At 31.1% G+C, this 235,277-nt stretch overlaps 22 protein-coding genes across 43 annotated transcripts; 6 read left to right on the forward strand and 16 right to left on the reverse strand.

The window, feature by feature from the left end:
• The first annotated feature begins 4,073 nt into the window (after nt 1-4,073).
• On the forward strand, nt 4,074-7,410 carry Prg1 (Pto-responsive gene 1 protein). The gene is made up of 7 exons (NM_001247332.1): nt 4,074-4,240; nt 5,565-5,632; nt 5,736-5,869; nt 5,986-6,079; nt 6,457-6,595; nt 6,694-6,751; nt 7,142-7,410. Exons 1-7 carry the CDS (start codon nt 4,159-4,161, stop codon nt 7,251-7,253), a joined length of 687 nt encoding a protein of 228 aa, NP_001234261.1. The 5' UTR covers nt 4,074-4,158; the 3' UTR covers nt 7,254-7,410.
• A 272-nt stretch (nt 7,411-7,682) lies between these two features.
• LOC101254552 (ADP-ribosylation factor-like protein 8c) lies at nt 7,683-12,816 on the reverse strand. Its single transcript, XM_004250125.5, has 6 exons — nt 12,613-12,816; nt 9,774-9,855; nt 9,640-9,672; nt 9,436-9,557; nt 8,430-8,591; nt 7,683-8,000 (listed from the first exon to the last, which is right to left on the reverse strand). Exons 1-6 carry the CDS (start codon nt 12,648-12,650, stop codon nt 7,883-7,885), a joined length of 555 nt encoding a protein of 184 aa, XP_004250173.1. The 5' UTR covers nt 12,651-12,816; the 3' UTR covers nt 7,683-7,882.
• Nucleotides 12,817-24,727: 11,911 nt separating this feature from the next.
• On the forward strand, nt 24,728-26,995 carry THM16 (myb-related transcription factor). The gene is made up of 3 exons (NM_001247371.2): nt 24,728-25,000; nt 25,396-25,525; nt 26,026-26,995. Exons 1-3 carry the CDS (start codon nt 24,868-24,870, stop codon nt 26,690-26,692), a joined length of 930 nt encoding a protein of 309 aa, NP_001234300.2. The 5' UTR covers nt 24,728-24,867; the 3' UTR covers nt 26,693-26,995.
• Nucleotides 26,996-58,309: 31,314 nt separating this feature from the next.
• Nucleotides 58,310-82,842, reverse strand: LOC101255156 (uncharacterized). Of its 4 annotated transcripts, none has more exons than XM_069291444.1 (10): nt 81,254-82,842; nt 76,628-76,821; nt 75,014-75,062; nt 71,828-72,249; nt 71,605-71,653; nt 71,419-71,544; nt 63,033-63,140; nt 62,840-62,931; nt 62,603-62,756; nt 58,310-58,707 (listed from the first exon to the last, which is right to left on the reverse strand). In XM_069291444.1, the coding sequence occupies exons 1-10, from the start codon at nt 81,254-81,256 to the stop codon at nt 58,450-58,452; spliced, it is 1,455 nt and encodes a 484-aa protein (XP_069147545.1). In that variant the 5' UTR covers nt 81,257-82,842; the 3' UTR covers nt 58,310-58,449. The 4 variants fall into 4 exon arrangements, with proteins under 4 accessions (XP_069147545.1, XP_019066549.1, XP_019066550.1 ...); XM_019211004.3 differs by lacking the exon at nt 81,254-82,842 and adding an exon at nt 76,958-77,080; XM_019211005.3 differs by lacking the exon at nt 81,254-82,842 and adding an exon at nt 76,190-76,290 and having other exon boundaries at nt 76,628-76,765.
• LOC109118962 (TMV resistance protein N-like) lies at nt 80,822-86,183 on the reverse strand. The gene is made up of 4 exons (XM_019211003.3): nt 85,096-86,183; nt 83,936-85,019; nt 83,236-83,511; nt 80,822-82,842 (listed from the first exon to the last, which is right to left on the reverse strand). Exons 1-4 carry the CDS (start codon nt 85,614-85,616, stop codon nt 81,337-81,339), a joined length of 3,387 nt encoding a protein of 1,128 aa, XP_019066548.3. The 5' UTR covers nt 85,617-86,183; the 3' UTR covers nt 80,822-81,336.
• A 20-nt stretch (nt 86,184-86,203) lies between these two features.
• Nucleotides 86,204-102,720, reverse strand: LOC101265700 (uncharacterized). Of its 10 annotated transcripts, none has more exons than XR_002026136.3 (12): nt 101,947-102,720; nt 100,799-101,876; nt 99,474-99,803; nt 96,641-98,544; nt 95,042-96,134; nt 94,121-94,402; nt 90,025-93,506; nt 88,600-88,743; nt 88,107-88,291; nt 87,864-87,956; nt 86,742-87,573; nt 86,204-86,596 (listed from the first exon to the last, which is right to left on the reverse strand). XR_002026136.3 is itself a non-coding variant. In XM_069291443.1 (7 exons), the coding sequence occupies exons 1-7, from the start codon at nt 102,492-102,494 to the stop codon at nt 90,129-90,131; spliced, it is 8,613 nt and encodes a 2,870-aa protein (XP_069147544.1). In that variant the 5' UTR covers nt 102,495-102,720; the 3' UTR covers nt 89,890-90,128. The 10 variants fall into 10 exon arrangements, 2 of the variants coding, with proteins under 2 accessions (XP_069147544.1, XP_019066547.1); XR_738365.4 differs by having other exon boundaries at nt 88,107-88,241; nt 90,025-93,509; XR_011212471.1 differs by having other exon boundaries at nt 86,738-87,573; nt 88,107-88,241; nt 90,025-93,509.
• An 11,407-nt stretch (nt 102,721-114,127) lies between these two features.
• LOC101255753 (GDSL esterase/lipase At5g37690) lies at nt 114,128-117,334 on the reverse strand. The gene is made up of 6 exons (XM_004250128.5): nt 116,948-117,334; nt 116,110-116,237; nt 115,894-116,020; nt 115,587-115,699; nt 115,208-115,457; nt 114,128-114,567 (listed from the first exon to the last, which is right to left on the reverse strand). Exons 1-6 carry the CDS (start codon nt 117,183-117,185, stop codon nt 114,308-114,310), a joined length of 1,116 nt encoding a protein of 371 aa, XP_004250176.1. The 5' UTR covers nt 117,186-117,334; the 3' UTR covers nt 114,128-114,307.
• A 3,518-nt stretch (nt 117,335-120,852) lies between these two features.
• LOC101256054 (uncharacterized) lies at nt 120,853-128,468 on the forward strand. Its single transcript, XM_004250129.5, has 6 exons — nt 120,853-121,805; nt 122,754-123,187; nt 124,718-124,776; nt 124,910-125,038; nt 126,986-127,121; nt 127,896-128,468. Exons 1-6 carry the CDS (start codon nt 121,541-121,543, stop codon nt 128,247-128,249), a joined length of 1,377 nt encoding a protein of 458 aa, XP_004250177.1. The 5' UTR covers nt 120,853-121,540; the 3' UTR covers nt 128,250-128,468.
• Nucleotides 128,469-129,495: 1,027 nt separating this feature from the next.
• On the reverse strand, nt 129,496-134,885 carry LOC101256343 (THO complex subunit 4D). The gene is made up of 7 exons (XM_004250130.5): nt 134,665-134,885; nt 133,597-133,847; nt 132,045-132,191; nt 131,891-131,959; nt 130,445-130,629; nt 130,203-130,253; nt 129,496-130,006 (listed from the first exon to the last, which is right to left on the reverse strand). Exons 2-7 carry the CDS (start codon nt 133,804-133,806, stop codon nt 129,817-129,819), a joined length of 852 nt encoding a protein of 283 aa, XP_004250178.1. The 5' UTR covers nt 133,807-133,847; nt 134,665-134,885; the 3' UTR covers nt 129,496-129,816.
• A 1,089-nt stretch (nt 134,886-135,974) lies between these two features.
• On the reverse strand, nt 135,975-141,535 carry LOC101256642 (uncharacterized). Of its 2 annotated transcripts, none has more exons than XM_004250131.5 (4): nt 141,335-141,535; nt 139,318-139,378; nt 137,651-137,791; nt 135,975-136,590 (listed from the first exon to the last, which is right to left on the reverse strand). In XM_004250131.5, exons 3-4 carry the CDS (start codon nt 137,771-137,773, stop codon nt 136,147-136,149), a joined length of 567 nt encoding a protein of 188 aa, XP_004250179.1. In that variant the 5' UTR covers nt 137,774-137,791; nt 139,318-139,378; nt 141,335-141,535; the 3' UTR covers nt 135,975-136,146. The 2 variants fall into 2 exon arrangements, with proteins under 2 accessions (XP_004250179.1, XP_025884136.1); XM_026028351.2 differs by having other exon boundaries at nt 139,318-139,418; nt 141,335-141,423.
• A 1,472-nt stretch (nt 141,536-143,007) lies between these two features.
• On the forward strand, nt 143,008-153,419 carry LOC101265989 (DNA repair protein RAD4). 4 transcript variants are annotated; one of them, XM_019211176.3, is made up of 16 exons: nt 143,043-143,319; nt 145,134-145,208; nt 145,349-145,473; nt 145,665-145,988; nt 146,086-146,178; nt 146,578-146,670; nt 146,754-146,855; nt 148,456-148,505; nt 148,624-148,764; nt 149,207-149,941; nt 150,548-150,675; nt 150,741-150,829; nt 150,909-151,103; nt 151,197-151,349; nt 152,455-152,664; nt 152,860-153,419. In XM_019211176.3, exons 1-16 carry the CDS (start codon nt 143,277-143,279, stop codon nt 153,244-153,246), a joined length of 2,943 nt encoding a protein of 980 aa, XP_019066721.1. In that variant the 5' UTR covers nt 143,043-143,276; the 3' UTR covers nt 153,247-153,419. The 4 variants fall into 4 exon arrangements, with proteins under 4 accessions (XP_019066722.1, XP_069147321.1, XP_019066721.1 ...); XM_010314371.4 differs by having other exon boundaries at nt 150,756-150,829; XM_019211177.3 differs by lacking the exon at nt 148,624-148,764 and having other exon boundaries at nt 143,008-143,319.
• Nucleotides 153,420-154,831: 1,412 nt separating this feature from the next.
• Nucleotides 154,832-156,908, reverse strand: LOC101257130 (HMG-Y-related protein A). Its single transcript, XM_004250133.5, has 2 exons — nt 156,671-156,908; nt 154,832-155,709 (listed from the first exon to the last, which is right to left on the reverse strand). Exons 1-2 carry the CDS (start codon nt 156,713-156,715, stop codon nt 155,272-155,274), a joined length of 483 nt encoding a protein of 160 aa, XP_004250181.1. The 5' UTR covers nt 156,716-156,908; the 3' UTR covers nt 154,832-155,271.
• Nucleotides 156,909-157,325: 417 nt separating this feature from the next.
• On the reverse strand, nt 157,326-163,781 carry LOC101257426 (senescence-associated protein SPA15, chloroplastic). Of its 2 annotated transcripts, none has more exons than XM_004250135.5 (13): nt 163,499-163,781; nt 161,779-162,144; nt 161,441-161,581; nt 160,657-160,730; nt 160,338-160,414; nt 160,192-160,263; nt 159,360-159,428; nt 159,159-159,205; nt 158,931-159,045; nt 158,780-158,848; nt 158,563-158,666; nt 157,842-157,917; nt 157,326-157,734 (listed from the first exon to the last, which is right to left on the reverse strand). In XM_004250135.5, exons 2-13 carry the CDS (start codon nt 162,051-162,053, stop codon nt 157,567-157,569), a joined length of 1,287 nt encoding a protein of 428 aa, XP_004250183.1. In that variant the 5' UTR covers nt 162,054-162,144; nt 163,499-163,781; the 3' UTR covers nt 157,326-157,566. The 2 variants fall into 2 exon arrangements, with proteins under 2 accessions (XP_004250183.1, XP_004250182.1); XM_004250134.5 differs by having other exon boundaries at nt 163,313-163,602.
• Nucleotides 163,782-164,476: 695 nt separating this feature from the next.
• LOC101266293 (cuscuta receptor 1-like) lies at nt 164,477-168,485 on the reverse strand. 2 transcript variants are annotated; one of them, XM_010314372.4, is made up of 6 exons: nt 167,911-168,456; nt 167,347-167,616; nt 167,181-167,258; nt 166,826-166,972; nt 165,782-166,702; nt 164,477-165,684 (listed from the first exon to the last, which is right to left on the reverse strand). In XM_010314372.4, the coding sequence occupies exons 1-6, from the start codon at nt 168,314-168,316 to the stop codon at nt 165,662-165,664; spliced, it is 1,845 nt and encodes a 614-aa protein (XP_010312674.1). In that variant the 5' UTR covers nt 168,317-168,456; the 3' UTR covers nt 164,477-165,661. The 2 variants fall into 2 exon arrangements, with proteins under 2 accessions (XP_010312674.1, XP_004250531.1); XM_004250483.5 differs by having other exon boundaries at nt 164,477-166,702; nt 167,911-168,485.
• A 2,932-nt stretch (nt 168,486-171,417) lies between these two features.
• Nucleotides 171,418-173,384, reverse strand: LOC101257920 (probable glycosyltransferase At5g11130). The gene has a single exon (XM_004250136.5). The coding sequence runs from the start codon at nt 172,604-172,606 to the stop codon at nt 171,560-171,562; it is 1,047 nt and encodes a 348-aa protein (XP_004250184.1). The 5' UTR covers nt 172,607-173,384; the 3' UTR covers nt 171,418-171,559.
• Nucleotides 173,385-174,297: 913 nt separating this feature from the next.
• On the reverse strand, nt 174,298-179,783 carry LOC101258216 (uncharacterized). The gene is made up of 6 exons (XM_004250137.4): nt 179,447-179,783; nt 179,120-179,214; nt 176,250-176,511; nt 175,941-176,137; nt 175,556-175,743; nt 174,298-174,894 (listed from the first exon to the last, which is right to left on the reverse strand). Exons 2-6 carry the CDS (start codon nt 179,212-179,214, stop codon nt 174,608-174,610), a joined length of 1,029 nt encoding a protein of 342 aa, XP_004250185.1. The 5' UTR covers nt 179,447-179,783; the 3' UTR covers nt 174,298-174,607.
• A 3,096-nt stretch (nt 179,784-182,879) lies between these two features.
• Nucleotides 182,880-184,323, reverse strand: RSI-1 (protein). The gene is made up of 3 exons (NM_001247737.2): nt 184,147-184,323; nt 183,929-183,953; nt 182,880-183,383 (listed from the first exon to the last, which is right to left on the reverse strand). Exons 1-3 carry the CDS (start codon nt 184,228-184,230, stop codon nt 183,202-183,204), a joined length of 291 nt encoding a protein of 96 aa, NP_001234666.1. The 5' UTR covers nt 184,231-184,323; the 3' UTR covers nt 182,880-183,201.
• Nucleotides 184,324-189,106: 4,783 nt separating this feature from the next.
• Nucleotides 189,107-194,741, reverse strand: LOC101258515 (uncharacterized). Its single transcript, XM_004250138.5, has 10 exons — nt 194,045-194,741; nt 193,812-193,949; nt 193,064-193,252; nt 191,386-191,523; nt 191,158-191,279; nt 190,941-191,073; nt 190,706-190,835; nt 190,512-190,591; nt 190,286-190,420; nt 189,107-189,799 (listed from the first exon to the last, which is right to left on the reverse strand). The coding sequence occupies exons 1-10, from the start codon at nt 194,468-194,470 to the stop codon at nt 189,485-189,487; spliced, it is 1,806 nt and encodes a 601-aa protein (XP_004250186.1). The 5' UTR covers nt 194,471-194,741; the 3' UTR covers nt 189,107-189,484.
• A 7,133-nt stretch (nt 194,742-201,874) lies between these two features.
• LOC101258811 (F-box/FBD/LRR-repeat protein At1g13570) lies at nt 201,875-204,662 on the forward strand. 4 transcript variants are annotated; one of them, XM_010314376.3, is made up of 4 exons: nt 201,875-202,112; nt 202,936-203,768; nt 203,887-204,009; nt 204,114-204,662. In XM_010314376.3, exons 1-4 carry the CDS (start codon nt 202,103-202,105, stop codon nt 204,408-204,410), a joined length of 1,263 nt encoding a protein of 420 aa, XP_010312678.1. In that variant the 5' UTR covers nt 201,875-202,102; the 3' UTR covers nt 204,411-204,662. The 4 variants fall into 4 exon arrangements, with proteins under 4 accessions (XP_010312678.1, XP_010312677.1, XP_010312679.1 ...); XM_010314375.3 differs by having other exon boundaries at nt 201,980-202,112; nt 202,936-203,738; nt 203,854-204,009; XM_010314377.3 differs by having other exon boundaries at nt 201,980-202,112; nt 202,936-203,738.
• A 3,440-nt stretch (nt 204,663-208,102) lies between these two features.
• Nucleotides 208,103-209,344, forward strand: GGPS1 (geranylgeranyl pyrophosphate synthase 1). Its single transcript, NM_001247158.1, is given in 1 exon segment — nt 208,103-209,344. A coding segment is annotated over 1 exon segment (1,098 nt). The 5' UTR covers nt 208,103-208,150; the 3' UTR covers nt 209,249-209,344.
• Nucleotides 209,345-209,849: 505 nt separating this feature from the next.
• On the reverse strand, nt 209,850-215,520 carry DHAR2 (dehydroascorbate reductase). Its single transcript, NM_001247295.3, has 6 exons — nt 215,267-215,520; nt 213,873-213,963; nt 213,609-213,752; nt 212,581-212,698; nt 211,093-211,233; nt 209,850-210,234 (listed from the first exon to the last, which is right to left on the reverse strand). Exons 1-6 carry the CDS (start codon nt 215,490-215,492, stop codon nt 210,148-210,150), a joined length of 807 nt encoding a protein of 268 aa, NP_001234224.2. The 5' UTR covers nt 215,493-215,520; the 3' UTR covers nt 209,850-210,147.
• Nucleotides 215,521-222,257: 6,737 nt separating this feature from the next.
• Nucleotides 222,258-224,614, reverse strand: GAI (DELLA protein GAI). The gene is given in 1 exon segment (NM_001247436.3): nt 222,258-224,614. A coding segment is annotated over 1 exon segment (1,767 nt). The 5' UTR covers nt 224,349-224,614; the 3' UTR covers nt 222,258-222,581.
• Nucleotides 224,615-235,277: the final 10,663 nt, after the last annotated feature.

A 235,277-nucleotide genomic window follows, 5' to 3' on the forward strand; every position in this document is an offset into this window, starting at 1 on the left:
TCTTCGAGCAATATTAAATTATTTTCGTGTAATTTATAAATTAGGAATTTAAATTGTGAAAACATTCACTAATATATACATCATATTCTTTGATGTGGTGTTCGTTTTTGAGCCTTATTAATGTAGAATATTTTATGCAACGAGATATTTTTATCTAAGAAGTGACATTCCAAATTAGAAATTATGAATTTCCATTTTGGAACTTAATATTTCAGCTTTTATGGTGAAGGATAAAGCCATTATTAGGAATCTTATCTTTAATTTTAAAAAGTATGTGTCAATATCCATTTTCTTCTTTCCTTTTTTTTCAGAAAGTTGAAGTATTTTAAAGTAGAATAATAGTATTTTTAGGCCATTATTAGCATAAAGAAAATTTTGTTAAGTATATTCAACATTTAATTAATTAATAAAAATAAATAATTTTGGTCCTTTCTTAAGTAGCACACGGTTATATTTAAGGGAAAATTGTATATAATAGGAAATTAATAATCTAAATTAAATGGAATAAGCTAGGGTTTGATTTAATTGTGCTCCATAGCAAACATTAGCTAAAATTTGCCAGCGTCTCTCTCCCAAAAATCTCGCTCGCCACTCTCCATTCTCGCTCGCCTCTCTCGCTTTATACATAGAAGTGTATAATTCTGTTTCTGTTTTGTATAAAGCGAGAGAAAATTGTATATATAAAATGCAAAAATGTATATCTTCGTGTTATACACTTAATTATACAATTTACAAACATTTTACTTCAAATATTGCAGAGAAAAAGGCCAACGAATTATACAATTGTGAATTATACAATTGCAGTGAAATACAAATTTCTCTAGCTTTATACAACAGAATTGTATATATTGTGTTTCTGTTTTTGTATAAAGCAAGAAAAACATATATCTTCTTGCTATACACTTATAAATATGCAATATGCATACATTTTAATTCGATTCAACTGTATGCAAAACAAATTATACAATTGCAGCGAAATAGGCCAGCGAATTATACAATTGTATATGTATAACAAATTATACAGTTTTATGTTTGCTATGGAGCGCAATTATGCAAAGTTTGCTATAGCATACAAATATGAATTTTTTATTTGCTATATGTAAAAGTTGTCCAATATTTAAACTATTTTAAAAATTCATTACTGTCAAATGTGAAATCAAAATACATATTTAACATAACAAATAAATAAGTATTGGAACAATTGTATTATTAGAAAAATAAGAAATGAGCCATGTACCAAATTTCCTAGGTAATTAACAAATCTAGTTTAACAAAATTCATCAACAAATTCCATAGCAAATTTTATGTTTTCTAATTATGATATATTATAAATTTGTAAATATATATATATATATATATATATTCACATAAATGATCAAAGAACGTTTCAGTTCATTAATTCAAATTTGTAAATATATACTTGTAAAAAATACTCAAAGAACATTTCAATTAATTAATTTAATTTCATATCATACTTATATTATTTTGTAAAAAATTTAGCTGTCATTCTATACGTTCATTGGTGGTGCACAAGTCATAAAAAGAAAAAAAATGTGGAAAATCTAGAAGAAATTAAAAACTTAAATTATCTAATATATATATTATAGACTATATATAGTACCTAGTGGCATATAATGTTAATTTTTTTTTTGCTAAATATGATAAACATGGATAAAAGACTAAGTCATTTCTCACTATTGAATTAATGAAATGAATAATTACAAAAGGACCATGTCAATTTAGTTTACATTGGAAAAAAGTATCTTTGGTAGACTTATGAAATATTAAAAACTAATTAAAAATAATTTAAACATGCTTAGGATAGAAACTACCCCTACTTCTCCTTAATACTAAAAATTAATCCACTTTTTGTTTCACTTCAAACTATTTTATATGATTAAATTTGACTGAGGGATATATTTTCTTTACATGACATCAAAGTTAGATTCACATTATAATTATTAATATATCTGACATTAATCGATCTTCATATTATGTTTCTCATGTTAGATCATAATTTTGACCACATCAATTGAAACGTGAATATGTGACTCATTTATTATATGATTCAATCGTTCCTCACATCATGAACAAACTTTTGTGTATAGTAAGACTAAACGTCCATTTTCTTAACAATTAGTTCATAAAAAAATTATTTTTTCTTTTTAACATTTCGTATGCTGGTTATATTAGTATAACATGGTTAAAATAGTGACTTTCACCTCAAATGACTCTTTTTTTTTTAAAAAAAAAAACACTATGAAAGTATGTACATGCTATGTCAAGTACGAAGTATAGAACATTTAATTCAGGACCACCGTTATATAATAAAATATATAACAATGTAAATTACTATATCAAATAAGAAGTGTAGAACATTTAATTCAGGACCACCGTAATATAATAAAAATGTAAACCTATAGCTATAGAAGGTTAAATAATGACATTAATAGTATATGTGACCTTTGGGATGCCAATAGGACATTGAATAAGATGTAAGTACCTTCCTCGTTTTAAACATTTTTATGAGACGTAAAAATTATAATATCAATAATATTGTGTCTCAATTTAAAATATATTGATATTAATATACAAATTAATATGTATCTAATAAAGATATTTATGTAATTTTTTTACATAAGACCTAAATGTTAATTTATTATATTAATTTGAGCTTATTGTAAAATTATAAATTTCACAATTTGAAAAAAAAAAAAACTTAGTAGTAGTAGGTAATAGACAACTATAATGGATAAATAACTCAACTATTCTCACCAATAATAGATGAGGCCACATAAGGAACACGTCGTCGTTTTAGTTCACATTGGATATTTGGAGCAAGTAATATCTTTATAGACAATTGTGAGTTTGATTTTTGATCTTTCAATTTGATATCATTATTAGAATTTGATTTATTTTAAGTTACAGTGTATAAAAAAAATTTATGCTAAAATGTTTCTAAATCTCTGATTAAGAAATGAACAATCCATATAAATAATTCGATTTTAAAGGAAAATACATCAAATTATTTTGTATATATCTTTTGTTTTAAACTCAAACTCGATTAATTTAAACACATGTTACAAAAGTTCATGCGAATATTTTCAGCCCCCCATAAAAAGTATTTCCTTTTTGTGGTCAAACTCGAAAGTTCTGAGAAATAACAAAGAAACTTTCACAAAAGATAATCGCAGAACGTATCATCAATCACCACCATAATATTTAATACATCATACCAATATAAGTTGTGGTGCAGGTGAGGCTAGTTCGCTCTAAATTAGAAGTTTTGGCCTTTGCGTATGAAGAAATTTCTATTGGGAGAGTGCTATCTCTGAATAGATCCTGTAATGTGCGATCTAAATTTAATCTAAACTTTAATATGGACTTGTAACACTGAATAAGAAATAAATAAAAACCTAAAATATAGTTAATTAGTACTAGAAATTTTCATTTTATAAAAAACAAACAATTATAATTACGTTACGTAGTACATGTGGCCTTTGAGATAAAAATAGGACAATTTGATTAGACATAAATACATTCCCTCGTTTTAAACATTTCTCTAAAATATTATTATATTATTTTCTTTATTTTAATTTATTTATTCTAATTTAATTTAAAAATGAAATTTAGAAAATAAGAAAGTCTTTTAAATTTTATGGTATTAAAACATGTTAGGTAGAGTTTGAAATCAAAAAGTCATAAAAAAAAATCAACCCTTTTTTTAAATAAATTAAAAAAGAAAAAAGAAAAACAGATAAATTAAAACGAAAAAGAACTATTTAATTAAATATCAACCAATCATTTTATTTTTGTATTTCAAATCAATTAAAACCTGCACTTAACCCAAAAATAAAAAAACAAGTTGTGGCTATCAATTTAGAGGGACCAATTCAATAAACACGTTTTTTTTCTGTCTAATTTATTTTATTTTATTTTTTTAGAGAATTTTAATAGTTGTTTCTTCTTCTTTTTCTTTCATTTTTATCTTCCATAAATTTTGTATTTCTTATTGCATGAAGCTTCTCAATTTTATCTATTATTCTACTTGTTACTATTTTCTTCTACTTTTTTAACAATTAATAAGAATATTTATTCTTATTTAATTGATTTTCTAGTTTTAAATTTGTTTTATAAATCTTTGGAAGTGAAAAAAAAATGGATTCAAGAATGGAGATAGATTTTATGGACCTCAACAGCAAACCAAAATTATCAGAAATGGAGAAGCAACACAAAAAAGGTACAAAGAATTTATTTTTTAAAAATATATATTTTTAAAAAAAAAGGAAAGAAAAAAAAATTATAAAATCTTCTTTGATTTTAGGTTTGTTATGGAATTTTAGTAGATTTTTTAAAAATTGTATAAGGTTATTATAAAACCATACTTTGTGCTAACTTTTATTAGGGTTTATTATGAGTAGATCTCATATATATGGTAAGTGAACTTTATTTGTTATTATTCATTCTCAAATTATCTATCGTGATATATTATTTACATAATTATTATGATTTTTTTTTTTGTAATTATAAGATCACTTCTCATAATTGAGGTTTTCGCAGTTTTTCAAAATAATTAATTTTATCTTAAATTTTTAAAATAATTAATAATTTAAGATACTTATTTAAATAAATGATAATTCGAGACGAAATACGAATTTTCACTTAAATCTTTTCTCTAGTCAATTTATTGTTAGTCTTCTTTTGTTAATTTCGATATTCATAATTCTGAAATTGTTAAGGAAGATCTATATATATAATTTAGTCATAATCTTTATTGAATTGGTCCTTTTGTTGTAGTTTAATTTATGAAAAAAGATATTTCGATCCATCAAAATATTTTTCTGTTCAAAATAAGGTTTAGGGACATATAAATATTACACACATAAGAGGTGATGCAAACAATCTATTTTAATATTAATATAAATAACTTATTTTATAGTTTGAACGTTTTGAATCCTAAATTTTCTCATAAAGTGCTGAAGAAAAAAAACAGAAAAGAAATTCATGATTCGAAGAAAAATTAGAAAAGAAAAAAAAAAGAATTAGTTAATAAATTATTTTCTTTAAATTCAAAACTCGTAAAGTCAAAATTTTATCTTTTGTATATGACTTTAGAGTTCCATTAGTGACTTCATTTTGTCTGTTCATTTCCTGATAAGCAAAATTATTGAGTACTATACTAAATAGGAAATATATAATTAAATAATTAAATTACGTCCGAATAATATTACCATATAAAATTGTCAGAATATAACTATGTTTCTATTCGTGAACCATGATATGCATATATATATATATATGTACGTTATAAATTTAAAATTTAGTTTATAACTTAAATAGATTAAAATTTATAAACTTTTAATCATGAATTTGACAATACATTTTTTCCGTAGAACATTCAATATTGTTAAGATTTAACTCGTCCATAATATTTTAAACAATTTTTATCATTCTTGAGTTATGTGTATAACTTTTTTAATTCATTTAAAAAAAATGATCTTTTTATATCTGCGATTATATTTAGTCTAACCTCATTAGCTAACTCACGGTATTTTGTCATTTAGTATCTGGAATGAAGTGGCCATTTTCATTGGCTGATTTAGCTACTCACCATGAACACACATTTTTTCAGGTTATTCACAATTTCCTATTTAATTCTAATTAATTCCTTAATTTATATAAATTCTCATAAACTAATCTTTTTAAAAATCTAATTTTCTTCTTCTATTTTCCAGAATTACAAATCCACCCCAATAGTTTCCATTAATTCAAAAAATTCATCCCTAAACAATTACAAATCCACCATTGACCCCCAATACTTTAGAGGGACTTTTCCTCTATTAGCAAAAACAAGCACTTATGACTCAAGGTATTATTATTTTTATGATTATGTTATTTTTCCATATTTTTAAAAAAATTATATTTTACAAAAAAAAAAAAAGTATAAGTTTTTTTTTTTTAAAATCGAAACAATTATTTTTGCAGGAAAAATTATGACAATTTGAGTCCAAATGAGTCAACATTGACCATATTCTACATGGGTGAGGTCCATATTTTTCCGGGTATATCACCAGAAAAGGTACTATCTTATTTTTCGATTTTATTATTACCTATTATTTTTTTTTTTATATTTCAGTTATCATATTAAATTTTTCCCTTCATTATTTCCAATGTGACTTCTTCATTACTGTATTTTCTTTGCTTACTGACTTTAATATGTTTATTGCTTAACTTAAGTCGAGAGTTTATCAGAAAAAAACCTCTCTCCCTTAATTCAAGGTGAGAATAAGAGCACATCATTGTGTACACATCGATCACCCTTGAGATTATTCTGCGTATATTATTATTATTTATCAATAAAAAGGTCTTTAAAATTATCTCTTTAATTTATGTATCTATTTTTAAAAAAAATTAGAAGTGATATTCTAATTATATATTTTTTTAAAAATTGTATAGGCTGAGCTTATAATTGACCTGGTTTCTAAATCAACAACTCTCCACATGGATGAGATTTTAGAAAAAGTGATGAATAAAGAAAAATATGAAGAAAATAAATCAGACCCTTCAAATGCATCCACAAATTATGCTAAAGGAGGTATATTTATCTTGGTTCTTTTTTAATTTATTTAATTTTATTATTTCTTAATTTTATTTTATTTTAATAAACCTATATAATTTGTATTTAATTTGCAGCACTTGCTATGGCTCGTAGAGCAACTCTTGCACGATTTTTGGAGAAGAGAAAACATAGGTATTTAATTTCGAGTCGGTTTCATGAATGATCGTTGAACTTTCACATTACCGATTAAACTCGCTAAATTGTTCTCTTAACGAAAAAATCACTTAACTTTAAGTATTAGAAAAGTCAATAATTATTTTCTGTAATCAAGACGTCGTTCAATTTTATCAAGTGATAAAATAAATATCGAGCGATCATTTGTGAAATTATTAATACAATGATTAAATTAATTTTGTGAAATGTGTTTTTCATCAATTTGAAAATTATCATTTTCCAAAGAAAATTTAATATTTGTCACATTGTACTAAATAAAAAAGATAATGTACAACTTTATTTAAAGAGAGTTATTGTTTTATTTTGTTTTTGTTGTATTAAGATTTATTTGTTTTTATTTAAATATAGATTGATCAAAGCTAGGCCGTATCTATATGGGGAAAATTTATCAAAGTTTCCCTTTGATATTCAACAACAAGAAGAAGAAACGGCGTCGTCAAGCGTTCATTGGGAAAACTAATTCAGGACAAATTGCATTGTTTTGAATTATTATTATTATTCTTTTAGAAATATTATAATGTTTTATACATGTGCCTATCATGTTGTGTTTAATTATATATTTATTATATCAACAACTAAAAATTCTCAAAGACTATTGTAATTTTGTTATGAGTTATGATATTACATGTTGCAAATTTCAATTCCTCAAGGAGAAAATGTATAGAATATATGCAGATCTTACCACTACTACGTGGAGGTAGACAAGCTTTTTACGAGTTTAAACTCTGCCACGAACTGAAAACGTGGTTTAAGTGCCCTCGATTAATGGGGAAAAAGTCCGAGTGTACTAGTAGAAGCATGATAACAAACAACAATATACCCAGTATAGTCCCACGGACGATAACAAACAACAATATACCCAGTATAGTCCCACGGACAAGAGGGAAAGCAAGACGAACAATGCAAATTCATAATGAAAAGATGTATGATTGTTCAAAGCACTTTATAGCACAGAATTGTAATTAAAAAAGACTATATAGAACTAACAAAAGACAGACCAGCCAGAAAATATATTAACAGATCATTTCAAGATCCTCAGAAAGAACTATATTCTATTTTTCCAGATTATTATATCCCGGAGGCAGCTCTTTATTTCGCGGTCTTTGAGTGCTTGATTAGCCAATCGATAACAGCATCGATATTTACAGAATCCTTGCACGAAATCATGTAGCAGCAGACTTCTCTATCCGTTATTGAGTCGAGACCTCTGATTCAACAAGCATCAGAAATAGTTAACAGTGAGTGAATTCGTAAAAGGGAAGAAATTAGCTGAACACATCGACAGACACCTAAATTCGTCACAAACACCTTGACTTTGAAAATGGAACATATTAACACCTTCAAGAGGGTGCATTCTCAAAGTTGAGGCGTTTAAGGAGCAAACTTAAACCAAGTTAAGATCTCTAGATGTGCATTTTCGAAGTTGGAGTGTTTTGCTGTCGGTTGAGACCCAGTTAAGTTGCCTATCTGTGTATTACACCTTACTTTTAGGTACATTTTTTACAATGTAAGGTTTTTAGTAGGTCAGACCCTTAGCTAAGGTGTCTAGATGAAAAATCGCGATAAGTTAGGTGTCTGTCTGTGTATTCGGCCAAAGAAATAACTTCTTACGTGAAGGTTAATGTTCAGGACTTACAGTTGATCAACCAATGACTGCTGCGAAAGAGCTTCTGATTTGTCAATTTTGTTTCCCAAGATGAGCAGAGGAATTCCAGTTAATGAAGGTTTCTTCAAAAGTTCATGTAACTCGGTTCTTGTTATAGGTACACTGTCTCTATCAGCAGCATCAACAACATACCTGTCGCATAAAAAATCCCAAGTCAATTCAACCTGAATATGTAATGCACAGTCACATCATACTCAATGCCTCAAAGTTAAAGTTTTCACTTTGATAACAGGATTACTACTCGGGCCAAATGAAAGTTTTCCACCGGATGAAAAATGTCGAACTATGTGACAATCTCATCTAAAAGCTTAAATTGTTAATTATGTCTTCAACAAAAACTGTTTTCTAGCATTGAATTATGTTGCATATTGTCCTTGCTAATACAAAAAAATCGAACAAAGAGAAGAGGCTAGAACAGAGAATTTAGAGATTGTAGTAACACTCAAAGGGTCTTTTTCCTTGTCCTGTAATTACAATTATTCTGCGTCTGGTTATTGGTATTTTGCTAAAACAGGATTTTATACCAAATCTTGGTATTATCTGTCCCATTTAGGATGGGGGATTATAATCCCAGGATATCCTTGTTTAGAACCAAACGACCCCCAAATATCATATGGACATAAGCGATCAAACTACCATGACAAGGACGAGGGAAGCTAAGACATGATGTTAACTTAGGCAGAGAAATGACGGACATGAGAGAGACAGCACTGAGTACTTGTCGCGGCAGACCCCAGGAAACAAATAAAATGACATCAACTATAAAATCAGCAGTTTATAACTTTATATAATTAACACACCTCGCACTTCATTAGAGGAGCTCGAGGTACATATTCATATAAGGAGAAATTTCATCCCCTAAAGATGTCAAAATCTTGAATTCAGGCAAAAGCATTAAGTGCATATTGTAGTAAGCCAGCGAACAAAAAATAAAATTGAGAAGGCAAATAAAGATGGAAATTAAGAAAGAAATTACAATATCGCAGAGACACCCCGACAATAGCGCTCCCACATCGTTCGAAATCTCCTTTGGCCCCCAAGATCCCAGAGTTTTATGGTCACATTTCCTTTTGTAACTTTCCGCATATTGAATCCAACCTAATTGTAAGAAACTTTATTGAGCAAGTAACAGAAAGAAGACAGGATTACTAGTTTGACTCATTGAGGAAAAGGTACCAACCGTCGGAATCATGTCCTCGCTATAGCCTCCAGTCTGATAAAGATCAAAATATCTAATATCAAAACACATTGCCATTAAAATGAAAAAAGGGTCGGGGGAGATGGAAGAGGAGAGAGAGCATATAAGGTCCTCACAGCAATAGCATTGACAAGAGACGTCTTCCCAGCATTTTGAAGACCTACCAGGGAAAGCTCCATTTCCTGTTTAAAAAAAAGGCTAAACATGGAAACACATAGAGAACTTAGATATCGACAATGTCACTCAGGATCAAACAACATAAAGAAAAAAGCACGAGTCGTTCTTCCAACAACATGAATTTGAGTTTACAAAGACCAACTTGAATAGTAATATCTGTTTAAGTTTCCCAGACTAATCCAAGAGAGCGATATCCAGTTATGGTAGTAATATCATCATATAATATAATACAACAATAGTTTACGCGGTTGCAGAACATCTGAAACACCGCGAACACCCACACATAATTTTTTCAAAAAAATCATCACTCATTAGCACTCAACGACATTTTGATTAAGACACTGCATATATCTGATACAAAATTATTTTTTATAAGGTAAAGTATTTTAATGGACGATTAATTACCAAAAAAAGTGCTTCAAAGGTACAAAAGAAACCAACAATTTCACATAACTGATACGACTTTCTTTTTTGGTAAGTAATCTGATTCAACATTCACGTTCATCAAATCACTGATAAGTGTGTGAAGATATATTTAGAATAGTCGTTTGTTTGATTAGCACACAGATATAGCCTTCTCGTGAATTTATACATAATTACTAGTGTCATGTTCCTTACTATAAAAGTTACACTCAGCTTTATTGAAAGAACACCAGCCACATGCGAACTATGGAGACTCGGATAAAAAATATTCAAATATCTAAAAACAGAGTTACATGTCAAAATGATGGGAAGTATGTGGAAAACTAACAAAGCATTCCAAGGAGAAAAAATATTGATTCGAAGGAGAATCCCAGAAAGATATATAAGGAAAATGACAACAATAGAAATTTCTATATACAAGGCATTCCATTTTCTTCAATTTTCACCTTAGCTTTTGTTTTTATTACAAAAATCATTGTACCTGTCCCGAAACTTTTATTACAAAAATCACTGTATCTGCCCCGAGTTTCTCTGTCGATTTTGGTCAAATACACAAAATTGGTTGACCATATCCCGTACGGATCCCACACTCACGTCGTGTCGACATGGGTGGTGCCCCGAAAGTGAAGAGTCCGAGCATCTTAGATTACTATCTGAAGAAGACGGAACTAGAAGGATGACATTGTTACAATGCTAATAGCGACAGAGATGCCTTCACCTTAAATTATTCTTGATAAAAACTGCTAACTGTTCTTATGTTTATATCACTTCTCTCTTTCTTGCATTGACCGAACAAAGGTTACAAATGAGCTATAGACCGAAGAACTTTCTGCAGCATAACTCCAAGACAAGTTCTGAAATTCGGAATAAGTCGTCCGAGATTTGCTACGTATAGAAGAAAACTAGTCCAAGAACATAAAGTTATCTATATCTTACAGCTTTTGGCATTGGTACAATTTAAATAGTTCACTAATTAAATTATTCTCTCCAGTACATATTTAGTCTTTGTTATTCTGTTAGTCTTTGGTATAAAGCTTGCTAAATTCCTTCACCTATCATTATGCTGGGATATGATATACATGATGTAGATCCCGTGATTCGTTATACTAATTGCTAAAGACAAAAAACGAGCTATTATTTTTCTACCAACCATAAAAAGAAAAACAACGAGTGAAACAACACAATGTGATAACAGAAGTAGAGTAATTAAACTTAGGAGGAGCTACTGGTCAAACTGCTAATGCTATTACTTACTGTAAAAACAACAGTCTATACTATGCTCCATGAGCACCTCCACCAAAAGAGAAAAAGTAAAATCCCAAAAAAATACAACAACATACACACTGGGAAGGGTGGTGTGTATGCAGCCTTACCCCTACCTTGTGAAGGTATGGAGGCTATTTCCGATAGACCCTCCGCTCAAGTAAAACATATAAAAAAATCAAATACGTAAAATACATACAGTAGCGACGAATGCATGCTGAAAACAAATAAGAAAAGAACGCATAGCAACAACAAAGTGTACGATAACTGAAGCAAAGGGAACAACAAGTAACACTAGAATCGAAGATTAAGACAAAAATAGAGTAATAAATACTTATCGGGATAACTAGACAATACTTGACTACCTAGTACCTACTGTTCAATATTATTTGATTATCAAGATCATAGCTTTTACATTTAATCAAAGTAACTTTCTTTTAAGTTCTTGAATTGTCAAGCTGACGCCAACAACAACAACAACATTACCCCATGTAATCCCAAAAGTAGGGTATGACGAGTGTAGTGCATACGCAGCCTTACCCCTACCTAAGTCAAGCTGACGCCAACAACATACCGCGTGTAACTCCACAAGTAGTGTTTAGTTAGGAATTTTGCTGAAGAGTGTTCAAAACTTTAGTATGTAATCTTTTTGACCTTACACACAACATCATTTTCTATTACACACAATATAATCTTTCAACGAAGGGTGTTGAAGTTACCTACACCACTCTCTAAGAGGGTGGTATCTAACACAAACCTTACCCTTACCTAGTCAAGTTTATGCCAAGACAAACAAAATTCATCAACCATGAAACAGAACAAACCAAATAACAGATACAAGAACAACTAAAATCTCCAATTTCCACTTTTCACCTCAAAATTTCCTTTCTCACACAAATTCAAACAGATTTTAAAAGAAAGGAACTCCCCCCTCCCCTCTCCTTACTACTCAGTAAACAAACCAACATGCTATATCAAAACAAATACAAAACAATTCATAAAATTTCCAATTCTCCATATTTGCTTCAACCAAACAAGGGAACTAATCAAAAGGGGTTTCTTGAAAATACAAAAAGAAGAGAACTTTACTACCTTCTAAGCCAATTGAGCAAAGAATCCCAAAGCCCCATATTCAGAGAAGTGAAAAAACAGACAACTTTGGTAGAATTAAGTGAATATATGAAGGGATTGTTGAAGAAGAGGTGACAAGTAATAGCCTAATAGGAAACTTCGCCGACTAGAACAAGGACAGAATCTACTAATAGCATTTATATATTGTGTGTTGGATTATTATTTAGCTAATTTATAAAGTTAGCTCTTTTCTTAATACTACCACCCTAATAAAAACATATTCCGCGTCATTTTATCTCTATTTTTATAGATTAGAAAATATTATTTTCGATAAAATTTTGATTCAGAAGTTATATATTGTTACTTTTAAAGGTTTGTGTCGAGTTTAATTATTAGTAAAAATTATTGGGGCGGTTGATAGAAAGTTGTATATTATAACTGAAGTTATTTGAGTCGATTTTGAAAAAAAAATGTTAGTGAATTTATGGACAATATGCTATCGTGATTGTTAAGATTATTTGACCACAAATCTTGATGAGTTATCAGATTTTCAGCTATAGCTATATGAAAACTTATGATGATTCATGAGAGTTTGATTAAATTTTTCTTTATGAATCGCGATATCATGTTGTTAAGACGGATTTTAATTAATATCGACTATCGAGAAAAAAATATTTATAATCGCGATTTAGAAATTATGACGGATCACCACAAGTCATACATGATAAGCGTGAATACCATTTTCTCAAGATCTTTTTTTAGTGGGATTATAATTTAAATGGTGGCACTAAAAGATGCTATTTGTGCAAATGTATCAATCTAGGCCTTTGAGACATGGGCTCTGGGCTGAATTTAATCTCTTATTCTTACTTTTGTTTTTGCCAAATTAGGCCCAATAAAAGATGATCCATATATAATGGACCAATTGAAAAGGAAAAGGGTCGTTTGAACTTTTAGTCCGATTTTGTGTTGGTCTTTAATTTTTAGCCTTCGAGGACAAATAAATTTTCCGTGGACATACATTTATATTTTTGTATCAGAATATCTCACTAGGAATAAGTTCGATTTCTAGAGGTAAAATTTAAAGAGCAATCATTTGAAGGAAAAATCGTGCAATTACTTCAAAAGAGATCGATTAAACGAATGAAAAGTCGATATTATATGTTGCTTTAAATAGTGGGAAAATATGGTCATTTCTGCAAATGCTGTCTATAATGTTTTGGGTTAATCAAACATGAATAAGCCCATTTCATTCCTAAAATAATTTGGGCCTTTATTTTGGGTTCAAATTGGCCCAATTAGTTATTCAACATGATTTGTATTGGACTCTTTTAATCATGGCACACATTTTATTTTGTATTAAAACAAAAATAGTAAAACTTTGGTACATTATTTGATTTTACACTTCTATCTACAAGTTCAAGCATATATACACAAATTTTATCATATGAAACTTCAGATATTACATATTTAAAGTTATTTCGAATTGTATATGAGACCTTACAAATATGACTTAAATGATGGTCTAGAAATTGAATATCTATACACTTCTTCTACAAAAAATCATTTAAGCTAAGAGTCAAATGGCTTATTTCTTCTTGGTTAATATTTTCTTGAATATGTAAAAAAAAATAATTTATAGTTATAGAAAATTCAGTTGATTAAGAAAATCAAAATAACGCATTTGATTTTTTCTTTTGACCATCGGGCATATCATAGTTATTATTTTATACGTGCATTCTAGATAAATTTATTTTTTACGATAACTTACATATTATTTATGAAAAGTACAACACATTAAGTCTTGTACAACGAACTCGAATCAATCTCTGACCACTCTTTTTATGCGTATATATGTGATACAATCTATTGCACTAACTCAATCATAGCACTGTAAAAATAAGTTCAAACTTTAACTTGCTTAAAAGAAAAAAGATACAAGGTTGATACATGTTCAAATTCAACCCTAAAATTAGACAATTTGATCCTAGTATGGTCCTCAAATAGTGACAGTAATAATATAAAATTTGACAGATAAATTAAAATATTTATTTTGAAACAAATCAGATTTCTTCCTTAACACAAGAAACTTCAAGTCTAAATATATTACTTACTATATATTTATAATATTTCTGAAATGTCATCTCTAATAATATTTTTAAATTATCTTTACCTTATTATAATATAATAGTCAATCTAAATCAATTGATAGCTGAATTTGAACGAGAATATATTGGACTCAAGCTACCTAGTCTACTACGTGTTAACATCACATAGTTGAATTTGCACCCCAAACAAAAAAAAAAGTCATAATTTTTCTTCGGAGCAATGTACGATAAAGTTATTTCAGTGTTACCTATAGATTACGAGTTTGAGTCGTGAAAACAATCACTAATACATGCATTAGGGTTATAATAATCTATATCACAACCCTTGGGGTACTGCGGTCCTTTCATAAATCTTGCTAATGTGAGATGTTGTGTGCATCATATTACCATATGTATAAAAGAAGGTTCACTTTGAAATTTCTTTGGGAATAACGTAAGATAAAGTTATTTCAGTGTGATCAATAAATCACAGTTTCGAATCGTGAAAACAATCTCTAATACTTGTATTAAAATCGACTATCTACATCACAATTCTTGAAATACGGCTATTTCTTAATCATGCTAATATAAAATACTTTATGCACCGAACTACATGCTACTCGTAAAAGAAGGTTCACTTTGAAGGTTCTCTTATTTTGATTTTTATAGTTGGATAATTTAATTAGGTTTTGAATTACAGTAATATGAACACTTGTGAATTTTCAAACTTGGAAAATGTGAAATTATTAAATGAAAAGTAATATTTTGACAAAATCATTACCCATAGTTTTCAATTTCATAATTAACGGTTAAGAAATATACAATATAGTACTTTTTTGTTTTGGATTTTTTGTGGTATGTATAGATAATATTATATTTGTGGAAAAATTAAATGTGGAATTATCTAGAATGATAAACATGGATCTCATAGTTAGCTGGTAATTTTTTTTCGATCGTAATAAACCTAATTATGATAATTCCTCTAATATTTGCAAATAATTTTTAATGAATCAATGTATATAACTTAAATTCTTGGGCATACTCTTTTTTTTTACATGATTATGAGGTAATAATTATTTTCTTTTCCATTTTTTGATCATATATATAACTATAGTATATTAATCAAATCATATTAAAATTGTTCTGACTTTTATTTTTTATCTTTGCATGCATTTTGTACATTTGCTTATTCATGTTTCTTGTAACTTTTTTTTTCTCTCTTATTAAATAAATTAAAATATGGATTTTGTTCAAATATAAACAACTAGTTGTCATATATAAAGGTCATATATATCCATTAGCTTGCACAAGAATTTGACTAATAAAAAATTCAAAATATTAATATGTTTAGTAATTAATAGTCAAAATTTTGGATAGCATTTATATATGCAACAATCTGATTTTTCCTTGGATTTTAAAAACTTAGATTTATTACGTATGTATACTAACTATTGTTGAAACAATACTGTATATTTAATTTATAATATTTTTTGTATTTGCATAATACATCGATAAATTACTTAAATTGGCCTTAACTAATAATTAAACACTCTAACTTTGAAAATACACATTTAAACACCTCATCAACTCATTCTTACTGTGTCTCTCGGATACCTGATATTGATGTGATGTATAGATTTTAGAGTGTATCTAAATCGTCGTTTTGTAAGTTGTCATTGGCTGGAATTAATTAAAAATGATATTCCTTTTTTTTGGGTCAAATTTGTGATCATAGGCTTTGGGGCATTTATCATTTTGATCAATTTCTCTATATTTTCCATATTAAATTCTCACAAATATATTACCTTAATTGAAAAAAGACATAGTGATGATAATTTTCAACGAAATATTAATCTTAATCTTTTAATATTACATGCATAGATAGCCAAATCCATGCACGTGTAATATATAATAAAAGTACCTCTTGCATGGAGAAGTTTTAACCTATACTCTATTTATAAAAAATATGATATGAAATAAATTTGTTAACGTAAAGTCAACACTTTATTAAAATTTATAGGGATTGGTAAACTAATTTTTTTATAATCATGACTTATTCAAAATCATAAGTAATAAATAAACTCAACCAAACCACAAAATTGTCTGGCTGTAATTGTAGTCAAATGTCTATATATCAATGTTTTTCTGCCTTAATTATGATTAATAGAGAAAGTGATTGGGGTATTAATTTAATGAATTTATTGATTTAATTAGTGCATGCATGCATTTTTTCCAACAAATATTTGTTGACAAATTAGTCGATATTCCGAAGTATATTAGATAGATGGATAGATGGTTTGATTATAAATCATTACGTTCAGATGAATTTGTAATCAACATAATAAATCCGTCCCTACTTTGAGTTGATCTTCTGAATAAATGAGTTTCTTCCACTTCTAATCAAACATATTCTAAAACGAAATATACAAATCTGAATTAGTCGGTTTAGCAAATTTATTTTGAAAACATGTAGACGATGACACCTTGTTAAATATTAACGAGTCATTGACTTTCATCTAATTGACCAATTATATTAGTAGATGCATGTTAAGTAAATATATTTAAATAATTATGGTGTGATGTCTCTTATCCAAAAACAAAAACTTATTTTTCAACTAGATTTTGCACCAAATCATGCTAATGATCATGATTAATGATAAATGGAGTGAAAAACACACAAATCACTTGACTATAATTAATTAATAAGCAAATTTGTATATTAAAGAATACGTATAATATATATTGATTGATTTGATATACGAAATAGGTTCGTATACTATATGTATTTATATTTTCCATCTCTATCATTACGAAAATAATGAAATGTCACGATTCCTTTTATATTGATCATGCAAATGTAAAAAGAAAATATCATCTCAATATATAAAAAAAATAACACGTATTTTATCGATATATAGGTATAATATATATACGATATATGTCTAATTTCTACAATAAGAGAAGGGAAAAGGTTATTCACTTATAATGATATGACTAATGAGTGGTGACAAAGCCAAAAAAAATCATTCGATCTTCAATATTCAATCAAGTAAATTCGACTTCACGCTAAAAGATTCACATCAAAAAAGTAAAATACTTCTTAACAAAAATAATTCCGTACCCGAAGGTGCTTGTGAAAAGAATGTTTATTAACTTCTTCAAATAAGGAATCATATATACCCCACACAAGCCAAAAACCAATATACATATTTATGTTTTATTCGATGACTTTGAAAACTTTTGTTAAATCTTAGCTGTAATACAATATTCCTTTAAAAGAATCAAATATTTACACATTAGGTTTTCAAGATTGTATAAATAAAAAAAAATTAAACTAATGAAAAAACAAAATAATCAGACAAATTATAACGAATATATATTATTTATCAAGTCTTTGAACAAACGTACAAATCTGTCCTATTTATTATATTGATAGTGAAGTGACTTAGTGAGAACCTTCTTGCATGATAATAATATATGGTTGACCCAAAAATATATTTTGACCAATTATTTTTAAAAGCGTGTGCTATGATTTATTCTTAAATTTCGGCTAGATTTTAATAAAATAAAATAAAAATTTAATGAACTAATTTTTTTTGAAAAAAGATATTCCTAGTAATAATTTTAATGTGCATTGTGTTTTTGAGTTTGTTTGCAAAGCAAATGAGGTTATAGTAGGAGTATTCGAGTCTCGAGTTCGAATTGTTTGAATCGCGAATAGTGTTATTGTGGAGTACACAAAGATGATTGATAAAAAAAAGTAGAAATATTAAAGTTATTTTACTTTTATACAATTAATCGATACTGATATAATTACACATGATTGTGGATTTTCACTATTGGTAATTTGTTTTTTAGTGATTGATAATATGATATGATAATTTATAGAATTTGGCGTACGAGGTTCAATGTATTTAATCTAATTTTGATATGATCAATTTGGACTAATTAATCTCACTTTTATTTTCTCCTAGAGTACTTTAGACTCTAATCACTAATTCCACATATGGTAGTTGATTAATCCAATTATCCATTTGATTTTTCTATTGTTTGTCTAATGGAAATTAAACAAAAATGATGGTTTTTATGGCACATAGTATACTAATACTCACCACTAATATAGTTAGTCCAAAGTCTTACTAATATGGTATAATGGTAAAATGTTTCACGGTCATTTAATTTATTTTTAATTAAAAATTTTAAATTTGAGTTTACTAAGAAAATAGAAGAAATCATATTGAGAGGAATGCATCGAAATAAGTTAATATACAAATTTAAATTTAATCAAATTTTAATATAAATATATCAAACGCCAGACGAAAAAAGAAATAGACTAAAAGTCTTTGTTTGAACCAACTTGTTGGTGTAGCAAAAGAGCTAGCAGGAACATGCTATGTACCTAATTAATTACTAACATCTAACACAATATTATTAGTTTTGTCCAATAGGTAATTAATCATTACGATTTCCTTTTGATACCAAATCAATATTTCAAAGTACAAATGGTACATAAAATATAACAGGTTATTTTATTAATTATTATTAGGAGACAATTAGGCAAATAATATCACATTGTTTCGTTGTATCCAACAACACTCTTCAAGTTGCTCTACCATCCGTTTGTATTTTTTTTTTCCTTTCGAAATAATTAAGTTAATAAAAATATATTCTCTTCAATAAAATCAGTTGGTCGACCATTATGCAACATATACATAGTATTAGAGTTCTTGAACTTAAATCTCATAATTATTAATTATTTTATTATATATAAGAAAGAATTTCAATACACTTCATGTTCTACGAAAGTAATCAGACCTGCAAATGAGGAGACGTGTTATAATACAATCAAATAAATAAATAGAGTGTTTTTTTTATCACCGTCTACTATCAACTCTTATTATGGCCTATAAGATGAAATATCTAAGCCAAACTAATTGCAAATATGTCATCATATTCAAATCGATAACACGTATTATTTGTTCTGACGCAATAGATCTATCTTGGACTAAGGTTCAATTTAATTAATTTGTAGCTACATATAAAAAGTAAAAAAAAAAGTTTCAAGTGCTATCAAGAGTACTATTTATTAAACAAATATAAAAAAAAAAGTAAATGTTTTATTTTGTGGTCAAATAAATTTGGTCTATAATACAACAAGTAGTCGAGAAAACAAATGTAAAATCTTATAAGTAAACGTTTTATATACGTTTACTCAACGGTTCAATTTTATAATTAAGTCATATATTTGCTGAGGTATGAGGGAACAAACGTAACTTACCATTTTTGTCACTACTTCTTTGAAATATGTAAATTTAATAGAAGTATAAAGAGAGTGTATAAATGATTTCTTGACGCTCGTAACAAAAGTCAAGTCTCTGAAGAACGGGTGCACAATATATCTTAGGTGAATTTGTAAATATTGGAATGAGATAGAAGAATGAGTTTAGAATTAATAGTTGAGGCACGTCCTTTTGAGTTAAAACCAAAGAGGCAAATTTTTACATGTATAGACGTAAAGTAGATAATATCTTAAAAATTGAACAAGCAGGGTCGTCGTTTAATGCTGTAAACTTAAGTTTTATGAGTTTTATAAAGGAATAAGGACATAAAGTAACACATATTATTTATTCTATAACATGTTAAATTACAATATACTGATATAAAACGTATTAGGGATTGAATTTGGGAATCTACCATAACACGTTTAATTTACTTAAGTTCAAAAATACAATTTTTATTTAATTAGTTTAAAATTAAACACACACACATTATATATTGTCATGCCCACAAAGGAGGCGGGTCGAAGATTAGTAGGATTGATAGACTTTTTGACAAACAAATTTTCAAATAAAGGAGGCATATTACACCTGATAAGGTGAATGCCACACAACAGAATGAGAAAAAAATGAAGAGTTTTATAAGACATAATATGAGTGTTCACACGATATAAATATTTTTGGGCTTGATAATGACATCGCTCAAAGAATAAATTTGCGAGGTTTGTTGGGCCAAAGTAAACACTACATGTTATGTACTTGGATCATGACATATACGAGATACAAAAATAAAATTATATATATATAATGATTAGAACAGTTAGATCCACAAGAAATTGATGGATTTTATATTTCATGGAGTTAGTTAAAGTCTTATTATAAAATGTTTTGTGTTTTTAGCAAGTATATGTCAAGTAGTACTATTAATTAGGACTTGATTAATAATTAATTTGGGGTCATTAATAATCAAATTATCATTGTCGTTAATTAACCTCCATCCCACTTATTAAGGACCAAAAGGCCAACAAAGCTTAAAACAAGTTCCATTTTTGCCTATGGACCAAAAGCTTACTTTATTGTCGAATTTTCAATAAATATTTCTTATATGTATAAATTATTCAATATAAATCAGCATAAAAGTTATTGAGTTTTTTGAAACCTGAACCCGATTACCTATATCCTTTCCTAATTCAAATATATAGTATAGAATATAAATTAGTTTATAGGAACTTCGTGTGCACAAATAAGATAATTGGTTAGTTTAAATTATTTGTCATGATGGAAAATATATTTCATTTTCTCTACGTGAAAGTGACTCGTAAATATAAAGTATAAATGTAGATCCTTATTCTATGCTATTAAAAATAATAATATTAGTATACATACTATGATAATTTTGCATGTCTATATAATAATTTTCATGGTAGTTGATATGCCAATTAGATGCTCAACCACTATTTTCCTTCTTATTTATAAAAATAAAAATAACAAACAAATAAATGCCGCAAATAATTATAATTTATTGTTTGGGAAGATCTTTGTATCTACTTGGCATATGCATATTGCACAATAATTAATTTAATCCCCACATTAAAAAAAAATTCTTTAATACATGCATTCATTTTTTTAAAAGAACAAAACAAAGCTAAGGCAAATATACACTTCATTTTTTAATTGGTCCCACCCGATGTACAAATACTAATCTAAATTCATATCGTATAAGGTACCTAATACCTATTATAATTTCTATTATGTTTAGAATTCGAATTTGAAACATCTAAGTAACGATAAAGATGAATTTGATATATATATATATAAAATTTTTGGGGGTCTTACACAAATAGCTAGTCAAATTTACAATTTATTTTTTCTGTATGATATATAAAATTTAATATATATTATATAGGAAATCAATTCGTAGATGATTATAATTTAAGCGGTTGAATAAGAATATATTAAGACTAATTATTCTTTTTCCCTTTCTTTTTTGGTTAGATAAATAAATTATTAATTTTTTATCTCAAGATTTTTTTACAAAAGAACAATGAATTTGGAAAAAGGAAGAAAAAAAGAACTAATTAAAGGGATTGTGATATGGAAAATAAGAGGTATTGAGATTCAAATTTCAAACTTAATTCAGATATATTCAAGAATCTCACCACCAATTTAGGTACGTTTGCACTTATATACTTATTATTATTAGTTATTGTTATAATAACATACTTATTCGGAACGAAACTAAAAATTGACGTAAATGTTCAACTGATCTCAGTAATTTTAGTTAGATTTTGTATTATATTAAAAAATTTATCAAAAATTTTATCTTCTATTATCAATATTAATATTGTATACGTATTTGCGCAATGAGCGATTAATCATAATGAGATAAACTTTTTGAAAGTGTGAATAGAAATTTTGAAATTTGATTAAAATCCAGAATCTTACGACCAACAAGTTGGGTAAATTTGCACGTACATTATTATTATTATTATTATTATTAACTCAAGCTAAGTCTTCTAGTAGACTTTACTATATTTGAAATTGTTTTGTATATTATAATAATCTTGACCACCAGCTGGCAGATGAAATTTTCTTTGGTTTTAATCTAAGGATAAGATTATTTTTTATTTTTTATTTTGCTTAATACATAAGATTGTGGGTCCATTTTGGAGTAGTAAAAACGTAGACTTTTGTTGTGTGTCAAATAATATTTGAATTATTAATCTTACTTTAATATTTTCCTTAAATATCTCTTGAATTTATTCCTAAGGAAAGATCTATGTCGTTATATTTGAATTTAACTTTAAGAAAACAATTTCTCTCAATCTCATGCACAACCAAAATGTGTAATTTTAGTTCTCTTATCACCTTTTTTTACTTTTTCATTTACTCAGAAAAAGATAATAGTGAAAATTGAACTCATACTTAAAAAAATTTACAAGTATCCCTCAATCTACGTCTAAAATTGTAGAGACATATTTATACTATACTAAAGTCCGATGACCCCCTTGAACTTATTTTGTAAGTAACTTTCTACCCCTTTTAGGTCTACGTGGCACTATCTTGAAAGAAAAAATCAATTCGTATTGGGCTCACAAGATTGTGCCACATATGATAAAAAAGATAAAAAATTACTTATAAAATAAATTCAGTGAGATAATAGGATCTTAGTATAGTATAAGAGTGTCTTTGAGATTTCGGACATAGGTTAAGGACTACTTATGCATTATCCCTATTATTAAAAAAAGCTTAATCAGATATGATTAGAGTGTTACTAAAAGCACAAAATTAAACAAGACACTCTTTGTTGCCAAAAATATTCATGAATAAAATCACTAGTTAGGGTCGGTTTTGCTTAAAGGTTTATGTGATTTTAATAAAAGAATTTATTAAACGTATATATAAATATTTATACGTATTTAATTACGAACCTAATCATTATTTTATTAAAATTTAAGGTCTCTACAGAAATTCATAAACATTAAATTCTAAAATTTATCTGTCAAACTGAATAAAACGAATAATATTAATTAAGTTTTTAAAACAATTTTAACATCAACACCAAATAAATTTCTATATATACCATGAGATTAAATTGACTTACGACAACAATTAATTTTCCATATTCACAAGCTTTGGTCTTGTAACATGGAAAATGGTGTATAGTCAATTAACTTACACTATTGTTGATATATATAAGAGGAAATACCATTCAATGTATATGTATGTATGTATATATACAAATATACATACATATATATATATATCATTTTATATGCGTAATACTAAATAATCATAAAATTTGATCAGAGAAAATTTAAAATATTCATTTTATTTTAAAGTAATCTTAATTTTTTCATTTTTTAAAATAAAATCAAAATTATAAAAATATTTTTAAAAATAAAACGTAATATGACATATGTTACTTTATCATCATGACCAAATTTTCTTACAAAAATCATTTTTCCTTTTTATATGTTAGTATATATACTTTAATTATTTTTGTAATCCAACCAAAGATAGCTCAACCCAAGTCAAAGTTATCTAAAAATATACATGGATAAAGTAAATTTAAAAGGGTCAACATTCAAACAAGTATACATAAAATATTATCATATCCAAATAAATGTAAATTTTGTTGAATTAGCCACTTCATCCCAAATGTGTATTCAAGAATATTATACTTTATACTAAAATATCCAATTTAATTTTTTTTTCTTCTAATTTTTTGCTGAGGTGTGAGAGAACTTAAGTGTTTTCTCCATATTTTTATGCTTCAAATTCAAGCAAAGAAAATAAGAGTTGTGTGTTGAAGTGGCGCTTTCTCAATGTGACAAATAACACGCACTTACACGCGCTGTATCACTGAATTACACGTGTGGGTGTAATAATTTTTAGAAATTAAATTTAGAAAAAAAAAAAGTGAAAGTGGATGTTTGAACATGAAATTGAAAAAAAATACTGTAATTTTTTTAATTAAGTTGAAAATGATATTTAATATTGAATTCGTGTTTAGACACGATATATATAATTGAGATTAATATTTTGATATTTTTATGAATATTCAAATAACCTATTAAAGTTTTTCAAATTGATTCTAAATATTTTGATTTTTATTTATATATAATAAAAATAAAAAATAATTTATTAATAAGCCGTGTTTTTTTTTTTCTTTAGAGGTGTTAATGTGTGGTACACCACTAGGGTTAGTGGGGGGTGGGGGGGTGTTTGGTTATGATTTTATATATAAGTAGGTGGCCTTTGTTGTTGTTCTATAGAGTTTAGGCCAACTCTTCATCTCTCTCTACAAAAACAAAATAATCCCAAAAATCTCTTTTTCAATATTTGGTTTCATCAAACATCAAAAATTTTCTTGAACTTAGTTGTTATTTTCTTGAAAAAATATTATCATCATGGGGAGACAACCTTGTTGTGACAAAGTTGGATTGAAGAAAGGTCCATGGACAGCTGAGGAAGACAAGAAACTCATTAACTTCATTCTCAATAATGGACAATGTTGTTGGAGAGCTGTCCCTAAATTAGCAGGTCTCTCTCATTTTTTTCATCTTTTATAATTCGTCAGACTGTATCTGACGAATTCATTTAGACTAGACGCCGCAGGTTATGACAGAACCTGTTGCGTCTATATGATTGAATGATAAAAAAAAATAGACACATATTAATAAAATATGAAAATATTTTTCTTTCGTATCGAACACGCTGTGTTGTGTCATTGATAATAGGAAAAGTGTGGGACAATGGTGTTTAGTGTGCTAATTTGGAAAATGAGAAAAGGGTGGTTTCAATGATTGTTTTTATTACTAGAATTGGTCCAAATTTCTAAAAAGAAAGTGAATTATTTATTTATTTACTAGTATATCTTGATTATAGTATATAGAAATATTAAATATATATATATATATATATTTTTAATTATGCAGGGTTATTGAGATGTGGAAAGAGTTGTAGATTAAGATGGACAAATTATTTAAGACCAGATTTGAAGAGAGGACTTTTATCAGAATATGAAGAAAAAATGGTTATTGATCTTCATGCTCAGCTTGGAAATAGGTAAATTATAGTAACTTATTTTTTTGAAGTATAAAAAAAATATGTCAATTATTTCTCATGCTTTTCCTTTTTTGACATTTAAATATTTTTTTTAAAAAGAACATGAGTTAAAAGTGTAGTACTTATTTAATAAGTGATATGTCCATTTGGAGCTCTTTGTGTGGATCATAAAGTTCTTTAAAACTTCAAGAAAATAAATAAATAAATTTCAAGTGGTAGACAAAAAACTTTAACTCAATTTCAGGCACCCATTCTTCATTGTGTACTTTTCAATGTGTCATTGTTGTTTATCAATAAATTTTCAATTTCCTTTACCAATTAATGACTCTTTTTACCTAAGTGGGAAAATGGACCCCTCTATCAACATGACAAAATAAATTTACTCTCTTGATCAATGGAGGGTAAATATGTCATTTTAGTCATGGGGTTTCTTTTTATAACATTGATATTTTCTCACAATATATTCTGAATTACTGATCAAGTAAACTTATTATTTATAGGTGGTCAAAAATTGCCTCTCATTTACCTGGAAGAACAGATAACGAAATAAAAAATCACTGGAATACACACATCAAGAAGAAGTTGAAGAAAATGGGGATTGATCCAATCACTCACAAGCCACTCTCCACTATCACTATTGACCATACAAACACATTAGAACAAGAAAATCAACCAATTGAAGAAGAAAAAAATCAAGATATATTATTGGCACAAATGGATATCGAAAGTAGTTCAATTGATCAATCAACTATTGCAAAGATCAAATCAGAAGACGATAACAATAACAATAATAATAACACCATGGCAACGAATTGCGCTAATAATTTTGACTCAACCATAGTGGAAGTCAACAATAATGGCTTTTGTATTGATGAAGTTCCATTGATTGAACCTCATGAGATTTTAGTCCAAGAATCAACTCCATCAACATCATCCTCTTCATTTTCATCATCATCATCATCCAACATTCTTGAAGATTTGAAGTTTTTGTCAAGCTTCGATGAATGGCCATTAATGGAAAATAATAATAACAACAATGTGGGATTTGGATGGGAAATTAATAATGATTTTAGCAGCACATTGGATTTTTTGCTTGAGGATGATCATAGTGACATGATGAATAATGTTACATTTGATGAATCTTGGAAGTTTGAGCAACTCTTGTGATATAATACATAAGTTTATTCGATACGCAGAGTTTAATTTAAAGTTTTTTTTTTGATTGGTCAGTACGTGTCACTTTTTGTTAATAGTAGTTTTAGTTGATAAAAAAGTGGGAAAAAAAAGGTACATGGGAGAAAAATACAAAAGTTCCCATATCAAATATTTGTTTTTACTTTTTGTTGTAAAAAACTCTTTTGTTATAATGTACAAATCAGAATAAATTGCTGAATGAAAAAGTTATATATATTCTGATCATTATACAAGTTTCATCTATATTTTTATGAACTTTTCTTTTTAGTTTGTTAATTTGTTATCATTCCAAAACTTTATTATTGAACAAGTTTCATGAAATAGTCAGAATGGATCTTGCATCTTTTACTTTTTTGAAAAATTAGTCAAATTTGAGAAATTTCATTTACAAAATCACTTATTTAATCAACTCGATAATCCTTATGAATTTTGTAAAGAACTATAATAATAAAACTTTAATTTGTTCGATTTTTCTTTTCAATATTAGATTTGTTAGATTCATCCAAGAGTATCACTAAACAAAATGATACTATATATTTTGACATTTTCTTACACATGGCATAGATAAATTAATAAAAAAGAAATCAAATGATCAATTAACTTGTATACTGTGTAACCACTAATATATTTTTATTTTTCAAAAGTCAAAGAAAAAAAATATATATCGATCAAAGTCAGTATCAGATATTCACCAGACGATAAAAATAAGCTTAAATATTGTTACATTTTTAAAATTAAATATTATTTGTTGATTGAGGCTAAATTATAAATATTATTTGTTGATTGAGGCTAAATTAAAATATTTATCTATATATTATGCCTTTAATAATTAATACAGAGTGTAGCTAGATTTCAAGAAATCCTTCATATATTTTAGTGGAGATGCAATAAGCACTTTGATACATAATGCTAGTACCATTTTAAATATAATAATAATATCACACAGTTAATTTACGATCATCTCAATTATTATATTTTTATTAAAATACCTTCATGGTAGTTGCAAACGTAAATTGATTTATAAATTACGTAAAGTAATTACATAAATTATTCACAAAGCTTTGATTCCTATCGCGCAATACTATGGTTTTCATTAAAATTTAATTCACATTTGGCTACACCCATAGTTGCCACAAGTGTCTATTTTTTTTTTGTAATCTCATTATATTAGTACTAATTATATATTTAAAAATGGTGACACGTGTGCTTATAACATTGATATTTACATGTTATTAGGTATCATAACTAAAAAAAATAATGGATTAATTAATATCACATGTATAGTAAATACTTTTTTTCCATGTGTAATATTTTATTTGGAGCAGTTCTCATGTAACAATATAGTTTGGTGTAGTGCATGGATTTATGAAATATATATAGTAGATAATTAGTGTGTAATATTATTTAAATCTTTAAATTGATTTAAAAATAAATAAATGTCAATCAATTGAGGAGTTTTTTTCTTGTTTTTCTACTAAATACATATGACTAATTATAAAAATAGTTCAATAGTTTATAGTCAAAAATTGTACTTTGTCAATTGTCAAAGCAGTCTATTATCCTTTTATTTTATTTTTTTATTTTTACGTAATTTACCTAAGGTTGAATTGACTAGCTTACCACCAGATAAAGATAATCTTAGATTATATGACAAATTAATTCTATATTATTTTGAAATAAGTATGTCATCCCAATTGACATCATCAGTGACATAAAAATTATCTGAAAAAATAAATTCGTTAAATCCTTTTACATGTTTTACAATTTTATTGTGACTCTTATGTGGAGGGTGGATCGAGGAGAACGAGTGAGATTTTTAATCCTTGGATAGATTAAAAATATTATACCTAATAAATCATTTTTCTTAATGTCAAATGATTGTTTAAAGAATTGTTGCATGGGGTTAATTATAATAGATAAAAGTCAAATTACTTTAACTTTTTATAACTTAATTTATACAATTAAATCACAAGTTGGAGGAAGAGATGACAAACTTCCCAACCAAAACCTAAAAGACAAAAATTAAATAAATTAATATATAATCATGAAGATACCAAATCTCCTACTATTAGAGTATTAGTCAATGATTAGTGTGGAATTAGAGGGGTGTGCTAATAAATCATTTAGTCTATTACAAAGAATAATTAATATTTTTTTTATAATTGTGGTGTTCGAATCAATTTGCACTTCCGTCAATACAATTATCGAGTCATTCTCTGTCCATCAAGATTCAAACAACTGAAAAGAAATCATCTAATATGAATTGTTGAGGTTTACTAATACAACTTATTCATTAGAGAGCGTGTGAATATCTGGACCAGTTTGCACTTCTATCAATACAAATATCGAATCATTTTCTCTGTCCTCCAAAAATTAAACAAATAAAAGAAATCCCCTAATATGAATCCTTGAGGAGTTTGAGGTATACAAATACAACATATTCACTAGAGTATGTGATGTACCTTTAAAAATACATATTTTTTATAAAGAAAAAAAAATTAAAAACAAAAATTAGAATGCATCATTATTATCAAAGATGAAGTATGCAGCTACGTACTAAGTACTTCACATGTGATGCAATGTATAGTTAATTAGTTGGAATAATAGCATTAATTAGTTTTGAACTTGTTGAATTTTTGTAATTTTTCTACATACAAACTAAAGCAGCATAACCATTTTACCAAAATAAATAAATTAAATTTTCAATATCATTTTATATATGGAGTTTGAGAATGATATAGTATACAGTGATTTTATTCTTAATTCACAGAGATAGATTGATCTTTTTAAGAAAAAAAATCAATTCAAATAAACATATCAAAATCAGTAGAAAAAAATATGAAATAAAAAATGAATATATCATATAACCTTCAGAAAAAGGAAACAATTACAATATTCAAAAAACATAATAATCGAATCGTAAAAAATAACAAATAGTTATAACATGAATGGAAAAGGACTAAAATTATACTTTTATTTTAATTTAGGCAAAATGTCACATTTGCTTGTGTAATAAATACTCCGTATTCGAAATGAAGTAATTTTACACTCCATTAAACTTGGATTAGTAAAAAGTCTATGTTTAATTATTATTTTCCCTATTAAACCTTTAACTTGTAGGTAATATAATATAATTAATTATAAACCATATTAAAAAGTTATCGCGTTGATTTGATCATATTTCTAGAATAATTTAGATGAATACAAAAGCTACCACTCATTTATAGATACAATACCTGTTAATAATAAGGGTAAATTAAATACGAAACGATCTCCTAATGATAGAGGTAAATACGAAATGATTCTTGGAATTGCTTAATTGTTTTGATTAATCAAGCAATTAGATAACCTAATCATAACCTCCAACAAAGAATTAATTAAAGATGCTGGAATATAACAGCAAGAAAAGTACCAATTCAAATATGCTGTTGAAAATATTGTTCCAAATATATATTTGATATTTTAGTCGTTATTTACCTAGAAGTTTGTTCAAATTGGTTAAACTCCAATCATTAATGACTATTCGTCAATTTTGAAGAAATTTGCTAGAAAAAAAATATTTATCTAGAAGGGAATGTTGAAAATTTGTATATTCATATTACATTATTATAATGTCTTATCGAGGATAGTAATATTGTTGCGTCTCAAAATATTTATCATATTAAATCTTTCAATCAAATTAAATTATAAATATTTTAATTAAAATATGGATAACATTACTATGTTGGTATGATTCACGAATATCCAAATTTTAATTTTGAAATATTAAATTAATTTTATTATTTAATTTAAAAAAATAATCTTAGATTCCTTGTTTTAGGTGGAGAATCTGAATTTTCTACAAAATATTTGTAGCAATTGCTTTCCCAAGTCTTTTACAAAATTAAAAAAAAAATAATTCTTCAAATTCGTTAAAATTGCTTTTAAAATAACTTTAATTCGCAATTACTGAAAAATAATCGAGAAAAATATATAATAGAACTAAAATGAAAAAAGGGGGGTGAAATGGGAGAAAGAAGTGGAATTCTTTAAGTGAGTGTTGGACCGGAAAGATTCTGTGTACATAGACTTACCTCTATATTTCTGAAATAGAGAGACGATTTGCAAAAGACCCTCAGCAAGATACGAGAAAGAAAACTTAAAGAACAAAAACAAAGGACATACATTATAAAAATTTAATAAATATTTTCATCCTAGTAATTAAGAACAGTGTTAACACTTGATAACAATGGAATTATGAAATAATATCGCATACATATTTAGTACTAATTGTGGCATTATCATATCATTGCTCTAAAAATATTTTTTGAATTTTAAGTCAATCTGCTATTCAAAGGTAACGGTTTAACTACTCTCTAACTTAAAAGTTAATTATTACAATATTCTGATTTTGCTCTTGTCATATATATCTAATTATATTCTTTAAAAGTTGCTAAAATGATTGATTGATAAATATGTGAATCCATGAAGAGATACAAATATCCCTTCAAATAATTGAAGGCGAGGCGGCTCTAAAAAATCAGTGGTCTAAAGTTAAATTTGAATGGAGGTCTTAAATTTTAATATATATTTTTTATGAAATTAATTATAGTCAATTGTTTCATCTTTCTTGAGATATAGTAATAGTATTTATAATTTGTCAAACTTGTATTACTTCTTTACTCTTTATAAAATATTTTCTACAAATAATACTTGATATTTTTTTAAAAAAAGAAATACTTATAAGCTATTATTTTTTTTAAAAAAAAATACTTATAAGCTATTATTTTTTTTTAAAAAAAAATAAGGCCCCTCAAATTTTGAAACCTAAAGCAATTGCTTTTATTTTTTTGCAAAATTATAGAGCCGCCTCTAATTAAAGGTTGAATGTGTTTAATCAGATATTATATACTAAGAAAAAAATAAAAATTTAGAATGTGTTTGGTATGAAGGAAAACATTTTCTGGAAAGTGTTTTCCAATTTTCTCATGTTTGGTTGGGATAAAAGTTTTGGAAAATATATTTTTTAAATCAACTGATTTTCCTCAAAATTAAGAAAAATGGCTTTTGTTCAAAAATTAAGAAAAACATTTTCCAAAACTCTCATCGTTTTTTGGGGAAAACGACAACAATTTATTAAAAAAATTCAATTTTAAAATTTTATTTTTTACCCGATCCCTGACCCCCCCCCCCCGTCCAGTCCCCCCCTCCCTCCGCAACCCCTCCCCCTCCCCAAAAAAATAATTTTGCTTTTTAAAAATATTTTCAACTTCAAACTTTTATTTTTAAACTCCTATGCTCCTCCTCCGCTCCCCCCCCCCCCCAGCAAGCCCCCCACGCACCCAAAACCCCCCAAAAAATTAATTTTGTTTTTTAAAAATACTATAAAGTTTAAATGTTTATTTTTTCACTCCTAGTCCCTCCCCCCTCCCCCACCCCACCCCCACCCCAAATAAAATTGTTTTTAAAAATTATTTTCAATTTCATAAATTATTTTCTCTAGTAAAAATAAAAGATGTCTTTCAAAAACATTTTTCATTCATAATCAAATACTAAAAATCATTTCCAAAAAATATTTTCTACTAACTAACCAAACATGAAAAGATAAATCTAAAATCTACTTGTTGTCTCTCAAAAATACCACTTGAAATATATGGGATCCACATGAATAAACGCATGCTTATAATCAAGTCACTTGGCTACCAAACCAAAAAAAATTCTTGGTTTTGGTATGAATAAATTAAACAATTTGAATGTTCAAAATCTTCTTGTTAGGAATGATATGTATTGCTTTCATTTTTGTTTTCTTTGTGTCTTCTTTATTTTTGTATTTTTCATTGCGAATTGTTTTAAAATATTTTTTTAGCGGAGGATTATATTGGAAATAATATTTCTATTCATAATATAGGAATAAGATATAAGTATATATTACTTTTCTCAAATCTGATATGAATAGTTATATTAGATATGTTATTATTGTTGTTAAATATAATATTCGAAAATCAGGTATGAGAAAAAAAAACATTATCCACTATTTTTTTTCCTTTACGTATCTACTCAATTTACATTACTAATAAAATTGACCTAGTGGAAATAAATTCTAGCAATTAAACCTAACTTCTTGGTTATTCTGTGATGGAGAATTAATTGCTTTAATCAATTGAAAATAAAATCATTTAATGAGTCACTTGTCCAACAAGGTTTTATAAAAATGGGAAAAATAGAAGTCAAAATAATTCAAATCTTGGGTTAAAACTCCCCCAAAATTGAGTAACTTTTTTTAATGTATGCATGCATTTCTAGTTCTAACTTCTAAGTACTTGTAATTATCTTTAGGATGTGTTCAATTTGGCATAAAATTACCCTAATGGTAGGATTTCTTGTATGTGATCACACTCAATAAATAAATAAATACTCCTAATAATTAAATTAAGCAACATATCATAGTCATATGCATGTATAGTAGAAGTCTTTTTAAAATTCGACTCAATTGTACGAGATTACAGTTTACTCAACGTAATATTTAGAGTAAATATAAATATCTTTTACATATATTTATGTTCTACGTAACATTATACACTTTGCTTTCTCACAAGTCGCAATCTTAGGGCCTTGGAGAAGTTCACTACCTAACCGTTCACAGTACTAGTTGGACTGTGTCTGAACACTAGACTTTCTTAGGTTATATATATTGACTTTTGGTAATTATAAAAGAAATTATTATAAGGCTAAGAAAATATCATTTGACCTTATTTACACACATTATTAGAAAGCATCAAATAATTATTTTGGTAATCTCTAGCTAATGTGTAGCTAAATAGCTTGGTGGACAAGTGCGAGTCGAAGAATAGGATTGACAGATTTTTAGGTTGATGTTTGTTTTTGAAATGAGATTCATGTTATACCTTTGGAGAAACTCAAAACAAAAATTCACACGTTTTTAGGTTCAATGACGATGTAGACGAGGGAACAAAAAAAGAAGATGCATGATATTGGTTTGGGTTATGACATATATGATATCAGAGTCAGATATTTTCTGGAATAGTATATGTGCCCATAACTAAGGACGAATAGACGTGAATAGAACATACAGAATGATCGACAGAGTTCTACTGACAAGCTTTTAAAGAATAGTGTATATATAAAATTTTAAGCAAAGTTAACATCATCATCAGAATAAAAAAGAAAAATAAAAATTTATAATACAAGTTTATATAGTATATGATATGTAGGTACATGCATTTTTTAACTCAATGATGACGTAGTCCAAAAACAAATTTATGGTCAATGAGATTGTAATTGTGACGTTTATTACTTGATTATAACTTCATTTTTTTTTTTACTTATTTAACATTACGAAACTATTCGCGCTTCGCGCAATTATATGAAATATTTATAAGATAATAATATGAAATATATAATATTTACGTTAGTATCGAATATATAGATAATATTTATATTTCTTCTTGTCTATGATATCATAAACTTTTATAAAACATATAATATATATTTGTTTGTTTTGTATATGTATATATTAGAACAATATATACCGTGATGAAGTAAATGAAATAAGGGATAATATGTTGAAATAACAATATATTGTATTAGGTTGAAAATATTTTAGATGTTTTAATTTTCTCTATCTTTTCTAGGAGTAGTGATGTTCTATCCAAACTCTGATTTCGTCAAAACAATATTGTTTTCTTTTATTTTATTATTACACTAGTAAACTTAGCCGCGTTATGCGCGGTGTCTAAAAGTTTTCATTTTTATTTAATTTTTAAATTCAAATAGATTAGTTAATAAATTTTATCATTTAGCTTTGTAATTTCAACTCAATACATGAATTAATTTTATCAAAAAATATATACATGTACGGTCAAATATCTATACTTTTTTTTGGTTGAATAGTACCTATTATTTTATGTTAATTATAATATATAATTAAGAATTTATGACTTCATTATCCATTTGAATGAATTCTCAAAATTAAATATGGTTAACTTTGATGTTTTGTTAAGAATTTAAAGTGAGATTTTTAGTATTTTAAACTTTTTTAAAACTATCAAAAGAATTAAAATAGTAATAAATTCAAAAACAGACTTAGAAATATGAAAAATTATTCGTAATAGATAAGCTACCTATAATTTGAAGACTTGAAAAAAGTAATTCAATATTTATATATTAAGATATAAAGTTCTATGTATATTGATTCTTTGAAAAAAAAAATGGGTGATACATGATTTTACTTCGGTAAAATAATTTTTAGTGATATAGAATTAACATAAAAATAATATATTATTGTTAAAATGCATAATAAAATAAGTAATAAATGAACAATTATAGATGAATGATAAAAGGTTTTATGGTAAGACTAAAAAAAACTTATATATCTACTAAAAACTTATAATTAGACTCTTGAATTTTTTCTGAATAAAGTAAACATAAAAGAATTATTCACAAATAATATGAATATTTATAATTATTAACGATAAATAATATTTTCTTATAATTAAAGTGTAGGATAAAAAGTTAAGTAAATTTTTAGAATCATAATGATGGAGGATGAATGGTTAAGTAATAAGTATATTTGAAATGATTATCTGTATTAATTTTTTCCTTGATAAATTTTCTTTTATAATTCTAAGTTTTTTTTTTAAAAATTTATTTCAACGCTATTATTAGTCTCCTTTTTTTTTAGTCTTTGCTTATTTAATTCCAATAAGAAAACATAAACAATTAGCATCGTAATTAAGAGAATGAAGTTTGCTCGTCTTTAGTATTTTTACTAGTTTATATATATTTTTGTAAAACAGTAACAATTAGCATCAAATCTTAACATAATCAAGTTAGCTTGTCTTAAGCTTTTTATTAATTTAAGCAAAATGTTTAAATGAATTCTCTTAATTAATTTTTATTATATTTTTCATGATTCATATTTTATTTAAAATTTAAAAATAACTTCATAATAATTTTGCTTGTCTCCCGCCGCTAAGCGTATCTACAAATACATTTTAATGTTTTCAAGAATTGTTTTTGTCTTACTTTTAGTAATGATCTTGCTCTTATAATTTCATGCAAAAAAAACAAATCAATTATTCTCTTTTATTTATCTTATTTTGTATCATTCTTATTAGAAGTAAAAATAATTATACAAAGAAGTCTTTGTCGATAGATTTTGCATTACAAGATTAAAGTAGAGGACAATTAAGCTAAACATAAATATATTTGGTTAGAAATATTTTTTGATGTGATTTTAAGATGTCACAAATTTAAACATTAAGTAATTTGGGGTTAGGAAGGTATAAAGTTGGAAGTTATAGGTATTACTAATAAGTATTAATTAAGTATAGAGGTTTTGAAAGATGAAGAGGTGTGAGTTTAAGATAAAAATTAAATTAAAAATAAATATATAAAAATAAGAGAAAAAGGTAAAAAAAAATGTGACATATTTTTTTAATAAACAAAAATATGTTTAAGTAAAATCCTCCACCATTTTTATGACTTATTTTATTGTATGACATATTTTCTTTTTACCTCATTTTAGAAATTTCAAATTATTAAAAGTCTCCAAATATGCTTCTAATAATAAACATTATTTTTAGTAATTACTATTATTTTAAACAATATATATTTTTTTCTCTTATTTTATATTATAGGAGAGATATCTATTAAGAGAAAAAATAATTAAAAATAAATTTAAAAAGGGACACAAAATTAAAAAGTTAGTCAAAAGGAATAGAATTTTTTTTGAAATTATCAAAAAAAAAAAAGTAATCGTACGAATGTTTTAAAATAAAATTAAAAAATATTTAATTTTTTGCTGATTAAATTCTCAAAATTGTGAAACATTTGGCCTATAAATAATAATTATATATGAACAATATAAAAAATAATGCAACGTTAAAATTATGTATTTTTACCATATCATTGTTATGTGATTGTGAGATACGAAACTATAACAAGAATCGATTTATTTGATTCTTAGCTATATAATATTTGAATTTAATATTTAGTATTTTATTTACTTTATATTGAGATATGATATATTACTTTTTTTATTACTTATATTTATTATATATTTGTATAACATTTTTATAGCTAATGAGGAGGATGATATTGTTAGACGAAATCAGAAATAAGATATATTGGCGTTTTTTCAATTAACTAATTAATCTGATAAGGAACCAATTAACTCTTGTTACATCAGTGATTTAACCGGAGAACTATAAACAATCCATACAATAATACCAACAAACATACATAAAATTAATTAACTAATCAAGAAAAAATATTTAAAATATATGATTCTTCAAATTTACAAAGTGAATAAAGACAATCAGTGTCGATAGAAACTACAAGATTAAGAAAAAAAATCTCAAAAAAACTACAAAGAGAAGCAAGAAAAAAAAAGAACAAATTATTTTTTTAATAAAAGAATCATGATTTGTATCATCAACAACTCAACCTAATAATATCAAATATATATGTAATTACAAAAGAACAAAGTGATAATGATAATTAGACATATTATAACATTTTTCCTCACAAATCAAAATATGCAAAATATATAACATTTTTCATCATACATCCCTCTCCTGCAAAAATCAGATCAAAGAAGAAAAAAAAAATTAACAAATCAAAGGTATAAAAAATGAAGAATAAGGAAAATAAAAATAAAATGACCATCATGGAATATCTCAAAATGGATTTTTATAGGTGTAATATTTTTATATCTCATCATTGAGGCATGCCACATAGGCTGATTGAAGATCCTCATTTATATATATATATATATATATATATATATATATTGATTTGCTTATTATAATTTTTTAAACATTAATTAAATACTTATAAGATTTACGAAAAATGAAGCATATAAAGTCATGATTCATATTTAGTATTAAACTTTACAAGTAAGATGAAGACACATGAGTTATAAATAATTTAAATGTATAATTTTATTAGCCACTGAATGTATTACTAATTATGTATTGATTTTATTTGTAAAATAAAAAAATAAAAAAAAGGTGTGAAAATACAAAAAAATGAACAGAGAAAATATAATAATTGGTGATTACATAAAAATTATAAATGCATTTCAAAGCAAAAAGAACGACGACAAATTGTTACATACGCAAAAAATGACATCATGAAAATAATAATATATTTTTCAATTCCTTTTTATAATTTATAATAGAAGTGAAACTAATCATCATAAATTTTGTTGTTGTTAAAATTAAATAATTATATTTATTTTTTTCATAAGAAAGAGAAAATAGAATAGTAAGGATCAAATGATTAGCATTGACAATATAATACATTTAGCTAAATTATTTACATAAATTAAAAATTTTAAAACTCTAGCGAAAGTAACTAAGTTGCTAATAAATTTCAAAGTGAAAAAATAATCTCTAATTGTGCTTCATTTTTTTTCCTTGTACCATCTTCCTTTGCAAAGAGATCCGCCATCATGTTTTTATCCATATGTCAAACTCTTCATATATGCAACTAACTGAAGAAAAAAAAAGCATATACGAATTAAAAATAATTATGTCAAAAAGAAAGAACGAAATATAAACCATATTTAATATATTTATATATTATCTTTTTAAAAGTAATAACAATAGTAAATAATAATTATTTCTTAAAATCTAACAAATATTATAATCAAACTATATCATATATGGAAAACTAACTATTAGAAAGAGTAATTGCATACGGACAAAACATTGTTAAGAATTAAAGAGATTTTTTCAATCATACTTATTTGATAAATTATAATACAAACATAAAAATATATATTAAGAAAGCATGTCTAAGTACATAAAATTAAAAAGAAAGACTTAAGAATGAAACATACCTTACCTTCATATACTTTTTTTTGGTTACATGTTAGCTAATTCACAAACAAGTATTATGAAGAAGAGAAATTATAACTTTGTATGTGAATCTTCATGAAAATAAATATGAATCTATATAGACAAAATAAAGAAAATGAAAAAATAAGAACTTAAGAATAATATATTTATTAACTTCATGTATTATTTTTTTTGTTACATGTTAATTTTCTTCACAAATCAAATACGAATTTATATAGACAAAAATAGAGAAGATAAAAAATAAAAATTTCAATGAAGTATTTCTTACCTTTATGTACTTTTTTTTTGTTACAAATCAAACTTATATGATGAAAAAAGAAAGAATAATTGTGATGTGAATCTTCATGAAACTAATATAAATTTATAGGCAAAATAAAGGAATTCCATAAGACATATAAACTTATAAATTTAAATTGGAGGTTATGAATATAAATTATGAGAGTCATGAATATTATTAAAAGTAAAAATTAAAGAGGGGCAAGTCATGGGTAGTAACTCCTAGTGAATAAATTCAAAAATAAAAATAAAAATACTTAAAATGTAAAAAAAAAATAAAAAATTATGATTTCATGATTAGAAGTGAGATAAACAAATAGAAAAGAAATATAGAGAGTTTTTTTTTTATATTATAAATGTTCATACATTAATAAAGTATTTATTTGTATATTTGTATAAATGAAGTAATATATTTTTATAATAAAATAATTAATTTAAATTAGAAAAGTTAAAAATAAATAAATTATGTTTCTCTTTTAATTATAAGTGAGATAAATAAATAAAAATTAGGAAGAGTTTTTGTTATAAATGACCCACCATTAATAAAATATTTATTTGTAATAAATTTAAATAACTTTTTATGATATACAATAATTATTTTTAAAAAAAAAAATGAAAAAAACTAAATGCAAATGGAGGCCATATAGAGGTGCTACATCACCTCCTTAATGATCCTCATTTATATATATATATTGATTTTCCATTTAAAACTTCCTCACCATTCAAATTTATAAATATTTATGTATTGCAATGTGCGTTTTTCTAAACGTCGTGGCTTTTATTTAATTCTCTAAATTTTTATAGTCAATAGCTAATAGAAATTCTTGACCAAGATATAGTGTGAAGTGTGAACAAACATAAAGAAATATCTTTATTTAAGAAGATTAGCTCTAAAATTGCATTTTTCAAAATTCATTTTGTCATATATTGATAAGTACATATTATGTTTGTAACATTCCGGTCCATTAATGATATTATTAGTTTTGAATTTAGAATTATATAAAAAAAAAATTTTAAAAAAGTATCTATAATCTTACATTTATTTCCTTATAATTCACATTTCTCATGAGTTTGATCGATGTGAAAATCACTTAATTAGAACGTTACACGCACCATCCTTGCTGCGATTCATCATATTATATCTCTTATTTTAATTTTACAATCTAAAATAAATTTTAGAGAAACTTTTATCGATAAATTTAACAATTAATTTATTCACACGCATGAGATTTTGTTGTCCTATTTGCATGTATTCATTTTTTTTTACCATATATAGAATCACACAACTCTACCATATTCATGGAGTGATAACATCGCCACCAGTAAAATTGAATATTATCTGTTCGAAAAATCATATTGTATAAATATTAAGGGAATTTTTTTATATATAATATTTATATTATTCTAATTATTTGCCAACCCCCATCCACGTTGAACTTCTAAGTTGGTCAAATAACCAAAAATAGAGAAGCATAAAAGAAAGGATATAATGGATTTTGCATCAAATAAATGTAGACAAAACATACAACTAAATCCAAAAATATGACTATGAATATACGCGGTAACGACAATTTTTTTTTTGTCAAATAAATAATTAATGTCACACCAAAACAAAACAGAAAAATAAAATAAAAATATCTTGAAGACTCAAATAAAAGTTACTATACGTTGGTCTTCACATATATATAGTACCATTATAAGTCTAAATAACGCGGTATTCAAAATCAAATTTTATATGAATCATTAATGACTTTATCTACAAGTCAATCGTCATATGTGGAGGGAGAATTTTCATCAAACGGGTTCAGTATATATGTAATAAAATTTTATATATTGGAGATAGATAATTATATTGGACTTTCTTTTTCTACCTTTCCTAGGAGTTCTTACCCGTTTTGTTTTCGACTAAATGTCTCTCGTCTGTATTGGACTCTTAATTAATATGATTTGGACAATTCTCTCCTCTTGATCTAGAGTTTTCAGGGTAGAGTTAGACATAACACTGCAAAAGTATTTTGTGGCCAATTATTTTAACAATAATAATGTAATTATCATTTTATTATATTAGCAATATTAATAATATATATGTTGTTAAAGGCTTTAGTGATTCATCCAAAAGCAATATCATTTACTCATGCCGCTAAATATTATTGTGACAATATAGAAGGAAAATCTATTGCCACTAAATGTATTTTTTGTTGCAGTGTCGTCTTCATGGAGCCTCAACGATCCCGATGGCGATGTCCAAAGCGTGACGGACCGGGTCAAATTGATATCCATTTAGTTATACAACATGTAAAGATATATATTTTTTTAACTTTATATATGTAATGTATACTTTGATGGAGGGGTTCAGATGAACTCTTTCCGCCATTCTAATTTCCACCTCGGAGTTAGAGGTTTTTTTATTCAACGACTAAACACTGAGAGACGGATCTAGGATTTAAAAAGTTTTTGTTAAATTTAGAATTCTACAATAATACATGAGAAAAATGCTGAAAATACTCTTGACGTCTTGACTTAAAGATATGTTTATCGTTAATCAACTAACTCAAAAATGTACAACTAAATAGTCAAATAATTTTAAAATATTTTTCCTATTAATATTTACTCCAAAATAAAAAGAAAAATTCAAATTTTTTCGCTTTATATTAACTGTTAATCCAAAATAAGGTAAAATGAAAAATAGTTTGCTATAAAGAAAAAAATATTTCTTTGTATCAAATGTGAACGAAGATTACTTATAAAGCCGCATATATTGGAACAAAAATAAATTGGAATATTTTGCATTCACATGGTCTATTAGAGAATATATATTATTGCATTTGTCAATTAGAAGTTAGAACCTTCATAAAATAATTAAAATTTATTAAAATAAAGGAAGCGCATTAAAATAACACTTAGCCATACATTTTTTGTCCATGCACAAAGAAGCTAATATAATTTTTTTTTAAAAGTCATTTTTTTTTGTAAGATGGACTAAAATTTCTTCATCTTTAATTAGAGATTTAACTGGTCATAACAAAAAATTGATACTATTGTTTTTATGTTTGTTTTTTTAATGTTAATGCATTTTGTAGAAACAATTTTAAATTATAAATCATCAATTTATTTTGCTCAATGGGTCTTGAATGAATTATATATACATTTTATGTGGTTTTTGTTCTTTTTAATGTAAACATAGGTTTTGAAGTCAAAATTACTACAAATTCTTATCTCAAATTTACGAGTCTAATATTAAATTTAATCGACGCAAAAAATTTTATTCATTTTATCACAATCTTGAACGATCATCGTAGACATGCTATCTCCTTTTATAACATCCCACTTAACTATACCCACCGAAAAGAAAAGGCAAAGGAGAAGACAAATTAGATTTGAAAAAATTAAAAAGAAGAGAAGAAAAGCAAACGCGTTTCTTAGTGCTAAAAAAAGTTGGAAAAGGCCAAATACTTTTCCTTAAAAAAAAAAAGGATATATACATAAAAATAATAACAATAATAATATATTTGATAAAATTTTATCAATAATTGAGATCTAAAAAGTGTGAAAGTAGAAAGTTTATTTTCGATATATATATACCCCATGGTTCAAATATAAAGCATATAAAAAATACATGTATAACAAATACGGTAGCACACTTATTTTGAAGAAGAGAACAGTAACAACGATAACTGAAGCAAATGAAATATCAGTTAATAATACTCCTACAGTACTAAAGTTAAAAAAACAAGATAATAGGAAAGTGATAATAACGATACTAGACCTACTAACTTTCTACTCTGGTTCTCGACTTTCATATCTTCTTATCTATGATCACGTTCTCGTTAAATAAATAAAAATAATTTAAGAAAAGTCAAAATAGGGACTTGACTACCAATCATCACTCAGCATATATTTTTGTCAGTTATACTTTACCTACTCAATTACTGGCTCTTCTACTTTGACTTGGTAGTTATGGGCCCTACTTTAGTGGGCCCACTTCAATTTCTTATATTTTGTGGGCCCAATATTCTATTTTTGTGGGCCCAGGCCTGTTTAAAGATTTGTCGCGCGTGGGCTTTTGTAGCGAGTGAAGCTACCAAACCCATCAATGTGAGCCTGTGTTGTGGGCCCATTCTTTTAGATATCTATAAAGTTACTTTGGGCCTGTCTTTTATTTTTTTTGAAAAGTTCAATTTGGATCATCATGACATCTTTGTGATCTTAGCCCAGAAATTCCGCGATAAAACGATAATAATATATTCAATGTAATTTCATAAATAAAATTTTTAAAAAATGGTGTATACGAGTCTCATCACTTACCTTGAAAAGGTAGGAGCGATAATTTTCGATAGACCCTTGTATGATGAAAATCTGTAGTAAAATGTAAACTTTTATGGGATATTCTAAAATATTTGCACGTCTATGTGTTCAGAACGACTTCAATTATATGTTGTTTGAAGTTCTTCATCAAGTTAAATTGTTGACACTTCTGATTGATGTTCGTATAAAAATGATAAATTATTTTAGAAATATATAATTGAAATTTGTACAAAAAAAAATTGAAGTAATTTTGATCATATGAAACATTAGAATCTATATAGTACACTTGATAATCTTTTTAACTTCGGACACTTATTTTGAAGTGGATACACTTATAAATATTTTGAAAAATATTTTTCTTTTTTAACATGTAATATGATTGAGGATTATTGATAAAAACATTGATTAACTATTCAAATCTAAAATAGTTTGTAATAATTATAGACAAGAAAATGATGTCCTCTCTATTCCCAAATAAAAAATAAATAAAAGTAGTACCAATTAAAATTAAGAAATTTTAACATATTATTACATCATTGTGATGTCAATATTCTTGAACATGATGTCATTAGATGAATCCCACTCGAGTAACTAAAACACTTTCGTGTCAAAGAAATATTAACTTGACACGTTGGAAAAAATATTTTTTCTTATTTCGTGCGTCGATTAATTTATATAATATTTAATTGTAATTTTTGATTGTTCGAAATGTGAATATATCATTTGATATTTTTTTCATAATTAATATAAGTTATGATAAGAAAATTTGTGTATTATTTCATATTGAGTAGAAAATAGAATAACAAATACCATATAACTAATAACTATGTTACTAATATTTGCATTATTTTAATCAGCATTTACGTCTAAACGATTCATTTATTTTATTAATAGATAATTATATTGTAGGTTATCAAACACGGAAAATTATTTTTGGAAATATGGATATTATTCCGTAGATAAGGTTGTCATGATTAAACAATATCTGAGCTTACTTAATTGGTTGGATGATTAATCCCACCTATTTAGTTGGCAAAAATAGAAAATTATAGAAATTATTAATTGGCAAAAATAGAAAATTATAGAAATTATTAAACTACGTACTTTTAGCATTACCAAAAGTTGTTGATAAGTTTTTCATTAGGATAACAATGTCGATTATATATATGATATCACTGTTTTTCAAAAAAAAAAACAAAAAAAAAACAAGACAATGTCAATTATATATTAAGTGAAAAAAATTAATAAATCAAAACCATTCATCAATTTTTTAAAAAAATTAGCAATTACACTATCTTTATTTATTTTGTTTATCTTACTATTTTATGGACTGTTATTTTTCTCTTTATCCCGCTCTGATTATATTAATGGTAAGATTTGCGTAAATCAACCCTCTTCATATTTCACTTCTAAAACTTACACCATCAGAAAGTTATATTTTTTTTAAAAAAAATTTAACATGTAAGATTTGACTTATTATATTTAAAACGAAAATTGATTTTTTTAATGTATAGTTTATAATTACGTCACACTGAGCAAAGAACTAATCATTCTCTGTCAAAAAAAAAAATCAATAAATTGAATTAGGTATTTTAATGGAGATAAGAGAGGATAAGAAAAAAAAATGCACTTTTAAAGATTTCATGCATGCAATATCATTTGCAACATAAATATTTTTCCAATTATTTAATGCAGATAAAAAGGGCCTTTATTTTTAACAATTATTTTAGCTAGGGTTTTAAAAAAGGCTACAAATTAAATACTTTAAATATGTTTAAAAAGGAGCTAACTTGTCTCTTGGCTATCATTTCCTTTACCAATGCTAACATAATCTTATTTCTATTAAAAAAATAAAGTTAATTTAAGAAAATTATGAAAAAAGAAAAGAATAGTGGAAGAGTGACATGGCTAGTGAGAAATCAAAAGATATCATTATTTATATGAAAAATAATAAAATGAAAAAGACATGAGTTTCTTTTTTTTTTTTATATATATAATATAATCATTAGACATGAGTTGGAAGTGTTTGGCAAATATACTATTCTCCCAATTTTGGAAATGATAATGATGACAGATAGATCTATAATTCAAGAAGAATTTGGAATTTTTGGTTCTCCTTGGTTATTTGATTTAGAATTTAGACGTCGTGAGTTTCTTGATAAAGTATTAAGTTTTATTAAATTAGTAGATTCGTTGTAATGTATCGTGCAAAAGAATAATATAAAATATCATAATATGTTGAGTCTGTGAATAAAGTCTCACGTTAATAATTGAAATGGAAAAAAAAATTACTACTATATAAGACATATCGATATTCCTCAAATTGTGTGAGATTTTTAAAAGAAAATTGTGTGAGTTTGACTTAAAACAGACAATATCACACCATATAATTAAAATTATGTGTGAGCTATTTATTCCAACAATTAATATCAAAATTAATGATTTAATAAAACGAGTATGAATGCTCGATTAATATAAATGGCACACACTCAAAAATCAGATAAGCCAATTAGATATGGACCTTAGTAGTTCGATGAAGAGCGAACAAAGTCTATAGCAACATACATATAAAGTATAGTAATACACTAAATAATGTAATAAAATTTATTTTGTTTCAACCTAAAATACGTTCAAAATACTTTAGTTCGCGCAAACTTTCTAAATTTCTTTTTACATACATTTTATATAACTAGAAATTACATAACATTGATTCAAACAAATATTTGTAAAAAAATAATAATATTATTTAAATTCTCAATATTTTTTATTTTTTTAAATTCAAAGGAATATAATTAGGCAAAAGGGCTTGACCCTTATGGGGCGGTTTGCCAATTTTTTAGGACCTGCCGCCCCACGCTCATTGGTTCATTTTAGTGGATATTGGGACCCAATTTTTTTTTCCTTTTAACATGATCTTGTTATTTATTATTTTTATTATTAATATAAAAAGCTAAATAGATAATATAAAATATATGGCTGAAAATTGAAAGTAAAATACAATAATTGATTATGAACACTAAAATCTACACTCGAGTATATCTACATGCAAGAATAAAAATATATTAATATACTTTCTTTAGCATAAAAAGTGATGTTAAGGTCAAAGAACTAAAAATTATACAATGTTAGAACATTGATTAATCGGGTTTTTTCAGGATAGTTTAAAAAATTTTCATTTTTAATTATATATTTCGAATTTGAGTATTTGAAAATTAAAAAAAGGAAAATCGAAATATTATCGTTATATGTTATCTATAGGGAGATTTAACGGTATTAATTAAATTTCAAAGTCAATCATCTCATGACAACATGTCAACATCCTATAATAGCACTATCACCTTGATGTACTAAGAAAAAATTCAAAGGGTTTGTTGAGTCTAATTATGAGTTGTTTCCTTGGAATGAGCTAAGCAAACACGTAACATAATTTGGACAATGTATACAACTCTAGTGGGGTAGTTTTATGTGAATTGTTTTTCGAGGTTCATTTATCGGATATAAAGTTACAACAATCGATCTATACGCAGTAGAATGAATGAGATTGCTTCGTCTTTGATTAGAGATTCTGTATTTGAGCCTTCGAAATCGTAAAAAAAGATCAAATTTGAAGCTTCAATCTCAGAAATGAGTCATATAAAATACATAAACCTAGATTTCATACCTCAAAACGAGTATCAAGCATCAAGTGTATTAAACGAATTAATAGAATGATTTATTAATATACTTAGCCGCTCAACAAAATTTTACACACATTTTGTTTAATTATTAATTATTTTAATAATAGACTATATAGTGTAAAAATTCCTTAATAGGTTTTAGTAGATAATTACTCTTAGTATAATTCTTTTTTAATTAAGACTCCCATTACATGTGTGGTGAGTTTTATTCATTTAAATAAAAGAAAAATGTTAAAGGAAAATGATGATGTAATGCTAACATAGACTTACGATAGTTTAACCTTTCCTTAAAACTATTATACATAAGATAATAGATTCAATATTGCCCCATCTTTTCTTAAACTCTTATATTCATATATAACAATGAAAAATTTATGAACTTAATACTAGTATGTCACCAAAATATATAGCTCATATGTTATAATTATTTTTTCTATGATACAGTAATTGATAATTTATACATCGAGCTATCTTTTTCATTTTATTTCTTGATTACTTTTCTCTTTTGGGCACTATAAGCACACTCTATTGGTCCACTTTCTGATCAGTCACATCCATATTTACACGGTTTAAAAATTGGTCTAAAATACTTTTGATTATTATTATTATTTTAATTGTAAGCCATTTAAAGGGACCCCAAAAAGAGTGGAACATATATATTGGTCTCACATTTTTTGAGTATATTTGTAAGAATGCTAGTTTGCCAACACATCATCTCCAATAAATAAGAGGAAACAAACTAGTGTATCCAAATATCTACTATTATACTCTATTTATCATCTTTATAATTATGTAACTTTATAATTTCTTCTTATAGCATGATGATAATGATGATGTGAGATGTTGTTGTCTTCTTCTTATTGGTTGATGTGCAACTCGTCACACTATATAAAAATGATGTTTAACGATAATTCATTAATGATAATAATTTAATTATCTGTAAATATATACTTTTAGCAGTAATTAATTAGTATTCTTTGTATATGTTCCAAGATCTTTTAGCAACATTGGATCCAATTACAATTAACTAATGGCTAGCTAGCATTGTCTATCTTAATTTTAATTTGGTAACTTATTAAAGTCTAGTTATTAACTTATTATAACATATCAAGTACATTTGCTATAGTATAATCTTTTTATAAATATTATCTGTATATATAAAGTTTATTTGTTAATATTTTATGTGAAGTCTTATCCTATGATACCACACTACATGTTTCTACATTTTTCTTTCTCATTTGATGCCAAAAGTGTACAAACCATTATGGGATTTGGGGACCTCACAAGTGAAATGGGGATTGGAGAGTCACTTTGTTATGGAATGTATAGAAATTCAATATTCATTATTTTCATTTTGTTTTATATATTATAAATGGATCATTGATTGGTAACAATTAGACACATACACCTTCTATTTTTCATTATTAGTCTTTATGACTATAAATTTTGATTGGATAAATGGTTTACTTGTCTCAATCAATTTTTAACACATTGCTTTTGGGGTTTTGTTGCACTTTTTGTGGAGTTTGGTAGGATTATAACCTTGGATTTGTTATGATGTAGATTTAAGTGGCCAAAGAAAGAAGAAAGACATATGTTAATTTGAATTCGGAGCCTAAAAGGTATAAAATATTAACAAAAATTTTAAAATGACATATAAAATTTTATATTAACCATAACAGCAAAATTGCTGAAACAACAGCGATTTTCTCCGCCGGAACTGCTACTGCAGCGATTTGCAGAATGTGATTTTTTTAAAGAAAAAAATTAAAATCGCTGTCTAGGCAGCGATTTTCATTTAAAAATAGAAAATTTTAAAAGAAAATCGATGCCTATGCATCGATTTCATTTTTTTTAAAGGCAGTGATTTTCATTTTTTTAAAAAGAAATTAAAAGAAAATCGCTGCCTAGGCAGCGATTTTTATTTTTTAAAAAAGAATTTTTTTTTAAAAAAAAGGCAGCGATTTTTGTAATTTTTTTTTTTTAAAAAAAACACATTTTGCGAAATCAGCGATTTCGCTTTTTCCAGAAATCGCTGTTGTTCCAGCGATTTTGCCGTTTTGATTAATATAAAATTTTATATACCGTTGGTATTTTTGTTAATATTTTATACCCTTTAGGCTCCGGACTCATGTTAATTTTATTTATTTATTTATTTATTAAGGACTACTTATTTTTAGATAAAAGTACAAAAATATGGATGAAAAAAAATAATTCTAAGATTTGAAGTTTTAAAATTCTTTAAGATGATCTCGATCTAATAGTATATATAATTATAATTAGATTCATATGATTTATTTATAAATACTTGGTGATTTTTTCAATACATGTACAAAATGATAAAAATTATTATATTAACGTGTATATGCAACTTATATATAAACTAACTTCATCCTTGGTTTAACGGAACAAATGATCGAGATCCCTCTCCCTCTTATATATATCCATCATAATTTCAAATTAGTTGCATCAACTCCTTAAAAATAAAACTTTCAAACATTAGGAGCGTGATTTAATGGTTAATAAAATGAGTTAAGAACCATAAAATTTCATGTTTATATTTGAGATGCAAAACTAAATCAAATGGTGATTTTTTCTCCGATCTATCTAACCTTGTTGAGAAGAGTTACATGGTACTAATCGTGTTGATGAAAACTAACAGATATTTTATAAAATTAATTGAGATATGTACAAATTGAATCGAACCCCAGAATAATTTTTTTTTTTTAAAAAGCCAGGTGTCATTATCATTTGAAGGAGTAAATGTAAGAAATAGACACTTTTTTCAATATCAACTCCATTAGTTCCAACAACTAAAAAAGGAGTTTATTTTGTTAGTTACTTTAAGATGGTGCACCTAGGATTGATCTCATTGAACATCATTTTGACAAAAAAACATAGTCTTTTACATCATCTTTTGATCCATTTTTTTTTTCAAAAGTAGATTCAAGAAAGTTCTCATGAATATGACTTGTCCCCCCATATTTTTAAAATTTTTAATACCCAAAAGAACTTTTTATTTAATTTATTTGTCTATTTGTATATGAGGAATAATGAAAAAGAATAAAGGAAACTATGTAAGACATGCATGTGACCTATGCATATCGCAATTTTTATTTATAATAAACCCTTTTTTTTAATTTTCAAGAACTCTAGCATGCTAGATTAAAAAAAATAATTATTTTGCGTCACTTGACATTTGATACGTGCTTATGATCTGATTAATTTGGGTTCAAATCATAAGTTCAAATATTTATATTGATTTAAAGAAAAAACGTGAATAGTGATTAACAATTGTTTACATAAAAAAAAAGTTTGAGTTTGTGAAAAATAGGATCGTATTTGAATTTCTAACAAGTGAGACTTCATGACAATATCGTGAAAAGCCAAAAAAGTTTGTCTTCACATTAAGCATAGGATATATTTATCTAAATATTATTTCCCTACTAAAAACAATTAATTTTCAAACTTCTCAATATGTGGCTATTTTTGCAATGAGTACAAGCTCTAAAATGGCTATTCCTTAAAACTTTGTAGCTCAGCCCAATTTGGACATTGGGCCGAAGGCAGAAGTTGTATCCAAGAACGAAAATAGGGAAACTTACATAAATATATTGTAATTTATCATTGAAAAAATTACATAAATTAATACATTTTAAAAAATAATTATTGATTTTAGCGATACTTTTTGTTTATTACCATTTATAGCAATGCTTTGTTAAATCTATCATATGTATTAAAAGTGAATTATGTATGCAATATATATGAATTATAATTGCTTTTTGAAATATATCATGTTTGTTTGGTAAAAAACTGTCACATTGTATTATAAGTGTATTAAAATGTGTGATAAATGTATTATTCATCATTAAAATTTGTATTATATGTGAATAATAAATTGTTCTTTTTAATATGTATTAAACTTGTATTATAAATGAATTAAAAGTGATCAAGTGAAAAAAAAATATTATTGCTATAAATGGTAAATATTTTTTTATTATAGTATATTTATGTAAGTTTCCCTTTATCATTTATACAATAACATTTTTTTCACTTGATCACTTTTAATTCATTTATAACACAAGTTTAATACATATTATAAAAAAACAATTTATTATTCACATATAATATAAATTTTAATAATTGATACTACATTTATCACATATTTTAATACACTTATGATACAATATGTCAAAATTTTCCCAAATAAACATAATATATTTCAAAAAAAAATTATAATTCATATATATTGCGTATAAAATTCACTTTTAATTCATATTACATACTTAACATAATGCTGCTATAAATGGTAATATATAAAAAGTATCGCTAAAATCAGTAATTATTTATTAAAATGAAAATATGTCAAAAAGGATACCATTTGGCTTTTATTCTATTTTGATTTTTTTTTATAAAAAATATTTTAAAAAGGAAAAAAGATTTAGTTGAATTATATATTGACGTTGTGTTTAAATATAAAGTTGGTCAAATATACTATGACTTCATCGTCGTTCTATATAAAATATGATCAATTGAGGATTCATATCAATCGATCTCAACTTATTTGGAACGAAAAGGTAATTATTGTCATTATTCAGGATAATTTAATCTTCTAAGTAAATCTGTTTTTATGCATTATAAAACAAGATTTGATATATGCAAAAGCTACTCATGAAATGCCCACAACTATTTTATAACAGCAATAATATTAAATCAAATGTTCTATTATAAGTGGGTTAGAAATGAATAAAGATGTATACATATTACAATTTCGATAGACCATCAGGTCAAAAAGTATTGTACACACAAAACATCAAATGGTATTCTAAAATTTGAAGAAAAAAAAAGGGTTTTAGAAAGAAATAGTGCGAAAAATTATATCACAAAAATATTCATGGATTAACATATATGAAAATTAAGAAAATCGCTTGATTCCTGTAAATTGTCCCCTAAATGACCAAAGCTGACTCTAAAAATGGTGAGACAGTACATACTGCTCCACAAACTCTCTACGGAGGGTTCCGTAAATATTTCGCAAAGAGATCACCCAAAAGTCATATCACCAAAAAATTCACGAGTTAATGCATAAGAAAAATACAATAATGAGAAAATAACATAATTCCTATAAATTAGCTCATAAATGCCCCAAAATGAACTATGAAAATGATGAGACTGTACATAATGCTCCTCCAATTTCCTATGGAGGGTTCCATATACATATTAGAAAGAACTTATCTGGAAGCCTTATCACCAAAATATTTATGGGTTAACTCATACGAAAATTGAGAAAAAATTCTTATAAATTGTCCCCTAAATGTTCAAAAACTGACTCTAAAAATGGTGAGACCATACTTAATGCTCCCCTAACTCCCTACAGAGGGTTTTGTAAATATTTAACAAAGAAATCGTCTATAAGTAATATCAACAAATTATTCATGACCTAATGCAAATGAAAAAAAACAACTCCTCACGGAGGTTTTGTAACAGTTTTGAAGACATTATTCAAAAGTTGTATCATTAAAATATTTATGGACTAACAACATACACGATAAACTAAGAAAATCGCATGATTTCTATAAATTAGCCCCTAAATGACCAAAATAGACTTTGAAAATGGTGAGACTGTACGTAATACTCCCCCAACTCCTTATGGAGGGTTACAAAAAGTTATCAAAAGGAATCATCTAAAATTCATATCACCAAAATATTGATGAGCTAACATACATGAAAATTGAGAAAATAGCCTAAATTCATGTAAATTGTTCTCTAAATATCAAAAAATGACTCTAAAAATTGTGAGACAGTATGTACTGCACCCCCCAACTCCCTACGTAGAGTTTCGTAAATATTTCACAAAAAAATCGTCTAAAAGTCATATTATCAAATATTCATGGGCTAACTCACCCGAAAAAAAATAAGAAAATCGCATAATTTCCTATAAATTAGCACATAAACGCCTCAAAATAGACTATGAAAATGATGAGATTATACGTAGTGCTCCCCCTACTTCCCCTTGAGGTTTCAAAAAGAAATTGTTTGTAAATCGTATCACCAAAATTTTCATGGGCTTATTCCTGTAAATTAGCCCCTAAATGTTGACAATAGACTTTGAAAATTGTGAGACAATACGTAATTCTCTCCCAACACTCTATAGAAGGTTTCGTAAAGGTTTCATAAAGAAATCATTCAGAAGGCATATCACCAAAATATTCATGGGCTAACACACACGAAAAAATTAAGAAAGTCACCTAATTTTTGTAAATTGTCTCTTAAATGTCTAAAACTGACTCAAAATAGTAAGATAGAACGTACTACTCCCTAACTCCCTACGGAGGTTCCATAGATATTTCGCAAAGAAAATATCCAAAAGGCATATAACAAGAATATTCATTGGATAATACATTAAAAATATATATGAGAAAATCACACAAAAGGACTATGAAAATGGTGAGACTATTTATAGTTTTCCCCCAACTCCTCACGGAGGATTCTGTAGAAGTTTTGCAAAAAAATCGTTTGGAAGTCATTTTACAAAAATATTCATGGCTTAAAACACAAAAATTAAGAAAACGCTTAATTCCTATTAATTGGACCTTATATGTCCAAAATAAACTTTCAAAATGGTGAGAGAGTACGTAATTATTTCACAACTCCTTAAGGAAGGTTTCGTAAAAGTTTCACAAGAAATCATCTGAAGTCGTATAACCAAAATATTAATGGTATATACAAACGAAAAATTGATATAATTAGGTTAACACATGAAAAACTGAGAAAATTACCTATTTGTAAATTGTCCCTTAAATTTTCAAAATTGACTCTAAAATGGTGAGATAGTACATACTGCTCCCCCAACTCCCTACGGAAGGTTCCGTAAATATTTCACAAAGAAACCATTCAAAAGTCATATCACCAGTATTCATAGGCAAAAGCACACGAAAAATAAATATAAAAAAATCACGTAATTCCTATAAATTAGCCCATAAATGCCCCAATATAGATTACGAAAATAGTGAGACTATTTGTAGTTCTCCCTAACTCCTCATGGAAGGATCTGCAAATGTTTCGCAAAGAAATTGTTTGGAAGCCGTATCACTAAAATTTTCATGGGCTAATTCACACAAAAATACTAAGAAAATCACCAAATCCTATACATTGGCCCTTAAATGGCCGAAATAGATTTTGTAGATGGTGAAATTGTACGTATTATACCCCTATCTCCATACAGAGGGTTCCATAAAGGTTTCACAAAGAAATTATTTGTGATTCATATTGCCAAAATATTAATGGGCTAACACACGCGATACTAAGAACATAGATTAATTCCTATAAATTGGTCTTACATGTCCAAAATAGACCGTACGTAATGCTACCCCAACTCCCTACAAATGATTTCGTAAATGTTTGACAAAGAAATGATCCAGAAACCGTATCACCAAAATATTCATAAGCTAACACACATGAAAGATGGAGAAAATCAACTACTTCATGTAAATTGTCCCCTAAATGCCTAAAACTGACTCTAAAAATGGTGAGACAGTACATGTTGCTCACCCAACTACCTACAGAAGTTTTCTGTAAATATTTTGCAACGAAAACGTTCAGAAGTCATATTACAAAAATATTCATAGGCACACGAAAATTGATAAAATATGCGTTTAACTGCTTTGGGACTCGCTTGAACTTGAATGGCGCTCGTTTTCCCGCGGGACGAGCTGGGTCCATTGCTAACGTCTTAATAGAAAACCATGAGAAATATGGGCTATTTTATTTCGAGAATTACGCATCACAAAAAATCCATGGACTGTAGCACACGAAAATCAGTAAGATATGCGTTTACATTCTTTGGGCTCGTTTGAACTTGAAAATGCACCTTATTTCCCCACAAAACAAGCCGATTTCATTGCTAATGTCTTAACGGACGTCCATGAAAAACTTTGGCCATTTCGTTTTGAGAATTTTGGATCAAAAAAATTCATGGACAATGTAATAGCACAGGAAAATTGGCAAAATCTGCATTTACCTACTTTGGGACTCGTTTGAACTTGAAAATGCGTCTGTTTTTTCCGCGGGACAAATTGGGTCAATTGCTAAGTCTGAAAGGACGTCCATGAAAAATTTCACCCATATCATTTTTGGTGATTCTGGATCACAAAAAATTCATGGACTATAGCACACACAAATTGATAAAATCTGCATTTACCTTCTTTTGTGTCTGAACTTGAAAATGCACCCTTTTTCCTTGCGGGACGAACTATGCACATTGCTTTCGTCTTAATAGACCTCCGTGAAAATTTTTGGCCATTTTATTATGAGAATTTCGAATCACAAAAAAATTCATGGGCTATAGCGCATGAAAATCGACAAAAATTACATGTACCTGCTTTAGGGCTCTTTTGGACTTGAAAATGCATCTATTTTTCCCTGTGGGACGAACTGGGTCCATTGATAATTTTTTAATGGACATCATGAAAAATTTCGGTCATTTTGCTTCGAAAAATCCGCATCACAAAAAATCCATGGACTATAACACATGATAATCGGTAAAATTTGTGTTTATCTATTTTGGGACTCGTTTGAACTTGAAAATGTTCATGTTTTATCCGCGGGACGAACTGAGTCCATTTTTAACGTCTTAACGGATGTCCATGAAAATATTTGACCTTTTTGTTTACGAAATTCCAGATCACAAAAAATTAATGAACTATAGCACATAAAAATAGATAAAATCTGCGTTTACTTGTTTTAGGGCTTGTTTGAACTTGAAAATCCGTTTGTTTTTCACATGAAACGAATTGTGTCCATTGCTAACGTCTTAAAGGACGTCCATAAAAAATTTTGGCCATTTCGTTTTGAAAATTCTGAATCACAAAAAATTCATGGACTATAGCACACGAAAATCGATAAAATCTACACTACCTACTTTGAGACTCATTTGAACTTGAAAATACGCTCGTTTTCCCCGCGAGACGAACCACATACATTGCTAACCTCTTAACAGATCTCCATGAAAAAATTTAGTCATTTTGTTTCGAAAATTCTGGATCACAAATAATTATGGCACACGAAAATTGATGAAATTTTCATTTTCCTGATTTGGGACTCGTTTGAACTTGAAAATACACATGTTTTTTCCTTATGACGAACTGAGTTCATTGCTAACGTTTTAACGGACGTCCATGAAAATTTTTGGCCTTTTTATTTAGAAAATTCCAGATCACAAAATTCATGAACTAGCACACGAAAATTGATAAAAAAATTCTTTATTTTTTTGGGCTCGTTTGAACTTGAAAATACGTTTGTTTTTCACGCAAAACAAATTGGGTCCATTGCTAATGTTTTTAACGGACGTCCATGAAAATTTTTGGCCATTTCGTTTCAGGAATTTTGAATCACAAAAAATTCATTGACTATAACACACGAAAATTGATAAAATTTGCGTTACTTGCTTTAGAGCTTGTTTAAACTTGAAAATGCGTCTGTTTTTCTTGCGAAATTAACTGCGTATATTGTTGACGTCTTAACGGACCTCCAAGAAAACTTTCGGTCAATTCTTTTTAGTCACAAAAAATTTATGGACTATAGCACACAAAAATTGATAAAATTTGTGTTAACCTGCTTTGGGCCTCGTTTAAACTTGAAAATGCGTCTGATTTCTCCCCGGTACAAACTGGGTCCATTGCTAATGTCTTAACGAACGTCTGTGAAAATTTTTGGTCATTTCATTTCGTGAATTCCGCATCACAAAAAATTCATGGACTAGAGCATACAAAAATTAGCAAAATCTATGTTTACTAGTTTTGGGGCTAGTTTGAACTTAAAAATGCGTCTGTTTTTCACGCGGGATGAATTAGATCCATTGCTAACGTCTTAACGGACGTCTAATAAAAGTTTCGGTCATTTCGTTTCGAAAATTCTAGATCCTTGAAAATCCATGGATTATAGCATACAAAAATCAATAAAATCTACGTTTACCTGCTTTGGGGCTTGTTTAAACTTGAAGATGCGCTCGTTTTCCCGGTTGGATGAACTGGGTCCATTCCTAACGTTTTAACAGACGCCCTTGAAAAATTTCAGACATTTCGTTTTGAGAATTTCGGATCACAAAAATTTTCTGAACTATAACACACGAAAATCGATAAAATTTGTGTTTACTTGCTTTTGGGCTTGTGTGAACTTGAAAATACGCTCGTTTGAACTTGGGACGAACTACGTACATTGTTAACATCTTCACAGACCTCTATGAAAAATTTCAGTCATTTCGTTTCGGAAATTCTTGATTACAAAAAATCTATAAACTAACGTAGATGAAAAAAAAAATGGCATAATTCCTATAAATTAGCCCATAGATGTCTCAAAATGAACTATGAAAAGGGTTTCGCAAAGGTTTCACAAAGAAATCGTCTGAAAGTCGTATCACCAAAATATTTATGGGCTAACACACACGAATAACTAGAAAAATCACCTAAATCTTGTCAATTTGCCCGTAAATTCCCAAAATAGACTTGGATAACTATACGTAATGCTTCTCAAGGAGGATTTCTTAAAGGTTTCACAAAGAAATCATATGAAAGTCATATTCACTAAAATATTTATGGGCTAACACACACGAAAAACAAAAAGAATCACTTAATTCCTATAAATTGACTCTTAATTACCCAAAAATCAATGTAAAAATAACGAGACTGTAAGTATTGATCTGCCAACTCCCTACACATTTAAGTTATATCATTGGTACCTTAAGGATATCCACAAGTAAAAGTCACATACTATAATAGGTAAAAGTCAGTGGGAAAACTCCTTACATTGGATGGTGTATCACTGTACATTATGAAAGCATTTCAGCAAATTTTTTCGGAAAACGTATCGAAGCCTGAGCGGGCGCGGAGAAGGAAAGGCCAAACACTTCGGCCTAACGGGAATGAGCAACGACGAAATGAGAAGATGAGGTGACAACATTACTTAATATAATTTCACAAGTTAGGCTTGAGGAGGGTGATACGTAGTTGTACTACTTTATGAAGATAAGTCCGATAGACCCTAGACTCAAGAAACACTAACATACTCAGTATAATCCTACAAGCGGGATCGAAAAGAGTTGTGTATGCAACCTTACCCTACCCATGAAGGTAGAGAGGTTATTTTTTATAGACCCTCGACTTAAGAAAAGAAATGGCTTCACCCAAACTCAAATCCGGGACCTTGAAATAGTTTATCAAAGAAGTTTCAACAACATACTTCACATAATTCCAAAAAATGAGGTCTTAGAAAGGGTAAAGTGAAAGCAAACCTTACCCATATCTTAGGGTAAAAAGACTTTTCCCGATAGACCTCCAACTCAAGGAAAGAACATTCCAAAACAGTATAGAGAAAAAAATCATGACAAAATATTATGAACAACCAAACAAATTGCCCTAAAAATTAGTCATAACAAAGATAAAACGATATCTGAAGTAAAAAAAAAAAACAAATAGTAACCACATGCAGTTTCATTAAAGGGTTAAGCAGTTGAATCCTTTTTTACAACCAAACTAAGTTTAGACAGCCAGCTACTCAAGTATGTACAAAAGAGATGGACATTTACAAGATTTTTGACAAGTAAATCTAGGTTTTACTCTAGTTCTGACTTGATTTCAGGGTCATTCCGAGCAACATTGTGGTCCACAGGGTTTTCAACTATGGAACCACCACTGTATCCAGCCACAAGCAACTTCTCAATTTTCGACTTCCACTCTGAGCCATCTTTCTCCGTTATCCTATCATGAATAACTCTATCACAATACCTGAGCATCGTTCCCAGTCCGGTGTTACGTATCCAACCATATGACATCAGTACCCTCGCTTCTCCTTCAGTAAGTTCTTTTCCCACCTGCGTGCATACAATGGAAGCATGAAAAAGTTTTCAAAATGATATAAGATTTGAAATTGTAAGCAGAAAACAGGTTGGTAAGGTAAATGAATAAGTTTGGATGTCGAGAGACCATTTGAGGACATTTCTACTTGTATTGTGAACATTTATTTTATAGACTACACTCGTATGACCACCACAATGATTCAGACATGTATCAACTGAGATTTGAACATTCCAAAAGGATCCAAGACAGGCCAGAGCACAGGAATGTGGGAATCATGGTACGGAAACAAACGAAGAGATTTAACTTAAACATCACAGAAATTTGTTGTCTAAAGTCATCCGTCTTCAAGTGTTTCCTTAATAGATGGCGGTTTTCAGTCAATCTAGCAGCATATGCTCTAAAAAAACAATGTCCAAGTCAAGCAAGTTTGACCTCATAATATGAGCCAGATCTGAAAAGCCAAAAGTGTTTCATATTTGCTTTACATGCTATTATAAATCAAATATACAGATACAAGTTTATTACCGACAACGGATTTGTTACACCTACGACACATACAATAACCACCAACAAGGCAACAACTACTACTACGCCTCAATTCAAAGCAATGCTTAAAGCATGATCTCCCTTCATCTTGCTTCCAATCAACTGGATAATATGTTTTACCATAAACTAGGAGAGAGCATGACACTTTAGTCTAGGAGTAAACTTTGTCAGATTAAATTTTCATGCAAATCTTCCTATACAACAAAAAACATACCCAGTGAAATCCCACAAGTGGGGTCTCGGGAGGATGGTATGTACACAACCTTACTGTACCTTACGAGGGTAGAGAGATTGTTTCTGATAGACCCTCGAATCAACAAGAAAAACAAGAAGGAAAAGAGAATACAGTTCAGAATACTAGTAGCGCCAACAAATAATATGATAACTGAAGCAATGGAAACAAATAATATAAAAATTGAATTAGAAGAAATTAGAAGAAAAATGCCAATACCGTTGATAAGGGAAACTAGACAGCCTGACTACTTAATTACCCTTCTACTCTAATCTCCGACCTTCATATCCTCCAATTAGGGTCGTGTCCTCAGTAAGCTGTTGTCTAATCAACTTTTCCTAATACTTCTTCGGCCTCCCTCCCTCTACCTCTTATCAGACCCACCATACCCAACCTTTCACATCTCCTCACTCGGCGTGTCCTCTTCACATGCCTGAGTCATCTCAGCCTCGCTACCCTCATCTTGTCTATCCACAATCAATGGAAGTCAAAAAAGAATCTGAAGAGTGGAAAATGAAGTTATACAACACCTGATTTGTTGTCCATGTCAGCGCAACTGATGTCCATGCTCATTTGGAGGTGTTCGGTGTGCACTTTTGGCAAACATAGGTGCTTAATGAAACCTTCAACACCCTTATGGTAAAAAGAAAAAGCTACTACAAGATCCCATAAGAAAATTGTACTGAATTCTTGTCTTTGTTTCCAAAACCAATCAGATCCTCCCTGACTTTGCTTTCTAAATTTCTTTTTCCTCCCCATTTTCCTTCCATTCATTTCTTCTACTCCCATACTTCCAACGATAACTTCCTATCACAATTAGGCAACTCGGCTGCAATTGATGCTTTGCACTAAACATGCAAAAGATGGAACTTGTTTCTAAAAGATTTACTCGTTTCATCCTAAATTTCACCTTCAAAATCCCCTCACCTATTCAGAGCATTACCCTCCCTTTATCATTTCCATTCTTCTTCCTTTTCTTAGGTCAACAAGAATTACCCCAAGCAAAAAATCATTTAGAGAGACGTAGACCAAAGGTTGATCTTTTCTTCAATAAATAAGAAGGCAGACGGGCAACGAGACAGAATTAGCATTGAGCAGAAATATAGGAGAGATCAATCTGCTAGCTTCTTCTTACTTTCATTTTAGACGAACTTCAAAGAGAACTTATTGTTACAGGATCATCAGCTAGTAATTAATCAGCTAAGATTTCCTTCTTGATTATTCATCTTACCTTATTAACCACTATGCAAGTTAATAGCATCTAGTTTAAATACTCATCATTATAAAACTTCAGCAAATAATAACATCTGCTTCAAGTTAATTAGTTGTCTTGTCCCCTCAATACAAAGGCCATCTTCAATTGAAGATTAACTGAAACCAAGTAGAAACAAGCAGAAGAGTCTCCAAAAGAGCCAAGGGAGTTTTATTAACATTGACGAGAGTAGAAACAAACAGAAGGGTCCCCCCACAAGAGCTAAGAGAGTTTTATTAACATTGACGAGTGTAGAAACAAGCAGAAGGGTTTCCACAAGAGCTAAGGGAGTTTTACTAACATTGACGAGGTGGACATAAATAGATATATATTGATCAATCGAACTCCTCTAACTATAAGGAGTTAGTCGAGAGATAGTTTATGATATACATAAAAAAATATGGTTTGAGTGATAGTTTATGATATACATAAAAAAATATGGTTTGAGTGATAGCTTATGATATACATAAAACAATATGGTTTGAGTAATTCTAGTAAAAGCAGACAAAGAACATGCAATGAGATAAAGCAGCTTTATGAAGTTCACCAAAGAATTAACATTAGCCAACCAGTGCCTACACCAGAAGCAAGAAATACTTCATTCTCAGCTACCTTTACATCTTCAGGTTATACAAGATCTCTGATGGCTGGAAAAACCAGTGAATCTTTATCATCTTAGACTTGTCTGGACTTACCCATATCTTTATGATCTTACCAATGTAAGGAAGTTCACCTTGTGCATTTATACAGAGTCTTATAGAGCATATTCCACACCATCATAAATGGTTGATTCATAAAACTGCACCTCCCTTTTACCACCATTACATCTCTTTCTACCCCAGACAAATCCTACTTCCTCAACATTTTCTAGGACTGTCAAAGGTTCTACTTCAACTGCTTTTACCTAGGCCATAATTGTCCACCCACAGACCTGCTTCCGCTTCCTATCGAGTCCTCTACTTTTACCACAGAAATTAGCCCTCGATGATCTATGACGACTGCTTACACTAAGATGATGGTTTTTAAGAGTTCCACCAATATGCTAAATCTTCTAACTACTTTAAAAGTTAGCTAGCTTGACAACTTCAAACACAACCCTCCCTTTTCTCTCCCCTCTGTACATTTTGGGTAAGTAGAAGTTTATGGTCGTTTTGGTTTAGACTGGATGTATGGAACTGTTCCTGTCGACTGTGACCACCTCATCTAAAAGTTCAAGCTGTTAGAGATAGAACACCTATGTTTATTATTTTAGGTTTGAAACATGCCCCATCACAAGGAAAGTCTGGTTTTTTTTAAATGCCAAGGACGTGGAAAAACTTTGTTTATGGTGGCAGTGACCTTTTGTCTACTCTAATACCATATTGAAACACTTCATCTAAAAGCTTAACTTGTTTAGAGATTGAGCATATAATTATTTATTTATTTTAGTTCTGCAACAGTTTCAAGAAGTTGATAACCAACATATAATAGTTACAGCTAAAACAGACGGACTATTTTATCTAGTAACCAAATTTCAATCATGATAGCGGAAATGATTTAGCATGAATAAAGATTAAAGAAACAAGTGACAACGAAAAAATTTGCTGAGGAGCAAGTCCAACAATCATCTAAGCCTCCAACCTTTTTCACCTAAAATCTCTATCAAAAGGGGAACCAGGATTTCATATTAAAACTCATAAGAAAGAGAAGAAGAAAAAACAAGCACAAGGGACCATTATGGGGTAAAGTAAAAGCAACTATTTCTCACTTCAATTTGACGCCAAAGGAAGTTGATAACAAGAATTTCCCTCCCCCCAGGGGAAAAGGGGCCACAAAAAATTTGGTCAAACCCACATCAGCAACATAAAAATGGGAACATTATTGCAACAAAGGTAAATACCGTCAGTGCTCTATCCTCGATTAGGTTGACTCTGCTATAGCTAGTAAGCTTCATAACAGTTACCAATCGCCTGATTTGCCAATCAATGGTGGAGGAATCCACCAGTTCAAAGAAGTATGTTGCATAGCCATATTCAGGATGCTCCAGCACAATCCTACATGTATATAAGTATAAATCTTGATGGATCATGAAACACTACGAGAACTCTAGAACACAACGTGGCAGCGAACAACCGACCTGTTATGCCTTTCAAAGACAAAAATAAAAGACCGGAGATCTCGGCACCATCCCCATTCAGCAGGCCACTTCCGGAACTGCAGATATCGTGCCTAAAGTGCAATTCGAAAAAGACATATGAGATAACAGTGATACAAAGACATATTAAAATGAATATAGACAACTAGAGTTTGCGCCAAATAAATGTCTATACCTGCTCAATGAGGGAAAACAGACAAGCTAAACAATAGCTAGCTTTTTCACCTTTTGTACGCTGGAGTGGAGGTAGCTTTATTAATGACTGCCGTTGGACGGAGAAAAGCTAAACAACAAGTTAACACAACATGAAATCAAATAAATGGATTAGTACCCTGCCTAAAAAGATAAAACCAGAAAAATTAATATATGTATTATTTCTTTAATTATTATAAAAGCATGAGTAACAATGTTGAAGGACCAAAATCGCTGTAAAATATTGATGGTCTTTTATACCATTTTAGCCTAATTCTACCCCATTTATATTGATGATAATTTGGTGAGTAACAAAAAAATTATATTAAAAATAGAGTCTAAACAAATTCTACTACTAAATTTTTAATTCCCAAACTACAACAATGAACAACAAACATAGTGTTTGTAGTCCCACAAAGTGGGGTTTGGGGATGGTAGAATGTACGCAGATCTTACCTCTACCTTAGTAGAATAGCCGTTGTTTCCGATAGACCCTCATTCAAGATTAAATAAAACAGTCTAGAAAAAGAAGTACTGGAAATAAAAGTAACAACAGACTGTACCAAACGACGAAATAGTAGTAAAACTATAATCAAACTAGACGAAACAACAGATTACTGGAATCGAAGAACAAGAAACAAGTGTAATACTACGACTTCTAGAATGGACAGCAAGACAGACAATACACTCCTACCTACTAGTATGGACACATTCCTACCTACTATCCTTCTACCCTAATTTGTGTCCTCCACACTTTCCTATCTAAGGTCATATCCACTATCCACTGTAACCTGCAACTGTGGCATGTCCTACCCAATCACTTCTCCCCAATACTTCTTTGGTCTACTTCTATATTTCCTGGATTCATCCATAGCGGACCTCTCACACCTTTGCATTAGGGCATCTGTGCATTTCCTTGTCACATGCCCGGACCATCTCTGCATCGCTTCCCGCATCTTGTCCCAAACTAATTAATTAAATAACCAAACCTTAACTATTCAGTCTAATGGAAAAACATTACAACAAACATGCGCTTCTACACCAACTTATCTTATTGATATGAACACCTTCAAAAAAATTTAAATAATTTCTTTACCATTTTCTTCTAATGTTATTCAATGGAGTTAAAATGAGAAACAAAAACTTAGTAAAATAAACTATTTAGGGTAGCTAATTGTTTGACAAATTTATAAAAAATAAATCTATGGCTATTATATTAACACACATCAATTGATCATATATACTCGACATTATCATGTTTATGACCAGCAATTAATTTATATTAGATGTAACAGTGCATTTGTGATCATCATACCTTGGGGCTATCTATAATGGAAGTTAAATTGATTTGGTGTAAAACTTTATCATTATTGTAAAATGATCGTTCATCCTATGTATAAATTTTAATAAATGTTATCTATTTCTTCTTCACAAACAATTAATTGAAGGTCTACGGCAAAGAACATGCATAGTAACTAGTAAGGACATAGGGCCGGTAATATGGCACTCTCTAAGGCCTAGAATACTATTTATCTTTTTTTGTGGCTTTTTACCTTTTCCCTTAAAATTTCCCTTTCAACTAAATATACAAAAAACCGAAAGTCACGACTTAAATATACAATCATTACTCTTACAACAAAAAAATATTGTCGTTCCCTAATCCCTAAAATGTTACAGTTGTTCCTCCTTCAAGAAACACAATTGTTTTTTTTTACAAATGCTAATTGTTTCTATTTCTATAGAACAATACATAGGCTGTACTGAAACCTGTATTTTACATAAGGAACTCTAAAAATACCGACCTATCCCTACAATGAGTCTAAGACATCAATGATAGAGACGGTATCATTAGAGTAAATTTGATTACACCAAAAACACAGAGTCAAAATGCAATTCGGTTTAACTTGTTGCAGACTACTCTCCCTATTCTCAAAAACTCCAAGGTTCCTCTCTTTCCATATTGTAAACCAAATAGTGGCAGGAACAATTCTCCAGTTACTTTTGATTTTTGCTTGTGTCCCTGCTTCTTCCCAGCTATATAGAGCCTCTGAAATTCTCCCAGGCATGGACCAGGAGATGTTTTTAAGTCTCAGGAACAGATTCCACAACTGGCCAGTGACTTCGCATTGGATAAACAAATGATTGAGTGTTTCTGCAGTTTTCCCACAGAAAAAATCTAGAGCAAAGTGTAATTCTCCTGTGTCAATACTGCTTCTTTAGCCAATAACCACACAAAGCAAGACACCTTGTAGGAGATCTTGGCTTTCCATATATGTCTCCAGGGCTCAAGAAAACACAATTGTTCCTACAATTGACATGGTTCCAAAGGTTGGAGAAGTAGAACCGAAGAGAAGAAATAAAGTTGTTGAGAAATTTCTCTACTTTCTTATCTCCGCAAAAGGAGCAAAGAGTCAATAAAGAGATAGAGATAAAGCTTCTTAACTCCACCTTTAGCATATTTTGATACATATGCTTTAGAGATAAATTAGGGTTTTTTCGTCAATGTTTTTGTATTGGTTGAAAATCTCTCGTTATTTTACTTAGTGTAACCATGTGCACGGCAGTTTGATTTTGTCTAATATGTAAACCACATCCAAAAGGGTCCATTAGTAGCAGGAGTGTTGTTAGCTGAGATGGGTCTGGATTTGTTTCACTTTTTAACTATATTTCTTAGTTTCATGATGGAAGTGTAAATTTCATCAGTACGCCTAGAAAACTAAAATCATAAAAAGCTCATTAACAATTGATCTCAAAATACTAGAAAGTTAAAGCTAACGGATACATGTCTACTGAATGGTTCTAGGTATTTTCTTTTGCTTTAATCAGTGCAAAAGTGCCTTTGTTAAGATCTTCTAGGGGTGATGGCCAAAGAGCATTTCTCAAATGGATAAAACAGATTTGCGGATGTTCCATACATAATTAAAAAAATTGCACAAAATTGATTTTGGTCTAGAAGTACGAAATTTGGGAACTGATTATGAGAATTTTTCGGGAATTCATTTCAATTTTGGCAACTGAAGTCACAATACGTAATGGTGTGGTTCATAAAGGTATGAGTTTGTTAGCGGGGATGGAGGATACTAGTGGTAGTGAAATTAAGATGGACGGAGATTGTAGAAAATGGTGGAGGCTGTCGTCATGGTGAAATAAAGAAGAAAAAACAGGAGTGGTGAAGGATGGAAATGGTTGTGGCGGAGACTATGAAAAGAAAGAACACGGGAGTTATGGGTGAGGGGAAGAAAAATTGCTCAATAAGGAGTTTCTTCTTTTGAATGTTATTTTCCACGTGTCATTTAATAATTTGTTGCTTTAGCGTGTGAGAATCATATGCTTTATTTTTAAAAAAATAAGGATAATTGTGTATTCATAAAAGACTCATTATCAAATGATGATGATTATAGGAGCATAAACAAAACCTACCCCTAGGGAGATTACAAATTACCTATGAAATCTACAAAAAGTTCTATATCCCCCTCATATCCTGTTTACACCAAAAGTATAAACGACTAAGGCTATTCATCCTTATCTTCTCAATGTTGTTAGTCTTGTCCTCAAAACATCTAGCATTCTTTCTTTCCATAGAGTCCACCAAATGCAAGATGGTATTAACTCCCACCAGTCTTCAGTAGAGTGTCTTCTTCCTATCTCCTTCCAGCTGTCTAGCATACCCTTGGTGGTCTGTGGAATCGCCTAGCATACACCAAGGATCATACGCTTTATTTGTGAGGCAGATTGTCACATTAGTGCTTAATTCATACACTTTCAATAGTCTTCCCATGTTCAATAGGTAACACCTTTATATGAAGTGTCTAAATGAATTATTTTGACATGTTTAGGAGGCCCTCAATTACCCTAACTTCTAATATCTCTCGCTCATAGATATCTACGTATAGTAATAAAAGATTTAGTTTGGCTCTACCGAAAGGACAAAATATGTATCAATTACTTTTCGTGATTTGGGAAACAGCTATTTTGATTGCAATTTGAAATCTGAACGGTAAGTTTCTGACTATATAACATCCTCTATTAATGGATTGATATAATCTCTTTTACGCAATTGATTACTTCACATGACTTGGTTAGGTTCCTCACTTATTCTATCAAGATATTTAGTTTATGTATTTCTAAGTTGCTTGGCTCTTCACTTTTGGTGTCGCACCCATGTCGACACGATATTGGTCTGGGTGTGCGATCCGTGTTTGATTTGGTCAACCGATTTTGAATACTTTGACCAAAATAGATGGGGAAAGTCCGGACAGTTTTAACGATTTTGGCAATCAATACAAAAACTATGGTGAAATTGAAGAAATGGAATACCTTTTATATAGAAATTTTTGTCACTATTTTTCCTTTAATCTCCTTCCAAGATTCTCCTCAAGTTCTCCATATAATATCTCATAATTTAAGGTTTCATAACTCTATTTTTAGATATTTTAATTATTTTTAGGCCAATCCCCGCACCCCTATCCATACATGGATTCATATCCCCGAATTTTAAAATTAGATCATGAAGGATTGGACTTCTAGATCCGCATCCATATCGGACACCTGCACCTAAGTCTGAGCAACTTAAGACGTATTTATAATGATTAATTTTGGTATTTACTTTGAATTCTGGTCAGGGGCACTGTTTTCATCGAGTTGAAAATTTAGCCTACTACAAAGTGTTGTGACCGATGGAGTGAGAGATTGATGTGGTATTTTTTTTAGGAGTTGTTTCGGTAATTACATTGTTACTGTTAACTTGACTCATGGTTTTGCTATGGTTTGGTAATTATTTTGGTAAATTCAATATTACTTTGTCTCAACACAAATAAATCCTACCTATTTTGCATTTTGACGAATCTTTATATTGGTTTTAATAGTCCAAAGTATATCTTTCTAACATTGAATCTTATTATTATATCTCATTTCCTTAAATCTTTTTCCTTTTATCTAAAATCCATTTCCTTCACATTCATAAATTTTGATTCCCGCCAAATATAGTGAGATATATTCATAACATGTCTGCCCTTAATATCCATTAAATTCTGTCACTTAATGTTGAGTTTGATCCAGACGTTAACCTTCTGTCAATAGTAGAATCTACCCATCTGTAAAACTTTCAATGTCCCTATGATGATTTTTTAAAAAAAAAAAATCCTTTCCCCAAAGAACTTTTTAGATATCTTAGGATCATATAAACCACTTCCTGTGCGCTGCCTTGGAGAGTGCATAAATTGACCGTCTAAGCTTACAACAAAAGCCTGAGTGTGTCAAGTAGATCAACTTCTCCACTAGTCTCTGATATTGACTTTGGCCAACTGAATTTCCTTATTTATTTTCTAACGTAATATTCGGATGAATATGTGTTTCAAATGGACGACAACCTCTCATCCCTATCTCTTTTAGAAGATCTAGCACATACTTCTTTTGTGACAACATAATAAATTCTTTTGATCTCGCTACTTCCATGCCAAAAAAATAGTTCAAATGACCCAAATCTTAGATCTCGAATTCTGAGACCAACTATTTTTTGAATCCTTCATTTCTAACAGATCTCTTGTAAGTATGATATCATCGACATACACTATTTCGAATAGTTGTCTTCCCCTCAAGAGAATGTCAGATGACATGGTATGATTTGTTAATCCTGGAGCATACCATTTTTGTTTTACACAACTGAGTAAACCTCTCATTTTCTTCACTTTTCATTTTTTTATGCTATCCTTGGGACGCTCTCATTCAGCATTATAGCATTCATCTAATTCTTGTCATATGAAAACCATCTCATTATAGTAAATAGTAATTCCTCTCCCCTTGCCTAGCTTTCCGCAATTTATTTGTTAACTCAAAAATCTTAGAGGCATTTTCTACATCAGAATAAGTCTCTCTAACAACCTCCTTAACATCCCAAGCAAAGGGAACAACCAAATAGGGTTTACTTATGGCAGGTTCCATGGAGTTAAGTAGCCAAATGATTACCATCGCGTTTTCTGATCTCTAGGTGATCAATTTTGGGTCTCGTAGTTCAGGCATTCTCGTTTCTCCAGTTAGTTAGGTGATTAAGTTTTCTCAACCATCAATTGTCATAAGGACAGATTGCGCCCATTCCAAATAATCCTTGTCCTTCAGATTACGAGAGGTAAGTTGAATAGACAAATGAGAAGAATCGTCGCTTCAGTTCGTTTTTGTCTTGCTCAGAACTTTGTTAACGGAACTCTCGGCTTCTATCGATACCGCTGGGTGTCATAGCCGAAAATGTTGATTTAGTCATAAGCAACACAAGAACAAAACTGCTCTGATACCGTATAAGTTTTGGTACCAAATTGTACAATCATATTCATTTGTAGATGTACAAATTTATAGTAGAGAAAAACAAACAAACTAGCAATCTAATTCCTGGATTCTAAGTCATTTGAGAATCAAGAAATTACTTTATTTGATCTAATTTCTCAAAACAGTTAAATAACATGTCAGATCTGATTTCATTGTTGTAGGGGATAAGGTTTGCGTACATTCTACCTTCCCAGACCCCTAGTCTATGGGAATTCACTAATGTTGTTGTTGTTGTTCTTATAATGACTGAATGAAGCAGGGGCAAGATCACTAGTAAAATAAAAAAGAAAGAACCAGAAATGAACTAAGTGCATTCTAAAACATGGGGTTTCAAGTTAAACCTAGATAGAGAAAAGAAAGGTAATTTTTCCCATTTGCCTAAGCTCAGAGTTACCTGGTACATATATTGGTGGAATGTAGCAGCTACTCGGGTGAAACAAGCAAGGTGTGTGCATCAAATTGGCTAAGGAACCACCATCATAAATCAAATAGTATGAAGGAAATAGGGAAAAACAGAAAGTGTGATCCACTAAAAGTTGCAATAGCACATAAGGTAAAGAAGCGGAAGACATCGGCAACCAAACCCCAACCAGTGTCGCCCTGAACATACCATCTATGCACCGCCAGATAGTCAGCCAGTTCCGATGAGATCTACCCACGTGCCAGTGTGTGAGCATTGTTCCAGCCACCTTCCGGCGAGTTTCATTTTTCAAATACACTCGCCTGTTGATTCTGATGCTATTGATCCAATTTCCTCCTGATTCCAACCACTTCCTGTCATCAGATCTGATTTTTCAGGCGACTGCTAGCTTTTCCCACTTCGGCGATCTGCCTTTTCTAGCAGGGTAGCCTTGTGATTCCAAGCAAATCTATACCTGCTACACTATTTTCTGACCACTTTTTGTCGAGGCGGATACTGCTTGGGCAGAGTCTCCCTCTATAGATTGTGTTCTAGTCGGGGGGGAGGGTGGAACTTTGGTGTCTTGAAAAAGTAAGAAACAAAATGTTGTTGGTAGATCTAGTGCAGAAGCAGAATATTGGATTATAGCAGATGCGGCATGTGAACTCATATAGATCAAGCAACTGTTGAAGGAGTTGGAATTTGGAGAGAATAAAGAAATGGAACTTGCGTGCAATAGTGAAGTTGCACTTCACATTGCATCGAATCCAGAGATTCAAAAGAGGACCAAGCACATAAAGATTGATTGTCATTTTTTAAGAGAGAAAGTACTCTCAACCTCTCAGTAGACATCATCACAAGGTTTGTGAGTCAAGTGATCAGCTTGCACACATATTCACCAAATCCCAAGCCGATACCCGAACAAGTTATATCTATAGCAAGCTTGGTACATATAATTTGTATGCACCAGCTTGAAGGTATATAATAGGTAACCTAATTTACTCCTATTGTAATTAGGTATGGATTTGCATACATTTTCTCCCTTTTTAGGACATGTAAACTCGGTTATTTTAACCCCCAATAGCTTGAGGGAATAATTAAGTCGAGTTCCCTCTTATTTTCTCTTCCATTTCAATCCTTAAGTCTTGATGATCACTTCGACAATTTCGTTAATTGACATGAATGACTTTCACAAAAGAAAACAAAAGGTTTACAGCTTAAAATCACTGCTTCACAATAAAATATATCAAAATGCATTCAATTCTTTCTCCATGTCTATCACTTTATTTATCTAGAACACACCTCTCTCTACGTGATCCCAAGCTAACATTGGCATATCATATCATATGAAATTTGAAAAGTGGAAGTTGTAAACTAAAACCATAATTGAAATAGATTTCAAGAATAAGTCTATTACAATTGAGTAATTAAATACTGCCTGAAAGCCTCTAAACTGAATCATACAATTGAAAAGACACTCAAGACGGATCTAATTCCTGAACTAACCATCAGTAACATTTTCCGGATCATTGAATGACTAAAATCTACAGCATGCTTCAGCAGGAAACAGGTAATCCAGACACTTATGAATGTAGGCAGCTTTCCTCCTCAATTAGTGACGAGAAAGATCATGAGAACATGTATGGCATACCTTAGATATAACAGCTTGAAGCTCTGAGAAGTTCTTTTCAGAGGACAAATCATCAAGAGGCTCATTACTCGCATTTTTCCCATAAAGCTTCATCTCATCGATGCTTACACCTTTTTCAAGTAATACCTGCAAAGATCAATACTATGAGCCATCTGATTTTTAACTAGGCAATTTGATGGGAAATACCTGCAAGAGTCCAGGAGCATCTTCCTCCATAGCTGCTTGAACTGAATCTCTGCAGTTTGTAGGAAAAAGATATGGATTAAATGTGTACAGTATACGCAAATACATACACATACATGTTAGCATGTGTCTGTTGAGGTTTCGGTGGCCATCCATAGTAAATGCAGCCATATACAAATTGATATATACATATATAGAGTAAATAGTCAGCAAAAAGAAATTTTACGTGGCAGTCTTCCTTTGTTTCCGTGGCGGGCAAACTTTTAGTGGATTGGCTGGCACAGCTGAAATGGGTGCGCAATCAGAGATGGAAGAAGCTATTTCGCTTGAGCACTCTACAACTCTACCTATCTTGAAAGAAGGAGCCCTTCTCTTAGAGTACAGCTGCATTCGCTCAGATAACGCCATATTATCCAGTTCGTCTTCAGTAAACTCAAAGGTAATTCCAACTCCACTTTTCACCTGAACCATGCTACTATTGGGCAAATTACCCATTTCATTCTTCACAGTAGCTTCAACCATATTGTTACCCACAGGTTCAACCTTGACATGTACAAGATCGGATAAAGGAGAACCAACTTTCTTTTTCCCAGCACTTTGAGAAATCTTGTCATCCATGAGTACGCTGGAAAAATTGGAAGGGTTATCCTGCACAACATACAGAAATTGGCAACTTCAGTTGACTAATTAAAAAAGGACATAACAAGATATGAAACAGGCAGTAACTTCACTGACATTAAATTCCACTTTTTCTTGCTCTTCTGGGAGAATAGTCCAACAAATAAAGCAGTTCGTTGGGGAAAGATACTGGTAAATAAGTATTTCCGGAACTATTAAAAAGACAATTTCCATATTTCTTCTCTCCGGACCAAACATCCATGAGAGATAAAGAGAAAGGGACACCTATTAAGCTAATGATCCTGTTTTCCTTCAAGGAATGCAGTAAATCAATTGAGCCAAATAATCACATAGGAAAATCGCATAGCAGACTAACATAGTTATGTAAAGATGTTCTGAAACAAATATAGGATTCGACCTGCTGGATTTGAACCAGCAACCAAGAGGGATGTTCCCTTGCTCTTCCCTGAGCTAAGGTCAAACATATACCAACTTTCATGGCCAAGCTTCAAGGAGAACTGCCTTAGTTGCAAGATGTAAAAACATAATTATGACAGTGGAAAAAAGAACCTACAGAACATTACTAATTACTTTTATTGCTTATAATCCAGCCCAAAAATTATTAGCCCGAGAAGCTAAGAAAAAGTATTCTCCGAGTACCTAAAAATTGTAGCATATTGTTCGCAAACCCATGTCAATGGAGGCTGAGCATAGATAAGTAGCAACAAGATTTAGCACAGATGTGGAGTGCAAATATTTTGATCAAGCATAAGAACTTTGCAGTCGCGCATGTTGAAGATACATATTTCTGGTTGAAGAATCAATTCAGAACACATCTTTTGAAAGGTAACATAAATCATCAGCATGAAGCCATATAGGAACTTTTATTTTCCAAAATGCATTTCCAAGGAAGCCTAAATTATTATTAGGGAAAGAACCTACTGATGCACCTCAGTATACCAGCATTTCCAGTATGCTTCAGACATCATTAACCCAATAAAAAACACTCTTGGGAATTATTGATACGGAGCAAGAGACTCCTTCAAAGATTAAACGAATCACATGCAAGTAAAAATCTTCTCTTGGCTCACAGAAAACCAGAGAATCTGCATAAAAAAGGTGTGTGAAGTGCACTTTCTCCTTGAACCTGAGACTTGGATTAATACATTTATTGCATCCTTGCATACCGTCACTAACATTCTACTAAGGCCTTCCATAACAAAGGCTATAAAAAAAATAGAGAGAGGCTCTCCTTGTCTGGATAACGAAGAAACCTTGGGGGAACCATTGATGATAAAGGACAGCTTGACTATGGAAATGCAGATGGGAATAAGTTGATCCACTTTTTCCCAAAACCCCTTGACATTTAAACATGTTGAAATTCCAGTGCACATTGTCAAACACTTCCTTAATAATTTTTTCTGCACAGCGAAGAAACCTTTGGGGGAACCATTGATAATAAAGAACAGCTAACTGTGGAAATGCAGATGGGAACCAGTTATCCATTTTTTTTCCCAAAACCCATTGACATTTAAACATGTTGAAATTCCAGTGCACACGCTTAATACCAAATTCACACAAGATACCTGGTTTTTCCACGGATTCTAGCATCAAGACACTCATTTGCAATGAATGATGCAAATGTAATCTGCCTTACCCTCTTAAGGCCAACGGGGTAGGTGATACTAACTTACTTACTCATAATAATTTCAGTTTATTAGCAAGATCCTTCGACAAAACTCTGTACAAAAAAAGGTGTGTTACGTTCATTTCTCCCTGATACTCAGACTTGAAGTAAAACCTCATTTCATCCTTGCAACTCTGCGCAAACATTCTACTAAGGCCTTCCATAACCAAGGTGACATATATGAAAGAGAGGCTTTCCTTGTCTTAAACCTTCCTGGGACAAAGAAACCTTTAGGGGATCCATCGATGATGATGAACGGTTTTACTATAGAAATGCAAAAGTGGATCCAAATCATCCATTTTATCCCAAAACCACTTGCCTTAACATGTCGATTAAGTGTCAAACGCCTTCTCAATATCCAATTTACACAAAATACCTAGTTTTTTTCTGTCGAGGTCTAGAATCAAGGCACTCATTCGCAATGAGTGATGCATCTGTAATCTACCTTCCTCTCGCAAAGGCTATCAAGGAAGGGCAGACCAGTTACTCACAACAATTTTAAGGTTGTTAGTAAAAAGTTTGGACACCGATCTATAGAAGTTACCAATCAAACTTATAGGCCTATAATCCTTCACCTCCTTTCCTCCAGCTCTTTTAGGGACTAACACAATATAAGAGGCATTTGAACTTCTTTCAGAAAACTCATGGAAGTGAAAAAATTTATTGCCCTAATTAATCTTCCTCAACATTTATTGTAGAACCTCATATAAACCCATCTGGTCCCAGCGCTTTGTCCCCATTACATTCCCTGATCACTCACATAATATCCTCTTCATCCAATTGTATTTGCATCCACATACCTTCCTCCTCCGAGATTGCAGGCATATTTTCTACAGACCACTCTGGTCTCCAATGGTTAGAGTTAGTGTAGAGTGCTTCATCAAAATTAAAAGTTGCATTTCTACCATCCACCTCATTCTCTAAACAGTACCATTAGATTCTAAACTTTCAATAATGTTGTGTCTCTAGTGCACATTGGTCATCTTAGGGAAGTAATTTGTATCCCTATCCCCTCATGTATGCACAATAAATTTGTAGTCAAGGACGCCTTTACAAGAAGTCAGTCAATTTAAGGACTGATAAAGAAATGAATATTGGGATTAATACCTGTGAATCACATTCATCTTCCTTTTTCACAGCGGCATCAACTGAAGACCTGCACATGTTACCACCAATATTAAATGCAAAATATACGCCACTTTTTTCAGAAAATTTTGTAAGGATTGATAAAGAAATGAATATTGGGTCAAACTCAACCCTAAAAATTAGTTCATTGCCAAGCCATATAAAGAGATCAATTCCCCAATCCCTAGGCCAATGTGGGAGACTCGACAACCCCACCTGCCAACCAGAGCATGAACAATACAAATGGGGGCCCAACATCAATGAAACAAAGAACTGGGATGGGTTCGACACTAATATCACGATAAAGAAAATGGACATTGGGTCTAACTCAACCCCAAAAGCTAACTCAAGAGATGAGAATTGCTCACTCCATATTAAGAGAGCAAGTCCCCCGCCTCTTAGCCGATGCGGGAGACTCAACAAGGATGACTAAATCGAAAGACTTTCTGTGGAAAAAGTTTTGAAACATTTTCCCAACTAATGAAGAAAAGAAACAAGAGGACTAATGAAGAAAAGAAGCAAGAGGTACCACCAAGCTATAACCACCAAAGCAATTGTGGCAAAAACTAAAAATTATACAATAATCTAAATTGATGTATATATGGACTTTGGTCAATTTACTGTCATTAGGGAGAACATCGCCACGTGCTTGTATATATCCATAAATTAGTTTCTATAAATTAGTTTCTACTTGGTATTTCTAGATGATCAAGATTTTTAACGTTGGACTAGTCCGGTAACCAAGCAGAATGCACTAGTGGGAGAATGTGCCAGCGACTTTTTAAGAGTCTGGTAGTCCTCATAGTTCTAAGTATTTTCCAAATAAAGTTACTCTACTTCTTTCACTCTTTCACTGGCTTTTTAAGGGTTTTTTTCCCTTCGTCATTTCCTGTATCCATCAAAATAAATTTCTTCCCTAGAATTCCCCTCCCACTTCACTCCTGTCTGGTTAATTACTTAGTCTTCCTACATTGGACAAACCATTCATTTTTCTAACCTGCCTTTACCCTCTTTTCTTGTTTGTCTGACACTTGAGCAATACAAGGGGAAACAAAAACATAGCATAATGAGCTTAACATTTCCAATTGTTAGAAATAACAAAGAGATGCAGTTAAATAGTGGATTACAAATATTATGTTTTAATTTTATTTCACTTACAAAATTGTGAACATCACACAACAAAACAGCTACAAAAACTCCCATCTTTTTTTTTTTTAATCAAGTTCCATTTTTCGAACAGTATCTCTGCTTTATCTTCCCTGAAAAAAAATTTCCCCTTTTGTTATATACCTCCAAAACTATGAACTGAACACTAAAAACCACTACAACCGTTCTTGTTTTTTTCATTAAAATTCCATTTTTTCCAGCTGTACATCTTAATTTTCTTTTCCCTTTACTTTCTACTTCTAAAATTGCAACCTAAACACAATTAAATAGCCAAAAAAAAAAAAGGAAAACATCTTTTGCAAGAATCTTTTTCTTTCTCTCACTGCTATTTCTATAACTGTAAACTAGCTCTATTTCATCAAAATTGATTCCCAAATAGAAAATTCAATGCATAAAAACTTAATCAAACTGAAAAAAAAAAACACTCACTTCAAACCTTGTGCAGTTCCTTGAGTAGAACGGCCACTGGAAGAAGCTTTTGCACCGCGCTTGCTCTTGCCCATCAGTGAGTTCATTCGCTGTCCAAACGGCATTCGATCAATCTCATCCCACTCCCGCTCTTCCTTTTCAGCCTTAGCGATCGCAGCATTCATTTTTGCATAACCATCCATAGCTACTTCTTTCTATATCAATCAAGAAAACAAAAAAGAAATCGTTGTTTTTCTAGGGTTTCAATGCACAAATGAATTTTTCTACGTTCATACAATGAAATGCACAGAAAAAATGTGAAGAATCAGAGAAGAAGAAGAAGAATTTTACCTTTTTGCAGAGCTTTTTTGGTTTTTTGTGAGAGAATTTTGTTGCAACAGAGATGAATGAGAGAGAAAATGGATTTTGCAAACATAAAGGTGTTTTGGCGCTATTTTTCTAATTTGGGCTTTAGTTTATTTTGGGTTTTTTTTCCGGGTCGATCGATTAAATATGTAACTTATCTAGACAATTATGATTACGTAACTTATCTTGACAAAGAAAAATTGTGTTGTTTAGTTGTTTATCGAAATAATAGTTAATAAATGTATTATTATTATTTTTGTAGATGTAATTTGCTCATACAAGGATGGTCTAGGAGAAAAAATTAGAGTTTTATCGATAGAAGTGAAATTTTTTTCTCAAAAATTGGTTCATAATTAAAAAATAATTGAAGAGATTTTCAAAATATATGGTCAAACAGGTCAAGTGTATAGTCAAATAAACATTTAAAGATAGTTTTACAAATTTTAATTAAAAATTCACAAGGACGGTCTTGAGAAAAAATTAAAATTTTGTGGGTGGAAGTGAATTTCTCTATAAAGTTGGTCTATAATTGAAAAAATTGAAGACAAATTTCTAAAATATATAGTCAAACAATTTAAAATATATGGTCAAAAAAATTAAATGCATGGTCAAATAAATATTTTAAGAGAGATTTACATGATTAAAAATTTACAGGGCGGTCAAACAATTTAATTCAGAATCCATTACCATTGCTTTGGAATTAAAGAAAATTAAGGAAAAAAAGGAGTAAAAAATGAACGAGAAAGTTAAAAGAAAAAAAAAACTTTGTTTCACCTCTTAAGATCTATAATATTTTCGATTTAAAATTCTATATAGTGTAAAGCGTAGTATGAAGAGTGATTTCACTCTGTTTATAGTGTGTGTAAGCTAGAAAATACGTTAAAACGATATTCATGATTTGTTATGACTTATTCTTCTTTTCTTAATCATTTTTCTTTTTTAAATCTCTACATCTTTTATTAATAAAAGTGTATTAATTGATTGAAACTTATAACCTTAAGATACTACTTATATTAAAATAAATAAATCTAATTATAAATCACAATTGAATTTTATTGTAAACTCAATTAAAATTTAAATAAGACAACCTTGAAAATCTTCTTATTTATAATTTTAATTTGTTTTAGTAATCATATTTTAATTTAAATTGTAATTTAATCATAAATACTTATATTTTATGATACTTAGGCCTTATTTGTTTTAATTAAGATTAGAGATGTCAAAATTGGTTGTCCCAATCCAACCCAATCCTAACGGACTAGAGAGTTAAGTGGTTGGAGTGTGCTGACCCTTTTAATTAAAGGATCAATAAAATAGCAGCTCAACCCAGCCCTAAGCAGGCCACGGATTGGGACGGGTTGACCCTTCAACCAAAAAATGAACAATATTACTCTCTTAGAAAGAGTACTGAATTTTGACGTCTATGAACACAACATCAATTCATATATGAATTTATTTATAAATCACACACTTCGATGAATACTTACAAAAATATATTTATGAATCACACACTTTGGTGAATACTTGAAAAAATATATAATAGCCAACATAAGATTTAGCGGATAAATGTTGATCATTCCATCATTTCTCCCACAAAAAACTAGCTGGTTTAAAAAATTTCCAGCAACACAAGGCAGTCTAAATACTTAACAAATCTAAATTTCTAAATATTACATGACTTATTAAGTAACGTTTTATAACTCCTCTTCTACTTTCATCATCGATGACATTTGAATCAACATGTGACATTATTTTCTTAAGAAGTTCATCTTCATCTACAATTCATCATGCAAGATGATATTACAAAATACTTGATTATTTGTTTTTCAAAATATTTATTCATAAAATCTTTACAACTAAAACACTATTAAAAATATATATAAAAAAAATTAAAAAAATTTATAGCCCACGGGCTGGTCTCTGAGGCTTGCGGGTTGGTCCTAAGAGGCCAAATGGGGCGGGCTAAAAAGCCTCGTTCATAGATGGGCCAAAAATATTAAGCTCAACCCCACTTATTTCAAGGGTTGGGTTGGGTTGGGCAGGCTCGCGGGCCAATCCCATTTATTTGACGACTCTAATTAAGATTAAGACGTCTGAATCTGAATACACATTTGAATATTAAGATCTAAATGTGTAAATTTGAATAAACATATGAATATTAAGATATTGTCTCTGAATCTGAACATGTGAATGTTTGTTTTCAATAGCTGAATGTGTCTATGAAATTAAATGTTATATCAATAAAATATTATAACTCATGTTAGTAAAATAGTTTTTTTTAATAGAAATTTTGTACATTTTTAACGTAACAAAGTAATATGAAACATCAAGTTACAACATTAATAAGACTACTTTTGCACTCAAAAACTTTGAGAATTTAATATAATGCAATATAAAATAGTTTATATAGAGTAGTAGTATACTGTTTAGGAAAATATATTATTTTATAATAGACATTTATTATTATTATCGATCAAACAACTAATATTTTTTATTTTCTGAAATCGTGCTAAATATTATATGATGGGAGTTCTTATCAATTCAAATATATTGATTGATTTATGAAAGTAAATGACATATTAAGTTAATAAGAAAAAAGGAAATTATAACGGTAAGCATGTAATTAACATTAATTAAATAAGAAAACAACTTTCATGAGTTGTTGTGATGTAGTTGAATTAAGATAGAAATCTTATTTTCGAGTCTGAATGGTGTTAAGAGGATGTTACAGATCTTTCAGATATATTCAGACCCATGAAGAGGCTTATAAGAAAATAAAACAAACGAACTTAATGAACTGAATCTGAATAATTAAGATTCAGTCCTTAAAAACAAACACACTTAGGCCTCATTTGTTTGCACTTAATGGAGGTCTAAATCTTAATCATTCAGATTCAGCCCATTAAGTACATTTGAGTTTTAGGTCTGAATTTTAGTTATTCAGATTCAGCTCATTAAGTTCGTTTGGTTTATTTTTTAAAAAGTCTCTTAATGGGTCTGAAGAGATCTAAATGAATCATATTTGTAGGAGTCTCTTAACAACATTCAGACTCATTTAAATAAGTTATCAAATAATAAATCACCGCTTCTGAATACACATATGAATATTATATTAATAAAATATTATTATATTTTCATTTCAACAAAATGTATCACTTTTGATTTAAAAAAAGTTCTAATAATCATGATTTGGAGTACTATTTTTTCATTCAAAAGCCTTGATAAACAACAATACACCAAAAATATTATTGCGACCAAGTGTTCTTGACACACATCAATACAAGAAATTTTTATGAAAACTTACCGGTTGGGAAAAATGGTATATGATTGAGAAAAGTGAAAAATAGAGTTTTTAGTTATGAGATAAAAAGACACATCTAAAGTAGAAAGCTACAATTTATTATTTAATAACTTATCAAATGAGTCTGAATGTTATTAAGAATGTCCTACAGATCTGATTCGTTCAGATCTCTTCAGACCCATTAAGAGATTTTTCCAAAAATAAAATAAATGAACTTAATGGACTAATTAAGATTCTGACCTCCATTAAGTGCAAACAAATGAGGCCTAAAAGATTTTCTATCTTTTTGAAAATCCAAAGAAGAATACACAACATTATTTGATTATAGAATTGACCAATTTGTTAATGTAATACTAATGCAGCACATAATCAGATGAAGAACTCAGACAATGTTTCCCTTACCTAAGGAACTAATGTTGACATAGAAGCAACTACAAATCAAGTTGAGAATATACCATTTTCCGCCGCCTATAGGGGATTGATAGATGGTCAAATATCACACACAGAGCCAAAGAGTTTTAGGCATATGTAAACAGAAGAACCATAAATGAACAAGTCGAAAAAACAATTTTGAGTATAGCATAGAACTTTAGAAGCAACATTTCTTTTCCGATACAATACATGAAAATTCTTGGATTGGTAAAGCAGGAAGAAAAATTGGCTGATGTAGAAGGTTTATTTGTTATCATCAACCACACAGTTTACATACTCAGGCAGACTGACTTCAACGCCTATAGTAAGAAGCGCTTATAGCAAGTGTTAGCTCTATTTATCTTTCTAAACCGACATCTCTTCAAATTGGAAAACTAACTATTTGGTATTAGTTGAAGTATTCACCTTTTCATTTTAGAGTTTACTAATTCTCAAGTTCAAATTCTTGATTTTGACTACTATAAGTTATGAATTTAATTAAGATCGCATGATCCTAGGATATGATTTGAGTATCAAAAGTTTAAGCTTGTTCACATCAGTTAACTCACCATGGCTCGGCAGAAGCAGAGAGACAAGAGCTGCAAAGTTTGTGAAGAGACTGGTTGTTGCAGCAGATTCTCAAAGACAAATACTAGAGCTGTGACCTTTGTTTCTTAGAAGAAGAGCATCTGGCATCATCATACTGACCCCTCCTTTTCACGATGCAGTGTTCTGTTGGTTCATCATTATTTCCCGTCATTTCACACAGGGCCTTGAGCTTAGATTCATCTTTATACAGCAAACGAAGTCCAAACTCCTTCAACTCTTCCGAAAAAGATAACTTTATGTGCCTATAATCATTTGGTGTTTTTCCGTTTGCCTTAGATATATCCCACAATCCAGCAAGAGGTACCAAGAAAAAATGAATAGCAGATTCTGGAAATCCTTCTGACTGATTGGATAAGGCAAGTGACTGCGTGATACACGGCATCATTTTATCACATAACAATTGAGCTGTGGTGTCTATTAAGCAGCCAGAGTAACATACAGCAAATCCCAAGAAGTTATCACATGCATACCAATTTTCAGGCAATTCGACTGATGTACTTTTATCTTTTCCCTTATGGTGGAACCATCTTGGGATATTTTTCCACTCATTGGTAAACACTCTGAGTGACAAGGAATCTGAAGCACAGATGTCATGCTGGACTGATGAGATATTCTGAAACAATGAATTACAGATTGAATCATTGCTCCAATCGGCGTATATTGTGTCTAATTGCCGTGGAAATTCTGGCAGTTGTGTAAGCTTCTTGCAATCTAATAAGTCCAAGGATTGAAGAGCACAAAGTCGGGCTATGCTTTGAGGCAAATGCTCGAAATTATTTCCCCTCAGATTCAACGCTTTCAAACAGTGTAGGCATCCAATGTCTATCGGAAGTCCTTCATTTATTAGATTGCAGTAACTGAGATCCAGATGTTCCAATGAGCGCAATCCTTCATTCACTCGAGGGAATGAAAAGTACACTCCGTTTTCGAGGCCTACTTCTGATTTTTGTTTTGCAAAAGTCAAAACTTTAAGCCTGTTCAAGCGGACGATGGAAGACGGAGGTTGTGAGATTAGAGTACATCTGGCCTCAAGTATCTCCAGGTTTTCTAAATCACCTATCTCTTTTGGCAAGATTTTGAGTTTTGAGCAGTCGGACACTTTTAGCTTTACCAAACGTTTTAACTCGCCAATGCTGCTTGGAAGTGTTGCAAGGTTTTGCATGCCAATCAAATCTAGTTCTGTAAGACAAGACTGGTGCTGAATAATAGCTGATGGTAGTTTCCTTATCCCAGAACGTTGCACTTGAATCTTTATCTCTGGCTTCAATTTTCCCCGGATCTTCGGGAATTTCTCTAAATTAGAGCAACCTTGTAGATATAGACATTCAAGAGATTCCCAGCAAACATAGCTAAAACTCTCGAGGCTTTTACAGTCTCTCAAATTTAACTTATTGAGTTTTTTGGAACATCTCAAGGAATGGTGAACCTCTTTAAGATTGGTACACTCTTTTAGACCCAAATACTCCAAATTTGGCATATCCGAGAAATCTGGTGTTCGCCTCAAGTTAGCACAGCGGCTGAGAACCAGCCTCCGTAGAAAAGGAAATTTCTGCTATTCAAAACAGTAAAAGAATGAGGTAGGAAAATAAGAAATGTTAGGTAAAAGAATAATCATATAATTAGGGTGGATTTAGATTTGGCTAGTGGCTATTTGTGAATCTACAAACTATTGTGTTTCATTTCTTCTTCGTTTTTCAAAAGCTACTAAATTCACGTGAACTTGTAATAAGCCTTTGGATCTGCCCCTGGCTAAAGATAAAAGTATTTGATTCTTTAAAAAGTCTAATCGGGATACATTAGGTGTGTTTTTGACCATTAACTCATCAATAAAAGGTGTATCTATGGTCCAGTTGAGATGTATATCCAAAAGTTATTGTCAACTTTGAGTGTCTATCTATGTATTTGATCAAAATAAAAATAAAATTGAATTCAGTTATTTTACCTTTGTTCCGGTCCATAAATGAAACAGTGAACTCTGCTGGAGATCAAGATGAACAAGCATGTCAGGATCAAATTTGGCTGGCAATGATTCCCAAGGATACTTACAACAGTCGAACCAACGCAAGTTGCTGGGAAGGTACTGATCGTTGGAGCTATCATGTGTATGAAAACCATTGATGTATAATATCCTAAGCTTTTCCACGTCTTTCATGGCCTTTTTTTTAAAGCTTAGGTCTTGAATTTCTGGTATCCAGATTGTTTCGATTGCCTTGGTCCCCTGACAAAAGAATCATTAGTCTACAAAGTATAACTTCAAATATCTGCATAAATAAAATCCGCACTCAGTATGACTACTTTCTCACTTCTCGCAATGCCAAATTTCTCATGTTCCGTTTATTTACTATTGCACTTGAAGTTCTTGAATAACTAGTGCCACTAGAAAAATCAAGGTACAATATTAGTCAGGTCTTTCTCAAGAAATATGTTGCTTAAGAGAAATACTTTGAGCAATTAATTTTGTAAAGAAGTACATTTTCTTGAGAAGTTCTTTAAAATCGAGTCGAAAAGTTTTTCACATTGTGATAGAAGGAAACTGTAATTTAAATAAAACCAGTAATTGTCATCTTTCAAACAAAAAGTAATCGATGAACAAGTGCCTAACAGACCGAGGATTGATAAGGTAAGTTTTGGCCCCCACTTACTTGTATTTTTGCATTTGAGAATTTTTCGAAATCTTGAGTGAGCCATAGTCTGCTGAGTTCTCCCCTTTCCTTTTGCAATGTCACTATGTATTTTCCCATCTCTTGTATTAACTCATGCATTTGAATTATATCATTTTCAGAGATGAACACAAGAGACTTGTCAATTAGCACCCTCAATCCGTCATCAGCTCCAAAATCACAGCTCTCAAGAATTTGCTTGACTTTGGTTTGTTTTTTCCCTCTTAAGAAGCATGCAATATCTAGAAATATCTCTTGATCTTCACGCTCCAACCCATCATAACTTACTTTGAGGTTTTCAACAACTTTTGAACTAGAGTTCCTCTTTATTCGATCAACAGCACTTCTCCACACGTGTATATCCTTCTTATGTAAGGAAGAACCCCACACTTTCAGGGCTAAAGGAAGGCCTTCTGCATGACTTACTACCTCCAACGTTATCTCCTCGAAACACTTATCTGGAACTTCATTTTTGAAAGCATATTGGTTGAACAACTGAATAGCATCATGTTCAAGTAGTGTAGTCATAGGATATACAGCATCGTTTTTTCCTATGAAATGTTTGTCCCTAGTTGTTGCAATAATTCTGCTGCCATTACCAAACCAATCAAGATCCCCTGCAAGGTAATCCAATTGGTCTTCATGATCTATGTTATCAAGCACAACTAGAACCTTCTTCAAACGAAGTCTACGAGCCATCAGGTGCCTCCCTTCCTCCTTATCATGCACACTTTCTTTTTCCCCAACCAGTTTAGAGAGAAGAATACTTTGCAGAGAATGTATTTCATACTTGTTTTCTTTATTGTACGGAAGGAAACAAGCCCCGTCAAATTTAAATTTAGATGAGAGTAAATCAAAAATAGCTCTAGCTATAGTCGTTTTACCAACTCCCACCATTCCCCAGATCCACACAATCCGAACATCATTTGCTTTCATCTCTAGAAGGGAGTTGACTTTCTTTAAATGAGCATCTATTCCCACAACATCTGTCAAATAAGATAAAGAAGTCTCACGTAATTTGGGCGAAATTCTATTAACAAGATCCCCAATACATTCAGATTCAATCCTACAAAAAGAGTTACAACATTATTGATATATACAGATAAGAGAGACAAGAATAAGCTTTTCGCATCCAAACTCACCAATCGCGGATATCATATCCTTTTAAATCTGCGGCATCTCTTAGAGCAGTCCTCCATCTTTGCATCTTTTGGATTCCTTCATCATCATTCTCATACCTCAATTTGTGTTTGGTAAATGCGTCTGCAAAGCTTTCACTTTGGTTTCGAACATGTGATGAATCCACATCATAGAAGACTGGTATGACTAATTGTCCATCTTTCACGTTGCATTCCATGATCTTCACTAGTTCATTCAAGCACCACCTCGACTCAGCATAATTCTTTGAGAAAATGATTACGGCAACTTGAGACTCTTCTATAGCTTTCACTAGTTCTTTTGAGAGGGAATCACCATTCTCTAGCCTTTTATTATCTAGAAAGGTGATTATTCCCCTGTTATCCAAACGTTCATACAAGTGACTCGTAAAATTTCTGCGAGTATCTTTGCCTCTAAAACTTAGAAACACATCGTACTTGTACTTCCGTTGAGGACATGGATACTGTGAATTACTCTCAGAAGAATAAGATGATGATGCCATCATTTCTTGGCAGATTTGGAAGGTGAAGGGGAGGAAGGAAGTCTTGTCTGGCCAATGGAGATCACAAGAGAGAAAAAATGTTATTGTTGACCATGGTTAAAAATGATTGTATTTTAGAAAATAAATCTGAACCATTCATTATTTTTTGGAGACAGGTGTCATAAAAATACACACCCAACTAGAGAGATGACATACTGGAGGGGAGGGGAGCCAAAACCATTGACTTGAATCAATTATTGCTATGGTACCAGTCAACTGGTAAGCATTTCCATTGAATAATCATTCATATAATAAAGTAAGAGACAACTTTCTGTGAAGCTTCTGAAGTGTGAACATGTTTGTATGAAACGGTCAAGAGCACACATCTTAACCAAACTCTTTTTAGATCCATTTACTAGCGGTATGAATGTTGAGTAATGGTTAAAACGGAGTAAATAGAACCAAATAAAGTGCAGTAAAGAGTAAGGAGTATAGATCTGAATGTTTCAGTGTGTTTGCAAGCATATCTGGGAGCACTAATCTTAGCTCTGAGAGTATCTTCGTGTGAATGTGTTAGGCAAGAACTTGGACAAAGTAAAAGTAGACTGGGATTAAAGAAGATAATGTATTGTTGTTGTATTGGTAGAATTTGAAATTCCTTTACAAATGTTTGATGCAAACTATTTAAAGGTTACAGTGGGGAGGGGCTTTGGCCAATCCCTTTCATAATAAGACCAATGATAAAACACCAGGTGGTGGTACCGTTAATAATGCCAGCTAATATTCCTATAGAGCTCAAATTCGTACAAGGCTCGTCAGCGCACCTGAATCTCCCAACATCTTCTCTCCCTTGTCTCATTGTCCTTCAGATTCATCTGTTCTATCTTCAATTCATTCCCAGAGGATGTCTTCTTGAAGGCTCTTTGGTGTGCTCTCGGGTGACCTGTTTTCCGAGCCTTCTCTTGTAACCTCCCTTGTTTTGTCTCCTTCCATGCCACATGTACCTGGACAAGTTTAATACACAGAGATTGTGGTTGTTATAAGAGATAAAATTGATGGTATTTGGTACAAAGTTTATATAAAGAAAGTCAACTTGTATATATGCTGTAGAGAGTAGGAAATTTTTGTCATAGAATTACACCTACCTACCTTAAGTGGCTCCATACTCCAGAGTAATTTGTACACAATGCACAACTAAAAGTACAAGCTGATGAAGCTGCAAGGAAAAAGAAGAATAATTTCTTTGTCGCTGACAGAACAGTTTGACTTCACTCATGTTTGTCTCGATTGATAACTGTTTTTTTTTTGGTAGACAAGATAGTATGTTAAACACGCTGGCTATTACAGAGTGGTTACATAGCTGGGTTGACCATTTGTTGATTGCATAGTAGAATTAGATAAAGCAGTGGGAGCAAAAGTAATAGCACTAGCACTAGCACTAGGAAGGGTTATTTACAACTCCAGAAGGGGGAAACTATGCTGACTAGTGACTATGTGCTTTTTACGCAGGTAAACAGTGCCTGCTTTATCAGCGTGGAGTGCATTGGTAATGCAATCTGGAGCTTGGTCAAAAACTTGTAGTGAACACCCTGGTGGTTGTTGGGATTGCCATCCCGTTCTAATTCTCCAATTCTGAGATGACAAATTTCCAGTACTTTTATTGATTTTTTGGTTGTTACCATAATACTGGATTGGATTGATCAGTTTCGGTGTTTTGTTCCTAACCACCAACTATTTCTACCACATGTAGATTTGAAAGTGGAACAATATCAAAACTCTATGCTTGCTTGACGTTAACAGAAAGCACTTGAGCTCTACATCCGAAGGAAGAATAGTTACTCTACCACCAGATCTCCATTTGGTTCCTGGATATAGTTTCCCTTTGGTCCGTTTGCTTTGTGATGTGAGGTGACTTACTGATAGTTCCATGGATTCTCACCCACCCGTTTTGGCAAAGTTTTCTTGCTTCTCGCACATTTATCTGCAATAGGATTATGGACAGGCTAATCATCAGCAAATGTGAAGATGTGATTCTATATCATAATGAAATGTGGCATTCTGGTCTAAGAGAGGTGTAGTGTGACGTCTACTAATATGACAAGTATATAATGATTTGAAGAGAACGTATTATTGCATACTTCTCAGGCCAAGACACTAGTAATTCACATAATTGGTTTGTGAGTACTTTTAGGTACTAACTGAATTAATGTTGCGTGATTCCAGGATCTGATTTGAGCATCGAAAATTTGAACTTGTTAGCCTATAACTCACCTTGGTTAATCATGGTTCACACAAGCGGATATAATATGAAGAATCAGTTGACGAAACTCACTGAAAATATGTAAATCAATGATTGAAGAGCTCCTGTCAATAAAGGAAAGAAGAAAGAAAACAAAAGGGTAAAAAAGAATCAGTATAAAAAATTGTCAATTTTGGAAGAAGATTTTGTAGATAATAGGAGAGAATACAGTTTCACAACAAACTAGGGAAAAAGAAAATCATGAGGCATATTACCTATACTTAAGAAATGTGACCTTCTAATGTTATTGACTATTCGACATCAACTGGCTTCATTGGACAACGGAGTCATGAGTTCTATATCTGTTGGTTCATCATCATTTTCTCTCATTTGTAATAATGCATCAGTTGCTGCCAATATGGAATTCACACTGCATCAAATGGATGTGTAGAGTGCCTTCCTGAATGAGTTATTAAAGGAGGTTAAATGGGGAGGGGTTCAAATTTCGGATAGAGGGATTAAGTGCCAAACTGAGTCATCCCACATAAAGCTTTTAAAGTTATGTAATGTTTTAGAAACTTCTGGTTTTTCTAAAATGAATTTATTTTGCAAGTAAAATGGTGAATATCAGTTTCTGATGAAGAGCATACAAGAGTAGGTTCTTTCTGATTAGATAGCCATCACAATAGTAAGCATTTGTGGCATTCAAGTTAGTTCTATAAATTAAAATTCAAGTTAAGTTCTACAAGTGAAATCCAGATTGCTCACTTTGTCAACATCTTCAGAGTTTAGTCTCTTGCTCCTGCTTAGTTAACTGTGGCAACTGCCACATAAACTCCCCAGCAGCTGCACAGGCCTCAAAACCCCACCAAAATTTACTTCATGGAGGAAAAACTAGTTCTGTAACTAATGCTGCACATAATTAAATGAAGAACTAAGAGAATGATTCCCTCACTTGAGGAATTAATGTTGATATATAAGCATCTACAGATTAAGTTGAGAACTATCCCATTTTTTGCCTAATATAGGGGATTGATGCGCAAACATCACACAGCAAAGCCAAAGCAAAGACTCCGATTGCGGATTGCCCAATTCGAACAATGGAAATAGCAAATGAAGTTTTCATCAGCTAAAAAATGATACTTCAAAGTGAATATGATATTTGATTCTGAGGAGAAACCTAGTCCTTCATTCTCACTGGAAAACGTGAGTGAACTAATTAAAGAAACCAAAAATACTTGATTTCAGCAAATCACTTTAGAGCCAATTAAATTGTAAAAAGAACCACAAATGAACAAGTCGACATTACAAATTTGAGTATAATATAGAACTTAAGAGAAATTTGTTTCTAATACTCTAAAGAGACGTTTGGTGTGAGGTATAATGTACAATATTCTCGAGATACAATGCAGGATATTTTTATACTGTTTTTGGTTGGAGGTATTAGGTAGCCTTTGAATTATTTATCCCACCATTTATACTATATTGATGGGATAACTTATCCATAGACATAGTGGAATAACTTACTCCGGGATAACTTATCCCAACCAAATGACCTTATAGGGTTGTTTGGTACGAGGGATAAGAGATAAAAATACCTGGATAAACGCATGATTATTTATTCTATGTTTGGTTAAGGGTATCAGTTCGGGATTATTTATCCCCTATTTGTACTAAAATGATAGAATAAGTTATACTATATAAATTGGGGGTTAACTAATCCCTTGGGATATCCCAATCCATGAGATATCGTTGTCTATCCCATCCCCATACTTAACAACCCTTAAAATGTTTACTAATTTTCATGTTCAGATTCTTGATTTGCGGGTACCTATCGTGAAAAAAAAATCTTCACTTGTGAGCACTTTTAAGGCAAGAATCCAGGATCTCATTTGAATATCAAGAAATTAAACTTGCTCACATCCTTCAACTCACCTTGGTTAATCATATGGCTTAACACAAGATGGAGAATCAATCGACAAAACTCACAGTTGATATGTATATCACCATTGATGAGCTCATGTCAATACGGGAAAGAATAAAGAACAAAAAGGAAAAGAAATGAAAAAAAATTATTAACAGAATTGGAAGAAGACCTTGTAGGTTGTAGCTAATAGAACAGAATTACATAAAAGGAGTTGAACTGAATTTCACTACCAACTAGGGAAAAAAATTAATCATGAGGTATATTACCTATATTTAAGCCAAAATTCTGGGTTTCGGGGAAAGAGCTGCAAAGTTTCTGAAGAAACTGGTTGTTGCTGCAGATTCTCAAAGACAGGTCCAATGAATGAATATTAGAAATGTGACCTTTGTTTCTTAGAAGAGGAGCAGCCGACTTCATCATGGTGTTCACTATCGTCAGATCTGTTCCTCTTTGTCCCAATGCAATGTTCTGTTGGTTCATCTTTATACAACATACGAAATCCAAACTCCTTCATTTCTCCGGAGAACAATAACTTAATAAGCCCATAGTCATTTGGTGTTTTCCCATTTGCCTTAGATGTTTCCCATAAGCCAGCAAGAGGTACCAAGAAAAAATGAATAGTAGGTTCAGTATCACATTCTAAACCGCTGGATGATTCTGAATCATAATTTGGAAGGGTGGATAATTCTAGTTTCTGGGTCATCCGATCATCACACAAGGGAATCAAGTCAACTGTGATGTCAATTAGGTTGCCAGAGTAACATACAGCAAATCCCAAAAAGTTATCACTTACATACCAATTTTCAGGCAAATTGATCGATACACTTTCATTTATTCCCTGATGGTGGAACCAACTTGGGATCTTATTCCCACCATGCACAATGGTAAACACTCTTTGTGACAAGGAATCTGAAGCAGAGATGGCATTCGACAAGGAAACGATATCCTGAGACAAAGAACGCGGAAGTGAAATATACATGGAATTTAGATCCCTCATCACACTGTCTAACAAGTGAATATCCGACTTCAGTTTCATGCTTGCGAGGATTTCTGGAAAATTTTCTAAACTAGAGCACCCCTCTAGATTCAGATATTCAAGGGAATCGATGCACAGAACTCGAAACCTCTTGAGCCATTTACAATTAGTCAATTTTAATGTACAGAGCTTTTTGAGACATCCCAGGGAATGATGAACCTCTTCAAGATTCATACAATTTGACAGATTCAAAGTCTCCAAGTTTTGCATCCCACCGAAACCTGGCAACTCTTTAAGCCTCTTGCAATATGATAGGTCCAAGGATCGAAGAGCACCAAGTTGGGCTATGCTTTGAGGCAAATGCTCAAAATTATTTCCACAGAGACATAACTCGTTCAAAGAGGATAAGTATCCAATGTCTTGCGGAAGCCCTCCATCTATTAGATTGCAGTAGCTGAGATTCAGAATCTCCAACAAGCGTAATCCATCAGACACTGGAGGGAAAACAAAGCAAACTCCATCTTCGAGGCCTACTTCTGATTCTTGTTTTGCGAACCGCAAGAAATGAAGCTTGTTCAAATGGACTATGGAGCGCGGAGGTTGTGAAATTAGAGTATCTTTGGCATCAAGCCACTCCAAGTTTTCTAAATCCCCTATCTCTTTTGGAAAGCTTTCAAGTTTTGAGCATGCCGAGACATTTAGCTCCACCAAATTTTTCAACTTACAAATAGTGCTCGGAAGTGTTACAAGGTTTTCTAAACCTCTCAAATCTAGGCACCTTATCCCACTCTTTAACTTCAAATTCATGCTTCCGGTGATTTCTGGAAAATTTTCTAAACTAGAGCACCCCTCCAGATTCAGATATTCAAGGGAGTCGATGCACAAAACTGGAAACCTCTTGATTCTTTCACAATTAGTCAATTTTAATGAACAGAGCTTTTCAAGAAATCCCAGGGAATGATGAACCTCTTCAAGATTCATACAATTTGACAGATTCAAAGTCTCCAAGTATGGGATCCCCATGAAACCTGGCAACTCTTTGAGCCTCTTGCAATCTGATAAGTTCAAGAATCGAAGAGCGCCAAGTTGTGCTATGCTTCGAGGCAAATGCTCGAAATTATTTCCACAGAGATACAACTCTTTCAAAGAGCGTAGGCAACCAATATCTTCTGGAAGTCCTCCATCTATTAGATTGCAGTAACTGAGATCTAGATGTTCCAATGACCGTAACCCTTCATCCACTTGAGGGAACACAAAGTTCACTCCATCTACGAAACCTCCTCCAGAATTTCGTTTTGCAAAACTCAAAAATTTAAGCTTGTTCAACTGGACAATGGAAAATGGAGGTTGTGAGATTAGAGTACCTCTAGCATCAAGATTCTCCAAGTTTTTTAAATCCCCTATCTCTTCTGGAAAGTTTTTAAGCTTAGAGCAATCCGACACATTTAGGCTGACCAAACTTTCCAACTTACAAATGCTGCTTGGAAGTGTTGCAAGGTTTTCAAAACCTCTAAAACCTAGAGCCCTTATTACACTGTCGAGCATGTGAATCTCTAACTCCGCTTTCATGCTACCGAGTATTACCGGAATTTTCTCTAAACTAGAGCAATCCCGTAAACACAAATAGTCAAGAGAATCGATGCACAGAGCTGGAAACCTCTTAAGCCGTTTACAATTAGTCAATTTTAATGTACAGAGCTTTCTGAGAAGTCCCAGGGAATGATGAACCTCTTCAAGATTTATACAATTTGACAGATTCAAAGTCTCCAAGTTTTGCATCCCCATGAAACCTGGCAAATCTTTAAGCCTCTTGCAATATGATAGGTCCAAAGATCGAAGAGCACCAAGTTGGGCTATGCTTTGAGGTAAATGCCCAATGTTATTTATACTGAGATTCAAAGTCACCAAGTTTGGCATCCCCATGAAACCTGGCAACTCTTTAAGCCTCTTGCACTCTTTTAAGTCCAAGGATCGAAGAGCACCAAGTTGTGCTATGCTTTGAGGCAGATGCTCAAAATTGTTTCCGCTGAGATTCAACTCTTTCAAAGAAGATAAGGATCCAATGTCTTCCGGAAGTCCTCCATCTATTAAATTGCAGTAACTGAGATCCAGATCTTCCAATGAGCGTAACCCTTCATTCACTTGAGGGAACACAAAGTACACTCCATCTTCGAGGCTTACGCTATATCTTTGTTTTGCAAAACTCATGAATTTAAGCTTGTTCAAGCAAACGACGGAAGACGGAGGTCGTGAAATTAGAGTCCCTGTGGCATCAAGCTTCTCCAAGTTTACTAAATCTCCTAGATCTTCTGGCAAGCTTTCAAGTTTATAGCAATTCGACACATCTAGAATAACCAAACCTTTCAACATGCCCATGCTGCTCGGAAGAGATACAAGGCTTTCTAAGTGTCTCAGAGTTAGCCACTGAACAATATATGATGGTAGTTCCCTCATCTCAGAGTCCCACATCTTAATCTCTAAGCTCGGCTTCGTTCTTCCGCGGATTTCTGGAAATTTCTCTAAACGAGAGCAAAACTTTAGATCCAGATATTCAAGAGATTCCACGTTAACACATGGAAACCTCTTAAGGCGTTTACAATATATCAAATTTAACCTCTTGAGCTTTGTGGGACATCCCAGGGAATGGTGAACCTCTTCAAGATTAACACAATTGCCCAAATCCAAATACTCCAAATTTGGCATCTCCGTGAAATCTGGTGTTTGCGTCAGGTCTCTAGAGCGGCTGAGATCTAGGATCCTTAGATACGGAAACTGCTGCAATTCGGAACAGAAAAAGGATCAGAAAAGAAAACAAGAATGGCCAGGTAAAAGAATCTGTAAAAGAAAAATTGGCTGAAATTAAAGTGCATTTATCCGAATAAGAAGAAGATTTAGCCAAGATAGTAGAGTTCCAACAATGTTTTCTTTTAATTTTGTCTTTAGATGCAACGACTATTTATTTTAACATTGTGCTTTTCTACAAAATAATTGTACATAATTTGCCCTTTATGTTTTAATAACAAGTATCCGTTCTGTCCCACAACATACAATCTTAGGATGAGATTCATATCTTGCTAGGGAAATATTTGTATGACTTAGCTTCTTATAATTTAAAATTATGATAGGAAGATTTTTGGGAGATAAATGACATAAAGATCTTACAATAATTGATATGAGAACAACCCAAATTATATGAAATATATTAATATGAGTCCACGGATTTAATGACTTTTATTTGTTTAAAGACTTGCATCATAGTTTTAGAACAAGCTAAAATATAAAATAGATCAAATAAAACAAGCTCAAAGAAGTAGTATTTGCTCATCACTAAAGGACAAAGATAGTTAGAGAGAAATTAAAAAGAAACAAGAAATTAATTATTGTACCTTTATTCCCATCCATAAATGACGCAGTGAACTGAAGCGGAGTTGAAAATGAACAAGCCTTTTGGGTTCAAAATTTTCTGGCAATGACTCCCAAGGAAAGTGATTCCAGACAAACCAACACAAGTTGTTGGGCAAGTACTCAATGGAGCCATCATGGCAAGGGGAGCAATCTTGGGACCATATGCATAATATCCTAAGTTTTTCCATATTTTCCAGGGCCTCCTTGCTAAAGCTTATTTTCTCATCATAACGAAACCAGATTGCTTCCATTGCCTTGGTCCCCTGGTAAAAAAGATCATTGCTTTACAAAAATATAACTTCAAATGTCATATAAAATTCAATTGCCATATGATTACTTCCTCAATCCTTGCAGTGCCAAATTAGCGTACAATATTTGTTAGGTCTCTTAAACGAAATTTGTTGCTTAAGAGAAGTACTTTGTGCATTTAGTTCAACAGTTCTATTTTCTAATGGAGTTGTACATTTTCTGAAAGGTGCTTTGAAGTCAAGTGAGAGTTTTTTCATGCAGTGATAGAATAAAATTGTGAAGTAGTAGTGCCAATCACTTGTAATTTCAACAGTAAAGTGTATTCCTGATTGAGTTATATAATCTCATACAAAATTCAAGTTATTTCAAAAAAGGAAGCTGGTTTAAACAGAGTAAGTGGCTACTAGAGTAAATTGTGGCTTAGTAACATAAGAAAAAACAAATTAGGCAGTGGTAATTAAAGGGGCTACTTGACGAACTAGGCGGTGTTAGATAATTAATGTTACTTGCTTCTACTACTAAAGTAAAAAACTGATGTGACTTAAGTGCGGAAATATGAAGTAAGAAGAACAAATAATCGAATTGACCCTACATATGTCTTTGGAATATGAAAACTAGAAATCGAAAACTACAGTATTGTTTAGCCTACTTACTGTATTGTTGACCATCAGTTCTTCAAAATCTTCATACTCCCATATTCTGCTACATTCGCCTGCATCCTTTTGAATTTTCACTATATATTTACCCATATCTTGTATTAAGTCATGCATTTGAATTGTATCATCTTCAGTTAAGAAGACAAGAGATTTTTCAATTAGGACATCCAATCCATATTCAGGTCCAAAATCACAGCTCTCAAATATTTGCATGACTTTCTTTTTTTCATCTCCTCGGAAAAAACAAGCTATATCTAGAAACATCTCTTGTTCTTTGGGCTCCAACCCATCATAACTAATTTTGAGTTTTTCAACAATTTCCGAACTATAGTTTTTCTTTATTTTGTCTACAGTTCTTCTCCATTGAGTTAGGCCTTTCCTATGCAACAAAGAACCCCACACCTTGAGGGCTAACGGAAGGCCTTTAGCATGATGTACTACCTCCAACGAGAAGTTCTCATAACGCCCATCTGGAACTTCTTTTTTGAAAGCATACTGATTGAACAGTTGCATAGCTTCAAGATTAGGTAGTGTGGGCACTTCATATATTGCAGCAGCATCCTTCTCTATCAAAGCTCTATTTCTAGTTGTTACAACAACTCTGCTGCCATTACCAAACCAACCAACATCACCTGCTAAATACTCTAAATGATCTCTTTCATCGATGTCATCAAGCACAATTAGCACCTTCATCGAAGAAAGTCTGCTCAGAATCATGGACTTCCCATCATACTTATTATTGACGTAATCATCTGTTTCTCCTAACAGTTCAGAGAGAAGAGTATTTTGTAAATAATGCAGTTGATTCTTTTTGGCATTTTCTTTAACATCCTCGAGAAAACAAGCAGCTTTAAATTGATAAGATAGAGTATGAAACATGGCTTTTGCTATTGTTGTTTTACCGATTCCACCTGTTCCCCAGATCCCTACAATCCGGACATCATCAATTTCGATTTCAAGTCGGGATTTTAGTTTCTCTAAATGAGCATGTATTCCCACAACATCATTCAAAGAAGATAAAGAATAAGCACTATTGCATAATTTGAAAGAGATGTGGTCGACGATCTGCTGAATATTCTCAGATTCAATCCTACATAAATAAGAAGATTGATTGTGGAAAATGTGAGAAAGTCAAGTATAAGTAAGTATTTCATACTTTTAAGGGTAATTACAACAATCTATATGGAAGTTGCAGAACTTGCATAGTTTATGAAGATTTTTATGTATTCTCTCTAATGAAATTGATAGGAATATGCCTTCTTACTGATAGGAACATATATAATCTACCATCATTCTTTTGTGTTTTTAATTGATAGGACTATGCCTTCTTACTGATAAAACTGAACTCTTGAAGAACCAATCAAGATATTATCTACCTAACAATGTCATTAGCAATAAAACTAATAGGAATTATGCCTTCCTACAGATCGAAATATATAATTATTCTATTTTTAGAAAATATGAAAAGATAATTTAAGAAATATATAATCATTCTGTTTGACTCAGTTTTGTAGGTAGTTTTCACAGATGCATCCAAATTTGAATGGAGATAATTTTTCTTTTTTCATTTAAAGCAATTATGTATTTTTAACTCACCCATCACGGATATCGTATCCTTTTAGATCTGCGGCAGCAGTTAGGGCATTCCTCCATCGTTTCACCTTCTGCATTCCTTCAGCATCATCCTTATACATCGATTCATGTTTGGCAAAGGCTTCTTCTAAGCTCTCTCTTTGATTCCGAACATGTGATGGATCCACATCATAGAACACCGGTATGACAGTTTGTCCATTTTCTTCCTTGCATTCCATGATCTTCACTAGTTCATTCAAGCACCACACTGATGTAGCATAATTCTTTGAGAAAACTATAAGAGCAACTTGAGACTCTTCGATACCTTTCAAGAGTTCTTGGATCGAATCACCAAGCTCTAGCCTTTCATCACCTTGAAAGGTGAATATTCCCCTGTTTTTCAAACCTTGGTACAAGTGACTCATAAATGTTCTGCGAGTATCTTCACCTCTAAAACTTAGAAAGACATCGTACTTCCATTGAGGCAACTGTAACGATCTAGCAGAAGAAGAAGATGATGCCATGGATTCATTATTTTCCCTTATTTGTAACAAGCCCTCAAGATTTGGTTCTTGTTTATACAACAAACGAAATCCAAACTTCTTTTCTCCAGAAAAAGATATTGTAATAGGCCCATTTGGTGTTTCTCCAATTGCCTTAGATGTATCCCATAATCCAGCAAAAGGTACCAAGAAAAAATGAAGAGCAGTTTCTGGAAATTCTTCTGAATGGTTGGATAAGGCAAGTTTCTGGGTCATCAACGACATCCCATCATCACATAAGGGAATAAAGTCAACTGTGGTGTTACTTAAGTTGCCAGAGAAACATACAGCAAATCCCAAGAAGTTATCCGATGCATACCAATTTTCAGGCAAATCGACTGATACACTTCTACCAGTTCCGTGATAGTGGAACCAACTTGGGATATTTTTCCCCCTAGCTGTAAACACTCTTAGTGACAAGGGATCTGAAGCAGAGATGTCATTCTGGAATGGTGAGATATTCTGAAACAACGAATTACAGATTGAATCATTGCCCCAATCTGCATTTATTGTATCTAATTGCTGGGGAAGTTCTGGCAGCTGTGTAAGCTTCTTGCAATATGATAAGGTCAAGGATTGAAGAGCACCAAGTTGGACTATGCTTTGAGGCAAATGCTCAAAATTATTTCCAGTGAGATCTAACACTTTCAACGAGGATAAGCATCCAATGTCTTCTGGAAGTCCTCCATCTATTAAATTGCAGTAACTGAGATTTAGTTCTTCCAATGAGAGTAACCCTTCATTCACCTGAGGGAACATAAAGTACACTCCATCTTCTGATTTACGTTTCGCAAAGGTCAAGAATTTAAGATTGTTCAAGCGGACAATGGAAGACGGAGGTTGTGAAATTAGAGTCCCTGGGGCATAAAGTTCCTTCAAGTTTTCTAAATCAGCTATCTTTTCTGGCAAGCTTTCAAGTTTTGAGCAGTAGGACACATCTAGCTTTACCAAACCTTTCAACTCACAAATGCTGCTTGGAAGAGTTACAAGGTTTTCCATATCTCTCAAATCTAGCACTGTCAGACCAGCTCGGTACTCAATAATAGATGATGGTAGTTCCATTATCCAAGATCCTTGCATGTGAATCACTAACTCTGGCTTCATTCTTCCGAAGATTCCTGGAAATTTCTCTAAACTATAGCAACCATCTAGGTTCAGATATTCCATAGATTCCACATTGACACATGGAAACCTCTTTAAGCTTCCACAACTCTGCAAATTTAACTCAATGAGTTTTCTGCAACATACTAGGGAATGGTGAACCTCTTCAAGACTCGAACATTCCTCCAAATTCAAATACTCCAAATTTGGCATCCCTATAAAATCTGGTATTTGCATCAGGCTTTTGGAGTAGCTAAGATCCAGCTTCCGTAGAGATGGCAAATGCTGCAAAATTGTCAAAATACAAAAAGAATGAGATATATAGGAAATTAAGTTGCCCCGGATTTTGATTTATCTAGTGGGCTCATCTATGAATCAAATGATCTGTGTTTAATTGAAAAATTAACTACCAAGTGGAATATTTTCGCATATCTCTTCTTGCTTCTTCTATATAGAATGCACATTGCAACCCAAATTTGTATGATTATTTGCTTTACTTGTGTACTTTTTTTCTTTTGGGGGACCAAATCCATAGCAAAGTAACTTGGCTAGAATGCCATTGTTTTAGTCGAACAGAAAAGTTATGCGAAAATGGAACAGTTCCAACAGCAAACTTCTTTTTCGTTTCGTCTTTAGATAGAGTGACTATTTATTTCAAGTGTATATTTTTTGGCGGCAAAATTTGTATATAAAAGAATTTGGTTGCGATTCATTATTTTCAGTCAAACAAAAACATTTAGCCAGAATAATGAATTGTGTAAGTTTCTTCTTTAGATGCAATGACTATTTATTCTAATTGTGGATTGATTTGTGTATTTTTTTTCCAGTCCATATCTGTAAAAACAGTTGGTTGACATTTCATTACTTTAAAAAAAAAAACTTGGGAAAGGTTGACATTTCATTATGATTATCCACATATAAAAAATTAGCCCGCGCAGTAGAGTTTCAACTGTGTTTTCTTTTTATTTCCTCTTTAGATGCAACCACTATTTATTTCAGCACTGTGTTTTTCTTTTCAGGCCAAGCCTGTGGACTCGGCAGGAGGATAAATGATAACAAAGACAGTAATGAAAACAACATAAGTTTTTAAATTGAGCTTCTTAGTTAAATTATGATGCGGAGTTTTAAAGAAAACGACATAAAGGTAATATTAAACACAAGCATCATAATTCAAGGACAAACCAAAATAGAAAGTATCTCAAATAAAACGGTACCTTTGCCTCCGTCCATAGATAACATAGCGAACTCCACCGGAGATCCAAATGAACAAGCCTTTGGGGTTCAAAATTTTTTGGCAATGAATACCAAGGGAAGTGATTCCAGACAAACCAACGCAAGTTGCTGGGCAGGTACTCAATGGAGCCATAGGGAACGTCTTCCAAATCAATCAAAGAGGGAGGTGAAGAGACGGAAGTTATCCTATCAGATACGTTCCCATCACATATGAATAATATCCTAAGCCTTTTCATATTTTCCATTGCCTTTTTATTAATGCATAGTTGTTCAAAACAAGTTAACCAGATTGCTTCCACTGCTATGGTTCCCTGGTAAAAAGATCATGGGTCAACAAATCAGAACTTCAAATGCCGTATATATTCCGCAAATTACCAAACTTACTAGGGAAAATACACTAGTACCCCCTCAACCTATGCCCGAAATCTCAGAGACACACTTATACTATACTAAGGTCCTATTATCCCCCTAAACTAATTTTATAAATAATTTTCTACTCCTTTTCGGCCTACGTCAAGCTAGTCCACGTAGACCGAAAATGGGTAGAAAATTATTTATAAAATAAGTTCAGGGGGGTAATAAGACCTTAGTATAGTATAAGTGTCTCTGGGATTTCGGGCATAGGTTGAGGGGGTACTTGTGTATTTTCCCAAATTACTATTTTCTTACTGTACTCACATGCAAATTTTTGTCATGTTTTATATTATTTATTGTTGCACTTGAAGTTCTTGAAGAGCTATTTTTAAGGAAAAAAATTAGGGTACAATATTAGTTTGGTCTTTCATAAGAAATATGTCACTTTAGAGAAATGCTTTGTCGAATAATCTATTTTCTAGTGATACATTTTTTGAGAAGTTTTTTAGAGTGAAGTCAAAAAGTTTTTTCATGCTCTGATAAAACGAAATTGTTGAAGTAGTACAAACAATTGTCATCTTTTAAATTAAAAAAAATAATCAATGATCAAGGAAATTTCAGACCGGGGATTGGTAAAAAGGTAAGTTATGGCCCTCCCTACTTGAATTATTTCATTTGAGGATTTTTATAAATAAAAAGTTACTCGAGGCAAATATCTGGGTGATATTGGTTTATAAAACTACTAATTGAGTTAGTATGTAAAAAATATCGTAGAATTTACAAGCTAAGCAAAAGAATGAAATTGGATAAAACAGATTAAGTAGCCAAAGTGAATAACCTGCAAGAATATGAAGCAACAATAGGAACACATAATTGGTATTGACTTGCCGTATATGTTTTTGGAGTATGCAAACTAGAAATTGAATATTATTGTATTGTTTAGCCTACTTACTGTATTGTTGATAATCAGTTCTTTGCAGTCTTCAGCATCCCATACTCTGCTACATTCGCCCCGATCCTTTTGCATTTTCACTATATACCTACCCATATCTTGTACTGAGTCATACATTTCAATTGTATCATATTCAGAGATGAACACAAGAGATTTGTCAATTAGCACTCTCAATCCATCTTCAGCTCCAAAATCACAGCTCTCAAGAATTTGCTTGATCTCGGTTTGTTTTTTCCCTCTTAAGAAGCATGCAATATCTAGAAATATCTCTTGCTCTTCACGATCCAACCCATCATAACTTATTATGAGGTTTTCAACAATTTTTGAACTAGTGTTTCTCTTTATTCGGTCTGCAACACTTCTCCACACAGTTATGTCCTGCTTATATAACAAAGAACCCAATACTTTCAGGGCTAAAGGAAGGCCTTTAGCATGACCTACTACCTCCAATGTTAGCTTCTCGAAACACTCATCTATTACTTCTTCCTTGAAAGCATATTGATTAAACAGTTGAATAGCTTCATGTTCAGCTAATGTAGTCACTTCATAAACTACATTATTCTTCCCCATAATTTGCTTGTCTCTAGTTGTAGCAATGATTCTGCTTCCATTGCCAAACCAACCAAGATCCCCTGCTAGGTAATCCAAATGGTCTTTGTGATCTATGTCATCAAGCACAACTAAAACCTTCTTAAAACGAAGTCTGCGAGCAATCAGGTGCTTTCCAGCCTCCTTACTGATCACGTAATTAGCTTTTTCCCTTAATAGTTCAGAGAGAAGGATATTTTGCAGATAGTGCATTCCATGTTTGTTTTCCTTAATGTCCGCAAGGAAACAAGAACCATCGAATTGAGATGAGAGTGTATCGAAAACAGCTCTTGCTATTGTCGTTTTGCCGACTCCCCCAATTCCACAAATCCCCACAATCCTAACATCATCAATTTCCATCTCTAGCAGGGACCTTACTTCCTTTAAATGAGTATCTATTCCAACAATATCTTGCAAATAAGATAAAGAATTCTTGCATAATTTGGATGAAATTTCATTAACAAGATCCAGAATACAATCTGATTCAATTCTACAAAAAGTAACAACATTGTTGGTATGTATACAATTCAAAAATTCAACAAGAGAAGTATTTAACTCACCTCTCACGGATATCACAACCTTCTAGATATGAGGCATTACTTGCAGCAACCATCCATTTTATCACCTTGTGAATTCCTCCAACTTCATCCTTATACCTAATATTGTGTTTGGCAAATGCCTCTGCAAACGTTCCCCTTATGTATCGAACTTCTGATGGATCCACATCATAGAAGACTGGTATGACTAATTGCCCATTTTTCTCTTTGCATTCCATGATCTTCACTAATTCATTCAAACACCACTTCGATTTAGCATAATTCTTCGAGAAAATAACTACGGCAACTTGAGATTCTTCGATAACTTTCACGATTTGTTCAGAGATCGAATCGCCATGCTCTAGCGTTTCTTCGTCTAGAAAGGCCGAAATTCCTCTGTTTGTCAAAGCTTTGTACAAGTGACTTGTGAAATTTTTGCGAGTATCCCCGCCACAGAAATTTAGAAACACATCGTATCTCCACCGAGTCAACTGTGACGATCTAGCTGAAGATTCAGTTAATTGAGTCAACTGCCACGATCTAGCAGTAGCAGACGATGAAGAAGATGCCATGGATTCAGTTAATTCGTTAATTGAAGCTTCAAATATGTGAAAATGGCTTATTCTCAACCATAGTCAACTATATCTATGGCATGTCATAGGAAACTTCACCGAAGCTCTGTGATGTGTACATGATGAACAGCTAAAAGTACAAGCATGTGAAACTAGAAATTAGGGGGATTAAAACTAATAATTTAACTTGATTTCAATCTTATGCACTCTAATCATAGTATAATACGTATAAAGTAAACAAATAAACATACGTCTTTTATAACATATAATATATAATGTCATGTAGAACTGTAAATTGTCATATATCTTGACCTGTGTGTGTATTTTTTAAAATTAAAGTTGAAAATTATAAATATTAATTGAGTCCAAGTTAAAAGGACATATTAGTTGTAAAATATGTTAATTATATTTTTTATAAATATATAGTTTATGAATTGGAGCTATCTCATGAGTTGACAACAGTTCATCTAATATTTCATATCTTTATGCTAATTAAGAGTTTAGGTAATCTTTTACTTTTTACTTGTCGAGAATATTAGTATAGAGGATAATATGACCTATTAGGAGATTCTAGTCCAAATTATTGATTGTCGAGCTCGCAAGTTGAGAACCAAATAGATTGCATCGTTCAAGGTCTTGTGGAGAAATCAGTTTGTCGAGGAGACAACTTAAAAAGCTGATGAGGAAATGAAAGTATCCTTACTTCTCACCCCCCCCCCCCCCGAATTCAGTTTTAGTCTCAGGTACTTATTCTTCCAAAGCACCATTTTTATTTAACATGTTGAGTTCATTAGATTTTGTATGTATGTTGCATTGTTTTTTATTGTTAGACATTTTCTCCTCCTTTCGCACTTGGTTTGATTTCATCGAGGATGAATGTTTTTAAAGGAGATATTGTAACACTTCGAAAATTAGAAAATGAAAAATTACATTTTTGGGCTACTGATTGTGATTTCTATATAAGATTTGTAGAAAGTTTCACCGGTCATAGATGGATTTCGTAGGAATAAAGTTGAGTTTGAGAAAAATCAAATTTCTAAAGTTAGATCTACGATGGATCAGGACAAGCCATAGAAACTTTTACAGGCTGTAGAAAGTGCCCGTAGAAAGGTTTCACTAGAAAGAAATTAAATATTGATTAGAACTTTAGACCTACATGTCATAGAAAGGTCTACGAAAGTGCCCGTAGAATGAATCCAAGCTTAGTTATATTTTTGGTATTGAACTTGAATTATATGGAAAAGGTCTACGAACCATATAAATGATTTCATGGAAAGTGGGGTAAAATCTTAGTAGTAGTAACTTGATCTAAGGTTGACCAGTACGGTCTATAAGTTGAAAATCGTAGATTACTCTGACAGTTTTTAAATTAGGTTATTTTAATTTTTTTCTACCTTTTTCTAAGTGTGAATCCTATCGTTTTTACACCTACTTAAGGGTGAAGTAGGGTTAATCATCCTCATTACTTCATTAACAATCCCTAAGACTTAAAGCACTGAACTAAGAGGAGAAAGGTTGGGTTTTAGAAGCGTTCATTAATTTTATAGTGTTAAACTAGTTCGTTCTCATGCCTATATCTCAATTTAGTCTATAAAACTTTAATCTTGGATTACATCCTTAGTTTTGTGATTTTTTTATGTGAGTTATATTATTGATTTTGATTTTTTAATCCTTGATCACTAGTTGTTATATATGTTATTATATATTGAGGTCCATGAGTTATTGTTCATGTTTATATTTCACACGTACCCTAGTTTATGAATTTTGATTGAGAAACTTTTGAACAAGCATTTTTTGTCATAAAATTGATTTTTAAGGAGTTGAAAGTGAGTTCAAGAGGTTTTTGAGTTCAAGTTAAGGAAACTATATGATTCCCAAATATATATATATTTCTGCATAAAAAAATATTATTTTGAGAAAAGTAAAAGAATTTTTTTAAAAAAAATAAAACATGAAGCAATTATCTCTTTAAGATTTCTTTTTGAGTAATTATTTTAACCCAAAAAGAGTATTTTTACATTGAGCATAGAGTATAACTGCTCTGGTTGGATGAGATGTTGTATAATCAAGAAACTTACAGTGATGGTTGTCTCCCTAATAAAGTAAAGATTATTTTTATTATATTTATATATACTGCTTCTCGAGTTAACATCTTTTACTTTATGAAACTTTAAATGATTTTATCGCTATTTATATTTTACATTCAATTGAATATTACTTTAACTTCTTCAGTTTAGATATTTATTTTCCTCACCAACATTACACACCCATACATTTTTACAAATACTTATTTTTTTAAATTAAAATTATCATTATATTAAAACAAAATTTAGGATGTGCTTTAATTCATAATAAATATTAAATAGTAGGAAAAATGAATTGCAACATAACACAAAGTTGATAATTACAAATTAATTTTATTTGGGGCATCAGAGGGCGGGTAGGTTGGGTTAAAAAGTATTATTGTTGCTTTATTTGATTTAGTGATATCGACTAATTTTATTATTGAGAAAAGGGTCTGATCATTTGGAGCTGATGTGTCACTCATTATGAAAGCTAAGTGACGTATATATACTTTTATCATTATTTGAACGATTTACATATACCTAACCGTTACAAAATGAGTTTATATATACCCACCATTTAACGAGAGGAACTGAGGGACCTTCTCGAGCACAAAATATGTAATTGAGAGATAGAACTAGCCTATTAATTATGAAAAATCATTGCTCTGAATCAAAATTTCACCTTCAACTTTGAATAATAATCGAACTCCCCCGATAATCTTTTTTATCTTTATAATATATTTCTTTTTTTCAATATTCAACATAGTTTTAAAACTCTTGCATTTTCTACCCAAACATATTTTGAAAAATAATATTTTATCAAAAACTATTTTCCTACTCAACAAAAATAAATCTAATATGTTCTCAAAAGCAAACTTTAAAAATATAAGGTATATATAAATCTTAATATTATTTTACAAAAACTATTTCGATAAATTTATAATTTCAATAAATTCTTCAAATTCTAAATCCGTTTCTAATAAATAAATTTCCCATGAACAAGCTGTGACCCCTAGTCCCCTACACCCCGATTTATTTAAAAGATTAAATAAATATGACCATTGGGAACCAGTACCATCTGTATATTTTAATACTAATTTATTTTTTCTACAGAGTACAAAAAGTTTATTTATTTTTTTTATTTTGCTCTGTTTATGTCTATTTTTTATTTAAAAAATGCTGTCTATTTTTTATTTAAAAAATGCATTAATAAACACAAACAAACAACACATGCACAATTTATTAGCTAGTTCTAACGGCTACCTATACAAAGTGCTTTTGTTTGTTTCCATGGAAATATTTTTTTTTTATTCATCTGAGATCGATTAATAGATAATTAGAGAAAAGTTATATATATATATATATATATATATATATATATATATATATATATATTAAATTTTATGCAAGTAATAATATGTTTAATAGTTTTGTTAGAAGATAAATTCTTCATGTATAAAATTAAACAAAAATGCTAAAATATATCGTCGAGAAAAGATTCATATATGATATCTGTTAAAAATTTGACTTATCTATGTTGTTTTTGTTTGGGAAAAAAACTCATTCATAAAATGACATAGATGAACGTTTTCTCAATGTTCGATGACATTTATAAATATTTTTTTCCTTTTTATAAATGTTATAATTAATGATGTGGTCTAATAATAATTGACCATGTGTTAAAATAATTTTGCAAAATAAAAAATATTTTTAAGTTAAGAAATAATGACATAGATGAATCTTTTCTCAAACAATAATAATATAATAAACCAAACTTTTAACAAATAAGATAAAGGGTCCCTAAGATAAATGAGTCTTTTTTCAAAGCTCAATAACAATTATTAAATTTATTTGATCATAATGAATATAATTTGGTTTAAACATCGGACGCATATAAGCTCTAACCTTACATTATACTTTTTAAAAAAATCAGTTAGAATATACATAAAAAATTTACTCAAAAACTAGTAAGCTATTATGTCCTTTTCTTTTTTTAAGCTATGCTTGTTTCTAAAACCTTGTTTATTTTAATTGTTTTATCATAGGTCACACTGATTTGCCATTTTCATATTGTTCTTGGGACAATAATTCTCTATGTTAATTAATAATCATAATAGTAATAACATGACTCAATATATAATAACTTACAAAATTAGTTTTCAATATTCTCATGTGATTAAAAAAAATCTTCAAAGTGATTGTTCCTATATAGATACACAAGCACGAAATTGTGTTTAATTGGAACAAATCTGAATTAAAGCGTCTAAATAACATTTTCAGCCAAAAAAATAATTACTTGTAGGAATTCTAACTAACATTAATTGGCATGAAGCTATTTTTACCAAAATGTTGATGAAATTACACACAAGTTGCTTACAAGAATCAAAATAACTAAATATGGTAATTGCGTTTTGTATCTAAATTAAATAATGGAAATTCTGTTTTGTGCAACTAATTAATATTACAAGTATAAAAAGAAGGCTTTGATAAGTTCTCTAGGGAAAAAAAATCACAACTAATTTGGTTAATTAGCTAGAAAATATGGACATATTGTATCTGTTGAGCATCATATTATTGATTTCTTCCTTTGTTATTGCATTTATTTTCATCGTAGAATGTTGCACTAATGATATTGGAGATGATAAAAGAACACGAGGCACGTGTCGCGCTGTTACTTCACCGTCTTTTGACAATTTGGCTGCCACCGCTGGTCAAGTTGGCGGTGGAGCCACCAAAAGTGGTGGTACAAAAGATGTTACTATAGTTGTACATGATGGCATAAATGGTAAGGTAAATACTACTACTACTAGTGTTTACTCATCATCATCAACTAGCTATGTTGAGAATAATAAATATGGTATCTGCAAAATGGCGGTTACATTAGAGTCAGTAAACGATGATATTCGTGTTAATGATGGTGGTAGTGATAATAACGATGCAACCGGTGGTGCTAGCCATGCTAAAATAAGTAATAGTATTAATAGCTAAGCTTCTATGTGTTGGGAAAGAGGGTTTGTGCGGGGGATGATATCCCTACTCATATTATTATACTATTGTTCGATTTTATTATTATTGTTATATACTTTGTTTCAATTATCGTATTATCAATTCTTCATTTGAACAGATCGACTTTTTTATTTGATATCAATCTTATTATATTATACTATTGTTCTTCTGTTATCTTATCGTTCAAGTTTATTATTACTTATTATCTACCTTACTTTATTCACCGTATTATCAATTTTTTATTTAAATAACTATAATCGAACATAAATCAATATTGTTATTATTATTATTATTATTATTATTATATTCAATATTTGAGATTAAGGGTTGTTGAGACACTTTTGACTTCACCACAAAATAGGGTCAATTAAGGTAATTGACAGCAACACATGACAAATTTTGGTTGCTAAACATATATCAAATATAATTTCACAAATCGCGTATAAATTTAAATATTAATTTTTTTTAATTATATATAAATTATATTTTCTTAAATACATTTTGAATTACATAAATATTCTTTTTTTTTAATTCATCATTTTGTTGTGTAAATATGTTCTTTGATAAAACTAGCTTTTAGTACACATTATATTTTGATCTAATACTTATTTATATATTGCTCAAATTTTATAACCGAAACATTAAGTTACCATCCATTTACAATAACTTATAAAAAATTAGACGGTATAAATTATTTATTTTTATTTTTACCAACTTTTATAAATTCGATTCGTCTAAAATTATGTCAATCCTCTCTATATCGTTCATTCTAATTTCATCAAATGTCATCGAAATATAGAACCTACAACTTTATAAATTCATTCAGTGTTCAACTGTAACTAACTTTTACTTATAGATATATTTTTTTATTTTTTAACTATTAATATAAAAATTGTTGTTATGGATTAAATATTATTCTAATATTAATATTAAATGTAGATAAGTATAACCACCGTAATTTAAGAGATTCAAATAAATCCAAACCATAATGGGCTGAAATAAAAGCCCAAATCACAAAGCCCAAGCCCATCAGAAAACCCTAGTTTCATATCCTATAAATATACCAGATATACTAATATAAAGAAAAACAATTCAATTTTTAATCTTAGATCTACTTTTTCTCTCTTCAATTTTGCTTATAATTTTATTTTATTTTTAAAAAATAGCATTTACTATGATTTTCTCTGTTTTTGATTTATAACAACAGAGAAAATACGAAAGAAAATGCTAAATTAATTTATTATTTCGTACTTATGGACACGCAAATTTCAATATTTTTTTTTTCATGAATTTATGCGTTTTCTCGTAAGTTCAACATTTTTTTTTGTTGATAAATTTAAGTTTTTTTTTATTTTTGTATTTTGCTCAGTGATGATTGATTTTGCTTTAACCACACTGAAATAAAAAAAAAAGTTTGATGAGGATTTGGATAAGACCTTTTTGGATTTTTAGTTGAAGATTGTTTACTCAATTTTTTTTTAATTTCTTTGTTTAAAGGCTTTATGAATCTTTTTAATCCAATTTATTTTGGTGTAAAAGATGAAAGCATTTTACAGAGAAAATTAAAATTGAGTGGGGATTTATTTATTTAAATTCTTCAGCTTTTAAATCCTTAATTTGGTCTCAATTTCTTTATCTAACTTTTTTCATGTGGACAAACTTTGGCCCTTGTCTGAGAGCAACTAATTTTTGTTTAAATTTTTTTTGGTTTTGATTTGTGTATTTTTGTTATAATTTATTGGAATCATAGAGAATTTTAAATTATCAAAGAAATTTTATTGTATAAATTGGTACCATATGGATTTGATTCGAATGAAATAAATAATTTTTTTGTATGAATAATTATGATGTTAATAGTTTAGTGATTGATGTTGTAACAAACGGATTATATTTGTTGTTTTTGAAAGGCCCTCGATGTTATCGAATAATTTTTTTGATAGACTTTTGATTTAAGCAAATCTTATAATACTAGTAGTAAGTGTATTTTTGATGATTTATTAAAGCAAGTGTATTTTCGATGATGATGATTTAATAAATGAACTATATGGTAAAAATGTATATATTAGATAAATAATCATTTTACTTCCTTTGTTGCACCAAGAATAATCTAATTTGAGATTATAAAGAAATTTTTTGAATCTTCTGCTTTTTATTAAAATTATGTTAAATATATAAAATTAGTTTTTGATCTTATGTGCTTAAATATGCAATGATGAAAGTTGTTAAAAAAAAAAGAAAAAGATCAATCTTTTTGAAATATAAAAAAAAAGAAGATTATTTTTTTTGAAACGCAGAAAGTAATATATTAATTGGAGAATTAAATTATATGATGTAAGACTCTTCAGCACCCCATCTTACTTGCGCTCAAGACTGGACAATTGGAGTAGGAGATAAATATGTAATTAAAAAATATTAGGCATTGAATTATAATTATATTTACTTTTCTATTTAATATTTATTTATATGAATATTTATAAAAGAAAAAAGTTGATGACCTTAAAAATGAAAAAAATTTACAAATATGTTTGCCATAATTATTTAGGCATTCAATTATAATTATAATTACTTTCGTATTTAATATTTATTTATTATATTAAATATATAAAAAAAATATTTATTTGAATAGAATTAATTTTGCTATTTATAGTCTAATTATATTCATATAACATTAAAAAAAATAAAACATAGCTATTTTTATTAATATATATTAATTTTACCATATTTTGAAATTTTTCCTTGAAATTTCTTCACCCTACCCTCCCCGGAATGTTTGAAATGTGATAAATTTCACTATGGGAGTCCAATATCGCGAGTGAAAATTGAGATAGGTGTCTATCAAAAGGCGATATGAGCTCTAAGCCAGAGATGTTGTTCTCAATTGAACATAAAACTTCAAGTCCATCAAAGGCGCTTTGGGCTTAATAATATAGATCGTATCAATAACTTGACTCTAATTGATTTTAACAAAAAGTTGGGAAGAAGTAAAAAAAACCTATTCTATTTTTGTTTATTAGTTTAGTTTGTTATTTGTTATACTAAAGGGCTAAATATATCACTGTCATTATCAAATTATTTTAAAATATCCCTTATTTGAATGGTCATAAATACATTTTTTATCTAAAAACTTTTGTGTTGTGTGTATTAATCTAAAGGTGTGAATCCTCAATGAAGATTGGTATTCCAGCATTTGCTTGTCCATAAAATAAGTTGAAAAAGAAATGATAAATATACTCTTAAACTTCGTGATTTATAAGAAAATAATACATTATACAAATATGAAACAAAACTAATTAAACCTAGGTTGATTCATAGGTGAAGGCATCAACTTTTTTGACTTGGTAAATGGCTTAACCTTTTGGTTTAGTCTCTAATCTCAATGGTATGATTCTAGATATAATATGATATGAATTTTGTCTACTAAGTGAAATTAAACAGTTTGTTGATTCAATCAAATTTATTTTGATTTTATTTGGTCAGATCAATGAGATTCTCGATATTCAAGTTAAATTTATTTAGATGTGCATTGCAAATTAATTAAATAGTCACGCATACACGGTACTAATTATATTTAGTCATTATTTTACATGATATTTTAAGATCGGCTCAATGAAATTGATAACCTTCCATCAAAATATAATAAAAGACCTTGAACTTATTCCATAAAGTATAATTCATCAAATATGATACATAAAAGAAACAACCAAGACTTTTACCTACTGACAATAATGTACAAAAATATTGTATTGAGGGGAAAAAGATAGATAATTAAAGAATATAATTGTTGTATTTAACTTAGTTTCATATCTTGCCCTACTAATATAGAGATGAAATGATAAAATTCGCTTGATATATAAGAGCAGATTGAAAGATATATATTTATAGATAAATATGTCTAATATCTTATTTGTACATATTAAGATAAAAATAATTTCTTGTCAATTTTAAAAAAATTATAACAATTTTAAGCCTCTTGAGAAATATTTTGAATAGTTTTTGGTATGGTATTGTGAAATCTAGATCTAGTTACTTAAAATTATTTTTATATAGTTAAGTCAAATATTTTATTATTAAAACACACTCTAGCCAATAGTCAAAACTGTTGGATTTTTATTTATTTTCATATCATAATAGGATTGTTTTTTTTCTTGAAGGAAGGGCAAACTATTTGCATAGCTTTTTTAAAAAAAAAAAAAAAAAAAGTTATACATTGAAAATCAAATTTTTTTAAGAAATGTCTTTTTAGAATTAAAGATTTTTTAAAGGGATCTTTATTAGATAATTTTGTTCTGGTTTATAATGTAGATTGTTTATCTTTTTTCCCCTTGTCTCTCATACACTCTTTTGTGGCTTGTCTATTAATTAAGTAAAATGTACCACTTATATTATAGATTTCTCAATTAAATTATTAACATAATAACTTCACATCAGTTGGTAATTATGATCTTTAATTTTGGGTGTATATAAGTAGACACTTAATCTCGTATAAATTAAGTAAATGGACACTTTCGTCCTACATAACTACTGACAATTTTGTGTGATACATGGCGTCCTACGTGTATATATTGTATCATGTAGGACATTTGTATATAATTTTTTAATTTTATATAAGTTTAAGTGTCTACTTGTGTAAATTTAAAGTTGGAGGGCCTAGTTATTCGCTAAATCTAAGTTAAGAGTCTTGCTTATGTATTATTGAGACATAAAAGTCCTTCTTTCTATGTATATATATATAAATTAAACATGACAGGGAAACTTACATAAATATACTCTGATAAAAAATATTTACCATTTATAGTAATAACATTTTTTTTCTTTACTTGATCACTTTTAATTCATTTATAATACAAGTTTAATACATATTACAAAGAATAATTTATTATTCACATATAATACAAGTTTTAATGATAGATGAATACATTATCACACATTTTAATTCACTTATAATACAATGTGTCAAATTCTTACCAAAAAAACATTATATATTTCAAAAAATAATTACAATTCATATATATGACATACATAATTCATATTACAGAGTTAACATAGTATTGCTATAAATGATCATAAATAAAAACTATTGCTAAGATCAGTAATTATTTATTAAAATGTACTAATTCATGTAATTTTTCCAAAATATAAAATAGTTAATTCAGAAAAATCTAAATTAAACATTAGAAACTGCAATTATATATATATATATATATATATATATATATATAAACATGAAAAAGAAATTATTTTATTTGCTTTAATTTCATTTATAACATATGTAAACTCTTCCTTGATCCTTTATGGATGATTGGGTTGTGTTCACAAATACAAACATTTCCAAGTAATGTTTCCACACAATAAGATTTTGTTAATTTGGATCCATAAGCTTCTTGGCATTCTTTTAAGCAAGAAGCTTCATCACATGTAATAATAATTTTTTGACCATTTGCAGCAATAACAAATATCATCAAAAGAACCAAGTGAAAGACCATTTTTGGATGCATTTTTTCTTATACCAAGATAGTAATATTTTTGCAATGTTGAAAAAAAAATTATTGTGCTCTTTATGTGTAGTATATATTTGATGTATCCATTTTACATTTTGAGATTAATAATTAATTTCTTATTGCCATTTTTAAAAAAAGGTCTATTATAATTTTAGGACTCTTCCTTTGTATAAGAAAATTATAATATGATACATAATCTTTTGGAGTTTGTGAATTTTATTTAATAGCAAATGTTTTTCTTTTGGCATCATTATGTTCTCTTTACAATGTAGACGGTATAGTTTCTAAGAGTTTGGAGTCTAAAGGGTATAACATATTAACAAAAATTTCAAAATGGTATATAAAATTTTAATCAAAACGAAAAAATGGCTGGAACAATAGCAATTTACTCCACCGGAAAAAGCAAAATCGCTGCTACTGCAATGATTTTGCAAAATGTGATTTTAAAAAAAAAAAAAGAAATTCAAATCGCTATCTTGGCAGCGATTTTCAAGTTTATTTATTTTTTAATTTTTTTTATTAAACTAAATTGAATATCGCAGCCTAGGCAATGATTTTCAGAAGAAAAAAAAAAGTAAAAATAAAATTGAAAATCGCTGCCTAGGTAGCGATTTGAATTTCTTTTTTTTTTAAAAAAAAAAATCACATTTTGCAAAATCGCTGCTACGGTGGAGTAAATCACTGTTGTTCCAGCGATTTTTCCGTTTTGGTTAATATAAAATTTTATATATCGTTTTGAATTTTTTGTTAATATTTTATACCCTTTAGGCTCCGGACTCTAATTTCTTCCTTATTTTTTTAAAAAATTAAATACATAGATAATTTTCATAATTAGTTCAAGAATTTCACTTAAACATCTTAATCGAGTCTCATATTACGGAGATAGATATTTGCAGCCAAAGACAAATAGTTTATGCAATTTACACATGAACTTTAACTTAAATAAATAAGAAAAAAAAATCATCTTCTCATCTATCACCATATATATATATATAAAAAAATATTTTTATCAAACACAGAGAAACTTATTGAATATCGATAATGTTAAAAAATAAAGTGACAATTAATCATCAAATATAAACTTCCATTTAAAGTGTACTAAATACAAGTAGAATAAATGACAATTGACAATTTCGATCCTTAGATGGATAAATCAAGTAATTTTTTGGTCTTGTATTTTCAAAAATTACAAAAGCAATACGAAAACATAATTATATTTGTTCTTAAAACGATATTTGCTTTTTCAATTGAGATTTTTTGATGTCACAAGAAATTTTCGAGGTGTTGGTGTTGGTGCTGGTGCTGGCGCGGGGCTAGATGAGGCTTGATGAAATAATTTGGTGAAAATTTTATCTGCAAGCACTGCATTTGCTGCATCTGTTGGATGAAATGCATCCCAAAATACATATTCTGTTCTATTATTACATAGTTTTGAATTTGGCAAACATAATCCTCCAACACTTGTGTCTACATTACAACATGATGTATTTGATATCTTGAAACCTATAAATACAAAAAAAAAAACAAAAAAAATTGTATCCAAAATTGGTTATTGGTCATTGAAAAGAGGAAAGATCAATAATGATTTATGTCGGAATATATGTATTTTTTTCCATCTTTAATCAAAAGTTTTTGAAAAAGAAAATCACTTAAATATACATTTTATTATATCACGATCTCTAAAATTCCGTACTAAAAAAATATTTAATATATTCCTCACCTATATATCCAGATACTACTCTGATACAGTTCTCACCTATATATTCGGATATCTATTGATGTATCCAAATGTCTAGTACTGTATGTATTCATATGTCCTATCCCCTTTCGGTTACAAAGGAACATGTCTTACACTTTTGCTGATACATATATCCTCCTCTTGCTTACTTTTCTCACCTATACATCCAGATATTATTCTGATATATTCCTCATCTATATATTCAAATATCTATTAATGTATGTAAATGTCTAGTAATATATTCAGATGTCCTATCCTCTTTCGATTACAAAAAAAACATGCTTAGACTTTGTTTTATATCGAAAGATGTTTTTTTTTTTTCGAATTACCTTTCTACTTAAAGTAAGTATATAAGTTGTATAAGCAAAAACTAATGTATAAAAAGGTGTATGATTTTGAGCTTACCATAAGATGTGGGGTTCTCAATTAAGTCAAGAACAATTGGATAAGTATTTGCAAATGATATTTGTGCATATGGTAGATGTTTATTCAGAGTGACAATTAATTTTTCCACTTTTGAGTTGAATTCTTGTACCCATAAATTAACTTGTTTCAAACATATTCCCCTTTTGGACTTCACCCTTTGTGATGGAATACAACCTAATGGTCCAAGTCCATGAAAAATCATCTTTCTTGCTCCAAGTTGATGAAGATTCTAAAATATTCAAGAAAATTAAAAAAAAATAAATGTTAATTAATCGTGTAAAAAAGTTTAATCTTTAATTTTTTTCGATATAAAATCTTGTATCACTGATAATATTATATTAAATTTTGTATAACTTACTGTGAATTGTTCACCTAAAGTTGAGGTTAGAAGCTCTACAAACTCATCATGTGTGTATTGTTGCCCAGCAGCTAAGAAGGGTTGCAAGAAGTTATTGACATAGTCATTGCTACCTTGAAAATGTGACAAACTTGATATCAGATCAGAGAAAAACAAACGAATATTCGTTTGTATTATTTATATGTTGTTTAAACTTCTTAAAAATATCGACAAGTGCATATCAGATCTTCCAACGAGGAATCTGACATGGATATGCGTGAGAGTATTTCAGGAGAGTCTGAGCAACGTAATTAATGAACAAACATACCCATTCCAATAAAATAGATAGCTTGATTAACATGTTTTTCTGCAGCCTCTTGTCCAATTTTAGCCTTGATTGCTTCTTTTGTCTTCTCAAAGCTTTTTATTTGATCATCAAATGTCATTCTTTGAATCTGTAATTATGTACACATAACAAATTTAGAATCAATTGGAAATGAAATTAATTAATTTTTTTTTTTAAAAAAAATGAAATGATTATTACAAAATAAATTCCAGTGTCATTGAGAATTCCAGCTCCACCAGATGCATAATTCACCCCTTTCAAAATTGCATCATCATTTGGTGCTAAAGAAAGATATGGAGGTGGTGATTGAACCCCAAGTTTTGCAGCTGAAAGTTGAAGAGGAAAAATATATATATGTTAAAAACAACTCATTTTTTAAGTATCCGAATGAATATCTCCAGTGCTTCGTATCTGGTGCGTGAACAATTTTGATTTTGGAGACACCAACATCGGGTGAGACGGGTCCTGCTCTGATACCATGTGAAATTAGGTCTTAGTCCTAACTCACACCCCAAAAGCTAGCTCAAAGGAAGGAGGATTGTCCAAGCCTTATAAGGAGTCCACCTGTCTCATAACCACCGACGTGGGACTTTTGTCATTCTTTAACACTAATGAATCCTATCAAAAACGTCATTTGAAAATTCCTACTTTTAAAGTAATTTTACTACGATATACTTATTGTATTGACCTAACAAACTCGAAATGACTCATCAAATTATATATGCATAGAACATGAAGATTGTGAATTATGTAATGTGAGTTAACATTATGACTCATTATTATATTCTACTTTTGACTCAATCAAATTTTATACGAGTTAAATCATGATTATTTATTTAATTTGATTTGTGCTAATGTATGTTGTTCAGATTTTTCAAAATGCTATTAAAAAATTAATGTATATTGGAGAATTTGATAAAAGCATGACATTATTTTAAAGAATCAAACAATATAGCTTAATCCGATCTGTCTGAATGTCACCTGAAAAAACGATAGAAAATAAATAAGTTTACTAAGCAAAGTTCATAGAAATTACATATTATATCACCAATAGTCCTTCCATTAGTAAATCTACCAGTAGCTTTTCCACCTTCATAATCAATACCATAAAATGGGAAATTAGATTTGGCTAATGATTGCAAATAATTATTGTTCCCAACTTCAGTCAATGAATCACCAAATACATATGTAACAACTTGTTCTTCAGCTGAATCCACACATGCAACAATTCCAATAATCAACAATCCAACAATTACTTGACCTAAATTCGCCATTTCGTACTACTCGAAAAAGTTCGTTCTGACTTATAAAAAGTAGAGAAATTAGTTTCGAGTGAATGAAAACTCTGAGATAGTACTTGAGAAATGTTGCAATTGATTGTGAGAATTTATAATAAGTATGTAGTGAATGTAATTTGCATAACAATTTTTTTTTAGTCTATGTCATGTACTTCAAGTTTAGTCATAGTAGGTGATGGATTTGATTTTTTGTCTTAATAATGGGAAAACCTTAGAATCTTGAGTGCTAAGTATAATTCAAACTTTTTTTTTTGTTTTTCACTCGATGTTCAGTATCTATATTAGAATCCGATTAAATCTGGATTCGCAATAAAAAGTCCCATAAAACGCTACCTAACAAAAATGACACCACACCCGGAGACACTCGAAATCGAGATTTCTGATTAAAAATAAAAGAATACTTATCACTCTATCACGATCGTGTTAATTAAAAAAGTTTAGTTTGTTGGTAGTTAGGAGTTTCTTCTTAATGGTTGAAAATTTTCTTGATTTGGCCAACTGATTTTAGATAATTAAATGTATTTGTTTTTGCTTTGGATTTAGGCAGGAAGAAAAGGGTCTCGACTTGTTAGACTATAATGGTACCATCACTATATATACCCTAAATATAATCGTACACTCGCTCGCTGTATTTTAAAATTTCACGTGACATATACATGATCCATAAATGATGATATGGCGATGATATATCATTTTTTTGGTGTTAAAAAATTAATTTTCGATAATTTAAAATTTTATAAATAACTGATACATAATTTAGTAAGTTTATTGATACATAGAATGTGTATCTAAATGACAATAACAATAGTGTAATTTCAAGATATTATCGCTAGATTGAGGATCAACAAAATGCTATATATTTTAATAAATTTTATTCATGTTCTTAGTAAAAATAAACATTCTTCTAGAATTTTGATTTTGTTAGATGAGGTAGAAGAGAAATTAGCTAAAATAAGAAAAAATCCCATCCATATTTTCCAGTTTATTATGCTTCTATTTTAATTTAAGGACCCAAGATTTAATTGTTGAATTATGAGACTATTATATTTAAAGTTTAAACTCTAAATGTTAGAAAAAATGTACTTTTATTTATGTTTTTAACATGCTGTATCACATGTATACTTAATTCTATAATTTCATGATTGAAACATAAAAGTATGTTTTTATCAATAATAGTGATGGCAAAAGTTTTGAACCACATTATGTTAAAAATACGTGATTATTTCATTTAAAAATTTAGACTTTTACAGAATAATGAACAATAATTTATTTAATTATATTATATCTTCGATACAAATGTATTTTCATTTTTTATTAATTATAGGTAAATAATAATCTAATTTTTGACCAAAGAAATAAATTAATGTAGCATTTGAAAAAGTTCTAGATGATGGCCAAAGAACTTATAAAGACATCTAATTTGAAAAAATCTAGATTAAGTGGGGTAGGGAGTCTTTTCTTCTTATTTCTTAATCCTTTTATAATGTTTGCTATATTAGACTTTAAAACTATTTTTCACACTTTAATAGTGAGTTTTTTTTATATAAAAAAACACATAAACCAAGTTTAGCGTTGACTGATAGTTAATAAATACTTTAATTTTAAAAATATACGTTTAAATGACTTAATCTCGATCGATAGGTAAAACACTTTAACTCGTCCCTACTGTGTTTTGTAATTTGAAATGTTCAATTGACATGTGAAAATGAATTGAAATGTCTATATTTAAGTATTCATAAATCAAAAATATTTATTTACCAGCTAAAATTCACGAAAAGTCGAGCAAGAGCGCCATCAAAGACTGTTTCCCTCGAAGAAGAGTTGGGCAAAGACTTTTAGCTCCTCCTTTCTTTAATTCACAGACATAGAAGATTAAATTCCGATTGTTTTAAGGTCAAATTTAAATATATATTCATGTAAGCATATCAAATCCCCCTTTCTCCTAAGCCATATGTAATCAAGATAATCAAATACCTTCTCAAACTTGTTGAATGGTCAGATTAGAAGAATAAATGTGGAATTAGCATGGAAATATCACCAAAATCAGACATTGACTATGTGTTTAATTAATTTTTATATAATTATATCTTGACTAGCCTCAATTGCAAAAAGATTGGGTATTACTTTGTATCTAATTCCTCTAAAAAATATATATATATATAAATAAAATTAATACAAAAGAAAATTATCATGGATCATTTTTGTCCATTTTAATTTTAAAGACATTTTTAACACGCTTAGTTTTTGACAGCTAAAATATAAATAAGATAATAATAATAAAGGCCTAATATAGAGCGAAACAAGAACTGGATGTACCCGCTTGATAAATTTAAATGTTATGTTAGAAGATGAATAATGTCCAAAAACTATATGACGGAACAAATTATCATTCAAGCCAACGATATACAACTATAAAATCCAAACTTATAAAAGACTATATTGACACATTTCCTCGAATGATAATGTGCGATAAACACAAAATCTTTTTCATTCTTAAAAGTTTAAACTCGAAATTTCTAATTTTAGACGAAAGAATCTCAACTATATTACCACAATTCACGTTATATACAAAGATATTCACTTTGTTGAAAAAGTGTATACAACTTTGATAGCGTGGAAAATTAGTTAAGTAATCAAACACCACACGGCGCATTTGTCCCTTCCCTTGTTCCCACTCAATTATTCAAATGCCTTCCACGCAGCCCCCAAAGCCATTGAACCAAAAGCTAAAAAATTACACACAAAAAAAAAAAACTAAATTATTTTTTCAAAATGTATTATTTCATTGTATTGGACTAATTATCTTATAAGTTTCGAAAATAAGTTTTTCAAATAAGTAAAAACACATTTTCATTCTTAAAATATTCTTGACACAAGAGTCGCAAATAGTTTTTGTACCATTTAAAATAGAATTAAAATCTGTATACAACTCTTCAAAATTTACTTGAAAAATGACGCTAAATATACTTCATTATCATTGGAATGTATAATCAAATATCGGTTTACTTTTTAAATATGAGAAAATGCATAAATACCTCTTTAACCTATGTTCAAAATTTCCGAAACACATTTTACAAATATTTTTTTAGTCTTTTTTGACTTACTTGACATATCTTCTGGGCCTAACGCATGTTGATTTAGTCTGCAAGCTAGTGCCACGTAGACTAAAAAGGAATAGAATATTATTTATAAAATAAGTTTAGAAAAGTAATAGACCTTTGTATAGTACGAATGTATCTTTGAAATTTCAAACATAAATTCTGAAAATACTTATGTGTTTTCCTATTAAATATTATTATCAACTTTCGACTTCAAATAATTTTAAATGTATATGTCTAAGCCCCTAATTAATCTTGAATTAGTACAAAGAACAATTCAATTGACCATTCCATCATTAGCACAAAAAGTGAAACACAACACACATACTTAGACCTTAAGCCAAAACCCAAAATAGAATCAAATCAATCCCCTCTGTATTCAACCTTGACAAAATAAAATAAAACAAAATAAAATAATCTTTCATGTCATAATTCTTTCTTAAATCCATGTGACATTTTCACATAGCCCCCACCCCCACCCCCCACCCCCCACCCCAACCCCACCCCCAACCAAACAACACATTTAGCTCTATTATGTTCTTTCATTTTCCCTTGCTAATTCAATCTTTAAAAGAAAAACCAAAAAAATTATATTTATATATATTCTTGTAAATCCTCACAACCCCACTTGAAATTTCCACTTGTAAAGCTCAAAGAATCAATCTTTAGCATCCCCATACAAAGTTTATAAGTGGTTTTTTTAAATAGTTCTAAATACATTCTTGATTAATTTTTTTTTTCAGTTTTTCATTCAATCTAAAAAAAGAAAGTCAAAAAATCCTAAATCCATCACATATTCTTGTAATAAATTTCAACCCCACTTGAAATTTTCCATTATAAACTTCAAAGATTCAATCTTTAGCATCCCCATACAAAAATTAGTGCTTTCTTGATTAGTTTTTTTTTCCCAGTTTCATTCAATCTGGAAAAAGAACTCCTAAATTTATCACATATTCTTGTAAATTATTGCAACCCCACAGAAATTTTTACTTGTAAATCTAAAAAAAACACAATCTTTAGTATGCCCATGTAAAAATTTGAGATTTTTAATACCTTTTTTAATTTTTTCCCCCAGTTTCATACAATCTGTGAAAAAAACCAGAAAATCTTAAACCATCACTTTTTCTTGTAAATTATTGCAACCCCATTTGAAATTTCCACTTATAAACCTCAAAAAATACAATCTTTAGTAGTAGAAATTGTTGATTTTTTTTTCTACTTTAAGCTTAATTAATGTCAGTTGCTTGTGGATTTGAGTGTGTTGTGGTTTTAGGATGTATGCGTTGGGTGTGGAAACGTTGTACTTACATAGGCAATGATGACAGTGCCACGTGGCCTCCAGCAACCTATGATGAATTTGAACCTATTCCTCGTCTTTGCCGTACAATTCTTGCTGTTTATGAAGATGACCTTCATAACCCAAAGTTTCCACCTGAAGGAGGATATAGGCTTAACGCTGATTGGGTGGTGAAGCGTGTGACGTATCGAGACACACTCGGTAAACTTTTTATTCGCATTGCTGAATTAGTTTCTTAGGACAGTGTCTAAGACGACTCAACTTGTTTGGATAGTTGTTACCTATTGTATTGGATTGTTAGTATAAGTATAATGTTTGTTTTGACTTTTGAATGATAATCGTATCGTATCATTGATCCCTTCATTAACAGCTTGTTTGGATGGTTGTTACGTAATTGTGTAGTGTTGTTAGTTTAACTACCATGTTTGTTTTGATTGTTACTTAATCATATCATTAAATCCGTCATTAACACCTTATTTGGATGGTTGCTACCTATCGTATCATATTGTGTTGTTAGTTTGAATACGATGTTTGTTTTGATTGATACGTAAATGTTATTGTATTGTATCATTAATTCCGTTGTTGATAAGTTAGATGAAAAGTTTCATTTTGGTGTGATCGCGTCGTTACCTTGTTTTTCTTCTTATATTGTCTTTGCTTATTATTTAACGAACCTATTTTATCCTTTTCTCACAATTTTCTATAATAACTTTGCCCCATATCCTACTTTTATTTATAATACTGTATGTTGATTCTTGAAAGTGTGGCATTACGTAATGACAGAAAACGATACAATCTATACAAACATTGTAAGCATCAAAACAGCACAATACTATATGGAGAAAATGATACATGTAGGGTAGGAGCTAGTTACAAGGGAATTCAATTGAATCCCTTAGCCTGAAAATGAAATTGTGCAAAAAGGGAAAAAGATGTGAGAAATTTTTTGTATAGTGTTAAAGGGGGTTTCAAAGTTAGTTTAAGGTGCAGGTTCAAATCATTGGTGGTGTGATGTTTTAGTATTTCTGAATCCCCTTACGTAATTTCTTGCTCCGCCATTGTGTGCATTTACTCATAAAAAATTATATTGCTTCTTTTTTATTTATTTCCAACAATATTTTCATTTAATATTGTTTATTTTTCCCACAGGTAATGCTCCACCTTATTTGATTTACCTTGATCATGAGCACCATGAGATTGTTGTAGCCATTAGGGGTTTAAATTTGGTTAAAGAAAGTGATTATAAAGTCTTGATGGATAATAAGCTTGGGAAGCAGATGTTTGATGGTGGGTATGTGCATCATGGGTTGTTGAAGGCAGCAATTTGGATGTTGAATAAAGAATCCGAGACTTTGAAAAGGCTTTGGGTTGAGAATGGGAAGAGTTACAGGATGATATTTGTTGGACATTCTTTGGGTTCTGGAGTTGCATCATTGTTGACTATAATTGCGGCGAATCACGGGGATAGATTAGGGGGTATCCCAAGGAGTTCACTCCGTTGCTATGCTGTTGCTCCTGCTAGGTGTATGTCACTCAATTTGGCTGTTAAATATGCTGATGTTATCCACTCAGTGGTTTTGCAGGTGAGTTGGTTTAGTCGTTATTGATTTGCCTATTCTAGTTTGTTACAATCATGCTTTAGCAACATATTCAGAAAAATATTACTGCTTGATTAATATGTTGTACATTAGCTTGTGATTGGAAATGTTGGATATGCTGTTAGTGTGATTTAGACTAAAATATATGTTCGTTCTGTTGATTTATCTAGTAATAATTTTGGGCATTAGGAGGCTAGAGGAAAAGATCGAAATTTGATGCTGATAACTTAAAAGTCCTAAAATGTAGAAGCGGATTGAAGTTTTTTGAATGTCTCTATTGCAATCACCTTGTGATGAGTGGATGGTGAAAATGCGTTGGCTATCATCCTGTCCTTGTATTTATTGCAGACAAATGTGGTCTCTTGTTTATAGTTTGTCTTTGTGTCAAGATGTGTTGGCATGTACATATAGTAGAAGTAGGATGGGTGATCCCCAGAGAAGTCCTCGTGTTGCATCCCTTTAGTAGTAGTATTTTGCATTACGTAGTATCTTATGCTCATTAGCTCTTTTTATTTTGCTATTATGTTGTCGCTGTTTTCCTTTTTATCCTGTTCTGTCTACACTTCTTTTGAGCCGAGGGTCTATCATTTGTACCTTGTTTTTACGGGATTTTATAGGGAGCAACTTGTGTATGATAGCCATCAGATGAATTTCAGGAGACAGTTGCACTAACCTATGGCAGTTTTTAGTTCTTCTATATAACGACCAACTTAATGTAGATTAAAGTTTGCATAATGAGCTTATAACCAATATATTACAGGATCATGACTTGGGACATAGTCCGAAATGCAAAGTCAGACTATTTGACACTTCCAAATGGTCAATTTTTTTTGTCGAATTAGCATAAAGTTCCTCTTGTCCCAAAAACTAGCTCATTTCAGTTCATTCTGTCTAAATCCTATCTTGTTCTGTTCAGTTTGGTACCATTTGAAGTTTTCTCTTACAACTCATATCTTATAGATAATACAGAATAAATAATTGGATCTAAATATTTCAACTTTCGATAACGAGGGGGAATTCGAAGCCATTAGAGTGGAAGAAGGGACATTTGTATGTCTTTCATGTGTTTAGTGTGCTTCAACTTCTGATTCTGGTGGACCCAAACAATTAGTTAAAATCCAAATTAAGAAAATATGAATAAACAAAAGGTATGTCTAGCAAGGGAAATTTTGGTCAATCCACTGACCGGAAATGGAACAGCCTCCGCTCTTTACCTCAGACCAAACATAGCTGATTCAGGCTGTTTACTATGATGTATCTAACCATTATCAATGTCATGCTAATTCATTTCTGTCAGATAATAGTTGATGGGGCAGTCAAACTTTTAGGATATTGCAGTAAAATAATTACTCAAACCATGTTTGTGCTGTTTTTATCCGGGAATTTAAAAATATTGCTGGCTAAAAGCCATGAAGGCAATACAAGGCGTTGATTTGTTCCTTATTGCTAAATGGAACTTATGAAGCAATCATGTTCTCTGAATTAACACGTCTATTCTGGCTTCTTCTTCTTCAGGATGATTTCTTACCACGAACTCCCACCCCCCTGGAAGATATATTCAAATCCGTCTTCTGGTTAGTTCAATTATCCTACACTCTTTGGGTGCAGAGCAAAGCCCTTGAGTTTCCTAAATTCCTTTCGTGCTTTTTTTGCTATGGATGAATTGTCATAAGTATCTCTTAAACTGGGCGTTGATGCTTTCAACAGTTTACCATGCTTGTTATTTTTGGTGTGCTTGAGAGATACCTTCATACCAGAAGGTAGGAAACTCAGAGATCCAAGAAGATTATATGCACCTGGTCGAATGTATCACGTTGTTGAAAGAAAATTTTGCAGGTAAATCACATTCAAAATATTGATTTACCATTCTGTACTTCTGTTTTCAGGCAGTTTTTACTTTTTTGATCTGTGAAGAGGATTTGCTTTTTAGACACCCTTTCCTCCTCATTGGCAAGATTCCAATCCTGTCATACGTGGAAATGCAGAGCGCTTGCTCCGAGGATAAAATATTAGAATTTTGCATCAATAGGTTCAGATGTATGACCTCACTTTGGCAACATACCACCTGACGTCTTGGACTAAGAAGCATTTTTGAACTATTCAAGATGTTACTGAAACCTTTTCATATTTGAACTATGTTAGTTCCTGTTGTTAATAGAGCAATGCGGAGTAGAATTGATTTAGCATTGCATCAAAATTTGATGCCCCTCTCACCGAATGGAACTCTAGAAAAGAAAGGTTAATAATGCTTCTGGACTAAATACACCAAGAAGAACTTGTAGGCATGCACAGTCACTAGGGCATGGAACAAAGTAATTAACTGCTAATAATCATCTTTGCTTGATTCAGATTTTATATTCGTAGAAGAGACATGGAAGGTGTTCGCTTATCCTTCCATACAATTAGTCTGTAGTATTACACTTGTAGTTTCTTGTACTTTGAGTTTGGTTGCTATCTGTTGTTTAATGCGTCTTTTGATTGTCATATTATTTTCTTGTGATTACTGTTCAAGATGATTTATCATGTTGTCTATAGAATTTTGCCTTGGCTTCTTTCACTTCTGTTTTTTCTTTTTACCGTGCTGCTTTGGACTGTTTTTTCGTTGAACTGAGGATCTACTTGGAAACCTCTCTACCTCCGAGATAGGGGTAGTCTGCATACGGTGTACCCTCCCCAGGCCCCACTTTGTGGCATTACACTAAGTAGTTATTGTTGTTGTAGGCATGGAGGTGTAGTTGTATACCTTTTACAATGTTAACTACAGAGAAGTTCACACAAGTCAAATCACTTATGCTAGCTAACTGATATACACCATCTACGCATCCAAATTTTTGAACCCAAATTTCTAGCCAGACAGAGTTCTTGTATTGCTATTGCCTACCATGATTTGCCATTTTCTACTGGTGAATTCTGCCTTTAAATTCCCATCTTTCAGAAGCCTTTAGTTTTAGTTCAACTAGAAATCACCTTATGTGATTTTCTTAATTGTGTCATATATAGAGGCTAATGATTGGACACATAGCCGTTCTGTTAACAGACTTAAGTACTTGACCAGACCTGATTGTTTACATTCCAAAAGTTTTAGCTTAAACTTTTTAGTTAGTACGTGTTTGCGGTCTTCTTCTCAAGTGCATTACGAATTGCCCGAGAGTGGAGCCAAAGTCTTATTTTTCTCATGCTGTGATCAGAGATCAATACTTACTGAACTTTACTGCTCGCTGTGTTGTACTCCCCTATCCCAATTTATAGAGCACTCTTTCCTTTTTAGTCGGTCCGAAAAGAAAGACACCTTTCTTGTTACATGTTCAAAAAAATAAAAATAAAAATTTCTATATTTACTAACAATGTCAACTTTAATCTCCGTTTTATGCTTAATGAGATGATTGATAGTCACACACACACACTAACATCTATGACTTATTTTAGACTACAAGTTTCAAAAGTCTTCCTTTTATTCTTAAACTCGGTGCCCAGTCAAACACCTTCATTGAAAGGAGAAACCATTTGATACTATGCATGCTTAGATTCAGAGTTATTGAACAGATTGTTTACTGCTATTATGTATCTCATCAAAATGAAATCTTGGGGGTACCCGGTGTTGACCGCTGCTTGTTCTATTCTAAGTAAAAAGAAAAAGAGATCTTCTTTTGTTGCAACTTCTTTGGAAGCTGAGCTCTTGGGTGAAATTTTGGAAAGCCAGTTTGTAATTGATTTATCAATTTGCTGATGTTGTAACATTGATGCTTTATTACTTTTTCTTAATCATATTTTGTTTCTCTTCAGATGTGGGAGATTCCCTCCAGATGTTAGAACTGCCATCCCAGTTGATGGAAGATTTGAGCATATTGTGCTGTCATGCAATGCAACATCTGATCACGGAATTATTTGGATACAAAGAGAATCAGAGAAGGCGTTAGCGGTAAGTGACTTCTGGATATTTTTCCATTTGAAAAGAGAACGAAATCATCATTAATGATTTCATTTCGATCAAACATGTGAGTTAAATGTCTTACCTTCATTGCAAGTCTGAAGAGTCAAAAGAGACGAGCCTAATGTTAGGCTTTTTTTCATGAATCAGAAAAGAAGCGAGTTGTGTCTTTTTTCCCCTTCAAATATCAGTTTTCACTAGTAAATATGACAACAGACGTGCAGACATTGACATATGAGCCTCTAAGGCGTAACGAACTTCATGGTAATCCCTCGAAAGGAACCAAAAATTTCTAGGAATATTAATTACACTAATACTCACCAAAAATTTCCAGGGTGAGTATAAGCCATGGTGTTCTCCTTGATATAAAGTCATATTTTTTTTTATTTTTTGGGGGTATAATAGCATTTCTCCCACGGCCAACTAAACAATGCCCGCTTATCTCTAAATTCATCAAGTTGTTAAATTGTGTATAGCAGCTATCTAGTTACTGCACGGCTTTATTTGGTAGTAGTTTGAGAATTTCATTCTGTGTTTGTCTTGCCTTATCAAGTTTGAACAATAGAGACACACCCCGCTCCGTGACTGTTCCATATGTAGGTGAAACTAGACCTTCTGTGAGCTAAGATTCCGTGAATTTGTTTCAATTCCTAAGATCCCAAAGGAGCAGAATAGTGTGCCAAACGCTGCCATGTTTCCGCATCCTAGAAAGTCATTTTGATTTACTTGAAAATGTTTGTTGAAGAAATATATGGTTCCCTGCAGAGACTCAAGGAGGCTACAAGTGCTGAGGCACCGACAGCTCCACCACCGGTGCAGAGAATTGAAAGGCAGCATACCCTAGAAAAAGAACACAAGAAAGCACTAGAAAGAGCTGTCACTTTGAATATTCCACACGCCGTGCCAACAGACACAGATGAGGAACTATCGGTACACAAAGAGGACGACTCAGGGCGAGGAGTAACAGAGACGGCTTTTCTTATAGAAGATGCATCCACAAGTACAAGCCATTCCACCGATGCAAGAACTAACTGGAACGATGTAGTTGAGAAGCTTTTCGCGCAAGATGAAACGGGGAAGTTGACATTGAACAAAGAAGCAAGTTGTAGTACTGAATGACAACCCTCTTTGAAGGTGCTCTCTCTCTCTTCTTATTTTTTTTTTTCTTTCAAATTTTTTTTTGTGATGGTTGAAGAAAAGTATTATTCTTGTTCAATTATTTGTACATTTTTCTTATGTAAAACAATATATATGAATTAGAATGTTCAATTTCTAAAGCCCCAAAGAGGGGAATATAGAAACAGAAAGAAATGAAAAGTGGTTGTAATTGCATTTTTATTTGTTTTGTTTGTGAAATGTTTTTGCATAGTTTTTGCTCCTATGATGATGTGTTTGAATTTTTGACTCATCATATCCTCTTCACTTTTGTCAAAGCAATTTTCTTCGGTCCATCGTTAAATTCATCGTTACGTAACTATGTGAAAGTCAATTTGGTGTGGTTGTGTTTACCTTATTTCTACGACGAAAAATGCTACGATCAATCCAAACGTTAGGGAGTATTTATTATAATAATGCAAATAAAATACGGTACATTATAAAATTATATTTATAATATGTACCATCCAAACAAGTTGTTAATTGTTATACGATACATTATAAAATTATATGTACCATCCAAACAAGTTGTTAATTGTTACTCATAGTATTAAAATATCAACACACAGTAACCAACATAAGTGTACACAAAAAGCAATTGACATAGTATCACAGGGAAAATGTAGAAATTCAAGAGTGTGATAATTTAAATCAAAGATCTCTCCAACGTGTAGTATCACAGGGAAAATGTAGAAATTCAAGAGTGTGATAATTTAAAATCAAAGATCTCTCCAACTTACACGTTACGAAAATAAAGACATTAATATCTTGAATTGATACTCTCTTTTTCTCTGCGTAAAATCCAAAACTCTTAAACTTCAAATCTTGACTCGTTCCTCGGTTCCTATAAGTATCTATCCCCCATAAACTCCCAAACCCCTCACTCAACGACAACTTCCATCACTTAAAAATTTCATTTTCCCTTTCTCAAACTTGCCATAAAGTCATAGTTAACTCATGATCATCATCGTGAAAATGCAGAAGCATACACTGATTCATTAATATGCATGAAGAAATCACTTGAACTTCTTGAAGAAATCAACATGGCACGTGGAATACTCCCATTGGAGGACATCGTCGAGGTTGGTCGAAATCATGAAACCGGGTTTGTTTGGTTGAAACAGGAGAAAGAAAACGGATACTTACCTCAACATGTAAATGATTTTACTAACTACGTTATTGTTGTAATATCAACGCAGGTATACAAGTGTTTTGCAATATAAAGTTTTCACTCAATGAACTTTATCACCTCAAATGGATGTGAGTACAATTGAACAATCTAATTACCTTATGCATAATTTAAGCAGAACTACAGTTGCATAGGAAGATGGGGAAGACAAATAAACCACTCTATTTACGATACGTTCATTAGGGGATTAAAAAGCATTCATCAAATGATCGATTTATCGTACAATCATATAAACGGCAAGAAACTACAACTGGAAAGCATGAGTTTTGGTGACGTGATACAGAGACATAGTAGACATGATTGGTTCTTCTAGTTAACTCACAAGTTATGGAAGCGCCATATCTAAGTTTGCATGGCGTCAGCGTTGGCGTGGTAGCTGTCCAGTTCCTTGTCAAGATCCTCAGCTGACTTATCAGCGCCCCTGCTGCTACTTCCCCTACCACCGCGGCCACGACCTCTACCCCAACCACGACCGCCACCACCACCTCGACCACGTCCAGGTGCATTCCTCAAACCACCACGGCCCCTTTGACTGTGAAAAGAAAAATGAAATCTAGGTTATACACATTCTCTAACACATGTAACCATGAAAAACAGCTCACACTGAAGACTGAACGTCTCCACTGGTCCGTATTTATACATGTATTTTTCTTTTTTTACGCCTATAGAAAGTACATGTATTGTTGAGCACAGCTCGTCTAACAAGAAAAACCACATCTGAGATTTACCTAGAACCACGACTAGTAGCAGCTCCTCTTCCACGAGCTGGACCACCTGGCCTGCAGAAATCGAAGTACAAATTCAACTCTCAAAGAAAGAAAAAACATTTGCACAAAACCTTTGATAAGATGTTTATACACAGAAAGAGCTTCGAGTATGTAAGCGCACACGGTTAGCATTCAAACATACACAAACATGAAACAACAAAAATCTCAGTCCAAAGGAAGAGATGGTTAATAGATTAACATACGCCATAACCACAGTCCTCCTCCGGTTGGTTCCTCCAACTACATTTACACGAGCTGACAAAGGAATTTCTGGGTTGGAACCAACTATTTCAATCTTCATAGGCTTCCCATCCAACTGCACATTGTTATATCTCTTAAGAGCTTGGAATGCATCACTTCTTCTGGCAAAGACCACCTCAGCAGCGCCCTGAAAGTTGAGATGAGATCAACTTCACATTTAAGTACAAAACTAAAAACAAGCATTATAAAATTCAGAAACATTGAGCCAAATACAGAAAAATATTTGATAAACTCGTAAGCAAAAGACCAAAGCAACAAATACACATATCCGCATATGTATGCAACTACGGACATGTGCTATCCTCTACTTCTTTTTCCTGAACACTACTATATTATAACGAAAAAGGATAAAAGATTGATTTGACACTATTATATCAAGGGAAAAAAGACCTTCAAAAATAAATGTCAACACATATATTAAACAGTAGAGAGCAGCACTTTCTAGAAAACCAGTGAGAGGGACTTGTAGGCCATTTTCAATGGTCCCACTTTGCTAAAACCGCTTGCAATTATATCCATAATCAATTTGAAAGCCTTTGCGATACCTTCAAACCCACTTATTAACTATAATTTATTACTGCCAAGTTATCAGAGAATATATTTTTCATGGGTCTTCAAATCTTGAATTCATACAATACTCGAGAGTTGAAGGCTAAAGAAATTGAACTGTCTTCTTGCATCGTTTCATATCATGTTTACAAGTCATACTAGGAAATTTCCACAAAACCAAACTAGTACTATGAACTCAAGACAAATCTCTACAGACAAATGCTACTACCAAATAGCTTACTGCTGCAACTCTATATGAGAAAATATGTGGTTCTATTGAGATAGTGCCTATTTTATTTTCTGCAGTGGTAATATAACAATGAAAGACCTACCAAGAGTAAACTAGCAGCATGCGACTAAGAATTGGTATATTCAATTAATCCACAACTGAAGGTCTTGAAACAAATAACAGGAGACAAAGGGTCCATTAAAATTTACAGACACATATCAATTAATTATAGATCTTTTATTATATCAAATTCTTTTAACCAAATCTCCCAAGAGCCAGTAGTGTAGGGTTCAAAATTTTTGACATCTTAAAGTAGGATCTATTCTTCTATACCTTTCACAGCCATGCCAATCTTCGCACGACTTTAACTCTTAGAACATCATCAGCAAACTGCTGGTGATATTCTTCCTTCTCATTCTCCTCCTCATCTTGTTATGATTCAATCATGTTTCTTTCTTCCACATTAAATAATAATACACACAAATTCTTGTAGTGTTATCTTTAAACAGCAAATAAACAGATTCATTCGTATAAATAAACATATAGCAACTTAGCAAGTAAAAAGACCCTGAAAACATCATAATACAAAATGAAAAGCAGAATAACTTACACTTGGACGTCCATTTTTGTCATAGTGGATTGCAAATCGTACTAGTTCTCCCATCTCCGAAAAGAGTTCCTGTGTTTCAAGACAGGTTTTAAAATCTTCAAAGACATCTATTGCAAAGGAGGGTATAATGTGAGAAGACAAGCTCAAGGTGTACCCTTATATCTTCATTAGTCACTCCAACGTCTAAATTAGAAACATATAACTTTGTGCCACTCTCCAATACTGATGACAGTCCTGCAGCTCTAAGGCTATCTTCAAACAAACCATTCTGCCATGGCAAATTCTTGGTTCTGCGGAAAGTCTGAAGCAAGCATGCCGGAAAGATTAACAGGTGTGAAAGCAAAAGTCAGCATGCTACCAAACAATTAGATAAATTCACCATTCTTCGACAGTAGATCATTTCATCAAAGTTTCATCGCACTACGTAGTTTCCAGTTAAGTTGAATTGCTCAAAAAAATGCAATCTAATAGCAAAAGAGAAGTCAACGATGCAGAATTAAGTGTAGATGGGAGTTAAAAGGAATTGACCCACTGCACATCAGGTACTTAAGCAAAAAGGTAAGAGCTCCAGTTCTGATGTTCAAATGAAGCCACCTTTGCAAAAATGCCTTGAAATGAGATGGTAACAGAAGATCTTGTCCCTTAGCAGTTCCACAAAATGCAAGTAGAATTCATGAAGACAGCCACAAACTCCCTCTTTAAACCAATAATGAGAAAACTAGAGTGATTGCTACTAAACAATAAGGATAACAGACGGTTAAGAAAGTTCCCTCTAATCTCTATACATTAGGGGGTAGGATGTTTAAATGGTGTGAAGGCTCTTAAATTTCCAGTTAACGAATCTCCCCAAGAAGCATGCTACAGGGAAGTGATTTGCCTGAATAGGGCCATCTGAATCTCCCACTTAAATCAAAATCCATCAGCAAACCTCTAGCAAGGAGAAAGTTCAAAGATCATCAACAATTGTTACAGTTGGAACAGCTTCTTATGGCTGAACCAAAGTAGACTTCTCCTTGGAACCATAAGGATAACAGACGGTTAAGAAAGTTCCCTCTAATCTCTATACGTTTACGGCTTAGGAATGTTTAAATGGTGTGAAGGCTCTTAAATTATCAGTTAATGGATCTCCCCAAGAAACATGCTACAATGAAGTGATTTGCCTGAATAGGGCCACCTGAATTTCCCACTTAAATCAAAATCCATCAGAAAACCTCTAGCAAGGAGAAAGTTCAAAGATCACCAACAATTGCACTACAGTTGAACAGCTTATTATGGCTGTACCAAAGTAGACTTCTCCTTGCAACCATAAGGATAACAGACGGTTAAGAAAGTTCCCTCCAATCTCTATACATTTAGGGGTTAGGGATGTTTAAATGGTGTGAAGGCTCTTAAATTTTCAGTTAATGAATCTCCCCAAGAAGCATCCTACAAAGAAGTGATTTGCCTGAATAGGGCCATCTGAGTCTCCCACTTAAATCAAAATTCATCAGAAATCCTTTAGTAAGGAGAAAGTTCAATCATCAACAATTGCACTACAGTTGAACAGCTTATTATGGCTGAACCAAAGTGGACTTCTCCTTTGAACCAAAAAATCAAGAGTTGCTTGTACGTCAACTAAACAAAAGCAGAGAACCTTCAGTTGTGTTCATAAAGCATATCAGATGTGTCTATGAAATCATAAGATTTCGCAATAATTTTGAGCTTGCCTTGGCAATGGTGTAGGCTGATGGCCGAGCATTCACGCCAAGTGGCCCTCTACGAGGAGCCCCTGTTGTCCTTCCACCTCTAAATGATCCACCTCTAAATGAACCCCCTGCCCCTCTTCCGCGTCGGGCCCTGCCTTGACCCCTACCACCCCTCTCAGTATTTCTCCGACTTTTTATCATATCATCCAGGGTCATATCCAGTGAAGCCATGATGATGTAAGCAGACTAGGAAAATTTCAGCTAAAGCCAATCTGTAAGAAAGGAAATAAAGCACATTAACAATGATTATCAAAATCATGTTTAACAAAAACAATTGGCAAGAAAAAAACCACTACAACTACAAAAATGTTCTAGAAACTGTTCCAACTAAGGGTAGAATCTTAAAATGACATTTAAACAAAAAAATGTTTCAACAATTAGACAACATAAATGTCAAATCTCAAAGGAATTACTAATAAACATGGATCTAAAACATATAGAAAGAAGTGGCAAATATACATATGGTTGTGTCCGCGTGAAATATTTACCAGGAAAAAAAACAGCAAAAGCAAAAATCATTGAATACGGCCAAAACATGAACTTTCTGCAGCTACAATAGCAAAACACGACTACAATTGACAAAAGTTCACCTTTATATTTAGAAACAGATGATACAATCAAGGTTACACATGATAAAAACAGATGAACAAATCAAAAACCAGCAAAAACAAAAAACATTGAATACCGCTAAAACATGAACTTTCCACAGCTTCAATAGCAAAAAGATACATAACATCAAAAGCTTACCCATACATACAAAAACAGATGAACGAATCAAACAAATCAAAAACCAGCAAAAACAAAAATCATTAAATAAAGCTAAAACCTGAGCTATTCCGCAGCTACAATAGCAAAAAAACAATTAAAAAACACAACGAAAGCTTTCCAATATATATATAGAAACATATAAACAAATCAAATAATTAAAAAAAACAGCAAAAATAAAAATCATTGAATAAAGCTAAAACATGAGCTATCCGCAGCTACAACAGCAAAAAAAGTTCACAAAAAAAAAGCAACAAATAATACCAATATATGCAGAAACATGCCACGAACGTACAAATCTGCAACTTTTCGCTGGATATGGTGAGAAATACAAGAGAACGAGTAATTATGAAGAAATTTTCAGGATTTAAGATACAATCTCCATTGATGAGAAGATTTTTTGATCGAGAGAAGAAAAAATGTTGTTAGGGTTTCAGAGAACAAAAGGGAATTGGAGAAAAATTTCAATTTAGGGCAATTTGTTTATTGTTCCGTGTATAAATTGGTTATATAGTACTCGAGTCAACGAACTCGACGACTTCCTGTATAAGAAAGTCTTATTGGGCCTCTCTAAAGTTTGCTATTAGGCCCAATATATAAAGCGTGTTGGAAAATTATCATTTCGAGTAAATATATGTTATGTATTTATAAAAAATATACTACGTAATTACATGATGTATTGTTTGCTACGTATGGCGTGAAAATTTAATGTATCTTCGAGTTCTAAAATATTTGAAATTATTGTAATTTTAAAAAAAATGAAAAATGATGTAATTAGCGCCAAAATTTTTGATGTTTGTTTACGTACTTTATACATTTATTTATTTGTAAATGTGAGAGTTTTTTTTAGATACGATATATAATGAGTATTAAGGATTTGTCGGATATGATTTATTCGCTTTGTATCTATTCACATAGAGCAAATTGGTACAATGTATTGGGAATATTTTAGGTAATTATTGTTATATTTAATAATTATACGAACTGTCATTATAATTATAATTGATAATAAGAACACAAAATATTGTTATTTATGAGATTTTCTTGAACTAGGGGCATTTTATTGAAATAATAGCATAGATTAGATTATTCGCTTTACAAAAAGTAAAATATATGTATTATGTGTAAAAAAAATTACTTCTTTTATGACAAAGAAAACCCGCAGTCCTATTCTTTGAGTGTGTTTCCGCTCTTATACAATAACTCGCAAAACACATAAGAGAGGTAATCTGCACTAGGCAAGTCCGGTGCAACGAGGTCGATCCAGAAGGCAAACCCCTTGCTTTTGCTAGGAAGGGGTTTCGAACTTGAGACATCCAATATGAAAATCCCAAGGCCAAACCACTGGGTCACCCCGAAGAATACCCGAAGAATTCTTATGTGCAAAATTTTAGCGATATAATCTTTGATTATTGCTTCTCATTTTCAATTAGCTACAACAACCACCATAAGCGAGACAGGGAGGGTGGAGTATATGCAGACTAACGTTACCTCGCAAAGGTACAGTAGATCTTACATCTAATAGCACTTTGTCTTAAGAAAAATGATTTATCAAAAGAAAGCATCAACTGTGCTTGAAGAAAAAAACATAGAACTCCATATAACTTGTTGGAAGTAAACTAGCAGCATCCGATTATAATGGGACTAAACACAATGCCAATGATCCAAAGCAACCATTGATACAAAATTCAATTATTCTGAAGAGAAAGATAATCTACTTAGGCACAATAAAAATTCAATAATGATCTACCTAGGAGCATAAGACCTCATACTGCTCCAAGGAAACTTTGCTGGTGCAGCGCCAACATCACGACTTTCTCCACCACGATCGCGGCCAACATCTGAACGCTGTCCACTACGATGGTCACGGCCACGACCAAATCTCATCTCTGACCGATTCCTTCCATCTTTCTTCTCGTCAAGCCAATGCGTCTTCTTAGGTTCATCATCCTCAACAATGCTAGACTTGGATTTCTTGCTCATATTCTTCTTTTCCTCTTGGATCACTCCGATAGGGAAAAGGTCGGGCGATATAGATAATGGATTCCTAAGAGTAACATAAGCTTTTTTGTAGTCTGGTTTAGCAATTAACAGCCCACCTCTCTTTTTCTTCTTTCCATCCATGTTAAGGGTTTGGACCTTTTCAACTTCAAAACCGTAGAGAGACTCCAAAACCCTTTTTATCTCAATCTATACATCAAAGTTCAAGAATAGTTCATATAGCTGATGCACTCAACACCGACTAGCAAGATTATGCATTTCTAGCAACAAATATAGAAATTATTTATTTGCACGCACCATGAGGGAAATATAGAGATTTTTACTGAAAGATTTCATGATAGGAGTCTAATCATTTGAGAAAAAAGCATGAGAGACAATGAGTTATTAACTCAAATCACCATGTGACCTAAAGCTAGTTCACCTACTACTCCAAAAACACACATTTCACCATCACTTCTTATTCCAGAAAACAAGAAAGCTTCTAAGAATAAAAGAGCAGAGATCAGAGAGCAATTTATTTTCACGAGAACAATTTCCAATACTACTTTGTGTGCAATGTAGATCCCCTCCGAGCAATATGCAAAGATTTCTGTTCATTTTTGCAAAGATTTCGCAGGCAGATATCTGAATTCATACTACAAGCAGAACTAATCATCTACGCAAAGATTTAACTGGTAGGATCTATATAACTATTGCACGATCACCAGACTAAGACCCAAATCAGGCGAATTAAAATTAACAAAAGGATGACAGCACATTGGCCAGTATATTAAGCAGCTTTGCAGATGGGCTAAGAGAAACATCAAACAACAGGAAGAAGCACAAAGGATTGCAAACAAACAACTCAGCACTTCCCAGTTCCCATTCAACCCGTCATTATTCATACAGCAACAGATTTGAAATAAGCAATTTGAACAACCTCAAAGTAACATTAAAATAAATGGAATCATTTCATACAGCAACAGATTCAAAATGAGCAATTCGTACACCAACAAGGTAACACAAAAACTAGACAGGCAGATCAGATCCAATTAGTTATGGAAGTCTCAAGATCCTTCTTTATAAAAATGCCAAGTTGGAATACATACTTCGAAAATTTTAAACACATTAATCTTTCAAAGGGTAATAAAACCCAAAGATAGAAGGTCCCAAAATTTTACTTGCTCTAACACTTGAAATATCGACGACTAGTTTGAGATTGATGGGTAGTTCTTCTTGTAGTTTAATAAATATTATTAATATATGTTACCTTGGAAGCAGAGGGGATGGTTTTGAGGGAGATCTCAGTGATGTTGGAGAAAGAGGAAGGCATGAGAAGTTTAATTGGAAGATTTGCGAAGTTCACAACTCTTCTTCCCAATCTACTCCCCATCACAATTATACGAATCACCTACAATAGAAATCTTTTAGCAACCAAAAAACAAAATATACAAATGATACAGAGAGATATACTTGAGCAGTAGTTGAACCACACCAAACCATATGGCAAGAGAAGGTCCAAAGTGGACAAAAACGAATGTACATTGTATATTCAACTATTTGATAGAAAAACAAAAACATGTTAATCAATGGAAAAAAATAATTAAGAGAATCAAAATAGTACACTCAATTTTACAGATGATACAAGCAGATGAACAAATCAAACAACTCAAAAACCAGCAAAAACAAAAATAATTGAATACAAAAACATGAGCTTCCGCAGCTACAACAGCAAAAGATGATTAAAACAACAAAAGATTACCAATACATGTACAAACAGATTAACAAATCAAACAATTCAAAAACCAGCAAAAGAAAAAATCATTAAATAAAGCTAAAACCCGAGCTTTCCACAGCTACACAAGCAAAATCATGATTAAAAAGCAATAAACCCTTACTAATATATGTCAAAACATGTAGAAATAGATGAACAAATCAAACAATCCAAATAACAGCAAAAAGAAAAATCATTGAATAATTCTGGCTGTTTTAAATACTCATGGGATATTTTAGACTTTGTTTTCCTTTCCCTCAAATTTCACAAAAATTCCTGCGTACAGCAGTCAGCTTATTCAATTCACAGGCAAGACGATACAGGGGATCATCTCCGGACTCCGATTAATTCAATCTTCTTGTTAACACCAATATAAGATACAGAATTTGGTGACTAACTTCCGAATACTAGTAACCACCAAGGCTTTCCAATTAAAATAATCAAGTCAGTTTCACAGTTGGCTAAAGCAGTCAGTCACTTGACAGAAAGCATTACCCACCAATACGAGTATACAGATACAGCAGGTGAGAAAAATTATTAGAAAATGATTACAGGTTGTCATGTTATAGAAAGACTATAAGCAACAAGTCATACTCATACTACAAGGCAATCGTTATACTATCTAATTGCCGATTTAGTAAAATAAAATAAAATAATTATTATGCTTTTTTGTAACGCATCAGCTTGAAATCAGATGGAATACTCCTTAATCATCATTCCAAAGATTCTTTTCATTTAAAGGGATGGAGAATGCAGGCACCAGCTAAACAATCTAAACTTCAAACTGCATATACCCTCATTAAGTCCTCCCAGGTCTACAACATTTGCTATTTCCAGTGTGGGATTTCCTTAAAGGAAAAGGAGTATTGAGGAAATGAACAGATAAACCATTTTAAATCGTGTATTTAAAAAAGGGAATCACATAAAAACATACTCAACAAATTCCCAAGCCAGACATCTGATGGCAAATATTTAGTGAATTTTTTTAATTTTTTTTTTGAGAAAGGTAACGTTCTTTTAGTGAAGTTCTTTTATTGAAGGTAATATCTTAGTGTTCAATAAGGGTCAATGCACAAAGAGTTACACCGTATAAGGTATAATAAAGAACACAGCAGTACACTAACACAAGTAAAAATATAGGAGGGGAAAATAGAGGAGCTTACGTTTGTCAGTGAAAACTGTATTCTCTATTTCTTCAGCTGGAGAAGTCTGAGTTCAAAAATCCTACAGAAGGTGTAGCAAGTATCCATTGTATTGGTTAAAACTATGAAAAAGCAAAGATTCAAATGAAGGTTGTATTCATAAAACCACTCTAGTTAACTAAAATGTTAAATGACAGCTTACTATGAGTAGAATATATATCAAAAAGCATATCTGTGGTAAAAGTGCAAATAACAGACATATGCCAGGGACAAGCATATATGTGGTTGATAAATTAGGTTAACTTTTTGGATTTTTTGATAATTCCTCAAGCTAGCTGCCTCTTTAGTAAACAAGGCTTTCGTGAAAAAGACATTGTCGCTCTTTATACTAAGCTACTTTAGTTTGTTCTACAAATTAAGAAACTGTTCTTTCTTGTTGAATTATTTTTCACTCACCTATTGAACAGGCTCTTTTTTACAAACTTCAACAACATAGAAGTCGCACAAGCAGGAGGATATAAACTTGAATTTTCTTTAATTTGACATGAAATATAATACTTCCAATACTAATTAAGCTGTCTAACATAAAAATTGCATAATGTGTTATTTTCATACACCATAAGGGAAAAAAAGGGAAAAGAAAATGAAATAGTATTCTAAAACAAATTCAGAAGTCTATCACAAGATATGCCATGAAAATTTCAGAAGTGTATCAAAGAATTGGGGAAATAAGAACAATTGAAGGGTTGTGCTTTTCCTAGTTTATGGTTCCCACAATTTTCTATTTTTCTGATTAGCCATTCACCATTGAGTTTTGTGGGTAAAATAGAGAGACCCAAAGCAGCAAAGTTGATTTTTTTTTCAATTCCTTGCCAGCAAAATACTCCCCATGCACCTTTGTTGTTTGTTTTTCTAGACCGTGAATTTCCTGGGAATATTGATTGGTGTAGTGATACTGGTGCCTCAGAATAAACAAAGTGGGTCATTCTTGATTATTGAGGTCCTACTTCCCCCACTCCAACTTGTTGGTTTTGCCCTCATTCCCACTCTTACCAGAACTGGTCACCGAACCCCTTTTCAACTTTAATTGACACATTTATTTCAGCTGTACTGTAAGTCTTTCTTCTTTTTGTCCATTTTGTACATCTTCATTTGCATTTTGGTTTATGAAAGCACTCATTCACATATGCATTACCAGTGTATGATCCTACCTATTATCTAGATATACCAAGAAAGATGTACGATCTAATGAAGCCACTATGAAATATTCACTCATGGGTGAGGCAAGCTGTTCTATCTATTGACGTTAATACAGACCTTCAGTAGATTCATAGATAAGCACTGTAACATTATAGTGGGACAAAGTCTTTCCATACTTCTTCGGAGTGAACGCTCATCCTAACTGATAAAATTCCTTACCATATAGTTCCACAATGTAGTAAAGGAGAAACGTGAAAAGAACAAACATGACCAACCAATTTTTTCCAGTCGAAATAAGTTACTGCTTTCAACTTATCCAGAGCAAACTGACTCATTTAGTGGTAAGCATCATCATACTCGCAGAAGCATAAATAGACTCATATATATAATTGGCTTCAACATAAGAAACGCCTATTTTGAGCTTACACCCCTTTAACATCCTAAGCTTCTCTCTTATTTTTCAGCCTATCCTAATTTCACAATTCTATTAGTCAAGTTTTTTGAAAGAAAGTCCGCTTTTGGCCCCGTTTTAGCTTTTAGGTACTTTTTCATCTTTTAAACGGGTTTTTATGTATTGCACCATGATAAATGACAATACAATCTGCTAGTTTTCTCACTAAACTTCTCTCCTATCTCTTCTCTGTTCTTCGATACCAATAATTTGCGATCAAAATTCATCAATTGAACCAACAATACAAACTATTCTACACATGATACAAACAGATGAACAAATCAAACAAAACGATCCGAAAATCAGCAAAAACATAGGTAATTAAATAACCCTAAAAATCAACTTTCTTCAGCAAAAAACCAATTAAAAAACGCTATGAAATCTTACCAATATATGTAGAAACACGCAACGAAAGCACAGATCTGCAACTATTCGCCCGAAAATGCAGAGAAATGAAGGAAGGAGAAAGAGTAATTAGGGTTTAGAGAGAAATTTAGATTTCGGGTCGAATGGTAAAGGGAAGTTTATTTGGGCCTCTCTAAGGTTCATCTCTAGGCCCAACACAAAGCCTGTTGAAATGTTTGCAAGGCCAAATTAATTGTTTTTCTTTGGGCGAAATGCACGAATACCTGATTTTGAGATTGTTGTTTAAGATATGATCAAAATTAAATATTGTATTTTTCGTAGAAATTACATTTAACCGAATATATTGAAATAATAAAAAAATGTATGAAGCTTGGAAAATTTTGAATATTTTAATTTGAAGTGTTATTTGTCAAAGATCAAACATCAAATATATTTGCATAAGATTTGATCTAGCATATCATAGGTTGATTTTAGACATTTTAAAAGAAAGTATTGTATTGATTAGGTTAAATTTTATACGTTATTTTATTAATGTTATATTATTAACTATGCCAAATGTGGTTGCACTTTAGATATATAATCGTTTTCAGTTCTTATTTCAAATGTTTTAATTAAAATTATAATATTGATAATGTAAAATTTTAGTTATTTGATACTGAAATTATGATTTTGATAAAGTCAAATTTCACGTATATTTTATTGAATTAGTGGTGTTGACATTATTAAACTTTAGACATGCACTTTATTTAGAGTAAATTTAAGTAACAAATTTTTGCTTCAGAGTAACTTGTTTTCTCAAATTTTCACGATCCATATACAATTTAACTTTAAGTGAATACAAATTTAAAATTTAAGTTTAAATATAATAAATAACAAATTTAAAATTGAACTTTTAAAAATAATAAAAAGATCTAACAAAATCGTATTGTAATAGTTTTAATTTATAATTGCTTTTGAGTTTTTTCAATAACATCTACCAATGTATTTTACTTTTCTTTTTTAGTTTGTTAAAAATAACATTTTTTTCTTAGAAAATCCTTTATTCAAACTATCCACTTGACATGTTTCAAATCATACTACATACATTTAGTTTGAGACTTCTTCTTTATCTTTTAAATTTTTATATCAAATTAAAATCGAATAAACAAATTAAAACAAAGACAATATATATTTACGAAAAAATACACAAGTACCCTCAACCTATTCTCTAAATTACAGAGCAAACTTATACTATACTGAGGTTCTGTTATTCCGAATTTATTTATTTTAAATAATTTTCTATCCCTTTGAGCCTACGTGGCACTAGCTTGAAAAAAAAAATGACAACACGTGTTGGACCCACAAGATAATGATACGTAGCTCGAAAAGAATATAAAATTATTCATAAAAATAAGTTCAGGAGTAATAGGACCTTAGTTATAATATAAATATGTCTTTAACATTTCGATCATAAATTAAAGGTATTTATACATTTTTCCTATATTTACACAATAACTAAGCAGATCAACACTAATAACAATCACATGTAAGAGTAATATTAGTGATGAAGATAAAAAGTAGAGTATATACATATCTTAGTTCTTATCTCACCGATTAAGTAAAATAATTATTTCCGAAAAATCTTGCAATGACTTAAGTAAAAGGAAAAATTAAAAAACGAACAATTTAATATCCGATGTTGTGACGCAGTCATCATACAAAATGATTAAGAGCCATGAGATTCGATTTTAAATTAGATTCTAATTTGAAATTCAAATTCAATGGAAAAGTTGATATGCAATTGTTCTTTCTAACTTTAATGCGATCAATAATCTATTAAATTAGTCGAAGATACGTGCAAACCGACGGGAACATCGCAAATTGTGCTCCTCCTTCCCGGGTTTTGGGTATTTCATAGGTTTCAACCGTACCAGATAGCTCGCGCCTCTTCTGATTATGCTTTAGCTAAATTCATCGAAAAAAAATGCGAACCAGAAATCAGGCAAAGCGACAGAATCAATCAACTGGTACGTTTCAAAAATCAAAACTGCATAAAAATTCAATTTTTTTTTGAGTTTTGCTTGTCATTTTGTAGTATTAGCACTGTTCTGGTGGTTTCTTGTTCTTCAATTTCGGTTGTCATCAGTGTTCTTGTGATTCAGTTATGACATTATTTCGTTGTTCTTAATGTTCTTCCTTCTTTATGTTGTGTAATGCTCTGCATTTCGTATTATTTCCTTCTTGTTACGGCTCCCATATGTGTAATCCTTTTATTTTAAAGCTTAGGTCTATTTAAAACAAATCTCTTTATGTTGTTGTTTATTGTTGTGTCTTCTTTTAAGTATGCACCCTTTTATCGGATTATTTCACATTTGTTTGCTAGTTTTCTTTGTGATTTCACTTTAGTAATTGATTGACCACAGCAAAACATAACCAAGAATGGATAAAAATTCTATCTTTGATTATTGTTTCTCCTTTTTTGTTTGCTTTTCTGTCTTATTTAACCACCCTTTATCTGTTTATGTCACATTTGTTTGCTAGGTTTCTTTGTGATTCAGTTTAGCATCTTATTAACCAGAGCTAAACATAACAAAGGATGCATAAAATTTTTATGTTTGACTATTGTTTCTCATTTTTCATTGGCTTAATACATAAACATACACTAACACTTGGCCTCAACTGGCTAGTAAGTGTTCTAACTTGGAGAGTGTACACCTAGACACCTCAACTTGGTCTCAACGGGTAGCTGACTACTTCAACTCATCCCCTTTCTTGTGGACACCGGATGTTGACATGGCATATAGATTTTGGAGGTGTCTTTGTAAGTTGGAGTGTTTAACTGACCTAGTGGAGATGAGTTGAGATGTGCATACTCAAAGTTGGAGCATTTACTTGCCAATTGAGGACAAGTTTGAAGGTTTATCTATGTGTTATGCCTTTTTAGTTTATTTATCCTATTCTTTAACTATCGGTTTAAGGGATTATTTGTTCCATGTTTTTCTTTGTGTTTCAGTTTAGCAAATGTTTAACTACATAACATTACAGCAAAACATAACCAAGAATGCATATAAAGTTCCATCTTTGATTAATGTTTCTCATTTTTGGTTAATTTTATCCTATTCTTTGATTTCCCCTTTATAGGATTATTTCATCTTTGTTTGCTAGTTGTCAATGTTATTCAGTTCATCAACTGGTATGTTTTCGTTAATTACACAACATGCCACCAAAAACACAACCAGACTGCATAAAGTTTCAATTTTTATATTTTTGTTACACATTTATTTGCTTTTCTAGTCGTTCTTACAATCCTCTTTTCAGGTTCATTCATCTTTCTTTGGTAGATATCTTAGGCTTTCTGTTTATCAAGTGGTATTTTTTCTTTAACCAACATCACAACACCAAAACATAAGGAAGAATGCATACAATTCAATCTTGGATTCTTGCACTTATTCTTTTAACTGGTCTCCCTCTTCAACTATCCCTCTATTGGATTCATTTTTTTTTTTGGTAGCGCTTTCTTGGTTTGGGTTATAGCTTTGAAAAAGCTTGTGGTTGAAGTGAAAAAATGAGTGGGTTCTCAATAGCCGACCATCTGAGGCATGTTTCTTTATTTTCAATTGATAACATGTGTATTTTGATGATAAGTAATTTCTGTTTGTCTGCATGAGTGGTGTCTTACTAGAAGCGAACATTCACGAGCTTTGCAAATGACTAGTGACCACTGATTAAAAAGGAGAAGATCAATATGCTTATGCATGGACTTGTGTTATGTGCTAGTTTGTTTGTTCCATTACCAGAGCGCACTGAGGTCTGGTTAACTTATATGTTCCATTTTGGACAGCAAGTGAAGACTCTTTGAAACACTATGGTGAGAAAGAGAGCCAAAGCGGCTGCAAAGACGAAGCCAGTGGCAATGGTTTGTTCCATTGCAATTGTTCATTATTAATTAATATTTTAAAAATCTTAATAAGTAATTTAATATGGACTAACAATAATAGTATAGATTTGAGTACTTTAAGATTGAAACTACGTTATGAATAGAATGCTTGATTTCAGAAACTCTGGCAAACATATCTCGAGGTGCAGTGGGGAAACTTCTGAAACGAGTCAACAAGTCACGTGGCTCTCGGGGTCTGAAAACAGATGATAGTTACCTACGCAAACAGGATACCATCGTCGAGGTTTGTTTCTTTCTTGATCTATCGCTTCAGTTAGGCAATGTACCGAGTGAAACATTTCCTGCTGGAAGAAGTCTCTTTTTTTCGTAGTGCTGAATAATCATATGTGGTTTGCACGTGTTTTGACGATGACTTAGGTATGAACTGCATTTTATAATCTATTTCTTAATTTCTATTATGTTATATATGTTTAGCCAGAGAATGGATCAAGTGAGGCAGAAAAGCAGCTTACTGGTACTACAGTTGTAAGGACTACATTAGATGCTAAATGCTGCACTACAGATGTGTTACAAAATGTGCCATCGGAAGTGGAACATGGAAGTACAGATGTTCAGTGTCAGAGTATTGAGAGGGAAGATGAACTTGATGGTATTGATTGGGAAGATGGGCCAGTTGATACTTTGAAGTCTGAAAGCAATGTTAAGGAAGATACAATCAATGGTGTGACTGTTGAGTTTGATGCTCCGCCTGATCCTAGTAAACAGAAGACAGTACGCCGAGCAACTGCACAAGAAAAGGTGGTTTGAATATGATAGATATATGAATACCATGATATAAGATTTTAGTCCCTTGTTGGAAGTACATCAATTTATACTTTTCCTCCTTAAATTACAGGAATTGGCTGAGCTTGTGCATAAGGTTAACTTGCTTTGTTTACTAGCAAGGGGCAGGTTTGTAGATAGCGCTTGCAATGATCCTCTTATCCAGGTTCTTTCTTATGCCTGTAGTTTGATATTCTAACTAGAATAATCATCTGTCACCTTTCTTTTTGTTATGGACTCATGGTTGTTATATGTGTTGAACTTCAAAATTGTGTAAATTTAAAATCTCTATATAATTCTACAACATATGATCACTGGGAACTTTGTGCCTATGCTTACATACTCTCAGATAATTTCAGTTTATCATATGTTTTTCCGGAAACTCTCATTTATTTTGACATTAATCTATGACCTTTTCCCCCCAAAAAAAACATTAATATTTGACTTAGCATGCCATACCTCTTATGTGTGCATGATATGGAAATACTGGCGAGCTTTTGACTTTTGATCGTTTGCTCCAAGTACTGATACTTATACTATATAAGAAATCACTTACTTTTGCCAGGCTTCGTTACTTTCACTGCTGCCTGCACATCTGCTGAAGTTGACCGATGCTCCAAAACTTACTGCAAAGGCACTAGCTCCTCTTGTCAATTGGGTATGTGTTACATGTTATCATTATAACTACCCTTTGATATAGAAGTTTCATTTTCTTATTTCACCTTTTACCACTGGATGCAGATCCATAGTCATTTCCGTGTTAGAGGTGCAAATGATATGGAGAAGCCATTTCATTCAGCTTTGGCATCAACTCTCGAGTCCCAGGAAGGGACCCCAGAAGAGGTATGTTTTCCTTTTATAAGCGTTTCCTCCTTTGTTTTGCTTGTTCTGAGCATAGCTTTTTCTGTAACATTGCGTGCTCTCTTGGGAATTTCCTGTGTAATGGATTAAGGCTACCCTGACATTTGACATGTTTCCTCTACATCACATGTTTACTTCTCTGCCCCATCATATATTTGCATCTTCTTGCTTTAGGATATGAATAGGGGTGGGTATAATTCACCGAAAATCGAATTACCGAGCAGAACCGAGAAATTTGGTGATTCACTAACTGGTACTATATTCAGGATTAAATTTCAGAATTCTGGTAATCAATTTTGATACCCGGTTCCAGACAAGTCAGTACTACCGAATGCCACAGTATTTTAATCTATTACAGTTTTCCAATTACAGACATCACTTACTCTTATTTCGGATTATCTATTTAGCTCAAGTGGTGGTATGATGCCTTAAATAAAGTAAAGATTCACAGTCAAATGACTCTGATAACATGTCAGTTTTTCTTGTTTGTGATTATAACCAATCAAGTTCTCTCGCTCTAATCTTGTGTACAATGTTCAATAATTTTTACTTTCTATTTAGAAAATAGTCTCTAATTAAGGAGCCAGCAGCACAGTTATCAACAAGTTAAATTTTAATGCTTCAGAGAGTTAATATGCTCGTTGTTTATTCAAGGTCACTGTCCTATTTAAATCAGTCAGTATCCTCATAGCTATTTCTTTCCATTTAAACCTTTCTATACTCTCTGTGCGCCTATTAAATATAGAAAATTTTTGAGGGTAAAACAAGCTGTTGGCAGAAATATAATTAATGGACAGTGGTAGAGCAATCCAGACTTTAAAGCAGGACCTGTTGAGTGTTTAGAAGAGTTAATGTGAGTGAAACAAATTAGGCCAACCAAAAAGTGGGGGGAGTACCGGAGTAGTAAAAAAGAGTTGTGGCCTTGTAAAGGTGAAGTCTATACATAATTGCCAACTTACTGTACCGGGATTTACCATACCGAGGTTTGATTTACTGTACTGGACTGAACTTTGGAAATTTCGGTATTTGGTATCTCCTATCTACTATCAATTACCGATTATCGAAAATTAACTTTGAAAATACTGAACAGAATTCCGAATGCCCTCCCCTAGATATGAATCAGATGGTTGGAGACTAGGTTGCATAGACACAAGCAGTCTTATAGTGACAGGAGATGGTAATGAATAATGATGGTTGCTGGCTTGCTGCTGAAGAAAATGGTTTTACTTCTGCTTTTCTGCTGAAGTCACCAAATTAGCTTGCAATTTCTTGTAATTCAGGCACAGTAATTCATTGCAGATCCGCTTGTGGAAGTTTCTCAGACAACTTTTTTTGTGTTTGTTCAATTAGAAAGTTCATAAGTTTGTTCTTTGCCCTTTTTGTCTTTAAAAAAAAATAAAAATAAAGAAACTATGGTCATTTAAATATGGTGTAATATCATGGTTAATTGCTTAACCTTTGGAACCTACCTATTTAAAAACAGAGTTGGAGACTGTCCAGACATCTTAATCTTGATTGAAGAAATAATGTTCAGTATTTGGCCCATTTATCTTAGAACAATTTTTTTTTTTTGTTATTACAGGTTGCTGCATTATCTGTGGCCCTGTTTAGGGCCTTGAATCTTACGACCAGGTAAGCTGCTACTTTCTTATTCTTATTACAGCTAAATAGCCTCTATTGTTCTTCTACTGACTGTTTTATTCTCCGTTACTCTGGCTTCTTAATGACGATCATGCGTAAATTCTCTAAGTCCTGGATTGTATACCATGAGGATTCATTTAAATGTGCAAGTCAGTGGGAGGGAGTTAAGCTGTGTAGAGCAGTCAAACTCTGAAACTATCTCAAGTCGGTTGAATTATTTTTATGACTTGTATTCCCCAGTTGGTAATAAGTGAGTTCTGTTTCCCATTTTCCTGTTCATATTTAGTTAGTTGCTAGAGCTATTGCATAGTGATGTTAACACATCTGTCAACGAATTGACTATTGTTGGAGTAAGGAAGTGCATAAATTTACCCTAGCTAAGTGCTGACAATTCAAGTTACCCTGGTTTTTGACATATTTGTGGAAGTCCCCTTCTGCAGACTTTTATTTTGGTAACAAGCAGCATGGTCTAGGAAGTTAGGTGACTATCTTGCATTAGAACTTCTCTTGTACAGGTTCTTTACTGTATTTCAAACATGAAAACCCCCTGGTGGTAGGTACACCAAAAGGACAATTTAAGCTGCTTATGTTTTCTATTCTCGATATTGCAAGCATTATGAAAGCCCCAAAGATTGCAAGTTTTTAATCTCATGACAAATTACCTTCAAGATATCTGAAGATATTCATTGCAGGTTCGTATCAATCTTGGATGTGGCTTCTTTGAAGCCTGAAATTGAGAAATCATATCCCTCTGGTAAAGGCCCTAGTAAGGCTGGTAGTGGGATATTTAGCTCTTCAACATTGATGGTGGCTGGACCAAAGTGTTCTCCTCTCTCTCCTGCTAAATCTATGGCTTATGGCAAGCACAATGTTTCTGATAAGACTTCAACATCTGCTGGCCAAGCTACCAATGACAAGTCTAGAGAAACTATTACAGATAAGTCTAATAAAAGAATGTCAGCATCGACATCAGATGCTCAGGGTGATTCTAATGATGCATGTATTAAAAAAAAAGAGCAGCCAAAGAGAAAAGGGGACCTTGAATTTGAGATGCAGTTGGAAATGGCTCTTTCTACGACCGCAGTTGAAATTGCTAGGAACACTATGATCTCAGATGTGAAGGATGTAGGAAGCACTTCATCAAATGTATCACCTTTCAAAAAGAAGAAAATTAAAGCAGAAGAGTGTTCAACTTCCTCTCATGGAATATCAACTGCTGTTGGATCTAAGAAAGTAGGGGCACCTCTATACTGGGCAGAGGTCTACTGCAGTGGTGAGAACCTGACTGGGAAGTGGGTGCATGTTGATGTTGTAAATGCAATCACTGATGGAGAGCAAAATGTGGAAGCTGCAGCAGCTGCATGCAAGTTGCCTTTAAGATATGTTGTTGCTTTTGCTGGAAATGGAGCTAAAGATGTGACACGCAGGTTCTAGTTCGCATTGCTTTGGTGTTACGAATTTCATTGAGTGCTTTTGTTTCTCTTAGGTTTACTTCTGTTAGACATAGTTTTATGTATACTCTTAAATCATTTTATCTGCAGCATTTATGCTTTCATTTTTTATGGTTTGTCCATCTTGATTTACTCCTTAGTTTCATTGCTATATGATATTATAACATACCCTCAATCATTATTTCACACACAGAATCTTAAACCATTTGTGTCTTTCCCTTGTACCCCTTCCCTACATAGAGGAGATGCAAACCATGAGTTTTGGGTTTCTTTTAAAATTTTTCAATTAATCATCATAGTCTTCATCCAATACCCCACTTGTGGGATGTGATCGGGCATGTTGTAGTTGAATCATTAGTCCTCATCATTTTGCTTATGACCTAAAGTACTGTTATTATTATCATTACACTTTATTTTTGCTTTGCTCTTAAAACTCTGATAGACCTGGTGCACTTTCTAACGCTTTTCACCTTTGATGATATTGGATCAATCAGAAGTTTTTAAATTAATTGGAACAGTCTGTAAGAAGGAGATAAACTGAGGGATACTTATGCCCAATATGTCTTTCGATTTTCTTGTCAGGTACTGTACAAAGTGGTACAAGATAGCATCTGAACGAGTCAACTCAATTTGGTGGGATGCAGTATTGGCACCATTAAAGGAGTTGGAGTCGGTTGCCACCAGTGATGTAGTTCATTTTGCACAAGGAGGTAATGATTGCCTGCTGTATATGCGTGAACATAGTGATAGAGAACTCTTGAAAAATTCTTTACAGGGAATTCTTTTACAGCAACCAGGAGCTCTCTCGAAGACATGGAGTTGGAAACAAGGGAACTGACTGAACCTCTTCCAACAAATCAACAGGTAATAAACACAAATATTTGCTAAAATGTGACTACGTTGTACGGACAATATATTTGGTTTGAACTATTTTTTTCTGCAGGCTTACAGAAGCCATCACCTATACATAATTGAAAGATGGCTTAACAAAAATCAGATACTCTACCCCAAAGGACCTGTATTAGGTTTTTGTTCTGGTCATCCAGTATACCCACGATCTTGTGTACGAACACTCCAAAGAAAGGAAAGATGGCTTCGCGAGGGGCTCCAAGTGAAAGCTAATGAGATACCCGCAAAGGTTTTATTGCACATAAATCTTTTGTGTGTCTGCATTATTATTTTTGATTATCCTCTTCTGCGCAAGTACCATAACCTGCGAGTTTACGCTCAGGTTCTGAAGCGTTCCGGAAAGCAGAACAAAGGACATGATGTTGAAGATGATGATTATGGCGAGGGAGATTGTGAAGGAACTGTCGCTCTCTATGGACAGTGGCAAACTGAACCACTGTTTCTTCCTCCTGCAGTAAATGGCATTGTACCTAAGGTGAAGCCTTCTAAGTGATACACATGTTGATAAAGTTGAGATATATTTGGGATTTGACGTTTTATGCTAAATTATAAGCTATAAGAAAATAAGATCAATATTTGTTTGGAACCATGCTTAGATAAACTATTTTCCGCTTTTCCCATCTGAGAATCTCCATCTGCTCTAAGTGGGTGCATGCTAGACTCTTATGATAGTATGATTGTTCAAAAGATTGTCTATTTTCCCTTTGCATCTTCAACTTTCCAAACGCCCAGAGCTGCATCAATCCTATTTCGGGTTCAGAGCCTCTCCAGTAAGGATTCCTTTAATCCTTTCACAACATCATGTAAAGCTCTGGATTTCTTTTGACAGATCCATAGCATGTAAACCTTGTTGATCCATCTACTTTATGCATCTTTCATATAGCTATTTCTCATATCTGCGTATTCTCCTCCTGCTCAAGAATATTTCGTTTTCAATAATGAGTTACAGACAGAGGCATCTGCCATTATTTGAGTCGGGACAAATTTTTAATGTCTGCCGAACTTCCCATGATCTTATGTCTTAGCTACTGGTTGTTCCCATGATCATTATTCCCTGTGCCTCGGGATTTCTCTCCCAGCTAAGATAATTTCTTTTTGCCTTTGCCTCCTGACCTTATAAACATGGTGAAAAACAACTTCAGGATTTTGGAGATTAAACACTTGAATGACATGGATACGTTATTGTGCCCATATAAGGGAATCGATTTTTATAGAGTTTCAGTAAAATTTGTTTATAGTTAAAGGCAATACGTTAACATCCTTTAGGTGTGCTTAATTACTCCAATTGTTCATTTGCTATTCGGAACTTTGAAATCTCTTCTTGCTAGAAATGTTAATTAAACTGATCTTAGGTTCGTTTGTTGGCTTCTTGAGATGGTTTTACAGAGCAGTTGCTTGAGAAGGTTATCTGTCCCTGTTAACACATTCTACATGTTATGTTTAGATGTGCTTCTTTTCATATATGTAGCAGATAGAATAATTGGTTACGACATTTAGCTCAGTTTTTTGATTTGTTTGCCGATCTTGTCTTTATGGTTGTTTTTGGCTAGAATGTGATAGTTGCTGTTTTTTTTCCCTAGAATGAGCGAGGTCAAGTGGATGTCTGGTCCGAGAAGTGCCTTCCACCCGGTACAGTCCATTTGAGATTGCCAAGGTTGGTTCCTATTGCTAAAAGGCTGCAAATAGATTTTTCACCTGCTATGGTTGGATTTGAATTCCGAAATGGTCGATCTCTACCTGTTTATGAGGGGATTGTGGTGTGTACCGAGTTCAAGGATGCAATTCTTGAGGTAATTAAATTGCATTAACTGTAATATATTTTCATCGCTTGGTTACATATCTTTGAGGTCTCCCCCACCAATCATGTTTTCGTTCTTCATTCCTCAAAACCTTTTTGTTCAAATGCTATCAAATAAGTCCAAAACCGTTACTGCATTTGAAGCACTCTGGTAGAACTACTGTTGAATTTGTTGAGATGTTATCAGGCATATGCAGAAGAAGAGGTGAGAAGAGAGGCCAAAGAGCGGAGGAGGACTGAAGCAGAAGCTCTTTCTAGGTGGTATCAGCTTCTTTCATCACTTATTACCCGACAGAGGCTGCACAATTGTTACGTAGACGGGGCATCCTCACAATCAGCAGTCAATATTGCAACATCCAACGATAAATCCTCCTTACTAGCTGGTGGCAGTGAGAACACGAGGAGCGCTCGTCAAGAAAAATCTGAGATAGCCAAATCTAATAGTCCACCATTTGTACTTGCAGAAAACCATGAGCATGTTTTCTTTGTAGAAGATCAGACTGTTGATGAAGAAAGTTCAACAAGGACGAAACGATGTCGTTGTGGCTTTTCAGTTCAATATGAGGAGTTGTAGAGCTTTAAATCTCTCAATTTTAGTATGAGAAATTAGAGAACTTTTTATTCTCATGCAAAGTTGGGTTGTAAGTTGAAGTTGATAGAAATACTAATGTATGATTGTATGTAACATCAGATCATGACAACAATCTGTCTTTTTGTATAATATCGGTTTGGGATGAGCTTAAATAATGCGATATGGTAACTAGTGAGTTTTTGAGCCATGTGTATGCCTCCCACTATTGTCCTAAAAAGGACAATCTAGTGAGTGAAGATTCATGTAGTGAAGATTCATATGACTGACCTCGACTTACTTGAAATCAAGACGTCATCATTGTTTATGAACCATGTGTATGCCTCCCACTATTGTCCTAAAAAGGACAATTGTTTATAAACCATGTGTATGCCTCCCACTATTGTCCTAAAAAGGACAATCTAGTGAGTGAAGATTCATATGACTGACCTCGACTTACTTGAAATCGAGACGTCATCATTGTTTCTGAACCATGTGTATGCCTCCCACTATTGTCCTAAAAAGGACAATCTAGTGAGTGAAGATTCATATGACTGACCTCGACTTACTTGAAATCGAGACGTCATCATTGTTTCTGAACCATGTGTATGCCTCCCACTATTGTCCTAAAAAGGACAATCTAGTGAGTGAAGATTCATGTAGTGAAGATTCATATGACTGACCTCGACTTACTTGAAATCGAGACGTCATCATTGTTTATGAACCATGCGTTATGCCTCCCACTATTGTCCTAAAAAGGACAATCTAGTGAGTGAAGATTCATATGACTGACCTCGACTTACTTGAAATCGAGACGTCATCATTGTTTCTGAACCATGTGTATGCCTCCCACTATTGTCCTAAAAAGAACAATCTTTTTGCAGTTTCAGTTACTTATTGGAATAAGCAACTGTTACAACAATGTAGAACATTACAACAGATAAGTTACAACCATGAATTTGTTGTAATAAATCAAGATTTTAAACTCAAGTGGGGACCTTAAGCAACTTTGACAAAGACATTACCAATTCATAGGATACTTTAGAAGATATGATAGATAATGTCATGGACAAAGACTATCTACATTTTTTTTGTACATATGATGTTTTTGGTTCACATAACATGTCACAAATCCACTTTCCCACAGTCTCCATTTATATATCAATTCCTTATCCAAATATTCTCTTTTCTTTCACCTTCACTTCCAGCACACACTCACTTTATTAGTCAACCATCAAACACCACAACTGATTTTTTATCAACATAAAGAACAGGATCACTTGTAGAATTAGAATTGTTGACAAGACAATAATCTATTTGGAGAGTTGACAACAACACTGGGGGCCAATATAGTTAAACTAAGAATAAGAATCAAGTGTCAGAGAAAATAAACCTGATCTAACTCAACTTCAAAAGTTAGCTCGTAAAATGAAGATTGTCCAAACTATATAAAGACAACAATCCATTCCCTTAACCAATGTAGGACATTTCAATGGATGATAATAGGATTAAGAATTGAACAAGTGCATCCTCTTCTAACAAGAACTACAAATAAAACACCAACCAAGAAAAAAAGAAGACTAATACAACATAACAAAGCCAAATGAAGTAATAACATCCCACAAATTTTCAGTGTGAATCTTGAATCAACAAGAATTAAACAAGTACACACACTTCTAACAATCTATATTTCTCAGCTACAAGAATTACACACAAATCACTACAAATACAACATCAACCAAGAAAAACTTGAGACATAACACAGTCATTGAGAGTCATCACCATCAACAAAGTCAACAAATCTTCAGCTTCACTTTACACCATTCTGTGCTGGCTGTGGCTCAACTTCCCTATCTACTGTGAATCGCGAATCAACAAGCATTAAAACAAGTACAGGATCTCCTAACAATCTACATTACACAGCTAGAAGAAACACAACCCCTTACAACTACAACATCAACCAAGAAAACTTAAAAACACAACAGAGTTATAAAAGTCGTCACCATCAACCAAGTCTGCGGATTTTCAGCTTCACTCTAAACCATTTTGTGGTGGCTGCGGCCTAATCTTCCTAGGCCTACCTCTAGGCCTTCCGGTTTTCGAAACAGGAGCTAAGTCACTAGGGACACTTGTTGGTTTTGGTTTCTTGGGAGTAGGTGGTGCATTGGGGTCTTTTTTCGGGCGACCTCTTGGCTTTGGAGCTGCAATATCTGTTCCTTGTGGCAATATAGGTTTGGGTTTAGGTGGTCGGCCGCGGCCACGCTTAGGGGGTGCATCTGGACCAGGTTTAATGTAGTTGTTTTTTAGGAAAATAAGTTCACCAGTTTGTTTCATTCTATCCAAATGGTAAGTTATCAACTTTGAGTGTGCATCATTCATGTTTCCATACTTAGATTCAATGTACTTTGATATTGATGACTTGTTTGAGCCTTCTTTTTGTTGCAATGCATCAAGGGCTTCATAAATCATCTGATAATTAAAAACCAACATACCAAAAGTTGAGTTTTTTTTTTTAATGAAATAAATAATTTTCAAAAAAGAAGACAGACATGCAGATCTGTGTTTAAAAAAAAAAAAGCATTCTTGATGATCATGTGATCATGTGGAAGCCATTAAAGAAGTAAAAAAAAAAAGCAAAAAATTAAGAACTAGACAAAAGTTGTTCCTGTATCTTTAATAAACTGTTCTTTATTTTCTCTTTTTTCCCAAGTTTTCTTGGGATTCCAAATCTCATTTTTGGCACTAACAAATGCAAGAATCTACACTTTCAAAAATCCAAAATTCAAGAAAAATCCAGTTGTATTGCACAAAAGTTACAATTTTGCTTGAAAAAAATGATTACTTGTTTTTCTTCCTTCTTAGTTTTTAGTTATCAAAGATTAAATCTTTCTTCCAAAATCAACATAAAAGGAATCAACTTGAGTTAAAAAAAAAAAAAAATTGGCAATATACTTTGTACTCTCTCAATTTCAATTTATTTGTCTGATTTTATTGATATAAAATTTAAAAAAAAAACAAAAAAAACTTTTGAATCTAGTAGTCTTGAACTGAAGCAGCATAATATCTCATACATGTCACGAGAAAAATTAAATTTAAATTGTTGTCAAAACCAAAAAAGATATAGTTCTTTTTAAACTAGTACTTAAGTTTCTGAAATATGCATACTTCATGTAAAACTAAACAAAGAAAGAAGGATCAGAATTCATGCTGAAAACATAAAAAAAAATGTTTTTTTCTCCAATTTCTTCAAAAGTTCAAATCTTTCTACTAAAACCAAGAAAAAAAACAACACCCCATCTGGTATAATGTGAAAAAGAGTCAAATTTTTGAGAAAAGAATGAACATAGAACATGATTTTTAGCAGAAAAAAATCAATGAAAATTAAAGGGGTCAAAGTGAAAATAAAAAAAATTGGTATATTTTTTTTTACCTGAGGGTATTCAGGATGAATCTTGTTGACAAATTCAGTAGCCATTGAAACTTGCAGAGAGAGAAAGAGAGAAATGTCCCCACAAAGAGATGGAGAGAGAGAGAGAGAGTGAGGACAATGTCAGCTTCAATAGCACAGTGAATAATTTGCTACTTTACTAGTACTAAAGAAATTAAAAATATAAAGAGAGCTTATCCACAAAGAAATTCAAATAAAAAAATACTTTTCGTTTTAATTTAATTGTCGTACTTTATCTTAATTGACCCTAAAAAGATAGTACTTTTTTATATGAGGTTGAACCTAACCAATTTCAATTGGCTTACGAATTTTGAGGGGTGGCGGGGAGGGGGGGCTCCGAGCCGGGTGGTCCAGGTAATCGGTTCAGGAGTGACGTGACACTATCGGATTGGTCGGGGCCACCGATAGTCCAACTAAGACTGTGTGGGTCCAGTTTTGTGATATTCTACCCTGTGTTCAGTAAAATTAAGACTCTTAAATGGAAACGAGGGAGTATAGAGAAGAAAAACAATGTTAGTAATTTTTAGAAGGAGATGATGAGAGGCTTAAGGTTCATGCATTGGACAAAAATCCAACTGTTGTAAATCTTTGTTGTAGCATTGAACTGAGTTTTATCTGTCATTGGACTAACAATATATTTATCAGAAATCTGCTTTGTATATAAGAAGAATAAAGTGTTGCTTTAGACTTTTTATACATTGATAAAAATATCAATGATCCAAAGATACAAACAAGTTACATAGCATGAAAGGATGAAATCAGTTTGGCATTTTTTTTTCTAATGTAAGTAGAGCTTATGAACTATTTTTTTTTTTACAGGACGAATATCGATTAGTCCCTTCATCTAGATATCTACAGTATTGAGTTACGGGCACCTTCTAATATGTCCCATTGTTGTCATCTTGACTCCCTACATCCCCTGGTGACACTTCGTCCACCATGAACCTCCAGCTATCTCCCTCTCCTATTTCCCATTGTCTTTTCAATTCAAGAATGGTTTTAGATGCAGCAGCTGCAATGGCAGGGTTGTCATCTTCTGCTAGTCTCTATGGACACATAACAAAGCCTTCCGTCAGTGTTGAATAGCTTCAATAAGAGAAAGTGTAGTTGATGGAAATTGTATGATAAGACATCAGTTTCCTATACAAATTACCTGTAACGCTCCCATGCCAGCGTTTCCTAAAGTCCACATGGACGGTGCAGCTGCAAGTGCATTTGCTAATGCTTTCCTGCACGATGAAATTTACAGGTGTTCGAGTCATACAGATCTAAAATGACTAATACTGTATCAATCAAAACAAGTAAAAGACAAATAAAACAAATGAGGATAGTAAAACGCCTTCATCTTCGTCTCAAGATGATACAGATTCAATCTTTAGGAGCCTCCTAAGTTCAATAATTTCTTAACTAATAAAAATTGAGGTTGAATTTAAGCTGGAAATAACAGTTAAACTACATCCGTTTCAATTTGTTTGTCTTACTTTCCTTTTCAGTCCGTTTAAAAAAGAATGTCTATTTCCTTTTTATTGGCAACTCTTTGGGTTAAAAGTTTCACGTGGCATGCTTAAGAACACAAGATTAAAAGACATTTTGGTACATTCTACTACGTATCTTTAGTTTAAGACACAAGATTCAAAAGTTCTCTTTGTTTTCTTAAACGCGTGTCAAGTCAAAACCAGACAAACAAATTAATGCCTCAGTATCATCCAAAACGAAGTGCAGTTGATTTTAAGGGGCAGAAACACTATTTTGGGAGCCTCGAGTACGAAAAATGTGAGGTTTAATTGCACAGATTAGAAATGATAGCGCGTAATAGAGTACAACGGGGTCTAATTCATTTCATAGAAATGTCAAAAGAGGGTGAAAAAGCTAACCTTGTGTTCACATCAGGAGAACTTGAACACTCGGCCAGCAAGGATACACTACTTTTACCATCCATTGCATCAAGATCTATAAGCGTTGCTACCAACAACTCGAGCTGCTCGAATCAGGAAATTTATAAAAGAAATGAGATGTGGAAGAGAGAATTAATACATCAACGGTAATCAGACGTAGTCATTATTATCAATTTAAGTTTTTTTAAGTTGGGACCTCTTCTGGATCAGTATAGTCAATTCCATCAGCTTCGGAAAGTGCAGATGCTATATCCCAATATGCTTCCTGCAGGTATTAACATATAATTATACTTACGGAAGTATTCATTTACTTCATTAGAACTTTGAAAGTAGACAAGGCTCGATACCTGGATAGCAGTGAGGCGATCAGCTGAAACTTCCCCAGGAAGAAACTCCAGAGTTTTCCCATTCTTCTCTAGAGTAATATGCCTTGTTTTCTCCGTATCGATGGAACTTCTTTTCCTGAACAGAAGACGGATACAAGTACGGAGCAGAGATGAAGATTTAAAGTCAGATCAATTGTGTTATTTATTCCCTTTATTAGTTATTACTGCTAGGATGCAAAATGAACTTACAATTTGCACATCTTGCTCACCATCCTATCATGAATGTTCTTGACAAACTGCAAAACCACAACACAAACACAAGAAATCACGAAGAAAAAATAAATATAGAGTAGTGAGTGCAGTCATTATTAAAACGAAGGAAGTAAATAAACATATCTTCATACAACACATAATATGGAAGATCAATTCCATTTTGTGCAATAACCATACCTCCAGAGCCATCAGAGAATCCTCCATTGCACGCTGTTTTGCCACAAAATCGGCACGTCTTAAATCAGCCTGATTATTGAGGAAAAACAGCTGCTTTTAGATTATCTATATTAGCCACCAAATAATTTTAATGAACCTACTGTGCAAAGCAACATAAATTTATAGCAAAGACAGTGATGTCGTCAACAAGCTGCTATCTGCTCTCGAGGTTCCGAATCAGTAGCAGAAGCCAAGCAGATCAATAAAGATTTGAACTTCCGAATTATCAATGAAAATGCTAACACAATACATGTCTAATCCATTAATAACCTTGTTGAACACAATGTGCCTTGTACTAGGAAATGTTACAGCATTTTGAGGTGAAAACATGTTCTGCTAGTTTCAGCCTGAATGTATCGAACATCACTTCCACACTCAGTTTAGGTCCCTGACTCATAAATTAGATCTTTGGTTTCATGTGCTGCTCGACGCATTATATCTTTGATCACATGTACCTCAGGTTCAATATGTTCATTTTGGAATTAAATACTATTAATAGATAAGGCCTAAAAACTTACAATTTGTCTGTACTCGCAAGTTTATAACCTTTTGGTGCATTTTGTATCTCCAATTAGAAGCCCCTATGTATCTGGAGACTGAGATTATGCAATTACCTCTCTAATGGGCCGTCTACTTGGTGGAGCCACTAAAATGCATGCTTCATCTTATCCAAGTTAAATTACAACATGGCAAACAAGAAAATGATTCTCTCTACTTTGCCTCCAGCTACCTTAGGGAACAAGTGAAAAAAATGCACTGCATGAATTTATACGGCACAAATGAAAAAATTCACCTCCAAGGCACCATCGCTCCAGTGTCGATCAGCAGCTTTCTTCAGTCTCGTTTGAGCTATGTTTTTAAGAATCTGCTAAGCACAATTGATAAGCATCCCAATGAAAAGATGGTGATGGAATATCTTATGGTAGATAATTATCTTACAGTGGCAACATGCTGGATTCTTTCGGCTCTTTTCTTTACATTGTGATCAACTTTCTCAGTATCTTCCCGTGCCCGAGCTAATTGAAGAAAGAAAAGAAAACGGATCAATCAGAATATCAGGAGTGTATCACCAACATCAAATGACAAAAGTTATTATCCAAATGCTATTGTCAACTATCTCCTTCACCAATACCACTATCCAAGCAATATACATCAAAGTATTGAACTTTGATTCCCAGCATGAAAATTGCAAATAGGCAGTTGAATATGGTTCTTTTATCATAGTGTAAAAGCTTGAAAATCGGGTAAAGAATTTTACCATCAAGCTTAAGAAACTCTGAACCAAGAAATGCAACATCTTGGCGCGCACGGGCATCCATTCTCATTATTTCCCTGTTGGGTAAAAGTAAATTAGGAAGATATTTGAGATGAAGCTAATGTATCATATTTCATTTGATAAAGTAGGTTTCGAAGATGATGTACAGAGGTATTTGACAAATACTGGAATATATGATGATGGAGCTGATGAGAATAACAGTTTGAGGTAGCAAAAAATCAAACAAACATTATCTCAATGTGTTGTAATCACCAATTATCTCTCAGTGTTCGATTGTTAAACGAATTATATAGTCTCTAGAATTTGCTAGGTACAGACATAGAGAGAACATTTAACATGCAGATTTGATTCTACAGTATAGTAAACTGTATCAAAATCTCATTTCTAATAACGAGCCAGTCCTCTTCCTTCTACCTAAGTGGAGGCTCACAAATTATATCCTCATATCTTGACCCCAATTCAAAGCTAAATATACAACAAATGACAAAATGTTTTTTCTTTTTTCAATGGGAAAAAGGCTGGTGAGGACTATAATTAAGTTTTTTGACCTCTCTAACGTTTTTCTGGGGTGTATAAAGTAATCCCTCTATTCCATTTTACGTGACACTATTTCTGTTCCAAAGAATGACAGCTACATTTTGAAATAATTTAGATTTTTGAACTTTCTCATTTTACCCATAATGGAATTTTTTTAGCCTCAGTAATTATTTTAATCTGATACAAGACTTGAATAAATAATGCATAAAATGTTTAGCATATATTGTACCGAGAAAGCAGCACAATATCATTCTTCGCCCTTTCATTCACAAATTTGGCATCGTTGTAAGCAAATTTACAAGCTTCTGCAATTGCCTGACTTGAAGGAATAACTTTCCCAACTGTGGTTGCTTGATCATTTTCTTGTACACTGCAAAAATATAGTCCAGAGATGAACAAAAATTACAATCATATCAACACAAGAAATCGAATAAGCAACATTATAATAGTGTTGTAAAGAACTAAAACTAATGATAATGACAGTCTTAAATTTTCATTTGTAGACAGTTCTTTTCATATTTTTGGTGGTGTGCATTGATCGACCATTTGTTGTTGAACAATGCTTACCTAGATATATTGGAACAATCATCACTGTTTCTGGCACACTCTGTCTCAGTGTCGCGTGTTTCTGTTGAGAGACATAACACAGGAGATCCCCTGAAGATGACACGGTTGCTTAGTTTTCCGCATGCCTCCCAGAACCTCTTATTAGAAAACTTCAGTCTTGGCATATTAGAATATCCGTTGTGTTTGCTATGTTCAGTCCCTTGACTGTGGGTGTGAACCTTTGGGTGTTGAGGTGATTTAGCAGAATAATAAATGATCCCATTTGGGGTAGCCATGGTTATCTACAAGATCGTACAAGCCAAAAGCAAAATTCCCAGCTGTTTCCGGAGAGACGAAAAAGTATTTAACAAAGCATTAACCGAAAACCTGAAAGGCAAAGCAAATTCTAACAAAATAAGATTCTTTAGTTTAAACTATAAACAATTGTCTAGTATCAAAATGGTTACTAACATGAATAAAGACAAAGGTTACTCTACAATGACCTTATTGGTAGAGTACCACAAATTAAAAAAGATAATCAAGTTCCAAAGTATTAAGTATTATTGCAAAACTCATGTTGCCGAAGGCGTGCTTGAAGAGCACTTAAGCCCTGAACAAAGCGCAAAGCATGTTGAGTGCTTTGCCTCGCTTAGCCGTCCTTTGGTATTGTCATCTGTACTCTATAGCTTTCCCTCGAGTTCGTGCTCAGATTTAGGCATTTAGCAACTGCCTTTTTGTGATTCAAATTAAAAGTTTTTTTTTTAACTGCTTTGTATTTCATGGTTCTCGTTGCCAACAGTTCATACATATACTTAAGCAGAATACACGGATTGTTATACAATAAATTTGGATTCTAGATTAATCATATACTTCTCAATCATTAATCGCAATCAGGATCACCAAAAGCACCTATGAATGCATAATAACTAGTAACTTCAAAAGCACCCAGCCTTCACAAGACCCTCAAAAGTTCAGTAGTAACGATTAGACCACAATTAGTGATGTCCCCTCAAATCTCCCTTTCTTAACCAAAGACTCAATCGAAGGGTAAGTGAACTTAGTTGCCGATAAGGAAACCAATCAAAATAAAGCTAAACAAGCAGAAAAATCTTCAGTTTCAGCAACCAAGAGGTACAACTTATGAACAGAGTGAGGGCACAATAAAGATAGAATCTTGAATAAATTTGATGGACACCCACATGGCAATCAATCAAAATAAAGCTAAGCAAAACGGAAAAATCCTCAGTTTCAGCAACCAAAAGGTACAACTTATGAATAGAGTGAGGGTACAATAAAGATGAAATCTTGGAAGAATTTCGTAGACACCCAAATGGAAATTAGTCAAACTAAAGCTAAACAAGCAGAAAAATCCTCATTTTCAGCAACCAAGAGGTACAACTTTTATTAACAGAGTAAAGATGGAATCTTGAAGCATTTATGGACACCCACATGGAAAAATAAGCAAAACAAAGCAAATAAACTAAACAATTTCACCTTAAAACAAGAAAGACAGATGAATGAAGTAAGTCAATAGCACATTAAGGAAAAGTCTTACCTTTGCTACCCAGCACAGAGAGAAGGGGGTGGGGTGGGGTTAGTAAAGATGAAATCTTGGAAGAATTGATGGACACCCACATGGAAAAATAAGCTAAATAAAGCAAAGCAACTACATAATTTCATCTAGCAACAAGAAAGAGATGAAGGAATCAAGTAAATAGCACACTAAAGAAAAAGACTTTACCTTTGCTACAGAGTAGAGAGAGAGAGAGAGAGGGGGTGGGGTTGCTGGAAGTATATTTGGCTAAAGGGAAAGAGGGGTCCTTACTGAAATTGGATATAGGGAATGGTGAAGAAAAGAGTAAGTAAGCATTGCAAAATTGGAGAATTTGTGGCCACAAGCATAGCATATGGCCCCTTATTGTCCAACACTACCTTACAAAAGAAAATTAACTACTGGGGTATGGTAGTTGGAATAAGAGAAACACTCATTTGAAATTGGAGGATTTGTTTGTGAAGTTCTAGATAACTGTCTTGTATATAGATTTTGTCCTTTAGTTATAGGTAAATAGTAGTAGTAGTATGTATTTCATCTTAACTTATAGTTACTGCTGAAAGAATTGAGGTCTCGAGAGATAAAAAAAATAACCTATGATAAATCAGAAGAAATCACTCTAGTAGTTTTGTATCTGCTGAGATTCGAACCCGAGAGGCCGAGACTTCAATGTTCTGAACCCTTTTCATTTACCACTACGCTACACCCTTGGATGCTTTTGACAATTATATTCATCATGTGTTTGTGCGCTAGCGTAACAAAGATTTGTGAAGTTGGCTGTGTTGATTTCGAATACATGTTATAAAAACAGATACTAGCAACTGAAAAATCTTTAGAAATTTGTTATGCTACTGAATTATGTTTAGAAAGTTTGCCCTTTTGCTTAGATATGATGAAGAATGTTCTTCTAACAGTTACATTTATCATGTGTTTGTGTGCTAGTGCAGGAAAAGTTGTGTTTTCTGTTGATTTGTGAAGTCAGTTATGTTGATTTCAAATACGTGTTATGAACACAGATACAAGCAAATGAAAATAACTGTTAGAAATTTAGTCTTTTCCTTAAATTTGCTGAAGAATGTTTTTTAACAGGTATATTCATCATGTGCTTCTGATGATTTTGAATATGTGTTAATGAAAGCAGATACTTAGTATCAAGAAACTAAAAGGTATAAGGAACAGAACTCATGTGTGTGATTTACTTGAAAGTGACCTTAATATGTAAGGTTTACATTTTGGAAGCAAAAAAGTAGTAGCAAGAATACATGTAATACTCAACATAATAAAACCAAACATTTCTCCAGTATGGGTTCACCCAGAGGACTACAACCGTTGCGAGCACCACATTTGCAAATGCCACAAGAAATGAAATATAGAATAACTCTATATCGAGGAAACCAGTATCGTCTTCACAACATTCTGGTTCAAGAGGTGATTTCGGTATCTCTTTAGGCTCCGTGCAACTGATGGGAAGTGGAGGACCACAAAGAAAAGGATTTCCTTCATAACTGCTTTCATTAAAAGTTCCAAACTGTGCAATAGGCTGTGGAGTTGTACCTGTTAAATTATTGTGTGCCACACTAAACACTGCTAGAGTTGTCAAATCTAGAAGTTGAGTGGGAATATTCCCAGTCAAGTTGTTGTATGACAAGTCCAAACTCTCGATATTCAGGAGTTTCGAGAATGCTGATAGTATTGTTCCAGTTATGTGGTTGTGTGACAAGTTCAACGCACGAATTTGAGTAAGATTACTGAGTTCCTTAGGTATGTGACCACTTAACTGGTTGCAAGAAAGATCAATTCCAGACATATAGTCAACAATGCTACCTTCATAGGAATATGTATTGTGTTTGGTCATAAATTCTGCTCCAACCCATACATAGTTATCTAGCAACAATAATGTTGATGAAGACATGATCGAGGATTCTACCTCTATCGCAGTGTCTCCTCCAAACGTCTCGAATACTGAAGATCCAAATGATGAACTGTATGGGTATAGTTCTATGATATCTTCTTGTTGCATTATGTTTCCAAAGCAACGAGGAATAGGTCCTGAGAGATTATTGTGAGAAAGATCCATAATTCTCAAGTAACTAGCATGACACAATTCTGTGGGAATGGTGCCTTGAAGATTATTTCCTTTCAAAAGTAAGGTAATTATACCAGAACTTCCCAACCATTTTGGAATGGAACCACTGAAGTTGTTATCTCCGAGATCCAACACTCTTAATCCTGAGTTTGAGAACATGTTGAATTCCCCTTGTAGCTTGTTTTTACTCAAATACACATGTTTTAAGTCTCGGAAACTACTAAAACATGATGGAATCACACCAACAAGGTTGTTTTCAGAGATATCTAACACCTCAAGTCCTTCAAGTCTACAGAAATCAGGTGGAATATGACCATTTAGATGGTTTTTGGACAATGCAAGGAAGGTTAAGGAGGAGATATTACCAAGCCAGGACGGTATGTTACCTGACAAATTGTTGTAACTCAAGTCCAATGTACGTAAAGGAGCAGTGGATAACGTCTGTGGAATTGGTCCGGAGAAGTTGTTCCCATCCAAGTATAAGTAATTGAAATTGTTGATGTTGGCTGAAGCAGGAAATATTTCCCCTTTCAACATGTTATTCGACAGTCTCAGTAAATATAACTTGGATCCTTTACGAGCCAATCTTGTCGGTAGCTCTCCTTTTAACTTATTGTATGACAAATCCAAGCATTCAAGGCTTTGCATGTCAGCAAAACTTGAAGGCAACAAGCCTTCAAGCATATTGCTGGACATTGTTGATATCACGAGATTTGGGAAAATGGACCCAATGTTAGGAGGAAGTTGCCCTCGAATCTTGTTGTTTGAGATATCGAAAGCTTTCAGATTAGGAAGGAAAGGCAATTGAAGAGATCCAGTGAATGCATTTCCATCCAAGTAAACTTCTCCAAGTTTAGGATTGTTTTCCAATAACCAATTTGGAAAGTCTCCACCAATGTTGCATTTCGAGAGACGAATAAGTCTCAAGTGATGTTGAGAATGAAGAAAGTTTGGCATTTGAGAAGAGTTGAATAAAGATAAGGCTTCTAATTGGAACTTCGGGATCCAAATTTTAGAAGTAGTTTGTACAATTACCGAGTTGTAGTCAGCAAAGACAAACTTAAGCTTTGAATGGTTAGCAAATGACTCGAATGAAATTGGTACTTCAAAGTTGTTGTTTGTTATTAAGAGGTATTCAAGGGACAAGAGACTTGAAAGCGGAGATAAAGCAATGTTTCCAGTAAACTGATTTTGAGTGAGATCAATTACTCGAAGAAATGTTAAGTTTCTAAGACATGCAGGGAGTTTTCCAGTGAAGCTGTTTCTGCTGAGACTTAGTTCTTCAAGATATTTTAGATCACACAACCCTATAAAATGAACAAGTATATAATTGTTATACATGTTCTATTTTGTTATGCAGAAAATACAAGATTAACGTGACATTAGTCTACGTAGCACCATCTGTTAAAGGATGCTATGTCTGAAATTACCTTGACGTGGTAGAGTTCCATTAAGGCTGCATTGAGCTACTGATAATACTTTAAGAGATGACATTACACCACTGCTCCGCAGAAAGTTCTTATCCAATGTGATTCCATCCAACAATAAGTACTCTATATTTCTTAAAGCTCCCAACTCTTTCGTGCAAAAGAAACATAAAAGAATCATCAACATGTAGCCATAGGTGTTACAAAAGTGCAGCAACTAGCAAATGACACCTAATATGATGGAACAGCATAGTTTTAACCAAGACACTGATACTGAGACATATAGAATAATATCTTCGCGTGTAATCTATGGTTTTTTTTAACAATAATATCAACTGAAAGAAGAAACTTTAAGTACCTTCATTCGGTATAAAACTCTGGAATCTGCTGTACCTTATATTGAGCTTCTTCAGTGTCGGCCTAGATGTATTTAACTCTGTCTAGGAATTCATAATGATAATGTGAGGAAGGTAACGGATAATAAAAGAAGAGCTTTTCTAGAACATTTTCGTAAGTTTACTTACCTAGAGCAGATAGAAATTTTTTATCCTCTAGATCATTATAGCTCAAATCTAGGATTTCCAGCTTGTCTAACCCTGACAATCTCTCAGAACCTGATCCAATTTTGTTGTCTGTGAACCACATCTCGGAACGTGGTGCAAAGTTGTTACTTGAGAGGTTCAGTGACTTGAGAGATGAAAGCTGACTAAGAGACTGAAAGATGCTGCGGTTGAACTGATTCCCCGACAAGTCAAGTCTTTCTAGTTTCCTCAGTGGTCTCAGTTTCTCGAAACCTGTTACCAAATTAACAAGAAACTTACAATGGACATGCTAAATTATGTGACAGAGTCAAGTAGATTGTACTATGAACTTAACATGATAAAATTAGTATTGTGATCCTACATCCTCTGTGTATTGGTAGTCCGTACTCCCTCTGTTTCATTTTATGTGACATTCTTTCTTCTTTAGTCCGTTTAAAAAAATACAACACCTTTCTATCATAGCATGTTTATAACCAACAAGCTTCAAGATCATTCATATGTGCCTAGCCAAACATCGTCACATAATATAAAACGGAGAGAACATACCTTCATTCTTCACCCAGCCAGCCAATGAATGTCCAGGTATGTTCAAAGCTTTGAGATTTTTGAAGGGAATAAATAGAGATGCATTAAAAAGCCAGTTCCTCAACATATCATCCCTAGTTGTAAAATTTCCAAGTTGTTCTTCTTGACTAATTTGCTTAGCAATAACGGACAACTCTACGACTCTTCTGGTGCTGTTGCTGCAAACAATTCCCTCCCATTGACAACAATCCGAGGTTTCATTAGCCTCCCACGATGACAAATAATCATCGTGTGTACTGTAGTTTATGTTTGCCTTGAGTTGCAAAAGAGCAGTCTTTTCTTCATTCAAACAACAATAACAACACAACCATCCATTTGCCATGAACAGAATCAACAACCACCAATATACTATCTTGCTATTAGTCATATTTTGCTTCTTTACCTACAAGTTGACAACACTATAAGATATAACCAAACTATATATAAGAAGAAAAAAAGCTTGTTCGTTATCTGTGTTGGTGAGACGTAGCAGATACCTCTATGGAAAAATTAATGTAGACTAGAGTGGAATTTTGTGCAACTATTTTTCTTGTGATGTCCCTTTCAACTTCATTATTTTACTCTAATTTTCATCAAAACATTGCTTGCAACTTGAGTTGACTAGCACCATCATTGACTTGAGACACTCACTCATGAGGAAAAATTTCCCACTCGTGTATGGAAGTTTTATGCAAACACTTCTCTTGCTATATACTCCCTCCGTTTCAATTTGTTTTTCTGGTTTTGACTTGACACGGAATTTAAGATAGTAAAGTATACGTTTGAATCATGTGGTCTTAAACATGTCATGTAATAAAGAGTTGCAAAAAAGGAAAGAGATTTGTTTTGAAAAAGAAAAAGGAAAATAAGACAAACAAATTGAAACGGTGAGTAAATTTTGATAATTATTGTTCTTAACTAGAGTCAACAAAAGTTAGTTCCTTAGCCATTTATCTTCTTCTTTCTTTTTGTTAGTTAAAAGTCAAAAAAACTCAGCTACTCTAGGAGTTTACCAAGTCTTTAGCACTTATTTCAGTGGATCATACAGAAGAAATGGCTCATTGAGCAGTATACATATCTTTCAAATCATTAACTACACTGAAGAATTTTGACTATTCGTCCGTTCTAGAAAATATGACACATTTTTATATTTCGAAACATTTTTTTAAAAAAAAATTCATATTTACTGTTATAGTGACAAATTTTTGCTACTTTAATGTGACAAACATAATCTTGTGAAGCAAAAAATAGTTTTGCGACTTGACTATTAAAACGTGTTAGTTCAGCAATCATACATGAAATTAACCCTCCGTGAAGCAAAAATTGAATGACCTCCTGTAAATATGCTTTTACAAACTAATGCAAAGATTAAAAAGGACATCTTTTGCAGCACATTTTGAAATCTAAGATCATATCAGTACTCCTTTCTACTAACTAAAAACATAAATTTTGTTTTTTCAAACAGTGTCAATTGCATCAGAAGAAAACACATACAAAGGTAAAAACTGATCAAGCTAAGCAGGTCGATATATAACCCTGTCGAGAGCACCAAACTCAGTTGTTTAAGCTCTCTATATAACGATGTTCCAATCTTCCTCTCGTGTGAATACTTATTCCAAGAACAACTCACACATACATTTACATAATGAAATGATACATAATTATGAAAGTCATGAACTTTTGGAAGCAAAGTAATCGTAACATGAATACATGAAAGACTCGATATAGAATAAAACCAGACCATTTCTCCACGAGGGGTTTAAGCAACTGCAACCACCACATTTGCATATGCCACGAAAAATGAAAAACAGAACCACTCCATATATATCTAAAAAAAGAAGCATCATCTTCGGAGAAATTTGGTGCAGGAAAGTATGTTGGAATCTCTTTAGCCTCTATGCAACTGATGTGCAACGGAGGACCACAAAGAAAAGGATTTTCCCACATAACTGTTTTCATCAAAAGTTCCAAACCACGCTGTACGCTGTGTAGTCATACCTGTTAAATTGTTAGATAGTTGTCTCAGTTACTCGAAACCTGTAAACAAAATCACGAAGAAACTTTAAAATCAGATATGCTAAGCAGTTAAGTTTTCGCGAGTCAAATAGATTGAGTTTTGAATTTAACATTCTTGCTGATATATATGTAGAACTACTTCAGTCCTTTTTGGAACACAGTCATAGTTACTAACTCTTATGATAAATGGATTTAGATCATGGCGCGCAACAATCTTAATCGACAAATAAAAAGCTAATTTAAAAAGATAAAATGAGTTTCTTGGCGCAGGAACTAAAAAGGGCACAAAACATCACGTGTTAGCAGGGTCAGGAAAAGGGCCACACATTAGCGGTGTGACGTAGACAACATACCTAACAAAAACACTACTAAACACAACATTTCCTTGTAATTGGAAATTTTTGATTGAATTAAAGTGAGCTGGAAAATAATAATTCAAAAATGGAAGGACCTTGACAAGTTGAATATCACTATCAGAGAGACAAACTTCTATTTTCTTGCACCTATATTACGCAATGAACAAGTGATTCTCTTACCACTTATTGTAATACATTTTTTTCAATTCACTAATACTTGCAAAACTGTACTAAGCAACCGAACGATCCTATCTGCATAACTCTATTCAGTTACCAAACGATCCTAATTGCAGTGAAGAATTTCAGAAATTTTGTTAATATATCTTTACTAAAGTTAAACTATAACACTTTCTTTTGAGCATATTTGATCAATCAGTTTATATGATTCACTTTTGTTTTTATTTTGTCAAAAAGAATGACACGTTTCTATATTAAGTAATAATTTAACTTTGAAATATTCATTTTATCTGTAATGAAATTATTTATAATCACACAAATATCTATCACTTATTTTAGATCATAATTTTTAAGATTTTTTTTCTTTCTTTAATTTCATGTCAAGTCAAACTAACTCATATAAAGATCAAAATAAATAAATTTTCTAATATTTAAAAAGATCATTTCAATTAAGTGGAATATCAACCAGTGTTTTAAAAGGTGGAGGCGTGAGGCGAGGCGTTCTATACCGTACAAAGTGAGGCGTAAGCCCCGAGACACGAGGCGTAAGTCTTATGAATCTACGGGACATAATCACACATATATTCAATTTTATAGTAATAAGTAAAAGTAACATTTCAATGATTTATGAGATAAGTATTATAATCAATAATGAAGAAAAAAGTATTATAATTACTATTTGAAAAATATCATTATATAACAGTAAAAAATATGATTTAAAGCAAAAAAAGGTTATAAAAATAAATTAAAAACACCTTACGTTTTTACGCTAGAACTTATGTTTTTATGCTCGGAACTTATGCCTCAAATTTTTAAAACGTACGCCTTATAAATCTACGGCTTTAATTTATGCTCCAGAGTAATTTTGTTATGCCCGCCCCAAAACTTGCTATAAAAATATTTTTGAAAATACTGATACAACAAACATAGCACAAGGATCTACTTTTAACATGTCCTTTTAGGGAGTAAACAAATTACAATCATTATAAAGGCAGCATACAATTTATTGACCCGTTAATTAGGATTATAGTATTATTAATCATATACTAATTCTACAAGCAAAAGAAATTGAATTTTCAACACTAAAATTCTTCCCTCCGAGTGTATCTAATCGTATGCCGTCTCATCCACAGCTGATACATCACCATATGAAAAGCATCGTACGCCTGAGGTTCCGCGTTCCACACCATATGGTGAGCCGCCGCTACACACAATCCCCTCATCCGCTGATATCTATCCTCCGGCACACCGCTCAGGACCGCCTTCAGTCCCTGACCTCCACGGCGGTTTCCGATCAACAGTGCCATTTCCGACCACCTCAATACGTCCATCAACGGAAAATCCTGAACCGGACGGTCAACAATCACTACCGGAACACATCCCGCCGCCATTGCTTCAGTCAAATCCAACGTCGATTCAGCTTCGTAGAAGAACAGACAAAACTTACTACTCTTCACTCTTCCTAATTGATCCAACGGCTCAGATTCAACGACGAACTCCGAATCCAACCTCAACTCCTCCACCAACTCCGCCTCCGTCTTCCCGTCCCATTTCAGATAACCTAAACACGAACGATCCATATTCACCGGCGCGTGGGACAGTACGAGAGAGGATTTACTCACCGGAGACAAACTGATATCCTTATGAGGTATAAACTTACCTGAAACAGTCGGAAAAACCGAAATCTGAACTGAATTTTTCTTCAGCTCAAGTGCATTTCTATCAGAAGAAAAATCAATTCCTTCCGGTGAGATAAAAAAATGATCAGCTCCTAACGTCCGGTTCCAGTAAGGATACTTCGTTCTCAGCTCACGAACAAGCCGCGCCTGAGAACGACTAGATATCTCCGGAGAGAAAACCACGAAGAACAGATCAGCTTCTTCAGGCTCCTGAGTGATAAACGCGCTGTTAATGAGAGATTCGTAGAAATTTGAAGCTGACGGACTAAAAAAAATAATTCGTTGAGTCGTTGGATATATGAAAACTTTGAAACTCGTAAGCATCTTATCGTAGTTCATGGAAAACGTTGACGGATATAGATAAGGCGAAAACGAAGACGAAGACGAAGAAGGATGAACTAAGACAAAGAGGAAGAGTATAAAACACAATGAGAAAGTGAAAGTTGCCATTTCTCCGTTGAGCGAGAATCCTTTCACACCGAACTCACTCCTGATTTATTATGGTTAACTTTCGTCTCTGTTCGATCAGTCGAATATCATATACTATATTGTTTGGAGTTTAATAAGGGTTGTTGGAATATCAATGTTGGAATTGGAAATTGAAAGGTATGATACATTTTGTTGTGTTATAATTTTAATTGGTCAACTTTAGGCTATTTGATTCTTTTAATTTTCTTTGTGTATATAGGAAAGTGACCTTTGAATAATTAAAAGTTTTAGGGAAAAGTTCATAGCTTTCAATTGCATCATCTTGAATTATCCGTCTAATTAAATTTTATGTTATAGTTTATAGTTTAATATATTAATAACTTGAGTGGGGTATGTGACAATGTGTATCATATTTTGTTTCTTTATAGTGTCCTTTAAAGGGGTGCATTTGTGTTCTTAATATAACTTGATAAAGGGATAAAATTTAAGTGTTTGTTTATGTATTTCGTTTTTTCTTTACGTTGATTTCTTGAATTTTTATCATATAATAAAGAGTAATTTTCATATATAACAAATATAAATATTATATTTGTATGTTATAGTTATAGTTTGCATAATTACGTTTTTATAGCGAATTTATGTTTGCTATAAAACTTTTGATTTGTGTAATTCGCTACAAATATTTATTTTTTCACAATCATTTTTGTATAAATTTATTTATACATTGTAATTTGTATAATTAGATTTGAGTTTGTATAAGTATATGTATATAGGACGAAAATATATGTATTTATATTTATATATACATTTTTCTCTCGCTTTATACAAATACAAATGTATTTTACACATTTTATATCGAAATATAAAATGATTAATCGTATACCGAAAATGGCTAATTGTATACCAAATTAAATGGCAAAAAAGGAGATGTTTGCTGCAGATTACAATTAAAATAAACTATGGTTATAACATTTAATTTGAATTAATACTTAACTATTTCATACAATTTCTGGTATTTTATTTTACTTCAAAATAGAGGTGTCGCCTACACAATAATAGAGATGGCTAAGACCACCAAAAAGGGTGTCAAATGGGTGGTTTGTGTTGAAATTGAAAATATTTAAATGGGTTGAATAGGAATCGAATTGGGTCTTGACCCGCCCAAGTTTACTTTGGGCTCAAATGGGCTAAAAAACGGGTTGTGTCTTGACCCGCCCAATTCGATACGATTAATCTCAATAATTTAACATATTGATATTTAATCACAAAATGAATTTTCGATCAAGATTTTTTTGTTAAAAAAGTAACAAATTGATAAATAAATCTTAAAAGATGTTAAATAGATAACAATTCATAACTTCAATATAGGAACATATCTTAATAAAAAAAATTAAAACGGATTGAAACTGGAGATTCAATTGGGCTCAGTTGAGAAACCTCTTCAAATGGGTTAAGCTTGAATGGGTTGAGATAGAACCCAATTCAAATTATCTTGAGCCCAACCCTTAAAATTCTGGGCGGGTTATTTATGTTTGAGTTTAATTTTGACACCCCTAACCACCAACATGGATTGTGTTGCACTAGTGGGAACGCTTCGCCGTTAAACCACCCCTGCAGTGCATGATTCAAATTTAGTCTGAGCTCCAATATAAGCTTCAGACACCCCCTCAAAAAAAAAAACACCAGATGGGGAACCTGAATGAAGAGATGGCTAAGACCAAAAGCAAGAAAATGATGCAAATCATTTCATGAAATGTGTAATGTCAACATTGTGCAACTATAACATTACAATCTAATCTAAAGTTTGAACCCGTTAAATTAAAATCTTGAATCTGCTTCTAAGCAATATGACACTCTTCTATAGGCTGAAAAACTTTGATTTCTAGTTTTTCTAGCACAAACAAACATCCTCTACTTGCAAGAAGGAACATAAAAGGAGTTACTATTTGAGTACTTGCTATAGCTCTCTTATGTCAAAAAACTTATCAAGCAATATAAAACTTTAAAACCCTGTCAAAAACACTACTCGTCTTTTTTACTCGAGTTGGAAGTTCCAAACTTCGCGTCATCCTTGATGAAACTCCACCAGATATAGGTAAGAGGGATTGTGGTGGCATGCCAAAGTGCATGAGCATCTACGAGTCCTTGATATGGAGGGAAGTCGTAGATCTCTAGGAGCATAGCGAGGCCACCTCCAACAACCACCGTCCACAACTTCCACCGGGAAGGATGATGGCTTATTCCAGCCCAGATTGACCAAATTAGAAGTTGAGAAACAGCTATCACAACACAAACTTTCATGTTCCATCCTGAGAATTTATCACAGAAATTAACATCAGATATAAACACCAGAAGAAATCATGACTACAAGAAATAGCTTCCTACACTTTTCAACCCTTTCTGAGACACAAATGATGTCAAACAAGAATAGCCGAGAGCCGGAAGGATCATATAAAGACCGTTTGGGTGGAATCACTACAACATAGGCATTCATCTTAGCACGAATAACTGTAGTAGGACCATGATAATGATCAGGGGGGTTTTGAAAAGTATTATGGCATTACGATTTCCAAGGCTTAGCTCAGGACCCCACTACTCGCCAAATTTGATTTGGTATTGCTTGACTTCGAGAGTCTGCAATTATGACCTTTTTTTTAAAAAAAAAAGGGGGGGGTAGGAGAAGGGGAAATGGGAGAGGGGATTACTAGGTTCAGAATCGAACCCAAAGCAACAAGGTGAAAGTTTAGGTACCCAACCAACTAAGCTATTAAGATTCACCGTCGGCAATTTATAATCAACTTGTACATCAAAATGCAAATAACTCAACCCAAAATCAATATTGCATTTTATCCTTTCTTACTCAAGTTAATTAAGTATCTGGTGCTTGTTTTTCCATAAATACACTCGATATCTTATTGTCAAGGGAAGCACATTTTGTCGTAAATTTAACAGGAGAGATGATGACATTACCGTAGTCCATTTGATAGTTGTTCAGGTACAGTATATGAGTGGTGGTGAAGGCAAGCAATGGAGCAGCAACCAGAACTCTCGTAGCCTCATTCTTTACACTGAAACTTCTTAGTACTGATACAATCAGGGAAAATCCAAGTAACGCCACAGCAGATGAGTAGTCTAGCTTTTCTGTAAAATCCATGTCTCTACAATAAATAAACAAAAAATAATTTAATTGGTATGCTGAACTAATATTGCAAGAAAAGATAAACGTCAAGCCAGATAGGCAGGCACTGCCAACAAATTCTAACTGCATACAATTATAAAGAAAAGCCCAAACTATATATTGGTAAGTTAGGAAATCAAAATCAGCATTACCAAGACTGCCAAATCATAAACTTACCGACCGTGGAAGATAGCACTCCATAACCATGAATTAATAGACAAGAACGCATAGATGTGCCACAAACTCGTGTAACTGTAGCAGGTCGTCTCATCGGCATTTGATCGTAACTTGTAGTAAATAAGCGTGATAAAGGACAGCCATCCATGGAGATGCATTGCAAGGTTAAGTGCAGAGAAAGCAACAGAAACAGGCTCCTGAGAGATTAAGATGTTACTCCAGATTAATACTCGATGTATATGAATACATAAGCGAGAGAACCTTTCTTGAAGCTGTTGGAACTTAGAACGGGGCCATTAATTAACATACCTGAAGCCCAAAGACGCGTTTGAATGGCCATTTCCCATGATATTTCACAGGCCCAAATCCATGAGTTGCTCGTTCTGTTTCTCTTTGAATCATGCAGTGATACTGGCAATCGCTTAGGCAGTTTGCTTGTTTCAGCCACAGGTATAGAGGCTCTTTCAAGTACCAGTTGTCATCAGAAGAAGAATTATTTAAAGGAGTATTGCAATGGCCGAAGCATGTTTCTCCAGCACATCCGGTCTCTTTACATTGGCCAAAACAAGCCCTAAATCATAGAAATGATAATTCAAAAATATCGTGTTGGATTGTTAAGTGCACGAGAACAGGAGTAGAACTTTTCTGAATTGAAGTAGAAACAAAAAAGACCAGTTTTTCACAATCATTCACAATATCCAACGTGATGAACTGCATTTGTGTGGGGACCTCGTTTTTTTCTTTTGTTTCCTTTCAGTCTCTGTATAATGAGCTTACACCAAAAATTCGTGATCACAAACTGGAAAGAGCTTAATCCAGTGTCTTAATGCCTTCGACCTTGCACACCAAGAACTTGACAAATTCTTGTCTATGCTCTTCTTACTCTTTTCCCATCCCTAACATTTTCCTCAATCTCCCAGGCTATATATATCTGCCCACCCCAACTAACCAACTCTGCAGACCCCAAATTTTTTTGAGTTTGCATAATCGTGATTAGGTACAATGGGACAGTACCACTACTTTGGCATTCTGATAAAAAAATGTGCATATAATAAGTGCATTTTCCTTCTCTTTACAGAAAGATAATGTTTGCATAGTTGTAATTAGTTATAGCTTATGTCATTGTAGATATTTCAACTTAATACAGAAAAAAAAAGGGATTTCTCTAAGTTGAGTAAAAGGCAAGTTCTTTAGATCACTTGAGAGACAAATAATGTATTGTAATTGTGATTGTTGGGCCTTTAAAGATGATTGTTGTATGAAAAATGGATGCTTAGATTGATGTGAAGTAACACAAGATTAAAAATGGTCATATCTAATAGAGAGCATAAGTAAAACATATAATAGTTGAGAGAAGGTTTTCTGAGAAGATCTATCATATTTTATGTAAACCTCAATACAACAGGTCCATAAATGAGACGCTATGATGAATGAATGTGGTAGAAGGTCAAGTCAAACCAAAGTTACCTAGAGTAAGACTATCTCAAAGAGACCTATAATCTCTTAAAATATATAGGGACTTAACTAAGAACAAAACAGAACAGTAGCAAACCTTCTATGCAAGTCATACCAAATCGTAACAGTTGATGTTACACTTCCATTACATCTGGTGTTTGTAATGAGCCATTTTATTCTAATCAGATACTAGTATTTCTATGTTCAGATAAGTAAGAGAATAACGAACTTCTAGTTTTAGAGAACCCCTCATTTGGTTAAAGACAATAGTTAGTATTGGACAAAAATGGGCCTGAAGAACGAAATAGATATATATGATTCATACAGGCGACCCTAACTAATTGGGACTGATGCTTAATTGATTGATATGATGGAACCTTAAAACACTCTAACTGGGAACCTACTCGACCCGATCTCCCAAATATACTAATGTATATCATTCTTAAAGTCGCTAACCAGTTCCTTCCTCAATGATGCCATTCGAGTATGAAAAAGATTAAATCTTTTCCACAACAAACTATAAGTCAAAAAGGAGTATCGAAAAAGCACTGAAAAGGATTCCCCCAAGTCAATGTTACTGCACTGGAACGGGAGCCTTTGCAAAACTCCAACAGTAATTCTGCCAGAATGATATGGAAATCTCACAGTAATGGCATCTTCATGGTTCAGTCCCTCTACAGAGCTTAGACACAAGCTGCAACAGAAAACAACCATCCTAGAATTCAGGATCTGGAAACTCAAGCTCCTTACAAAGTAGCTTACAAGGGAACATCTTCAAAGAAGGTGTTCAAGTTAAGCAGCAGGTGTTAACCTTGCGCAATTGAATTGGAAAATGTGAGCCATCTGTTCATTCATTGTAAGGTGGCTGCCAGCTTTCACATCTATTTCTTGACATAGTGAAAGTCTTGGAGAGTTGATGGCCATAGAGATGGATCTAGGATTTAAACATTTTGGATTCGAGTTCCAGATTCTACCATCCCATTTAATTTACGGGGGTCAAAATCTACTATTTTTACTTATCTTGTAGATTTTCTAACACATATACAGGGTTCAAGCAAAGCTACTGGATTCAGATCAATCGATAAGATAACCTACACACAATCCGTCCTTGGATGCCCAAAAACTCAACATATTTGCTGCGCTTGTAGTACAAAACGAGAAGGAAGAAAGGGAAGGCAATCTAATGGAATACCATTCCAACATGCACTTGGTGGACCATTTGGAAGGAAAAGGAATACTAGATACTTCAAAGATAAAGCTAACTCGATTCAACAGATCAAGTTCAACAGCACGCCTTCGTTCATTTTTTTGGTGTAAAGAGGAACCCATGAACGAAGTCGAGTTATACTTAGTTTCCTATGATCCTACAAGATTAAAATGGGATTCATCATAGGTTCTTGATTTTGCTCAATTTTACATACCATTGACTTTCTTGGTGCTTCTTATATAATACATTACTACCTTTTTCAAAACAAGAAAAACTAATGCACATATAAATTGTGATTCCAAATCATTCAAATGAATCTATATTATATCTTTACACTTTGGCCTAAACTACTAAAAATCAAAAGTAGAAAATGAAAAATCTCATAAATACTAAGCATAAGATAAAACAACAAAATACCCAATGGAATCCCACAAGTGCGGTCTGGGAAGGGTAGTGTATACGCACACTTTACCATTACCTCGATTAACCATAAGGCAAAATTATCAGAAAATGTTACCTGTACAAAGGGTCAGCATCTCCAGCACTAGCATCAAAAGCTCCAACAAGACAAAATAAAACTACCAAGAAAGTGATCCAATAACAATCTGCCATCTGATATCACAAAATTCATAAAAATCAAATCTTTAATCTCATATCTTACATATCATCTCACAAATTTAATAAACTAGTTTCTATCTTCCAAACCCCAAATAGAAAAAAGGCTCCAAGATTTTATTTTTAACTCCAAACCCCAGATTTGAAGAAAAAAAAAAGGTCCAAGATTTGATTTTTACATTTGAAATTGAAAATTTGGAAGAAATAAAGGGTTAGACAAGCAAATTACCTTGTTAGATTCACAAAAGGATACTCAAATTTGTTTATCAATTAGCAAAAGGATTCATATTTCTTCAATTCACCAATTTTTATGGCTAAAGGAGAGGAGAATCCAAAGCAAGTGAGGAGAAAGGTAAAAGAAAAGATTTATTGGTCTCAACTAAAAAAAATAAAAAATGTATGCCAATGCAGCAAAGTTTTTTAATTGAAAAAATAATAATAATTTTTGGTTACAAATTATGATTTTGATCTTTATGATTTAACAAATAATTAGATATATTTATACTTTGATCAATTATAATATGTGTGATGGGTTCTTTTGCAACTCTTGATTATGAAGATAGTACAAGATTAATATAAGATGTGATTAATTTAAATATAGAAAGGTAAATATAATAATAATAATAATAATAACAATAATAAAACTTTATTAGCGGAGACAAAACAAATAAAAAGTTGATAATTTCAAAAAAATTGTGATCATTCATAGGAATTAAAAGTTCATATTTTAGTAATTGAGGTCGCTGTAAAAATTAATAAACATCAAAGTTGAGATTAATTTTTTTTCGATAATATATTCATATAGTGTTACTCAATCATGAACGGGTGAGTCTAAATTTTAAATATTTTAAAATTATTAGATTAATATAAATTAAATTGTGATAAAAAAACAATTTTTGATAAAAAAAAATATTTATTATTTATAGCAATAATATTTCTTTTTCACTTGATCACGTTTAATTCATTTATAATATACGTTTAATTCATATTACAAAGAACAATTTTTTATTCACATATAATACAAATTTTAATGAAAGATAATTCATTTATCACAGGTTTTAATACACTTATAATACAATGTTTCAAATTTTTACCAAACAAACATAATATATTTTGAAAAACAATTATAATTCATATATATTGTATACATAATTTACTTTTAATACATATTGCAGATTTAATATAGTATTGCTATAAATGATAATAAATAAAAAAAAGATTACTAAAATCAATAATTATTTATTAAAATGTACCAATTCATGTAATTTTTCCATTCTCTTAATACCACGAGGCCTTTTTAAAAGAGAAAATTATGCGATTAAATAAATTTATACTATTTGATTACTCATTATAGTTATAGTTTGCTATAATTACCAATCACCATTAATATTATAGATTAATTACGTGGGCTGACTTCGAGTTCGTATGATTAGTCACGTTTGTATATGTATAATTCATCAAAATATACAGATACATATGTTAATATAAAATTATTTAACCTATATACATATACAATTAATCTCTCTTCCATCTCTCGCTTGCTTCTCTCCTCCCTCTCCCAATCTTGCTCGTCGTTCTCCTCCCTCTCCCAATTTCACTTGTCATATATACAAATGCATATGTATAATATATATATAAGTATATACATATACAATTCACCTCTCTGCCCTCTCTCGCTCGCCTCTCCCCTCCCTCTCCCAATCTCTCTTACCTCTCGCCTTCTTCTCCCTATCTCGCTTGCTATATATACAAATACATATGTATAATATGTAATTATCTAACCGATATACATATAAATTCACCTTTCTCCAACTCTTTTCCCCTCTCTCTCTCAAAATCTCACTCGCCTTTCTCCTCCGTATAATATGTAGTTAAGAATTGTAATTATCAAATTATACCTATGAAGAGTAATTAGACTATTTTTTAGTGGCTGTACGTGAGAGTTTTCCTTTGAAAAAAAAAAGAGTGATATTTGGCCCAATATCACATTATGTAAGAATATTTTGAGGCTATTTGGTCCCACTAAATGAGATTAAAACCTAATAGCTCAATGAGACGAACGAAGATGGCAAAGTGATGGCGTGAAATTGTCTCTATAAATATCGTTTTAGCAACAAACTTTAGTAAACATAAATATTCGAGTGATGGGTTGCGAATAATATATTATTAGGTATGTCAATTAATTTCACTTTGAAAGAAAAGAATCTTCGTATAATGGTCATTTACATACTTTTTTATAGTTACCTTTAAGTTTTACCTTTAAGACAAATAATTTTACTATAAGCCGTGAATTTATATTTTTCACATCATAATATTTCATTAGCTATTTCTCACGGCTATAAAAAATATATGCCCCTAAATATTAATTCAATTCATAAATATATAAATATAAAGACCAATTCATTTAACTGTCAACATAAATTTAGTTACTTTGTAGCAAATAAAGTTATATAACGTGACAATCGATATACTAGTCATATGAAGGATCAAAAACTTATTAAAAATTTATTGAATTTTTAAGTTTTCTATGTAAATTATCATTAAATAATTATCGAAATTCACTTTTTAAACATTGCTTATGAATGACACTAAATATTTTTTTTTTTATAGTTTATCTGTAAACTACCATATGAACCACATATTATAAAAAAGCAGTGTGTAACGGAAAAAACTTTGTTCTCTTTTGTTTTCTCTCTTTCACACAATGTTTTTAGTATATGTTATGTAAATATAGAAACTTAATATATTTGGATCTCTTTTATTTTTCTCCAATTTAAACAAGGTTTGGTACAACTAAATTAGAATTTAGTTTTTTTTTTATATATATATATATACTTCCTTCGTCCATTTTTAATTGTCATATTATATTTTTAAAAAATCAATTTTATTTATTTTTAAAGTTAAATTAGATTATATCGATTTAATATTTTAAACAAAAAAAATTGAATGTTCAAAATATACACGAAAAATATTATTATTACAATTTTTTGCATACTAATATAATGAAAAAATATATAATATTAACCAAATCTTTTATCATTTGACTCTATAAAAAAAATCACGACAATAATTTATTTTTATGTAAATAAATTAGAAAACGGTTAAAAACTTGGTAGATGAAAACAAGTCCCAATACCTCGATATAAACAAGTTGAAGTCAATTATATAAATTTGGACTATAATCATATCATTCCAATACTACAAGTCATTTTAAATTTCAAAAGGAACAGGAAAGACAAATGGAAAATACTCCAAAGTGAACAAACTCGATTCAATGAATAAGTTATTATTATAGTCTCGTTATAAAAAAGAAAGATTACAATAACACTTCATCTCCAAGCAAGTTGAAGACGGCTATATGAATCCTAATACATAGATCATATATCGCTCCAGTACTACAATTCATTTTAAATTTTAACAGGAACAGAAAAGAGAAATGAAAAATGCTCCAAAGTGAACAAACTCGATTCAATAAATAAGTTATTATTATAGTCTCGTTGTAAAAAAAAAGATTGCAATAACACTAATCTCCAAGCAAGTTGAAGACGGCTATATAAATCCAAATACATAGATCATATATCGCTCCAGTACTACAACTCATTTTAAATTTCAACAGGAACAGAAAAGAGAAATGAAAAATGCTCCAAAGTGAACAAACTCGATTCAATAAATAAGTTATTATTATAGTCTCGTTATAAAAAAGAAAGATTACAATAACACTTCATCTCCGAGCAAGTTGAAAACGGCTATATGAATCCTAATACATAGATCATATATCGCTCCAGTACTACAACTCAGCTCAGACAACATGATAACACAAGTAGAGAAATACAAAATGCTTAAAACATTACATCAAAATTACTCCAAATCAATTTAATGCAATACAAAACACAATATGACCATATAGCTATAGTACTCTTAATCTTTTCCATTAATTATTGGGAAAAAAAGATTAATTTCCCTAATTATTAATATTTTAATTAATTAAGGGCATTTAGGTTTTCCTTCTTGAGTCTTCCAATTGTTGTAACAAGGGCATGATTGTTTGTTGCCATAAACTCCTTTAGGAACACATAAACATGTTGCACAACATTTTTGACAAAAGAACATACATGGCTTCTTGTGTGATGTTGCTGAGCATCTATAAGTACATCTTGGCTTGCAATCTATATAATAATAATAATAAAAAAAAAATCAAACAAACCATATATTAAAATAAAATTAAAAAAAATCAAGTTCAAACTCTAGCGAAAACAAAATAAAAATAAAAATAAGTGATAGATATTTTAGTAGATTGAATTATCGTTCATCCCTAGGTAAAAAAGGTCAAAAACACAAGATTCTTGTTATTTTTTTATAACTAAAAATAGTTGATAAACATTTTGTGTTTGAAAGTTGAAATAAATAATAAGCCGGTGTAACGATTTTATTATTATTATTTATTAAAATGACTAAAATGTTATCCTTAAAAATTATATTTGAAAAATAAAAATTTAGAAGTATTTTCACAAGAAAAAGGACAAACTTAAGTTGACTTTTAAATTATAATGTTAAATAAACTTATCATATTTTTCTAAGAAAAATACTTGTAAACTAGTTAAACTAACTCATATATATCGAAACATATACACTACACAAAAATTTCTCATACATTAAAAATTAAGAAAAATGATAAAATTTTAAAAATGAGAGTAAATATATATATATATACCTGTTGGGCGGAGCTTGTTGTAACCCTGTAAAAATGAAGAAAAAGACACATAAATTCCAAAAAAAAAAAGGTACATTATATTTTTATGTAATAATTAATTGAGATTAATGGTGTAGTCACATAGATCGAAGAGTAATCAGTTAATCATATTGTATAGAAAAATAAGGTGCATATAAATTCGAAATTACATTTATACGTCAAATGTTAAACGTATTTACCTCGACCACGTTAGAGAAAGTGAGCAAAATCAAGAACATTGAGATAAGTAACAAGAAGCTAGCATTGTAACCACTCTTTGCCATTTTTCTTCTCTTCAAATGGAAAGTGAAATTACTATATAGTTTGAAGGAAAATAAAATATTTAAGAAGAAGAGAAGATAAATGGAAATATTTGATGGAATTAGAAGAGTAAAGTGTGAATATTTATAGACTAATTTTAATTTGTGATATTAGCATTTTTAGTCCCTCAAATATAATATAAATTCTGATTTTTGATCCTGATGATTTTTATGAAGCAAATATGACCTTATAGTAATGGATACGTGCAATTTTGATCCCTATTAACTATGAATCTTTACAAATTTAATTATCAAATTATATTCGTTCTGTCCATGTATATGACACTCTTTTCTTCTAAATCAGTTTAAGAAAAAATGACATATTTATATATTTAGTAAGTAATAATTAATTTCAAACTTTCTATTTTACCTCTTAATTAGATAATTTATAGACCCACAAAAAATTTAAAATTTATTTTAAACTAAAAATTTCAAAATATCCATCTCATTCGTAAAATTGATTATAATATCATTATATAAATTGGATGGAGAAAATAAGAATTAAACTATCTGATTATCGATATACTATATTGATTTTAAATATCACTCCATAACTGAGAATAACATAATTCTAAAAATAGTATTAATATCACATACTTTCGATCAAGATCTACAATAACTTATGCAATGTAATACTATAAATAGGGTATGAAACGGATAATGTATATGTAAACTTTATCCATATCTTAAGAATATAAATTTACTTTTGATACATTTTCAACTCAAAATTATACATTACAAAGTGACTAAAAATACGTATTTTTATTTACTTGAATGCTATAATTATAATTTTTCAAAAGGACTATAAGTGTAATTATTTCTATCAATTTGGAGGTAGATAAAATTAAAACTAAAATAAATAAAATACAAAAAAGCAAGTAAGCGAATATTAGGGCGTAAAAATGGGACCAATGCACAAGAAAAGTCCATTTAGTTGATTGATAATTATGAAATAAAGTTAGCGGTGATAACGCCGTGTTTGCGGTGAATTATAATTTTTGTTTTAATTTTTTTTAAAAAAAATATTGTCAACTTTATCTAACAAGTTAGTCTATCAAAAATAATTTATCTGATCTAAGTTCTAAGATAATAATAAGATTCGTTGTTATACAATCTCTCTCATATCTTACTGTTGACTCGATTCAGAAAACGTAGAAGGAAGATTAATTTCGAATCATTCGTGCGAATGATCATCCTATAAATCGACTGGGTCATTTCGAATAACGATGTTTTGGTGTTGTTTTTATGGAAAAAATCTTTTTGACCAGAAAATTTTACCAGAATGAGATCTTTTGTGTGTAATTTCTTTTTTAAAACACTTTTCTCTTTTAGCTTTAATACATTTTACTAGAAATAAAAAAGATTAATTTATTTTAAAATTAAAAAATATTATAATTTTAAAATTAATTCTGACTAAATTTTCTGGTCACTATTCTCGTTTTTATGTATCTAGCATATTAGTTGAGGAGTTTTCTTGGATCTTGAAATTTTAGAGACAAAAAAAGGAAGTACTATTCTGTTGTTTCATTTCTCTTTTTTCTCAATAATGCCAAAAAATTAAAATTTGATTATATTTGTCCAAATCAATTGCTCCATAACTTTTTTTCTGATTTAATTATTCTGTTTGTAAAGTTTATACTGAACAGATTATAAAATCTATTATAAAGTTTTTTTTAAAAAATGATTTCCATTGAAAAGCTATACATCGTATATTAGATTAAGAATAAAAATATTCTAATCATTTGATTACATTCTTTGTGAATAAATAGTTAGATAAAAATTAATTTTGACGCTTGAAAATGAAGTATAAATTGGAATGATTGTGTTAAAAAGTTGAATTATATATTGGAAAAAGGATAGATCTGTTTTAAATTATTTGATTGACTTTAAATATTTATCACATGCAGCGATTATATGGATAATATAAAATTAAAAAATAAATCCTAGTGGTCACATGAGGTAACATGGCCTTTAAGCATTAGTCTTTTTTTTTTCCTACCGACCATCAAAAATTGTATGGGATAGATAACCTTTATTGTAACCATAAAAGTGTACTATCGAAAGCGTTAATCGTAAATTGATTTTTTTCTTTTTGTGTGGTAATTTTATGTTATTGCAAAATTGTTAATAATGAAAATATTGTATAGAATATATGATTGATAATCCTAATGGGTAGAGAGAGGACCAATTTATTGAGGTTAAGATTTAATCTGGTACGTCCATCAACTAACCAATATACGGATGAGATTCATTTATTATTTAACACTACTATTTATGATATTACTTGGATTACCGGTAAACTTGGGATACAAATAAGAAATAATTAATAATAATTAAATAATAGTTTTTATATAAAGATAACTGAGTTAGTGCAATACTCGATTAGTTGGTATTTTAATCGAGCTTATTGAAACATTTTTCTAGTATAATTTCCATCTCTCGTGTAATTTTATACTATTGCATAAGAGCTTTATCGAGTGTGCACGCATCAAAAAATACGTAAACTAATTTTTCATTGTAAAATCTATGGCGGCTATTCCTCCAAACGTGAGTCCGGATCCTAAAAGATGAAAAATATTAATAAAATTTTTAAAAGAGTATATGAAATTTTTTAAAAATCAAAATGGTAAAATTGTTAAGATTGTAACGATTTTGTTGGCCGGCGTTAAAGGAGAATCGCTGCTATAGCAGCGATTTGTATAATTTACTTTTTTATAAAAAAAAGAAATTCAACATATCGCTATGAACTCTTTTTAAAAAAATGTTTGATTGCATCATCGCGTGTATATATACTTTCCAGGAATATAATTGGAAAAAAGTAAAAAAAATTATAGTATCACGAAAAGAGTTATTTCATTATTTATTTAATTTTTTTTAATTTTTGAAGTAAAACGCTGCCTTGGCAGCGATTTACCAATTTACTTGATTTTTTTTTAATTTTTGAAGAAATCACTGCTTTGGCAGCAACTTATCAATTTACTTATTTTTTAAAAAAAGTAAATCGCTGCCTTGGTAACAATTTATTGATTTTTTTTTTATAAAAAAAGTAAATTGTACAAATTGTTGCTATAGCAGCGATTTTCTTTAACGCCGACCAACAAAATTGCTACATCCTTAACGATTTTACTGTTTTAGTTAAAAGAAAATTTCATATATAGCAACGATTTTCTTTAACGCCGACCAACAAAATTGCTACATCCTTAGCGATTTTACTGTTTTAGTTAAAAGAAAATTTCATACATTCTTTTGGAATTTTTGTTAATATTTTTTCCCCTTTAAGCTCCGCACTCCTACAAACATATTGATTGAATTAGTGAGAAAATAAAAAAGTAGTTAAAAAGATTGTATTTAATGTTTTTATATAGAAAAGTTAAAACGTTTTTCACTATTTTAATAAGATTCTTTATTTCATTATGCATTTTGTAAGTAAATCAAATGATATAGTAAAAGTGAATGAAAAAAAAATTATGAAATAAAACCTTTGTTTTTTTTTTTTTGGTAGTTATGCCCTTTACACTCAACTAGAAGGTTCAGGTTTGCAAGTTGAAGATGAAATTTTTGTTTGGGAGTGTCACGTAGATATCAAATATTGAATAAAATAAATTATTATTATAATAAATTAATAATATTTTATAATCAAATAAATAAAAGATTTCTCAGAGTTTAAATTCGATGAACGAAAGAATTGAAAATATATCACAACGACATAACGTGCATTGTCACGTATTATAAACTACATGCACTGTACGGACGTCATGCCTTATGAAAAAAAAAGGGAAACCCCATGTTGATGCATTTATTGCATATGTTGAGTATGATAGTAGATCTATGACGATAAATATTTATTCGTATTCGATATTTATATTACATAATAAATTTATATCGTTTATCATGAAAGAGTTTTACATATTCAAAAGAATCTCTTACTTTCTTGAACTAATTTCTACTGTGAGATGTTATTACTTATTTTAAAATTACTGAATTTAATAGTACTCTTTTTATATACTTGGTTTGAGTAATATATATTGGAGAATATTTTTTTCTCTCTAAAACTTAGTAAGATTGGTAGTATCTGTAAAATCATATCTTGATCATTTTAGCAATCATTATGATAAAGTGTGTATTATATAATATGGTACTTTCAGAAGCAAAAGCCCATCACTACGTCTACATATATCTCGTTAATTAATTAAACTATTATTGAGTAACATGCTTAATTAACACATTGTTTGAAAAACACAAATTTATATCTATTGGCACAAAGAATTAATAAATACTACCTAGTATATTTTTGACTTGCTTCTTTTTCTTCCATTATCCTATTCTTGAAAACTATTTCTTCCGTCTTAAATTAATCATCATATTATTTTCAAAAAATGTACGATAAGTATTACTAATGCAACTTTCTTTATGTTGGTTTGATAAAAATATGTATTCTAAAATCCAAACACAAAATAACTTGACTCGCTTATTTTTTCAGTAAATCCATTTTGACCAACTCAATCCATCCATTTGATACTCGTACCTTAGATTATTTATAATATATACTTATAATTAAACCCAAAAGGCTCCTACGTGACTATGGACCAAAGAACCAAAACTTCATTATCAGAGTACTACCATTCTCTTGCATGGTCCAACTTTGGCCTTGGAAGTGAGTGGTCAACTTTTGACCCCGTTTGCCCTATGAGCCAAACTTCACGTTTACTAAGTTTTGACTTTTGACCTTCGAAGGTGCAAAGCAGGGTAAAAAGTTCAAGACCATCCATTTCCGAGGTCGATAAGTGTAATTTCCGAACAAACCTACAAGTTAATATAGACTAGAGAATAGAGGCCAGAGTCAAGGGAAAGCTATTCCAACCATAATCATATCTTACAATTCCTTCCATATACTACATATATAAAGTTACAAACCATTTCTTATCAAATGAAAATGGCTTGAAAAACCAAACATAGTTCAGCCAAACGAAATTCGATTACTTAAATAGTTCTGTTTCATAAAAAAACTAAACAAACACAAACACTGTAAACTGAGGCCAGAAACTTGGCATCATATCTGCTGTACCTATTTTATTTTTTTTTCCTTTCTAAAACAACTCATTCTCTACCCATTTTTGTTCTGGGGTGTGCTAGCTTCTCTGTGCCGGGACATAATTTAAACATATAACAAAGGTAGGTGTGATTTAACTTACAACCCTCTATGTGAGAAGGGGAAGTTTCAAGCCAAGTTGAAATCTGACAACAGTTTCTTGAAATCCAGGGACTGCACGTCGTTGGAGAGATCTGTCAACAGTTTCTTGAAGTCCAGGGACTGCAAGTCATTGAAGCGATCTGCCAACAGTTTCTTGACCTCCGGGGACTCCTTGGAGACAAAAGCAACACCCACAGCCATTGTTAGACCGATAACAAAGAAAGCCTTCATGCATCCATTACCATGGGATAAACGTCCAAGTAAAATCTTGCAGTACTTCTGCACTTCCTTCAAGGACGCTTGATGAGCAGCATTATCCCCACTGACCAATGCCTTCTCGCTCTACAGTATCATAAAGAAAAAAAAGTATCAGATGAAATTAACATCGGCTATATGATGTCCATTAAACTACTTGTTTCCTTTCTTGAGAGGGCCATACTATCCTTCGTTGTTTATGATTTTTGACTAATCCAAAAAAATTAATATGTGGAATCTCATGTGTCATATTTCATGCCAAAGACACCTTACATCTCTTAAGGCATGCCAATTAGTGCTGAAAGATAAACACAGAAATAATACAATATCGCTGTAAGCGTGGCAAAAAGAACAATGATGTCTGGCCTTGTGGACTCTTTTTCTAATGCCAATGCCAATGCCCTCGCCCCACCAAAAACAAAATCCCAAAAGTGAGCATGAAACTATAATTACCTTTTCAACTGAAACAGACCTATAACAAGAGTAACCAAATAACTTGTAAAATTTGATAGACTTCATCTTTTGTTCAATAGATATCATTCTGGTATTTTCAACTCAGAAAGATTAACATACCTTAAGTCTGAGACTGTTCAAGGTCACCTTCAATGGATCAAGTTCAGGTCCCTTAGCAGAATGCGCCTTGAACTCTGTGGACAGCTTCTTAATTATTATTAGACTTGCTTCTACATTGTCCAGATAAATATTGTCCTGTTACAATCACAATGGAAAGATAACAGAGAAATTAGATAAATAAAGGGATGAGTTTGGAAAGATAAAATCAAGAACTTTGATTTCTTACCCACAGCTTGTAACAGTCGGGGTTCTGAGTCAAACACCAAATAGATAGCTCAGTAGCTTCCTTTGATAGATCAGGAACACCTATAGAACATGTAATATTTAGGACTATATAGCTGAATAAGCAATCACTAACAAATCAGACGCAAAAAACAAAGGAGCTACAGAGTCAACATAGAGTCGAACTTTTTGCTTTACCTTCCCCTACAGCTTTGATAGCAAAAGGCAGTATCCGCTGGGTTAGCTGCTTCATTGCTTTGCTCCCAGGGGCAGCAACAAGAGCTACCTCTTTCAGTGTAGGATAGACCGCTTCAAACCTGTCAGTGGCCTGAACATAACAAGCCTCACAAATTACTCCCATACAAAATGAATATATTTATTAGTAACTTATTAGAATATTGATGGAACGCATAATAACAGCAGTAAAAATCACCTTAATTCGAGCAGAAGGTGCTGGGAAGGTGATCCTCATCAAAACCTCAAGAGCTGATGGAGGCACAACACGTTCTCCCTTTCTGACTGCACCATTTATGAGTATAGCACGGGCTTTTGGTGAGGATACAATTCTGAAAAAATAGCGAACCACTTTAGTACTTGACGAGGTGATCAAACACATTTTAAGTAAGCTTAAGAAGAGAAGATATATGTACCTCTCAGCCAACTGTAACATTAAGTCTCTCGACTGTGGGTTACTGTTCAATTTACTGCTTAACAATGGTAAGAGAAAATGTACCCACATGAACAATCCCACGATTAAATCAGCTTGGCAAGCCTATAGGAATTGAGACAAGTTAGAGACAACAATAAGTGAGGGAGCATTGAAATGATAGATGATAGCAATATCCCAAAGATCATCTAGAATGAACAATGATTTTTACCTGAGTGACTGCCCAAATCATGACTGGAAGCTTATCTTGTCCTCGGTATTTCCCATTTTCATTCAGTATTGGTAAGAGACTGATTAAAACATCAGGTTTCCGTCTCAATACCATTGCTAGAACCACAAACATGGCAACCTGCAGTTCAATGACATATGTCAACAACGCTATCATATAAAAGTCACAGTATCAGCTATTGAGATCCTTAATTTCCAAGTTCATAAATACTTGGCAGATTTTGAATGATAAATATATAGTAAAAAGGAAAAAGAAAAAAAACTGTCCCAGAATAAAGTTTGACTTAAGCCAGTCTTCTAATAAGCAATAGCATATCGGCATGATATTTTCCAATTCATATGTTGAAAGAAGATGCAAACAATTGTAAAACTGCACTTAGTATATCCTTAGGAAACAGAACTGAGGAAATAAATAAATTAGTAATTCAGATTCATTAAACAATGACAGAGCTAAAAACGTTTCTTCTCCACTGAAATTTCATTTAGAGAGTTCAGAAAGAACATTTGAGGAAGCTCCCCAGAAAAAGGTTGAATAACACAATGATCAAGGTAAATCATCTGAAATGTTTAGGCTGACATCAAATTTGAAAACATGATAATAAGTTGCAAAAGAGAACATGTAGACAAACAAAATAAATAACTGTTCACCATGTTATGCAATTAACATAACTGAGCAAATTTCTTAAGAAGAATGGATCAGATTATTGTTCTAGCCCAAAAAGAAGATCTATTGACATGAAAAGACAGAATCTACAGCTGCAGGACAACCCCAAACCATTTAAATAAACAATCATATCACATGGTGTAGCAGAACCAGTTCATGAACAACACAAATGTATAGATATGAAAGGGAAAAAACTACAAACTACAAAGTTTCTGAACTAAAGGCAAACTGAACTTTACCAACGCCCTTCTCTGGAAATGATGTTTATGCAGGAAGCTGTATGCTATTTTATAAAACTACAAAGTTTCTAAACTAAAGGCAGAACTTTACCAACCCCCTTCCCCGGAAACGATGTTTATGCAGGAAGCTGTATGCTATTTTATTATAAAAATATTTCTTTAATTGACAATCATACAGGTGGGTCTCTCATTATATCAGTACACTTCTATCAAAAATTCATGTTTCTGCACTTGTAACGTGACGTTAACGACAGGTCTTCAGACTTACTTATCACAAGGGTTGAGTGTAAATATGCAAATCAAGGTTTTCAGATACACCACTCCACATAAGGCAACTCTTGAAATAAAGAAACATGAGCTACTCGGGATCACCACTTAATAAAGATTTTAGTTAGACAAGGACAGAAAACAAAATCCACTAACTATCGCATTTATCACGGATGGGTTCCAATAAGACGTGTTAACTAGTTATGGATTCAAATTCAAGATTTTATTGAACCCGGATGTACATATACAGGGGAAGCTTTAACCACACATGCAAGGTTCAGATATCCATGCCACCTTACCCAGTCAACCTTTTCGTTTATCCTTTATGGTGGATGATTCTTCAAATATATAGCACATTCAACTGATTCTTTCTTCTATCACCACAAAAAGACAACAGCAATTGAATCATTGAAGTTACACTACACATGCCACAAGCTTTCAAAATAACATGCAGAAAAGACAAAGCGCACACAGAAAGTGAGTGGTATTACCTGGGATTTTGAAGATACTTGCTGAACCACCTTTTTGGATCCCTTTGAAGCTCCTTCGTGCTGTACAAGATCAGCAATAATGCTATCCAATGACCATAACACAAAGGAACCAAGTGCATCAAATGATCGCTGGTTAAGCCAGTCAACAGATGTCTTATAAACATCCTCAGAAATTTGAGAAACAGGGATCTGTTCAATAACAAGAGAGTTAACTCATTATAAGAAACAGCATTACCAATAAGACAATAAATTGATTACTCAAAAATTAAAATTTGCAGGTGATACCATTCAGACTATCAAATTAAAGATCAAGAACATTTCATATAACATGTAAGGCATTCCCTCAAAAAAATCAAGGATATAAAAACAGAATATTGCAGAATTATATACTTGCTAGTTTCTATATCACACAATAGAATAGGTGTAAACAAAAGTACAAGATCCCCTTTATTCTGAATCAAAGAATTTGGATTCAATCAAATCTCCCCAAGTAGGATTCGAAGAAGAATCCTAGAACAAAATGATAGGTAGCTAACCAACTTATAAGAGAGACATAATTTAACTGCATTGATCTCGATTTTCATTATTGAATAAAAATTCATTGATTTGATTTATTTCATCTATTCCATGACCAGAACATTCAAGTACAAAGACTCAAATTTAGCTTTCTACACATTTAAGCATCTAACAAGTAAATAAAATCTAATTGAACATTAAAAAAACTAAAAAAAGAAAGAGAAAAACTCACATCAATCATCTTCTCAACTGAAGATTCCCTAAGAATCTTCATCCATGGGAACTGAGATGAACTCACTTTGGCGAATGCTCGTCCAAAGTAATCTGCAAATCGCATTAGCTGTATATCTTCCTGCTTATCAAACGAGGTCTGCAAATTTAAAAAAAAAAAGGAACTCCACAATTAAACATTCAGAATTCACCAATAAAAAACAACAGATCAGATTTTTCCAATTGAAAACTCACTGATATATCAACGAGATAAACAACTAGATCAGAATTATCGATCTTCGCAGCAGCTTCAGCAACAGTAACCTTAGGTTTCTTCACCTTCTTCGGCTTACTCTTCTTCTCCACAACACCGTCATTCTCAATTGCACCACCAGCGGCATCTTCTCCATCGCTATCCTGCTCGTTTTTATCAATGACGGCAGAACTTTCACCGGAAGCAGCTTCATAAAGCTTCTGAGACTCAACTATACGCTTCCTTCTCTCCTCCGCATGTTGTTCGATCGATCGGAAAACATCACCTGAGCTCTCCCCGTTGTTCCAGTTGCCGGAGAACTCCTCTCCCTGCTTCGACTTACCTGACTGTTTTTTGTTCTTCTTATGATACGACACCGTTTGCCATTCCTGTTCAGGTTCAATCAGAAAAGCTTCATACTCCTCCATGGTGAAAAATGCACAAAACGAATGAAAATCGGAAAATTAAACGGAAAACAGAAAATCAATTTTCCGTTTTCCTCTTTTATAATTCTAAAAGGAAAACGGCAAAAAAGGACGTCGGAATTTTCGCCGGTCGGAGAAAGATCACGGGGAGAGTGATCGTCGTCGGAGGTGTTTATATAGGGGGTGTTGAATCGGGTCGGGTTAAGAAGTGGACAAGAAGAGGCAGTGAGAAGAAAAGAGTTCACACGTGGACGATTGACACCTCTTGTTCATTACCTGTTTTACCCTTAGATTGTTTGCTAAATTACATTACTGTCGTTATATGTCAGGCTGGGGTTTAGCAGTGTGGTTTTGATCTGCTGCTGTGACACTCATGATAAGCTCTCATCGCCAGCTAATCAAAGCCGTTTATGGTCGAAGCTTTTTTCTCTCTATGTTCTATGCTTATATTATAGCTCAACTATTTTAGATTGACACTACATAGCTCGTAGGGTTCTATTTCGGGAGAAGCATTTTCTATAAAAGATATTTTTATAGAAGAGCTCGAATAGAAAGAGCAGTCTCACCAATTTCACCACATTCGTTTGTGATAATTTCAATGTATTTTGCTGATACATTTGTTGACATGTTAATATATAGGAATAATATGAAATAAGTTATAATGTTATTGCTAAAATTGATTCGCTTTAGAATATACAACATAAATTATCATATATCATACTCTATATGAAAACTTTAATTAGATTAAGATGTATAAAATTATCTCACTTTACGACTTTAATTCAAAAAAAAACTCAAAAGAATTATAAAGTTATCATGAAATGTATTAATAATGAGAAAGTTACATAAATATTCGCATGTTCATTGAGATATCATAAAATCTAACTCTTGTAGTCAAATAGGACCATTTCTCAGGAAAGATCAATTAAGAAGTAGAAAAGATAACAATAACATAATGAGTTAAATAAGACGGATAATTAGTAACAAGTTGAATATAATTTTAGTGCGAAGATAATCTTATAGTTCCATTATTCATATTGGATTCATCGATGAAGCTTTGAGATTGACCCAAATGTCTTTTACAATTTTGTTTATGCTAAATTATATTTAAAGACGGAGTATAAGATTAATAGTAAACAAATTTCTTGATAGATTGATTTTTCTCAATTTTATTTCAAGGTAAGCGAGAGATAATGACTATTTGAGCGTTACATCTTTACTTTTTTTTTCTATTCAACAATTGTATTTTGTTTCCCGATGCTTCTTAAATGAATGAATTACATCTTGTGCTAGATCGCTAATTAAACAAGTGTCTTATTGACAATTGTAATCATATGCCTCAATAAATAAATTTGAATTGTTTCTTTGAAGTACGATCATTTCAGATACAAAATCTCCTCCAGCAAAATCTTACGCTTCATGTGATAAAGATATGAATCCTTCTTCTTTCACTATGTTATCTCTTTGTTCGATACTAAATTAATATTATGAAATCATATCAACCGTCTTTAAATAGACTTGCTAATATAATTAAAAGATCTTTAAAATATACTTAACAACAATAATGTCAGTTTTATACCTTGATCTTAATTTCTAACATTATTTAATATCAAATTTTTTCCGATGTAAAACAATAATGTCATGTTATTATTCTTAGCTTATGGTTTTTTTATTCCTAACCAAGTGGCCATGCAAAATTGCAAAGTTGTACTAGTTATCTACATGATTAGAGTCTTAATAAATCCAATAATTAGGGACTAAACTCACATTTTTAAAGTTATTCCACATGCACCATACAATGTACTTCAACATAGCATATCATATCTCCACTTTCCCTCTACTTTCTGTATTTTTTTTTAATAAATAATAATTAGTAAAAATAAAGTCAAAGGCTAATTCAAGATCCATGGCATTTCTGTTAATAAATCTTAATTACAAGGACAAAACAGGAAGATCAAAACTGCGATACTTGCAAAGACTTTTTTTCCCATCTCTTGTGGGGCCTTAGTAAATGGGAAGTAGTTTTGAGATAAATTTGAAATTAATTGTTTGGTGAGGGTATTTTAGTAATTTCATAAATAAATTTATTAAATCTCACACTATTAGCAATTTTTTTAAAATAAAGAAAAATGACATAAAAGGTCTACTATTTAAGGGAAAATAATAAGAGTAATTAATACTATTTAAATTGACTAAATTTCTATAAAGAGAAATTAATTTTATTAATGATGTGAGCATGACATCATAATTGTTTAGGAAAATAAGGAAGTGGTCCTTTTGTATTAAAAAAAAAGGAAAAAAGGTGATTTTTTTTCTTAATTTTTATTCAATGGATTTTTCTCTTTTTTAAGAAAAAGGGAAATTTTGTAAAGAATAAAGAAATTGAAAGCGATTTTATATAATATAATTATATATTTACGTATGTATTTATTTGGTAGTTTCATATCATATTAATTTTATATATTTTATTCACCTTTCTCCAAAATATTTACTAGTTTAAATAAATTGTTATTGTTCTTTTATTTATTTTTTTCTAGTAAATTTTATATTTTTATATAACTTAAATTATCTGAATAAAAATGTTGACTACGATTACTTTGGAGTATATTTGAATTTAATGGTTAGTTGACTATAATTTTGTAATATTATGATAAAGTAATTTCATATCTAAACTTTGTTTGAATTTTGAAATTTTAAAATGACCAATTTTAATGAAAAAGAGTAATTAATATTTGGTCAAACAAACTCCTAAAAGGGGAAAATTGGTTTTAATTCTATTTGATGTGGAAAATAATGAAATTGTCCATTTGTATTTTTTTTTGGGGGGGGGGGGGGTTAATGTAATTTTAATAAATGAATTTTTCTTTTTTTAAAAGGGGGAAAAATATATGTGTATACTAATATTGGAAAAAGGAAAAATTTAAAGCAAAAACAAAAGAATTCAAAGGAGTCTTTCGTGTTGGTATTTCCTAAAAATTATTGTCAAAAATTATGTTTTTTCTTTAATAATAAATTTTCATATTTGAAACCTACCTAAGATAATTTGAGTATTTTTATATTTTACTTCAATTGATCGAAATATCTTATAGAGTTTTTCTATCCTTGTAAGAAAAAAACAAGGCTATATATATTATTATTTTTCACATATCTCACTAGTAAAATCACACTAAACATATTTTTACTATTAAAACTATATAAAAATTACTATAAATACTACCACAATAATTGACGATTTATAATTCCTATCTAGTAAAAAGCTAACAAAAAAAATATACATATTAGTTAAGCTATTCGGGGTTCTCTTTTACCAAAAAGAGGATCTAAGGGAATCCAAAGACCAAAAACATTTGAGGAGGAACAAAATATATATATATATATATATATATATATATATATATATAATTTTATAATTTAAATATTTAAATTAGATTTGTCAGTAAGTTGAAAGGTTGTCAAAGTATTTAGATTTGTTATATATATATAGAGTGAGATGCGCGTGTAAATTCTGAAAATAGAGAAAATTTCGTTGAAAAGTGTTGGTATGATTCAAATTAGTTAGAGGCTTGAAGTTTCAATATGAACTGTGAAAATCAAATGAAGTATTTAATTTGTAACTATAGACTACGAAAGTCGAAATGAGTATTTAATTTTCAACTATGTGAGTAGCCTTCGTTTTGTTAGTGTACTTTTGAATTTGGATGGAGATGTGACAATCATGCCAATACTATTTTGGACCATAAGAAAAAGCACATAGATTTTAGAGTGGTCATTCCTCTTAATTAATGCATTATGTTTTTTTTATTAGGTGTTCGTGTCACGATTAAAATTAAATTTTTTAAAGATTAAATTTAAAATTTTGGATCAATAGTGAAACAGTTTCATTACTGTATTACAATTCTTGCTGATCTCTTAGGTTATACTTTCTTTAACGAATTGTGAATTACAAATCATATGTCTATAATACCAATCCATTTTATTTTACTTTATAGTTTATACCAAACTTCTTAAACTATTTCATGTAAAAAAAATAAAAATCATTAGTACATCCACAATATGATGTGATATATACTAATAAAGTTGGTAAAAGGCTATAAAAGAAAGTGAGCTACAAGTAATGATGACATCAAGTCCAAACACTTTTGGCCTTTGGATTCTTGATTTTCTTAGTGCATGGAATCTAAAAATAGGGTAGGTATAAATATTTATAAAGTTTCATATGATAATCAAATTATCGAAATTTAAAATCTTCACTGAATATCGAATGATCAATTCTATTTAATATATCATTTATCATATGTATATATGAGTAATATAAATAAGTGGACGAGTGATTTAGATGTTTTGATTGACACGTGACACTTAACTTATTATGATTTATATTAGAGTTTGAAAATAGACTCCTATATGAAAACCTTTAACATATTAAATATTGAATGACTTGTAAACTTATATTGTCAACATATTATTTTTGCATTAATACGTTAATAAATTACAGTAATTATAATTTATAGTATCTTTCGAACCTCGTAAGAAAAGAAAAAAGTCCTAATTAAAAGAAACTTTACTTTTTTCACTTTAACAATATGGTTGTGCTACCTAGTAACAGAAAGTGAGGCACTGAATATATTTAGCCAAAAAGTGTTTTGTATACCTTTTATTTTTCTGTTTTATTTCGTCTTTTTCCTCAACAGAATTTCAAGTCAATCATATATTTAAAAATAATGAAAAAGGATAAAAAAATGTCTATAAATTATGTGAGATAATTTTTATTTATTTATTTATGATTTGATCTAAAAATATTCTTGCCGCTGATATTTGATATTATAGCCTAAAAATACTATTCTAAAAAAAGAAAATGAATGTAAATATGAGGAGAATAAGAGATGGATAATATGAAAAAGAAATGTATGTATAAAAATATTATTATCTTTTATTTCCTCATCAAATCAGTGAAAGTATCAATAAAATCTACAAATAAATTTCAAAGTTAATTCCGAAGCGACTAAACTTACTAAAGTTTATAAATTTGAGAAAATTTCATAAATAGCAAACGTAATAAGACTCTATATCTATAATTTCGATAATTGCGCTTCATAACTATAATTTCTTTTGATATGGAGGCGGCGGTTGTATATTTCTGTCTGTTTGTATTTTCGCTTGCGAATATATAAATATGGTAAGTATATACAAATTTTGTATTTATCCATTTACGAATTTTTCAAAATTCGATTTGTACATTTCGCTAACCAATATATCAATAGGTTAATTTATTATACAAATAGCTAGAGTAAACGTATACAAAATTTTAATTTTATACAATCAAATTATAAAATTTCTGAATTTATACAAATAAAAGATAATAATAAAATTGTGTAAAACTATAACTGTGAATTAAAATTTTCCTAAACAATAATATGATTTAAATGTAATGTATGTTACTCTCCACAATTTTCCCTATAAATTTTGATGATAGCCTCCAAATGGGCCATTTCTATGGCCCAGCCCACACTTAGCTCCTCTTCCTTTGTCAAAAAGGAAAAATTAAAAAATGTGACAAACATTAATATACATTTTAAATAAGAAAAAATTAGCAAATTAGTCAAAATCAATAACTTAATTAATAAAAAATTCATTACTTTAAAAATATAGTTAAAATTTCAAAAACGTTATTATTTTGAAAAAGAATATGTATCCTAATAAATTCTTATTTTATCTCCTAAAAAAATAATTTATTTATATTTCTATGTATATCCATAGTTCACTTTTCCTAAATTATTTTAATTATAATAATTATAGAATAACTAACAAATTTAATTTTACATATAAATACCCATAAAAGTTATAAATATTAAATAGGAAATCTTAAACAAGGTTCTAGCACCATGCCAAATGTGTCCGAAGATGAAGAGCAAAGCAAACGAAGCATGCCCAAAAGTAAACCAACCCCTTGGTATTACACTCCGTTACGTCTAGGCATGTTTTATGTGATTGATTCCCTCATGTTTATCCTTATTAATATTTCATCTTTCATCAATATTTCTATATCACAAATATTCTGTATTTTCTTTTAAATTTCTTTCAACTTAAGATTTTTAGGAGTAATTTTTGTAATTTGATTCATTAGATATATCTGTATATATATATATCATCTATTTTTATAGGCTTTCGATAGAAGAATTATTTATTTCTACATTACAATGACTATAGTTATTAAAAAAAAAAACAGAAAACAATACAAGAAGAACATGAGCAAAAGGAGAATGAGATTTGTGTGATTGTCTAGTTTGTATATAGTAAAATACTTATATACATAGATATTTGTATTGTAATATCAACACATGTTGAAATGGTGATCTGTGAATACAAGTATATTTGGATATATAAGTAATCTATCCAAATTGAAAGGTTGATTAGGCAATACATGTATAATTGTGTACATTAATACTATATTTATTTAAACAATTACATGAGTTAACACCAGGCCTCGAGTATTGTAGAAAAAAATAACTAAAAAGAGATTGATGTTTGTTAATTTTTTCAATTATTTTATACAACCGAATCTTACACAGCTTGCTACCTACACATTCTATTATTTTTTTAAAAAATTTGTATCTGAGTTGTCAAATGTATCTATCTTTTGCTTAACAACAATGTATTCATATAAAATTTTGAATTTATACAATCAAAAATCAAATTATACATATTCTGAATTTATACAATTCAGATAAATATCAAAATTTAAAATTATGCAAAAATATACCTGCGGATTTAAAATTTCTCCAAACCGTAGCTATAACATCTAATATGGTTAAATTAAATGTTTGTTATTTTCCACAAACTTTCCCTATAGATTTTGATTATAGCCTCCAAATGGGCCTTTTTTAAAGCACAACCCACACTTAGTTCTCCTTCTACCTTCATTATAAAAAGGGAAAAGGAATAAAAATGACCTTAGTTTATAGTTTGACTCAAAATTATCTTTGTCGTTAATATTTTGATTCAAAAATTTCCTTGCAGTTAATACTATGTTTTATCTTTTAAAATACATTTTCTTCTTCATTAAATTATTATAAAAAAACCATGTTCTTGTTTTTTTCTTTTAAAAATCACTTTAAAAAATAAAAATATAGGAAATACTTTTTTTTCTTAATCCCATCCTATCAATTAAAATCGAATAACTTCATGAACCCTTTCAATATATAATATATGTCATATATACAAGATCATTGTATATCCATCATTAATTTGTATTTATATAACGAGAAATATAATTGTAATAAAATAAGAAATATTCTTTATTTTTTTCTGAATTGAAATACGATAAGCATTTGCTAATTTAAAAAAATATTATTAGAGGTAGAATGTGTTAAAAAGAAAATAAATACTATGTATACTTGAAAAAATAGCATGTTTTATCCAAAATAACAATCTGAACATTTTTGGATCACAGTATTAGCTAAAAGAATATTTTTTGACCAAACTATAAACAGAGAACATTTTTATTCCTTTCTCGAACAATTTTAACCTTTTCCCTTATAAAAATAGCAAAAAGAAAAAGAAGAAACTTTCCTCTTTCTGTGAAAGCTGAGGTTCCTCAGTTTTGCAGCAAAAAATTCTCTAATTATCCCAATCAACATGAATCAAGGTATGCAAATGCTCTCTTTTTTTTTTTTTTGTTTTTTGGATTATGAAAGTGGGTTTGAGTCTATACTTGCAGTTATTTACTAACCTGAAGTGGAAATTTTACTATTCATACATGAAATTTGAAGTTTAAGAATTTGATTTAGTAACTTAGATTCCTCATTTTATGAGTTGTATCTGTCAATGGATACTAAAAAAGTTCAATTTTTACTCCTATTATGTAGTGGAAGAAGAAGACAATAAAGAAAGAAAAAACCATGCTTTGAGAATTTGGGGTTAATCATGAAGTGAGTCTCAAAATGTGTTGAGCACTTCACCTAGCTTAATGTTCTAACACATACTTTTCGGAAGAAGCGACACTAAACAATTAACAATTGATATTTCACTTTTATGGTAAAAAATAAATAAATGAAAGTTCTTTGTTCATATATTTGCCATTCGTGCTTATAATGATTAGTGTTTGTATTTTTTCTTCCGTTGCGCCTTTTTTCATTAAAGCCTATGCTTTATTTGTACTTTAACGCTTAAAGCGTGTTGTGCTTTTTGGTTTTTGATAACACTTGTAGAAGCACCTTTAGTTTGTTCATTTTGTGCACAATAGGATGTGTAGGAGGAGAACTGTGAGGTTAAGAAAATGCTAGGTAATATCTATTTATCTGCCTAGGATTTGGTGGGCAGTGATGCAGAGTTACACGATATTCATGTGTTGGTGGGAGGTATGAGATATTTAGTATAAGGTGGCTCGGACATCACTGTTGTTAATGATAAGACACCAGTAAAATTAAGGGACTAATTTGATTGTTTTTTTCTCCATATTCTTCTAACAGATGAAACAAGATGTGTCATTGAAGGTGATAGTGAAGATAGAATCAGTGGTTTACCAAAAAATGTTATTGATCATATCCTTGAGTTCATACCAGTTAAAGATGCAGCAAGAACTAGTATTTTGTCTCGAAAGTGGAGATATATTTGGGCGACTTTTCCAGAGCTGGTGCTGGATAACGGCTTCCGTCAAAATTTTATAGGAAAGCTCAAATCCGACTTCACAGAAGCGGTAAATTGTATTCTGTTACTGCATATGGGGGACATTGTGAAGTTTGTTCTTGACACGAAAGGAGTTTTTACTGCAAAATCTTCATATGCAATTATCGATAGATGGATTCTTTATGTCACTAGAAATGGAGTCAAGATGCTAACTCTTCGCACTTCAAATGATGATACCTATACTCTGCCCTTATCTATTTTTAATTGTTCAACCTTGACATATTTGGAACTTTCTAACTGTGTCTTCAAACCACCCAATCCCTTTATTGGTTTTCAGAATCTTATTGCCCTTCATCTCAAAGGGACAACCTTTGTGCCAGCCACATCGTTTTGTGTTATCAAGGCTCCCCTTCTTGCCAAATTGGATTTGATCTTGTGTCGTGGTACGCAATACCTAAACATTGTTTCACCAGGACTGAAGTTCCTGGTCTTTCGTGATAGTCACTCATATCTCGTGCTAGATTGCTTTATGAACTGCAAGAATATAACACTGTTAAAGCTTGAATTTAACGGAGTGGTTGATGATCGAACAAATGATAAAAGATCAACTTTGGAGAAGCTTCTTGTTAGCTCTCCTGCACTTGAGGTACTCCGTTTAGATTCATTCTTTGTTGAGGTACGATATTGACTACTTGTTTCACTTTGATATCTTATACTGATGGTAGTTTTGTATGATTCTAATTATTGTGTTTTCTTCAAAGCTTTTGAGTGCACGCATTGTTCCGAATTTGCAGCCTTCTACACTCAGCTGCTTGTGGCATCTACATTTAGGTGTAGACTTCAGCAAAATGTGTCACATTTCTTATGTCCTGCAGTTAATTAAGAGTTCCCCCAATTTGAGGAAACTCCATATTTCGGTAAGAAAAGAAAATCTATGCACCATCTGGTACATTTTTGCATTTCTTAATTTGTGAACATGAGAATCTAAAATAGCTTGGCGTTTTCTTCATGTACATATTAGGTCCATGCTACCAGTGACGATGCCGAAGCAATCTTGAAGTATCTTGATACACCATCCTGCCTGGAACAACCACTCGACAAGCTAGAGCACGTTGCCATCAACTGTTTTAGTAGTTCAAAAGCTGAACTGCTTTTTGTAAAGCTATTGCTTTCTCGCAGTCCATCTCTTTTAAAGATGTGCATTGACCAGCTTGCAGATATAGACATTGATATTGCCTTAGAATTGATGCGTTTCCCCAGGGCATCTCCAAGAGCAGAGCTATTCTATTCTCGATACAAGGATAACTCTGTGATTTGAGTGATGTAAGGCAGACTGATGTTTATCTGTTGTCAATTAGTTTTGTTAATCAAGGTAAATATGTTCTTCACTAGATGTTTTGGAAGCTCGGTATGCTTCGATGTGTTTGCTACGATTAGCAGTCTTTTTGCTATATTTCTTTGTATTCTACTTCTGATTCAAGTTGCACTGGGTATTTAGAAATAGGATGTTTGAATATTTGCTGAAAGTGTTTTTTTGTTCACAGCATTGTATATATTGCTAGTTAAGCTTCTTGTCACTGTTGTATAGATTGTTGTGCTATACAACTCACTTGCTCCAGGTCTAATTTCCTTGAGTTATCGGTACGAGGCAGGGATAATGACATGATACACTCTACTATCCCCAAACCTCACTTGCGGGATTTGATTGGGTATGTTTGTTGTTTTGAACAGAGAAGGCTCTTGTGGGAAACATATGAAGCCAGACTGTTCAAGTGTTACTAGTTGCCAATGCTGTGAAGTGTTTTTGGGCCAATAGCCACATTTGTTTGGGACATTACTTTCACGTATGATTACTGAACTTTACTCGATTATTAGTCTTAGATTGTTCAAGTAGTAGTATTGACTTAACTCATCTTTGGAGAACCGCGACCCGTTTTCTATAGCATATGTTTTGTGGGGGTGTTGGATCATAAAAAGACAAGGTTTCTAGAATTCTAAGATATCTAATGAAATCGGTGATAGGATAGAGATTTTCTCCAAAGAGAGAGAAATCTTTAATATCTAAGGTTTCTTTTTGTTTCATTATAATCGTGATTGAAAATTGTTTGATTGTCTTTTTATGAAGAAAAGTCGAAATAGAATTAACTTAAACTTAGACATATTATTCGAAATCTCAATGAAGTTAAATTACTTTAATGTGACAAAATATTTTTATTTAGTTATGAAGTAGATAAAGTTTGATGATCATACATAAAATTAATATATATGAAAAATATCTGAATAATTTAATGTTAAAAAATCATTAATTACGACAAAAACAATGAGAACTTAATAAACAAGTAGAAGCATATTCTTAAGATCAATCTATTGGATAACACATCCTCATATTTACACTTACAAAGACTAATAAAAAAACTCACAGAAATGATATAAACACTAATCAAAGGGCGTAGACGTGTAGTATGACAGATGAAATCTCTTCTTCTTTAATCGAAAGATATCGCTATTGAGTCCTAGTTAAGACTGATAATATCTTTGATAGAGAGCGTTTTTCTTTACTAGATCATACACTAATAATTTCGAATTAATCAGATAAGTAAAAATTCAAATATCATTCATATCGTTATATTATACGTTTTTTTGTATTTTAATTTTATGTGTTCCAACTTCCAAATATTATTCTAGTTTTCTACAAACATATATACTATTGTGGATTATTATTGTCCACAAATCTTGATTAACATTACAAAGTCAAGATGATATTGATAGTGCATAAAGTTTGATTAAATATTATTCAAGTTTTGAATTTTCAATATAATGTGTTCCTCACTTTATGTTATGCAGTTTACTTGTACAAATTCATATCAAATCAAACTCGTGAATAATATTTTTTAAAGTCCAAATTCCTCCACCCTTGTTCTTGAGGCCCCCCCCCCCACCCCCCACATCTCTTTTGGATATCCAACAACAATAATAACATATTCAGTATAATTTCACAAATGAAGTCTGAAAAGAATGAAGTGTTCACAACCTTTAAAGAGGTGACTTCCGATAGATCATACATGAATCAAGTAAGCATATAGCAAACATAATCGATCTACGTCTACCACGCAATATTATTCTAATATATTCCTTTTCGCTTGCTCACAAGACTTCCTCTTTATTTTAATTTTTTTAAAAGGGAGATATAAATCAAGTAAGTATTTAGATTATCTCTCAAACTTATCTAAAATAGCACACACATCTCGTACTTCATTCTTTTTCACTACAAAAAAAAATACAATTTTCGTAATAAAAAGCAAGTAAAATAGCTAAAAGTCACACCTTTGAATTATGAATTATTATCACTCGATTGACTTGAAAAAACAACAACAACGATCAGTATGATCCCCTCATAAGTGTGATCAAATCTGAAGATAGTAGAATACACGCATACCTTACCTCTACTTTGTTATTATCGTAGAGATAGTGCTCGTGTTGCATACACCCAAGTTGCTGAAGGGTTTATATTTTCGAAATTGACGATAGTATTTTGCTGACGACTCGAATTTCTCTCTCAAACATAGCCAGTACCAACAAAATTGTCTTCATATGAGATAATGATAGAAAAAGGACCACTTCATATTATTAGAATAATATCATTTTTTTTTTCTGGTTTGTTTCTAATAATAAAAAAAATGCTTAATTTTCATGCTGTCTTGTTTATATGATTCTAAAAATTTGATGCTTCCCAAGGAACATCTTTGTATTTTGGGAGTTTGTAAATCTATTGTTTATTTAGTTGAGTCCGGAGGTATAAAATATTGATAAAAATTTCAAAAAGGTATATAAAATTTTATATTAATCAAAACGGCAAAATCCCTGGAACAACAGCGATTTCCTCCGCCGAAAAAAAACGATTTTCTTGAATTTTTTTTTTAAAAAAAAATCACGTTTTGCAAAATCGCTGCAGTAGTAGCGGTTTTGCTTTTTACGACAGAGGAAATCGCTGTTGTTCCAGCGGTTTTGCCGTTTTGGTTAATATAAACTTTTATATGCCGTTTCAAAATTTTTATTAATATTTTATACCCTTTAAGCTCCGGACTCTTATTTAGTTTGTCTATGCAGGCTATGGAATCTTTGGAACTTGCTTCTTCCTTTCTATTTTTAACAATTTTTTCTTTTCGTTACTTGCTGATATCCTTGTAAAAATACTAAAAACGCATTCGATATTTACATAAAATCAAGTTAACATCAACTATAATTAAGGAACGATTTGATGTGAGAAATTAAAAACATGCTATAGATTCATTGAGTTATTATACCCACGATGCGTAAAAATTGCAAGTCTATCCACTTGGAATCAGACATGTGATATTTGAAGTGAATGCGGAAACTCAAATATATATAATCGAAGTTCAATCATTTTTGCATGGACTTCTTTTATTGAAGTTCGTCCATTTTTGTCTGAACTTCAGCTATATATAACTTCAAACGCCAGAGTTGGTAACTGTTAAAGATTTTAAAGATGAATACAAGTCAAATAGCGGCCGTAAAATTTTGACCCACAGGCCACAAGTATAACACCAGACTCACTGCCAAATTGGGTACATATAAACACAAATTTAAGTAGACTATGAGTTTTCTGGTCCCATCATATTAATGGTGCAGTAGCCACCAAATTTTTTTAAACTAAACTTTGAATATAGAATATGGACTTGTTGTAAATTGTGCTGAAACTTCCTAGAAATATAACCTTTTTTTATGATTGTGGTGTCCGGACTAGCTTTCTTGCCCCTCAACTAATTTCACGGTATACCTGTTATCTTCCACCAGCAATATGGTATCAGGTAACCCTGTACACGAAGGATAAGACTAGGACAGATGGGAAGAAACGTATTTCTGCATAGAACTCACTAAAGTCCAAGTCTTTAATTAAAGGAATAATTATAAACCTATGCAAGAGGAATAAAAGCATCACTTACCTATATAAAAGTGCTATATAAGAATGACCTTGTTCCTTCACCACTAACACCATTGCCATAATAATTTTCTTCAAAATTCCTAAAAACTCATACAATGGCATTTTTAGCTACCATTTCTGGCCTTGACAATCTGTTCCTTTCTAATACCCCAAACAATAACTTTGCTTTCAGTAGAAAACTCCCACCAAGCCAATCTTACAGTTTCCTTCACAAGAAAATACACGCTAGCGATGTTGCGAACTCGTTCCAAACTTTTCAAGTCAAGGAACGAGATGTTTCATCCAAGGCAGAGAAATTCATCTTGCCTGAGTTTGAGTTTCAAGAATACATGGTAACGAAGGCAATCAAGGTAAACAAAGCACTAGATGAAGCAATACCAATGCAAGAGCCTATAAAAGTTCATGAAGCCATGAGGTACTCACTTCTAGCTGGAGGAAAACGTGTCCGGCCGATCCTCTGCATGGCTTCTTGTGAAGTTGTAGGAGGGGATGAATCCTTAGCTATACCTGCAGCTTGCGCAGTTGAGATGATCCATACCATGTCACTCGTCCATGATGATCTTCCCTGCATGGACAACGATGATCTACGTCGTGGCAAGCCCACGAACCATAAGGTTTTTGGAGAAAACACTGCAGTTCTTGCAGGGGATGCACTTTTATCTTTGGCCTTTGAACATGTGGCTACCAAGACTCAGAATGTGCCACCCCAAAGAGTGGTCCAAGCCATTGGGGAATTGGGTTCAGCTGTTGGCTCAGAAGGGCTCGTGGCAGGGCAAATTGTGGACTTGGCGAGTGAAGGAAAACAAGTTAGCCTAACTGAACTGGAGTACATTCACCACCATAAGACGGCGAAGCTTTTGGAGGCTGCTGTGGTTTGTGGGGCAATAATGGGGGGAGGAAATGAGGTTGATGTGGAGCGAATGAGGAGCTATGCTAGGTGCATTGGACTGTTATTTCAAGTGGTAGATGATATTCTTGATGTTACCAAGTCATCAGATGAGCTGGGAAAGACAGCGGGTAAGGACCTAATAACAGATAAGGCTACATATCCTAAGTTGATGGGGCTAGAAAAGGCTCGACAATATGCCGGTGAGCTGATGGCTAAGGCCATGAATGAGCTAAGCTACTTCGACTATGCAAAGGCAGCACCTCTTTATCATATTGCTAGTTATATTGCAAATCGACAGAATTGATAGGCTGAATAGTTCATGATGAAGACGCTGTATATACCTTAAAGAATTGTCTGTATAAGTAAAGGTAAGTATGATGGAACTGATCTTTGTGTCGTATTTCTTCTTATGGTAACAGGTATAGATATGAAACATGCCATATAAATAGGGTAAGTTCATCAAGTTGGATCATGTAGGCATCGTTTGTCATATGTTAGTCACCAGTTTTCTCAAACATCTATGCAATTCCAATAACAGATCATCAGCTCGAAAGCTTGTAACAGAAGTATTTCAGCCCAATAGAATTGCACATGAACTATGAGTACAACATATAAAATAAATAAAACACAAGAAGTTTTCACTACTTAATCTGTTCTAAATTCTTTTCTATAGTTGTAAAAAATAAAAGGGTAGTCAGGTGCACGAAGCATCCCACATTCATGCAAAGGGCTGCACCCCAATCGATATAGAAATTATCGCAGTACACAAAACTACCCTTGGCAAACAAACTTCATGCAGCAAGGAATAAGTTCCAACTGATTGCAAGTTCGCAGTCTCTCTATTGATAAAGAGGAACATGTTTTCACTGGAAACTACTAATCTAATTAGATCCCTAGCAGATATATTCATCACATGACTAAAGTTCGACTATTAAACGTGAATTCTACACCAATTGATTAACATTAATGTTCTGCTATAACATTCCTGATCTGAAAAAGTAAGAATTTTTGCATATGCACAAGCCTTAGGAAGTATGTATTACATATATAACTCAGGCTATCATTCAGTCTAACAAGGATGAGTATGTGTTTTAATAACAATATACAGGGCAAAGAACTGTCTTACAGCCTTCCAAATGCTAGCTTACTATACCTTGCGACAAAAACCTAATCCTCAGAAATGCAAAAGATGATATAGTTTGTCTAACCCATGACTTTTGGTCGCCAACCCTCAATGACATCCTCTTTTAGTGCCCGCGTGTTGATGAATGATTCCCTGGAGAATATACTCTGAGCACAAAATAAATTCAGGTATTAGAAACTATCTAGTTGGCAACTGTCTCACCAGACCTATAAATGCATGTATAACTATTATCTACCAAAAAAGAATTCCATTGACTCGTCAATGATCTTTCCTTATTTATTCTCTTTTATTCATCTTTTTATCTGTTAGGGTTTGGAGGAGGAGGAGGAGAATTTTAGGAGGTACAGGAAGAAGAAATGGTGTAAAGAAAGCATATTATCTCTGATCCACATTCTGTTGTCCTTAATTCTTTTTCTCCATGCACCTCCAAATACTTCCGAGTCAAAGCCAAAGCAAATTTTAGGTTTAAGTGGGCCTTTAGGATCTCCAATAAGACAAAAAATCCTCATCTAAATCTAATGAATGTTGCACATGCACAAATATATCAGAAGTTTAGAACTTGAAATTATTCCTAGCCAATAAAAATGAATGAAACTACATAAAACTGAACCTGAGGGGTCAATTTTCTACAAATGACAATTGCCTGTTGTTTGTATTTTAAATCTATTAACTGAGACACTGAAACTAATTCTTAGGATATAAAGGGAGATGACAACAATTCTGAGGTAAGGCCATAAATCTCAACTTTTGAGACTGACAGATAAAAGAATAAACAAAGTCGAGATTGCAAATATCTATAGATTGATCATCTTCATTCATGGGTAATGGAGACTACTTAGCAATTACTGGGAGACGAAGCAAAGTTAAGGATCCTAAAGCTGACATAGCAAGCAATTGCTGCATCAACTGAACAAGGATCTCTATGCACGGAATAGTATTAAGAACAAAAAATGAATAAACAAATAAAGTTAACCTAAAGAAGGAACTGCATAAGCTTCGGATACCTTCATGTATGATTTCATGTAGGAAAGTGAATCTGGAATAGACCAATTCTTATAGTTCCCCAAAGCTATTTCTAAATGATATAGCTTTGGTCCAAGCGACAAATCAGCAGCAGATACCTCATTTCCGTTGATAAATGGACCCTTCAGTTGAAAACAAAGAATAACTTCGTCAACAGTAGCCAGAAAGCTGGAATAGAAAAAAATCTAAAATTAAACTATTTGAGAAAGATATGCATAATGTGGATTTTCACATTCGTGTAATTCAGCAAATTCACAATTGCCACAAACCAAGACACTTGTTTCTCCTATTCAGATTTTTAAATAAAGATACTCTCTTTTTCATCAATAACAAGGGCTTCAATAAAAGATGTTTTGCCTTTCACAGAAAGGGAGAAAACAAAATGTCAAGTATAGTTGAAGGTCGTGGCCACCAACAAGTACTGTATCAATCAACTCGAGCTTAATTTGGGTTTTTTTATTATTATTTGAAATTAGTAATGTTGTATTCCCCAGCATTAAGAATATGTTGGTGACCCAGGCTTGCCTAGTGCAGGCTACCTCTCCTGTGTGACCTGCAAGCTATTGCATAGGAGCGGGGGTTTTACCCTGTGCGCACCCAAAGGGTAACGCTTGCGGATTTCCCTTGTCATAAAAAAAAAGGATATGCTGGTGACCTTCAAAAATACGCAAATAAAAGAGACTAGGAAGGCTAATTACAAAGATCCTAGTATATCTACTAGTTGCTCTACCTCCTCTATACATTCCTCTTTTATTCATCCTTGATCTTTCTCCTTGTTTTCTTCCTGAAATACCACTATTAGAGATACTAGCAGCGTTGATGCTAGCTAGCTTTGTTTTCGATTTGGAGAAGATTAAAAGAAAGAAAAAAAAATTGAGGTAAGAAAAATGAAATGTGTGTCTCAGCCCAATTTCTTCAAGCATGCTGATTTATTGATTTCCTGCAACGGTCAAACTAGGCTGAAGCAGATCCAAGATTTGCCCGAGCTATGTAACCCAACAAATAGCAACTAAAAGAAAAGTGAAAACCACTTTTATTTAACTTCAGCAGCAGCGTTTTAGAAGCAAAAAACATAACATAGTGACAAGATCCATGAGGCTTGAAGTGAAAAGCGAGAAGTTAAGTGTGCGCCTCATAAAAGTGAAGCACGTAATCTACAAAAAAAAATTGAAGTCCCATACATATTTGAATTTAGTACTATCATAGTCAAGTTTCAATTAAAATAACTAATTTAACATCCAATATATAATAATTTAATCCAACTCCTCAAAGTGAGATTCAAGAATTGACCGTTTCTCATTTCAATGTTGGCCACTTATCTTCACACATAAAGCAACAAACACATTGTTTCACAACACTTCTTTGCTTATCACTACAATGTACATTTTCCTCAGATTCAAGCAGTGATCAATTTGTGAATCTTGGCAAAGGCAAATAAATTTGGTTAATACCGAAAAACAAGCACTTACATTTTCTTTAAGGTAATCATTGAAAGCTGTCAGCTCATCAAGTAAAGCCTGCTCTGTTCCATCACCGGAGTCTTTGCTTTTCAGGAAAGCAACAAACTTGGGGAAAATCTTTGATCCGCTACAAGATTATAAAAGATAATGAGAAACAGTTGTGCACTATAAATGATTAGTAATTAGATTTTTCATAGGCAGACACAATATGAATTAGCAGCATTAACTATGGCTACAAAGTGAAAGCTAATCACAGATACATACATCTCGGTCTGGAACAGTGGCAGTAAAAACGTTATTTTGCAACCTTACGACTGTGAACCAGCTTTTACTATTTATTCAGGACAACAATTCAATGTAATCAGAACAATGCTTTTGACTGTGGATGAACAATAAAACTGCTGTCAAGAGTGATGAGAAGGGGATGCCATGTCTCTAAGTCAAAGCAAGGAAGGGCCTGTTTGACAGCTATGACTGAATTACAACTTATATGTAACTTGAAAGCTAACAAAGCCCAAAGGATAGGATAGCTCGTTCTATGAAAACTTCAAAGATTAAATTAAATGTATAGAAGGACTTGGTTTTTGCCTTTTTGGTATAGCTTTGTTTGGCACACATCTGTAAGAAATTATCTTGTAAACCCTCAGATATAACAAGTGGTAAGGCAAAGTCCCCTTCTTCTTTCTTAAGTCTACTTTCATATCTACTAGAAGTGCCCAACCTAGTTCTTTTTTTCTTCAAAAAAAAAAAGATCAATGCATTTAAAAAGTGTGGTACATAATGGAACAAAAACACAACTATGTCACTCAAGGGGTCAAAAGATTTGAAAGACTGATCAAAGATTCAGAGAACATTCAACTCCTGTTATTGATTGAAATAATCATATAACAGCTAGAAATGAACAGAAAAGACTTATTTCTGAAAGGATTGTCAAAATCAAAATGTAGAATTCTTTTCAGTAAGAAGTTATATATAACCATGCATGCCTATTTTGAATGAGAAAACTGTATGTCAATAATAGCAACAGGTAAACCCACACGGAAGCCTTCTCAGGAGGAGTTGTCAGCGGAGGTTTGGGGAACTTCTCCTCCAGTGCCTGTGAGATGACATCTGAATCTGGCACCCATTTCTCGTCAAGCTTAATAAGAGGAACTTTACCTTCAGGGCTTATCTTCAAAAACCTAGATAAGTTGTTATCAAAAGAATTTCAATTACTTCCAAAATTTGCAGCTTGAAAATAAAACTAATCTATCATCACTTGTGGCAACAAGAGACTTAGACGAACGGGTATTCAAACTAACCAGTCAGGCTTGTTACTCAAGTCAACAAACTTCATGTCATATGGAAGGTGTTTCTCCTCCAACGTAAGCAAAACCCTCTGGGTGAATGGGCCTGAATGAGAAAATGAAAGCATTGTTACACCAAAATCTCAACTTAAAATGTTGTTCTTTTACTAATGCCACTAGTGTAACAATTTGTACCTATTATTTAACAGGCTAGTCTATAAGAAAAAGGTTAATTAATGGACATGTTCAAACTACAATTCGCCAATAAGCACTGCATGTACTACATTTGCCACCGGCAAGAGAAATTCTAACAGAAAAATTGCAACTTTGAAGTTCCTATTTAATTTCCCTCTACTTGCACAAGTCCAACCCCATCTATGCTGAGCTTCACAAAGCATAACCGTTCTCAAACCCAGATAAAGGAGGAGAATTGTGTAGGCTAATGACTAGTATAAAGCGAAATGGAAACAGATCACTGAATACGCGTTTGAATAAAGTGAAATGGATACAAACAATTCAAAACCAACCCCAACTAGTTAGGTAATATGGCCTAATTGTTTGAGTGTGTTGCTACCTATAGTATTATGTTGTATTGTTACTTTAATATAATATTCATTTTGATTGTTACTTCAACTATACTACGTTGTATCACTAAATTTATCGTTATGAAGTCTCATTTTATGTAATGACTGATTCGGTATGACCTCTTACGTTGATATTTTTTTCTCATTTTGCCTTTGCTTATTATTTAATAATCCCATTTACTCTGTGCACTACTTTTTTAGAATAACTCTACCTTGTTATAATTTTGTAAGTTTGCACGTCATATTACTGATACGTGACATTATGCAAGGACGGGAAATGATATGATCAATCCAAATATCGTATTCAGTAGGATGTGTTATAAAACATGCAACAACCATCCAAACAACCTATGAAGGGTAGTCAAAAAATTCATCACTACCAAAATTTTTCTAGGGAACGAAAATATACTCATAAAAACACTAAATTTTAGTGCAAAATGAACATGCATCAAACATGAACTCCAAGAATGTCAGCACTTATAGAGATATCAACGAAATAAAGCTACGAAATGTGCAATTCTCAAGAGAAAACATACAGTCACCGAGCTTATTTGGGGTTGTAATTGATTGTTTGAAACAAACTTCATATGGGGTGTCGACTGAAACCACTGATACAGTGAAAGCTCCTCTGGGTGCTCTAAACTTGGTGGAATTGGTAATGAAAAGTTGTTCATATTCTTAAAAAACACTAACTTTTTAGTATAATCATGAAATGTTACGCTGCCTTTACAATCCCAAATGAACTCCAAGAATATCAGGATTAAGAAGGATATCAATGACATAAAAGCTAAGTAATTGCGCAAACTTTCAAAAGGAGAGACATACAGTCACCGAGCTTGTTAGGAGTTGTAATTGATTGTTTGACGCATACTTCAAGAGGGGTTTCGATTGAAGCCGCCATTGATACAGTAAAACCTCTTCTGGGTGCTCTGAACTTCGTGGAATTGGAGGTAAAAATGGTGCTTTGGCATCGAGGTAGTTGAATGCCCGCAAGGTGTTTGATAGAAGTCGCAAATGAAGCAGCTGACGGTGTTATCTTTGCGGTCGACATGTTGCTCCTTACGGATGAAGTGACAATTAGCAAATGGTATGGTGTGGAATTCAATTTTATCTCTATAAGGGCATTTTTGTCTTTCTCTCATAATCGCGGTATTTTCAATTGATTTCACGTTACATCACCCGATTTTTTTACATTTCACTTAATTTCACGGGATGTTCATCGGTTTCAATTAAGCCTTCTAAGATCTAAACTTTGATGTGTTTCATGGATATCAACTTTCTCGACTAATGTTATGAAATGTCGAACGATTTCACTTAACTCTTTCTTCTAATCAACCACCTTCCAACAACAAGACCAAGATTAGGATATACGATAAAAAATTGTCTTTTATTGAATTTGAATCGAAGACAATTACAGCATCAAATCTAACTTTATAAATTTTAAAATAAAATAAAAAATATTTAAAATTTATGATTAGACGTAAATCAAATACCCTTAACTTTCAATATAAGTAACACATGTATTTTTTCTTGCTTGTAAATATTTATAAATATACAAGCATATTAATATACAAAAAAAAGGTAAGTTTGTAGACATATATACAAAAATTAATCTGTACATGACTTCTTTTAAAATTGTCCGTTTTTGTATATATTATACAATCAAATTACTGAATTGATTTTACACTGATATTCTTTTTAATATACAAATACTACATCAAAGAAAAGTATATAATTGTATCAAAAGCAAAACACTTACTTTATGGTTATATACAATTATCACCAACGATTACCTGTATTCGCTTACACTGATCTTCTTTATAATATACAAATACTACATCAACAAAAAGTATATAATTGTATAGTACGAAATTTCTGCTTAAAATAATCATATTTTGAAACCAGTTTTTCAAAAAATAAATAAATTATGACACCACAATAACGAACGCACATAAATCAAAATTTGTAAATCCAATAGAACATTGTATAATTATTGCAATAATAAACATGAATTTTCATCGAATGAACACTTACCTGAATTTGATTACAAAGAAAAAATAAAAAAAAATGATGAACTGTTGTTTCATAAACAGCAAAAACAAGTTTATCTTTTGTTTCAATTGTGGTATAATTCTTATTTTTTTAAAAAAAATGAATTTGAACGTTTACCTTAAAAAAAGGATGTTTACCTTAAATTATGGCATTATCTATATTTTATTGTTAGCATATTTAACGCTTCAGTTACAAATCACTTTTTAAAATAAAATTGTATAAATAAAAAACAAAAGAAATCTTATATACAAAATTAAAGATACCTAAAATAACTAAACTATACCCATAGAATGTAATTAGGTAAACTATACCCAGATAATGTTATTTAATCAAATAAGTTTGTCATATATGAAATTTTCCCCAATTAATTGTTCCACCTAGAGATGTTCATAGTTCGATTTTGAAACCTTTTTGATAAAAAGGTTTATTGGGCTTGTTTATAAGAGGCCCATTTTCATTTTTGTGTCCACTATGGCAATCTATCCATTATGTTTTGATCTCTTAATCTACCCAATAGCTTTTTTGGGCAACCATTTAGGAGCCCATTTGATAAATGTTGAAATCAATTCATTTTATAAATGAATTATTACGTGTTTGGATAAAAATGTTGAATTTAATAATAAGATATACGCAGATCTTATTTCTATTTTTACAAGTGTTGATGGATGCAGAGATTGTTTCGATAAACATTCAACTCAACAGAACAAGTATATTTAATGCAAGGTTATGAAAAAAATTACGATAACAAAATAATAAGATACAAAGAAAATAAAGTAACGAATAATATCACACATTCAAATTAACTTATTTTTAGTAAACATGTAATTATGAGTGTAGGATAATTATTTCAAGCTTGGAAACCTTAAAAGTAATCTCACTTTGAAAAAGGAAAAAAAAAAGCTTTTCCAACACTTTATTCAAGTAAGAAAAAGGACTTTACTCCATGACCACAATTAATTAAATAGAACATTACTATATAAAATAAGATAAAGATGAGATGCATTGATCTTATCCTATGATAACTTAGGCCATAATTAAAGTTGTAAGTTCTTTGATTAGCATGCTAAGAAACTACTTAATTAAACTACACATGCACATCTTAATAGGGTAGTGTACTTTTAATAAGGCAGTAATCATCTATTTCAATTTATATGATTCGATTTTTATCTTTAGTTAATTTCAAAATACATACGTATATATTATCTTTAATAAAATAATTTATATTCAAATAAAGAAAATAAATATTTTATATTAAATTAAATTATATCACATAAAATTACGATGAGCAGAAAAAATGGAGTATTAATCATGGCCTAAACCAACTTTTTAGTCCAAAGTCCAAAGTCAATGAGTATGATGGGGCATAAAATTAAGTTTGAAAGAAATGACTTCACTAAAATTTTGACACTTCATGAAGTTAAAAAGATTTACTTTTGAGTAAAAATTTTTTACTTTCCTGTCAACTTGCATTCATTCATCTTTCACCTATCATGCCATCTAACAGTTTAAAAGAATTTAGCAATTCCGTTTGGTAAAAATAATTGAGTGTTTATCGAAAATATTTTATTTTTATTTTTGATATAAAAAAATGAAAGGCAGTGGTGAACTTCATCGAAAAATTATACTCTATTGTTTAATCAAGTTAAAAAATTTAGTTTATATATATTATGTTTTGACTCATCTTAATTTTTATGTATATCTTTTTGATATTTTAATATTTTTAAATAAAAATTTCTAATTCTGGAAGGTGCAAATTCAAAATTACTTTGGATCCAACACAGTAACTACAAAATGCAAATTTTAAAAAATTAATCTTAAGAAGGTGTGATATAAATGATTCATTCGAAATTGTAAACATGATTTTCATGTTTTGAATCCGTAGATCTATAGGCTTGTACATCACAAGAAATAATTCTAACATTTTGACTCCATGTATTCAATTAAAAAATCAAATGACTCGCTAATAATGTAAATAAATTGAGCTAAATTCAATATCGTTACAGTAAAATAAATTGGTACATTTTCAACAAGGTCAAGTTGATAAGAATCTTAAATGTGATATTTGACAATCCATTTCTCAATTTTGAGATAAATAACATAAACTATGTACTATGACTCACATTTCATCAAAATTTCAAATTATGTGAATTAAGATGTGACTTGTTACCTATTGTAACTAGGCAAAAATCATCATATCAAGGTAAACTTTTTTGGAGGCAACAAAATATATCATGTAGATCTTGAATAGTGTGTTAGTAGGACCCAAATGTCCAAAATCACACAAGTAGAACCATGTGCAATTTTTTTTTTTAATGTGGGGATATCCCAAATTTTGTACCAAAAATAGTATTATAGAGCCCCACATTCCACATTATATTATAATCTTTTTATTCTTCTTTATTGCTATGGCTAAATGTTGCCTGGACAACAGTGAACACTCAAGTGTGTGACCCCCTCCCCACCCCTTTCTTTTTTGTTGAAATGGGACCCTCAAATTAAAAGGGACACATATACAATAGAAAGAAATTGAAATTATTGGTTCCAAGTTTTAACTTTTTGAACTTTATCGAAAATTATGATAGAGTGGTAAGTGTTTCTCGATATGTAATCAGAGGTTTTATTTCGAGATTTATCAAATAAGAAAACTATTTCTAGTGAAGAGTGCTTCATCTTCAACATTAAACTTATTGAAAATTGTGATACAAGGATAAATGATTTTTTTTATATTTAAGCAGAAATTCTAGATTAACGTTTGAATATAAAAAAAAATGTTTAATAAAAAGTGATTTATCTTTCAATATAGAATTTTTTAAATCAAAACCAAATCAATCGATACGAAACACGAAAGATAAAAAAAAAATACCTAATACTTAATCTTCATGGGAGACATAAATATTTTCCTCCTCCCCTAAGTTTTGACTCAAAACCCCTCTTATTCATTTTGATGGTGATCTTTCACCCCTTATCTTGTCTAAAATAAATATTTCATCCCTTAGCACTTTAAAGTGAAAAAAAGAGTTTTTTTCTGTTTCAATTTATATAAAATATGTTCGTATAAAATTGAAGTTTAATAGAAAACTTTTAAAAACTATAATACTAAACATGCTATGAAATATATTTTGTTATACAAGGATGCGATTAATTATAAAATAAGATGTTCAAAATTTTAAAAATACATCACATAAAATGAAACGATAACATACTCCAAATTTTCTAAAAGGCAAAAATAAGTTAAAAAGTGAAAAAACTATTTTACAAGTGTTTAACACTCAAATGTGTGTGCCCCCTTCCCACCCCACCACCTCTTTGTTATTGTTGTTGTAAGGGCCCCTCAAAAGGTCACATAAACAAAGAAAGAAATAGAAATAAATGCCTTTTATGTTCAACTTTGATGTCTCAACAATAAATAATCTTAAAGGAAACATAGTGCACATGGGAAGAGCATGGTTCATTGCCCTTGAAGATTCCTATTGGGAGGGCATGTTACACCTAAATAGTATAAATGAGGTCCTATCATACTTTATTTCTCTTTCATCTTAGCTTTTCTTTTTCTTCATTTGTGAAAATTTCATTTTGTGCATAGCATTTCGAATCATTATTAATAAGGTTAGTTTGGTAAAATATATTTTTTTTAAGAATTGTATCGGATCAATATGAATCAAGCAATATGAAACAGAGTTGGTAATCTTATTTATCAACTATGAAATGAAGTATTGACTAAAGTATCTTGAAACAAAGCAAAAGTGAATTTGATAATATTAATACTTAACTCTCTAAGCCTAAAAAGAGTTCTTCCTATCAAGAACTATAAAGTTAATATCATTATTGTTATTGTCTAGGCACATGATACGTATTGTTTGTTTTTGTTAATTTATAGATTTTATAAATCTTTCTCTCGAGGTATTATATTTATTTAGTTTAAAAATATGTATATTAGATATTGTGTATGTTTTATAAAGATCTTTAGTTTCATATTTCTATGTATATTTTCTTTTTCAGAAATTTGTTAGTTTAAAAGTTTTTTTGTATTTAACCTATCGCACGTTATTGACGTCACAGGCGTGACAAAAAGAAATTTATATTTAGTCTAGCCTTCGGCATCTTCATGGATTATAATTTTGTATAATATAATTTGTGTTTAATATTCGTTAATGCATTATTTGACTATTCAATAACTCATTTAATTCATCATATTATTTGTCCAAAAGTAAATTTTAAAAGAAAATGAATATATGTTAGCACTACACACTATAAAAAAAAAGTCATTTTTTAAAAATTACTTAATTATTTTATATTAAAAGAAAAAGTGATTATATTCCACTTTTGTTAGGTGTAAATTTACTACTTTTAGAAGGACCAAGTGAATCAAGCTCTAAGTTAAACAAGATTTGCAGATGTAATATATGAAAAAAGGAACTAAAATTAGTTTAAATGCCTTTTGCTAATCACAAAAAAATTTACCCAATATGGTTATTTTTTGAATAATAATACCTGAACATTTCTCTGTCTCGATGACACAAATGGAAATTTTATTTATCTTCAAGGTTATTTTTCTATATTAAGCAAGTCACATGTCAATAATTATACAAGATGTTAATGGCAGACAAATTTAATGGTTTTCATTTTCAACTCAAAATGATATTTTTTTCAATTTCAAAACAAAACTTGAGACATATTTTCTTATAATTTTTTTTTTGGTATTCAACGCAATATCTCGTATCTTCATTGAAGTTTGATTAGTCCGAGTTCGTATCGTGTAAAGGTTCATTAGAAAGAAAAAATTTTCTAACAAGATTTTGTTTATGCCAATAGCTTAAATTCGAGACTTTGATCGTACAGTCTCTCTCATACACCGCGTCGCATACATCTTTTGGTAGTGCCATATATATACTTGTGAGTAGATACTACAAAAGGGATCATAAAGGTGAAATTTGAATTTAATTATTAAGTTTTTTAGTATTAAACTTGTTATATGAAAAATGATGGGTTCAAATCTACTATATGATGGAATTTTAGTGATTTTTTATACATAAAAATAATCATGTTTCGTGTTTAAAGTATTGAATTTTGATAAAGTATTTTAGCTAATGAATTTTGAATAGATAGATCGATGAATAGATCAGAGTCCTTCAATCTTAACTAAAGATTATGATTTAAGCTTACGATTAAACCAAAAAAAATACTTTTGCTCGAATAAATCTTAAGTAATTTATTATTTTAGCTAATAAATTCCGAATATTAAATGATTAGTCGTACCGAAAAGAATAAGATGAAAGGTAAGACTTACTGTTTATATATGATTGATGAAAGACTTTAAGAATTGTATAAAGTTTGACAATTAAGGCAATAATATAATCAAATAAAATAATATCATTCATGCGTGTGTTTGTGCGATTTTGATAAGTTATAAAGTTTTCTACGATTCCATGAAAATAAGTACATTTAAGTTGACAAAGGTAAAATTAAATGAAGTAGAAATATCAAACTAAACTATACAAGACTTTGGAATATATTTGACTTCTTTCTAACTTTTTGTTACTGTATAGTCAAGTGAATATATTTGTTAGAATCGACATGGATCGTAGTGAGATAAAAAAAATAATTATTTTTAATTAAAATCTTAATATAGATATCAAATATGATAATACTCGGCGTATATTTTTACCAAACTTAAATAGTGAAGATATCCATTATTTTGTATGATACATATTCAAATTATTATTAAAACAAGAAAAGTAAATTACACTTGTACTAAAATAGAAACTTAGAAAATAAATTATTTATTTCACAACTCCCAATCAGCCAAAATATAAAATGAAAGTTTTTTTTTTTTTCCCCAAACACCAAATCACTCTCTAGATACACCTTGACATACAAAATGAGTGGAGGAAAAAAAATCTAACCAACCACAAAATAAACCATAGGATAAAATAAAATAAAATAAACTAGAACAAAATGTAAAAAGTGGTTAAAAAGTAAATAAAGAGGCTGACTTATAAATAAAAAGGTTAAAAAGTAAAAAACATTGATTTGACCCTTTTAGGCACATCTCTCTCATTGTCTCTTCCACCCACCCACCCACCCGAGTTTACAACTCGACTTCTCCGGCGCCGGTGCCGGAGTCCGGCAATAGCTTCCAGGCGGAGGTAGCTATAAGTGGCCGTGTATGCCACCCCAACATAAGACACCCATCGTTTTCTTCCACCCTGTAACCATCGCCGCCGGCGAACAGAGCTAAAAGCATGGAAGCTTGTTTGAACGCATTTGAACCCAGATGAACCGGATCGAACCCAGATGAGTTCATCCTAACCCTCCATTGATTCAGTGTTTCATGTCGTTCAACTCGATCTGAACCTTCACAAGCCACCACGTTACAAATCTGTCTCCCTAAATAAACCTCCGACATCACCAAATCTTGATTGTTCACCGGAGGTTGAGGAAGAATCCCAGTTGGTGAAGCTGAAGACGAAGACCCAGAGCTTTCTAACGAATCAAACATGGTTGAGTAATAATGCAAAGCTTCGTTAAATCTATCAATAAAAACCCCTGCGTTATGATTCGCTTCTTGCTCAACAAGAGTAACAATCTTCGGGTTAATCTGTTTAATAGAGTTCAACACTTTTTCAATTGCTCCCGGCCGGGATAACAATCGATGAAGCTCAAAAACAGAGTTTATAGCTACTGCTTCAGTTTCACTTGGCCTTATATCAAGTATAGTCGCATCAAGATCTGCTAATGAATTAGCAACAAATCCCCTGAATTCAAATTCAACCCCAATAGTTTCCGCTAACTGAGCTAACTTCCATCCAACTTGTTGCAAGGCATCTGTGTTATCCGGCTGTGGAGGTCCGATTCCGGTGAGTCTAAATGCCGGAGGTCCACCGGGGCGTAAAGCTAAAGCTTGCATAAGTGCAGGCCATTGCATACCCTGTTTTAAGCTGAAATCAATTACATGAACTTTGTTACAACCTGTAAACGCTTCAAGAATGGCTTGATTAGCAGTAAAATGAGCGAATTTGAGATAAGGGCAAGTTTCATAGAAATGCATTTGTAAAACATCTGTATATGATGATTCCATTGAATCTTGTGGATAAATTTTGTAGATTCTTCTTGCTAATGCTTCAGCAAAGTAAGTAGCAACTTTTCTCATAGCACCAGATTGTGAAACCGCAAGAATACCAATATGTCTAACAAGTTGATCCGCTAAAGTTAAATTTTCTTGTTGTACAGCTTCAGCACACGCCATTAAAGTATGAACAAGACGAACCCCAGTTTCTTGTGAATCAACTAGTACAACAGGTCTCGTTGCTGATGAATCTGTCACCATAGATGAGGATGTAGTTGAAAAACTAGAAGTTGTTGATCTGTGTCTTTTATTACTATCCGAATTGAAAACAGCACCACCAGGTATAGCTCTTAAATCATCATCAGAAATGGTACTTGTTCGATGATTTTGTGAGAAATCGATTATAGAAGAAGAAGAACCACAACCAGATACAAGCACATCGTTTTCCTGATTACACATATCAAAGTTTGTCGAAATCGAAGATAACATACTTTGTACCCAACCAGCCATATCAGATGGGTTTTTATGAACGGTATCAGTAGAAAGATGAGTAATACCATCTTCCATCGTTGTACCCATAGCCATCTCAAGCTGTTCAAGTTTTTGAGCAACATCCGCCATATCAGACGACTTCACTTTATAACCCAAAACAGCTAAAAGCTCATCCATTCCAGCATCTGGTTTTTCTTCTTCATCTTCTTCCCAAATCTTACTTTTCCCTGAAGAAACAGCACCATTAGAGAATGCTCTTTTCTCTCTTTCTCGATCTCGATCTCGATCTCTCTTCATCTTTTAAGAGATGGGGTTCAAGATTGGGTAAGAATGACAAGTGCTGGATTTTGAGAAGCAAGAAAATTTTGCATCAATGGGGGAGTTTGAAAGGTAAAAGTCTGATATTTTTGCTTGGTTTTTTGCATCAAAGGTTTCAGATTTTATTTTATTTATGTGTTTTTGGGGGATTGTGAGGGAAGAAGAAGTGCTCGTGAAGAGGGGCGCGAGCTTCAAGAATGGAGGCACAGTGGGAGAACTGGAGAAGATAAGGAAGAGAAAACAGGCCAGCAATAATATTCACCTTTTTTCTTTCTTTATTATTATTTTTTTTTTAAAAAAAAAAGATAGTAGTACCGTACCATCTTCGTTTCAATTTGTTTGTCTTATTTTGATATAGTACGTGTTATAGCAAAAATTTTATCCGTATCAATACAATTTCTATTATTATTATTATTATTATTATTATTATGTGATTTAATGAAATTAAATATACGTAATTTTAAACACATGGCATTATATGTATCGATTTGATGTAAATATTTGGTGTGGGTAAGTTTAACCACGTGACACGTGATATATAAAATTTTAAGAAAGTAAAGAAGAATTTTATAGTTATGAATTAACGATACGCATAATGTACTGAATGTCTTTTTTTTTTTCGATATGTCATGTGGAATGTTGAAATTAAATAATTGAATTTTTTTAATTATTTATTTAGAATAATTATAGTAGTGTCTACATTTTAATTTGTTTATTTTGGGTCATGTGATATATGTTTACCGGTGATACAGAATTTAAGAAAGTAAAATAAAAAAATTTAAGCTTTATGATTTATAAATTATGTGAAAGATATTAAAATGTATTTTAATTTTATTATTTTAAACATATTGCGTAAATAATTAAAGTTAAATAATTATCAACAAGTAGATAAAATATTCTTTTTGAAATGATTAAAAAAAATAGGATAAATAAATTGAACTTTGAAAAATTAACAATTCATTTAATATGAATCGCAAAGTATTTTTTTATTGTTTGCTTAATATTTGATATTTAATTTGAAATTCAGTTATTTTAAATTATTTATAAAAGTGACCCTGTTAACCAATAATAAATCATTTTCAAAGTATTAATATAAAATGTCTTACTAAAATTAGAGGAATTGTAGTTATACCATTACAATCTAAGTCGGTAAATATAATACTAATTATACTATATAATAATACTCTTGATGTATTATTATTTAAGAACGAATTGGATAATAAAGTGATAGAATTTTTTTCAAAGAAAAAAATAATAATTTTTATAGAAAGCTTTTTAACTGTTTCCCCACTCAAATGTCTCAATGGAGTTTTGATTCAAAAAGTTGAAGAACAACTTTTACAAATATCTTTATTCAATCTTACAATTTCTCTCTCAATTTAATCTAATAATAATTATTTTATTTTATTATTATATAATTTTAAATAAGTGATATGTGAGTCAAGAAAATACTAATTATTTTCTTTCAAATTTATCTCTGTTTTAAATGAGTAAGTGACACTTCACATAGTCAAATAAATATTAATCATTCTCTTACAAAATTTATCTCTATTTAATTGAGTAAGCACTTCACATAGTCAAAAAAATATTAACTATTCTATTAAAGAAAATTCTCTATTTAAAATGAGTAGATTTTTATGTAATTAAGACAATACTCCCTTCATTTACTAAAACTTGCCCATTAAGTTAAAATAAACTTCTCTCTTATATATCCACTTTAACATTTAAAAAAATCTATTTTTCACACTTGACCACCACCACTTTTACTTGCCCTACTAAATCTAAAAACATTTTATTTTATTCTATACGAATTTAAATTTTATTTAACTCCAACTTAAATATCATACATCAGACAAAAAATTTCAAAAAACAAGCATAAAATTTTGAAGGGAAACTGCACAAGTACCCCTTCAGCCTATGTTCAAAATAAAAAAAGACACACTTATACAATATTAGGGTCCTATTACTTTCCTGAATTTATTTTATAAGTAATTTTCTACCTTTTTTCAGCATACGTGACACTAGCTTGAAAAAAAGTCAACCAGCGTTGGGCCCACAAGATAGTGTCATATAGGCCGAAAAGGGATAGAAAATTATTAATAAAATAAGTTCAAATGGATAATAGGACCTTATTATAGTCTTTGAAATTTTGAACATAGATTGAGAAATCACTTATGCATTATCCCAAATTTTGAACTGATGAAAATTATAATGAAATAATAAATACTCCTATACCAAATTTGAATCCTCCTAATTAAATATGAAACATTTTAGTATCTTCTCATATAATTAAAATTTAATATTTATATAATTAAATTTTAATATAAATATAGAATTAGAAAAAGTTTATGTTAGATGAGGGAATATAGGGGGCCACAAATTGTGTGGTATTAAGACAATAGTAATAGTGAACCCATGAGTTGTGTCTTTGATGTGTGTATTGTGTAAGTACACGCACCTATTTGTTGGCTGTGAACTCCTTTTTTCCCCCCTACTTTTTATGTTTGTTATTCACCACCTTTTTTACAACCACTTGACGAACTACACAACCAATATGATTTTATCTCGCTAGGTATTTGATTGAATAGGATCGTTTGATAATCGAAATTATTACGATAATTTTGATTGAGTAAAACTTGATTCAATGTGAATATTATTAGTTTCATTATTAAATTATAAATAAGTTTAATAATTTATTATATAGCACGTGGTTTTATTCTCTTATAGAAGTATGAAGTTCTTTGTAAAAGTTGAGAAAAATGTTTAAAAAATACCTCTAATTTTAGTGAGAATTCAATAGTCTTTATTATTGATATTGCAAGATTGAGAGTGTATTTAAATTTAATTAATTAAATAAAAAAAATATTTTTAAATTATGAATAATTTAAAAATGAAATTAACAATACACATTGAGATTGTGTTTTTAATACTTCTCTCTTATTTTTTTGTTTTGTTATTAAGGTGTAAAGTTGAAGGAGGAAAAGGCGGGGCCGGGGAGGGGGTATTCAAATTCTTAATACGTGAAAATTTAGATAATCAACTAACTAAGTTGTTAAAATTTATCATACAAAATTGATTAAATTATATAAAGATATCATCTCGGTTTAAGAAGCTTCAATGTGAGATTCAAACATACTACATACTCAAAACGTATCGAACTTACCTAGTACGAATTACCTTTCATATGTATTTTATGAGCTATTATATATAAACAAAAAATTTACCTTTTGCAAACCCTAAATATAGCAACCGCAAAATTCTCTTTTCATAAAAAAAAAAAAAAAAAGACTTCTTTAACATGGTAATAGATGATGAAACCTCAACATTAAATTAATTATGATTCGAAATTAATCTAACTCTAATATTCATAATTTTTAAAAAATAACACGTCAAAACAATTTCTATGATATTTTCATTTACATATTAACGTCGGCCATAGTCTATACTATATAAGAAGGAAAAATAGAAAATTAATGAACACAAAAATATAAAAAAAGCCTAGGCCTGCGGCTGAGCCTTTGGACAAGGGCGGTGAACTTGAATATTATTGGAGTAGTACATTTAAAAAAAATAATCGTTTTAATTTACGTAACATATTTTTCTAAAACAGTTATTTTAAAATAAAAAATAAAATTTCCTTTTTCACTAGTATAAGGACGAAGGAATATTTTAATTTACAAATTTTATAACTTTTTATCAAATCGATCAGTATCACATAAATAAAGATGGAAAGAATAAAACACAGAGTACATATTAGTCCATTCAATCATATTTATGAATTACTCATTTCGTTTCAATTTGTTGTTTTCACAATCACTCTCAATAAGAATAATTTCTTTTCCTTCTTAACAATTCGTTAATTTTAATTTTCTTACACGACATATCAAATATCATAAAATTAAAGATATTTTTATTATATTCATAAATCAGACAAATAAAGTAAAAGCGGAAGCAGTATTATTTCGATGAACGACTATACGACGTATGAATCTTTTTTAGAAGGAAAAAAAAAAGGTATGGGGCCCACACCCCACTACCACTGAAAAAATACAGTAAGGGAACGACGCCGTACTGACACGTCTAGCACTATATTGGTCCATTTAGCCATGTGATGATTCTGCTATTTTCCCATTTTCCCTTTCATTCTGGTCCCTCCTTCCCATGTTACTCTCCTAAATTTCATAATCCTAAAAATAAAATAAAAATAAAATAATATTAAAAAACTTAATTTTTTTGAAACAATAAATTAGACCAAAATACTATTAATATAGTAAGATATTACTTTTTAACTCAAATTAAGTTACATATAATTGTTATCATTGATATACGAGTTTGTTATTGAGATTTTTGTGCTCTATATGTATGATCATCGAACGTCTTAGTCTATCGAAGTTTAGAGCTAGTCTTTTCTAATACTGTTGTGTTTCAAGGAGAATTTTTTCACGCTAAAGATAGTAAATCAAATCACATTTTATCAGTTTGTCATTTACTTTTCGGATCTCGAAATAATTTGAATACGCTAAATAAATTTTTTATTGTGTATTCAACGAGTGTAAACTGTTTTGTGTGACAAACTCGACTTAGAAAGCATACCTTGACTCATTTGCATGGATAACTAAGCTCTAAACCAACTGAATAATCTCCAAAAGACTGATATGTCATGTTTTATTCATTACATAAATCATTATTGGATACATAGTAAGTTTTAAGGTAAGTTCAATCAAAATTCTTTTCGGATTAATTCATATAATTTTTCTTAAAAAATCTCTTGTTTAATTTTTTTTTTACATATAACATGTAGCTTTTCAATTATAAATATAAGATTTTTTCACACGATTAATAATTTTACACGATGAAATCAAATTTATGAAAAAATAACTCAATCTAAAAATGAAGGTATTATATATAGTTTTAGAATAATTTCATGAAATTTATGTGACTTTTATAAGAATAAGTCTTTTAGGGTCAAAATGGATATTAAAATACAAAAGTTTTTAAGTGTGGTAAATTACAATTCTTTTATATTAAAATAAAAGAATGTTGATTAAAATTTTTAAAAATAAAATAAAGTCAAATTTTTCTTTTTTGAAATAACAGGCTGGCTAAAGCATGAAGGAGTAATGATGATCAAAATGAAAATTTATAAAATAGAATATATACTTACTCCATATAATATGAACCGATAAATTTATACGTATTTTGAAAATGACATAAAAGGAATCTATTAAAAGTAGTACAAAAGAAAAATTATTTTTGACACCTCACCTTTCTTCAAGTTATGGCTCATCTCACTTCAACTAGAATGTTGACACTAAATAGTAGTAACATCTTTTCAAGTTCAAATATAGATTAAATATATATATGATTGAATTCATAAATAAATTTTTAATTTTATTGAATTTTTCCATTTGAGTACTTTAATTATATCATTTTTTTTATTGAATCACCTATAGTTTATTCTTTTTAATCATTGTTAATTGATTTTGATCGACTTTTCTGTGTACATGCTTCAATTGTGTTCATATTGTAATGATTTTGATTAAATTAATGAAGACAAACTGTGTGTTAATCTCATTTGTTTTCTAATGTGTTCATATAACTTGAAGTAAACCACAATTATTCTCGAATAATTTTACTATCAATTGGACTAATGAGCTCTGGAACAACATATGATAGTATCCTCTATCAATATGTCTCACAAAATCTGGTTCCACATTAGTTAACAGTGTTCAAAATGAACAAATTTGAGTGGTTCAATGATTAAATAGAAAAATAACATAATTAAAGTATTTGCCGGAAAAACCCGAATAAATTTAGAGATTGTTTATATATGTGTGTGTGTAACGATTTTGATCCAATTATTAAGATATTATTTACTTTGAGTTCCATACGAACTCGTCTCGTAGTTTAACTAAAAAAGCATCTTAAAAATTGATTCTGAACTTTTTCTTATAAGGTTTCGAGCTTTTTTTAATTCATTTGAATGTGGAAATTTTCTTATGGTGTAAAGTGTAGCTAAAGTAATTAATCAAATTTTTAAAAGACGATATTATTTAATAAAATTTAAAAAACAATCACGATAAATAATATATTTAAATTAATAACATAATACAATAAATTACAACTATCCAAACGAGCTGTTAATTATTTTATTTATGAAAAAAAGACGGCTAACTAAAGAAAACTAATTAGAGAATTAGATTAATTAATCTTTGACTTGAGTCGCCAAAATGGCTTAAGGGTATTTGAACGTGTAACTTTCTTTTTAATGATTGTGAAATTAAATATTTGATAAAAATTGTACTTTGTATATACGAATAAAAAATTCTTGAATTTTCACATGAGTTGACTAAATTGTATAATAATAATAATATGATGTATAATTCATATAGGTTTTAGTGAAACATGATTTAATTTAATTAGACAAACGATTCAATATAAACGAAGAAATTTCAAATTAAAAAAAATTAAATTTTCCTTTGACCTCGTTTTTCATAAAACTTTGTGGTGTAAATTATTTTCGTTATCCAATTTTTGTTAGCCATGATTTCTTCATGAGTTGTCTATTTTGCCAGCAAAGACTCACAAAGTCTCAAGTCCAGGCTGGTAGATATATAAATATATACTCATTTCGTCTCAATTTATGTGACATTTTTCGTATTTCGAAATTTAAATAAGTTATTTTTGACAATAAGTTTTTGATAAATCCTTTTGATATTTTAAATTATCAATAATTATGTCTTACAATACTTTTTACATATTTTACAAATATATAAATTTCATTTAAAAAAATTTAAAAATTTCATATGCGGGGTCAAAATTAAATCCTTTCTTTTCACAATTTAGAACCTATTCATAAATAAATATTTTTTTTCTCAAACACCTATATTTTATATGTATATAAATAGTAATCTAATACGTACTTCGGTGATTAACTAATTAATTGCCTAACTAGTACACCTTATGAGTGAATCCTATTCAATAATGTTTTCTTTAAATTTTAACTAGGGGTGTATATGATCGGGTTTGTTCGGGTTTTTCAAATATCAAATCAAATTATTTGTGTCGAATTTTTAAATTTATAAATCAAACCAAATTAATAAAACTCGGATTTTCCAACTTTGGGTTTTTTTGATAAAATATTCACTCAAATATATAATTTACTCGTATTTCAAATATTTCTTCAGTACTACCAAAATGTGGCTATCTAAGTTATTTCTCAAAAAATATGATACGAATAATGATACTAAAATATTTAACAAAAAATAATAATAAAAGCGTAAAATAAATATTGCAAATTAATAAGTCATAATGAAATTGATCAAAATTTAAAATACTAAATCATGCTAAAATAAGTTTAGTAAGTATTAGTTACATGACTAAATATAAAAAGGAAAGTAAATTAGATCATTTATTTTAATTGTCTAAATCTATGTAAAACTCAAAAACAAATATTCAATATTATTGTCATTCTTAGTGTTGAATTAATTTTTTTTTGCATTAATATTAATTTGATTTTTATTTAAACTTTATTATAGTTACCAACATGTATATACTATAATCTTTATTAGTAGATCATTAAGAATTCTAACTTCCAAACATGAAATAAATATATTAAAAGATAAAAACTATGAAAAAGTATAAGAGATATCTAAAAATTATATCAAATCAAGTTTTTTTACGTATAAAATAAAATTTTAAAATTATATATATAATATCAGTTTGGTTTGATCTCGGGTTGTTCTTTTTTAGTTGAAACCAGACCAACCCAAATATAGTCTAGAGTTTTTTCCAACACTAAATCAAGTTAAACCAAACTACTAGTCAAATTTTTTTTGATTAGACTTAATTTTACGATTTAATTCGATGTTCCGTTCGATTTTTTACACTCTAATTCTAACTACGAAAGGCAAAAGATCTTATGTAAATTACAAACTTTCTTGAAAAATACAACAATGATTGAAATAAAAGTGATTAGAAACACAATCTTATGTTTGAATTTGTTGAAAAAAAAATAGTTTCTTGTACTAAAAGCAGGCCTAACCTGGACGGCAAACCACATTTATTAGTTTAATCAATTTAATTAACTACTAATTAAATTTACTCTACCTTTTTGTTGTCGTCCTATAAATAAACTTATTAATGGAAATTATTTAATTTTTAATTAGAGAAAGTATCATGATGTCCCTTTTATAACTCAATAAATAAATTTAACAAAAAGTATTATTTGATCAATTATTAATTAACCCTTTAAAATAGAATTTTAATCACCATCTTAGCTTAAAAAGCCTTAATGCACGTAACTACGTATACGTCCATATCATTAAATAATGTGACTTTTATAATTAAATAATTACTTAATTCTATTTTATCAACCTACTTGTTAATAATTAATTTGTTCCATTAATAATAGTTTTGCCGGCAGGGACTTCTATAAATAATAATAAAATAATAAAGAGGAGATTACCCCACCAAATGTATAAGTGGTGAATTAATTAATTAAAATTATATGAACGGTATTTAATTAAATTAATTAATGTTAGATGAGTATAATTAATATATATATATGAATTAGTCTACATACCAAATTGACATGATTGAGGAAATCACCTTGAAAATAATAGGGAAGTTGACCCACAAGAAAATGGAAGTGATAGCGATTTAAATTTTTAAAAAATTTAATCGAGAACAGTAAAATTATCTTTGTATGATTCATAAGTCACAAACTCGACTCGTAAAAAAAGTTACTAATATTTATATTAAAACAGACTGTCTTCATCGACTCATTACGCAATTTAAATGCGAATCTTTTCGATCTTTAATAACATGAGATAATTTATGCATCTGATTTTTTTAAGTGGAAAGGACTAAGGGGGTCCATTTTTTATTTTTATTTTTCAAAAAATAATTTCATTGAAACTCATTAATTATGAGTGGAACGTCTACAAATCACTTATTAATTTAGACTATGATATGACGAACATTCCAATTTTCAAATATTGGATTCCATCACAACGTCATTTTCCATGCACTACTTGAAAACATTAGTGACTAAATCCTCTAAAAATAAAAATATTAAGGACCTTTTCTTAAATTTAAATTAATTAAATAGTTTTTTCCTTTTGATCTTTTTATATTCCTTTCACTTGTGAAATATTCGTCGATTATTATTTTTGGTGAAATAATTATATTTTAATTCATGAACATGTTGAATCGCGACTTAAAACATCGCTTTCCAACATACTAATAGTCTCTTGAGTAAACATTAGACAATTATATATGATTTGTAAGTTATTTCAAAATATTCGATTATAGTCTATAAGCAAGCAATTACTATTGTTGATTAATATACGAGTAAAAATAAGAAGCAATTTTATCGCAGTTCAAAAGAATAATTTCTCGAGGACTATATTTCAACCAATTTTTAAAAATAGAATGAAACCTAAAAGCCGCTTTCTATTTCACTCGGTGTTCGATATCTACATTGAAGTTCGATTATTTAAATTTACATCGCGTAAAAATTTGAGAATTTTCTTCTTTATCTCTTTCTCTTTGTCGGAAGGTTGTTTATAAGCGGAGAAGAAGTAGAGGTAGAGGGTCTGAAGAAGAGAGGAGATCTCTGATCTTATCGTTGATTAGGTATATATACCTCTAGATCTGAATGTATATCCTAGGCCAAAGGGTCTGATCCCTCAAGTATCAATAACGGTGTTCAACCGACTTGCACTGATAGACCTCTATTGTACTGGAATTAGATGTCTATCTTTTTACTGTTGTGAATGATTCTCTCCATGTTCGATTCTACTCTATATTAGAACATTTCTGTGTAAGACTCCTTCCGAAGAGAGGTAAAAAAATTTCATACCAGAACTCGAACTCGAAATCTTAAATGTCGCTTTTACTTTGAAACCTTCATTTATCTTCACTAGCAAAAGTTTGACTAGTTTTTGTGACAAATATAAGAATCATTTAACTGATTATAAAGCATAGTTTCTTGTTTGAATTATTTTATTATTAATACGTTGCCAAATGTTAAGGGAAAGAATATTTATGATAAATTGTTAGCGTAGAATAGGGATTTTCTATCGTAGCGGGGCCAAACTTTTATTAAAGAAATTGTCGCTGACTTTATATTATGTATTTTGGAGAAAATTAGTTATCCATCTTGTCAAAATAAAAAAAAATATATATATATGAACTAATATATTATTATTCATATTTTATTAAACTCCAAAATAAAACGCATTAATTAGGTGAAAAAACAATACTAAAATAAGTAATATGGTAAAATCGTATGATAACAATTTATTTCGTTCTTAGTGAAAAAAATAATTTAAAGCTCAAATTCTAATAATAGAATCATTAAAAAAGAAACATATTTTTTTATATTGAGCTAATTATTCATTTGTAGAAAAAAAAAAGATTTAAATTTTTTTAAATGAGAATTCTAGCTTCCTTATCCACCTTATAGCGTCTTTCGAAAATTTTATGATATCTGATTATTTTGATCTTAATAAATTATGATAATATTTAAACATATATATATATAATCTATATATTCTACCTTCTTAACCTTTATTGTTTCTAGGTGAAAAAACAATATTAAAATAAGTAATACGGTATAATTATAGTACGATAACAACTTAGTGAAAAAAATAATTTAAGCTCAAATTCTAATAATAGAATCATTAAAAAAGAAACATATTTTTTTTATATTGAACTAATTATTTATTTGTAAGAAAAAGAAAAAGATTTTGGAATTTTACTAAATGAGAGTTTTAGCTTTCTTATCACCTTATAGCGTCTCACTTTTTTCGAAAATTTTATGATATCTAATTATTTTGATCTTAATAAATTATGATAATATTTAAACATATATATATTCTATATATTCTACCTTCTTAACCT

This window comes from Solanum lycopersicum, chromosome 11 (genome assembly GCF_036512215.1).
Source record: "Solanum lycopersicum chromosome 11, SLM_r2.1".
Lineage (NCBI taxonomy): Eukaryota > Viridiplantae > Streptophyta > Magnoliopsida > Solanales > Solanaceae > Solanum > Solanum lycopersicum.

Excerpts from the sequence above, each read along its gene's own strand:
- LOC101258515 (XM_004250138.5), bottom strand. The coding sequence starts at position 194,470 with ATGGAGGAGTATGAAGCTTTTCTGATTGAACCTGAACAGGAATGGCAA. Across the intron at positions 193,253-193,811 it reads CAGTTGAGAAGATGATTGAT|ATCCCTGTTTCTCAAATTTC; the intron begins GTGAGTTTTTCT and ends GTTATTGAACAG. Across the intron at positions 191,074-191,157 it reads ATGTTACAGTTGGCTGAGAG|AATTGTATCCTCACCAAAAG; the intron begins GTACATATATCT and ends CTATTTTTTCAG.
- LOC101258216 (XM_004250137.4), bottom strand. The coding sequence starts at position 179,214 with ATGGCAGATTGTTATTGGATCACTTTCTTGGTAGTTTTATTTTGTCTT. Across the intron at positions 176,512-179,119 it reads GATGCTGACCCTTTGTACAG|GGCTTGTTTTGGCCAATGTA; the intron begins GTAACATTTTCT and ends TCTATGATTTAG. Across the intron at positions 175,744-175,940 it reads AGTGCTATCTTCCACGGTCG|AGACATGGATTTTACAGAAA; the intron begins GTAAGTTTATGA and ends TATTTATTGTAG.
- LOC101256343 (XM_004250130.5), bottom strand. The coding sequence starts at position 133,806 with ATGGCTTCACTGGATATGACCCTGGATGATATGATAAAAAGTCGGAGA. Across the intron at positions 131,960-132,044 it reads TGACTAATGAAGATATAAGG|GAACTCTTTTCGGAGATGGG; the intron begins GTACACCTTGAG and ends CTTGAAACACAG. Across the intron at positions 130,007-130,202 it reads GCTACTAGTCGTGGTTCTAG|TCAAAGGGGCCGTGGTGGTT; the intron begins GTAAATCTCAGA and ends TTCTTTTCACAG.
- LOC101256642 (XM_004250131.5), bottom strand. The coding sequence starts at position 137,773 with ATGGGGAGTAGATTGGGAAGAAGAGTTGTGAACTTCGCAAATCTTCCA. Across the intron at positions 136,591-137,650 it reads CCATCCCCTCTGCTTCCAAG|ATTGAGATAAAAAGGGTTTT; the intron begins GTAACATATATT and ends TTTGATGTATAG.
- RSI-1 (NM_001247737.2), bottom strand. The coding sequence starts at position 184,230 with ATGGCAAAGAGTGGTTACAATGCTAGCTTCTTGTTACTTATCTCAATG. Across the intron at positions 183,954-184,146 it reads CTTTCTCTAACGTGGTCGAG|GGTTACAACAAGCTCCGCCC; the intron begins GTAAATACGTTT and ends TCATTTTTACAG. Across the intron at positions 183,384-183,928 it reads CAACAAGCTCCGCCCAACAG|ATTGCAAGCCAAGATGTACT; the intron begins GTATATATATAT and ends ATTATTATATAG.
- LOC101256054 (XM_004250129.5), top strand. The coding sequence starts at position 121,541 with ATGTCAGTTGCTTGTGGATTTGAGTGTGTTGTGGTTTTAGGATGTATG. Across the intron at positions 121,806-122,753 it reads GACGTATCGAGACACACTCG|GTAATGCTCCACCTTATTTG; the intron begins GTAAACTTTTTA and ends TTTTTCCCACAG. Across the intron at positions 127,122-127,895 it reads AATCAGAGAAGGCGTTAGCG|AGACTCAAGGAGGCTACAAG; the intron begins GTAAGTGACTTC and ends GGTTCCCTGCAG.
- LOC101257920 (XM_004250136.5), bottom strand. The coding sequence starts at position 172,606 with ATGGCAACTTTCACTTTCTCATTGTGTTTTATACTCTTCCTCTTTGTC.
- LOC101254552 (XM_004250125.5), bottom strand. The coding sequence starts at position 12,650 with ATGGGGCTTTGGGATTCTTTGCTCAATTGGCTTAGAAG. Across the intron at positions 9,673-9,773 it reads CTCTTGTCAATGCTATTGCT|ACTGGAGGCTATAGCGAGGA; the intron begins GTGAGGACCTTA and ends GATCTTTATCAG. Across the intron at positions 8,592-9,435 it reads CGGGGTGTCTCTGCGATATT|GTATGTTGTTGATGCTGCTG; the intron begins GTAATTTCTTTC and ends TTTATGCGACAG.
- LOC109118962 (XM_019211003.3), bottom strand. The coding sequence starts at position 85,616 with ATGATGGCATCATCATCTTATTCTTCTGAGAGTAATTCACAGTATCCA. Across the intron at positions 83,512-83,935 it reads TCTCAAATGCAAAAATACAA|GGGACCAAGGCAATCGAAAC; the intron begins GTAAGTGGGGGC and ends TTCTTTTGTCAG. Across the intron at positions 82,843-83,235 it reads ATTTATGGACCGGAACAAAG|AAATTTCCTTTTCTACGGAG; the intron begins GTAAAATAACTG and ends TTTGAATAGCAG.
- LOC101255156 (XM_069291444.1), bottom strand. Across the intron at positions 62,757-62,839 it reads GTCTTTGAAAGGCATAACAG|GATTGTGCTGGAGCATCCTG; the intron begins GTCGGTTGTTCG and ends ATATACATGTAG. Across the intron at positions 58,708-62,602 it reads TCGAGGATAGAGCACTGACG|GTGGGAAAAGAACTTACTGA; the intron begins GTATTTACCTTT and ends GTATGCACGCAG.
- LOC101257426 (XM_004250135.5), bottom strand. The coding sequence starts at position 162,053 with ATGGCTACCCCAAATGGGATCATTTATTATTCTGCTAAATCACCTCAA. Across the intron at positions 160,731-161,440 it reads GATATTGTGCTGCTTTCTCG|GGAAATAATGAGAATGGATG; the intron begins GTACAATATATG and ends TTTACCCAACAG. Across the intron at positions 160,264-160,337 it reads GAATCCAGCATGTTGCCACT|ATTCTTAAAAACATAGCTCA; the intron begins GTAAGATAATTA and ends TGTGCTTAGCAG.
- Prg1 (NM_001247332.1), top strand. The coding sequence starts at position 4,159 with ATGGATTCAAGAATGGAGATAGATTTTATGGACCTCAACAGCAAACCA. Across the intron at positions 4,241-5,564 it reads GGAGAAGCAACACAAAAAAG|TATCTGGAATGAAGTGGCCA; the intron begins GTACAAAGAATT and ends TTTGTCATTTAG. Across the intron at positions 6,596-6,693 it reads CACAAATTATGCTAAAGGAG|CACTTGCTATGGCTCGTAGA; the intron begins GTATATTTATCT and ends TTTAATTTGCAG.
- LOC101258811 (NM_001403483.1), top strand. Across the intron at positions 203,769-203,853 it reads TAGATTCATTCTTTGTTGAG|CTTTTGAGTGCACGCATTGT; the intron begins GTACGATATTGA and ends TTTTCTTCAAAG. Across the intron at positions 204,010-204,113 it reads TGAGGAAACTCCATATTTCG|GTCCATGCTACCAGTGACGA; the intron begins GTAAGAAAAGAA and ends TGTACATATTAG.
- LOC101265700 (XM_019211002.3), bottom strand. The coding sequence starts at position 102,494 with ATGGCATCTTCTTCATCGTCTGCTACTGCTAGATCGTGGCAGTTGACT. Across the intron at positions 98,545-99,473 it reads ATCTATGGACGGAGGCAAAG|CATTTGCCATCTCTACGGAA; the intron begins GTACCGTTTTAT and ends ACAATTTTGCAG. Across the intron at positions 93,510-94,120 it reads ATTTATGGATGGGAATAAAG|CAGTTTCCGTATCTAAGGAT; the intron begins GTACAATAATTA and ends TCCGAATTGCAG.
- LOC101257130 (XM_004250133.5), bottom strand. The coding sequence starts at position 156,715 with ATGGCTACTGAATTTGTCAACAAGATTCATCCTGAATACCCTCAG. Across the intron at positions 155,710-156,670 it reads TTCATCCTGAATACCCTCAG|ATGATTTATGAAGCCCTTGA; the intron begins GTAAAAAAAAAT and ends TTTAATTATCAG.
- THM16 (NM_001247371.2), top strand. The coding sequence starts at position 24,868 with ATGGGGAGACAACCTTGTTGTGACAAAGTTGGATTGAAGAAAGGTCCA. Across the intron at positions 25,001-25,395 it reads AGCTGTCCCTAAATTAGCAG|GGTTATTGAGATGTGGAAAG; the intron begins GTCTCTCTCATT and ends TTAATTATGCAG. Across the intron at positions 25,526-26,025 it reads CATGCTCAGCTTGGAAATAG|GTGGTCAAAAATTGCCTCTC; the intron begins GTAAATTATAGT and ends TATTATTTATAG.
- DHAR2 (NM_001247295.3), bottom strand. The coding sequence starts at position 215,492 with ATGTCGACCGCAAAGATAACACCGTCAGCTGCTTCATTTGCGACTTCT. Across the intron at positions 213,753-213,872 it reads TTGAGTAACAAGCCTGACTG|GTTTTTGAAGATAAGCCCTG; the intron begins GTTAGTTTGAAT and ends CAACTTATCTAG. Across the intron at positions 210,235-211,092 it reads ACATGAAATCATACATGAAG|AGTATATTCTCCAGGGAATC; the intron begins GTATCCGAAGCT and ends TTTTGTGCTCAG.
- LOC101255753 (XM_004250128.5), bottom strand. The coding sequence starts at position 117,185 with ATGGCGAATTTAGGTCAAGTAATTGTTGGATTGTTGATTATTGGAATT. Across the intron at positions 115,700-115,893 it reads TATCTATTTTATTGGAATGG|GTAGCAATGACTATGTCAAT; the intron begins GTATGTTTGTTC and ends CACATTTTCAAG. Across the intron at positions 114,568-115,207 it reads TGAGAACCCCACATCTTATG|GTTTCAAGATATCAAATACA; the intron begins GTAAGCTCAAAA and ends TTGTATTTATAG.
- LOC101265989 (XM_019211176.3), top strand. The coding sequence starts at position 143,277 with ATGCGAACCAGAAATCAGGCAAAGCGACAGAATCAATCAACTG. Across the intron at positions 146,856-148,455 it reads AGGAAGGGACCCCAGAAGAG|GTTGCTGCATTATCTGTGGC; the intron begins GTATGTTTTCCT and ends TTGTTATTACAG. Across the intron at positions 152,665-152,859 it reads TCAAGGATGCAATTCTTGAG|GCATATGCAGAAGAAGAGGT; the intron begins GTAATTAAATTG and ends AGATGTTATCAG.
- LOC101266293 (XM_004250483.5), bottom strand. The coding sequence starts at position 168,316 with ATGACTAATAGCAAGATAGTATATTGGTGGTTGTTGATTCTGTTCATG. Across the intron at positions 167,617-167,910 it reads TGGCTGGGTGAAGAATGAAG|GTTTCGAGAAACTGAGACCA; the intron begins GTATGTTCTCTC and ends ATTTGGTAACAG. Across the intron at positions 167,259-167,346 it reads AAAATTTCTATCTGCTCTAG|AGTTAAATACATCTAGGCCG; the intron begins GTAAGTAAACTT and ends ATTCCTAGACAG.